This window comes from Limanda limanda, chromosome 21 (assembly GCF_963576545.1).
Source record: "Limanda limanda chromosome 21, fLimLim1.1, whole genome shotgun sequence".
Taxonomy (NCBI): Eukaryota; Metazoa; Chordata; class Actinopteri; order Pleuronectiformes; family Pleuronectidae; genus Limanda; species Limanda limanda.
Window position 1 is genome coordinate 20,560,896 of NC_083656.1, and position 288,358 is coordinate 20,849,253.

General features: G+C 41.0%; 10 protein-coding genes across 10 annotated transcripts in view; 7 read left to right on the plus strand and 3 right to left on the minus strand.

Annotated features, from left to right (window-relative positions):
• Positions 1 to 35,028: 35,028 nt before the first annotated feature.
• Positions 35,029 to 153,324, plus strand: ryr2a (ryanodine receptor 2a (cardiac)). Its single transcript, XM_061094463.1, has 116 exons — positions 35,029 to 35,091; positions 38,845 to 38,964; positions 39,993 to 40,097; positions 47,833 to 47,853; positions 52,962 to 53,036; positions 53,358 to 53,436; positions 55,345 to 55,457; positions 56,635 to 56,734; positions 57,521 to 57,617; positions 59,714 to 59,788; positions 61,238 to 61,394; positions 61,871 to 62,035; positions 62,410 to 62,531; positions 65,871 to 66,054; positions 66,855 to 66,990; positions 67,243 to 67,338; positions 68,124 to 68,242; positions 68,751 to 68,884; positions 69,208 to 69,449; positions 69,696 to 69,888; positions 70,852 to 71,056; positions 71,315 to 71,419; positions 72,669 to 72,772; positions 72,916 to 72,999; positions 73,192 to 73,351; positions 73,668 to 73,815; positions 73,953 to 74,053; positions 75,298 to 75,402; positions 76,209 to 76,383; positions 78,062 to 78,270; positions 83,530 to 83,706; positions 84,110 to 84,255; positions 84,342 to 84,456; positions 84,676 to 84,836; positions 85,242 to 85,401; positions 86,515 to 86,601; positions 87,209 to 87,340; positions 88,474 to 88,568; positions 89,418 to 89,593; positions 91,627 to 92,270; positions 94,218 to 94,418; positions 94,787 to 94,892; positions 95,003 to 95,146; positions 95,760 to 95,887; positions 96,265 to 96,410; positions 96,793 to 96,907; positions 97,191 to 97,323; positions 98,676 to 98,779; positions 99,028 to 99,163; positions 99,317 to 99,503; positions 100,389 to 100,500; positions 100,582 to 100,702; positions 100,820 to 100,989; positions 101,453 to 101,673; positions 102,509 to 102,599; positions 102,912 to 103,052; positions 103,887 to 104,050; positions 104,218 to 104,296; positions 104,401 to 104,490; positions 105,464 to 105,601; positions 105,743 to 105,820; positions 106,005 to 106,080; positions 106,378 to 106,501; positions 107,331 to 107,446; positions 107,972 to 108,036; positions 111,272 to 111,393; positions 111,662 to 111,711; positions 114,438 to 114,498; positions 115,323 to 115,561; positions 115,783 to 115,864; positions 116,488 to 116,618; positions 117,343 to 117,464; positions 117,896 to 118,088; positions 118,909 to 118,991; positions 119,453 to 119,610; positions 119,720 to 119,807; positions 121,253 to 121,345; positions 122,089 to 122,259; positions 122,781 to 122,840; positions 123,103 to 123,237; positions 123,403 to 123,515; positions 123,654 to 123,750; positions 123,855 to 123,961; positions 124,537 to 124,588; positions 124,722 to 124,766; positions 124,864 to 124,963; positions 126,023 to 126,102; positions 126,373 to 126,449; positions 127,175 to 127,248; positions 129,698 to 129,715; positions 134,296 to 134,376; positions 134,726 to 134,814; positions 135,232 to 135,360; positions 136,196 to 136,300; positions 137,259 to 137,340; positions 138,018 to 138,176; positions 138,640 to 138,794; positions 139,451 to 139,666; positions 139,779 to 140,051; positions 140,498 to 140,704; positions 140,782 to 141,084; positions 141,839 to 141,909; positions 142,118 to 142,268; positions 142,551 to 142,637; positions 143,135 to 143,404; positions 143,493 to 143,623; positions 143,874 to 143,916; positions 144,748 to 144,881; positions 145,372 to 145,432; positions 145,842 to 145,988; positions 147,468 to 147,602; positions 149,980 to 150,136; positions 150,290 to 150,354; positions 150,489 to 150,589; positions 151,165 to 151,216; positions 152,291 to 153,324. Exons 1-116 carry the CDS (start codon positions 35,029 to 35,031, stop codon positions 152,384 to 152,386), a joined length of 14,922 nt encoding a protein of 4,973 aa, XP_060950446.1. The 3' UTR covers positions 152,387 to 153,324.
• LOC133028111 (E3 ubiquitin-protein ligase TRIM39-like) lies at positions 80,467 to 81,858 on the plus strand. Its single transcript, XM_061095308.1, has one exon. It carries the CDS (start codon positions 80,467 to 80,469, stop codon positions 81,856 to 81,858), a length of 1,392 nt encoding a protein of 463 aa, XP_060951291.1.
• Positions 153,325 to 164,710: 11,386 nt separating the features above from the next.
• On the plus strand, positions 164,711 to 168,452 carry chrm3b (cholinergic receptor, muscarinic 3b). The gene is made up of 5 exons (XM_061095127.1): positions 164,711 to 164,816; positions 165,033 to 165,202; positions 166,001 to 166,296; positions 166,797 to 167,500; positions 167,932 to 168,452. Exons 1-5 carry the CDS (start codon positions 164,714 to 164,716, stop codon positions 168,450 to 168,452), a joined length of 1,794 nt encoding a protein of 597 aa, XP_060951110.1. The 5' UTR covers positions 164,711 to 164,713.
• A 7,940-nt stretch (positions 168,453 to 176,392) lies between these two features.
• Positions 176,393 to 198,103, plus strand: fmn2b (formin 2b). The gene is made up of 20 exons (XM_061095362.1): positions 176,393 to 178,011; positions 180,698 to 180,948; positions 181,310 to 181,488; positions 181,894 to 182,044; positions 182,311 to 182,331; positions 183,051 to 183,109; positions 184,266 to 185,203; positions 186,584 to 186,728; positions 187,601 to 187,688; positions 189,384 to 189,445; positions 191,483 to 191,574; positions 191,713 to 191,842; positions 192,033 to 192,179; positions 193,130 to 193,189; positions 193,500 to 193,620; positions 194,175 to 194,267; positions 195,186 to 195,237; positions 196,340 to 196,489; positions 196,561 to 196,642; positions 198,077 to 198,103. Exons 1-20 carry the CDS (start codon positions 176,393 to 176,395, stop codon positions 198,101 to 198,103), a joined length of 4,467 nt encoding a protein of 1,488 aa, XP_060951345.1.
• Positions 198,104 to 211,436: 13,333 nt separating this feature from the next.
• si:ch211-214e3.5 (zinc finger protein 518A) lies at positions 211,437 to 226,236 on the plus strand. The gene is made up of 3 exons (XM_061095507.1): positions 211,437 to 211,679; positions 216,543 to 216,614; positions 218,424 to 226,236. The coding sequence occupies exon 3, from the start codon at positions 218,444 to 218,446 to the stop codon at positions 222,530 to 222,532; it is 4,089 nt and encodes a 1,362-aa protein (XP_060951490.1). The 5' UTR covers positions 211,437 to 211,679; positions 216,543 to 216,614; positions 218,424 to 218,443; the 3' UTR covers positions 222,533 to 226,236.
• Positions 226,237 to 233,847: 7,611 nt separating this feature from the next.
• On the minus strand, positions 233,848 to 253,963 carry adgra1a (adhesion G protein-coupled receptor A1a). The gene is made up of 7 exons (XM_061094465.1): positions 253,763 to 253,963; positions 253,209 to 253,397; positions 246,054 to 246,196; positions 244,781 to 244,904; positions 236,548 to 236,699; positions 235,414 to 235,509; positions 233,848 to 235,333 (listed from the first exon to the last, which is right to left on the minus strand). The coding sequence occupies exons 1-7, from the start codon at positions 253,961 to 253,963 to the stop codon at positions 233,848 to 233,850; spliced, it is 2,391 nt and encodes a 796-aa protein (XP_060950448.1).
• A 1,468-nt stretch (positions 253,964 to 255,431) lies between these two features.
• Positions 255,432 to 262,965, minus strand: LOC133027457 (transmembrane protein 26-like). The gene is made up of 6 exons (XM_061094466.1): positions 262,778 to 262,965; positions 262,516 to 262,612; positions 262,357 to 262,428; positions 259,507 to 259,706; positions 256,973 to 257,052; positions 255,432 to 255,682 (listed from the first exon to the last, which is right to left on the minus strand). The coding sequence occupies exons 1-6, from the start codon at positions 262,963 to 262,965 to the stop codon at positions 255,432 to 255,434; spliced, it is 888 nt and encodes a 295-aa protein (XP_060950449.1).
• Positions 262,966 to 265,519: 2,554 nt separating this feature from the next.
• cabcoco1 (ciliary associated calcium binding coiled-coil 1) lies at positions 265,520 to 267,436 on the plus strand. Its single transcript, XM_061094467.1, has 6 exons — positions 265,520 to 265,582; positions 265,657 to 265,745; positions 266,317 to 266,486; positions 266,582 to 266,726; positions 267,193 to 267,265; positions 267,341 to 267,436. Exons 1-6 carry the CDS (start codon positions 265,520 to 265,522, stop codon positions 267,434 to 267,436), a joined length of 636 nt encoding a protein of 211 aa, XP_060950450.1.
• Positions 267,437 to 270,816: 3,380 nt separating this feature from the next.
• On the minus strand, positions 270,817 to 278,064 carry LOC133027880 (zinc finger protein ZFP2-like). The gene is made up of 3 exons (XM_061095028.1): positions 277,795 to 278,064; positions 275,376 to 275,730; positions 270,817 to 274,077 (listed from the first exon to the last, which is right to left on the minus strand). Exons 2-3 carry the CDS (start codon positions 275,560 to 275,562, stop codon positions 272,855 to 272,857), a joined length of 1,410 nt encoding a protein of 469 aa, XP_060951011.1. The 5' UTR covers positions 275,563 to 275,730; positions 277,795 to 278,064; the 3' UTR covers positions 270,817 to 272,854.
• Positions 278,065 to 284,022: 5,958 nt separating this feature from the next.
• Positions 284,023 to 288,358, plus strand: part of LOC133028338 (rho GTPase-activating protein 23-like) — a 62,567-nt gene continuing 58,231 nt past the window's right edge. Inside the window, exon 1 of the mRNA XM_061095533.1 lies at positions 284,023 to 284,185. Coding sequence (XP_060951516.1) covers positions 284,177 to 284,185 — 9 coding nt within the window. The 5' untranslated portion in view covers positions 284,023 to 284,176. The remainder of the gene's footprint in view (positions 284,186 to 288,358) is intronic.

A 288,358-nucleotide genomic window follows, 5' to 3' on the forward strand; every position in this document is an offset into this window, starting at 1 on the left:
ATATCGCATCCTTCCACCAGTTGGTTGTAATCTGACCAGTAGATTTTGTGTAATCCTGCTAATTGACAAACAAACAAACGGGACGGGGGTAGTAACTGATTTTTAACTCACAATTATGTGTTTTTGTACTGTAAAGCTCTGGGACTAGTAGTTTGAATCTTTTGCAATCAAAAGATTAAAGTTGCCAATATTTTAAACAGTTGTATGAAGTTTGGGCATCTCCGGGGAGGTGACAATCTTTTGACTGAAAAGAAATAAACAGACTGTGTTAGTTCACTGTTTTGTGTGTGTGTTAGTGTTTGTGTACATGCCTTTGAGCGTGCATGCTTGCATGCATGTGTGGACACTGGGGGCGAGGTGCTGTAAACGTGAAACATTCTTTGAAGTTGACCTTTAACAGGTTCAAAGGATGAACAGAGTGTGGACGAGGCATGAGTCAGAATTTCAGCATGGAATTAGGGTTTCTCATTTTATTTAGCAGCGCCCCGATCTGAACTTCTCACAATCCTCCTGATAAAAGGCAACAACAAAACAATTCCAGCAACTGAACGGTGTTCAATAAAAGATTAGCCAGCTCTCAGTTGGACTCGTTTCCAGGCTCACTCTGTCCCCCAAGAACAGGGTCCAATCAATGTTCCACACTCAGTTTTCTACAGATTACCTCCCCGGGGTCTCTCTGGACTGATGAACCACGAATATAAGTCTAAGTCAAAATGCAGCACACGTCAAATTTATCACTATTTGTCAGGTGTAGCCTGCAGTTATTGCCATCTTAAATGTCATTCTAAAGTATCTCAGCCCACATACACTATGGGATTACAAATGGGCTGGTTCAAAAAAGCAAAGAAAAAACCAGGTGAGTGACAAATTAAAGCCAAAATATGACCAGTCGCCTCAGCCTCTCTCACGGGGAAATATAACCAGTCCACTCAGTCTGCGTTCACACTGCCTGTCCTCTCACTGCTCATGATCAGACTCCTCAGCTGGCGAGACATTCATTGCTGAAGCAAAGTCGGAAGCCAGAATTTAGCGAGCAAGTTACGGAAAAGTCGCTTTCGTCCAGTTGTCTGGCAGTGCACGTCTTTTGGAAGCTTTGCTTTGATGAGAGGGCTGATGGGAGGTGGTGGGACGTATCGGCTGGATTTTTGAAGGATGAAGTGTAGCCTGCTCTTGCTAACTTTTCTAGGATCACCAACCCTAGCTTTAAGTGGAGAGGAGAGGAGTCTGGGCTAAGCCTCTGATTAACAGTCTAGCCAGCGCCCCTGTGGCTAACGTTTACCTGTGCTGTGGCAAATCTGGTTGCCTCCCGGTTGGCTAGTAGTCACCATGTAAATAAACACAAATAAAAAATCATGAGAGCATTAGGGATGTCACTTTTAATCAAATATGGAACTGTAATATACACGAGAAGATATTACATAATTGAATTGTATTATGGCTGAAAAATAATGTGTAAGTTTGATGGGTTTTAAACCCACTTGGCTTCTTGCTGGATGCTGCTTTGCAGAATGTTGTATCTTGCTTTTGTTTTTGCTCTGTCTTGCTGCCATGTTCATTTTACTACTTGGATTCCTCCCATGGGCTCTTCAGAAAACTGCTTATTAGAAATTGTCTTGAGAGCCATTAAATCTTCTCACAGTCTAAATATTTGGCTTCAAATAAAAAAAAGTCTTCCAGCACCAACTGAATTATCGTTTTTCTGTCTGCACTAGCATACCAGTGTGCCACACTTGTTCAGAAGGTCTACTTTGTAGTGCTATTAGTGCTTTGCATTAATGAGATGTTTCTCCTACAGTCCTGCTCAAAATTGTTGTCATGCCAGAAAGTACTGAACAAAATTCAGAATATCTACAGAAGTAAAGGAAAACTAATTATTTCTGTACATGCACTTCAAATATGAAATAGTGTGTAATAGTTTAATACAAGACAACATGGGCCCTTGACCCAATCATTCACATCCTGGCTCAGGAGGAAGAGCAGGTCGTCCAGTAACCAGGTGGTTCGAATCCATTCCCAGTTCTGTGTACGGAAGCGTCCTTCATGATATTGAACCCCAAGCCGCCCCTAGTTGTTGTTTCGGCAGAATGTGAGAGATGATAGAGTAAGTGCTGCACATAGGTGCACTGTATCAATGTGTTTGTGAATGTGTGAATGTGTGAATGTGAGAAGGTGAGAAGGTGAGAAATGAACTGTGAAGCTCTTTGAGGGGTCATGAAGACCAGAAAAGACCATTTACAATTTATCCTTTACTAATATTTGGTTTTAGAACATTTGATAGCATCAAAAGCTTGTAGATTTTTCTTGTTACCATCTAGAAGCTTCTTGCACAAGGCTGCTGGTATAGCTCCTCTTTCCCTTCGTTTGGATTAAAGCTCTTTGACGTTTGCAGGAACCTTTTTACAATGTTACATTAAATCTCTCTCCATAGGTTTTCAATTAGATTTATGTCAGAACTTACTGCTGACTAGTTTTATCTGGACAAAAGACAATTACCTTGGTCATCATCTGATTTCCTCATTCCTCTGATTCATTTAATGCCTCCAGTACCAGAAGCAGCAGAGCAGTCTCACAACATAATATAACCTTCACCTTGTTTTACTGCAGGGGGTTTGTTCTTTTCCTTATGGATTTAATTTCTTAATCTATAAATAGACTAATGCAGTGCATTACCAGAGAGCTCTACTTTAGGCTTACCTGTCTTTAGACCTATTTTCCAGAAAGACGTTTTTTTGACTAGTTTTGCAAGGATTAGACTTGGGCTCTACCTTTCTTTGAACAGTGGTGTCCTCCTTGGCGTTGGCCCACAGAGCCCAGCTTTATTCACTGTGTGTAGCGTATGGTGGTGACTGCACTAGGTCAGGCTGAAGATCTTCTTTGGTGTCTTTTTACAAACTATATCAATCTTCGCCGACTCATGTCTCTCAGTTTCTTCTTTATATATCACGTCCTGAAAGCGTCTTAACAGTTTTGCCTGTGAAGCTTTTTGAAAACATCTGTTGAAACAGGGATTTCAATGTCTTGAGATTGTGAAATCCTTTGGAATAGTTATTTTTTCTTTTAGAAACAATCAGACTATCGATGAAGATAATCCATCATTCTTCTGTTTATTCAGGACTTGTGAACACTGACACTGAATTAAGCACAGTGTTATATGTTTTTTTTGGTTGAGGACTAATTTAAATCAAAAGTTGGCTAATGGTTGTATATCGATGTGGTTTGTATAATCATGTTTAATTCTAATATAAAAGCTGTATATTAGCTAGAACATTCAATCTTTTTGCACTGGAAATCCAATTTAAAGATTATCTAAAGAAGTGACACCACAGAAAGCAACAAATACCAGTGTTGGCACTAGTGAAGCATTTCTATTGCAGGGTTCAAACACTCTAGTTACACAAATGTTGTTTTATGCCTTTATTTCAGAGTATATTCTGAATTATGTTCTTAAGATTCATGCGTACCATTAAGTGGTCTGTAAGGCAATCATTTTTTAAACTCATGTTCTAGATCATTTCAGATGATTATACATTTTTTCTTGCTTTTGTTTCTTATTTGTTCTTATTACTAGAAATCAAATTACAAACACAGCATTTCAAATTTCTAGCAAAAGACACTAAGTATAAAAAAAATGTAATTGCTCTCGTTATCCTGATATTAGCACATTGTGGGACGTGTGTTGAAATGTCTGTCTCAGCACCTCAGTAAGAAACTGGTCTACTCAGCTCCACCGACTCTACATATTTTATAGCGCTGCTCTGGAGCAGAACAAATCCTGCTCTTTTCTCCGTTCAACCTCCTCTCTCAGACCCTCACTGCAGTGAGGACATATACACCAAGCAACAGGTGTGTGCGTGCGCTTGTGTGTGTGCGAGCGTGTGTGTGCGCGTGTGGGAGAGGAAGAGAGAGTTATGAGTTGTTGTATAAAAGAGGAAAAGCAAGATAGCAGGGCACCCCTCACTTGGCTGTGTTTCTCCCTTCCTCGCTGCTTCTCACTGCAGTGCTCTTATGTAATCTGATTGATCGTAGCGGAATGTTCCAGTGGAGACTGGAAGGGAAGAAACGAGAGGAGAGGAGGAAAGGAATTGCGCTGAGGAGGGAGAAAAAATGAGATGAAAGCACAGGGGAGATGAGTTTTCACTATGTCAGAGGAACGATAGCGTCTGTAATTGTGATCACTGTTTTCGGCTCTAACACACATGTTATCTGATGATTTAAGGGGCAAATAGCGATGAAATTGCCTGCATTGATCTTAGGAGAGCTACACATTCATCTTCTGCCCTGTTACGTTCACCACTGTGGTCCAGATTGTAAAACAGGATACTGAAGAACTTCGTTATGATTCCAACAACAATGGTAGTATTAACACTATTTAAAATGGTTGTATATAGATTTTTTAATTTATAAAAGAAGGGTATTTGATTTTATGTGAATTAAAATAATTTAAAATAGGTCAGATAGACTACAAAGTACAACTAAGCAACACAAGTGACCACACTTGGGATTTCCAGTTTATATAAGATCCTGTTAACACCCGAGCTTCCTCAGTTCTGTCCTGGGTTGTGTCTGATGGAACTCGGTGAGGAGCTGTCTCAGTGAGAAACCAGACTGAGAGACTTTATAAAGATAGAGAGGATACTTGTCGATCAGTAGATTACTGAACATAGAGTTGAATTTCCCTGGTGAGTGTGTACATTTTTTATTCTATCTTAAGTGAAATACATCTGTAGCATGGTTACAAGGAAGACAGATCATACTATTATATTCAATAACTACCAATGACAGAAGGAGTAGTGAAGCCCTCAGTAAAAGACCCCACAGAAATTTCACTATACAGACAGTTTCTTACCACAAGGATTATCTGTGAACCTGGTGTCTAAGTTACGGATCAGACGGGGAGAAGAACACGGAGGGTGTCCAAAAAAACCCCACTACTCACTAGGGATGTCACGAGAACCGATACCTACGATACCTTTCGATACTAACATAACAAAACAATGCCGATGCCCAAGTTTTTGAAGTACCGTAGGCACCGTCAGCTTCGATGCCAGCAGCTGTTAGCAACTTAGCATTAGCATCGGGGCTGCGCCAGTCGACGTTTACATTCTGAAAACCAAGTCGGCAACTGCGGCTGCAGCGTTCGCCCCACCTCGACTTGTTTATTAAAAAGGCACAAAGAGTCGTGTATGGAAGTATTTTGCGTTTGACGCCGGGTTTACACCGTACACGGAAGCAACGCCGCCGCTCCGCGCTAATCCTTGGTGCCGGCACATGGTTGTTTACACCGGAAGCTGAAGCGGCGCATGGGAGTGGATGGGAGCCAGCTGTTATTTAAGGCTTGGTGCTGCGCTTACGAGTCGCTTTGGCGTCGCTTCAGCATCCGGTGTAAACCCGGCGTGAGGCAGATGTATCATTTAATGGTAAATGGATTTGGATTTGTATTTATATAGCGCTTTTCTAGTCTGATGAAGACCACTCAAAGCGCTTTACAGTACAGTTTCACATTCACCCATTCATACACACATTCATACAGTGCATCTATTTGCAGCACTTAGTTATTCTATGGGGGGCCATTCAGGGTTCAGCATCTTGCCCAAGGACACTTCGGCATGCAGATGGTTCAGACTGGGGATCGAACTGCCGACCTTCAGGTTGGAGGACGACCACTCTACCCCTCAGCCACAGCCGCCCTCAATGCATAACGTGTCTCACAACAAAGCGTCACTCACATGCGACCGCAACTACCGTATAACCCTCAGTATATGCACAGCGCAAGCACATTGAATTACCGTATATGACATTAACAACATCCAAATAATGCACTTTTTTTTTACCGTGGTATCGAAATTGGCATCGAGAATCGTGTTATTTTACTGGTATTGGCACCGACTACTGAATTTTTGGTATCGTAACACCCCTACTACTCACAAAATAATAGAAAATACACTATGAAAAGAAGCCTGGTGTAGGTTTGTAACTCATTCGTTGGTCTGATGAAACCAAAATAATTGAGTTTGGATCAGATGGAGTCTGGCATGTTTGACATGGACCTGGTCAGGACCACCAAAGTGACTGCTCCGTGCTGAATGTGACACACGGAGGTGGGAGTTTGCTGATGGGGGCTGCATGAGAGCAGAAGGTGTAGCACAGATGACATTTATCGATGGAGCTGTGAGGACAGGTTTGTATTCCACAAATGCTGCATGGAAGTATGACTCCTATATCAAGAGGATTGTGAAGAGTGGGATTTGATCCCAAACCCATTGAGAGAAAACTAAGAAAACCTCTGGAGTATTTTGCAGCAGAAGGCAGAGCAACAAATAAGCCTCCAGCTATAGAGCAGCTAAACACACTCATCGTCTGTTCACAGATTTGTGTCAGACTGGTAATCATCCATGCAGGACGAGCCAATATGTCATCAGAAATATAATCAGACACACTTAATATGAATTAAATATGAATATTCACAAAAACTTACTTTTGTGGTATACTGCACCTTGACCCTAAATGGATGGATTGCAATAAAATGGCATTCTTTTTTCATTCTAATATTGACACTGGATGGGCTGCCACAATTTCATGGAGATTTATTCATTTGACCCTCTGGATTAATGGATCTGCTTGATCAAAAATCGAATTTGTCTAATACTTTGCAGGTATTTTGCCATAAATCTGTGTTTTTCTGTAGTTTTTTGCTATTTGTGCTATAGCAAATGTTAACATGGTAAATACATGAGTGTATTTTGAAAACTGGATTCCAGAGACCTCCTGTGTTTTCGTCCACTTTCTGCGGTCCGCTGCACAAGTTCATATTATTAAAAATAGTAGTAAGAATAAGGATAAATACGGGATAAAATGTAATAAAAATAATATGTACAGTTAATAAGTTTAGCTATTTACAGTTAAAAAGTAAATCAATAAATAGATGTGTGGTTAAAAGGCCCTGTGATTGAGAAGTGAGAGACTTATTGATTTGAGTGGTTTTAATGTGAAATCTAACCTTTTCTCAGTTGTATGTCAATCATTCAGTTTCTGCATTTCTCATTGGGTAGTAGCAAAGTCACAGCCAATCCAAGTCATCTGTCTTGTATCGGGCGGGACTTGAAGTGCAGGTGGTGGTTTAGCATGCCTTGAGCAGGTGGGTCAGAGAGAGAGATAGAGTCCAGATGTCCTGAGGAAAAGTGTTGTGCTGTGGGAAACATTTAAGAAGTATCTTCCAGGTCGGCTACTCGTGGTCCTGATATTAACTCTTCTATGTAACCTGCCAAAGGTAAATATAATGTGGATGCCTTAAATTGTGAGCTGTAACTTAATGTTGTAGTGGAAAAGACCAGAGTGTGATGTAGTTAGCCACCCGCTAGCTTAGCATCACGTGTCATAGCTTTAGCACTGTTGTTGTTTTCAATGCTAAAACGGGCTAACATTAAGTCAGTACGATTTAGTGTGATGATATTATGGCTCAACAGAGTTCATGTAATTAAAGGAGACGGACGTCTGTGAAGAGAGAGAGAGAGAAACTGAGATTGCTGGTGGATGGACCCTGCTGTTTCTTCTTCCCTGTATTTTCATTGCTGTGTATGCTGCCTGTATTTGGATTGTGACTGCCATCATAACCCCTATCTGTGACATTACCCTATTGCTCCTCGTTTGGACCTGTGAGTATTGAACTGATATGACAATGCACGTGCTTTTATTTTCTGCTCTTGGCTGAGTGAAGTGGCCATAACAGTTTTCAGGCCTCACCGCACCCGAGCATCACTACAGGCCTGCAACTGAGTCTACAGTTTATCATTTCAGTTACCTTTCATATAACTGTTGTGCATTTATTTTGTTTTGTAAATATTTTACTTCCTGAGAGAGGAGCTCTCGGCAATTTCATTTGTTTCATATTGTAAATAAACACCTGTGAAGGTTTTGACGTTTAAAATACAGTTGTGGTGGTCTTCAATATTAATTAGAGGAATTTAAACAAAAGATAAGATTAGTTTCAAATATTCTTCTGAGATCTTATTCATTTTTTTGTGTTTACGAACTCAGGCCCAGGAGATCTGGGTTACATATATATTGCACTTTTCTAGTCCAGTTTGCCATTCTCCCATTCAGACACACATTCATGGCAGCACTTCTTTTCTTCCTATGCTATGAGGGGATGGAGTTTGCATGTTCTCCACACGTCTGAGTTTTCTGTCCACTTCCCATGCCGATTTGGGATTAAGTTTATAAGAGATTTTAAATTAACTGTAGGTGTGAATGTGAACAGCTTTTTCTCTCAGTATGATGGCCCTGCGATACGCTGGTGTGCTGTCCAGGGTGTACTCAGCGTTTTGCCAAATGTCAGCTGGAATTGGTTCCAGCCCCCCCTCAGTACCCTTTACAGGATAAGTGGTACAAATAATGGATTGATGGATATATTAAATATTTAAAAGATTCCACTATACTGTAGTAGGTGTTTGGAAATTAGGAGTGGTTAATCCAACTACACTGTATCAAACAACAATTCAATCGTGAAATTGAATTAGGTTTATAACAAATGTTTAACAGCTAACTTGATTTCATTTCCCTTTTTGAAAAATGATAATAGTAACAATGGTAAGATGTTGTTTGGAAAAGTAAGCCAGTGTTAACTGGAGCCTTTGGAAAGGAGCCTGGGTGTGCTCTTTAAAACACACCAAAGTAGGATAAAGTTGTCCTATTTTTCTCTGCGACCCTTAACAGACATCACAGCAACCTACATTCTGAAAGTTGAGCAGGTAAGGGTGTGTGTGTGTGTGTGTGTGTGTGTGTGTGTGTGTGTGTGTGTCAGAGTGGAGCAGAGTATGCAAAGAGTTTGAATAATGGGCTCTGTGCAGCGTCTCATACATCATGGCAGATGTGTGCTGTGGATGGATGGCTAGCTGCATGGGCTGCCTATTTCTAGACCTACCTGTGGCATAGAACCAACACACACTGACGAGTTGTTGCTGCAGTGCTGTTTTTTGCACTGGTCCCAGAGGCCGCCTGCGGCCTCTCAAAGACACCACAGAACTCTGCAAAGTCTTAACTTCATGCAAAGTGTCCCACATATGAAAGAACTCCATGAAACAACAGCACAGCCTCTGTACCGCTCACTGAGAATAGGATGAGCTTTCCAGTCTTAGTCTGACTTTTAAAGTTTTTTGGCATTGTTGGGATTTATTACAGACAGACTTGGAATTATAAAGAGACGCCTTCTATAGACATTTTGGTTCACAGTTGACATGCCCAGGGTTCCCGCGGGGTCTTAAAAAGTCTTAAAAGGTCTTAAATTTAACAATCGAAATTTTAGGCCTTAAAAAGTCTTAAAAAGGTCTTAAATTTGATTCGGCCAGGTCTTAAAAATGTTAGGATTCTCAAACTGTGTCGCACGCCCCAGGATCGCGCGATTGGGAGGTGGAAATGTGAGGCGGAACTAGTGTTGTCACGATACCAAAATTATGACTTCGATACTATACCTGCCAAAATATCACGATATTCGATACTTTCGATACGATACCACCAATACGATACAATACCACAAATACGGTACGATACCACAAATACGGTACGATACTGGTATATTTATTTATCATAGTAATAAATAAAACATCTGTAAGGTTCCCTTTTTTACCAGCTTGTTCCTGCCCAGCTTTTTGAACACTTAACAAATGGTATTCATATTAGTATTAGCCTACAGCAAGATATAAATGAAAACTACATGGTGACATCATAGCATTGATTATACACGGCGATGCAGGCCTATTGTCCGTATCTGACTATATGACTACATAGTTATTTCCACAAGAGTTACATAATTTTACAGATGTGTGTTTGAGGTGAAAAAAAAGTAAAAACATGCCACCTGAGCGAGTGAGTGGGGGCGGGGCCCCGGGGCCTGTGTGTGTGCGCACACAAACGCACACACACACACACACACTCCTGTTTTTTTCATGCTGGTCTGATACGATGCTGATTTGACAAATGAACGTGACGTTCCCGTTCAACATATGAACACTGCACAGGGAGGGGCCGAAGAGCCACGGGATGAGACCCCCCACCCCCCGGCTCCGGAGAAACAATGACTTGTTTTCGTGTTCCGCCGTGTAAGAGATGTGGACGTTACAGACCCGCGTCACATCCCCCCCCCTCTCCCGGTGGCGCGCTCCACCTGTTATGTCTCCGCCCGGCCGCGCCACAGTTTGAGAGAGAATCACTTCCGAAAAGCCGAGGACGGTCGGCTCGGCCATGTCTCCCCTCCTCGCTGTGAGTGACGACTGCCTGTTGCATGTGTGAGAGCTGGGTAGCCCCGCCCCTCGCAGTCAATGCATGCAGTCAGCGGGACAGGGAGCGAAGCAGAGAGTGCGCTCTCTTTGCCTGCTATTTTAATAAAGTACCGGTACTAAAAATATGCTAAACCGTATCGTTTTTAACGTAAGGGTACCGCAGTACCTTTCTAGTACCGGTACACCGTGCAACACTAGGCGGAACATATGTTTTGACGTCGGCATCTCCTTAACGGTGGAACTGTAAACACATCGTTCTTTCGCCGTAGCCAGGAGTCGCGCAATACAGTCTGTGGTCGCAACCCGCGGCTCTGCAGCGGCTCCCTGTACAGTGTTGTGCGGGCGAATGCGTGTGTGTGTGCGCCCCCAGACAGCACACACACACAGGCCACGGGGCTCCGCACCCACTCATTCGCTCAGAGAGACACACAGTGAGACTGTGTTTCTTGGGAAAAGGAGTTAAAATGTGTGAACAACATAAAGTGAATGACCACTGACAGCGTGATGGGAGTGATGCTGCTGCTGTACAGCGAGAAAATAAAGTGTCGCCGTTAAGAGGGAAAGAAACGTCTCCTCCTCCTTCTCCACGGAGTGGTCCGGAGCCGCGATACTGGCCTCGGGGGGGGTTAAGGTATCATCTGCAAAATGTCCCCCCACGCAACAATTCGTAACGAAATAGATCAGCACGAAACCAATAATCACTTACTTTGCAGCCCCCGGTGAGGACTTATCTGCGAACACCCAGTGCTTGGTGGGGCGCAGAAGCATTACAGGTGGGCGCCCGGCCGGGAGGGGAAATGTGAGGCGGAACTAATGTTTTGACGTCTGCATCTCTTTAACGGTGGAACAGTAAATAAAACGTTTTTTCGCCGTAGCCAGGGGTCGGCAAGCCGCGGCTCTGCAGCGGCTCCCTGTACAGTGTTGTGCGGGCGAATGTGTGTGTGTGCGCGTGTCCCCCCAGACAGCACACACAGGCCCCAAGGCTCCGCCCCCTCTCACTTGCTCAGAGAGACACACAGTGAGATCAGAGCTCGTTCCCGTGCAGCCGCCGGTCAGTGACAAACAAGAGACAGTGTTCAAACACCAAGTTGAAAAGAAAGTACGAAGCCTGTCTTGCTCTTGGGTTCACAGTGAATGAAGGAGGACATGAGGAGAGACCAGAGTGGATTTTAGGTCTGAAAACTGGAAGCTGACAGTATGACCCAATAAATTAAGAAGACACTTAGAAACATTACACCCCAGTCACATGCATGTGTTCTTTTTGGTTGAGCTTCATCATCGTTGTAACAAAGTGATAATAATTTTATACATTTTTTTTCTATTTTTGAAAAAGTACAGACTGATTGAGGAATGCAGTGATAAATGTCACCAAAAGTACTTCAATTAAGTTGAATTTAACCAAAGTTATTGCACTATTCTTTGAAAAAAGTGTCAAAAGTTTCATCAGAAATTACTTAAAGTAAGGTGAATTTAATGTTCATGTGTATTTTATGTAAATACACATGATGTTAAACTTGGCCCATTTTGTCATAATTTTGTTGGGGCAGGGGGGGCATAATTTTGTTGGGGCAGGGTAGCGGGTGGGGCATGAAAAATATTCTAGCTCCAAAGTGGGGCATGACAGAAAAAGTTTGAGAACCACTGGCATAGAGACTGAACAGGTGCGCAGCAATCAAGCGAAAAGAGGGAAATTTTACTTGTGTGTCGATGAATTTTGTAAATAATGGGGAAGTGTAAGTTTAACCCATCTTGTTTGCATAAAAGCACGTTTAGTGCGTGGGCTAAAACCAGTGGAAGGAAATGCTTTTGAAGCCCACTGTACTCTTTGCAAGAAAACAGTAAAACTTGGAACATTGGGTGTAAGGGCTTTAGAGTCACATGCCCAGTCAGATAAACACAAAACCCATGTGAAAAGCCAACTACAAACTCCTGCCATCTCGTCAGTGTTCCCCCTGCTTCGGGACCATCACCTGTGTCAAATGCTCCATTAGCGAGTGCGCCTGTCATACTGGGAAACTGTTTGAAAAAAAAGCATGTTTATTGATTACAAGGCTCAGTTATTTCTGATTCTATTTGTTACCATTTTGGACTTGTTTGACTTGTGTACTGTTATGTTCAGTCATTGTTCTTATGTTATATGGATATAAATTTACTTTGTAAGTAATTCTGTGACTTATTTCTTCTTTCATAGTAATTTTCCTTCATACTTTTTGCCAGTATGGTCGTGAAATAGGTCTTAAATTCTATTCAAAGTGGTCTTAAAAAGGTCTTAAAAAGTCTTAAATTTATCTTGTTAAAACCTGTAGGAACCCTGCATGCCTTTATATCTGCATTTTTTAAAAATTTAATTCCTAATTCTTTCCCTACGAAATCAACGAAAATGTTTAAAGACAACGTGAAAAAAATGCCTGCATCCACCCCCCTTATCCTGATCCCCTCCAACATGTAATGGGTTCCTCCCTGACCCATACTGCATCCTTTGAACAAGTGTCATATATGTCCATCCAATAGTATTTTTGTCATCCTGCCAACAGACAAACAAATGTAGATAAAAACTTACTCCTTATTGGCTGTATACTAAGGCCCAATCCCATTTCACTCATTAGCCCTCCCCCCTGTTTTGCGCGTTCACGTGTAGGGGTAGGCTGTCCCAATACCTGTTGGGACAGAGGGGTAGGGCCAAGGGGTAGGGCTTCATAGCCCTCAAAACAGATGATTTTTCTGACCCTCACTTCAAACCTAGGGGTACCCAGAATGCCTTACAAATCACGGGCAAGCAGGGAGAGAGACCAACAAATGTAGCAATTCCTCCATTTATAAGGATCTAAAATTTTTGATAATGATTATAATACCTTAGTTTAATATCATTTCAATGTATTTTGGAAAAAAAAAGTTCACAACAACCTTGAAAAAAAGATTGCGAGCCCGCTAGCGTAAGCGTGCTAGAGATCTTTTTTACGCAGGATAATCCCGTATTTTCACATAATTTCATATTGCGGGGTTCAGTATCTTGCCCTGGACACTTCGGAATGCAGACGGGAGAGGTTTCATCTCTATGAACGACGAAAGGATATTTGTGTGGACAATGTCTTTTGCTTGCAAAGGCAAACAAGGACGTCTTTAATCTAAAAATGAATATGGTTTTATATATATATATATATAGTACTTTTCTAGTCTTGATGTCCACTCAAAGCACTTTACAGTGCAGTGTATTAACACGCACCTATTCACACACACATTCATTCACATCAATTTGGGGTTCAGTATCTTGCCAGAGGACACTTCGGCATACAGATGGGGAAGACTGGGATCGAGCTGCCGACCTTCTGTTCAGAGGACGACCACTCCATCCCCTCAGCCACAGCCACCCCCCAAAAGTTGTCATTGGGGCTAAAAAAAAAACTCCTGCGGTGAAATGATGTTACGCACATCAATCGTCTTCTTTTATCTGGTTTATATATTCGCTAATTTTAGTGCCAAAGAGGTATTAGGAACAAACAGTGATGTGTGGTGGCCTGGCATCAGTCTAACCCCAACCTACAGTGGATTGAGTGAACTGATCCTCAGTTTGGACAATGACTAAGCATTACAGTGCTCCCTTCAACTACAAGAGACCACTTAACCCTGGTTCAGAACCCACATTAGAGAAGATCACCTGTCGTGTTGACTGAATTCCAGTTACTTTGAATCCCCCCACAGACTACCTGGTCACACTATTCAGTCACCCTTGCACCAATATTCTCAACTAAATTGCCACTTACAAAGTTAGAAGAGCTTAAAGCTCAGCTCCAATTTATTTTCGAAATTGGTTTTATAACACTGTCACAGCAGATAGAAACAAATGTATTCATGATATTTTCTCACATACCAAGTTGTATATAACAACTCAAACCCCAGTCACAAACTGTCAGGAAACAACACCTCTAAATATTTCCTGAGATTTTGAAAAAATTGACACTTTTCAATCGCAGGTCTCAGCTGGATTGTTGGAGGTTTACAGTTTTTCAGAGTTAAGCTCATGATCCACAGTTCTCATCAACTTTGAATCTATTTTTTCACTCCTTGACATAAAATCTCATATTTGTAACAGATATTATTCCCTCATGACTCACAGCTATTGTTCATCTTTTTCATTGTCCCCCTGTTAAAGGTTCCTATTTAGATCCATCTGTTCCTTAAAAAAACCCTCAAAATATATAGTTTACATCTAAATCCAACATTATACAAATTAGTATCCTGGATCAGATTTTAGGACAAAACCATAGAGTCCACTTTACTGACACTGCATGAAAACAAGCGTTTGTGTCAATCTGTGTCGCAGGAAAGTGTTGGCACATCCTTCGGTTAACGACTTTCACACGTATCTGCAGGCAGCAAAGGAAACTCTGCAGTTGTCAAGCCTGAGAGCTGTTGTGAGGTGACCCCCCTACTCCTACGCCTAGAGGACGCTTTCACATGCAAATGACAATGCTCTGAGCTTCACAAATGCAAATCAGGATAGTTCCCCTCAGAGCAGATAACACCTTTTTCTAAGAGTAAACTAAACTATCTGGCAGAGTGAACCAGGCTGAAAATATATATAAAACCATGAATTATAAATGCTACCTTTTCACCACTACTTTCAAAATTGCTATGAAACATTCATTGATTTAATGATTTATTTTTTCAGTGTAATATTTAATCCCCCATGGACTGCACAGTGACAAAACACAGCAGCCGGCTGTTTGGCTACAACATACATCTCCACTCAGTTTGATTATTATTTTAAATATAAAGAAGACACAATATAGAGCTGAAATTCCTTCATAATTTGAACTTCAATTGTCTTAATTGTTGTTATTAAACTTTCTCAGTATTCCATTAAAACAGTCAACACTTTTATCCAAAGCGACTTACAATAAGTGCATTAAACTATAAGGTTACGAACACAGAACAGCGTGAATCATGTGTGTAAATTTACTAAACAACAGAAAAAATAAACTGGGCCTCAGTCACATACTCATCCCATATGAAGTAACCGCTGCTTTAAGATATGGAAACTGTGAAAACCTCATGTCACCCGCTCGCGTCATCAGCTGATGGGCTCGTCCAATCGCAGCCTCGTAAACGCCGTGCAGCGTCGAGTGTCGCAGACATGTAACTCCGGCTTGTGTTAACTTTGTTCCGTACGAGTGACTCTGTTTTCGGGGTAAATAACTTGCTGAAGTCGACACGACGCTTTTCCCTGGAGGAGAAGATGAGTGCGTGGGAAGCAGAGCCGCGGGCCCGGTGTGGACGAGGCGAGGCGGAGAGAAGACGGACGCACAGTCCCTGAGTTAAGGTGAGAGCTAAGCTAGGAGACGCCATGCTAACTACTAAGCTAACTGGTACATCTGAAAAGCATGCCAGCAACTTTGGGATAGCGAGAAAGTTGCAAAAATACGAATACAGCATTGAGCAGATCTAGTGCATGTGTAAATATGTATGAATTACTTAGATGTAACAGTTTGTTCTCGTTAAGTTTTTTCATCAACGTGACTTTTTTCTGTATGTTTTCACAGCCTCAGCCCCCCCCCACACACACAAACACAACAAGGCGGTCACTGCGCGTGAGGCCGAGACACTGAAAGTCCGGATTTAAAGTGCAGAAAATTAAGCCATTGAATGTAAGTAACTGTTTATGAATTGTTTTGGTGTTTTTTTGCTGTGGATCTTCCAACGGTGATGCAGCGCGGCTATTTCCGTTTATTAATAATAAACTCATGTTACTCGTGTTGTTTTCCAGCTGCCTGTCCATGACGTAGTAAGTAACACTATGAGCCAGTATGATCCGACCAGACCTTACATCAGCATTGAGGAGTTGTCGGAGAAGAAAGAGGGTAAGGTTATATTCATTAAATAATTTTCCAGTTACATGTAAAGGTGTATGTTGTCATTGAACTGTGCTAATTTTACTGAATGTGTTTACAGCTGATTGAAGCTGGACAGATGACATGGATCCATCCTTCCACAGCCAGGAGTGCACCGACCTGTGTCCCACACTTCATATAAGACTGGAAGCTACACTGGATCTCACAGCTACACACGACAGACATCTACACACTGGAGAAGATTCAGACAGAGTCCCACAAAGAAGTCATGACCCAGAGGCTGCAGAGAAACATTTCAAGCCTCACCTGAGTTTTTGTACAATATTTTTGCTGTATGTAAATAAAGCTTTGACTCCACATATACCTTGTTCACAATTGTTCCCTGTACAATATGTTCACCTATAACATCAAGCATCACATGAATGTTTAGTTTTAATTAACTGCAGTGCTTTTGGTAAAGGCTTACTAATAAATAATAATAAATATTAATATATACATTTTTATTATTAATATTGTGTGGGAGGGGCTTACCCCACGTGCGGAATGCTGTGACCCCACGTGTGCACTGCAATGACCCATAAGGTGACCAATAGCTTCTACCAGCCAATCACGAGTGACATTTAGTTTCAAGGGTCTGTGGTTTCCTCCAATGGTGAGTAGAGAGAGGCTCTGGCCAGCGTCTTGACTCCGATTCATATGCTAATTAGATCACACGTCGCGATCGGTCCGCGAGGCTCAGGAGCCCCCCCGCGGCTCTCTCCTTTGTTCTCCAGATCCCCCATAAGGTTCGCAAACGCCGATTGACTCAGCTTATTGTCACTGGCGAACGCCGAGGTAACGTCATGGAAACAGTAGGTGTATGCGGGGGGATTAGGCCTGTCCGAAGAGGTTTCCTGTGACAATAATAGAACTTTTCGTCTAGTGTGAGGATGACACAAGATTTGTCCTCATATTTAGATTCTGGCGATAACACAATTTTGATATTCTGCTTCTAATACAGTTGATCACTTCATCCTCTTGGAACATCAGCATTCAGAAGACAGACTCCTGAGTGGTTTGCCTCCCACCACCAAGAAAGATCAGCCTCTATTAGAATTGATAATGCATCTTGAATAGTTGATATATTTCAGTTTGTACTGAATTGCTAGTTTGATTGATTGCGGTCCCGAGAACCACATTGCTGGGTTAGCAATAAAATAAATTAAATTATAAAAAAAACTTACTTAATTTGTCAGACTCAACACACTCAAGAGCCAGAGAAGATGTAATATCTGTGGTCCCAGGCTAGTTGTACTCTTTAAGACTAGTTTAATGATTTTATTTGTGAAATATTTTGAATCTTTTTATGATACCGGTACATTCAATCTAATGGAGCTGGTGAAAATGACTAAAGTATGGTATTTATACAGTATAGTGTCTGATCTTTTGTCCTGCTTCAGTTAGATGCAGCCGTTTACCTGCTCAAGACACCCTAAACTACAGGAAACACACTTGCTGTTGTCTAAGCTGTGCTTCATGCAAGTTCTTTGAGGGCTAAAATCAGGGATGTTCTAAAACAGAGCTCTGCAGATTTAGTATTACAACTGTAAAAAAGGGGAAGTTAAAAAAAGCAGCAAGATCAGAAATATTGTTTTCTTTTACCACATCTTCTCTTTCCTTGTCAAAACCTATAGCACCTACACTACACAAAATGAAACGTGATCACCTCGGTCGATAGTCTCAAGTTAAGATGAGTGGGCCAAAGAGGTCTGGTAAGTTCTCTTCTTTCCAATTCCACACCCTCAGATTTCTTCATTTTCCAGACTTGTAGTCTTCCAATTGATGCTGACAAGTGAGATAATGAAGACATATGAAGACATATATCAGACTTAATATCATTTAAACTCTATCAGGGGCTTGGAGGAGAGGCTCCATATTCAGACTGCACAGCTTTTTCTTGCTTCCTAAATGTTACTGAATTTACTACTGTGCCACTTTTTATGTGCAATGCCAGTTCAAGCCTATTTGGAATGGTGTGTTCTCTTGACCTGTATTAAAGCTCCTAAACTACTTCAGAAATATACCCTAAGATTAATGAGTCCTCCTCAAGCAGTTCTACAATATTGGCACTTTTTTTGTTTGTGTGCTGGACTTTATGTGCAGATATTTTTATATACAATCTATGATGCAGAATGAAGTTTGAGGATTTTATGTTCATCCTACCTGGTTTATCTGCAAAGAAAGATTTTATAGTCAAATGTTTTTCATGAAATGAAACTGAATTTGCAGCAATATTGTTCACGTGTGTGGCTTTTTTATGATTTACTTAAATAAGTCATTTGTTTTATACATTGCATGTCGATTATTTCAGAGGTCTGTGAAGCAAGTGACACAATCTTCAGACCCAAATTCACACATTTTCAAAATAGAAGGAGCAGACGACGGTGCATAGGAATGACATAATCAGTCGTGGCCTCGAGTTATGAATCTGTTCCTTGATAACCAGACCTGGTGAATCACATGATTTAGCCCTGACTGTGCGCAGGTGTATCTTGGTGACAGGATGTGCGTTGCGCATCTGAAAACAGGGAGATTGAGATGTAGCCTACTGGGTTTGTATGAATACATGAACATAAATCTTGGTTAAATCAACCACGTGTAAGAATGTAAGGAGGACTTGGGTGTGGTGGAGGGAGCTGCTGCAGTAAATTGGTCTGAGTGCAATTTTCAGTGTACAGTGAAGAAGTTTTGGGTTATGTAGAAGCAATGAGAAAGGTAATCTCCCCCAAAAAGTATTCTTTCCTACTTAAATAAAGAATGAGCAGGTTAGAAAATTCCAGATCAAAATTGTATTATGGAGAAACCCATTCCAGGAAGTCAGAAAGGCAGGTACATAAAACAGGTTCCTACACACAGATAGTCATTTCACAGGTAAACACACCGGGAAATAAGGAGTTGATCTGACATCATGCACTGCCTTGGATAATAAGAAACCTGGGAACAGGTTCACCTTTACACTCTGATTCAAAATATTAAGTGGACAGCCTTGTCTCTGATTTCTTGATTTAATGCCTTCTTAGCAAATTAAATGTTAATTACACTTACAATATGAGTTTAAGTTAAATGATTCATTTATTGAAATCCCTTCAAGCTAATCTCTCAATTAAATGACCAACATAGGCTGTCCTTCAATTAAAATAGGTAGGAAGTAATTGTTAATCATTTTTAAGTTGTTAACTTGCATTTGGACTCTTAATCTCCTGACACAAGGACAATGAATAATTTTGTGTGACTTGGAGATAAAAAAGTCAGGCTTTTGTTTCTCCTCTTTTCTGTCATGTTTTATAAGTATATTGTATGAGTTCTCAACAACTCAACACAACAACAGAACCAAATATGGGGGGCCGGGCAGAAAGAAGGAAGGGTTAGGGTTGGGAACAGATGGATTGAGTGTTTTTGTGAACTAATATAAATGACATGGAGAAATCATTACATGAAAGGATTTGGCCTTTACCAAGTAGCAAAGCATTTATTTGCAAGGCCATTTAACAAAAACTCGCCTTTGGAGAAAGGCTTGCTAGCCTTTGCTATATCGAATGCCACCAAAAAAGCGTAGTTAGAATGCTTCGTGGCAAAGTTACTGCTGATGTTGTACTCCATGAAAACTGCGACAGTTTCTCGGCCCATCAGGCATACAGCCTTCAATTGGACTTCAGCGAAAAAGTATTTTGTTGTCAACTCTGTGTTAAGCACTCGGCACTCATTGCCCACTCTTCGTTTCCTTGATCCTCTCATTTTACAGAAGAGCTCACAGGGCAAGCGAAAAAGTGAATGGAGAACATTTGCCCTTTCTAGCCCTATACACCACACTCCCGGTCAAATTTAATTAAGCTGATGCTCTATCCAAAGCGACTTACAATAAGTGCATTCAACCCCGAGGGTTCAAACCCAGAACAACAAGAATCAAGAAAGTACAATTTCTTCAAAAATAAAGCAAAACTACAAAGTGCTATAAGTACGTCCAATTTAAGTGCTACTAAACTGTTAGTTTAAAAAAATGTTAGTTTTTTTTTAAATCATTTTTTTTTAAATTTGGACAAGTTCGGCGGGCCGGATTAAAAGCCCAACGGGCCGTACTCTGCCCATGTCTGCTCTAGAAGCTGTTCCTTGTCCCATGGTAAAATAGTAAAGTAAACTTGGAGGGCATCTATATTTATATTGATGCCTTGCATCACAGAGTGGCTTTACCTCACTATTGGCGGTGGCCTCAGCTCCATGCAGAGCAGTGGTTCTGAAACCAAACTGCTGGAAAAGCATTGCACTTTCTTCTTTTCTGAAGTTGCCGCAGATGAGAGGTGTTGGACAAGTCTGGGAATAATCACAACAGGGAAGGAGGGTTTTAAGCCGACTCTTAAACGTACAGATGTCTGCCTCCCGAGCTGAAAGTAGGAGAGGATTCCACGGGAAAGGAGCTTCATAGCTGAAAGCTCTGGCTCCTACTCTACTTTTAGAGACTTTAGGGACGACAAGTAAGCCAGAATTCTGGGAGCGCAGTGCTCTAGTGGGGTGATATGGTACTATGAGCGATTTTTAAGGTTTTTTGGTGCCATATTATTAAGGGCCTTGTAGGTGAAGAGGAGTATTTTAAATCCTATCCTAAATTTAACAGGAAGCAAGTGTAGTGAAGCTTATGCAGGAGAAATGTGGTCTCTTTTCCTGGTTCTTGTCCACTAAGCGAGAAGACAGTATCTCAGAGATATTAAGGCAGGCTGCCTACATAGGTTCATGCTGTTACTGCCAAATTCTGAGCTCACCATCTGCAGTGTCAGCAGAAATCCAGATCCATCAGACCAGGCTACTGTCCAGAGTTACCGACCGTAGCTGATGTTCACTGAATGTTTTTTGTTTTGGGCTCGATTCCGAGGGCGTGAGGAAATCTCAGGAGAGATTTTCAGAAACAGCTTCAGAAAGACTCAATCCAGCTTGTCTGGTAGTTAGTGAGTGAACAGTACAGTCCAATGCAACAGCACTTTATAATTTTATAATTTTACCAGTTTAGTTCTTGTTGACCTGGTTCATTGAGCTTTTTGGTAAGATGGTGTTGTATTAGACTGTCCCATGTTGTAAGTGTTAAATGAGTGGAGACACACACACACACACACACACACACACACACACACACACACACACACAAATAAACACACACATACCAAACGACATTCAGTACACAGACCGTTTCCTTTATAAATAGGTAAAGTAGAAAAATGATAATACGTTTAACTACACTGGATGTTGGTGCTGTTAGTAGCAACACTATTGGTACAGTCCACTTCTAAGGCAGTTGTATATATTTTTCATTACGTTGGTTTTCCAGAATGGGTCTGGAGCTCTCACTGAGTAAATAAACACTGAGAGTAATCACTTTAGCATCCTGCTCATAGTGTAATTTCTAACACAGCAGTTAAAACTCGTTTGTAATATTTGCATCTGTGTAATTGTGTGATTAATCCGCCTGCAGTATTCAGACAAAAAATGTATCTAAAAACAGGACTCTACAAGCCTGGTTAATGTGGCCTGTGAGCGCAGCCTGACCTGATGACCAGTGGGAGAACACCATGGCATTTTCACATATGCTGAGGATAGTGCAGTCAGTGAACGTTTCAGTCAGGCTGATATGTGGTCGGCTGCTCTCTCCCACTCACAGAACACAGCTGAACCACAGCCACATTCAGTGGGAGGACTGCACATATACTGAGCAGGATTCATGTGTGCCCAGAAATCTGAGACTACGACTGTCACATTTTCAAATCCTCTCAAGTTTGAATAACACTTGACTTATCATAATGCATCTTTGAATTCCTGGTCTTTTACTCGAGAAGAATCAGCTACTGTGGGAAGTTAAACAGTCACCAGGCAGCAAAAAGGCTCCTCAGTGTTATTACCACATCATCCGACAACAATTTCTGGCCATCGGGAGAATCTGAACTTTTATCTGATGAGCTGTTAAAACAAATTGGACCATTGGCTCAATGTGAGAAATGCAAAACATCCGAGTGAGGCAGAGGGGGATGAATGTAGCTGTGCCCAACAAAGCAGGATATGCGGTCCACACTGGTTCTATGGCTGTCATCTCCCTCAGCTCTGTCCCCCTCTGCAGCCTTCTCCACAGTGTTGAGAACCTTTCCAGTATAATATTGAATTATAGAAAGATATAGTCCTGTAGAGATATTCTCCATAAAGTGGAAATGCTCAAGTAAGCGTCTCTTTAAACTCTACTGTACAGTGCGGAAGTTAGTGTGTGTAACAGCCATCACTAGTGAAGATAAGTGCAGTATCAAGTGGATAAAGTGGCTACAGTGATGGCTGCCTGACAACTAGTACTGTGACAGTGCATTTCCAATGCCACCATCCTTTGCTCACCGATTGATGATTTATTTTGCAGTGAAAAAGGTGGGATACGATCAAAGGTTATAGAAGCTATAGTCAGCAGCAACTTTTTCATGCTATGATTGATTTAGCTACAATTTCCATAGTATATGATTTTAATTATTGGTTGAGTTGAGTCCACTGCATATAATTTAGGAGGATGTGCAATTGACACAATGGATAAGCTGAAACTGGCAACATTTCATAAGAACAGTTGAGCATTTTTGTTAAAGAAACATACATGGTGTAGTTTTTTTGAATACAGTTTTTATTCAAAAATAGAATATACTATATTTGTACTATAGATAAAACATATAATAGTGAGTTTTTCCCCATGCAGTTTAACACAATGCCATTGTGTCTACTAATTCATGAGACTCAATAATTCCTTGTTTATTTGTATTTAGAATTATTATAGTTCTTGTCCTCATGTCAATAGAGACAAAACTAATACAGTTTATGTAGCAGGCAAAATATATCATATGCATCCTGATCCATTATGTGCACTGAAATGGGTGTTGGTTTATTAAAGCAAAAGACTGACTGTCTGTTGTTTGCAGGGCTGTGGTTGTCCCGTTGTATCAGGTTGAGAGTGCTTGCTGCTGAGTTGGTTTCAAACTTCAACTCAGCTGTATGTGTTTAACCTGTTGTGAACTCGGTGCTGAAAGATGCACAAAAAGTAGAGGAAAGTCATACAGTGCACAATAAGACAATGTGCGTGCATTTGATGAAAGGTGCTCATGCCCATGTTGATTTGCTTTAAATCCTGACAGGATTCAGAAAGATGAACAGCTGTTAAAACATCGGTTAGGATCTTTCTGAGAAATCTAGACTCCTCTCCTCAGTGTCAGGTCCAGGGTTCAGGTTTCCAGCAGTGGGAGTGTAGTGTAGGCTGTGTGTAATCACAGTCTATTGATCTTTCTACAGTATTTGCATAATGCAAAACAAAACAGAAAATACATACACACGTGCACGTGTTTATGTGATCTGCAGCTGATGATGTCTCCATCTCAACACGAAAACACACTAAGAGAATGCCGTTGATTGGTTTGTATTATATAACAGGTCTGAATGGGAAACTTATGACTTGGGGGAAATAACAATCTTGACATGACAAAATTTGTTATATATATATGTAATGCCTTATAATGTATAATAATATTTAAAATGATATGTGTTTCCTTTGTGCATGAACTCCTAATTTGGATTTCTCAGTTCCCTCTGTGGTGTCCTGGACTGCTTGCTTCTAATTGTGCAGTTGTTCTGGGGAGGGCTGCAGATTGACAGACAGATGTTTAAAAAAAATCCAGCTCAGCTGAAAATAGACATGGCTGAAGGGTAATCGTGTTTTACTATGTGAAAAGTGAGCAACTGACAACAATTTGTCCTCCAGATTTTGACATTTCTTGGGTTCAAATGTGGGCTTAACACTAACCTTGTAATGAAAAGCATCAATGGTAGTAACAGAATCTTCCTGAAGCCCTGTCTTTGTGAAATGCTACACTGACACAAGTCCCTCAAATTCCTCTTGAGGGGCTCAAGCTCTTCCGCCTTATTGTCCAGTGATGTCATGTTGTCCATGACGATAGAAGGGAGATACGCCCTGAATCTCCACTACTCCCTCCTCTGTGTCCTCCTCCTGATTTCTGAGATGTCAGCCGGTTTTCAGCACAATCCGCTGGTTCCTGGTGTAAGCAGCTTGACCTTGAAATAACCAGTTAACGCAGGCTGTTTTCAGGGTGATGACTCCCTATGTAAATTCTTAATCTCTGCCGTATGTCTTCACTCCTTCATGAAGTCATGGCTTACATAACAGCTGGATGCACCTCCCTGCTTTAACCCCTCCACAGTTCATTCTGCGCCGGTTATTCTGCTGCTCTCACGAATCTCTCTCTCTCCCTCCTGTCTTCAAAATCAACATTCTTCTTCTCGTCTGGTTAAAGGGAACCACATAATGCTGCTCTGTTATTGTACTTAGCGACATTTGTGATTATGGCAGGAATGTCACTGGCCAGCTCTGTGTGGGTTTGTCTGTGTATGTGTTTGCTAGATGTATTATTAGAGTCAGTGTAGTAGTGTGGTCGCCAGCTGGATGGGATAGTGTCAATAGTAGTGTTGATTCGAGGCAAATCAAACCTGTGGACAAAACTTTTAACACAATACTAATTGTATTTGGTTCAAAACACAGAATACACTTTTTTTTTTGTATTATTGAACATCGCATTGATCGTTCCCAGTAATGCTAAAGCAAAATAAGACACAACTTCTGATTGATAATTTAAATAAAAATCTTTAGTCCTTATTGCTAAAGGAAAACAACAAACCAACTGTAGCAGGATGATTTTCGCAAATGTGACAAAATTAAAGAAAATTCAAAGAAAGAGAGAAATTAGGCCGCATGAAGGACCGACATTTGTAACATTTAACCAACTTAATCCTCCTCACTCCTCTGCTGACATATTACACTTAAAAAAAAAAAACATCACTAATGAGTAGTTATTAGGACACGTACAGTACTTGAAATTTACTTTGTGTTCGTTTGATTCGCTCTAGACTTTGAGACGTATTTAAACACATTGAAAAGAAAGTCCAACATTGTGCACGCACGCAGTTCACCTGCCACACACAACACAAGATTTAAACGTGGCCAGGACATCAGGGTTAAACTGACCGGAACGATACGGATTCATGATCCGACACATTTCATTGTATTTCCTCAACATACTGGCTTCAATAGTTTTTTTTAAATATAATGTTTGGATTACATTCTTTGGTTTCTTTGTTGACATTGTTCCGTAAACTGATTCCTTTCAATGTAAGTTAACATTCAATCAATTCGGTTCTGAATCTTGTTTATTTAAAGACTTTGTCTTTTTCAAATATTTTCTGGATTTTGGTTGGTTGGTTGGAATTTCTTATGAACTTTATACATCATTTGTTGCATACTGTAATCTACTAGTTCCTGAAATGTCAAAAACTATAACTGAATGAATAATAGGTTTGATGGATCTCTTATCACCCAGCCTTAGCCACAAGTAGTAATGTGTGTTGAAGCCCTTGTGCGCTCGACAGGAGGAAGCAGTTTTATTGCCAACAAGAAATTGTGAGCAGTGGTGGGCGGTTATGAGCTGAGCCAAGTGACTGCAGCTAGTTTCATTCTGGTTGTTTCATCATCAGTAAGCCTGCTGCATTTCAATAATTGTGCCAAATATAGTTCCACCATGTGCCCACCCTTCATCAGATGTGAATTAAACTTGGTCTGTATGTTGAGTAGATGCAGGATGTCTTCAGTGAATCCAATCATCTTAGTATTTAGTATTTGTGGCGGCTGCTTTTCAATGGGTTCAGCATTACTTGGTAGAACTATACACAAACCCTGCCTCAACACATCTACCAAGATTTATGATAATTGGACAAATCGTTCATGAGTTCTACCCATCTTCCTACCAAACCCCACCATTGTAAAGGTCATCGGTTAATATCTTGAAAACTAAACAAGATATAGATAAACTTTACAGAACTTATAATAAGCTTTGGTCTATGGTGATCTAACAATTAGGATGCTCTCAGGCCTAGGATTTGTTTTAAGAACGTTTCAAGATGGAAGAAAATCCATCATGGTTGTCTTGAAGACACTCCAGTATTGCCCTCAGGTCAAGTGTTGGGCTGAAAGATGAACAATCTCAGGTCTTAAACTCTGGCGCAGGATTTCTTCAGGACCTCTCTGTATTTGGCTGCATTGATCCTTCCTTCAGTTCTGACCGGTCTGCCTGTCCCTGCTGCTTAGAAACAACCCCCACATTTCATGACTATTAAGGTCACTGAATGCCTTTGGGTCGGATCGATACCTCACTGCAATTTTGGGCACATGTGTTGGTTTTTGTCCTGACATGCAGTGTTGATTGTAAGAATTTGTAAACAACGCCAGCAAATTCTATGTGCAGAGATGAACTCAAATGCATGTCTTCTCAACGTCTCAAATGACTAACTGCTTTCTTCAGAGTGTGGTATATTTAGTTTTTGACCAAAACCCTGATTTGACATAGTGGATAACTGTATTCTCTTAAACTTTCTCAAAGTCCAGGTAGCAGTTCGGGTCACTGCCCCCCAGTGCTTTAGCAACTACCCAATACAAATTTCTCAGTTAAGATTGCAAGGTTCTTCTCCTTATCTGCCTCCATTACTTATGGAGTACCTCAAGGTCCTATGTTAGAAACCATTTTATTTGCTTTTGTAAATGCTCCCTATAGTTTCTCTCTTTCTTAAGCACGTCTCTCCTCAATGGAGATGACTCATTGACACATTCAATTTGACATAAGCTCTTTAGTGAAAGATTGCTTCTTGTAAAGGACAAAAATTGACATATTTAAGTCCTTCCTCTCTTTCAACGACCCGAAGATGGTTTTCACAGAGAGAGAGACACTATACTTGTACTAGCATAGTTGCACTTGGTAGGACTTTCAAGTTCTTTTATCTGTTTTTAAAACTGTACATGGATTGTCACCACATTTTATACAAGTATTATACAACTATAAAGAGAGATAACAAATATTTTGGTACAATCTTTTCAGTTTGTTCCAGACAAATCTGCTCTGGAATTAACTGTGGCTTAAACAGAGAGTAGGACAAAATAACACAACGCAACAGGAACAACTGATTGTCAAAACATGTGTTGAGATGCAGCAGCCCTAAACAAACATGGGACACATTACCCTCAAACAAACTAATTGATAAGAACAAAAACGAGTCACCAACAAACCAAATGAAATAAACAGTGCTCAGGAAGAAGCAGATTAGTTCCCTCTGCCTCTCCAAGTACTTCCTTTTATAGCCACATATCGCAGTGACAAATGGTGTATAATGAGAACATAATGAAACAGTATTCACATACAAATACATAGCTCAGCAACAACTTGCCCCTGCTGGTAATATGCATGACCCCAGGTTGAAACCACAAAATCTAGCACTTTAATGTCTGTTTAGAATTCTGCATTTAAAAAATACAAGGCTTTATGTATCCTCAGATCTCTGTAAACTGTTAATCATTCCTTAGGCAGACTCTGAAGGAAAGATCAGGTATTTTTTCACCTGTTGTCCAACCGTGTCTTGTATCTCAGAGGTTTTCTCATGATCTCACAAATGTCTACTGTCTGTCTGGAAAATAAAATATTCTAGGTTTAACATTGCATTTAAGAAGACCAGAACAAGGCGGTTTGTGATCATATTGAACATCCGGGATGCTTATACAGTCCTTCAGTAGAGTAGTCAAACCAAAGGAATTGATTTTGTTATTTCAGTTCTTTATAAATGTATCTTCATTCTGACTCTTTACATATTGACAAAACCTGTGCATGAAGTTATACATAAATACAGTTTGGCAACTGTCATCCTGCATCATCAGGACATCATCAAGACCTACATGGGGAATTTAAGTTAAATGCTTCCTATGTGTATGGTCTCTGGTGTAAGAAATTAACGATTGATTGTAAAAATGTAATAATGATAAAAATGTTGACACAAATTAGAAGGCATCTTGTACAGTAATATATTCATGAACTTTAGCATGTAACACTTTTGACTGCAGAAGATTGATCAGAGACCATCTCTGCTCATTGTTGATGCACAAACATATCACCCGGCCACCAAATAATTTCCATAAATATACAAACAACAGGTATATAACTTACAGAGAAAGCAGTAGATTTACATTCAACAACAAAAATATGTCAATGTCACAACAATGTGACCAAATTACAAATCCAATCAGTCAGACAGTGAATCCTACAGTCTTTTTTTGTCAATAAAATGTTATAAGTTTTTATATTTAATATGTATTTATATATGTCTGATTTCGTTTTTGACATTGGCTTGTCCTGTTCATGGATGATACCAGTCTGACACAAATCTGTGGACAGATGTTGTGTTTCTTCACAGATGATTGTGTTCAGCTGCTCTATTGCTGGAGGCTTTTTTGTTGCTCTGCCTTCTGCTTCAAAATACTCCAGAGTTTCTCTTTGTGTGTTTCAGTTTGTTTTGGGATCCTTGTCACTCTGTAAAATTCCTCTCTTGACAATCCTCTTGAAACTGGGAGTAATCTTTTCATTTAGTATGGGTTTATACAAATCTGCATTCATAGCTCGATCTATAAAAAACATCTTTGCTACACCTTCTGCTCTCATGCAGCCCCCATCAGCAAACTCCCACCTCCATGTTTCACAGTCAGCACTGAGCAATCACTTGCTGGACTCACATATTTTGGTTTCATCAGACCAAAGAACATTAGCCAGGCTTATTTCCAAGGTCTTTATTTTTCTGTGAAAATTTCTATTATTGTGTGAGCAGTGGCTTTCTCCTTGGACACCGTCCGTGTCCTCCTTGCTATCTGATCAGATAGTTCCCTTCTAATGAACCAAACTCATTCCTCCTGGGTTCACAGATTATCTGTGTGTGATGTCAGAAGCTATTAACTGTGTGTGTATCTGTGATGGACTCTTGTATCCTTCCAATCTGAAAGTCTCTCAGTCTATTTCAGACAGTCCCTGACTATGTAGAGGCTCGTCCAGGAGGCAGGTGACTTGCATTATGGTGTGTAGAGCGCACTGAAGACCAGCTATTCTCCCTGTGTGGAGTCACATTACTTTGACCAAAGATGCTTAGTGGAACTGGAACTAGCAAATGTTGACCCTGAGTTATTTTGTCTGTTCTATTACCACCAGAGTTATAGTCCAAGAACAGATGTTTGGGTTACAGAGTGGAGAGAGAAACCATACTTTATTTACTGTATCATCCTGATTTGAAGCTGCTATTTTAGGGTAAAATAGTTAATCACTAATTGAGGTATGGAAATTGCCCTTAATCTTTAAAAAGCAGTTCATCACATTTTCACATTTTACTATTCATTTGTGAATACATTTTAAAAATCAGAGTAAATGACAGTAAATAAGTTCAGTAGTACTCAGTATTTATTCTGTGTGCAGCAGTATTTGATCTGTTTCCCTCTTCTCTCTGCTTTTCTCAGATTACATCATCACTGACGCTTCCCCTCCTCCACACTCGCTCACTGTCTCTCTCTGTGCCAGGCTTTAAAACCCTCCTCCGTTGACCTGCCCACTGTCAGTGTGTGTGTGTGTGTGTGTGTGTGTGTGTGTGTGTGTGTGTGTGTGTGTGTGTGTGTGTGTGTCTTCAAAATCCCTGATGCTGTAGAACACTGGATACTTGGAATACTCTCTCACACACACACACACACACACACACACACACACACACACACACACACACACACACACACACACACACACACACACAGACACACACAGAGAGAGAGTGCTACAGCACAGACTGACACACATCGATCTGAGCAATCTGCCATATACAGCAACTGCTGAAATCACTTGGTAAGATAGTGACTGATTTAGTACCAACTGTTCCTCAACAACTAAATATATACACAAGCTGACGGAATATATTTAAATGAAGGTGAGGGGCTTCAGAGGGAGTGGTGCCATCTTTTGTGTCCCTCCATAGCTTTAATTTGAGATTTAGAAGACATATATATATATATATTAGAAGACACCAATACAGCTGACGGTGCTGGTCAAAATAGACATAATACGATCCATCACTTTTTTCAAAGGGATATAACGTTTAAAAATTCCTTGATCTCGACACAACACTAATGCTCATTTCTGACTATGATTAGGACACATAAAAATTAAATAAATTAGAGCAACTCTAATGAGTTATTATTTTTAAATAATGGATGATATAGTATATTATATATATATTATGCATGTTATATATATATATATAAAGTATCAAGTAGCATAATGACATCCTCACTCCATCTCCTTACTTGTCATATTCTTCATTTTATTTCTCGCGAACAAATCCAGTGTGCAAAGCCAAACCAACAATAAATGCAACCTCTGAGTCGTCTGATCCACAGAGCTCCTCTGTTTCCAGTGACTATTAAAACACATCAGCGAGTCACACTGTTGCACAGGGTGACATGTGCACTTTTTACATGTCTTAGTCAAACTTCCGTAACTCGTTTGCTTCTTGTTCAAAATGCTGCTGCTCTTCTCTTATCTAAAACAAACAGTAGGTCTCACATCACGTTGATTCTTGCATCCCTTTACTGGTTGCCAGAAAAACTCAGGATTCATTTTAAGATTTTTTTTAGAACTTTCAAATCTCAACATGGGCTGACCCCTACTTTGCAGCTCTTGACTCTTCAACACATATTGCACCCTGAGATCGCCCAGCCTGTCCTTGTTAGCTGTCCCTAGGTCAAGGCTGGCTTCTCCTGGTGACTAGGCTTTCTCTGTCAGGGTCTGAGGCTCTGGAACTCACTGTCTGATGTGATTAGACTCACTCACTCATTACAGATCTTTAAATCGCTGCTCGGGACATATTTTATAGGAAAGCATTTTTAACATGTGATTTGTAACTGTGGTGCTACTGTGTGGTTTGAACTCCTTTTATTACATCGTATCTTATCTATATTTTATGTATTTTTTTAAAATGGGACAGCTTTTACTGCCTATGACAGGAGGTCTTAGTTAAAAATAGGCATAGAGGTTATGACGTCTGATCTACTGAGCGGGCCACATGGCTTTCATAGCACTGCCATACAAGCCAGAAGCCAGTCAGATTTACCTATAGCCTCAGCGTAGCCTCAGGTTCAGCTTTTAATATTATTTGCGATATAAAGGCTGAAACACCTGACAACTTTATGGTACAGCTGAAGATTATTGTTTTCATTATAACATATCATAATCCCAACTGGTGGAGGCAGATGGCCGCCCACACTGAGTCTGGTTCTGCTGGAGGTTTCTTCCAGTTAATGAGGGAGTTTTCTCTCTCGCCAAAGAGCTGCTCATTGTGGGAACTGTTGGGGTTCACAATGATTTTTAAGGTCCCAACCTTAATATGTTCTGATCTGTTGCTTAAAATTTAATTGAATTAAATACTTTTTAGTTGTATTCATTTGTTTCTTGTCATATGTTTCGTGAAGCACTTTGTAAACTTGTTTAGATAAGTGCAATAAAACAAAGTTATCATTATTATGATTCATCACCATTAACTCACACGCAGTAGTTTATTTTGTTTCAGTCCCACACACACAGACAAACACACACACTCACGTCCACTAAAGCAGACCACCAAATGTGGGTTAATCCACCTCCAGCAAATGCACAATTTCCCCTCTATTTAAGATTAGATGAAAACTGCAGTGAGCAGCTGGTAAAGTAAATTCCTGAACTTTGACTTAATGAGACACTGTTTTATGCTTTGACATACTGACATACAGCAAACTTTAACTCATCTCACAGAAATAAAGAATCACGCTTTTATAATGCCTTGAACTATTCTTTTAAATATTTAGTTTTCTCGTTCTCTCTGTGTCAGAGTATGATTTATCATTGTTGTGCTGTTTTATCCTGATCCTACTTGTCTATCTTTGGCTTACAGACACGTCTCTCTCTCTCTCTGTCTGTCTATCTGTATTGGTCTGTTTCTTTGTCCGCCTGTTTTTTTGCCAGTCTGTCAATTTGCCTTTACCTGTCGTTCTCTTTTTTTGTCTCTGTATGTCTGTCTATCTGTCTGTCCATTTGTCTGTGTCTGTCTGTCCCTTTGTCTATCTCTGTATGTCTGTCTATCTGCCTGTCCCTTTGTTTTTTTCTGTTTGTCTGTTCATCTGACTGTCCATTAGTCTTTATCTGTCTTTCCATCTGTCCATTTCTCTTTGTCTGTCTGGCAGTTTGTCTCTGTCTGCCCCCCCCCCCCCATCCCACTGTGTTTCAGGTAGAACATATTTAATGTCTCCTCTGACTGCTACTGTTGAATAAGCTATTGTGCAAGATGGTGTGTATTCAGCTCTGTGCTGCTGTCGAGTGTCGTTCTGATGAGCACTGACCCTGCACTTTAATGTGGCTTTTGTGAGTGTGCGCACTTTCAGTTTTTTTCCCCCTGGTTGCTTTTATGCTTGTGGAAACACTTTTGTAGAACTGTGTGCACCTCCATGTTTGTAAGGACCTGGTTGAGTTATAGACCTTATGGAGGAAGGACATATTGGACGAGTGAGGACATTTTGTCATCACAACTTCAAAGAGTTTTGTTTAGGTTCAGGAATAGGGCTAAATATTTAGTTGTGATGGTTATGGGTAGGTTTGTTTTGAGATTTAGCTTTGAGGGGCACAGGGGGAGAGTGCTAGAGAGGCTATAGGATGCATTATGACAATAAGTGTTCTCACAAAAATATAAGTACCTGTGTGTGTGTGTTTGTGTGTTGTGTGTTTGTGTGTAGGTGTGTGTCTGTGTGTGCGGGCACCTGAAAAGAATTGCGTCCTCTTCCCACACACACTGAAATCGACATGTCTTTTATAGTATACAATATCACACACACACTGCATACTTACTGTATTTAGACATATATTTAAGCTCATACAGTTGTTGTAAATGGACACCACATCTTTTTTAAGTTTATTTTCTTACAGAAAAGCATGGGCTCTTTTCATCCACTGGTTGTGTGACTCTCTGTAATTCTAGTTCTCTTACCCTTTGATGTACAGCTATATTCCTTTCCTCCTTTGCAATGTCAGTCCGTTAATAAAAGCAACACATCGAACACAGCTGCTTCATGGTAGAAGCCTTTAGATAGCGATCTTTGCTTTGGTTACTTGGGAGGAGTGGAAACAATGTGTCAACTCATCTCATAAACTTTTCATTCAATATGGTTATTTGTTAGCAAACAGCTCTTTATTTCCACATCCATCATATGAGTGGTGTTTGTGTGCACTTCACGGTTCTCCCTCTCTTGTAGCTCTGTTTGGTCTCCCCCACCTACTGGGAAATATCTAAGTGGTCCACTATGTTCACCAGCTGCTGGTGGCTGTGTCTATGTGTTTGTTACTGAGCAGATATAGGACATTGTTTTTTTAACAGCTTTTTCTCTGATGTGACGCTGTGAGAGCAGCGACAGTGAAGCAGAACAGCAGAGGTGTGGTTCAGACAGATAAACAATGAGCTGAGACTCACTATAAAGCTGAGGGAAGCTACTGATTCAGCTGATAGCTCTTTGCAGTTTTATCACTTCCATCATCATATTGTAATATGGTATGTTGCTATAAAAATGTCCATTTTAGCCACACAGCAACTTTCTTAGAAGACCTATTGCGGTCATGTAAATTTTGACATTATTAAATACGAGGGAGCTGCACAAAGAAATTAACAGTCCAGAAATCTGCCATTGATTATTGTACAAACTTTATGTGCAAAGAATGATTGAGAGCAGACATTCTCAGCAGACGCACGCACACAAGGGGCCTTTCTTAAATCAGACCCACCCGACTCCCACTCTGCAGTCACACTCAGCTGAATACAGCTCCTTTTTTAAACTGTAAGGTATATATACAGGGCAGGGACAAGTTTCTGTCTGTATTTGAGGAACTGCTGGAACCTCTCCTAATAACGATTACTTACAACTAAAGCTTAGTTGTTGTAATTTTTTGTTGTAACTTACTTCAACACACTGAACCTGTAATGTTCCGTACCCTCCCTGCACACAGAATGGAGGGTGTTGGGAGTGATTTGAGAAAAGGACATGGTTAATAGCTGACCAGTGTAATGTGTAGTGACGGATAAAGTTGAATATTGTGTTGATCGTGTAACAGATTTTTTAGCTGCTTGAGACTTTAAGACCCCCACGTGTGTGTGTGTGTACTTTATATGTTGGCTAATCGATGTTACCATTAGAAGGGAGCATTGAATCTAGTGTGTGGGTCAAAACGCAATGAAATTACTTCAATTTATGGTAATTGAGATTTAACACCACAAAAAGTCAGACCATCGCACTAGCTATAAACAGGCCACAGGTCAAATATGTTTCCAGTCTGCACCAGCCACAGTGGAGCACATGTGTTCCCTGTGTATTGGATGATTATTAACATTTCAGGGACACTCAATAAAGTTTAACCTGCAATTAAATTGGTATGATTGCTGATCCAGTGTCATCTTATTCACAAGCTGTGAGTGTCAGACGGTGTGTGTTTGTTACACCATCCAATTTCACCATCTCAGCAATTTCCTGTACTGATAGAATATATGATCAGGGTTTCGATGATTTGGGGGAAAGGAAACCAAAGTTAAAAAAAACAAACAAACTGCATTTTCCCTTTAATCAAGTGGTTGTTTGTAATCTAAACCACAAACAACCAATTCGAGTTTGTAAATTAGTTTGCAGGATGTATTATTGAATGCAGTCTGGTCTGTCTCTGAGTCAGCCTCTAGTGGTCATTAGAAGACATGCAACTTCAACCCTCAACAATTATGGTTTCCACTTTAATGACTAGATGAAAGTTACACACTCGTACTACAAATCTACGCTTACTTCATGTGACTGACAACTGCTGCTGTGGTTTTGTCACTCCGTCTGCATCTATCTCTTTTCCATTGATTCTCTTTATTATTTTCTCTCTCTCTCTCCATAGAAGGCCGGAATGCACACCGCTGCTGACAGACACCAGACGTCTTCATGCAGGGAGCAGTTCTTTTCCATCTGTGTATGTGTGTGTGTGAGTGTGTGTGTGTGTGTGAGCCATAATAAATGTCACTGAGGCATGATTCTTGGTAACGATAGCCATAGTAGATAGATAGCACAGATAGCTGACTATTTGTTATGTGTGCATGTGTGTGGGCAGGAGAGGGTGAATGTGCCAGACATTAGAAGTGTCATTAAGTCATTACACTAGCTCACATGTCTGAATCAGAACCACAGTGACCATTGAATTCCTGATGCAGCTTCAAGTGTTCCCTACTTGGAACCATATAACACTGTATCATTTTCAGTTTTACCTAGGAAAACACTTTCTGCTTCAACAATCTCATCAGACTTCAGTAGACCGTTCACCTGAACTTTACCCTGGGAGAGACCACCTACTTTGTTGCCATTTTCTAACCACATTGGGTCTGTTCACAGTTCTTGGGGAGAGAGCTCTCAAGAATCCTCCTGCACAGGATCTCCCGCGGTGTTCTCACATCAGCTCCTCCAGATATTCTGTGGAATTTCTTCTAGCGGACTGGCCAGAGAAAACCCGGGGGAAAATTCCGAGGCTCTAACTTGGACCTTTGTGTTCACACATACAGCCCCTCCGGAGACTGTCCTGGGATTGCAGTTTCTTTCTTTATTTGACATGGTTCATGAAACTGATTATCCTGCAGAGTCTTGTATTGTGGGATTGTTAGCAATAGCATACATGCCATACCTTTTTGATCAATTCTTGGAATTTCTCAGGGCACTAGATACTGGGTAAATGTTCTGCTCAAAATGCTGACATGGCAGATGGTAAATATAGACTAGTGCATTATATATTAAATAGAGAGTTCATGAAATGCAGACTGTGGGTAGAAGTTTTATTTGGGTATCTCAACATAAGAGGCGTTGGTAGGATGGATAAGTGGTTGGAGTCTGATGGGAAAACACTACAGCTGAGTAGAGCTTCAAAAAGAGCTTTAATACAAAAAGTTAAAAGAAGGAGTTAAAAAGTGATTTTGCAAAACTACTGGTTCTAACAAGGCTGTACTAGCAAATAAAGTGATGCTGCAATGAAACATGGCTGAGAGGGCTAGCCTGAGTTTCTTTTTGGTCTTGACTGAATAATAAAACTTGTGTGGGGAAGTTGGCGGGAGGCGAGAGCCAGAAACCAAGCCCAGCTGTACATGAATACAGGAATAGGCAATGATTGGGTACAAAGGAACACTCCAGACGAACTCCAGAAGGTGAAAATCAAAAAAGTGTCCACAAACGTCCTTCTGCAAAGTCCTCTCTGTTCTGTCAGAGTGTGGCACTATCATGACAGCTTGTCATTTTTCACTGATGCTAATTTGTGCAAGACTGTGAACACACCATGCAATATGATTCTATCAGCGCAAGAAGATCTGATGACACTGATACCACCAAGAGGAACTGTGAACATGTGCTCTTACACTGTAGTTGCTGGCGTTACAATTGTGATCTGTCGTCATAAAGAGACGTTTTATTTTAATGTTTCTTACCATTTGTATCTGGTTGTATAACTTCCTGTCTTTGTCTTGTTGTTGTTTGACCTGCCCTCATGTGATTCACCTGTCATCAGTTATCCCTGCCTCTCTGTGTATCCAGTCTCTGTGCTCCCAGTCCTCTTTGTCAACTGTTCTGTCCATCTCCCCCTTCATGCTCCTGTTTTGTTCCTGTGGTTTTCCCTTTGTGTTCTTTGAGCATATGGACGTTGTTTGCATGACTACATGCCTACTGCTGACTGTGGGCCTGTCTATGAAATACTCTTCACTGCACCTACCACTGCCTTTGTCCGTCATCTGCACTACAGAAATTATGTACGGTATGCTACTCTGTTCAGCTTCAGCATTTGGTCAATTAACTGATTTATCATTTGACACAAATGTAATAACAAAAACTTTCCAATGTTTGTTGGCTTTAACAGTTATGAAATGTTTGTGTTGTAGACAGTTTGTCACATCCTTGTAGCCTTTAAGGAAGCAGACGTCTTGCACTATCAAGAAAATCATTTTAAATTGAAAATAATTGTTAGTTTCAACTCGAAATATGTCATGATGACGTCTTTCACCACTGGACTCGTGCTCTCAACAGGTTTTTATATGAGGGACATACCAACAGAGATTATTAGCTGACGATTGTTTGTGGTATGTGAGTGTTTTCAGTCCAGTCCAGCTACATGAGAGTTGTACTGGGATGGTTCTGGTGGTTGCTGTTTATGCACCAGGGTCCCTAATGGTCTTTGTATGGGGTATTCTTTGAATTCACTCCATGTAACTCTTGATCTCCTGGTGCCTCTGGACCAGAAGACATTTTAGAGATTGATTGTGAAGGCCACAGTTGTAAATATAGAGGCGTTGTCAGCAATGGTAGAATATTTGAGGGGGTTATATTGTGTATCAAAGCAATCTAGTTGTAATCGTAATCCACGATTACCATCCCCAATCACGATCTACGGTCCATCATCACAGTCACGATTGTTGATCAACCATCCCGATCATGATCCATCATGTATCACGATCTGTGATACATGATCAACCATCATGGTCACGATCGGCAATGACAATTCACCATCTCGACCCACGATGTGACTGCTGCAGCGATACAGCACAAGGGCTCCATGAGGAAGTCATGTTTGTAATAATACTATTGACGAGACAATAATCTGATGAAGAGGAGGAGGATTTTAGATATTACATCTGAGATGTGTAATTATAAATATAATATTATGGTTTCTCTGCACCCTTTATAAATGAGATCCTGTTCCAATTTAAGACTAGGGTTGTAAGGCAATTGTGGTGATGCATGGGAATACATAAGGTTTGTGACTTCACCTTTGGAAATCACTTTCTTCGTCCAGCTTACAGTTGTCCATTGCTTCAGATTGTGTCCTTTAGACAGTCACTTGGCATCGTAAAACACTCGCAGTGTTTATGGGCATACAAACAGATGTATGCTGATTAGATTAAGCTGCTGTGATATGTGAGCAGACATAGTTTTAATTGATTGTAACACTCTGATGTGGGACATGCTGTTATGCTGTTACTGTGACTGTCTGATAAGCAGCTTATCGTAGCCACATCATAGTACACACTATGAGTACACACTGTGAGTACACACCGTGCCACTGTGTGTGTGTGTGTGTGTGTGACAAAGCAAACATTGTTTGTCTGTTGTAATGCTACGCTCTGCAATGGATGTAAAGTGCAACTGGTTGATTGAGGCATCAAAGCAAAAGACATTAATCTAGCAGAGGTAGAAACAGGACAAAACTCAGTTTAAATCAAGAACTAGGTGGTCAGTGAACAAATATGTGGCAACAAAATTAACAAAGTGAACTGGTTTATTAATTTTCTCCATTCAAACGGCAAAACAACATGCAGATGTCAGATGCACACCTGCCTACAAACCAAGCAATGTATCAATGTAATCAAGTATGTAATGTAAACAAAGACAAGAGGCGAGGTTCAGACCATGGTTGCACATCCAGGTGTGAAATGCCAAACTGTTGATAGTGAAATAAAAAACAAATGTGGTTACGTTAATGAATTGATGAGCGAGAGATACTTGCAGTATTGCCTATTGGATTCAACTTCTTCCTTTGGAGTCAACACATGTTGATGAAGATGATGAGAACGCTCTGTTTTAATTAGTAGCTACAACAAGCAACGCAAAATGTCTCAGGGATTCAGGGTTAAAAAATGCATTGATGTCTAACTTCTATCCTCTTTGTCTGTCTGTGTGTGTGTGTGTGTGTATCTAGGATGATGAGGTGGTCCTACAGTGCTCAGCTACAATCCACAAGGAGCAACTAAAACTCTGTCTGGCTGCTGAAGGCTTCGGAAACAGACTCTGCTTTCTTGAATCCATCTCAAACTCCAAGGTACTGATACAAGCTTTTAATATCTCCTATATATTAGATGAATAATAGAATACCGCACATATGCCTTACACATAATGTGTGTAAGTCATACACTTTCCTCATTTGGGGGGGTTGTATAAAGAGTGACAAAGTGTACTGAACAGGAAATTATGTATGAATGGACACAGGACTTCCACCTGGGATACAAGGCTTAGGATTTCATTTCACTTAATGATTTAGTTTTAGTTTATTTTATTTTTTATTATTTCTCTCCTAATAAAGTACCCTCTGCTCTCCTTACTGCTCTCTAATGCTGCAACCACACCAAGGCAAAGCTAATTTTTCACGTGACATACAATACATTGACGATAATACAAGGGTGCGAGTAGATGTGACCGTGGTATTTGCATCACGATGATGACACATATGCGAATGCAGGCGAATAACAATCACCTGCCCAGTCATATCACATATCATCACTTGCTGAATGTGGGCAGTGCAGGATGTGGCACCAATGACAGCAAAGTGTGGTCAACCACACAAACTTCGTTGCAATTTGTTATGGCTGTGAAATCGCAAGTCACTGTTCTCAAAGGTTGAACTCTTCATGCTGTAGATGTACTTCAACACAAGACGTGATTGTTTTATTCACCCCTGCACCAGCACAGAATTGAAGTTAACTGGAGGCAAAGATTTTCCACTGATACATTTGCTTATGATTGACCGTGCCCTCACTCAATACAGTCAGGGTTACGTGAGTAACACAACGAAAAAATTTGCTTCATGTTTAGTTTGAATGCAGCATAACAACTGCACAGCAAAACCATGTTTATACAAGTATTTTTAAAATTAAAAAAAGACATCTAACCAAACACATTTAAGTATCCATGAAGTATTTCTACTCTGTCGACCCCACACCAATGTTGGTCACCTCACCAGATGAAGCAATTATGTAGAAGTTACTGTCCTGTGTAAAACGTGTGTCAAACATGTAAAGATTAATTCAACAATGAGTAATGAAACATGTGTGTTGTGTCCTGTTGTCTCAGAATGTGCCTCCAGATCTGTCCATCTGCACCTTTGTCCTGGAGCAGTCACTGTCAGTACGAGCCCTGCAGGAGATGCTGGCCAACACAGAGGAGAAGGCTGACGGGGTGAGCGTGAAGACACACTCATACGCACACACACGCAGACACTCACATGCACACGCACGCAGACACACACACACACACACACACACACACACACACACACACACACACACACACACACACACACACACACAGACTGGGAGATGACCAGTAGGTTGTGAGACACCAGCACAGAGGAGGTGGTGGTGACAGTGAGTCTGTCGCTCTCTGTTCATCCTGGACAGAATCATCCCCACTCTTCCTCATGTCACATGGTTCCTCGCTGGCACTGATCACTGTCCACCAGGCGGCTGTTGTCATTACACTGTATCAACACTGTGTTTCCAAACAGTTCCTCAACAGTTATATTAGAGAAGTGGTGTGATCCTGTTTGTGCAGCTGCTGTCCTTTACAAAACACTTGACTACCAGTGTTTGTTTGACTGTCATCAGTCATCATCCCGATCAAGAAGACCGGCATTATACTCTGTGCTTTCAGTTATTTAATTAGATTTAAGCATTTTTACTTTAGAATCACAGTTCTATTTGTTGATTGTTTCCAAGGGTCATGTGTTTCTTTTATTTCTGAATTAACTGTATTTTATCAATTAGAAATATATCTTATGTTACTTGCTACTACTAGTGCTGCTTTATGCTACTTGAACTAGCTACTGTGATGAAATGGTGGAATTACCAAACCTTCAAAACAACATGCTCAAACTTTATTTATCATTGTCAATTTCAGAAAAAAAAAATAGACAAACAAATTACAAAACAGATTGACTCCATAATGTTTACATCAAGATAAAAAGCTGTTTTGTGTAACTGAACCTCTCGCACTGCATTGATTGGAGTATTGATCACGGTAATTTTGGAGGCATTGAAAACCAACTTTCCCCTCAACTTTGCTGAAGTACAGAGAAGTCATCACTTGTTTCTAACCATGAGTATCCACATTGCAATGACAATCCTTTCACCCCAGTTTATTTTTTCTGTAAGATCCACATTTTCCAATTAAATAGCAGAGATTTAACTAGCATTACTAATGAAATGAATGACCAATTTTTTTTTAATCAAAATTGAGTTGTTTATGGGTGTTATTGCAGCAGCTTACTCTGTCAAACAGATAGCACTTCGGGGAGAACTGGTTTAGGGCCATATATGACTTGCAAGACAATTCATAAATGCAGAAAAAGCAACTCAGACTCAAAAAACATTCCCAACAATTCCTTTTTCTGTGCATACAGACAGTAAAACAGTGTGTCCGCTGTATGCCTGCCAGACCACAGTCAGGGTTAAGATGATACATACTTGTTATGTGTGATCACTACCAAGCATCATGGTGATTGTCAAGAAAAGTAGATGCAAAATATTGTGCTTTAAAATAAAAATTCAGAAATATAAGCAGCATAATATTCATGTCAGTGCCTAGTTTGTTCGGACGTGGTCCCAGTGATGAAAAAGACCAATCTCATCATCATTACAGTTGGAACATGCAGCTAAACTGAATGAGTTTATGGAGAAATTATCTAAGATTAAGCTAATGCTTTTCTGCATTAGTGTCCTTTCACAACACCACATTCTGAAAGAGAAAATGTTACACAGGCTTGTGGTGAGTGAGCTTATAGTTAAGAAGCTGAACCCTCATGAAATAGGATAATTAGTGAACCTTGTTGCTGCTGTAAAGCTGCTAGAACCAGACAAGGTCAAATTGTTCCAAAGTGTCAGTTTTTCTTGACAAACAGTCACAGATTAATGAGATGGAACAATGTTGAAAAAAACACTGAAGGTTAATGCAGGAACTGTCCGGTCTTTCTCTCTGGCATCAGGCTTCAAACACTTTGCCAAAGCCAACACTTCCAGCCATCTCATCAGAGCACTGTGATATGTGTTTAATAATGTAGTTTGGCCCTAGAATGATGCTTGAAGTGCTCCTAGGAACAAGGTTCCCCACCTGTGGTTTATAGCTTTGCCTTTTGTTTCCCATTGAGGGATACAAATAATTTTTAAGTAAAAATTTTAGCCACAGGGTTGTTAAATTTGAACACCTGAAAACTGGAACTCGAATGAGCAGCTTAAGAGAACGAGTAGGGAGCCGCAGTGCAGATGTAATGTTGTGGTGAAGGAGGATCTAATGATGAGATGAGAAATTTCTTCATGACTCATGTTTTTCTTTTTCTTAATGAAGTGGGGGGAGGGTAATTAATTTCTCCTTTCTCACTGTCAGCAGGCATCAAGACCACAGCGGAAGATAAATGGTTGTTGATGATTAATTGATGAGGGGCAAAACAAACACATTTGTCGCTGTTCTGTTCTCTCGTGCTGCTCCCTCACCCATGCACATCCGTGCTCTCTTACACACACTGCCTATTCAGTGAATGTATTAATCAGGGATCAGATAAGCACCATGAAAATACACTTTGTTACACCTTCTGTGTTACTGTTGTATTTTAAAAAACCTCGGAATTACCTCAACTGACATGGGGGGGGGGGGGGGGGGTGTCTTAGCAATTGCATCTCAATTCATCTTCTTGGTTTCATATTGGATCTATTCACATTTGACTCAGTTATATTAGAAATTCTCCATGGTTTCACTTTTTCACTGCTGTGAACAGACCTGACACTGATGGCATTATTTTACAGTGTATCATCAGAGGGTGCTGACCAATCTGTGTGTGATAGATGAAACATTTTATTGGTCAATGTAAAAGATTATAGTAGCAGCCACAATAGTTACCAGGCTAGAAGTCAGTATGTTCAAAACACATGTATCCCCTCTGTCAAGCTATTGGATGCTGTGAACACAATCAAAGGTCCAGATGGCAGCATCACTTATATTCTAATCTGACAGGTACCGTGGTCACCTTACTGTTGTCCCGGAGGAAAGATGACAAAATTTATACTGTTGTTTACATCAGACAGCTTGTTTGAGCACATATTCCCAAGTCCTGTATATAGGTTCAGTTGTGGTTTCGTTCAGATTTCCAGTTCAAACATGAAGACACCATCTTTTATTTAAGTTACCACAGCAAAGGTAATTTTAAATTTCATCAAAGTAAACAACACATTAGCTCAATAATATAGAAGAATCTCTTCCAGATATTCCACCTTGACTTTCATTTGCCACTGTACTGTTGGATTACTTTGTAATGTGTGTCACAAAAGAGAGATAAATACTATTTCCCAGACTAAAGCTGACAGGTTTTCGACAGACAGGGTCCTCTGTAGCTCCCAGCTGCTGGCTTTTTGCATCTCATGCAACTCTCCTGCATCAGTGATTCTGATTTAGCGGCATCAACTGGATCCTTCAGTGCTCCAGTACTGCAGTGGGTTATATAATGCTCATAGGTGACAATGCAGTGTGGTGCGTGATCATTCCCTGCCTCATACTATTTACTTTTAAATGTTAAGGCAAATTGACTTAGTATTATAAATATATACATAGCTAGTGTAGGTGAAACTGTATTTTCAGCTGTAAGAAACATATGTCTTAGGTAATGATAAAACATTAGTGAATATGTCATAACTGCGAGTGAAATCAAACACTGGTTCATCAGGGATTTTGAGCTGAGTGAAGGGAATATTTGGAGATTTGGAGAAGGTGGTAGTCAGACGAGACTCATTTCAGATTAATGTGTATTTATGCATGCAGGTCAATCATGGTTGAGTCTAGTTTAGCATCAGCACATGATGTTACAAGGCAAAAAGGATTTTTACTAGTTTTAGACCGATGCAGTTTTGTATTTTTTAGAAACCGCAACATTAAATTGACAAATTCTCTTAAGCTCATCTGAGCACACATGGTTGTGTTGGTCTTAAAATGAGGTGTGGTGGTCAGTTGTTCTGTCATTGTGCTGCAATCCTCAGGCAGAGGAAAAGGACAACAAAATCCTCCTCTGAAGTCAGTGCTTCAGTATTTCACTCTTATTTTAAGATACATTATCAAGTTATATATACTATAAACAACACCTGCAAACACAAATCTTGAATAAAGTTAAATACTTTCCTCTGCAGAAACGTTGTCACTTATTACAGTTGCAAGCTCACATGGCTTTTGAAGGGAATAGAAGATGGCACTGGTTTGTTGCATTAACAAAGAGACTAACTCTGGAAACCATGAACACGGTGCATTGACCATTTTTAATCACTTATAATAACCTGAGGTTGTTAATATAGATATTATGGTAAGAGGCTTTCACAACCCCAATGTGGTGTCATAATAGACTCCTGACAAAGGCAGGTCGGTGCAGTGAAGATATTATAATGTAAATAGACAGGCTTAAAGATGGCAGACAAATCCAAACTTAAACAACTGGTAAACAAGGGAACAGAGCAGAAGCCGGAGGAAACAGGGAAACAGAGCAGATAAACTGAAGCAGTGAAGGGAAACACGAGGACTAAATACACACCAGGGGAGCAGGTTAGGAGACACATGCAAGTAATTGGGGCAGGGTGATCATAAAAGGTGGGAAACGTACTGGGACGACGGGTAAAGTCAACCGCAGACACTGAAGGCCAACATTTCAAAAATAAAGAGCCCAGAAATAGTCACTGAAGCTGCTTTCACACATGCACATTAACCAAAGGGGCTGCATGTGAGAGACTACGGGTTTTCTCCGGAGTACCCTAGCTAAATTTCTGGATAATGTCAGAATGAACCAATGTAAGAACACAGCAAGAGATCTTCATGGGGATTAATTGTAAGTGAGTGGGTGTGTTGATGTTGTTTCTAAAACAGATGCAAAACTGAAAACCCCTGAAAAAGGATACAAATATTTCAGGACAAAAAGGCGGCGCCATACATGGAGAAGACACAAAGATGTAGAGAGAGCTTTGGGTGATGTTGGGCCATCCCGGTGTTGATGTGCTGTCAATAAAAACACATGATCTCCCAAGTAGAATTAATATCCTGCCTCTGGCTGCTGCACCAACCTTCACCTGCATACTTCAGAGATTTCTCTGCTGTTGTGAATATATCTGAGCGCAGAATCTCCTGCTGCATTGTTCATGCATAAAAGGCAAACTCCAATAGAGCCCATAATGTTTATGATTTTATGAGAGCGATTTAACTTTCTAATAAACAGTTCTGCTATCCACAAAACCCAGGAAGTCTCGATGTCTCAGAGCCTGCGAAAACAGGAGCTGTCATGTTTAGACTTAATGTGGACAGTAAGAACACAGAACAGGGATGTGATATTGGTTAGGAAGAGATTCACAATGTTCTGTGAGTCAAACCTAGAGGTTTTATGATTGCTGATTTCTTCTCAGACAATCACTAAACACATTGCTGTTGTGTTGCAGCTTTAAACAGCATCCTGCTTACACCTGACACCATTTACTGCACCCATGCATCATTCTGACTGTGTTCATTATTTCTTATTTCTGTTAAATTGACAATTAACACTTTGAACCTTGAACCCAATAATTATGTTTCGGTGATTGCAAGTTTTTCTGTAAGCACCTTTAGCATGTTGTCTTGAATCAAATGTTAACTGAACAACAGCCACCTACTGTACCTGTCCAGTTTAATAAAATTCAATAGCAGTTAAAAATATATTTGTTTTTTTTTATAGGGAAAATATTTCTATTTGCTTTCTTCCTGAGACTGACAAGAGATGTGACTTCAATCTCATGGTGTTTTCAAACCCAATTTATTTTGCTCTAGTCTGAAACTGTTTCCAGACGTGGTTTGCAGTCTTTTCGCAAAAGGAAAATCCTTGCAAACCTAAATGCATCACAACAAAATATCTGAACCCTGACTTCATTTATTATTCAGATGTGTCTGGAGCAAGAGCACAAACTAAATACAGGTAAAGAAGGCCCTGGAGCTACTGGTACCCTGACTGCTACACTGACTGTCCTCTGTGATATTCCATTATGCAAAGCACACCCACATGCTACAGGAGGCCTGTATTTGCACCATATAGACGTTTATATTTGCAAAAACCCTAAAGTATGTAAACAACAGCTACAACATACAAATCCACATTCAAATGATGTGTTAACAGCTGTACATCACTTGTAAATTATGTACATTAGGTTCACCAGTTTATAGAAACAATACTGATTTACATGCATCAGAAAGCTATCTAATGATTATTCAAATAGGAAACGTCATAATTACTTGTAGTACCAGGACAATTGCATTTAATCTTATTTCCCTTCAGTTCAACTTATTTCCGCTTATATGCTGCAAATGTTCTATTCTATTAAACATGACTGTCAATGTTCTATACAGTCATGTTTTCCCCCTGTTTATAGTTTGTTTTTTAGAAGGTTTTCCATACTCTTGTTGAGGGAGGACAGAGGGAGCCCTCTGAGACAAATTGTGATTTGAGATTATGGGCTAAACAAATATATTTGATTGATTGATTGACTGATAGTTCGATACTCTATAACATTTCAGTGATGGCATATACTGTATATAGATATATATATATATAAACAAAATATTTGAATGTACCTCAACAACTAACACTTGTGTGTTATCTTACTTCAATTTAAACTATACATTTACTTACAAAAGATTTCCTAGACACAAATGAAAGGTATGAATAATAAGGTAGCTGGAGCTGCACACTGACAATATGTAACTTGTTACCTACAGAATTTCCTGTTTGTAATCTCCGATATATGACCTGGCTGTGGCACATGACTAAATAGAACAAACAATTTAAAGAAAACAGGAACAGGAAAGTGCATTACTCACAATCAACCTCTAGGGGGAAAAATACAAAAACTAGATACAAAGTTATACAGTGAATGACATCACGGTTCATTTGGAACTGAACCGACTTCCTCTTGTCTACAGGGTCTTCCATGTGATTACTTTGTCTGTGCCCAAATTGGACCAATGTGGAAAGAATGCAGGACCCGTAGTGTAGTTATAATCACAAACCAGGATCATGAAGTGGTCAGCTTAGCTTGGCTACAAGAATCCAAGGAAATAATTGAAACTCTGTGACCAAAAAAAAAACAAAACACCTAGTAATGTAGTGTCCACCAAGAAAATAACTCCCCATTCAATCACAACCTCAACCCATAGTTTGCTTTTAACACATGAATGACATTTTTTTGCGAAGACGCATTCCTCCACATTATTCAGGCGAGAAGGCGGAGCAGCAGGTGCAGCAGGTAGATGCAGGAAGTAACAATATTAATTCGGCTTTGTGGATCACCTGGTTTTCTTTACAACACACAGACACAGGCGTCAGATCTTATCACCACAAACTCACTGGACATCTTCTATGGCTCCGCTTTTTTTTTACTGTTGAATGTTATAGGAGCCATCAACCCCCCCACTCTCTCCCGGTGAATCCAGCGGGGGATTTTATACCAGGGCTTTATTTCTGAAGATTTTATACTAAGGGGGCCAGGTAGAGAAAGTCTGCAGATAAACCGGAGGCTCTCACTCTGACTTTTGGAATCTCCGGAGTTCAGTGCATGTTTGAAAGCAGCTTTAGTGAGCCAGGCCAGCTGTTTCCAGTCTTAATGCTAAGCTTCACATCAGTTCCCAACAAAAAGACGTGAGAGTGGAATCTGTTGTCTCATCTCTGAGGAAAGCAAATAAGCACATTACCCAACCGAGCCAAATGTTATTTTGGCTCGGTAAAGGACAAAACCATGAGTTAATTCACTTATCTGTCATAACCTCCTCATCCAACAGTCTCATATGTTGGATAGCTGTGTGTTTTGATGTGTCATTTGTAAAAATGACTTTGACAACTTACTTTCTCCTCCTCTTTCTCATGTCCACACAGCATGTAGATGTGGAAATATGGGTAGGTGTGCCTCCACTTGCTGTCTGTGTTTGTCATCGTTGTGATCGTCCTTGTGTTGGCAAGTACAGTCACTGTCATGAGCATGAACAGTATGAGCCGATGCAGAGTTACCCCATATATATTATTGATATGACCGAATCAATGTCATATCCACACCTCTTAGCACCAAGCTGATACAGAGTCAGCCTCTCTCTCTCTCTCTCTCTCTCTTTCTCTCTCTCTCTCTCTCTCTCTCTCTCTCTCTCTCTCTCTCTCTCTCGCTTACTCTCTCTCTCTCTCTCTCTCTCTCTCTCTCTCTCTCTCTCTCTCTCTCTCTCTCTCTCTCTCACACACACACACACACATAGAGAGAGATCTGCTTTATAATGATCCATGGCCTCATCATTCTGCCGTGAGGTCAGAACCAATGAGATTATATCAACAGAAGATTCCTGTTGTCGATGGCCAAAAATGGAGCCGCTCTCCCAAGCAGGTTCTGTTTCAGAGAGAAACAGTGACAGAACTGGGAATAAGGCCATCAGACAAACAGATCAACTTCAACAAACTCCAGCTGCATGTTTCAGTCCAGGAGAGCAAACCGTACAGGAACCTTGAAACACATCAAAGCAGAGAGAACCCCCATTTCTTGGGGTGTGTTGAGGCTCCATTGTCTGCAGTTTAGAAGGCTGCACTGACATCAATTCCTCAACGTTTCACATCTTTAGTTGTCTCTTCAGGCCTTTTTAATGTGGAGCAGTGCCCGCTGAGCTACACTGAGTTGCTCACCAGGAAATAACAGAAAATATCAGAGTGCATACCTCCGCAAAGGCCCAACAATCCCCTTCAATTCAATCAAGCTGCACCAGATTCGACCTAAATATGGCCCTTTTTCTTTCATCAAGATCCATTAATTATTCCCTGGTAAATCTGCAAAATGTCACAAAACGTGTTAATTAGAAGGACTATGCACAAAACAAAACGCTGGACAGATTACCATGAAACTTGGGTCAGAGAAGAGCCCAACAAAATTTGGTGTGGGTCCAGATCATGCAGGGATAATTGTTGTTTTCTTCATTTAACATTGTGAGTGTTTTTCAACATTTTTTTTGAGACCCAGAGAATAATTCATGGATGTTGATGACAAAAATCTGGCCTGTTTAGGGGGCTGTTATTATACATATGTGTGCATGCAATGTGGTGCAGATTCAAATAAAACACCCAGATCAAGTAAGTCATGTAATGTCATAAGTGGACAGTTGAATATTGGAGGAGTTATGCACTCATCTGAGTGCTATTCTTATTGGCCCTTGTGTGTGGATTAGAATATGTATTTTTGAACACATAAACGATCAGTTATCAATAGCTGTTCGTAATGCTCACACTCAGAAGTGGGGCAGTGGCCTCAGTTATGAAACTATGTGTATCATCCCTATGGAAAGTTCATGTGCACACAAAAAGACTGATGAGTTGTATATTGTTTATCTTACTGTGGTGTGACTGACTGAATATTGGCTTTTTTCCATCTGTTTATCTGGTTGTTTTCCATTGGACTTCAAGTAGATCCCTTGGGTCCTCTGTTTATTATCATTAGCTGGTGACATGATGGCTGTGAAATACTCCATATACACATGACTCCAGCTTAGCTGACAAATTCCTGGTGTCACACCCCCTCCTCATAATTTAAACGAGACCTGCATCTATTCTCTCTGGAGTCTGAGGCACACGAAGGAAGCGCTTATACATCATCACAACAAACATCACGTGCCGTCTTGCTATCTGAACTCTGTCCTAACATCACTCACTTAATACCACTTCTATACATAATCAATTATTCTTGTTTGTAGCAACAAAATATTTTGTATAGCTCAACCAGGACACACACACACACACACGCACGCACGCACGCACGCACGCACACACACACACACACACACACACACACACACACACACACACACACACTCACACTCACACACTAAGCTAAGTTATCTCTTAAGACTTTAAATAGAAAACAACTGCATAGCACACCAGCATGAAGCATAGAGTGTGTGGGGATATATGCACTGATGGAAGTGCAGCATCACACACCATGCGTTGACACTGTTTAGCCTGCTTCTCACAGCAAATACAAATCAGCTGATCATCTTGCTATCTCCTCTCTGGTGATCCAGACCTCTGCTCTAAGTTCTCTTAATGTTCAGCCAAGACTGTTGCAGTCTATACGCACTCACAAGGGCTCTGCCCCCTCCTCACCTCCTTCACTGACAACTACATCTGCCTGTCAGACAGAGGGCTCCTTTTCCTTGCCCCAGTCGATGCGTCAGACACCATGGAGCTGGCCACACACGTTGACGCCTCCACTTGCTCTCTGTATCCAGGGCCCACAGCCTCTCTTGAGGCTTGTCTCAGTGTCCACTGATCTTCATTGTTGTAAGGACCTCTATCAGATCTGACACTGTTCCCTTCACTCTCAAGATGACTGTACCCTGATGATCTGAATCATTTGACTCATTTCTGTACTCTATAGAAAAATACTGGATGAAGTTGTTGTCCATTAATTCCAGCTTCAAACGTACAGTCAGTGCCATGCTGTCAGGACAACTCAGACGTTGCCTGACCTGCTTAAGATACAAACTTAATTTACAATAAACATGAACAGTGTTCTGTCCCATAAAGTACCTGATCTTGTAAGTTCACATTCACTGCCTTCTTGTACAAGCTGCAGGCTGCTTGACTACCATCCACTGAGGGACTGGGACTCGTCATGCTAAACAGCGGACGGGTTTATGACTTTTCCACACTGAGGATCAAACCTGGGATCTCTAACAGGCCACTTACTGTAGCTACATATGTTTGTGCTTGTCAAGCCGCCCCTCACTGTTCTGAGATCAGGAATCTTGTTAACATTATTTTACAGATACTTTTACAGAAAATTACCCTGACAGTCTTCTCTTGCCAAGCGTTAAGAGATGGCAGTAAAAGATAAACAAGCTAATTACACTGATTTAGCATTTCTCTGTGATCTGCAAGATCATGTAGGATGCAGATGATGCATAAGATGTGTGCAAAACAATCAGGAGAGAGAGATTGTGTAAGTGGGAGGTGGTGAGGCTGGCTACTGGAGCAGCTCTGCAAAAGTGAAGCCAAGGCATCTCGATGGTGACTGGCTGCAGTATAGGTCATAAACCCCACCTCCATCATGTTACTGAATGGAACATGAGCCAAACTAAAGTGTAAAAATACACTGTGGTAGTGGGGCGTGATCAGCGTCGGCTGCAGGAAAGAGATGAGTCCGACCTCACTCCCGTATATGACCATCTCTCCATGGCACGATCCCAGAACTCCTTCCCCACTCCCTCCCTCCTGCAGCCGACGCTGATCACGCCCCACTACCATATACACATTTATCATTGTAGCTAGTTCTCATCACACTATTATATGTACATTTTTCTGGCAAGCCTATTCATTCAAAAATGTTGAAATATCATGATTGAAAACTGAGACTGACTCGTGCTTGGTTAAGCCGGGCATGGGTTTCGGCGGGACCTAGATGCCACAGCCCCATCCCCCAATTGCTAGAGCAAAGATTTTGACCACAAATTTAGTGATCGATGGCGAGATGGCGGCATTCATATCTGGGATATTTCCTCTTAATTTCTAGAGGGTTGGAGCAATAAGAGATGTGTCTTTATATATGGAGCAGAGTATTACAAGTTAGCAGTGATCTGATACTGTGATCTGTGTGTAGTTTAGACTGTTTGTCAGTAAATGCTACACCCTAGGCCCTAGCCAGGTCCTTGTAGGCGCAAATGCCATGTCTAGCAGAATTTCTCTCAGATATTTTTGTCCACCATCAATAACTGCTGTCAAATATAGCAACAGGATGGTAGGTGACAGTGCAATTCACTCATTTATACTACTCCTACCTTTGAAATCGCAGGATGAACTTTGCACTACTGCATACAATAGTCTGCCGCACCCCTCTGAGTAACACTGCTCTCAGATGCACTGGGCTACCTCAGAATTATAAGATAATTTGGTGTATCTAAACCTAATTGCTCCCCCAACACTAAAGAAAGTGTCTTAAACAAAGTGACAAACAACTGTCTAAAGACCAACCTGCCTCTGTTACCCAAGGGTTTCCCCAAGGCTCAGTGCCCAGACCACTTTCTTTCATCGACAAAATATTTATTTTTGGTTCTCTAATCAGACATAATGAACTCTGCTACCATTGCTATGCTGATGATACACAACTGTACCTTCAGACAACATTTTTGTGAGTTGGATAACTCGTGATTGAAGAAGATTCAGGAGATCACTCTTTCATTCTTTCAATCACTCATTGGTACAAATTTTCTTGTAGCAGAAGTCTTATTGTAGTTATTCTGGTTTTTTTTTTATTCCTATCCCTCATCACTTACATTTCTATCAGGTCTCATGGTCCATGGTTTTATCTTGACTGTATGTTTGACTTCATCTTGTTCTGTGAAGCATTGTGTACCGCTGTGTTATACCTTCTTCTATAAAAAATAGATTTGTATTACAGTCTTTAACATTGAGATCAATAGTAATCAGAAAATGTACATTAAACAAAAACAGTGCTATTTGAACTATACAGTGAACTTAATAAACCTGACTAATGAATCAAACTCAGATCAGATGTACTGTATACAAACCTAGTTACCTGCAACGAATGTCAATTTAATCACATACCTAAACATAAAACATGGAACTAAATCAAAAGGATTTATTTTTTACATTACCTTGTTTGTAAATACTAGAAATTATAACAAAATTACACCAGCAACTCAGACAGTTAATCAATTAGAGTAATATATTGATGTGTCATCTTTTTCATAGAGCAGCTTTAAAAAACACTATGTGTTGTATGCATTGATTAGTTGACGATAATCGACAGCTCTGCATTTTAGTATACCTTTTTCAAATGATAGCATATTGAAATTATCAAATGTAATGTTCTTGTCTGTTGTTGCTGGTATTTCTCTCTCTGATGTTTATATCTGTTTTGCTGTTTCTCCCTGTCTCTTTGTCTCAGTGATTTTCTGTCTTCTGCATTTCTGCTCTGTTTTTCCCTTCATGTTGTCAGCGTCTCTTTGTGTGTCTTTCAGACGGCCCAGGGGGGCGGCCATCGCACCTTACTGTATGGACACGCTGTCCTGCTGCGACACTCCTACAGTGGAATGGTTTGTGAACACACACACCTATATACTGTATAATATATGTATATTACTACTACTACAATCAATCTGGCCTATGGTGATATAACTTATGATCTTCTGCATCTGAAACCGAATTGATAAAGATGAAGAAGCAAGAGTTATTGATGTCAGAATTCATTTGTGGTACTGCCCAAGTACACAATGATAAACACCTCTCAAACAACTAGAGAGCATGTTGTAACGAGTAGTAATACAAGTTTTCTTTGATGAATTGTAGTTAATAATAGACATTCTAGTTGAAGTGAGAGATTAACTGAGTCTGATTTATTGTGATTTTCTGTTTAGTACCTATGCTGTCTGTCAACCTCCCGCTCATCCACAGACAAACTGGCTTTTGATGTAGGACTGCAGGAAGATACCACAGGTAGGAGTCAAACAGATTTTCATACCTGTGTGGACTTCTTCAATCACAATGTTTGAATTATGTTGATATTAAGCACTTAAACCTTACTGACTGTTAATATACCCATTAACCCACAAAAGTATTCTAAAACCTCCAGATTGTTGTAAAACAACAAACCATTATTACTTTAAGTACTTTTCTTGCAAGCTGAGATCACCTCCTGTCACATGACGCCCCCTCCAGAAGAAAGAAAACAGCTTTACCTGCATTGACTGCCAGTGTAGAACTCAACCTGGATAATCAACTACACGCGTTGCTGACCCTGTTGTCTTCGGTAACAAGCTGTAATGCAGTTGTTGCATTTTACAATGTTACAACTGTTTAGATGCATAGGTGACAAGCTATTATTCAAGCAACCTGCGCAAATTATTTTATACAGTTCATGCTTTCCTGTTTACACTAGCACGCACATGTCCAGTGTACATGAGTGGTCACATTATATGCATTCTTCACAATACGTTGTTTTGGATTTCAACCCACAACTACTGATCTGCTTCAGTTTCACAGTTCATCAAAAGGAACAGCAGCAACAGCTGCAGCAGCTGTTTTCAGTGAAAAGTAAGCCACTATCCTGTATGTCTATCAGCAGCAGCAGACAGACAGAGTTAGAGATGAGCTGTTGAACATAGCGGAGAATTCCGCTGCTACAGAGCCGGATATTTCACTCAGGAGGTGGTGGAGACCAAACACGGAGCTACAACAGAGAGGAAATTCTCAGGAGCACAAAAACACTGCTCCAGGTGAATGATCATGGTGCTCTTTATCTACTGAATGTGAAACCATGTAGATCATTAACACTGTTACTTAGACCTGCACAGAAACAATTAAAATCTATGCACCATAAAAATACATCAGTAAAAACACAATCCTTGGTTTTTAAGCTGCTACATGTCTTAAAGAATGATGATCACTCTTAAGTTGCTAAATGAGACTACAGAGGTTGTGGTAAACAATATACTAACTAATCCATCTTTACAGCCTCACTGGTTTATACTGTCAAAGAGGAAAGGATTTACAAGAAGAGGCCAGCGACATTTCGCATTACAAGTTGGAAGATTAGTGTTGAAGTTGAAGTCATGTGACCTTGGCGTAGACTGTTGATAATAACACTACAATATAATTTTACACTGTGTGTCCTAAACTGGTTTTTCATGGTATCTATTTTCTGTAATAATCCAAAACACAGTGGATTTTGATGAATGAACCAGGGTGATGCTTACTTCAGGCTTGGCCAACAACAATACATCATACCTTTAGCACTGTATTGTAGTTTCACTGCAGCAGATCTAGGTAAACATGGAAACAGGACCAATTTGGCTTTTTATTCAAAACTCTTCTGGAATCTGGAATATGTCTTAAAGGGAAAATGTAACTGCACATTAAAATAACTAGTATGGGCACCAGTGAATAAATAATTCAAATTAAGCATCTGTGTCTTTAATATTCTGCAGATTCCCGATCATATCAGACCTTCATCAGCCAAATTAATCTGAATCAGAATAGGGTTCAGATTAGGGTTGGCCTGATCCATTAGCTCCAACTATGCTCCACACTGCTATTACTCTGTCAGGCTCTGAGTTAATGCCTGACTCCTGCTGCTTCTCCACAGTGGTTTTACCTTTGAACAAAGTCAAACCTGTACACTACTGCAAAGTGCACCTCTCCTCTCTTCTTGTTCTTGACCTGCTTGTCTAAAAATTATCCAAATTATAGTACAAGAGAACAACTGCAAAATCTAGGCAACTGAATAAGTACACACAAGCTGAGGTGACAGGAGTTACTGTTGCTTTGAGAGCCTGTGCGTCTTGTACAAGTTTTATGAGCTGTTGTGGTTGTGTCTGTATTTATTCTTTGTGTATGTGAGTGTAGGCGAGGCTTGCTGGTGGACCATCCATCCAGCATCAAAGCAGCGCTCAGAGGGAGAGAAGGTCAGAGTGGGAGATGATCTCATCCTCGTCAGCATCTCTTCTGAAAGATATCTGGTCAGTAGCAGCTGTGTGTGGGAGCACGTGTGAGGAGAGGGTGCATCAGATCCCCTGATCACTTTCACTCTGTGTCTTTTTTTATTCCTTTGTTTCCTAATTCCTTCCCTCTTACCAACTTAGTATTTATTTCACTCATTCTTCTCTCCTTCTTACTGTTTTGGTTTGCTGCTTGATATTCATTATTTGGTCAGACTGTCCATACACATATATATATATATATAAATACATTACAAACTGAAATCTTTAAGGAGACATTTTACTTTCACTGTATTTACAGTATGCACTAAAGTACTATCCATATGCCATATTAGAGCTTCTACTGTACTAGTACATTTCCATGTGCACAAAGTTGCTAAGAGGCTTTCACAATTAAGTCATAATTCAGATTTTACACTGAAGGAAAATGACAAAGGAACTTTGCAACTGTATTAATTTAATCTTTAACATTATCACCTCAACTACTCCAGGTCCTCTGTTCTTGTGTCCTCTCAGACTTATTGGTCAATTTCAATGTCATGATGAGATGTCAAAATGGAATTGGGGTTGATATAATAACATAATCAGGAGATGTAGTCATATTTTTAATGAGCTTACTACACAACTGTAGGACTGATTTCATAATCTGGAACCTTGGTCTCTATAACCTGGAAAAAACCCAGGTCGATTATCTACATACTGTATGTTTGCATATACCACTTGTTGCCTGTTTGCCTAATGTTGCTCTGTTGTTCATCTGCATCCATTTAAAACTTTGCAAAAATGTTGGTACCCCTGGGCAAAATGCATCCCTTGCAGCAACAACATAAGACATTCAATATGAGGATTTATTTAATTAACTTACAAAACAGAAGACACATTTCCTTGCATGAGCAAAAGTTTGGGCTGCCTTCTATGTCATTTTCATCCATTTAATTTTCCCTCTTTCTTTTGTTCATTTGCTGTACCATACAATACAGTTTGACACATCTGGAGCTCTGCACAGTGTCTGGTGCTCCCAGTGGTCACTGTAGTCCTGCCTCTTTTAAATGCTATGTACAGGGCTTAAACATCCTCAGTGTGTGTGTTTGTGTGTGTGTGTGTGTGTGTGTGTGTGTGTGTGTCGGTGTTGGTGTGCGTGCGTGAGTGTGTGTGTCAGGCGGGGTGTCAGTAAATTTTCCTGTGTCTCTTCCTGCAGCATCTGTCCTATGGTAATGGCAGTCTCCATGTAGACGCAGCCTTCCAGCAGACTCTGTGGAGCGTGGCTCCCATCTGTTCTGGCAGTGAAGTAGCACAAGGTACACCTGTCTTTTCCTTTGTGTCTCCATTTTCTATTTATTTTTTCCCATTTGCTTAGATTGTGATTTTTGTTATTTTACATTCTTGCTTTTATACAGTCTCTCATGTTTTGCCTCTGAAGTGTTTACAAATGTGAAAAGTTTAGTTGAAATGATCTGAACAGTGCACGTGTTATAATATTCAGACGGCAACAGTTGATCTACAGTAGTAGTGTTCAGTGTTAAGTAGCCTACAGTGAATTGCCCCAGATCTGATTTACATTACATCACATATACAGAGTATACTTCTAATATTCTGGAACTGTTTCACCAGCATTGATCATTTAAATGCTTTGCAGATGTGAGCAGCGTCTGAATTCCCTTTCTGTAATGCATTGTGGGACATTACATAACAGTATATCAACAGCACATGTAGATGCTGAGCTTTTCTTGCATCTGTTTGTTGACACTGGCTGCCGTAGTCTGTTGGGGACGTCAGGTCAGGTCTGCTGGTCTTTATATAAGTGCACATCGTCATGTTACCATAATTACCCAGCTGCCCTCCTCCTCCAACATCCAGTCAGGGTCATCAGAGTACTCAAGAGTTCCAAAATTAATAAAGTGCTAAGGTATCATGGGAACTAAGAAAACCTGACTGTTTCTCTGACGTATAATTCATGGGTCTTTCTCACATCCTCTCCTCTACCTCCAACCTCACTCTCTCCTTTCATTCATATCCCTCTTTCCTGCTTTTTCTTTTTTCCTCCGATGGCATTGTTCCCTTTCTTGTCTGTCCTCTGTCTACAGGTTTCCTTATAGGAGGGGACGTCCTACGCCTCCTTCACGGTCACATGGACGAATGTCTCACAGTTCCATCTGGGGAACATGGAGATGAGCAGAGGAGGTAATTTGCGCTGATAATTAAAACTGGGCTTATATATGAGATTGAGACTGTTATTTAATTAACAGTGTTGCTTTGGTTGTATATGTGGTTTGCCAGCACTGATTCTGTTTAAAGGGGAAAAGTGTTAGATATAAACCTAAACCAGGTAAATCACACAAATGTCAGGTTTAAAATTTGACAAAGCCGAACAGTGACTGCAGCTACTGTCTCTGTTTAAAGGATTGAGAGCTATCCTTCATTTGTTTCATCATCATATATGTGCAGAGAAAATATAAATAAACCAAAGTGTCCACATAGTAGATATCACCTTGTATACCAGGGTGAGCTCATTGATGAAAAACTTCTGTTTAAGTGCTGTTTATTAATATTTTCCTCCAAAAGAACTTTGACTGGAGTTAATGACAGGCTTATGAAAAGAGAAACAGTGTTTTTCAGTGGGGGGTCCAAGTCAGTTTTTGACTTGCTTCAGCCACAGTTGATCCAGGCTGTCTGGTACGTTTAGCTGAAGTTTTATACTCATGAAATCACACCAGTATTAAGTATATAAGGTTGGATAAGACTATTGTCAAGGGACAGGTAAAATGAATTGAAAGGAAACAAACTGTAGTCCTGCTTTATGTGCCTCGGTTGGTTGGTCATATTTTGAAAGACGTATAAATTGTGTGCAGGCCCTGGATTTAACTTCCAGTAATAACTTTCAGATCCAGACATATGTTGTCAGACCAGCTCAGCTTTTCACTATCATTATAAAACATATCTATCTGTATTACGGGTGAATGATCCAAAAGAGTTTGGCTTTAAAGACCATCCTCAATTAAACGTGAACTGTAATCATCCATATCAAAGAGTACTCATGTATGATTATTAATATTCAGGATCACTAGCGCACAGACTCTGGCTCTGAATTACATCAAAGCAGCAAGATGGCATCCAGGATATTTCAGTTCTGTTTTTGTACAACAGGAGGACGAGGAGATGAATCGTCCACCTTTATATCTATGAATAAGACACCTGTGTTGAGTAAATCTCTCCAACCAAGAGTCAGGTGTTAACGTCACTCTTAAGAGCAACTGTCACATGATTGATCACATGTGTGATCAGAGTGGAACATCTAATAAAAGGATATAAATTATAACTATTGAAACATGTAAAACATATGTAATGTATGGTTATAGACATTTACCTGTTGGTAGATGAGGTTTAAGAGAATTTAGTTCTGCACGGACTGTCATTCAAATCAGTGATTTAAAGTGTTATTATTGTTTGGAGCAGCCTGATAAATGCCGTACCAGAAAAAGTGATGTAACATCCTAGCAAATGTCAAATGCAAATATGATAACAAAACTAATATATTCCTAATTATACTGATTTAACTGTCATTGTTGATTTTTTTCATTATTATTAATATCACTGAAAACAGAGGACTGCTCAAATGTGTCTGTGCTGCAGTATTCAAGGAGCTATTAACTTAGAGGACCACTGCAACTTGCTGAGGGTTGAGAGACTTTTGAAATGAAATGTTTGATCAGTTGTTTTTATTATTTATTATTATTAAGTGTGAGAGTGAAGGATTTTTACTTTAATCTTGAAAACCTGACTTTAAGCAGCTTGATAAATACATTCTAACCGACAATATCTTCATGAAACCAGCCTAGTCACAAGTAGTGTCAGGACTAGACAGTGTATTCTCTGCTGGCTTTATACCATACAAATTAGACATGTCTGAATTAATGTTAATGTTACCATAATCTACAGAGATAGTATAACACCACCAATACAGACTCTGATGTGACAAAGAGGTCTCTTAATAAATAGAGCTTTAGATATACCCAAAAGGGACAGACATATTGTTAAGCAATACTGATCAGACGATTCATGTTCTCTGTCCTACTGTGTGGTTTTCTGGTTTTCTGGGTAGTAACATATCAATATACATTAAGTCTAAGGCAACAGGAATTGCTGTGCAGTGGGTGTCTTAGTCATACTTGTGAATTAAAATACATAATAATAATTTGTTGATTTAAAAAAAATCTGATTTTCAAAGTAGTTATTAAATTGTAAAATATATAATGTGACTGTTTCATTTTTACCCCCAGGACAGTACACTATGAGGGGGGGGCAGTGTCCAGTCATGCCAGGTCCCTATGGAGGCTGGAGACTCTGCGGGTTGTGTAAGTACAAGATACACACAATACACACATACAACAAATAAGGATATCCACCAATGAAACCTAGTTCCATTCAAAACCGTGCTGGGGGTTTAATCGGATTTACATGATTATACTATTTCAGGTGAATATAATTATGTATCGTTTTTTATTTTTACCATTCCACCTTTTTACCACCTGTCTTTTGTTAAAGCAATTTGTGACGTTGTCTACATTAAAATGTTATGCATATTGCATTATTACAAATCCCTATCCAGTAACACACACCCACACACACACACACACAGACACACACACAAACACACGCGCCTGTTTTTTGATTAGACATGTTACTGTGTTTTCTTGTCGTCTGTCGAGCTGTTTGCAGCCACTGCTGGGGATTCCTCACAGTGTACAGGGTCTAGCTTGGCTTGATAGCACTTGCTGTGCTGTGTATCACAACTTCTCCCCACAGTGTGCATTAACAGCCTTTAAATGATTCCAGTAGTTGCTAAGTAACAGCAGCATTGGGACCTGGCAGTAACTTTTAGAAAAGATTTCTCGGTTGATAACAAGGCCACAGCTCTTGGTTGTTTCCAGAGTGAATGGTTGCCATATTTTTGCAGATTTCAGAGTGAAAATGCTCTTTTGTAGCTTCATATTTTAGTGGTGGGGGTGATGTCCGAAATAGTAAAATGTACATTTTGTAACATATCTTAGTTTTATGTCACACACAGACATGTTGAAAACATGAAAATCAGTTAACAGGAAAGTCCAGCACGGTACAAACCAACCTTCTGATCATTGTGCAGCTGTGGACTGAAGAGGAAACTCTGCATTTTACTGTTTGTTTCCACTGTTCTTGAACAAAACCACTTCACATGAACACTCCTCTTATCACACTGTCTGTGCCGCTCTGTGTGAGTGAGTGGGGGCGGAGCACTGGGGCCTGTGTCTGTGTGTATGTGGATGACACACACACACACACACACACACACACATATTTTCTCCCGATCCTGGTATTTCACATAATGGCCTATACGATGATGACTAAAACAAACGTGAGCGGCATTCACTCTCAATGGAGTGGACGCTGTTCACGTTCAACATTTCTAAACTGATTAGCTCAGTTCAGCGTTCACATTAAAAGATGAACATGCACACCACTGGATGGGATTGTATCTACGCCCGATTGAAATTGAGTCACAGGAACGATGATTAGTCCGACTGATCTTATCACCTTCTGATCGTCAAATGGCATCATACATTGTTCTGTTTGAATATGGAAGGAATGACATGATATCGTTATTATTGAATTTTAGCTGTGTTGGTATTGTAAGTGTATTTTAAAACTTTGGACAGAACCACGCCAAGTTTTATAAGCTCCACAATGTTCCCCAGCTGGTCTCCAACTGTCTCTCTCAGCTTCTCGATGCCATAGGTATTCATGGATCTGACTGTGTTTGTTTCCAGGTGGAGTGGGAGTCACATCCGCTGGGGCCAGCCATTCAGACTGAGACATGTGACGACAGGAAAGTATCTGAGTCTGATAGAAGACAAGTCCCTGCTGCTGATGGACAAGGAGCAGGCTGATGTCAAGTCTACAGCCTTCTGCTTCAGAACCTCAAAGGTACAACGTTTTACGGCACTTTTATGTGAAAGCCAGAATATTACAGTGTAAAAATTAAATAACCGGTACTCAGGAAAGGTTGAACATTGATTACACATTTAAAGGACAACAGAAGAGAAGCAGCCTCCCCACCTTATTATTGGTTGGTTTGTATGTATGCTGGACATTGAACTACAACGTGACCTCTCTGTCCAAAATACATACATCTGTGCTCTCTGTCGCTGCATCTCCTCCTCAGAGAGTCCCAAGTCCAACTCAGGAGAATGGTTTGTCTGGCTCTGTGCTTCTCTGCTCCTCTCTCACTCAGTCAATTATCAATGTGCACAGTCTGAGCAACAACAGAGCCGAGATCTGAAGGAATCTCATGAGTTCATCAGACAGACCTTTATAGATATCGCGTCCAACAGAGAGGAGGTTTTCTATATAATTGACTATGAAAAGTTGTTTAGAAATTTCTCTCTTTCTTTTTAATTCAGGAAAAATTGGACCCCGGTGTGAGGAAGGAGCTGGATGGGATGGGTGTTCCTGACATCAAATATGGTGACTCTGTGTGTTACATCCAACATGTTGACACCTTCCTGTGGCTCACCTACCAGACTGTTGATTCCAAGTGTGCACGCATGGGTGGAGTTCAGAGAACGGTACCTTTCTGCACCATACTGAACATTTTATGAATTTTCATCACCTCTCTTTAACACCTGTGTCTTGTAAGTGTCCGTGTTGGGGTTTATGTTAACCAAAGTGGAAGATATGGGGAGCAGCAGCAGATTAAGATGTCAATACCAGAGCTTGTAACCTTCATGTACCATTAGAGAAAACAATAGGTGCACACATGCTTGCACGACATGTTTCTGCAAACAACTTATTTGTAAAGAAACAACAGTGACAGTAAAAACCTTCTTTACTGATGATATTTGTCCTCATGTCACAAAATTTGGTATATTTTTTATTTAAAATTTGGATTTGACACATGGTTACTTCTTCCAGGTTGACAAAACTTTATTTAAAATTCCAGGCCATCATGCACCATGAGGGTCACATGGACGACGGGCTGACGCTATCTCGGTCGCAACATGAGGAAAGTCGCACTGCCAGAGTCATCCGTAGTACTGTCTTTCTGTTCAATCTCTTCATCAGGTGCTTTATTACACACACACACACACACACACACACACACACACACACACACACACACACACACACAAACACACAAATGCACGCATCTTTAACCAAGAAGGCAAAGACAAAATAGTGTAATGTATAGTGATAAAGACACTAGCAGGGGAGGAGGCTGCAGTGCGTATTTGATGTACTTGGATAAAAATGTGACACCCTGTGACTGACAGACATTTCTTGCAACAAACTGTTATACAACTCCATATTCTGGAACAGGGTTTGATACAAATTGACTCTTGATTCTGGAATAAAAAGGGACACATATTGATGTTCAGGAATAGGTGGAGGCACATTACTGATAGTAATTTGATTAAAAAGCATTTAAAGTGTATGTGAAACACCAAGTATGCTGTATTCAGCTTTTATGTCCTTTGATTTGAGGAGAAAATCATAAGTTAACATGTGTCAGAAAAAGAAGCTTGGTACAAGGGAATCATTGTATGTGCCTAATTCATGTAAAGCAACAGGCAGCTGTAATTCAATTTTAATTATCTGCAGCCTCTCTCCGTTCAGAAGTGTGTGTGCAGCAGACATACTGCTGCCTTCAAGCATGTAGCAGTTACAACCCTTTAAGTCCACTCAGCGAGCAAAGCAATCCTCTGTAGAGATTCAGCACTCATACCAATGCAGTCAGCTGCAAATATGAGAGCTATCATCGTAATGGTCAAGTTATCAAATGTAAATACTGAGCAATGAGTAGCATCATTCATTATGACTTATGAATCATTTATAAGTAGAGGCCCTGTGGCATCTTGACCTAATCGTCAAGATGCTGATCAGTACAACTCAAGTCGTCCATCTTTTAATTCAGTAGTATGTTGCTGTTGCACATGCTGCACATTTATGGATACTAGGTCTATGTAGGCCACAGGCAACTGGGCAGTTGTGATCAGGCAGAGCGGGTTGTCCACTATTTATTTAAGGTCAGTGATTGTTCTTTAGCTCTTCCAGTCTTCATGCCAAGGTATCCTTGGGCAAGATGCAGGACTCATAAATTGCTTGGCAGTTTCTGATTGTGTGATAGAAAAAGTGCTGCGCACAGAAGCCCTGTGGAAATGAGTTTGTCAATTGGTAAATGTAACTTTGAGTGGCCGATAAGACAGGAAAAGTGCTGAATAAATTCAGTCCATCTACCATAGCGTGGACCAGCATGGGTGAACCAAAATGACACCATAGCGGGTCATTGTAGCATTGCCCTTACTGCAGCTCAACCGCCCGCATAACTATCATGCTAGCTTATTCACTGGCGCTAGCAATGTTGTGATTACTTGGTCCGAAAAGGATCCACGCATTGGATTGTCACCCTATCCGTGTTCAAATGCAATTTTTCCAAAGTCCTGCTTTTGAATCATCATATTGAAAGATGAAATGAAAATTGAAACGAAGCAAACGAAGACTTTCCTTATCAGGGAGACCATTAAAGTTCTCTTTGGTTATCTTATACTTTACAGACCGTTAGGGCCTAAATTTCAGTTTGGACCACTTAAGCACACAGGACAATTATATAGGTAATAGATATGTCTTTAGAGGGCGATAGACAGATCGACAGAGTGCAGACAGACACAAGACTCACAATGTGAAAAACTGTCTCCCATGTCTCATCCACAAAAACAGGTGGATCCATTGGAAACTCCCCCATGTTTAAAAGATCTTAGCGATGGAAATCAATAGTTGACCATTACCAAGGTTTCTGGTCTACACACGTTCTCTAATGGATTAATTGAATCATATAAGGAGAGGAGCTATCACTACGCTTGTTAGACCTGCACTTGGCTTTGGAGCAAACCTTATTAGCCGGGCTGCTTTGTTTTATGTAAAACCTACAGTCTGTGTCATTAGTTATGGTGTTATACTCCCTCCTTTTTGTCTTAGTATGGCAGGGATGCCCCTTAGCGCACTTTTGCTCTTGAGCTGTTCGCTATCTTAATACAATTTAATTTGAGTTAACTGAACTGGAATAATTTATCCCTGCCTAGGTCCATTGTATAAATGTATTGTCTCAGAGCTACGGCTAAAAGGTAAAGTGCAATAATCTGGGGTTCTCCCTCTTATTACATCTTTTCTCCAATCCTGACAGATGTCATGTCAAAAATAAACCATTCAATATGTAGCTGTTTTATTATCAACTCAACTATTTGTCTAGTCTTGGTGAAATTAGGACCAACCTTTAAAAATGCATATCAAACCCACCTCATGGTCTGGGTGCCCCGTCAATAGAATAGAACATTGGTATTTTGTGCTTGAGCATGTGACGTCACTGCAGAAAAGTTATGATATCTTAGCAACTAGCGAAAAACCAAATACCAAACTTTGTGGAGTTCTTAGTGACATTATAGGCTCAGTTTGGTGAAACTTTGACCTTTTTTTTTAAATACAGGTTTTTTTGCAATTAAACTTAAGCTGGTGTAATCATGGAGCTGGAAAAACTTGCTTATGTTTCTTGAAGATGTTTCAGCTGTCATCAAGGAGGCTTTTTCAGTTCAGGTATTTAACCTCTGCTGGTCCGTACCCGTGTTATGTCTTGAAGAAACAGAAGCTAGTCCAGTTGCCTGGATGATGGAAAATCTTCACAGACACATGTGCGTGAGAAGTGTGCAGTGTCTGAGGTACGGTCCAAGGACCATGACCATACATATTAGTGAGGATAGATGGAACCTTAGAGAGTGATGCATATCCAACACATTGGCTAGAACAAGATAACAAAGTATGCATAGATAATCATGGCAAAATAACTTTGGAGTATTCATTTTTTATTTTTTATTTTATGTAGTGATATTGTAGTATGAAATAAAAGAATGCTCAAAACCATTATTTAACAGCGCCGACCCTACATTTCTGTAAAATAAAATGTAGACTCTCGAGCCACCTCCCAGATGGATTTGTGTGTTTTGCTATAGGAGAAAGGAAAGAGGAGAGATTCTCCTCCTCGCTCACTGGAGGACTGGGCCTGTTGAGTTGAGACTGTACAGTAAACATTAGAGACTCACTGTGGCAGTTATTACTCACTGAATAATACACTATACAATGCACTGTAGATAATGTGAATCTGGATGGAGCTGGATCTTAAACATAAAGACCATCACATCTGTGCCATTCTATCAAACATCGGTCTGCACTGGGGAGTTGACTAATGTAAATCAGGTTGCAGCAAAAGAGCATATTTTAATGCACCTGCATGTTTATATCAGTCAACGCTTCTCATAACAAGAAGTCAAAACCAACATTACAGCAGCAGTGAGAATCTGTCATTGCACAGTACACACGGTGACTGATGTGTTCTCCTCTATACCCTCCATCCAGGGGTCTGGACACACTGAGGAGAAAGGGGAGGAGTTCTACTTTAGATTTACCAATAGATTCAGTCAGCCTGAGTCTGCAGGATCTGATTGGCTACTTCCAACCACCTGGAGATCACCTGGAACACGAAGACAAGCAGAACCGACTGAGAGCGCTGAAGAACCGACAGAACCTCTTTCAGGAAGAGGTGGGCAGTGGCTGTGTGTGTGTGCATGGGTGTGTGTGTGTGTGTGTGTGTGTGTACACGTGCATGTGTTAATGTGTGTGTGTGTTGTCCTGTTCAGAATTTGTTTTCTGATGTTAGGTTACAATAAAATTACCAAAGAATTAGTGGGTTTTTACATCTCTAATGATCCTGTTACAGTGTGTTTCTGTGTGACACCACTACTGTTCACACAAAGAACATCAGTGCATGAGAATTGATTAAGATAAGTGTTTTGTTTCTTTTTCACTTTACAGTAGATTAACACGTCAGAGAAGACTTTAGAGTCCAGGGTTTCAGCTTAAATAGGTGTTGTCTTTACTCACAGTGCCAAAGTTCTTACACAAAAAGTCAGTCCAAAAAACAGTCACGAGTCAGGTGGATATCTAAAGCCCAGTAACACAAGCAAAGGTCATAGAAAATACTTGAAAATAGAAATATATCCACCCCAAAAAATCCTCTCCTCTCCTCTCCTCTCCTCTCCTCTCCTCTCCTCTCCTCTCCTCTCCTCTCCTCTCCTATCCTCTCCTCTCCTCTCCTCTCCTCTCCTCTCCTCTCCTCCATACTGCAGCACTCTATAAACATTTGGGAGAAGTGTTGACAGGACTGCAACAATGTGACACTGGACTAGAGTCACACTGTCTTTGAGGTTTTCACTGCAGCTCTCTGCAGTGTCTTCACAGTGACCGTTTCTCTCTCCCGTCCACTTTATTTGATTATAATTAATAGTGTTTTGTGACTGCAGCTGAATGAACCAGTGAAACCACCAACCTCTGTGTCTCTAGGGGATGATCAGCCTGGTGCTGGAGTGTATTGATCGACTTCACGTCTACAGCAGTGCAGCTCATTTTGCTGAGGCCGTAGGAAGGGAGGCAGGAGAGGCCTGGAGCTCCATCCTCAACTCCCTCTACCAGCTCCTGGGTATACACAAGTTTGTTTTCCTCTGTCCTGGGCTTTACATTTTAATCTTTACAAAAAGAGATGATCATTCGTATACACAACAAAGATCAGGTTGAAATGAAAAACTAATCAAATGAGATTAACACTGATGTCACAATAGTAAGCAAGACTGTTTTTTCCTCTGTCCTCTTTCCTCTGTCCTCTGTCCTCTGCCCTCTGTCCTGCTTAATCTGCACTCTGTCCTACTTCCCCTGTCCCCCTTCTTCCTCCCAGCTGCACTGATCAGAGGAAACAGGAAGAACTGTGCCCAGTTTTCTGGTTCTCTGGACTGGCTGATTAGCAGACTGGAGCGACTGGAAGCCTCTTCTGGTAGGTCACCCGGACTCGGTGAGATACTCACACTAATCTGATCAATGACTCGTCCCCACTGGACCATCATAAAATGATGATGATGTTGAAATCACATGAGCCAGTGGCAGTTTTCTCAAAACACAGCAGCATATGTGAGCAGCCTGGTTCATTCAGGAAATTTTTTGGAACATTTGTAGTATAAGGATTTAGGTACACTCTTTGGAAGCACATACAGCAGATTCCGATTATATGTAGGACTTTTACAGCAGTTTGTGATGAACAGCCTGTTGCCTGTTTGTGCAGAGCTCAGTGCATTGTTCACAAATCTTGCATCCCGTGCCAGGCATTGCCTGAAGAAAAGAAAGACAAGTACACAAACACATACATTCAATCAAGACAACAGACTTGGATATCAACATATTTTCTTGCGTAGAGCAATCCATCATGACTTTATCACTTAATCAAAGTATGTACAGCTTCATGTATACAGGAATGTTAGTGTAGTGGAGTAATGATTAGTTACGTAAAAAGCTTAATAGGAATATTGTCCTATTCAGAATAAGGGCAAACGCCTCACCAATGTGTGCATACAGTAGTAGTGAGTGACTCAGCTCAGCTACCTGTGAATTCTTCTTTTCAAACCAGAAATGTAGGAGTAAGGACTGATACATATTTTCAGGTTTCTCCTCTAACTCAGCCTGGTATAGCCAGGAGCTACTTTTAGCCCAAGGATGGTGTAAAAGCTGACTCTACCTATTTATTCATTCTCACTGTATTGTATGAATGCTACTCTGTTTTTTTAGGTATACTTGAGGTTCTTCACTGTGTATTGGTGGAAAGTCCTGAGGCACTGAACATAATCAAAGAGGGACACATCAAATCTATTATATCTCTACTGGACAAGCATGGACGCAACCACAAGGTTTGGGCACTTAATTACAGTATGTCTCATAGAGAAAGGTGCAGGGATATAAATACAGATCATATGCAATTCAAATGTATAGGCAAATAACCTTCATGGTGTGAACAGGCTTGTATTCATTTGTGGGAAGAATCTGGATTGGGGGGGGGGGGGGGGGGGGGCGCAGAAGAGGCTTCAGTGCTGGTTGAAGTAAGGATTTACAGGTATAATGTGCTGGATGAAGACACATATGACCAACTTAAAGTGTGTGGTGGTGTATTTACCTGCAGTGACATTACTCACTGCCTCCGTTTTCTTTTATTCTGTATTATTTTGTTCAGGATCTTTCAATCAAGAAAGATTTCTCTAGAAAAAAAAACTGTGAGACAAATAGCTGCAGCCTGTCCAGAACCCGTCAGTCACTCTGTGAAGCTCAGGCCAGTCAGTGCCTGCAGACGTGTGTTTGCACTGGAGCAATGATACATTACAACAATGACATGTTCTCTGTGTGTCTGTGCGTGCTGGTTAGGTTCTGGATGTGTTGTGTTCGCTATGTGTGTGTCACGGTGTAGCAGTTCGCTCCAACCAGCACCTAATCTGTGACAACCTGCTGCCAGGAAGAGATCTACTACTGCAGACCCGCCTGATCAACCACGTGAGCAGGTACACACGCACACACACACACACACACACACACACACACATACAACATTAGACAATAAAATGAAAACAGAAGATAATTTCTTACATACAGTAGCCTACTTGTGGTTGTCATCATACACAGAAGTTAAGTGGTGTTCACTGTACTTCACTCTGACTTTTATTTTATTTGGTTTGAGCAAACCATTGACAAACAAAAGAAACGATACTTGCTGTAGATAGTTTGGTATTATACATTTCATAGTTTTACCTCAATTTTAAACTGGTATCTGCAGGTTGCCTTTGAGACGGTTAACATTTATATAATCTTTTCCTCCACCCTCCAGCATGCGTCCAAACATCTTCCTGGGGGTCAGTGATGGCTCCGCTCAGTACAGGAAGTGGTACTATGAGCTGATCGTGGATCAGGCGCTGCCATTTGTCACAGCAGAGGCCACTCACCTCAGGGTGGGCTGGGCCAGCACCAGTGGCTATGCACCCTACCCCAGTGGAGGGGAGGGATGGGGAGGCAACGGGGTGGGTGATGACCTCTACTCCTACGGCTTTGATGGACTTCACCTCTGGTCAGGTGAGCTGCGTGTATCGAGGGACAGATGATGGTGTAACTATGTACGGATGGTACTCAATAATACCAAGCAATAAGTTAAGTTAAGCCAGTCTCCATGTTTTCCAATAATCATAAAACATAATGCATGATGAACTCAGACAGATTATAAATACTGAGACATACTGTTCCAGTTGCTGATTGGAAATGCAGGCGTTAAACACAAACAAACCCTTCTTTCTTCACTGTTCCTCGATCAAACCTGTGCAGGCTGTATTGCGCGCACCGTCACCTCCCCCAACCAACATGTGCTGAGGTCAGAGGATGTGGTGAGCTGCTGCCTGGACCTCAGTGTGCCCAGCATCTCCTTCAGGATCAACGGTCAGCCGGTTCAGGGCATGTTTGAGAACTTCAACTCTGACGGCCTCTTCTTCCCTGTGGCCAGCTTCTCTGCTGGGGTCAAGTCAGTCCCTTACAGCAAACACTTAACACTAATGAAAGCTCACCTATTATCCACTGCAATCTTGTTAATGGGAATACAGTACCCTTCAGTATATTTAGTGTGACAACCAAACACATTGCTGCACAAAGATCTACATCTCCACAGACTACATATTTACACTGCCAGACAACCCTCCGTTTCGTTTTACTTATGTAATTCAAATAAGTAAATTAATAATAAATAATAATAATAATAATAATAATAATAGTAATCATTTTATTATAAAAACACATTTGATTATGCTGCACCAAAGGCCACTTACTTACTCAGTCCAGTTACTATCTATTCAACTAACTGGAAAGCTTTGGAATTATCCTTTGGTTTTCACAGTAGATTTCATATTCCCTTGCACTTTACTAGTGTGGGTTTACAATTCAGTGCTACTTTATAGCAGTTAGCACAAGTGCTAAGTATACAACTGACTAAAATAAAGACTTTAGAAATCAAAATGTGATGAAATTACACTTTTTCCCTTTTCTTTTTCCTCAATCAATTTATTAATTGTGTCTTTGAAATGATCAGAATATTTCAAAATGAATCTGTTAAATACATCACCACCGATCCATGTCATGTCAACAGATGTATTAGTGAGTGTGATAAGTTTGAAAAAGAACCCTATTAGCTAGATTTTGAGTTTGGGTGATAAAGTTTCAAAGTACATGACTACTAATCTAAACAGTTGAAGTGCAAGAATAATCCTGGAAAAATATACCACTGACAGAGAGCTATACAGAAACTCAATGTGATGTCTGGCTGCACACATTCAGTATATTTTATATCACTGGTAACTACTAGCTAACAAACCGGCAGAATATCTGTGTTTGGTGGTTGTGCTGAATGTTTCCTTTAACTTAAGAGAAATTCATTTTCTAAACTAATTCTTATATCTTCCATATTCCTCCTCTGTCATATGTCACACTGCAGGGTGCGTTTTCTCCTCGGGGGTCGTCATGGGGAGTTTAAGTTTCTCCCCCCTCCAGGCTATGCTCCTTGCTATGAGGCAGTGTTGCCCAGGGACAAACTGAAGCTGGAGGCCAGTCAGGACCAGACTGCAGCCAGAGACCTCCTGGGACCCACCGTCACATTGAGCCAGGCAGCATTCACCCCCACACCTGTGGACACCAGCCAGGTACAGAGCACAGTGAGGGTTGTTAAAGGGGAGGAGACCCAACATGTTCAAATCTGACAAAAAGACAATCATATGCATAATTACAAACTAAATATCTGGCATACCCTTCAGTTGTGAAATAATCCAATATGTTCCTAAAGCTCAGCTCATTATTATGATGCTCTTTCTATCTTCTCTTCTGTCTTTGTCACTGAGGACAAACAGGAAAGGCAACAGAAGCATGATGATCGAGATGTTTGTATTTGTGTGTGACTACAGATTGTGCTGCCTCCTCACCTGGACAGGATCAGAGAGAAGCTTGCAGAAAACATCCATGAACTGTGGGTGATGAACAAGATAGACCTGGGTTGGACCTATGGTGCTGTGAGTATCAGGCCAACCTCTCAGTGCTGTTCATGAAACACCGATTATGCAGAACCGGACAACCTGCACTTCTCAGCATACATGGTCATTAAACTAAATGAAAAATACAAAACTGGTGATAACAAAGACGGTTGATGCATGGTTAAATGTTACATTACCATAGTATCAGCAATGCAATAATCATTGGGCCAGTGATAAAACATGTATATAATCAATGTTAGTGACAAAAACTGACAGAGGAATGTGTGAATAATCATGATATATGGTGCCATGATAAAACATCTCGAGAATGCAGCGCTTACAGAGGAACACATTGGTGGACGTCTTATAATACTCCCTCACCTTAGATGATCAACTGTCAGGTTTCTTAGTTTTCTAGCTTCTTCTCCAGAGGAATCAAACGTGCCTTTGCCATGATTTACTATGGTCACTTACGATGATGAGCCCCAATGCTACAGAGCTGCTACAGAGCTTCTCCAAGTGCTCATCACTTGCTTTTTCCAACGTCATCGTTATTGACCTTGTTGTGGCTGAAGAGGTAGAACAGGTACTAACCTGATGGCTGTGGATCGATCCCCGGCACCTCCATTCAGCGTGCCAAAGTGTCCTTGGGCAAGCCCTGGACAAATTGTTCCTGACAGCTGTGCCCACGGCATATAAGTGATGTGTGATAGAGACAGGATTACACATAGATTCACTTTATAAATGTGTGTGTGTCAATTTGTAAAAGGCAAATCCATACCGTGAAGCACTTTGAGTGGCCATCATGAGAAGAAAAGTGCCGTATAAATACAGATCATTTACCATTTGCGTGTACAAATTGTACAAAATGTCTTCACCGCACATCCTTGGAGTTAATCAGTTGAATGGTTCTCAAGATAGATGAATTACATACAAATATACATGCATACACATAATAGTCACATTATGGTAAAAGCACTCTTTGGAGCTGCCACAGTTATCTCTGTGAGACCGTTTGGTTGTGTGACATCTTCAGCACATTCAGATGTTCAAGGGCACGTCTAAGTTCAGGCTGAATAAAACATAGCTCAGTCTTCCAACTCAAGGTCCTTACATCTTCCTTTAAATTCAGTTTACAAGCCCAGTCTGACTCGGGCTCCCGTGTGTTGTACTTTGACTTCAGCACAGCAATGGCCCGGAGAGGGAGCTTACTTTGAGGAGCTTTGCTTTGTAAACAATCCCAGGAGTTCAATTTAAAAAATCGTGGCTTTTTTTATGTGTGTTTCAGGTGCGAGATGATAACAAGCGGCAACACCCCTGTCTGGTGGAGTTCTCCAAGCTTCCCGAACAGGAACGAAGTTACAATCTACAGATGTCTCTGGAGACACTCAAGTAAAGCATCAATGCATAAGATAACACATTTAGATTTTTATCAGTTACACCATTAGGGCAGATGGAGTGTTCATACTGTAATAGTATAGACAATTATTTAATACAGTAACATGTTTGTGTGTGTGCGTGTGTGTGTGTCATAGAACCCTCCTGGCTTTGGGCTGCCATGTTGGCCTAGCAGATGAACATGCTGTAGAGAAAGTCAAGAGCATGAAACTGTCACCAACGTAAGTCAGCTCAACCACGTGTGGGATGCAGGATGATGATGACGATGTAATGATTTGATTTCATGAGATGATTAAAAGGACACAACAAAAATGGTTATTACTGTGACTCAAGCAACAGGGATGTAGACATCAGCTCTGTGAGTTTGTTGAGCAGCAGCTAACGATTCAGTGCCTCGACTCTTATCTGTGCAGCTATGAGTTGTCCGGTGGTTATAAACCTGCTCCTCTGGACCTGGGTCACATCAAACTGACCTCCACCCAGGAAGCCATGGTGGACAAACTGGCTGAGAATGCACACAACGTCTGGGCAAGAGACCGCATCCAGCAGGGCTGGACATATGGTATCCAACAGGTAGGAGACTACATAATGTGAAATATGTGCATTGAGTGTATATAAAGATGGATGACATGACAGCTCTCAAAAGGTAAGCCATAACATCTGGATCACCCCCTGGCGTCTGGTTGCAATATAGGTCATAAACCCCGCCCCCTCCATATTTTACAAATGGTACATGGACCAACTACTTACTCAACAAAATCACTACTACACAGACTGGCTCCAAATCACCAGCGCAAGATGGCAGCATCTTTATTCAGGAGGTTGGCTTCATTTTTGTAAAGCATAACTGATCGTTTCCTGTGTTCCTCTGTCCTCTGCTGCTTGTCAGGATGTGAAGAGTCGTAGAAATCCCCGTCTGGTCCCCTACATGCTGCTGGACGAGAGAACCAAGAAATCCAACAAGGACAGCCTGAGAGAGGCTGTCAGGACTCTGCTTGGATATGGATACAACCTGGAAGCTCCTGACCAGGACCATGGTACCGTGTCTGCTTTTCCTTGTATAATTGCATTTGCAGAAATGACCCCCTCATTTACACAAAAGTACAAAATATAAGATGTTTTTTCATAACTTGTCTTTTCTTTCTGTCCCTCCCTACCTCCCCCCATCTAGCAGCTCAGTCTGACATGAACAACATGTCTGCTGAGAGGTTCCGCATCTTCAGAGCAGAGAAAACCTACTGTGTCAATGCTGGGAAGTGGTACTTTGAGCTGGAGGTCAGAAGATATGTGTGAAATATATCTATATATATCTGAAACTGTTGATAGATGGAATTTTAAGACATACAGTCATGATTTTTTCTTATAGTAAAACATGAATTTACAATTTTAACCAGTGTTGAGGCTCATTCCCAAAAGATGTAAAGCTTAACACCCGTCACAATGGTCTAGTCCAGACATGGGCAAAGTACGGCCCGTTGGGCTTTTTAATCCGGCCCGCCGAACTTGTCCAAATAAAAAAAAAAAAAAAAAAAAAATTTAATTTAAAAGAATATATATATATTTTTTTTTTCTTGGAAACTAACAATTTTGTAGCACTTAAATGGCACGTACTTATAGAACTTTGTAGTTTTGCTTTACTTTTGAAGAAATCGTACTTTCTTGATTCTTGTTGTTCTGAGTTTGAACCCTCGGGGTTGAATGCACTTATTGTAAGTTGCTTTGGATAAAACCGTCAGCTAAATTAAATTTGCCAGGGAGTGTGGTGAATAGGGCTTGAAAAGGCACATGATCTCCCTTCACTTTTTCCCTTTGCCCTGTGAGCCCTTCTGTAAAATGAGAGGATCAAGGAAACAAAAAGTGGACAATGAGTGCCGAGTGTTTAACACGGAGTAGACAACAAAATACTTTTTCACTGAAGTCCAATCGAAGGCTGTATGCCTGATATGCAGAGAAACTGTCGCAGTTTTCAGGGAGTACAACATCAGCCGTCACTTTGCTACGAAGTCAGTCAACGCAAGAACGGGTTGCTGCAGCTCAGAGGTTGGCGACTTATTTACAGACTCATCAACATTTTTTTTCACAGACAAACTGCGATTAAAGAGTCATCTACCAAGGCATGTTTTTTGGGGGCATTCGAAATAGCAAAGGCTAGCAAGCCTTTTTCTTAACGCGGGTTTTTGTTAAATGGCTTGGCTACTTGGTAAAGGCCAAATCCTTTCATGTAATGATTTTTCCATGTCATTTATATTAGTTCACAAAAACACTCCATCCATCTGTTCCTGGCCCGGCCACTCTGTCAAATTTTGGAACCCATTGTGGCCCGCGAGTCAAAAAGTTTGCCCACCCCTGGTCTAGTCTGAGCTTTGGTGTGCTGGGGTGAAGAAAACATACTTGATGTTGTCACTTATTTACAAAGCATACTTACTGATACACCAAGAAGACAATGTTTGTTTACTGAAATAAAAAAATGACCAGACTCTAGTTTGCTGGATGTGAACCTGTCCCTACTTTTCCTCCAGGTACTGACAGCAGGAGAGATGAGGGTGGGCTGGGCCAGGCCAGGATGCCTCCCAGACCAGGAGCTGGGATCCGACGACCAGGCCTTTGTCTTTGACGGCTTCAAGGTGGCCGTTTTTTTCTGTGCTCATGCAGTCATACATCACATCCCATGGGTTCAGTGCTTGTCATTGAAAGACAGAATGTCTGCCGTTTGAGCTCATTATAAATTCACGTGTGAAATGTTTATCGGAGCAGCGGAACATAGTTACAGTTCGCTGTCTAGGCTCCGAATTCATCACTCCCCCCGATAAGATTACATTAGTATAATGGGGAGTGATGAGCAATAACTTTAACTCCCCCTCGGTGCTGAGGTGGTTGAGGGGCTTTGACAGGAGACAGACAGCAATATTGATGCAGGGCAGCAGAAGCATTGACAAGCAAAGAGAGTGATGGGGAATTGTGCAGCTTAAATAGACCACCAAATTGGGAGGGTGTGTATTATAGATGGTTGTGGAGAGTGAGGCATATCACATGATTAAATCAGTGCCGCTCAAGTTAATATTCAAAATCAGTGGTTATAGATGGGGAAGGATTTCTAAGCCTTGATGCTGGCAGCAGCCGTACCCACAGGTTATGTTCATGGTGTTTCCCACTCTCTGAACGTGATAACTCAAGATTTATCTCAGGGAATTTCCTCAAACTTGGCACAAACCTTCACTTACACTCAAAGATGAAGTGATTAGATCTTGCTCAAAGATCACTGTGGCCTCAAACACATTTGGGCTATAATTCAAGAATTAATCGCCTGCTATGACACAATACACTTAATACCTTTTCACAAATTCCAGTAAAGTCTTTACTACACATATTATATGTGTCTAGATAGATGTGAAACAAACAAGACAGTAAATCTTATTTAATATTTCCGCAGGTCCAGCGCTGGCACCAGGGCAACGAGCACTTTGGGCGTGCTTGGCAAACTGGGGACGTGGTTGGATGCATGGTTGATCTGAACGAACACACTATGATGTTCACACTCAATGGAGAAGTGCTGTTGGATGATTCCGGCTCTGAACTGGCATTCAAGGACTTTGAAGCTGTTGAAGGTCAGGGCAGTGTCCATTACATCATAGAAATGTTTGAATAAAGGACATTTTCCCATTGGGGAAGTGATTTGTGACATGTTATCGATCAAACCAGACATTTTACAAGGAAACACGTGTGTCTGCTCATTGTCTGTACAGCTTTTGCTGAGTGAGATCCGTAACGTTAGATGTCACTGCAGGCAGCATCACACTTCTGCTGCATTTGAAGTTGTGTGCTGTATTCAATTCCCTAGCCTGTGACGGTCCACTTCTAATAATAACATTAAAGATCTTTAAGAAGTTGTGTGGAGCACTATTCAGAGGTTTATCTCTCTATCTCTCTCTTTCAAACACTGATCTGTCTGTCGTTAAGACAGTACATGCTCAAAATATCTAATGTTTTGATTGTCTTTCAACATCAAATTCTCATCATTTTCACATTCGTTCATCTTCACAGTCAACTCCCCTCTCAACATGAGATACTCTGTGATGTGACTCTGCTGTAGAGTGTGCCCAGCCTTGAGACTGAGGGGACTCAGTCTCAAGGCTGGACGAATTACCCGTCGGGCCTGGTCACTACTCAGTCAGTGTATACAGGGTCGGTCATGTTTTAATCTGCTGCTCCACAGAGGTGAAACTTTGACTTTATAATTGCAGCATCAGAAGATTTATAAACAATTTTGATAATAGGTTTTGTGAGAGCTACCACTCTCAGCTTTTACAAAAAACTTTTATGTCTATTAGTTGGCAAGTTATATAATCAGTATGTGCCTGAACACCATGTAACACTGGCATCACTGATTACCATGGCAACCCGTCTGAATCCCTCTGGTTGACCACCTCCTTCTTACTGACAGGACAGGTTTTTGTCCCTGTCTTTGTCTCGTTTATATTGATCAGAAAATTATACCCCATCATACAATGTCATGTGATAAGTAATTTCATGAAGAAATAACATCATGCATAGTTCAAAAATCAATTTTTCCTATAGGCAAAACCTACAGTTTATTTACATCCAAAAATCATGTATGATGATATGGAAGGAACCATATAATCATAGAAAATGATTTCATAAAGTCCAGTAATACATTAACTCTTCCAACTAATAAAATTTACATTGACAAAACAGTTTATTTAGATTGATCAATCATTCATCATCATATAAGATGTCTTGTTGACGTCATTATGAAACAGCATCATTACAATCTAAAAAAGTTTGAATATTCTTAGTGGGATATACAGAGTACGTAGAGTATTCATCGCCTCTCTGATGCTTTTCATTAACACTGAAGCTCAGTTGGTTCACTGCGGCTCACAAACCCCTCAGCCTCATCTCTGTCCTTCTAATCCTTTGCTGTAAGACTTGAACACTCCTGAAGATGAAGGGTCTCAGCTCTGTCCGCATACCGCTGTGCAACATGTTAATCAGAGCTTCATAACACTTCAGAGAATCTCTGTTCAGTTTTATAATCAACAGTTCGCTGTTGTGAGTTAATCCATTTCGGGTTCAAATGGATTACTTGAGTTTATCTCTTACACAAATATGCATGAATTGACACGGTTCCGAATTGATGCACCGATTGAATATGCATTTCTCTTTTTCTGAACACAGTGGTTTATTAAATATATTGAGCAGATGGCCAGGTGCATTTTGACTTACACAAGTAATCCAGAATTTGATTTATTCTGTCTGTCGCAGGTTTTATCCCTGTGTGCAGTCTGGGTGTGTGTCAGGTGGGGATGATGAACTTCGGTAAAGACGTCAGCACTCTGAAGTACTTCACCATCTGCGGCCTGCAGGAAGGCTACGAGCCGTTTGCTGTCAACATGAATCGAGATGTGACAATGTGGCTCAGCAAGAGGCTTCCTCAGTTTGTACCTGTCCCTCCCAACCACCAGCACATAGAGGTAAGGACAGTTGTCTGTAATCTTAAAAGTAATTATGATAACTAGGGCTACCTTGTAGCACTAACGGGCCCGAGCACATGCATTTTGAAGCCGGTTGTGGTCGGTGAAGAGAGCGATCGATGACTAAGCACACGTCTCCGCGTTGCAAGCGCTTTGCGCACTGCGGCAAGGATAAACGATTCACTTTCTGCGTCCGTCAAGCAATGTCGATCCTTGCCTGCTAATTGCTCACTATGGGCAACCCAGTCAAATAGCACATCACACTGTGAAAATGTTATGTTAATTGAATGATATTTGTAAAACAAAGCCTACTTCCTGTTGCCAGTAGGTGGCGCCATCAGTATTATTACATACAGACTGAGAGATCCGTTCAAGTAGGGGCTCTGATGTAGCGAGATGACACTCATCTCAATCTGAAGTTGATCTGATGAAAGCCCTGGGACAAGTACCTCAAAGTATGGCCAAAATGGAACCTAAATGCCAAATGGCTGGCTTCCTGTTGCGTTTTTCATAATGCTCCTTAAGAATTTTTTGTATGACTGGTTACGATACACCTGGTCTACGATTTTTTTGAAGATCGGTCGAAGGGAATCCTAGGGGCTGTGTTCCAGGTGGCGCTGTTGAGCCATTTTGCCATAATCATTTTATTCTGGAGTAATATTAAATAGGCGTTGCATAATGACTGAAAACAGCGCCCCCTGGAACGCAGCCCCTGAGTTCACATTGACCGATCTTCACAAAGATCGATACACAGGTGTATCATGACCAGACAAGCAAAAAAGTCTCAAGTAACATTTGAAAAACGCAACATGAAGCCCGCCCAAGGCTTCATCAGATCATCTTCAAATTGAGATGAGTGTCATCACAACAAGTCTCAAAGATATATTTTTCGTCACGTGGCTTGGCGTCAAGTTCTGATTACCCGCCATCAAAACACGAGCTTCTGTATCTCGGACAGACATGGTCCATGAATCCTTTGATGCTTATAATGCTGGAGTTGAGTTGTTTGCTCAGCATCAAAGGCTACAACTAAAAACAAAGGAAGCTGGACATCAATGCTGTCTCAGAACTGTGGTAGCTGCTGAGAAGCCTGTGATATATGTTGTGATATATGATGATGATGGCTTTACTGGTGCCATATGCTTGGCCCTATTGTATTTCAGGGCCTAGACATGCTCAAATCGTTACCCCAAAAACGAATTGTATTCTGGAGTAATTTGAAATGGGCGTGGCAAAATGGCTCAACAGCGCCATCTAAGGAAAAGCCCATCAGTTAGCTTTCACCGATCTTCACAACAATCGTAGCCCAGGTGTATCAAGACCAGACAAACAAAAAGGTATACCGGTGCAATGAGAAAAAAGCAACAGGATGCCCGCCATTTGGACTTTAGTGGCCATTTTGGCCGTTTTCTACATTTTTACTTTGATGTACTTGTTCCAGGGCTTTCATATTAAATATGTTTCTGACAACCACATTTATTGAATGCCCAAGTCACACCATATAATGGTGTCACACTTAAGGTATAATAATCACAACAAAAAAACGATTTGATGATGTCATACTTTTGTACTGCACTCACACACAAATTAATGAGCAAACTTGAGCTGATTTGAATTTATAAAACCATCTTTTAATTTTCTGACATTGTGACCATTTGTTTGCACTTTGCTTCTTTCTCTTTAATCCGACTTCAGCTCTGCAGTTACATCACAGACTCCCCCCCTGCACTTCCTGTATTCAACTTTAACTTTCACTCTCTAGCAGAACGACCTCTGAACATTGAACACTCAGCAGATCACAAACATATTCAAGCAGCTATTTTACAACCAAGTCTCTTGTCTTTGTGAGCTTGTTGCTGCCAAATTACTTTTGACCAGATATCAAGTCCAAGGCTTGAATTACTTTTTACAATTGTGTCCGGACACACCTGAGAAACAAGGAAGCATCTGTTCCCTGAAGAGACGCAGGCTTAGAATCAGACGATAACATTCACCTTCCAAACCAAACCAAACTAGACCAAACGTCCTGAGTGAGTCCAGCTACAGGAGAGAAGAGTCAAACTACAACCTACCGACGCTCCACACGCTGACCGTGAGTTTAACAAACACCTCGACTCAGAGGGGAAGTAAACCTCAGTGATGTTCGTGGAGCTGTGACTGACTGACTGTCTGTTTTCAGCTTCACTTGGAGACTCAATGGCTTCCAAATTAGAAGAGGATCTCTGCTGTCCCGTCTGCCAAGATTTCTTCAGAGATCCTGTCATTCTGTCATGTAGCCACAGCTTCTGTAAAGACTGTTTGAAGAGCTGGTGGAAAGACAAAGTAATAAAAGATTGTCCAGTTTGTAAGAAAAAAAGATCAAAGTCAGAACCACCTGTTAACCTGGCGTTAAAGAACCTGTGTGAGACCTTCTTACAGGAGAGAGATCAGAGCTCTTCACATGCTCTCTGCAGTCTGCACTCAAAGAAACTCAGACTATTCTGTCTGGACCATCAGCAGCCAGTGTGTGTCATCTGCAGAGATTCAGAAAAACACACCGACCACAGATTCAGACCCATCGACGAAGCTGCACAACGACACAAGAAGCAGCTTCAGGAAACTCTGAAGCCCTTGAAGAAGAAGTTAAAGTGTTTTGCAAGTGTTAAAGTAGAGTTTGAACAAACAGCAGAACACATTAAGGTCCAGGCCGGACTCACAAAGAAGCAGATCAAGGATCAGTTTAAAAAGCTTCATCAGTTTCTTGAGGAGGAAGAGGAGGCCAGGATGGCTGCACTGAGGGATGAAGAGGAGCAGAAGTGTCAGATGATGAAGGAGAAGATTGAGTCTCTGAGCAAAGACATAACGGCTCTTTCAGACACAATCAGAATCACAGAGGACGAGCTGAGAGCTGAAGACGTCTTGTTCCTGCTCAACTACAAGGCTGCAGTGGAACGAGTCCAGCAGTGCCCCCTGCTGGATGATCCACAGCTGGCCTCAGGAGCTCTGATAGACAAGGCCAAACATCTGGGCAACCTGAGCTTCAACATCTGGAACAGGATGAAGGACGTGGTCTCCTACAATCCTGTGGTTCTGGACCCAAACTCTGCTTATCAAGGTCTTGTCCTATCCGAAGATCTGACCAGTTTGAGACAAGGAAAGAGACAGAAGCTCCCTGACAATCCAGAGAGGTTTGCTCATTATCCATCAGTCCTGGGATCTGAGGGATTTAACTCAGGGACTCACAGCTGGGACGTCCTGGTTGGAGACAGTACACACTGGTTACTGGGTGTGTCAGCAGAGTCTGTCCAGAGGAAGGGAGACAAACTATCTGGATCATGGAGAATAAGGTTCTATGAAGGAAAATACGTAGCAGGGTCACCATCAGCATCATCTGATCTATCTGTGCAGAAGATCCAGAGGATCAGAGTGAAACTGGACTGGAACAGAGGAAAACTGTCATTCTCTGATCCTGATACTAACACACACATTCACACCTTTACACACACTTTCACTCAGAAGATGTTTCCATACTTTAACACTATAGATCATCATCACCAAGTGAAGCTGTTACCTGTGAATATCTCTGGGACACGGGATCAGATCAGTTAGAGATAACGATTTTATTCATCATGTTTATTTCTTCAAGAGAAATCTGTTGCATTTAAATGTTGTTGAAAAATATTCCATTATTTTCTGATCTTTATATTTGGTTTGTTTTTTATTTTCAAGGAAAATGTTTTCCATCATTTAGATTTTGTGTGGATCCATGAAGTTGAGCAAACTGATGAAGATCCACATTAAAACACATTCATCAATAACAGCTGATCATTGTTCACATTCAACAAACTTTATTAAAACTCACACATGAGAAATGATTCATGTATAATCACATAAAGTCTGTTCACATATGAAATAATCCAACATATATGAGCATTTGTCTATTTGATGTGACAAGGCCAAAATGATTCTGTCTATAAAAGTGTTTATTCAACAGCAGCCTAGTGATGTGATTTTAACATTGTGCTAAAAATAATAAAAACTATGAAACAGAAACAGAGTTCTGACCTTTTTTAAGTTACAAAGTGAATATAACATTATCTGTCATTAAGTAGGATTTAACACTCAATAAATCCTTATTTTACATCAGGCCAGGATTCTTTTGTCACATGTCTAATTTGGAGTGGATTGCACCATGTATGTCCGAGATACAGAACCGTGTTTTGATGGCGTGTAATCAAACTTTGACGCCATGCCATGGTCACACCGTGTGACGATAATGCAAAATTCAAGGTATTTTATATCTCCATCTTGTTGTGATGACACGCATCTCCATATGAAGTTGATCTGATGAAAGCCCTGGGACAAGTACATCAAAGTAAAAATGTGGAAAATGGCCAATATGGCCACTTAAGTCAAAATGGCGGGCTTCCTGTTGCTTTTTTCTAATTGCACCTCGAACTTTTTTGTTTGTCTGGTCATGATACACCTGGTCTACGATTTTTGTGAAGATCGGTGAAAGCTAACTGAGGGGCTTTTTCTTAGATGGCGATATGAATTTTAGCATGTCGAGGCTCTGAAAAAAACCCAAAAGGGAAATGATAATCCCTCTATATAATAGGGCCTCCCACTGGAGGTGCTCGGGCACTAATAATAATAACTTTGTTTCTACAACACCTTTCAAAACAAAGTTACAAAATGCTTTACAACTAAACAGATGATGCAAGTAAAAAAAATGTAACAACATAAAATATTACAAACAGTTTCAACCAAACCAATAGAAAAGAATTCCATAGCAGGCACGGAGTTCCACAGCTGAAGGGCCTGAACAGCAAAAGCCGGTTCACTTCTAGTAACAAGTCACCCTTTTGGATCAGTTAGAGCCCTAATGGAGAATATCAGATAGTCTTAATGCTCACGGGGGGGGGGGGGGCAGATTGCAGATATAGGTAGAAGCCTCCCTGTTCAAAGGTTTGAAAACAAGCTGTAAAATCTTAAAATCAATTCTAAAACTCACAGGTAACCAGTGAAGGGCAGCAAGGATTGGTGTAATGTCATGCATACGTAGCAACAGCGCTTTGTATGAGTGGTTACTTTTATAAATAAGAGTGGAAGTCTGTAAAAGAAAGTAATTATCTGCTTTTTACTTCGCTGTCTCAGTTGGTCAAAGCAGGACTGACTACTTTAGTCTTTTAAGCATCGAAAGAATAAAAAAAACTCTTAGGTACGGAACAGAAGGAACTAATGGAAACACAACACATGAACTTTTCTTTTTCTCTCCAGGTGTCGAGGATTGATGGAACAGTGGAGATTTGTCCATGCCTAAAGGTCACCCAGAGGTCATTTGGCTCACAGAACAGTCACACTGACATCACCTTCTACAGACTGAGTATGCCGATAGAGTGTGCAGAGTCCTTCTCCAGATCCCGGAGTAATGGCAGCCTCTTCTCACCCAAGAGGGTAACAGATACTGTGTGTAACACACACACATGTACACACACATACACACTCAATTGTAGTCTATCTATCAGTGCTGCTACTGACGTGAATCAAATGATCCATTGTAATGTGTGACGCTGTGTCAAAACAGTTGTTATCAAGGTATTTGTAATCGCTGTCAGTTTGAGAGCAGGAGTTATTGGTTTCACATTCAGATTCTTAATGCTCTCACTCAAAACCCAGCACTCACACTAAGATAGCTCTTGCTTGTGTTTGGATTTGCTCTGTTTGTGCCCAAACTGTGCGCTTGAACTCCTGAATCTCCTGTGCTCCAGCTACAACCCCTTTGCTCACACTAATGCAAAGAGCAGGGTTGGTTATGTGCTGAAGAAGATGTGTGGTGTGTTCACTGTCTGTTCTGTAGGAGCTGGAGGACTTTGAAACCGTATCAGACTTTGAGGTTCTGATGAAGTCGTCTCATGGTCACAATGGTCCCAACGGACCCGAGAGAGACGAATTCAACAACCACAAGGACTTCAACCAGGAGAAACCATCCAAGCTCAAACAACGGTGAACTCTCTGGGATGTCTACTCGGCTGTCATTGTAGTTTGATCACTGTTTTTGAACTCAGACCAGATGATCTGCTCTTCATCAGGTTCATGTTGAAGAAGAACAAACCAGACAACAGCTGCCCGTCATCTGCTCGGCTGTCAGAGGAAGTGATGGCCGATGACCGAGATGACTACGAGTTCCTCATGCAAGCCTCCACTGTAGGTCCAGACAAAAATAAATTCATGGAACACACACATACAGTACATACTTACTGATACTAGATCCCTTCTCCAAGAGGTAGAATTAGAATGTTCACAGGTGTCCATAGGTTTATTTCCATTTTTTATGTTTAAAAACGTTTCTTAATATCATGTATTACTTCATGAAAGTAACTCAAGGGTGGTGCGATTAAATTTAATTCACTTCTCTCTGTGCAGTACTACTACTCAGTGCGGATCTTCCCTGGTCAAGAGCCCAGCAGTGTGTGGGTAGGCTGGGTCACCTCCGACTTCCATCAGTACGACCCAGGGTTCGAGCTGCACAAGGTCCGAACTGTCACTGTTACGCTGGGAGACGAGAAAGGCAAGGTTCACGAGAGGTGTGTCCAGTTCCAGTCAATCCACAGCTCAATGTCTTGTCGTGATCACTAGCTCTTCTTTAGACCATTACAATCTGTAGGATCCTCTGGTATTTATCTGCCAACATATAAAACATCATCATCATATCTCGTGTTTACTGGAATTGTCCTGCCAGACTGTGCGGAAATAGTTATTTGAGCCACAAGTCATTTTAATGTCTCTCCATTTTGCTGTTGATGCAGACGTTAAATTACTAGAGCTCATTAATCCTTTACATCCCCGCCCCCTTTCCCTTCCCAATTAAAAATAAGAAAGATCAGCACTTTGTGTTGCAGTCTTGAAATTCCTTATGAAGCAAATGCTGCTGTGTGAAATCCTGAGACCTAATGTTACAATGTTACATGGTGTGGTTATGTGTTGTCCAGTATAAAGCGCAGTAACTGTTACATGGTCTGGGCCGGAGAGAGCAGCAGTCCTGGTCAGGGGAGGAACAACAACGGTTTAGAGATTGGCTGTCTAGTCGACACAACAAATGGTCTCCTGACCTTCACTGCCAACGGCAAAGAACTCACCACTTATTATCAGGTAAAAAGGTTTTCCACTGTTGCTGTTTCATTGATTTATTTACCTTCTTCTTTCTTAGATTTTTTTCATCCAACCATCTGTATCTCCTTTAACCTCCTTCCTTCCTGCCTCCTCTTTCTCTTTGTTTTTATGTATTTTATTTGCTCCCAACCTCAGACTCTCGCACTATAACTATCTGATTCCAGCTATTTTAAAACCACTTTCTATTCTCCAGGAAATATTAAAGAAAGAATAACACATTGTACAGCTCCTCTCTTCAGCCTCTGCAGGGTTTTTTCTGTCAAATGTTGTGCCGTCTCCGCCTCTAATTCTAATTCTAGTACAGTGGAAGCAACTTCGCATTTGTCCCATAGCTTCTGTACGATAGTCCCAGAACTCAAGTCTCTCTCTCTCTCACAGACTTAGCTGACGGCTCTGACCCGCCACAGTTTAAAGTTGATATGTTTTAAATGACACCACAATATCAACACTGATCATCACATAATGATCAATACTTTTCTCAAACGAATCTAATCTTTTTTCATAGCTGAACGTTCAGTCATAACTCAGCTCGTCTCTCGCGCTGACACACACACACACACACACACACACACACACACACACACACACACACACACAAACACACACACACACACAAAACCCACACACACAGTGCCATGTGTAAACTCAGACTGGGTAAAAACAAAAGAGTTAAGAAACGTACACATGTATGGAGAACCCGAGTAGATGGCGGGCTGTGCTCAGTTTGACTCAATGCGGTTGGCAGTGCACAGCGTGAATGATAGAGACACAGAGAGAAGCAGAACATTACGGACAGAGCCGCTAAAAACTGTTGAAAATAACGTTTTTAGCATCCTTGAAAAGACCCAAATGAAAGCAGACTTAGTAGAGCTGTGCTTGGCTCCCTGGATGTCACATTACATCACAACACCCAACAGTAGTATTGACTGGACTAGTAATGAGGCTTTTCAGGAGCCTCAGGAGCATTGTTTTCTTTGGGGGAGAGTAACCCCCTTTACCACAGACTTTGCAGATCTTTTACATCCATAAAAAACATAGAGAGAAAAGAAAAACTGAAAAGGCATCAATCGCAACTAAGCACTGTCTCCGCAGGTGGAGCCCAGCACTAAGCTGTTCCCTGCAGTCTTTGCCAAGGCCACCAGCCCCAATGTCTTCCAGTTTGAACTTGGGCGAATAAAGGTAAGGAGGACACACACACACACACACACACACACACCCACCCATACTCTTGCATCACCAAAATAAACTGGTGTATTGTTGTAACTGTCCTCTAAAGCTGACAGAGGTTGAGGTGCACTCTCAGCAGAGGGTTGGAACTTTACAGTTCTGAGGGTTATTTTCAAATGTCTCACTTCTTTTCACACTGCGGTCCCGTTGATCTGCCAAAAACTCTCCGTGTCTTGCTGAGAAGGGAGTCTGCTGACCTCAGTGACAAAGGGACCCTGCCTGTACTGCTGCTTCTTCATAATAAAAGCCTGTCACATGAGTGGAGGACCAATTTTCCTCACTAGTCAGCAATCCAGCACTGAGCTTAGTTTTGATTCATTTAGGTCAACAAAGGGACACACACGGGACTCAAACCCAAATACATCAGGGATGAGAGTTATCAGACAAAAGGAGGACCATGACATCACAGGTCAGCACACTGCCTGGAAGAAGCAGTCCTCCTCTGGAATATGAATCTCAACCATAACAGAACTTTAAATGGGGTTTCACAAAGAAGATCCAGAATGGATTCCGAGCCTCATCCTCTGTGTTGCTGTAACGTGTCTGTGTGTCCTGTCAGAATGTGATGCCTCTGTCAGCGGGTCTGTTCAAGAGTGAGAAGAAGAACGCAGTTCCTCAGTGTCCTCCTCGGCTTCACGTCCAGTTTCTCACCCCTGTTTTATGGAGTCGTGTGCCCAACCACTTCCTCAAGGTAACAGCTGGCTTTTTACTGTTTTGAGTGTGATGATGCTTTTCATATGCTTTCTATCCTCACAGCAACACACCAAGTGTTGAAGCAAAAAAAGCTGAGACTTGTATAATAAGGAAGATTAAATTGCAAATGCCAGCACATGGTGAAACAGTGAAATGAAAATGTGTTTAGCATATTTACTCAAGCTCTCGAAGCTCAGGACAGAAAAATAAATGCCTCATCTCGCAACTAGTGCAGTGCCTTTAGTAAATGGGCTGTTTGCTTTGCCTGCAGTTATGCACGTTGCAGCTTTCTTTCTCAAAATTCACAAGTGACCGTCAGTTATTTAGCAGCAGCAAGTAAAGACCGGCTGCTGGAGTCAATGCACCAAACCCTGACACAACACAACACAGCTCCACAAACAACTGTTCACCTGTTTATCCAATGTTCAGGGAAGCTCAGGACGCACAAACTGGAGAATCAGTAGTCATTGCCCTTGTTGTGAAGGCGCTGTTTGGCAAGACTAGAACGGCCACAACGGTCATTTTTTAAAAGTTTTGTAATTTGTTTTTTATTTGTGTAACTTTGTTGAATAAAAAGTTGATCAAAACAGAATATATCCCATGTCCAAGTCACACTAAATTTTACACTGCACCTCCTTGGACCCTTAACAATGCACATGCCAATTGAGAAACCCCTAAGAAGAACAGTTCTTCAGATACAGTATGTTTTCCACAGACAGACAGACACTTCTGGAATTGTTAGATAGATCAATGTATCATAAGTCAATAAACTTAGTTTATGAGCTTAGTTTATATGTTCACAATAAGCTTTGTGAACTTAAATCAACAACAGAAATCCACCTTTATTATTACAACTTAGTCGCAACAGTGCAGAATGATGGGAGTAAAAGACACAAAAACACAACTAATAGTACCAGTACCAAGAAGGATGAAGTGAGGGACAAGAAAAGGGATGTGAAGGATTTGGGCATAATTAGAAAAACTAAAGAAATCTCTCGCCTGTCACATACGGTATGCATGGGGTCTCACATTGGGGTTATCCTGAGACAAATGGTGCTGGCCAGAATAACTTGTTATAAAATAAAATGTTACGTATGCTGCCTGTGAAGTGCTTACAGTTAATCTCTCCAGGTGTCAGCATCCAGAGTCAACGACAGACATGGCTGGTTGGTCCAGTGTAAAGAACCAATGCAGTTCATGTCACTGCACATACCCGAGGAGAACAGGTGGAGTACCCACAGTTCACACACACACACAAAACCTTGAACAGACATGACCTCCGGAGGATGTCCGGACATGAACAGCGCAACAGGAGATACTGGTTTAATTTAAAGCACATCAACACTGGTGTCAGCCCTTATCACCAATACGCCCCCTCGCTCAATAGCTCTCTTGACATCTTCATTGGTGTCCTCTATGTGTATGGTATCGATTTTCATCAGGAGATTTTTTTTCTTTTGCATCTATCACGTGTTAGAAATGTCATCAATACGCCCCTCGCTCGCAGTGAATCCAGAGGGGGATCGCCTGCTGTTTTCTCACATCGGAACCTTCTACTAGAGGACGAGCCAAAGAAACGCCGCTAAACGTCCAGAGGCTCTCACCCGGACATTTGTGTTCACACATACAGATCCTCAGAAGAATGTCCTGAGGATCTTAGGAGTTCAGTGCAAGTCTGAAAGCAGCTGTAGTGAGGCATAATGCATTTAGTCCCTTACCCTAACCCCAACCATCACAATTAACACAACAGCTGAAACAGTACTTTAAAAATAGGTCAAAAAGGGAGGACCAGCCAAAAACACCTCACTTTTCCCAAAATGTCCTCCCTCTGTCTAGGCTTAAAATGGTCCTCACAACGATATCTGTTCAAGTGCACACAGACACATACACACACACTTTCTTCCTCCTGCTATCTAATTTATCATGCCGTCTCTCTCTCTCTCTCTCTCTGTCTCTCTATCTCTCTCTCTGTCTCTCTCTCTCTCTCTCTCTCTCTCTCTCTCTCTCTCTCTCTCTCTCTCTCTCTCTCTCTCTCTCTCTCTCTCTCTGTCTCTCTCTCTCTCCCTGTTGTACAGATCGATGGATATCCTGGAGCTGTCCGAGCAGAGGGACTTATTAAAGTTTCACTACCATACCCTCAGACTGTACTCTGCAATCTGTGCTCTGGGAAACAACCGGGTGGCACATGCCCTCTGCTCTCATGTGGACGAAGCACAGCTCCTGCAGGCTATAGAGAATAAGTACATGCCAGGTAATACACCCAGCACAGAGGAATACTATCACTTATAGAGGCTGACCTAGGAAAATGCTAGAAGCCAGAAAATAGTCAGAGCTTGCCCTTGATCTCCTGATGCACTCAGACACATCATCAGTGATTTACCCCGAGGTCAAAGGATGGTTCGGGTCTTGCCAAGGTAAATGGTCTAAAGGTCAAAGAGCTTTGCAGTACAGTTTTGCCATTCACCAATTCACCTACACATATTTGTACAGTGCATCTATGTGCAGCACTTTCTCTATCGCACATTCATACGCTCTCAAATGAAACAGCCGTCCGGCCGCCAAGCACACTTCAACACGCAGGCTGGTGGAGACTGGGATTGAACCGCTTTACCTGCTTGAGGCCTTCTCCACAGAGATGACCTTCTTTCAATGAGCACCTGAGAGTCTTTATCTCACTTCTATGGTCTGGCATTGTGAATCCACCCTCAATTTAAGCAATCCTCCACCACGTCTTCAAATTTGGCTTGATTCCTCTCTGTGGCCTCGTCCATCTGTTCTTCCCACGGAGCTGTGAGCTGCAGCGTGGCCACCTGTCTCGATGGCTCTGACAGCATTTCTGGCCCAAGTGTGGTCAAGGTAATGGACTCCGGGAGCTGACGATAAATCCCCTCAGATCAACCTTCAGCTGCCAGTTCTTCAATGCAACACAGAGCTATTCATTCAAAAAACGGCTCAGTATTTTCCAAAGTGTTCAGTGGTGGATTAACCTTCATTTGATTCTCTGTGTGTGGGACAGAGTCTAAATATTCTACCGTGTGTGAATTCATGGTGATGAGGGAACATGTCACCCTGTGCAACAGTATGACTCACTGACGTGCTGGAGCTCTGAGGTTCAGAGGAATCAGATCTATCAGGCTTATTATACACACACTACACCTGATAGGAGGAGACACTCACTGTTTGTTTGGCTCTGCACATGGGACTTGTTGACGAGAAGAAAAATGTAGTGCTTCACCAGACCCATCCATACATATCCCTACATATGCAGAAGGCAAATAAAGTATAAAAGGAGCAGTACACTTTTGTTGTTGTTGTTGTTGTTGCTGTTGTTGTTGTACAGGAATAGTAGCAGTTTCTCTTTATTCAGTCATGAAAACATTATTCATATTATACACATCAACCGTCTATGTATAAGGTGACTGGAAAGCCACAGGCAGAAGCAAGATTATTATATATGCCCACCCTACACTGAATCACTTCCTGACACGATCTGGTCATTAATCCGTTCAGTTGAGCTTTCAGTCAGTCAATGAAGGTGGCATACTGGTAGTTTATAATGCCTGATGGAATCTGCCCGGCAATATGAAAGAATGCCTTGGATCTTTGCCTGTGAGTGACCCAGTCACGTACTCCACAGCTTTCAGTCGCTGAGTCACGCAAGCCTGCCTCTCTCTCGACCCTCATGTCTTGTTTTAAGTAGGAAGTAAAACCAAAAATAAACATGTTGTACACAATAGGGCAAGGTTTAAGATGGCAAATATTAATCAAAGTCTTCAGCTCAGAGCTCACTGGCATATCATCCATGAACAATCGTTCTCAGGTCACTAGTTGATCAGTGGGATTCTGCATTCACTCAGTGACTCAGTCAGTACAATCACTGACTGAGTCACTGAGTGAATGTGTCTCCTGAGTGATCGTGGAAGTAAATATTCCTCCACTCATGTCCTCTCTTCATCTATAATAATAATAGTACTAAAGTTAACTTGTATGGCACCTTCCATACAAAAAATGAAGCTCAAAGTGCAGCTTTTAATGCAGCTAGATAAAATAAAAAAGTGTCAAAATGTAATACAAATAAGAACAGGACAGATTTTAAGAAACATAAAACGTTTTAAAATGAACTTTAAAAGAAAAGGAAATAAAAAAGTAGATGAATAAAATAAAATTACATTTAAAAAATGGAATGAAGACTGAATATCTTAAGGTCAAAGCTGTTACATACAGTGAGTGGGACTCATGATGCCATAACTAGCATTGATCGTTCTTTCTGTCTCTCCCCCACAGGCTTGCTTCGTACCGGCTACTACGACATCCTCATTGACATCCACCTGTGCAGCTATGCCACAGCTCGCCTCATGATGAACAATGAGTACATTGTTCCTATGACGGACGAAACAAAGAGCATCACCCTGTTTCCTGATGAGGAGAAGAAACATGGCCTGCCGGGTATCGGCCTCAGCACCTCCTTGAGACCCAGAATGCACTTCTCATCGCCGAGTTTTGTCTGCGGGACCGGCTCATTGTATCGTAACAACGGCAGCAGTGGCTCAGGAGACTGTTTCCAGTACAGCCCTGAATTCCCCTTAGATATACTGAAAATTAAAACCATTGAGATGCTGACAGAAGCGGTGCGGGAGGGAAGCATGCACGTGCGGGATCCAATAGGGGGCAGCACTGAGTTCCTCTTTGTCCCTCTCATCAAGCTCTTCTACACCATGCTCATCATGGGAGTTTTCAAAAATGGCGATCTGAAGAACATCCTCCACCTGATTGAACCGTCTGTGTTCTCTGAAAGACGAGAGGGGCAGGAAGAGACTCGCAAGGACAAGATGAAGGAGGTGGAGAATGAAGGAGGGGAGGATGGAGGGAGGAACATGCCAAAAGAAGGACTGTTACAGATGAAGCTGCCAGAGCCTGTAAAACTCCAGGTAAAGTCTCTCAGGTCTTAAGTGATATATTTAGTTTATTGCAGATTAGTCAAGTAGCTCAACATATTTTTAGCATTTCAATAAGTAGAGTGCATACCTCCTCCGAGGCCCAACAGACCATTCAATAAATCTACAACATATTACATTCACTCATAGATAACATATCCCTAAATATGACAAATTTCATCAAGATCCATTAATTATTCCCTGTGTAATTGGTGAAAATGTCCACAAAAAAAAAGCCAGATCTCCCAGTTGTAATTTAAGTCAAACAAATAATCCTGGTCCACCCCTTTATCTGGATCTAATGAGTTCTCTCACGACCCACGTTCAATCCTTCCAGCATGGTTTGTGGAGATCCATCCAGCATTTTTCATGTAATCCTGCTGAAAAACCAACATTCAGAAAGAATTCCTGCCTCCTCATAACATCCCCTTGTCATGTTTCTCTGAGTAAAGTGTCACCAATCTACCTTCATGAAATGAATTTAAGTAAACAGAAGGATGGGTGGATGGATGGACGGATAAATAACATGACGCAACAGATGTTGCAACCTCTCACAAAATTTGAATGGACTATGTCATAAATTCAACGTTGTTTTCATTGATGAATTTACAGGTCTTCTGGGTAAATAAGATGATTACTTACCCAGCTGACTTCTGGCAAAATAAATAAAACACGAGCTTAGCCAGCAGCACTTTCTGCAGATTTATGGTCATAAATAAAATGTGCATTGGCTCAGTCAAATAGAGGCAGCAGGGGAGTACTGTGTCACATGGGTCCTCTGCAGTTAAATCTGTTCCCTCTAAGCCAGACACAGAATGTACTCATCAAGAACAAAGGTTGATAGAAGTCCATGTCTTTAAATCTACTGTTCCAACGGTACACATTCTCATATGCAGATTAACTAAGATCTGAGGAAGTAGTGGTTTGAATTTTGAATTATGTTGGGCAATTGTGTTAAAAAAGATCTAACATCACTGTAGCGCTTCTAATGTATAGATGGCTGGAGGTGCATGATGAAAATCTATTTATTTGATTGTATGTGGGCTGCCACTGTGGTAAGAGGGACAGGGATGTTAAAAAATGACATTTATTGTTTTTATAACAGGTTTCATAATGATCCCTTCTGTTTAAGTAATCTATTTTAGATTCTTGAATTAACACGAAGGACAAACTATTGCAAAACCAAAGAAATATTCCTGGTCAAATTACTATTTAACTATTCAAGTCCTAGAATTACCTGTGTGCCTCCGCCGACAAGTGCAGTTTCAGTTCCTCTTAGCATTCCTTACATATTGCATTGACAAGAACATGAGGCCACTGTGACCTTAACCTTTTCCCACTGAAATCTATTTTTTTGTCCAAGTGACAACTGGTCAGTATCTTCCTAAAGGGAGACTTGAGATTTCCTGTTCAAGATACCAAAAACATGACTAGTGAGGCCCCTGTGACTTTGACCTTTTGTCCTTTGACCTTCCAAATCTAATCAATTAATCTGTGGGTCTAAGTCAAAGTAAGTGCCAAATTTGAAATGTTTCTCTCGAGGCATTCTCAAAATAACTTGTTCATGAGGCAAATAATTGTTATGTGAGGTCTCAGTGACCTTTGAATATTTGTTCCAGATCCAGAGACCACAACTGATGTGGAGTGTGACTGTGTGTAATACAGACTGAAAAATAAACCAGACCAACAAAAAACAAACTGGCAGGGCTGAAAACATCACCATCTTGTTTGAGATTCAAAGTTTAGGTTTTCTTTACCTTGGCTCGTTTCAGCAATTAAAAACTTAAAAAGTTTAAAATGTTTTTCATTACTTTTCAATAACAGAGACACTAAACCTTAATGACATTTGATACCTTTTTCTTCTTTATTTGAGATTTTAAACTTAATGTGAATTTGACCTCACATCTTATGTGATTGAATGTATATATCATCTGTGTGCAGATGTGCCACGTGCTGCAGTACCTGTGTGACTGTCAGGTGCGTCACCGTATTGAGGCAGTGGTGGCCTTCTCTGATGACTTTGTGGCCTGTCTCCAAGACAACCAGCGGTTTCGCTACAACGAGGTGATGCTGGCGCTCAACATGTCTGCAGCTCTCACCGCAAAGAAGACCAAAGAATTCAGATCACCTCCACAGGAGCAGGTAAGAAGAGCGCAGAAGTAAAGTTAGACTGGGCAGGAGGACAGACGAACACCCGAGAAAGACACATGTGGAGACACATTGCATAAAGTAGCCAAGATCCAGAACACGTTCTACATATTCAACTTGAATACTTATATTAGTTTTCCAGTTTCTCCCATTTAATGTAACGTTTTTTGCTGCTTTGGCTCCTACTGCTCATGGAGACATTTGTAGCTTTAATGCTTGGAATCTTTAGCATCTTTGCAAATCAGCCAACACAGTGGTGGAAAAGATGCTCGTATCACCCCTCTGAAACCAAGTGAATGTTGGATTTCTATGATGAAGGAACAGTATGTAGTGAACAGTCACACCTGCATGTGCTCCTGCAGATCAACATGCTGCTGAACTTTAAGGACGAGAAGCAGGAGTGTCCCTGTCCTGAATACATCCGAGAGCAGCTGCTCGACTTCCATGAAGACCTGATGAGACACTGTGGTAAACGACCCTATGCCGAACCTCTAATCAAACACATCTGTATACTGCAGTCTATGATTATTCAAAAAAAACACAGTATGGACTGTGGCCTGATTTCTCCACACTGTCAGGTATAGAGTTGGATGAGGACAGAGACATTCAAAGTGACAGTGACTTCACCATTCGAGGTCGACTGCTGTCGCTGGTGGAGAAAGTGACCTACCTGAAGAAGAGGATGGGCAACCTGCCGAAGGAGAAACAGGACAGGAAGCCCAGTAAGTCCTGTGCCCCATCTCATCCATAAACAGACAACAGACAACATAGAAGGACATTTGATTCAGTAACCTAACTGTTGTGTCTAATAATGTAATCATGTAAAATGTGGTGAGTAAATCCAGACTCCTAAGGGACAATGACCTTTCCTTTAAGATTATCTTCTGGACAAAGGTTACATGTTCAACAATTGGATAATAATCCCAAAATAATCTATCAGACTGTGTGGGTGTATAATCCTAACAGTAGCTCCAGCTTTCATCACTTTACTTGGATTTGTTATTTAACAATGAACTTATGTTAACAAGCAAAGTCAACGACCTTCTATGAGAGTATTTACACACATCTTATGCTCTCCCGCTCTCTCTCTCTCTCTCTCTCTCTCTCTCTCTCTCTCTCTCTCTCTCTCTCTCTCTCTCTCTCTCTCTCTCTCTCTCTTCTCTCTCTCTCCCTCTGTGTCTTGTTGTTTGTTAGAATATATCATCATTGAGTTTACAACCAACTTGTTTCACTTGATTGTTTTTAACAGTTGTTTAAAAAGTAAATAGGAGGTGAATGTGGAGAAAACGTTAATTCCCCCTCTCGATTCCTCTCGGTCTCCCTCTGTCTCTGCAGGTACGCTGCAGCAGCTGATTTCCAATACGATGGTCCGCTGGGCCCAGGAGTCAGTTATTGAGGATCCAGAGCTGGTCAGAGCCATGTTTGTTCTGCTGCACCGTCAGTATGATGGCATCGGAGGACAGGTTGGTGTGTGTCTGTGTTTGTGTGTGTGTGTCTGTCTGTTTGTATGTACATTCAAATCGATGGTCATCATGTATTTAACAACTAGTTATGTACTATACCTATTCTTACAAAGCGTCATACAAACCAGATGTTTAGCTCTCTACCATTATACAACTGAGCTTGTTATTCAAAAGGAAAATAAGTAACTTTATTATGAATGAAATAATAAAAAAAAAAACGAAGAATGTTTAACTATTGTGTGCAATTTTACTGTGAGAATTTTATGAAATAGTGCAACCGATCTGGTGATCCCAAAATCATAACATGGAACGTTAGCGTAAGTGATGAGCAAGTGTCCTGTTCAGTCTGCAGTCAGTGTTTGTCTCTGTCTGTGAAGGTGCGGGCTCTTCCTAAGACCTACACTATAAATTCAGTGTCCATCGAGGACACCATCAACCTGTTGGCTGCCCTGGGTCAGATCCGATCTCTGCTGAGCGTCCGCATGGGAAGAGAGGAGGAGAAACTAATGATCCGAGGGCTGGGGTGAGGACATACACATGTCGGTCAGACTATATATTTCTCAGGGGACTTTGCTCCTCTCTCCTTGTTTCTTCTTAATCAATTAAACTGCCCATTTGACTGGTAATCTCATGACTATATACGATAATATGCTAAAACTGTATTCATCCATGTATACTTATTATTGTTTTTATTTAGTATTTGGCTGAGAGACAGTTGCATTTTTGCATGTATACAGTAAGCCTCAAGAATGAAGGTCATCAAATTACTTATTAGCTTTAATCTCACTTCAAAGAGGTTTTAAGCATAACTTGCTGTGGTTTTCTTTTTACTGTGTTATCAGTCAGTTGTTATAAACCTGATGAGAGTGTCAATGACTTTTCAACACGTTATTCTTTCTGTGTAGTGATATCATGAACAACAAGGTGTTTTACCAGCATCCTAACCTGATGAGAGCTCTGGGGATGCACGAGACGGTCATGGAGGTCATGGTCAACGTGCTCAGTGGAGGAGACTCAAAGGTATGAAGAATGTTTTTGTTGCAAAAAAAGACTAAAGCTGAATCATAGTTTCAATGAAACCAGGATGATTAACAGCTGTTATCTGTGCAGTGCAGTGCACCCGAGCAACAACAAAACTGTGGGAAGATTTGTCTTCTGTCACCGATCCGTCCCCACAGTGTGTTTAAAACAGCCCTTTTCAAACTTGTATCTCTTTTTTTAAACTAAAGCTTAGTACATATGGACAACTTGGGTGTGGGATTCTTGTGCAATAACTCTTTACATCTTGTTTGTGTTTTTGCAGGAAATAACTTTTCCTAAAATGGTGGCCAACTGTTGTCGGTTCCTCTGTTATTTCTGTCGAATCAGTCGTCAGAACCAGAAGGCCATGTTTGATCATCTCAGCTACCTGCTGGAGAACAGCAGCGTTGGACTCGGTAATTATGTGTGTGTGTGTGTGTGTGTGTGTGTGTGTGTGTGTGGGTGTGGGCTGTACCTTGTATGTGCTGCTTCTGTTTTTTCCCCCTCATTTCTTAGAATGTTAGTCACACAAACTGTATATGTTCCACAATGTATGTAACAGACACAATGTCTGAAGACCATGTGGGTAATTGTGTGCAAACATTCAGGGTTGGCAACTTTATTCTTTAATTTTTGTCGCCTTCCAAAGACAAGTGCTGCAGAGTAGAGCGGGTCGTCCACTAACCAGAAGGTCGGAGGTTTGATCTCTGTCCCCCATTCCATTTGTCCTTGAGGAAGACACTGAACCCCACATTTTGTGGAACCGTCTAGGTCCCTGGGTCTGTCCCCCGGGTCCTAGCCCTGGCTCTGTGCACTCTGCCTGGGGAAGTGGAGCTGTGAATTGCTTCCTGGGTCTCTAGCTTGTTCTTCAGTCCACTGCATCCTCTTTGCTTTTGAAAACTGAAAACTGAACAGTTTATTAGGTGCACATAGCTAAAAGTCATGCAGCCCTGGAATAAATCCTGATGATCAGTTTTTGAGTGATTATTTAATAGAATGTAGTATGAGGTCCTGTTGAAGTGTATACCTTTATACAGTGAGGTAATTCTGGTATTCAGCCTTCTCTCACTAATATAAATGGGGTATACAAAATAACAGAATAATTACATATTTTGGTACACAATAATATTTCAATTGGCTGTAGCCCATCCAAAGGACAAGCGGGTGATACTGGATGGAACAATGGATAGAGTCATAAATAAAGTCATGAAGCAACAACAGGTCCTGGATTCAAAAGTATCAATGGAAACAGAATGTGACAAACACAAATAATACTATGATCACCCCAGATTTGAAGATTAAGATCCTTTCTCACGTCCTGGCTGCTTTTAAAGGTTGTGAGTTGTAAGACACTATATTGATCTGATTTTAGGTTCTTTGTTTATAAATATATATATAATTGCTCACGTACAACATTTGCTGTTTGAACTGTCTCTGCTAGTGATACACCTGTGAGTGTAGCGGAGGAAATGATGTCATATAGTGATTTCATTAATTAAATTTTCCGACCAATAACATAATCTACAGATTAACCACTCGTACATCATGGTATAAATTACATCAGGATGAAGTTATAAGGAAATGGCATTTTTACAATAATGATTGTATATACAGGATGTGCAGGATATGCATCACCACTGCAATGCTTTCCATTTGTAAAAGACCCCCTCTACTCTTATTTATAATTATAGTCCCCTCCTTCTGTCCTCTCCTCTCTTCGTCCTGTCCTCTTCTCTCTTCCTCCTCTCCCGTCTTATCCTCTCCTCAGCTTCTCCATCCATGCGAGGCTCTACTCCTCTCGATGTGGCTGCAGCATCCGTCATGGATAATAATGAGTTGGCCCTGGCTTTGAGAGAACCAGACCTGGAGAAGGTGAGGTGACAAACATTTCCACAAACACTCAGACCAAAATTACCTCTGGCTGGTTGCGAGGACTTTATCAACCAGTGAATGTGAACTGAATATAATCAACTGTCCTAACTTCATGAGCTCATGAGAATTGCCCTTTTATTCAAGTTTCCTTTGCCACACCTCTCACACATTCAGCTGTGCAGAGATTTTATTTTTACTGTCCAGATGAAATTGACGATAAAGACCTTCTACTTGTCACTTGTCTGCAGGTGGTGCAGTACCTGGCCGGCTGTGGGCTGCAGAGCTGTGTGATGCTGGTGCGTAAAGGATACCCTGACATCGGCTGGAACCCTGTGGAGGGGGAGCGCTACCTCGACTTTCTGCGCTTTGCTGTCTTCTGCAACGGTGAAAACACGGAATCACTTTCAATTCACAATTCCATTTTTTCACAAGTGACACAATTGCTCAAATTGTTTCCTACTGATGACTGTTTGTGAGAGAAGCATGTGTCTGGAATCAGCATGGTGTCACAAACACTTCAACTGCTCTCCTTTCCAGGCGAGAGCGTGGAGGAGAATGCCAACGTAGTGGTGAGGCTTCTGATTCGCCGACCAGAATGCTTTGGCCCTGCTCTCCGGGGTGAGGGTGGTGATGGATTGTTGTCAGTGATGGAGGAAGCCATTAAGATCTCCCAGGATTCCTCCAGGGATGGTCCTTCTCCCACATCTGAGATCAGCAAATCGCTGTAAGACATCTCTTGCGTCTTTATTTGCTCTTACAGTGTTACAGTGATAATGAGACTGGAGGGAGGGAACACTGTATTCACAGTTATACTGTCTATCGTATTTATCGTTGTCTATGAGGACCTCATTGCGGCTTAGTAAATAAGTGCATGTCCATTCATGTTCATTAGAAAGGACAGAAACACTGTAAGTCATATGTTGCTTTGCTGAGGAATTGTGGGAGAGCAGCCTTCTCTCATAAACCAGGTTTTGCTGTATCGATAATACCAACTGTAGTGTGCTGAAGTCTTTCACTGCCTCCTTTCATCACCTTCACGAGCATGCTAGTGTGAATTTCATTAATAATGGTCTTGTGTCAGCCCAGGGAGAAAGAGTGAAGCTTCATGTGGAAGCATGTAGAGAGAAGCACTTACCACTGCCTTTATTTATTAGCACAATAAAAGAAAACATAAAAAATGCACAGATAATAAATAATGTATAGTGCACTGGGAGGCAGAGAGGCTTTCTTGAGGACTGTATATTGAAATGGATTTCCACAAAACTAGACAATATATTCAGTAAAGGATTTGAATACCAATGTCAACAGACTGATAATAACATAATATGAATAATCAGAAAAACAACAATAACTAGAATGGCATTCAGAAAAGTCCTTACTTCTGCCAAAGTCCAACATGCCCCTAAGTCCAATCAAGCTGCCTCAATTTAATGGAGTCCTCTCTGACCAATACTGCACTCTTCTAGTTGTAATCCCTCGTGTAGTTGTTGCATAACCCTGCTAACTACCAGACCAATAAACAACAAACTACACAGATAGTAAAATCAAGATTGAAGGGAAAAGATAATGTGTGAGTGACTTTATTGTTTATGTGTGTGTGTGTGTGTAGCAGTGACATGCTGGAGGAAGAGGAAGATGACACCATCCACATGGGGAATGCCATCATGACCTTCTATGCTGCTCTCATTGACCTACTAGGTCGCTGCGCTCCTGAGATGCATGTGAGTGACACCACACTCGTGCGCACACACACACACACACACACATAAAAGGTCACCCTAAAATACCTTCTTCTACATCAGTTGATCCATGCTGGTAAAGGGGAAGCGATCCGTATCAGGGCCATTCTGAGGTCTCTCATTCCCATCGAAGACCTGGTGGGAGTCATCAACATCCCATTCTCAATGCCCAACCTGGCTAAAGGTAAACAAACCCACCAACAACAACCGCAACCAATGTGCATAAAACATTTATAAAAGATAAAATCTTGACCTGTAACCTTGTGTGTGCACGTGTGTGTTCGTGCCTGTGCATTCACAGATGGGATGGTGGTGGAGCCAGACATGTCGGCTGGTTTTTGTCCGGACCATAAAGCAGCCATGGTGCTGTTCCTGGACCGGGTCTACGGTATAGAAGACCAGAATTTTCTACTCCACCTTCTGGAAGTCGGTTTCTTACCAGACCTGAGAGCTGCTGCCTCTTTGGACACTGTGAGCATCGTGTGTGTCTGTGCCCTTGCGTGCATGCGTTTTGGTGTGTGTGTAGCTGTGCCTTTTTTCAGCTAAATCAGCCGTTTGCCCTTTGACAGTTCCTTAAAAGTAAACCAGTAATTATTTTAACACATCAACAATGGTTCAATTGATTGATTGATGCGAGGCCACACTTTCAATCTACCTCATATTTACCAGGAATAGCTGATAATCTGAAAAGTAAAAAGACATGAAAAAACCCTGAGCATGTTCATGCACCACTGCAGATGATGACAAACTCAACATGTTTAGTCCAAGTCGTGTTTGTGTTGTCATGTTGTTCAATCTCATATTGTAGCAGCACTTTGAACTTGTAGACTCAACCACAAACACAACTTGCTCCTGCTTTAATCACAGTGTCCTGACCAGATTATTTTTTCCTGAAACGCCATCAACTCTTCCACTGTCTCTGTATTTGTGTCAGGTTGCTCTCAGTGCCACAGACATGGCACTGGCCCTCAACAGGTACCTGTGTACAGCTGTGTTGCCTCTCCTGACTAAATGCGCACCACTGTTTGCGGGGACAGAGCCGTTTGCCTCACTGATTGATTCCCTACTTCACACGGTTTACCGCCTGTCCAAAGGCTGCTGCCTCACCAAGGCCCAGAGGGACGCCATAGAGGAGTGTCTGCTGGCTGTTTGTGGGTAAGACTGGAATTTAAATGGGCTGTTCCTCAGACATTTGTATGTGAGCATTGCTAGAATCCCAGTGTGAACTAGACTGGCACTTAGAGAGCGCATTCCTCTGACAAGGTCCAACAGGCCCCTCATGAAACAACATTTAAATTTACAGCATGCAGATTTTTATTTGGATTTGCACCAAATTGCACACAGTCATACCAGTCCCCTTAACATGCAACATTTTTTTCTTTAAGGTCTATTTATTTTATTTCAGAAATCAACAAAAAATGTTGAAAAGGCCCAATCTCACAATGTTAAAGTTAAATCCTGGATCCGCTTCTTGATACAGATCCGCACCAAACTTGTGTGTGATTTTTAATGGCTGTTGAGAAAACAATGTAAGACTTTAACAAGTGGTGTCACATAAGGGAGAGAGCAGAATCAGATGGGAGCATGTATAACACACTCTTCCATTCTAGTTGAAATGCGGCCTCCACTATAGATATCAACTCCATTTATCACAGCTGCAGTTTGGATTCATTCAGAATCCATGGACATGAGGCACACTGCAGCATTTTGACTTTAGTCATTTTGAATATGTTTTGTGGGCATCACTATATAGCTTTGATACTCTGAACTAACTAACTTGACTATAAGCTGCTAATCAGTTATTCATTCATGATGCTTGTTCCCTTCATTGATGCATTTTAGTCCAGCAGTTTCTCTGTGTTATAATGTGACTGTTTTCAGGTTGAGCTCATTATTTTGTCAACTATGTTTTGACACTGCTCATGCCCCATTGCTTCTTCTATGCCAATTCAATTAGCCAACCAATGTGTGTCGTCTTAATAATGTGCAGTAAGCTGAGACCCTCCATGATGCAGCATCTGCTGAGGAGGCTGGTGTTTGACGTCCCCCTCCTTAATGAACACACCAAAATGCCTCTGAAGGTGAGAAACACATCAGTTATGTCTTGTACAAAGCACTTATATTGATGAATGATAATTTACGCTACCATTTGCAATCTACACGTTTTTAATGATGTGTTCCCTCAGCTTAGATCCAACATGATATTGTGATCATGTGTTACGGTGACAAGAGTTCAAAACAACACAAGTGCACTTCCTTTGCATCAGCACCTCATATTCACCAAAAAACATTTTGAGCTTAGTCAAAAGACCGTGCTGACCGTGCTTTGTGATTTTCTGGCTCTTGCTGTAGCTTAGTTAAAATGTTTTATGAACCCTTCTTCACTTCCCTAGCTGTTGACCAATCACTACGAGCGTTGTTGGAAGTATTACTGCCTGGTTGGAGGCTGGGGCAACTTTGGAGCTGCATCAGATGAGGAACTTCACCTCTCCAGGAAACTGTTCTGGGGAATATTTGACGCTCTGTCATACAAGGTGAGGCTTTTTGAAAATAAGTGAATGGGTGAGGGGTTTTGCGTTTCAAATTTACTGCAGCAGATCCCGATATATATATGTTGAGTCCCCAAGTATGACTCAAAACCCAAAATAAAACCAGAGTGCTTAATTTCCCACAAGGCACCTTCTTGTTTAGACATTCAGTGTCAGGTAACTTTTAAACGCCACACCCCTTATTTGTCACTCAGGGTTATTATAGTCAAGTTTTAGTCTCAGAATTGGAATTGGGTCTATTGCCAAGAAGGTTTGCACATACATGGAATTAGCTGTGGTACATTTGTGCAATAACAAATATAACAAATATAAAAACATTGGAAACATAAATAAAAGAGAAAATGCTATAGAGAACTAAATTGTGCAGCTGTACAGTTATTGTTATTTGTAAATTGTCGAGTGTCAAAGTCACAGGTAGGGACATCAGTGCAGTTCGGTTAAAGGCTTAAGCATTTTCAAGGTCATTCATAATGGCTGTAGTTGTTCATATGGGTATTATGATCTTTCACAATGCCCCATGCTGTCACTGCACATTCTGTGACATATAACACAAAGTGGCAAAGTTAACAGCCAGTCCTGTTGTGCCGCCTGTGGTTGTACAGGTGAGCCATATCTGAGATCGGGGCATAGTAATGCAACCTACTCTTCATCACTCTGACTGTTGTGGTTTCTGGGCAATGGAATTAATCATTCTATTCTGTGAACACATACATATTTCAAATTTCTGTGATTCAGACAGCACCAGAGATGAACCTACAGCGAAAGCAGTGCTATCTGATGTGTAAAACTGCACACTCTGTCTGTGTCTCTGTGATCCAGCGCTATGACCAGGAGCTGTTTAAGCTGGCACTGCCATGTCTCAGTGCTGTGGCGGGCGCCCTCCCTCCAGACTACATGGAGTCTAACTACATGGTCATGATGGAGAAACAGTCGTCCATGGACTCAGAGGGAAACTTCACTCCTCAGCCTGCAGACACGTCCAAGTAAACAAACAGACTTTTATGAATGATTCCTTAAAAAAATAGATAAAATCCAGTAACAGATTGAAATGTTTAAATATTCACTATTATTATTATAACATCAACATTTTATGAGACTTTGCAACGAGAGACACTTCATATGTGACTGTGATTTTTTCTGTTATCGTCAGTGTGACTGTCCCAGAGAAACTGGACTATTTCATCAGCAGATATGCAGAGCACAGCCATGAAAAGTGGTGTATAGAAAAGGTAAGGAGTGAGAAGTCAAACACTGGGCTCATCCTGTTACTGATTATTTTTAAACACGTCGCACGAGTTTGACTTTTGAAATATCTTTCCTGTATGTTGTACAGTTTCTCAACGGCTGGTCGTACGGGGATCAGCTATGTGATATCAGCAAGAGCCACACTTTACTGAAACCATACAAAGGCCTCTCTGAAAAGGTAGTGTGCATGAAACAGGCAAGAAGACTTAAAGATGTTAAAGTGTATCTGAGGTCAACACCGGACCCAAGCAGCAGGGCTCATGTTGTCACTCTTTTGCAAATATACAGATTTCATGTTCGAAACACATAATGAGACATAATGCATATGGTTGTCCGTCAGTCTCACTTCCATGGCACAAACATTAATTTGGATTCAAGGATTATCTGATTTAAATTTGGTGGTCAGAAGCTTAAGGTAAAGACTGCTCTGACCTCATAAATCACATTATTTGTCATAACTCAAGAGTTCATAGACTTTTTCTGACTAAATTTAGCACAAATGTCTGATTGGACACAATGAAAGTGAGGAGATGTTCTAAGGTCAGCTTCACTGTGACATCATAATGGGCGGCTGTGGCTGAGGTAAGGGCGGCTGTGGCTGAGGGGTAGAGTGGTCGTCCTCCAACCTGAAGGTCGGCGGTTCGATCCCCAGTCTGAACCATCTGCATGCCGAAGTGTCCTTGGGCAAGATGCTGAACCCTCAATAGCCCCCCATAGAATAACAAAGTGCTGCAAGTAGATGCACTGTATGAATGTGTGTGTGAATGGGTGAATGTGAAACTGTACTGTAAAGCGCTTTGAGTGGTCTTCATCAGACTAGAAAAGCGCTATATAAATACAAATCCATTTACCAAATCCATCATAATGTTCTGCAAACATACTTATCTGGCAGAAGGACAGATTGTGATGATTTTTCACGAATTGTGTGTAAAGCTGCAAGGTGGTGATTCTGTTTTCCTAAACAACTGTACAGGCATAGATTGGTAGAGGTATTTTATAAACTTACTTTGCAACGACTTTCAGGCTGTCATTATTCACTCTTAGCAGCCGTATGCCATGTCTTGCCACAAATATCCTGAAAAGTGATCTTTTGCAAAGTGAGCACTGGAGCCTTTGTAATGGATCAGTGAGGCTCGGTTGTGTTCTTGTAGGATAAAGAATCCTACTGCTGGTCAGTCAAAGAGTCTCTGATGACCATGCTTTCGTGGGGCTGGAGCATCGAGAGGATCAGGGAGGGAGACCCTGCCAGCCTCCACAACAAGTCCCGGAGGATATCACAAGCCAGCCAGGTACACACTGATACATACACACCAGCATACACACAATTACACTCAAATGCAAAGGAGTTAAACATTTGGCTGGAAATTATATTCATACAGAAAACCTCATGAGAAGGTGACAGTAGCATTCAGTGTGTTTCTCTTCCACAGCTGTCTTTTGAGGGAAATGCAGCTTTCAGCCCGAGACCCATTGATATGAGTAATGTGACACTGTCCAGAGACATGCAGGTAGGCCACTGTATACATCTGAAGAATAAAATGATAAACTGCATATGATCAAAATAATGGAAATTAACTGTATATGATCCCTGAGCTGTTGTAGCACTTAGAACATAAGCTATAGAGGATGAAGAGATGAATGAAGATGTGCAGTGCAACAGAGTCACATATGTTTTATACTGTGTTCGTCCAGTCTATGGCAGAGCTGCTGGCAGAGAATTATCATAATATCTGGGCCAGGGAAAAGAAGACGGAGCTGGAAGCCAAAGGTAAATCTAACAAAATACATCCTCACACAGAGTTTCCTAAATCTTTTTTTTTTTTTTCTTTTCTTCCATTGCCATCAGTTATTAGTGTTGATGTCATTAACTTGGAACAAAGGCAAGGGTCAGAATTCCAGCAGTTTGTCTGAATCAGGATATGAATATATGAGGTGAAATGGCCATTAATAGAGTTAACTAAAAAGTTGGGTTTAAGCTAGTTTTACACACTTAAATATAAGGGTTCTCTTTGCATTAGCAATTTTTCTTTTGTCTTTTATCCTCGTGGGATGTTGTTGTGTGCAGGTGGAGGAAACCATCCCCTTCTGGTTCCTTATGATACACTGACTGCCAAAGAGAAATCTAAAGACAGAGAAAGAGCCCAAGACATCCTCAAGTTCCTTCAGATCAACGGCTACACTGTGTCCAGGTGGGAAATAGGCAAACACTCTACACACAAAATGGAAATAGTGCAACGTCATTTTCATGATGCTGGTGTGCCGCTATGTGCATGGCAGTTGACCCAAAGTCACATAGTATAAACTTCATCAGTGCGTGTTTGTTCCAAAAGTCATGGGATGTGTTGAATCTAAACTACCAGGGAGAGGGTAAGAAGAGGGTGGCCTATGCATCATGTTATCATGACAGCAAGCAAGGCTTTTGAGATATAGGGATTGATGAAGACATATCATCAGCACAGATGTCTGAAAATGGCTGAATTTATATTTAACGTTCACAGTACTGAATAAAAGCATGAACTCGATGAGCCTCAGTTGTCCATACTTGGATATCTGGCTCAGAATGTCTCAGGAGCCTGTCATGGCTCAGGATCAGAGGGATGTGCCCTTCTGTGTACTCAGAAATACAGTTCAGACTGTGGCCAGCAGAAGGCTGAGGATACTGCCGAGCAGGAGGGGTTTGCAGGATCGGAAGTGACTAGAGATTAAGTGGGAATGATAAAGCCAAGCAGAGAATGACACCCGGTCTCTGTGCCACACCTAAACCCTCCAGACCTATCTTTGTAATGTACAAAGAGAAAATATACACTCTCATGTAAAGTGCTTGTTCATTGTAGGAACTGTTGGGTTTCTGTATAATTGTTAAGGTCTTGACCTTCTATTTAAAGTGCCTTCGGATAATGTATATCTTGTCGCTATACAAATTAAATTGAATTAAATTAACGTAGCAAAAATGAAAAATAAGTGTCTTTCCAAAACAATATCAGTCTATCATTTTGATGTAATGTGTCTTGTTCCCAGAGGTGTAAAGTCCCAGGAGCTGGACACTCCAGCTATAGAGAAACGATTTGCCTACACCTTCCTCCAGCAGCTCATCACATACGTGGACCAGGCCCACCAACACATGATGGAGTTTGGTGAGAATCATCTGCTGTCGAATGAAAGATAAACATATGACAGTTCATACATTAATATAATGGAATGTGCATGCAAAGTATTATTTATGTTAGTGAATATTAAAACTTGATATTATTTAAACTAGATTCACAATGGCTGGTACATAGTGGAATGTGTGGGTGGTTACCTGATCATTAGCACAATTTATGTTTGTGTGAAAATCGAATTGTTTCAATTGACCCGAGCTCAGAAGAATGACGGGTTTTCTATCTTAAGCTCTTGCACAGGAATAGTATTTAAGATCCCTCTATGATTTATAGTAGCCACAGATAATAGCTGTTTATCTGTTATAATCCATATTCATGGTAAATAGATTTATGCGATAAATTGCTCAAGCAAATACAATGTACCCAGGTGCATTAGAAAAGAAACAGTTTACTTTGAGTAGTAAGTGTGCTTCCCTTGGTGCTCTTGATGTGCATGTCACCAAGTAATACTATCCAGGTCTTATCATGCGATTCTGTTCTGCTCCTCTGTTCATTTAGATCTGGGAACAAGAGTGAAGGGAGAGACAATTCCCCATGAGCAGCAGATTAAGTTCTTTGGAAAGGTCAGAACTCATCATCTGTTTTTCATTCATGAGTGTCAGTTGGGAAACTGGGTATGTTCATGTCTTTTTATGCAAACTTATAGAAGAAAAACATTCAAGTGCATCTGGCTGTTTGGTGCTAGACAATTCTCCTTGTGTACAAAATGTTGTCAAATTAAAATGTAACACTGTCTTCAACATTCAAGTGGGGCTGCAGGGCCTGAGGCAACGACTGAAACTGACAGTGTGCTTTACAACATTGTTTTTGATCATTAAGTGTGTCAGGTGTATTTAGAATAATCTCAAAGTGGTATCTGAAGATTCAAGTAAATCAAATTTCTTCTTAAGAATGATCCTTAATATATCAGAAATATTGATCTAAAGTCAGGGGATCACATCATAGTTAATTAAACAGATTGTGGAGTGGTCCCACCAAGACACACACTCAACCAACCACGAGTCAGTCTCAGCTGTCAATCATGAAATCTCAAAACATTAAAACCAAACTTATCAGAAACTTGAACAGTTGCCTGTACGTCAGTGGGATAAGAAATACCTAAATGACAGAAACCATCTTTGGAAAAGTTTATTCAGCATGTACTTTGACTTTATAATTTGGTCCATGTCCCATCTGCTAACATGGAAGAGGCAGGGTTTATGTATGGGGTGCCGTTTGTCAAGCAGCTCACTCTGAAAATAACAGCAACATTTTGTCACATTTAGCTTCAAACCATGTTTAAAAAACTGGTGTGAATTTTTGAGAGTCACTTTTTTGCACATTTACAACAATATTTGTCAACTTAGAGATATTTTAAATATTTAAATCCAAATGTTAAATGTTACACTTAAATGTTAAATCTAAATGCTAAATCTAAATCTAAATCTAAATCTAAATGTTAAATTTAAATTTAAATCTAAATGTTAAATTTAAATCTAATTGTTAAATTTAAATCTAAATGTTAAATCTGAATCTAAATATAAATGTTAAATCTAAATGTTAAATCTAAATGTTAAATCTAAATCTAAATGTTAAATTTAAATCTAAATGTTTAATCTAAATGTTAAATTTAAATGTTAAATTTAAATCTAAATGTTAAATTTAAATCTAAACGTTAAATCTAAATCTAAATGTTAAATCTAAATGTTTCGGGTGAAACTAAATATTTAGCTAATATGCAAATTCAAATGCCGGTTACAGGAAGTAGTAACAAAATAAAAGCTCGAGGAAGTCAGAGTGTGTTTATTACGGAGCCCCCCAGGGGACACGGGGGAAAATGAGGACAGCAAAATGACTTTTGCGAGATCCCGAGAAAGTTTAGGACAATGTACATCCGGGTATCTCATAATAATGACATATTAAGTCATTATTATGAGATACGGGTTGTGGGCGGGGCGCCACAGAGCAGGGAAGCCGAGGCTGAGCGGCTGCGGGGACTGCCGCCCTACTCGCGGAAGTGGGTGACTGTGCATCGATACAGAGACATAACAGGATCAATCCATGTTTTCTGCTCCGTTCATTGTCTTAGCGAAGTCCTGTGTGTGTCTGTGTCTGCTTCCGCCTCACTTCCCTCTGTCCCGCGCTCACTTTACACTTTAACAATAAACACCAGCGCTGATCACAAGTTATTAGGACACCTACAGGACTGATGTTATGATCTCATACTATCTCATAATAATGAGATACTGACTACAAGGTCTGTCATGGAAGACTGTGTGTGTATGCTTGTCTCTGTTCCTCTTCACTAAAACTGATAATCACATGTATTTTTTAGTTATTATCCGATGATGACCGATCATGACTTTGGATCGCTCCGTCACTTTAACGCTGACAGTCCTGACTGTGCGCGTCACGTTCTGCTCGTGTTGTGTGGAGCGGGGGACTACGTGCACACGGTGTTTAAACATGTGTTTCATGAGCTCAAACAAACACAAAGTAAACATCAGTCCTGTACGTGTCCTAATAACTTGTGATCAGTGCTGGTGTTTATTGTTAAAGTGTAAAGCGAGCGCGGGACAGAGGGAAGTGAGGCGGAAGCAGGCTCCGACACACACAGGGCGACCGGACTTTTAATGAGCGTCTGTTCTGATGCTGGAGCAGCGCTGGTTATAATTATTCAGCGGCAGCACATCGCTAAGACAATGAACGGAGCAGAAAACATGGATCGATCCTGTTATGTCTCTGTATCGATGCACAGTCGCCCACTTCCGCGAGTAAGGCGACTGTCCCCGCAGCCGCTCAGCCTCGGCTTCCCTGCTCTGTGGCGCCCCGCCCACAACCCGTATCTCATAATAATGACTTAATATGTCATTATTATGAGATACCCGGATGTACATTGTCCTAAACTTTCTCGGGATCTCGCAAAAGTCATTTTGCTGTCCTCGTTTTCCCCCGTGTCCCCTGGGGGGCTCCGTAATAAACACACTCTGACTTCCTCGAGCTTTTATTTTGTTACTACTTCCTGTAACCGGCATTTGAATTTGCATATTAGCTAAATATTTAGTTTCACCCGAAACATTTAGATTTAGATTTAGATTTAGATTTAACATTTAGATTTCAATTTAACATTTAGATTTCAATTTAACATTTAGATTTCAATTTAACATTTAGATTAAACATTTAGATTTAAATTTAGATTTAACATTTATATTTAGATTTAACATTTAGATTTAACATTTAGATTTAGATTCAGATTTAACATTTAGATTTAAATTTAACAATTAGATTTAAATTTAACATTTAGATTTAACATTTAGATTTAAATTAAAATTTAACATTTAGATTTAACATTTAGATTTAAATTTAACATTTAGATTTCAAATTTAACATTTAGATTTAGATTTAGCATTTAGATTTAACATTTAACATTTAACATTTAAGTGTTACATTTAACATTTGGATTTAAATATTTAAAATATCTCCAAGTTGACAAATATTGTTGTAAATGTGCAAAAAAGTGACTCTCAAAAATTCACACCAGTTTTTTAAACATGGTTTGAAGCTAAATGTGACAAAATGTTGCTGTTATTTTCAGCGTGAGCTGCTTGACAAACGGCACCCCATATTTATGACCTGTACTGCATCAAGCCACCAGGGGGTGATTTAGATGTTTTGGTTTCACCTCTACACGCTGATTAACATTCTGTCCTTGAAGAGAAAAAAAAGATAATTTCTAAAGACATGGGTTGGAGTGTTTACTTTGTCTGTTTCAAAGGACAGTGGTAGTTACACTGTGTGTTTCTGCTATTAAACCCACAGGTTGTCTTGCCACTGGTGGATCAGTACTTTAAAAACCATAGGGTGTACTTCCTGTCCACAGCCATTCATCCAATCAGCAGTGGTGGCCATGCCTCCAACAAGGAGAAGGAGATGGTGACCAGGTGAGTGTGGCAAAGGAGCCAGTGATGGCAGTTTCGTTGGGTATAGCACTTTAACTTTTGTATTTTTGCTTAAAAATCTAATATTGTGAAATGACAAAACATGTATGACAGTCATCAAGCTGTTGGAAGTCTTAACACCAGGCTATGACACTCTATATACAATACCTCCTGCACTTTTCCCGTGGGTCTGTCTCATTTGATTATTTCTTATCTATTTCTCTGCTTTCTTCTCCACCTCCTCCTCTCTCCTTCCATTGAATCTTTTCAGTCTTTTCTGCAAACTGGGAGTTCTTGTCAGACATAGGATATCCTTGTTTGGTAAGGATGGTTTGTATGTCGTGCTTTTTGGTTGGTGAGACATTACACAAGTGCTGAGTGTTAGATATTGTGCAGTATGAGTGGACTCATGACTCATGGCATGCCAACAGAAGCAGGGGTTAAAAGCTGTCACCTTTCAGGGAAACTCACTGTTTTGAATCCAAAGTAAACTTTGAATTTGTGTGATCCTTGTATCCTTGTACCACTTAAATGAGTGAACACAGGCCATTACAAGTAAAATAAGGTTTTAATATAATATCCATGGAGGCTAACATTAACTAGCATACTTGTTATTTAAAATTCCACTTGTACAATATTACTGATTTTAAGGCTCTGGGACGACTCCTTTAACGTTACTTACATTATCGTGCTCGGATTGTGACATAAGTAGATATTATTAGTGAGGATAATTATGTCAGAATTATGGCATAATCAACAAATTTGCTTTTGGATTTGTTTTGGGACAAGTTAATGCTTTATAAGATAATATAATGCTTTATTTGTCCATTTGAAAAGAGACTAATAATAAGACATTATTTATGTTGAATGGAAGGCTTGTTACAGTCGGCTATTTATGTTGCTTTAGAGGGGAAAACATCAAACTCACTGAGAAAGACACAGACTGTGTTGTGGTTTTAGGCAGTTGTAATAGTTGTAAAGAGTACCAACCAAATTCATTCCCCCCATCATCCTCATAACGCCCCCACACCCACACCACCAAAGGGGCTTGCATCATTGTCACTTTTTTCACCTCTCATGAGTTTGCACCCCTGCAAAGGTTCCTCCCACACAATGTGGGATGAATTGGTCAGTGTGACAATTATTTTGCAATGGTTGGTGAAGTAAATGAAGCATGATTTCAAACTCTTCCTGGAAAATACACATTTCACAAAAGACAAAAGATAGGGATATGAGACAATTGTCGTGATGGCAGCTCTTCATGTAGATATTACAAGTCTTCATCTCAGAGTGACACTGTCACTGTGAGTTCACACAGCCTGTCTCATTTTAAAGCTTCCTGCATTGATACCTAATATTCTTAAAAAATGAAGAATTCAACCATTGTGCCCCTTCAGCACTCCGTATCCCATAATCCATTTGGATCAGACAATTTCTCTCTTTCAGGTGGTTCTTCTGAATGTGGTAAATATCACTTTTTATATCCAGTGACCATCTGTTAAATATATAATTTCTAATGAAAATCTAAATAAAGGCCAAGCATATAATTTAGTTGACATTTTTCAAATTTAAAGAAACATTGCAAACATGATGTCTGTGTCATCAACCTCTGCCTATTAATTGGGTATGGTGTCTCACTGCAGGATATGGGCACTCCCATTTTGCCAGACAAGCTTATCTTGACAACAACCAAACCCCTCTCACACTAATGTGTGTGAATGAGACATGTCCATTATTATCAGGAGCAAGGATTGAAGATCCACCTTTTAAAAGCCTACATGTGAGACAGACCATGTAGATGCTCTGATAGAGTAGATGTCACCTAAACAGAGGACAAGAGTCTGCCAAACCCATGGTATAAATCACTTGTAGTATTCTCTACATTCACATGCAAAGTGCAAACTGGGCACACCATATGCAACAGCTGCTTCTCCACAGAACACTGCAGGGTCCACTGGTGGGCATGGATTTATTCAATTTGGGAAAAAATCAGGATGGAGGCTCAAAGTCACCCTGAGGTTCCCAGGTTAATATGCAAACAGGCAAGATGCACAGGAAGTGCATGAATGTTACTTACGTGTTTGGTTTTTAGTCAAGAAGAGCAAAGCTGCCTCAAGAAATAACTTCTCCATGTTTATATGTTCAAGTAGGTCAAAGACAGGCCTTGTGAGGGTTTACACAACTTCAGCCACATATTTGAACAGGGACTATATGATTAATACCTTTACCATCCAACTGCACAGCCTGAGAAATGATCAGATAGTATGTGGTTCTAAATAGTCGTGTGTGCATGTGTGTGTGTGTGTGTGTGTGTGTGTGTGTGTGCATGCATGCATGATATTGTGGGTGTGTTCACACTATACTCTGCACAGCACCTGTGTGTTGTGTGGTCGGTGATGCAACTTGTTGTATAAAGTAAATTGTTGCACTTCCTCTATGTCATTTTATCCAAAGTTAAAAGGTGTTCTAATGCAGATTCAACCTTGATACAAGTAGAGACAAAGAGATACATTTGGACTATTAAAATATCTAACATTTCAATATTGATTATTGGTTTTATTAGGCTATTTAAATATGATCAATGGTGAAACTGTATATGTTAATTCCTCCACCTCATATGGCAGTGTACAAGTTCAGTACTTAATAGATAGATTGTATAGTTTGAACTAACGTATGCATCACATTGTAATTTAATGGAACATCCTTTTCTTCGACCATGATGCTCCTCTGTATTTATCATTAAAAAGACAATCATAATAAAGGGGTTCCTCAGAATTTTTTTTCAGGCAGTTCAAGTTGGTTTTTCAACAAGCAGCGTCAGTCTTGTTTGTGTGTGTGTGTGTCTGCGTGTGGCTGGTCCTCACCAATTCAACGGGCTGTTTGAGGGTTAACACTTGGTTTTGGGCTAGGGAATGCATTATGTCAATCAGTGTCTTCACAACTATAGAGAGACGTGCATGTGTGTGTCTGTGTCTCTTTTGGGCCTGAATGATAAGGACCGCAAATTCTGACCAGTTTGTGTATCATCAATCCTCTCTGGTCTTCAGGTAACAATGCCACATCCATCGTCAACTGTCTGCAGATACTGGGACAAAGCCTGGATGCCAGGTAATGAGTGAATAACTGTGACACGTGTTTTGTCATCACAGCAGAGATGGCGTTTAAAGGTGCAATATGTATGTTTAGCCCCTGAACATCTTATTTCGGAAGCAGGAGATGTTTATGGTCAATCACCAAGAGCTTCATCCAACGTTTACACGTAAAGAAAGAGATGTTGATGGTTGTTAAGCTCTACAAAACTAAACTCTTTGTATTGTTTGTAAGGTGGCTGATATACATGGCCTGATCCTTACACTCAACGTCTTTAAACACATCACAGTCTAAACATGATAACTAAATGTCAACTGTACAAAATGTCCAACCCATGTAGATGACATTAAGCCTATAACTGCTGCACATGGTCATCATAGAATTCATCTATACCAAATGTGGCTTTTGCCAAGATAGACGGAGTGAATGTTTCACCATTAGCATCACGGAATCTGCAGAAGTCTGTGCTCTTTCTCAAGTTTTCACTGAAACCACCTATATTAATCCACATTTCACATCAGCGATGGCATACAGCATGAGATGTGTAAAACAAAACATCATTGTCACTAGATCTTTCACATGACTAAGGAGTCATAAAGGACCAGGGTTACTCTCAGATTTCAGTGAGGAAATCTTACAAACTTACAGTTCCAGAAGCTGGATATAATGAGGCATATTTACCCTGCAGTCTTATTTTAGTTGGGAGTTTGGAGCTCTGGTAAACCACTGAACGATTCAGTGAATTGATTCTTTTCATGACTGATTCTACAGTCCTATCAGTTGGTGGAATAAACCATCTCTTGTGTAGATAATTGCTTAAAACGTAACTCTCCATACATCAGGACAGTGATGAAGACTGGTCTGGAGTCAGTGAAGGTGGCCCTGCGGTCGTACTTTGAAAGCGCTGCAGAGGATCTGGAGAAGACACAAGAGAACCTCAAGCTGGGCCAGTTCACCCACAGCAGAGAGCAGCCACGAGGTGTCACTCAGATCATCAACTACACCACCTTCGCCCTGCTGCCTGTCCTGTCCTCCCTGTTCGAGCACATCGGACAGAACATGTTCGGAGAGGACCTCATATGTGAGTACCCACTTACTTTCTTCAGGCATCAAGGGTGAAATCCTGCTTGTTAATATTTATTTCCTCGTGAAGAGTTGAAAAAATAAAGCATTTAATATCAACGCAAAATTGTGAGATTTCCAATGTAGAAGTTATTTAGTTTTATTCCAATACAGAGCAATTTCTATTTTATTTTAAAATGGAAACTGCAAAAGTGTTTTTGTTTGCCTCTCTTCCTCCAGTGGATGATGTCCAGGTCTCCTGCTACAGAATCCTCAACAGCCTTTACTTTCTGGGAACCAACAAAAGCATCTATGTAGAGAGGTGCAGTATGAGTATACCCTACAAATATCTTTCAGAAAAACTGAAAACCTCTTCAAGTATCATGTTTCTTCCACATCTGTGGATAGGTGTTCATGTTCATCGTTGCATAATACATTTATTTACAGCAAAGATGGACGACCACTGACACAACTATGTAGCATGTCAATGACAACTAACAAACATGAAATTCCATAAAGTTCACAAAGGCATTCCAAAGTCATGAACGTTTATTTGTGCTGAACACTGATAAGTTCAATTACAATTAAAGTACAATTTTAAACTTATTCACTAACTAGTAAATGTCTCAACTTCTTCGCCTTGCTTATAGATCATGAAAATAATGAAAATCTTTAACCCCCCCCATGCCCTTTTCTCTTTTTTCCTCTCTTCTTCTGTCCTATTCCTCTCGTGTCCTGACCTCTCCTCTTTTGTCCTCTCCTCTCCTGTCCTCTTCATTCCTTCCCTCTCCTGTCACCTCCTCTCCTCTCCTGTCACCTCCTCTCCTCTCCTGTTTTCTACTCTTCTGTCCTTTCCTCTGTCCTCTCCTCTCCTCTTATGTCCTTTCCTCTGCCCTCTCCTCTTTTGTCCTTTTCCTCTCCTGTCCTCTGTCCTCTCCTCTCCAGACAGCGTCCAGCTTTAGGAAAGTGTCTCGCTGCCTTCTCAGCAGCCTTCCCCGTTGCTTTTCTTGAGCCACACATCAACAAGTTCAACAGCTTTTCCATCTACAACAGCAAAGGAACTAAAGGCAGAGGCGGTACGGAAGATGTGGTTTTCATTTGAATGTTTAGCTGCACTGTGAGCTTGTCTTCTACATAGATTAGGGGAAGGATAATTGTAGTCGTACAAGACATGCGATTATTGATGTAATTCTATTGCCTGAGATTTACTCTCGTTCTATATACATCTCAGTCCTCCATACGGTACTGAGAGATTAAAATCAGAGTATGGTGCAGAGGATCTGAGCTCTTCCTGTTATTTGTAATCACTACAGCTGGGACGCTAAAAAAGACAGCTGTCAGTACAAGCAGTGTGCATGAGCTGCTGATGACACAACAGATATATAATATACAGTATATAACAAGTATCAGCTATCTAAGACCAACTTAGAAGCATTAATGTATCCAAGTAATTATGAAGCTTTGTATTCAGGTTCCATTTTCCAGAAATGTTCAGAAGATACTACCAAAGGCCAAAGACTAGTGAATAGTGATCATTAGGCCTCAGCATCACATCTGATGTTGGGTCAGGCCAGAGCACCTTCCCACAGCTAACAGGAGAAAAGTCTTGGATCTGTTGGATCCAGCCTTGCCACGACTCCACACCATTTCCCCACAGACCTTCCATCGCATGCAAAGAACAACTCTTCTATTGGGTTGAGCAAAGGGGATGATGGTGAAAAGACAACATGAATCACTGGTTGATATTACCAAAACATGGTGTAATTGTAGTGCATTTCTCTTTCTTCCTCCCTGCTCAAGGTCATGCAGGTCACGTTGGGGAGGTTTGTGCTGTGATCCCTAACTTAGACAAGTCCCTGGAAGAGATCATGGAGTTGGCAGAGTCTGGCATGAGATACACTCAGATGCCCCATGTCATGGAGGTAGGAAATAAAGAGAAATAAAAAGTGCATGCAAATACGAAAATGCATATAACAGAATTTCAGAACTGGGTTCGACCATAGACCTAACTTCCTCCGGGTGCTTATCCATGTGAGGTATTTGATGAGGGTGCTACATTGTAGGTGCTTGTTCATTGGGGGAACTGTTGTGTTTCTATATAATCTTTAATGTCTCGACCTTTTTATGTAAAGCGACTTGAGATAATGCATTTTATGAGTCGGTGAGACACAAATAACATTTTATTGAAATGAATTTAGTTGAATAGTTCACTGGACCCAAATAGCACTAATATAATGTTTGTATGTGTGTGGTTTGCTGTCAAACTGTTGACGGGACAATCCTCAAATCCCCATGTCAGGACGGGGAAGGGGCCTCAAACCTTTAACCCTATGTTTTCTTCCTTTTTCTGCAGGTGGTGTTGCCCATGTTGTGCAGCTACATGTCTCACTGGTGGGAACATGGACCGGAGAGCCACTCGGACAAAGCCAACAGCTGCTGCACCTCTGTGACCTCGGACCACATGAACACTCTGCTGGGAAACATTCTCAAGATCATCTACAATAACCTGGGAATAGATGAGGGGGCCTGGATGAAGAGACTGGCCGGTAAACATGACCAATAAGTGTGTGTGTAACAGACAAACAGACAGATGCTGTGTCCTTGTTCTTCTTTCCACACTTGACTCCACAAATGATGTTGAGTAGACTAAAATAATCAATGGGCCCTCTTAGTTAAATTACATTCCATGCAGTGTTGTTCACCTCATTGCATCTAGCCTGCACTGAAACGACAGCACACTCAGTTGGCGTTTTACTAGGAACATATTACTAAAACTGAAAGAGTCCTGCATTATATCCTCCCCAATGAATGTTATAAAGTTCAGATTTTATTCAAACTGTTTCAGAAGTGCTGATTCTGCGTGATAATTGTATATTAATGAGTGTAGGCGAACTTATATTTACAGTTTTACAGCAGCACAAGCTATATCCTTCAGATCAACACCTCTGAAATTGAAGACAAACTGTACAACAGGATTGTTGGATTAGATAACAAACTGCAAACTGTCTCCATGACTTCAGAGGCCATTACACTGACTTAAATTAATTTCCTGAAGGCTTACTCCAACCTTAACCACAATAACTACTTGCTGAATCCTAACTCTTACCCTAACCTTAACCTAAATTTAACTCAACTTAACTTTATTCTTAACCTAACCTTAAAACATGTCCTTACCTTAGAATTGAATGAATATCGTAATGGGGACATGTTTTTGTCCCCAAGTCCCCATAATGTGACTGTGTTACCAACTTTAGGTCTCAACAAAATCAGTAATCCCTGGACCACACACACACATAGAAAACACAAACACACGCCTATGTATGTATTTTTAACTCTCTTTCCTCATCTCTGTCCCTGCCCCCTAAGTTTTCTCTCAGCCGATCATCAGTAAAGCCAAAGCTCAGCTGCTCAAGACCCATTTCCTGCCTCTGATGGAGAAACTCAAAAAGGTGAGTCTTGTCATTTTATAATGAGTTGTACACTCCTATTTCAGTGTTACAACACAATAACATAAAATAGTGTCTGGTTACGAACTGCAGCAGGTTAAATGACTTGACAGCAAGAATGCAAATCTGACTCACTGTTCAGGTAATGGATCTAGACTGAAAACTGGACGAATCTAACACTTTGTACTAACAACTCAATTTTGAAATGTCTAATTTATATTCCTGCAGCTGCAGGCGTAATGATGTGATATTGAACTGCTGTTCAACATGAATGTTTATTCGCCTGCATGTAACACAAAGACCAGACCCTAAAAGAGTAACACGACACATCAAGAAATTCATTTAACACAGCATTTAGGAACAGCATTTACAGTCATTGAAAATGTGATTGTTATATCACTGCTAGGGTCCATCCATTCAGTGGATGCCCATTGACAGATGTCAATCCTGTCCTGTATCTGCAGAAAGCAGCAGTTGTGTTGATGGATGAGGAACACAGCAAAGCAGAGGGGAGGGGTGAGATGTCAGAGACGGAGCTCCTCATCATGGACCAGTTTACCATACTGGTCAGAGACCTGTATGCCTTCTACCCGCTCCTCATCCGATTTGTTGACTACAACAGGTATACTGCTCCGCATGACGACTTCATGTACTTTCCTGGTTTTTGTTTTAAACAACCTACTTTGCAGAAGTGCCATGATTCACTGACTCCCTTTATTCACCACTGACAGGGCCAGATGGCTGAAAGAGTCCAACCCAGAGGCAGAGGAGCTGTTCCGCATGGTGGCAGAGGTTTTCATCTTCTGGGCCAAGTCTCATGTAAGAATATCACTGAAAATCAATCATCAATCAAATTGTATTTGAATAGCCCATATTCACAAATCACAATTTACATCATAGGGCTTAACAAGATTTGACATTCTAGAGTTTAAAAAACTACACAACAAAAACAAGGGATAAAAAGTGTAGAAACCTCATTCGTGGGTGAGGACGGACAGAAGTGCAATGGATGTTGCATGAAACGGAGCACATCAACAAAATGAACAATATTTATACAAAAGACATGTAAAATTAGATGTAGGAACCAGTAATAATAATAATGGCATATGTGAGTAGGCATATTGTCTGTCAGAGCAATCTGCCATCCCAGTCACGATGTACAATCACAATCCACCATCAACATCACTGTTAAGACATAAGCTCTGATGGTGGGACTGACTGAGTCTATAAAGAGAACGCTGTTTACATTCATGTTCTTGGAACTCCACGGACTAATGATTTTGATTGTTTGTACCTGATTGAATTACTCCATCACACTGATCACACTTCATGGAACTTTCAGCAGCCTTGAGCCCTACATGTTTGTTAACTGGTCCCTAGAGTGTAGTCCTCTCAGTTTTTATAGTCTCTCTGAACCAGTTTGTAACCCAAACCCCGGGAGAAATCAAATGTGCTTCTACTTGATCTAAACGGCCTCATAGCTGGCCAACCACAGCATGAAGTGGGTGTGGATGTCTCATCACTGGTTTGAGAAAGTGACAGAGATGGTCGGACACTGATAGGCCTAATCTGATGGTAGTAGCACTTCACAAGCACTTTGGACAGAGTGTTAAGACGGTTTTCCCCCTCCCCCGTAACTCGTATGGTTGGAATATACCATACCAGAAATGGTAACATATTTGAATGAATTGGTCACTGTTATAGGTCTGCAGAATGTTTAGCATTTCCGTCCATACAGCAAGAAGGTTCCCAGTTTGAATCCCAGCTTGGCTAGGACCTGTAGAGTTTGCATGTTGGCCCCATGTCAGCGTGGGTTCTCAGCAGGTGCTCCGGGTTCCTCCCACAGTCCAAATACATGATTGGGGAGGTAGATTGGGCGAGCGTTAATTATCCATAGGCTGAATCCATTAATCTGAGTGTGAATGGTCGCTATGCCCTGTGGTAGACCATGGATTGCTGAAGGTCACTCTTATGGTGATGAGATGTCCATGTTACTCTGTGTCTCATGTTAGCCCCCAGAGTTAGAGTTGATATATCGAGTTCTTGTGTAGTGTGTGACAATGAGAGGCTGGGAAGGTAACACTAGAGACTGTTTGCTGTTTCCAGTCCATCACATGCCCGGTTCAACTTTACTTCATCAATACTAATCAAAGATTCACATTTTGACCATATCTGTGTGTGTGTTTATTACTGTTAATGTGTGATGAGTTGTACAGTATATTTACCTGAATGATGAATGGTGTCCTGCTGCCATTTTTCTGCAGAACTTCAAAAGAGAGGAACAGAACTTTGTTGTCCAGAATGAAATCAACAACATGTCCTTCCTGATCACTGACACCAAGTGTAAGATGTCAAAGGTAAGGGAACATGGAGGCTGGTGAATATGTGTGTGTTTGTGTCAACATAGGATTTATCAGAATCAGGTTTTATTGCCTAGCAGGTTTATACGTTCAAGGATTTGGCTGTGGTGTATTTGTGCAAGTATAAATATAGTAAATGTAAAGACATTTTAAATGGGACATAAAATTTAATATAACAAATACTATATGCACCTGGAGAGGTACGGTGCAATATGTTGTAAGTAAACACTAGTGACTGGATTGTGCAAAGTACAGTTAGTCTTTTAGTCAGTTAGTTAGTTGTTTGCCACGGGAAGTTAAAGTCCAGTGATAGCGACCCAGGCCTTGTTGGTGAGGCCAGCAGAAAAAATTATTTTTGTGGCCTGATGGCCTATAGCCTCCTGCCAGCGGGAAGTAGCTCTAAGAGTCCATGTCCAATGAGGGAGGGGTCAGCCACAATGTTACCTGCACGCATCAGAGTCCTGGAGAGAGAGCAGGTCCTTGCAGAGAGGGCAGGTTGCAGACCATCACCTTCTCGGTGGAGCGAATGACGTGCTGCAGTCTGGGCCGGTCCTTGGCAGTATTCATGTTTATTAATCTTGTAATGAAATGATGTCACCTGAGCAAACATCAAAATGATGCAGCAGGAACATTTATACACATTACAATCAATAACCAACAGTGACCTCACATTTTGTGTCATGTGAATGAAAAGCCTGGCTGTGATCATCTCTTGTCTTGTGATGGTGGATTCTCCACAGGGAATAGTTTCAGACCAGGAGAGGAAGAAGATGAAGAGGAAGGGAGATCGATACACGATGCAGACGAGTCTGATCGTTGCTACTCTGAAGCGTCTGCTGCCTGTTGGGCTCAACATCTGTGCCCCCGGAGAACAAGAGCTCATTACACTGGCTAAGAACCGCTTCACCCAGGTATCAAATATAATATATATATTTTAAGCTTTGATGTCGGCTTTAATATGTGGCAGATACATTCGTTCTGTATAACAAGACGCTAACACGTTCAAATTGAAGTTACAGGTCTGGGATTTGAATGATCTGTGTGAACAGGAACACCTTAGCTGACTGACTGAAGTTTTGTTGCTCATATAGCAAACAATTCATCACCACAAACATGTAGTTTGATAGTTAGATAATAGTTAGATAGTTAGATAATTTGTATTTCTAGTGAGACCTGTTTCTTCAGAAACAGGTCTCACTAGAAATACAAATTATCATTCATGACCTGCAATCTAAAGGGTTAACTTCTCAATACTACTTTCCCATTTTATGCCTTTATTAGATAGAGATAGTGGACAGCAATGATGAAAAGAGAGATGGAACACTGGCCAACAGAGAGACACTGTTGTTCTTAACCCCAGAGCCAAGTGGTTAGCCCCATCTGCAGGTTTATCTTGATCTCCTCATAAACTGTACGTTTGCTCTGTCAACAGAAAGATACAGAGGATGAAGTCAGAGAGATCATCAGGAACAATCTCCATCTACAAGGAAAGGTAAGAACACAGTCAAGTACCTTGTTTGGGAATATAACAAGATCAAGGTAAGGTAAGTATATGTGTTAAAAATGAAGACTTTATATTTACATTGTAGTGAAGATACATTTGAAAGCTGTTGTTCTGAATAATGATGAATTTAGTTTTGTGTTTTTGTAAAGGACAGTTTGAGTCTTTGTCTCACAACCCATAGAAAAACCACATATATATATTTAGATGTGTTTATTTTGTGATTGTGATTGCATATGTTTGTCTTGTACAGCTGGAGGACCCAGCGATCCGATGGCAGATGGCTCTGTACAGGGACCTCCCTAATCACTATGAGGACACGTCTGACCCAGAGAAGACCGTGGAGAGAGTCCTGGACATCGCTCATGTCCTCTTCCACCTAGATCAGGTGAGTGTCTCATATTTTTATTGATGTGATATGTATTTGTGATCCTCCCGGACAAAAACTGCTCCTCCAGGAAAAGCTGCCCTTCATATCGTTTGAAGCCAGTATAGTCGATACGGTCTTGAGACAGTGACCCCACTACCCACTGAGTTTCGTGTGTGTGTTTAGGTGGAGCACCCTCAGCGCAGTAAGAAGGCAGTGTGGCACAAACTACTGTCCAAACAGAGGAAGAGAGCAGTGGTCGCTTGCTTCAGGATGGCACCACTCTATAACCTGCCCAGGTAACTTATACAGGCACACACACATTACCACACTCATACCGTGCATTATTATTTAGATCTGCACATCTGTTACATCTTATAAAGCAGTGAATATATGATTATGAAGGGATTTCTTCTTGCTATATCTCCCCAACCTAGGCACCGGGCTGTGAACTTGTTCCTGCAGGGCTATGAGAAGTCCTGGATCGAGGCGGAGGAACACTACTTTGAAGATAAACTCATCGAGGACCTCGCTGTTAGTTCATTTCAATATGTTATTCTCCCCTGGCAGAATTTTGTTACTTTTTTACAGTGTGTACCGCTGAGTCTCCTCTGATTGTGAATGTGTACTCATGTCAGAAACCAGGTGAACAAGAGCTTTCTGAAGAGGAGGAAGGGGTGAAGCACATTGATCCTCTACATCAACTCATTCAGCTGTTCAGCAGAACAGCCCTCACAGAGAAGTGGTGGGTTCTCATAGATACAGTATGTAACCTACATGCTTCTACCACATGTTACACCAACACAAGTCTCAGTTATAGGATCAGTTTTGATAATATCATTGTAAGAAGATTGAAGACAGGCATCACCTAAAAGCAGAAAATACAAATAAAAAGATTATGAGCAATAAAACGTAAAAAGTTAAAAGCACAACATCATATGTTGGCAATTCTGTAGACTGGGTTTTAAGAAGTTATTTAAAAGAAGTCACAGCATGTCCGAGCCTTCTCTCCTCAGGCGGGTTGTTCTAAAGCGTATTGGCCCGATGGCAAAATATACGGTCACATGTAGGAAGAAGGGTAGTCATCTATCTGCTGTTTTATCTGCGCCTGGATCAGACTCACTATTCAGCTCCGTTCACCATTCATCAGCATGTTTGAATCCAAACAATGAGCTACCCTTGGCTAAAAGTTGGGTTCATTGTTATCAGCCGCACACAAGACAAAGCATAATAAGCTTTAAATTCAGAAATTAGTGGAGTTTGTCATATTCTGCTAATTGGTGTGTGGGTGTGTGTGTGTGTGTGTGTTTCCTGCTGCAGTAAACTGGATGAGGATATTCTTTACATGGCCTACGCTGACATCATGGCTAAGGTACCAGACTAACAAAGCTGTAACTCATTATGCCAGAAACTGTAACTTATTTTAATAACCAGATGCTAATGACTGTAATAATAGTGACAAAGCCATCGTTACCCATTTCTTTCCATCTCTCTTCTGCCCTCAGAGCTGCCACGATGAAGAGGATGAAGAGGAAGTGAAGAGTTTTGAGGTAGGTGTGTGTCTGTCAGTTTTCATGGTCATCTCCTGCTTCACCTTTTTTGCAACAGTTTGTCAGACCTGAAAAGTGATTTTATTTTTATGAATAGGAGAAGGAGATGGAGAAGCAGAAGCTGTTGTATCAGCAGGCTCGTCTACATGACCGAGGAGCTGCCGAGATGGTGCTGCAAACCATCAGTGCAAGCAAAGGTCCGTTCAACTCCTCAGTGATACTTCTCAGATAGTTTTGGCCACAGTGACAATTTTGACAAAACAACAAAAATCAGGTGCACCATTCAGAAAGTTTGAATATGTCTGTAGACAGCAGTGAATGGGAGCTCATAGGAATCTGACGGTACTACACCTGCAACAGGGACTCTGTTTACACGATCAGACTCAGAATAAGCAGTGCTCGAGTTAGAGTTGAGTATTCTGCCCATGTACACGTCTTAATCACATAATAATAAGCAACTCATGTAAATATCATAACCAAATTGCATGTCTGAGGTACTTTGGGTGAGAATGATGACACGAGAAGTGTTTGGATTGTTTACTTTTCCTGTGACCTGTGAAGGTGTTGGCGAGGAATACAGGGAAGAAACTGTCTCCAGATAATCATTCTCATCACTAAATCCCCCTTTCCACTGGTCAAAAACACCACTAACACCCACTTACATCTGGCTTTTGTCTGCAATAGGAATTAATGCATACAGAGTCAAATGACTCCTTGGTGAATGCGCTCATTTCTTCTTTTTATTTTGGCAGTCAAGATGGTGATGCTGCACTTTTTCTGCATTACGTTACGTTGCAGATGTTATGACGCATATTGATCTTTCAGGCATAAATAACTACGAACGTTTGTGTTCTGTTTTTTAACATCTTGGAAACAACTTGCCACAGCGATTTAGTTTTCTTCATGTTGTGAAAATTCAACACTGGGAAAACAGTGAAGCGAGGGGTCTTCTCAGTTTTCTTCACATTAGTAACTAACTTCGCACATTATTCACCGGGTGGAAGTTGACTCGTCTAATCGATGCTAATTTTGGTATAAAACTGGCAGAATCAAACCAATTTACCTGTAGATGGGGTGTATGGTAACTTGGTTTAAACACATCTAATTAGAATTAAAGATGAAAAACGTAATACTTTCCTCAAAACCCGACTCAACTACGTTTAGCTCTACAGATGATTGGAGACATTCAACAAGTCTTAGTAGGTTATACTGTACCTATTCACAGCTCTTTTCTCTCTCTTGTTCCTATACACCAGGTGAGATGGGTCTCATGGTGGCCTCTACTCTGAAGCTGGGCATAGCTATTCTCAACGGAGGAAACTCTACAGTGCAGCAGGTATTAGCGTGTTCACTCACTTCGGTTTCTGTTGCAAAACCTTTCATTGTTAAGTGTTTACTTTGTATATGGATGTAAATATTTCCCTGTGCATTTTGTCTGTATGAATCTAGATTCTGACAATGTCTTAACACATACAAGATACAAAACAAAAGGAACTTGCATGGATTATATTTAGTCCAATCTAGTATGTGAAATGTGCATGTTTGTTCATTGTGTCCATGTAAAAGTGTAAAATATAACTCAGCTCTCATTTTGTCTCTTGGACAGAAAATGTTGGATTACCTGAAAGATAAGAAGGACGTGGGCTTTTTTCAGGGTCTGGCTGGTCTCATGCAGTCGTGCAGGTAAATCCACACACTCCTAACAAATATATTTACCATGTATTCATACCACAGCTGGCTCAGTCATAGTCAAGCATTTAGAGCTGTTGAATAAAGAGCATATATGTAATAAATAGAGAAACAATACTGAAACTATGGTGATGCTAACTTCAGAGCATAGGTTTTCAATCTGTAAGAGAGTTGTAGTGGGGTTGTGGAGGCAGCAGCTCAGCAACACAGTCACCAGTTACAGCAGCAAGGGTGCAGGAGACTAAAAGACCTAGCACCCAGTTTCATCCAAACTCTGAAGAATGACTCCTCAAGAGTCTGGTTTCCCATTACCACTCTTTGAATCAGTGGTTTTTGCCTTTTCGTTATTTCTCTATCTTCTGTGGGTTAGCTGTTTTTCAGCACACACAGACAATATACAGCTCAAGGACCGTAAGGAGATATGAGCAGAATTTGACAAAAAGTCTACATTATCTGTTAGCTAGCTTCTACAGACACCAGCCTGCTGGCAGTAAATTGCTAAATGAACACAAACAGACAACATGATATCCTTAATATGACAGATACTGAGAACAGATAAAGGGAGAGATATTTCCAATTACGTGTTGTCTGATAGTTTTTTAGCCATAACAGGTCAAGCACTGATTGCCATATTTGCCCTGCCATAGATGAAGGTGCTCAGCTATTTTAAAGGAAGCAAAAAATATGTGATTTTCACTGTTCACTCATCTGTGTTTCAGTGTTCTTGATCTAAATGCTTTTGAGAGGCAGAACAAAGCAGAAGGACTGGGGATGGTGACAGAGGAGGGCTCAGGTAAGCTTCATTACTTTTACACTGTAGATTTGTTTCATACCAAAAGAAGGCATCTTTAAAACATTGTTTTTTTTGAGTTGGAGTGTTGTTGCTCTGAAACTTCACTAAACAAGAAGAAGGCCAGGCCAGCTTTTCTACAACAGATGCAGGTATATTTCTTAAATGTCTTTAATTGACCTCAGACCAAATCAAAAGGCCACTGGTGCTGGGACCATTGGTTTCACAGTGAAACACTGAGGGGTAGATTGTAAGGAATTCATGGTATCCCAAGAAAAGATCTGGAGTGTTCTTCAGGACGGACAATACTGTAGAAAGGGACCATTATAGTGGAAGATACATACTCTGTGGTTCTGAATACATAATTTCTCATCATTCTTTATTTTGCTTTGTCCCGTTTACCCTGTCATCCCTTTGGTTCAGCCTTTTATTCATTTGAATCAGGTGCCAATGGAGAACTACCTTTTGTTTATCAATATTATCAACTATGAATCCTGCTGTACGTGTTTGTGCTCATGATTTGCCTGTCACATCTTCTGTGTGTATGAATGTGTAACAAGTGTTTACAGTCATTATTTTAGATAGTTACCTGTATGAAGAAACCTACCACATTGAACTACATTAATTTAAAGTTATAAGTAGATTTTAAGATGCATCAATGAGATGACAGTTGGTGCCCCAGACTGATTTTAAAGATGGACGACATGTCTCCACTTCCTCTCATTGTGCAACACGGAAGCCAAAATATCTTAATGCTATTTATTATTTATTATAAAATATTCTTATGCAGGTGACCTCATATGGAGCCTCAAGGGGGCGATCCAGAGGTTTTGGCTTCACATTAAGAAGCTGTTGTATTGTCCTTCTTTATAAACAGCTTATTGTTGGTACTTGTTATCAAGTTATAATGGGTGCAGCAATTTGATTTCAGTAATTTCTGGTTTATAAAAAGTTATTCTGGCGCAGTATATTCTCTCATACTTCAATGTCATTTACACATTTATATAAACATATATGTAGCTGAGCAGAGGTGGGTGTGGAGTTAGGTCATCAGTTAAGCTCACAGTGAATCGTTGGGAGTAGAAAGTTATACCAGAAGACTGGTTCTCCTTCAAAGACTTACAGTTAGTTTCCTCTAACCATGAGGATGATCTTTTCAAAACCGTAGCCACAACAACTGTCTCTTCCTAACTTGAACCAACACGTTTGATTGCTGAGGTGAAACATCTCCAAACACTCATGGGATCATTCATGTTTCAGTCACATAAGCTGTTTTGGAAAGACTTTTTTCATTGTGTGGATATGAGGATTAAGTAGAACATTCAATTAATTATATCTTACCATAATCACATAAGATATGAACCTAGATACTTATTAAGAATCATAGATAACCATGTAAAAGTTAATTTCATGGAAAAATATACATGTGTTTAAACATATACTGGTTATGGAGACTTCACATCAGAAATGGCACTGCTTTCATGAATATTGTCAACAGTACTGACATTACTACTTATTTCTTGGTTTATAGACTATAGGTAACTGGTAATGTTTAAATGCATATGATTAGGGTTGAGTATTGTTTTGGTTTCTGCCAATACTAGTTTCAAATCTTTACTTTTTTAACCGTTGCATTAAGGGAGCCAGAAACAATAATTGTTTCTTTAAAAATGCACAAAACAACGGTCGACGATAACAGCAGCTTTTTTATTTCAAATTGGAAGCTGAATTTGAACATATTAACTGTTAACATGTTATAGTAAATTAACTTAAATATCCAAATATAAATCAGTGCAAAACTCATTTTAAATAAAACCTAACCAAACTATATAAATTTAACACAAATTAACTGTTTCAGTGCTTAATACAGCAAAAAATTCTCTCAGCTTCAAACATGGTGCATCCTCTGCTTTCAAATATATGTGTACGTCGCCAAGTTTTTTCATTCAGTTTGTCCTGTTCCTACTTTCACACTGATTAACTAACAATTCTTCATAAACCAGTAATTACTAAAGCTCACAGTGGGTTATTACTCATGGCTGTACCCATTATAGAGATAACTCAACCAGTCATCAACAGCTGTTCATTTTTATACCTTCCTCATTATAAATAACTTTTTGAAGCCCCATTAACAAAACAAGTTCCACGTTTGATGCATATCCACAATCAAAAGAAGAAATTTACCCAAAAAGTTTTCAGGCACTTCTTTACCCTTGACCTTAACCCAGCTCAACACGTTTTCTGTTATTTGGTCTTTTTTTTTCCATGTTGACCAAACAAATAAATTCGGAAGTCTCTTTTCCCTATATGTAATCGTTTTCTTTGTTTCTTACTTTCTTTCTTTCTCTCTTTCTTTCTTACTTTCTTCCTTCTTTTCTTTCTTTCTTTCTTCCTTTCCTCCCCCTGTTTTCCTTTCTCATTTTGGTTTACTGCACTTTCCTCCCTTCCTCAGTCATCACTCATGAGCGTGGTAATTATGCCTTCTGCCATCTTATTGTCCGTTGGTTGGTCTCTCTCTCTCTCTTGCTCTTACACTACTGCTGGTTAGTTGTTGTGTCAGTTCTGTCCAGGTCCTGAGTGTAGACCTTCAAGCCTCGTCTTACCACCACTGTGCTTGTAGCTTATTTTCTGCCCTCACCATTCTAATCCGTTTTTTCTTTCCTTCCTTAGTTGGTTTCTTTTTGAGTGGAGACCAATTACAAGTCACTCCCTGGTTGGATTTGTAGTTGGTCTTTTAACAATGTTTGAAGTCTTAGCCCATTTCTGAGTTTTGGTATAAAATGTCTCATGCCATTCTTTGTCACAGTAGTAAAGTGATGATGATATTATGATGACTTTTTCTGGAACACACCACAGACCAGACAAAAGTAAAAGTGTAGCTGTGAGCTGTTTACATATCTATGCCTCCCTCTCAGGATTTGCACAGTATCTGGCACATTCTAAATACTACTAATATGAGTATTTACATTCCCCCACCCTCATCCTCCATCCACACCCTCTCAGTCATGTGGTCCACCTGAATTCAGGTGGTTGTTTTGTCTCAGTAATGGAAATGGTTATTGTGTTGGTTGTTCTCTGTTGTGTAGTGTACAGTCTCATCTGTGTTCTCAGCCACTACCTCTGCCTTGTTTCTGACTCACCATCTCAGGGCTGGAATGAATACAAATCCTGTAACCCAAACAAAAAGTAGATCAAGCTGAAGACTGGCCTCCAGTAAGGCTGCATCGTCATTGTTTACAGAATAACAATGGGTCAAACGTCAAATGATCCCCACAGCAGTGTTTTAGCAGCGTCACTGCTTTGTTTCAGTCTCTTATCGACCTGGAGCAGCAGAGGCAGCAGCTGTTTTCAGAGAAACAGCTGTAAAAAGCCAATATCCTCAAACTGCTCAGCAGCAAGAAGCAGACAGACAACAACTAATTTAACTAAACTAATTTTGACAGTAAACCCTACATACTTGTGCAGGTTTGTTAATGCATGTAAGTAAGCTAATGAGGAATGTTAAAGACCATGCTTCTTTGTTAGGACCTAACACACTAAGATGACTCGCAGGAAGCAACAAGAAAACAGTTTTTGATGCTCAAAGGATTAGTTCACCAAAAATCTATTAAATTAAACTTCCATCAACACGGATTTAAGTTACTAATCACATCAATTAAACTTCAATAAATACTCATGTGTTACTAATCACAACAGTTAAAGGGATAGTTCACAGAATATGAAAATGCACTCATTATCTACTCACCACATTGCTGATGGAGGGGTGGGAGAAGTGTATGAGTCCACAAAACACTTCTTGAGTCTCAGGGGTAAACAGAGTTGAAGCCAAATCTAATACAATTGAAGAAACAGAAACAACAGAAACAAATAATATGTCTCCATATTGCTTGTGGTGTAATATAAATGTCTGAGCAAACTCTGGAGCCATGTTATGTTTTTTGTAATTATGTCTGATGAAGCGGCCACAATTGACTTGGATTTGGCTGTAACATGTTTTACACATGAGACTTCAAAAGTGTTTTCTGTACTCAAACACTTCACACTGTCCCTATAATTCAACTTATCTCACATTATAAACAAAAAGATAAAATAAAAGAGTCGGACATGCAGTATTTATAAATACATACTTTGAAGGATAATATAGTGTTAGTGGATATTTATTAGAAAAAAATCTCTTGGAAAGATATTCAAGCACTGCTTTTTTCATTTGTTCCTCTTTTCTCTCTCCCTCCTCCCTGAGCTGCGTACTGTACACAGTGTGCTTGTCCTTCATGAAAAAACCTTATTTGAAAAACCTGTCCTTGTCTATGAGTTTGTATTTTTGCTTCTTTTCCCACTAGCACAGCATTTAAATTCTTGATTTGGGTTTAGTGATATATTCTGTATATCTGTCCAGAAAAAGGTTTTTAGAGGGACTAGAGGGAGTTTTTTGTACTTTAATGCATCACATCCTACAGACCTTCAAGTTTTTAATAATTTAAGAAACCTGTAGAGACATAACACAGATTCCCTTCTTACTTATTAATAAAGAGATAAATCGTGTATCAATAGTGTATCATTCTGCTGATATCACGCCTGAAAGTGCCTTCACTTGAATCACTGAATTGTATTTTCAACTCAACTCAACTCATTGAAAAGCCACAAAATATACAAAATCACTCAACAAAACATAGAAATGCGCTGCTAATACACACTGTGCAAGCTACTTTATTTAGCCAGCTAAGATCACAGCCCAGTTTTACCAGGGCCCTGAGACGTTTGCAAAAAATAAATAATCATGAATTATTTTACTGCCAGAAATGGGACCAGGAAGTCCCGCACAGTCTTCATCTATTGGTGCTGAATGAAACTCTAAATTACTGCTGGAGGCCTTACCAGCTCTAACTGGGTGAGAGGCTCGGTGCTCCCTGCACAGCTTCTGGATTGAAACTCACGAGGTTTTGGCCTTAATGCAACAGTACTTAACACTGCACTGCTGGGTCACTGTTATCAATGCTTGTGTCATTTACTGTCTTTGTAGGAACTGATATATCACAATGATAATTTTCTAGTTGTTACTACAAAGTAATGTATATTGCTCCAAAAAATGAAGGGAACGCTTAGGAGCTCAATGAACAAAATATTAATTGAGAACCAAATATCGTAAGAATTTTCAATGGAAACCAAAATCATTAAACTCTTGAGGGTTGGATTCAAAATCATAACAGATGATTGTAATTTGAAATTACAGGCTTATCCAACTTTAATTTGTATCACGCCATGCAATCCCATCAATGTCTAGTCAAGGCAATCGTTGTCCTGCAACAGGAGGAACCCAGGGTCCACTGCACCAGTGTAAGGTCTGGCAATCACTCTGAGGATTTCATCCTGGCCCCGAACTGCAGTCAGGGTACTACTGGCTATGACATGGAGGTCTGTGCGACCCTACAAGGATATGCCTCCCCAGACCATCACTGATCCAATGCCAAAACTGGTCATGCTGGATGATGTTACAGGCAGCATAACGTTCACCCCCCTGCTCTCATCTCTGACAGAAAAGGGTGCCACTTGCAAACCTGCCAATTCTGGTGTTCTCTGGCGAATGCCAATCGAGCTGCACGGTGCTGGGCTGTGAGCACAGGTCCCACTAGAGGTTGTCGGGCCCTCATGGAGTCTGTTTCTGACAGTTTGGTGAGACACATGCACACCTGTAGCCTGCTGGAGGTAATTTTGTAGGGCTCTGGCAGGGCTTCCCATGTTCTTCCTCGCACGAAGGAGCAGATACCAGTCCTGCTGCTGGGTTGTTGCCCTTCTAAGGCTGTGTATAGCTCTCCTTATAAATGGCCAGTCTACTGGTATCTCCTCCATGCTCTTGAGACTACTGGGACACACAGTAAACCTTCTTGCGATGGCATGCATAGATGTGCCATCCTGCAGGAGCCGGACCTGAGTGGTCCTCAGGTCCGGCCTTATGCTACAAATTGTAAGTATGGCACTAACAAAATGCAAAATGAAAAAAAAATCAATGAGGAAGGATATAGAGAGAGAAATGATCTGTTGCAACCACTTGCAAAAACGTTCCCTTTTTGGAGTTTGCTTTGCTGTTACCGCTCCAGTCCAACTGATGTCCCTTGTGTTATACTGGGATGATTAACTGTTCCCTTCATTTTTTGAGCAGTGTATGACAACAATTAAATTCAGAAGTCTTTCAGCAGATGCAGTTAGATTAGTTTTTGGTTGATATCTGCAAAAGTGATCACACATTATGGGCCATGATGAGTGAATCTGAACATGGCACATTGTGGTGGGCTGAGCTGTAGATAAGAAAAGTTTGAAGATCAAAAAGTGCACTTTCTGTCTTGTTTCAGACCGACAGATTTTCCTCTTTTAGCCCTGTCCACGTTGTCATCATATTTTATGGATGTATTCTGTTATTGTTCATGTTGTTCTTGTACTGAGTTATTGTGTAGTGTCCCATCAGCCTTCCTCTGACCATATTTCTTTTTGCATGGTTCAAAGTAGCATTTTAACACAGTCAGAGCAGCTGCCCTCAACTTCCTCCAGGTATTTGTAATCTGTGCAGAATCAAAGCAGATCCACAAACCAATGCATCTTATTTCCAACCATGTATAAACAGCTTCTGAAAAGGAAAAAAAACATGAATGGAGCCCAAATCCAGTCCTGACTATAAAATGCTGCAGTTTAAAGACCAGTGCACTTCAGTCCACGACCAAGTGCCGTGGCTGCCCACTGCTCATCAAAGTGTGTGTATTTGTGTGAGATTGTGTAAAATAAAACTGGTTTCACTGACTGACAGAAAAATACTGGGGATTTGATCACATTAGCTCCATCTTTGAACAGTTCTTCACTCTCCATCTTCTTGTCTTTCTGCCTCTTTCCTGTTTGTTGTTTGCTTTTGTCTTCTCTGTTTCTGACTTGTTTTTTATGTGTATGTGTGTGTCTCCTCATATGAACACGTGTGTGCTTGTGCCTATGTGTGTCTGCATGTATGTCTTGCTGTGTGCACGTGTGTGTGTGTGTGTGCGTGTGTGTCTCTTCTTCTCTGGCCAGGTGAGAAGGTCATGCAGGATGATGAGTTCACCTGTGACCTTTTCCGCTTCCTGCAGCTGCTCTGTGAAGGACACAACTCAGGTGTGTGAGCTTGTGTGTTTGTTGTTGTTAGTGACGGTTCAATCAAGGAATATGGCGGAGAATCTAAAGTTCTAGGTATATTTACGAATGATAATGTGCTGATACAACTACAGAAAATTGGCATTGCAGGTTTATCTGAGGAGATTGTGAGAAAAGTGTAATTTATCATGTGTCAAAAAACACCAACTACTCAGAATATGACCCCTTCATATGGATAGAAGCTTTTCCTACGAGTTTCATTCATATGTCTGAGTCAGAGCCATGTTATCATTTACTACAACAGGGTTTATTCATTTAACACATTTTTACAATCAGAACATTGCCAGATGTTTGTGATATCCTGTTTCAGACTTCCAGAACTACTTAAGGACACAAACAGGGAACAACACGACTGTCAACATCATCATCTCTACTGTCGACTACCTCCTCAGAGTCCAGGTCAGTTCCTGTCGTTAACAGCTGCTGCTTCATGAAGGATGAATTGTACAAAACTGAACCTAAATAGATCAGAAATCATACATTCTGTTCTAAAAGCTATGAAATATATCATGTCTGCAGATTAAAAAAACATCACAAATAAAGTCCAGGGAATAAAAGTGTTTTAAGAGACATTTAGTGACATTTCTCTTTAGTTGTTATGCTTTTTTTTGTGTTACTCAGATGTTTCCTTTTTCTTGATTCTTTATTTGAATGGGGCTTTGTCTCCAAAGCCCCATTCTACTGCCTCTTGACTGTGTTTACTACTCCTGCTAATAATCTTCTTCAGTTTATTATCTCATGGTGAATCTGTCTCATTCTCTTCTTCTTTTCATTTCCTCCTCTGACCCCTTCTTTATCCCCTCTCCCCTCCTCCAGGAGTCTATCAGTGATTTCTACTGGTATTATTCCGGCAAAGATGTTATTGACGAGCAGGGCCAGAGGAATTTCTCAAAGGCAATTAATGTGGCCAAGCAGGTTTTCAATACCCTGACTGAATACATCCAGGTCAGTATTACTATTGTCATTTTATGTAGAACCTTGTAGCACCTTCTCTATATTACCTTTAAAATGGCTTAGAGGAGACAGTATATGCTTTTTCACTTTGTCTTTCCTGTAGGGCGATATATCGTTTTTTGTGTGTAAAATTCTGTCAAGTCAAAAATCCCAAAACCTTGAAAGACCTCGGCCGTTGTCTGGCCGATACTTTGTGATGTCACATGACATCAGGTGTGATGTCACAGGACATTCAGCTTATCTGTCACGCCCTCTAACAACACCAGGCACAGCTAGAGCAGAGGTGTCACTTTTGTCAAACGTTGGAGGAGGTTGACAGATCACAACAGAGTGGGCCAGCTGACCAATCATAGCATTCAGGGCTTCATCAGGAGGGAGGGCTTAAACAGACAGGGGCTACAACCAAGCATTTAAGACAGAGGCTTACAAAAGGAGCTTTAGCAATGGAGCAGGAATTGATGTGTTTTCAGAAACAGTAGAGCATACAACAAAATAAATACCAGATCACAAATTTCTAATTATGAATTAAATGGTTGAAAAGTGACAGCAGTGTTTACAATAGCCACATTTTGTCAGTAGATTATTGTTTCAATGAAACAGAGTGGAGATATTCCTTATTTCTGAAACAGTGGGGAAAATTAAAACTTAAAAAGCAACATTTCCCTGATGTTCTACTATATTCTGTGTACTATTCTAATATATATATATATATATATATATATATATATATATATATATATATATATATATATATATATATGAACTCCTGCTAAGTGGACATCAGTGTGTTTGCTGTGATTGTGACTCTTTACTTGTGACGTTTAAGGGGCCGTGCACTGGCAACCAGCAGAGTTTGGCCCATAGCCGATTGTGGGATGCTGTGGTTGGTTTTCTCCACGTCTTCGCTCATATGCAGATGAAACTGTCTCAGGTGAGCTAAGAATGAGTTTGGGGGGGGTATATGGACGGAAGTATATGGACAACGAAAGTTCTGTAATGGTCATGTCTGGTTTGCAGCTGACCAGGCATTTTTTGTTGCATGTTGTAATTTCCTGGCCTGTCTCCGATGTCAACTACCTGAAGACATCAAGTGCTTAAAAAACTTTCATAGAAAATTATGACTGAAATGCTTCTAGTGAACAGCAGCAGAGATACTGGCTCTTGTGAAGCAGCAATGTCAGGATCCTGAAGTTCTTTATCTTGCTGCCTATGCTCCTTCGTCTGATACTGTCCTTGTTCATATGAAGTGTATATAGACATGGTAGACCAAAAAGTCAAGCCAAACAATATGTACCTTCCCCTGCTGGATGATTACAGTATAGGTCATAAGCACTGCTTCATCCATGTCAGTGGACAGGATATGGTCCAAACTAAAAAGTACACTTCATATAGAACTTTCTGACGGATGAATGCTGTGGTTTCAGGTTGATCTTATCAGACTGATGTACATTCTCCAGTAAGTTTGGTTTTTATTTGTTATTTGATGCTATAAAAACATGGAGAAACATCATGATAGACAGCTGAAACTGACTTGTGGTAGGACAAGCATGTTTACGGACCTTGATACTGCAGACGTTGGCAGCACCCTTATCTAGGATAGCTTAGTTTCATTTTTGTACAACGGGAGAAAGTGGAGACACGTCTCACTCCACGGTCTAGATATGAAAAACATTCTCCTTGAATTTATGGTAACCCGATTTGATTGTGATCACTGTTCAAATAAAATCAAGCAATCAATCAAATTTATCTTCATAGAAAATATAAAACTACCACAAAAATCCATTTTAGCAGAGTAGAAAACTTCAGTGAGCCACTAGTGAGGGATCCCTCTGCCAATGACAAACTAGTTTTTGCTGTATGGTTAAAGTCTTGAGTATGATTTTCTTCAGGACTCCAGTCAGATTGAGTTACTTAAGGAACTGATGGACTTGCAGAAAGACATGGTGGTCATGCTGCTGTCTATGCTGGAGGGTAAGTTTATGTTCATGAGCATTAAATCATGTGTTAAACCTTATTCAGATACAAAAATGTTAAAGGACAATTTTACTGAAATGTGTTGATTTAATCGAAATAGTTAGCAGTGTTTGCTAAATGCGATCCAAATGTTTGAATCATCAGTGTAGCGCAGTTCTTTACATTGCTCAAGCCCAAAACTGGCTTTAGTTAAATTGCTTTAGCTTTATTTATGTGAGGATTTATGCAGCTGAAGATGTCAGTTGGTAGCTTACTACTCAAAATGTACAGTAGCAATGGAAGCGTTACCAAACATGTTAAACCAAAACTTTTGTCTAAAGCTGGCGATGAATGTGACAGCATACCACTCGCTGAGTCAGCTGTCAGTGACTAATACAAACTGAGCCATATCATAAGCAAACAGGCTGATATTTGACACAGAGATATAAATGTAGTAAAAATAAGTAAATATAGTTAATAATGATAAAAGAGAGTGAACTGTTCATGAAAAATTAATATAACCAAAATGGCTAAAAGACCATTCTTAGACAAAAGCAAGACTGAAGAGGTAGGTTTTAAGTTTATGTTTAAAAATGTCAACCATTTTGGCTGCTCTCATATCCTCTGGCGGAGAGTTCAAGTTGCTTGCAGCATGCAAACTAAAATCTGTTAAACATGTTTCTTTTTTTCGTCAGGTAATGTGGTGAATGGGACTATTGGGAAGCAGATGGTGGACATGTTGGTGGAGTCCTCCAACAATGTGGAGATGATCCTCAAGTTCTTTGACATGTTCCTCAAGCTGAAAGACCTGACCTCCTCGGATGCCTTCAAGGAGTATGACCCTGACGGAAAAGGCAAGGCTCTCCAACACATTTTCTTTCTTCACATTAATCTTTGAAGAACAATCACAGTGGATCATTGGACAGTAAAAAGAGCCAAACAAGAGGGAACAGAGCCCAAAGTGCAGAAAGTCATGAGAACAGCATAGGGACACGCAGCAAATGACTGGGAGCAGGTAGACACATGCTGCCCTTATATTGAACTTGTGAGCTCATGGTTATGACATGTGAAGTCATGTACACAGGAGGTTTGGCGCACAAGTGGTTAAATCATAAGAGCAGCGGCAACATGGAGGCGGTTTAGACTATACCATAGCAAGCTTGCAGGCGGGTAATCTAACGTAGGAAATAAAAGGTAAAATGACTTGTAGGCAATAACAGGTCAGATGACGTAGGAGGTATCGGCATGTCTGGAGGACACAACAAGAGAGCCCACAGACAAATTGTGACAAGAGCTGACGTACAAATTATTTTCCAGGTGTCATCTCCAAGAGGGACTTCCATAAGGCCATGGAGAGCCACAAACACTACACCCAGTCTGAGACAGAGTTCCTGCTCTCATGCGCTGAGACTGATGAGAACGAACTCTTGGACTATGAAGAATTTGTGGAGCGCTTTCATGAGCCAGCCAAGGTGAATGGCTAAATGTTTTCAGATGTTTAATAAGTCTAAAAAGGGTCTTAAGTTAAGTCCCAATGTAAGCCCATCAGAATGATTAGATTCTGTTATTAAAGTCTATTTTTAGAGAATTGTTTTACAATCTCATAAGGGGTTTAATAGGAAATCCCTCTTGTTGTTATTGTGTCTTCTTTTTTGTTTCTTCTGCCTTTCCATTTGTCGGGCTTGATAAAGGAGTAATAAATAAAGTAGAACAGCTCATTTGTTGGAATTCTGACTGATCTGTGTGGCTCATCCAGATCAGTCAAGACATACATTCATAAATTTGTATTATTGCTTTGGAGGAGCTTCAAAGTGACCCTGCTTTGTTGAGTTAAGTTAAGTTGAGATTAGTCTAACCAAAAGAAAAAGCTAAAACCACACGCAACATTTTCTGCATTTGATTTCATGCTTTTTAAACTTTAAACTCATTTGAATCACATCTCAATGCTTGGAAACTGTTTTGCATTGTGTCTGAAGGTAATTTAAAGTGCTAAAGCCTTATGATTGATCCAGACTCCCTAACTAATCCGTCCTGTGATAAACACAGTGTCTTCCCGTTTCATCACAGGATGGAGGTTGCCTGGTCTCAAATTTATGTAGTGACTGTGAGTGTAACTGTGATTCAATAGGACATTGGCTTCAATGTGGCGGTTTTGCTGACCAACCTGTCGGAGCACATGCCTCATGACACCCGGCTGCAGACTTTCTTGGAGCTGGCAGAGAGCGTCCTCAACTACTTCCAGCCCTACCTGGGCCGAATCGAGATCATGGGCAGCGCCAAGCGCATCGAGCGGGTCTACTTTGAGATCAGCGAGTCCAGTCGAACACAGTGGGAGAAACCTCAGGTAAAGATTTAGACGTTTAAGTCACTTCAAATAGACAACATTCGATTTGTTAGGAATTGGTGAAAACAGATTTCCTCGCAGCTCCAATTTCACTTACTTACCCTGTGCCCAGGTCAAAGAATCTAAGCGTCAGTTCATCTTTGATGTGGTGAACGAAGGAGGGGAGAAGGAGAAGATGGAGCTGTTTGTGAATTTCTGCGAAGACACCATCTTTGAGATGCAGCTGGCTGCTCAGATGTCTGACGCTGGTGAGCGCTCAGCGGTGAAGGAGGAGAGTGAGCGGGAGAAACCGGATGAGGAGAATCCTGAGATGGGCTTCTTCTCTGTAACCACAGTGTACATGGCTCTGTTGGCTCTGCGATACAACGTCATGCTGCTGTTAAAGGTGAGAGTCTGCGCTTTGTGTGTTTGTATGTGTTCATTATCTGGTCAGAGACACAACAATAAGTGCTCGGTGGATGGCTTGGGCATCCCCATGTGGACATTTCTTAGGGCACTGTCCAGCCTGCAGTTTCACATGAAATAAAATAAAATCTCTTACACATTGGCCTATAATACTTCCAGACACATGCCACAGTTCACATCTACACATACACATCTGCTGACAGTGACGACATATTGCACAACCTTTTTATATTAAATATTGTCAAAGAGGTGACATATTACACATCCCTTATGGCCGGCAACATATTGTTGTTGAGGAAGATTCTCTGTGGTGGGTTCAGTGCACATAGAGGTGTACCAAGGATCCACCGTGTTGTTAGTTGATTTCTGCCTGTTGGAGGAAACTTGGTTGTTGATGTTCCATTCAAACCTTTTCCCTGTTTTCAGGTGCTTTCCATGAAGAGTGTGAAGAAGCAGATGAAGAGGATAAAGAACATGACTGTGAAGGACATGGTGACCACCCTGGTCTCCTTGTATTGGTCAGTTTTGCTGGGCCTTCTCCATGTGGCGTTCAGCGTGGCCCGAGGATTTTTCAGAATCTTCTATAACACCTTCATGGGCGGCAATCTGGTAGAAGGGGCCAAGACCATAAAGGTGTGTGATCCTATGAGGACAGTCATTAAACATACTGCATACTAAAAGAGCTGTTCCTAAACTGCCTTCATCCACAGGTGTCAGAGCTGCTGGCCAACATGCCTGACCCCACCCAGGACGAAGTGCGGGGTGAAGGGGAGGACCGAGAGAAGAGACCCTCCCCGATAGAGGACCTGGCTGATCTGGCAGTCAACACCAGTGAGACCGAGCTGCTGTCAGACATTTTTGGTCTGGACTTAAGAAGGGAAGGTGGCCAATACAAGATCACCCCCCATAACCCCAACGCCAGTCTGACTGATCTGCTCAACTCCCCGGTTCCCTCTCCAAACCCACCTGCCCCACCCACACCACCTCCACCTGAGCTCAGACAGAGGCATCCGGTAAGAAGAAAAAACTTAAATATGAAAACATCACATTTTTCTTTCTTTTACCTTTTTGCCCCCTCTCTTGCCAGGCTTTTTACCCACTCTGTTTCAAAAATTGACAAATCTCAAAATTCAGGATCCCAAATATTTTGCTTCAAGTCATCGAGGACAAAAAAATGAACACGGCTAATAGTCTACAGTTTGTGCTCTAAGAATGCTGTTAATGTCATAAGAAAAGTTAGGAAGTCATATCACAGTTCAGGATCAAGCACAGAAATTGTATATAAAGATGGACGACACATCTCTACTTCCTCCTACTGTACACAAATAAAGCCAGACAGAGTCTCTGTGGAGTGATGATCAGGGAGTGGAGCTGCGGTACGTGGTTGTAGCTCAGGAAGTAGAGAGGGTCGTTCATTTTGAAGTTCGATCCCCACTCCATGTCCCACCTGCTTACGGTGGAAGAGGCAATATTTATGAGCTATACTGCATCCAGCCACTAGAGGATGATTCAGGTGTTCTAGCTTCATGTTTGGGAGCTGACATGTCATCCACCCACTATACAGTCCAGGACAAGCCTCAAAGTGACACTGACGCACAGTCACAGTGACTAAATCCTCAACAATCAAATTCAAAGTCCTCAGACATTTTTATAAATACTTTCACTTATCAAAGACGATTTCACCTAATAGGATCTGCCTCTCTGTGTGAGAGTGGCTTGATCAGATTGCATCCCCCACCATTTGTCTCATGGTGTTTTCTGTTTCAGTCGCAGGGCTCTTCCTCAGACGAGAAGGAGGCAACACCAGACACTGAATGTGAACCTGATAAAACAGCAGAGTATGTAAATGTTATGGAATCTGATAGTTAGGAGCCAGTGTGTAGACCTTAAAGTACAGATTGATGAAGTTTATCAATTATTGTTACATTTGTTGTATTTATATACATTTTTATATGTAAAAAAAGGGTTCATGTGAATATGTGTGGGAATACATGAGTAAAGGTGCAGTGTAGCAGAACTGTTAGCTGTGTGGTGTTGTGACTTCAGGGCTGCACACGTAGAGGAGCAGGAGAAGCCACAGAAGAATGAGAAGATGAAGCCAAAAGTAAGAAGACATCATACGTCAAGGTCTGATGAGCCAGATCTGCAGGAGTCTGCGTTCTTGAAGAAGATCATAGCCTACCAGAGGAAACTGCTGGTAAACCATACTCTTCTTCTTCCTCTGTCCTTTTTTCCACTGCAGTGCACCCTCTGTCTACTCAGTATTTCCCAGTCTTTGGCTTGAAGCATTTAATCAAACACTGGTTACCCATGGCATGGGCAGTGAAAGAGAAAAGGAGAGCTATGATGTTGATGCATTTGATGTGAACAGCACATTTTTGAACCAAAGTATTATATAAGGAGCTGGAAGTGTAACAGTAAATTCCTCTGTCTTTAACTGAGACCCACATTAGTAGCTTTTCTTTCTGTCTCCCTGCAGAACTACTTTGCCCGGAACTTCTACAACATGAGGATGTTGGCTCTGTTTGTTGCCTTTGCAATCAACTTTATCCTCTTATTCTATAAGGTAATGGTATACAGCCCCCCCGACTACACCTTGAATATATATATATATATATATATTAAGTAGCACTTATATGGCACCTACCTACCTACTTGATTCTTGTTGTTCTGGGTTTGTACCCTCATGGTTGAATGAATGCACTTATTATTGTAAGTCGCTTTGGATAAAAGCGTCAGTTAAATGAAATGTAATGTAATAATAATAAATAACATGCAGCTACTCTTTGTTGCCCTTCAAAAAATGGGTGTGCAGAACAATGCATTGTGATACACAAAACTTACAAAATAAAACAACAAAATATGCACAAAAATATGGAGAAGGGGCTTCTTAAAATTAATGTTTTAAGCTTGGGACACAATATTCAAGGTTTTTACAGGGGTTGCATAACAACAGTATTGCACATGTGTTACTTGTATCATATCCTGCCAACATGCTGACAGTCCGGTTGTTTCTTCTTTCAAACTTAACTTTATTACTAATGCTTTTTTCCTTGCTACCAGGTGTCCACATCCTCATCTGTGGTTGAGGAAAGAGAGGTAACATACACCAACAGCCAACCAGACAGTAGCGTTCAGTGGAATCAACAGGGCGGAGAAGCAGTGGAGGTGAAGGAGGAGGTGGTGGATGCGACTGGGGAGCCCCGAAAGCCAGTCGCAGTCCACTTTGTCCTGGAGGAGAGCACCGGGTACATGGAGCCCATGTTGCGGATCCTGGCCATCATGCACACCGTCATCTCTTTCTTCTGTATTATTGGATACTACTGTCTGAAGGCAGGATATTTATTATTTCTACATAGCAGGGACAATGTAAAAAATATTGCAGTCTGTTTCCAGTATTCATCATGTGTGTGTGATGTAGGTGCCACTGGTGATCTTTAAGCGAGAGAAGGAGGTGGCCAGGAAGCTGGAATTTGATGGCCTTTATATCACCGAACAACCATCTGAAGACGACATCAAGGGGCAGTGGGACAGACTGGTTATCAACACACAGTGAGTGCAGCCTCTGTGTCTCTGTGAGAGTGTGTGTGCATGAGTTAATACTTGTGCCACTGACTCAGAGATGTGTGGAGAGCCAGAGGTGCTCGGGTGGTTGCAATCTGAAGTTCAACTCCTGGTGGAGGCTCCTCTCTCATTCCAGTGAACCAAGCTGTCCCTCTCTGTTGGTGCTGATGGTGTTCTGTGTTGTAATACACCTTTAGAGAGGATGTAACTCATGAAGCTTTTGTCCTGTGATTTTCAGATCTTTCCCAAATAACTACTGGGATAAGTTTGTGAAGAGGAAGGTAAGTGCCACTGTTTTTGTTTCTCGAGATTCATCTTATATTTGTTCATGATAATATACAAAATGAATGTATCCTAGACTGACTAAGACGTCATTAGGTTATTAATGTTCTGTAATGGTCTCTAATCAGTAACATTCAACTTCATTATAACTGTCCCGTCACACACTGCAGTACAGTTTCCTGTTGTGCTGTGTGTGGTGTTCAGACTCCAGACAGAGGGCGCTGTCCACTACATAAATATCATCTCTCAGAATTTACTGAATTTTCTCTCTCTCTCTCTCTCTCTCTCTCTCTCTCTCTCTCTCTCTCTCTCTCTCTCTCTCTCACTTTCCAGCTTGTGTCTCTGTCTTGTCCCTGAAGACATGCTATATTTTATGTGGCCATTTGTGTCACATTTGAAAGCGCCATTCTTCCTCCTGATCAGCTGTGCAGTGAACTTATATACATTATCTTTCCTGCTATATGGAGATGTGACTCTCAGTAGCTGTTAGAATATCATGTTAGACAACAACCATCCAGGTTCAAATTTCGATGTGATCTGTGAATCTATTAAACCTTTCGATGTTGTAGTGAACCAAGCTACACTTCCCCAGTTATAGGAGGATTTAGATGAATATAAATCAGCCAAAGGCTCCTGTTAATTCAGGATGGTTTTGATGAGAAAGAAAGAGAGAGAGAGTGAGACAGTAGATGTGCTGGTGAGCGTCTTGTATCAAAGTATGTCAGTGGGATTGCAAAACATCGTCACCTATTCCTTGTTGGCTTGAAAATCTGTTTGAAATGTTTCTCCACTTGAAAGTGTTTCATTGAAATAATGCTTCTTTTCCTCAGGTGATGGATAAATATGGGGAGTTTTACGGCCACGACCGCATCAGTGAGCTGCTGGGAATGGACAAGGCTGCGCTCGACTTCAGTGACGCTCACAAAAAAAGGAAACCAAGGAGAGACAGCTCCCTGGCTGCTGTGTGAGTCAATGTGTTTGTGTGTGTGTGTGTGCACATGTCACATTTCCTGTCATTAATATACCTAATTTGTATTGTGTCAATGTATCAAATGTTTAACTGTTTGTATAATTTATGTTATGGTCAGTTTTAGGTCAGAGTACATCCACATCTGTTTTTTGAAATGTACTTGATTCAGTTAAAAATGCAGACATGTTTAATGCTGTTCTGACTAGTACCCGTACATATCAGCAGATAGAGGCCAGTCACTGGTTGTCATCCAGACACATGGAAATGTTACATTAACTATTGTACATAAGCAGGAAGTCCAAATCTGTCATATAACTATTTAAGAGTCGATTAAATAGTACAAGTAGGATTTTTGTTCATCCTCAGAGTAAGCTCTGCCTTGGAGGATAAACTCAGAGGACAGAAATCCTGCTCACACGTGATTATCCTCTGTTTACCTCCCGCTCCCTCTCCCTCTCCCTCTATTTCTCTCCCCTTATAACAGGCTGAACTCTATTGATGTCAAGTACCAGATCTGGAAGCTGGGGGTTGTGTTCACAGACAATGTAAGCCTTCAGTAACACAACTCATGTCTGACTCCCGTTTGTGGATTCACTGCAGAACGCTGACTGATATATTTTAATTTAAATACTATCATGGATGGATTTTTGTCACACTCTGAACGTCCAATTCCACCATTAGTTTTCCATGTAGCAGATTTACAATTGCTAAATCGTATCATCTTTTTCTACCTCTTCATTAAAAACTGTGATGTTTAAACCAACTGAAAGACTGAAATTTCTGTCACAGTGTATCTTTTGTTTCTGTACATTGAACTGGTCTGTCATAATCACCTCAGGGATCACATGAGGACACAGATAACTGAGAAAGTTGATGATATATTATTTTATTTTCATTGTTTTATTTTTTAAATAAGTTGCATAATAAGATATGCAATTTCCAACTTCCCTGCAGTCCTTCCTGTACTTGGCCTGGTATATGACCATGTCCATCCTGGGTCACTATAACAACTTCTTCTTCGCTGCCCATCTGCTCGACATCGCCATGGGATTTAAGACACTGCGCACCATCCTGTCCTCAGTCACACATAATGGCAAACAGGTAAACAACTACACAGTATTCTGACTCTGTCACTTTATTGTGCTCTAGCTTTTTAATTAAATTCATTTTGAAATTATATATATATTTTTTTAAAGTACTCCGGCCCTTTTCTTTGATCATGTGCATCCTGCTTTAAATATCCTTCAGATGAGTCTAGAACTTCACCTGTAGCAAACTGAATGTTTTGTTAATAGAAAAAGTCAAAATCAACATTATTGTCAATTCTGCCATATGTACAGGACATTTCCGAATTGAAATGCTGTTTCTCTCTGATCCCCGGTGAAAGCATATGAGTAGATAGAACATATTAGAATGCAAAACCAAGCATATAAGTACGCAACATAATAAGTACTTAAATCATACATTATGAGGTCAGAAGGCACACAGTGGATAGGATGAGAGTAGTGCAAACCGGAATTGCGCAAAAATACTTATTGGGAAGTAATGTAATGTACGTCCACAGCAGTGTTAATTTTGGCAGCTATTTTTGATTTAGTCTTAGTCTTAGTCTTTTGACGAAAATGCATATTAGGTTTAGTCACATTTAGTAAACTGTTGACATTTTATTTATCTTTACCTGTTACAACAAAGGGAAACACCAAATGCTTATGAAGAGGAGAAGAAAATACACAGGCAAGTGTAGGCCTACTTTGAAATAAATTAAACGCAGAACTATGTAGGGTTATTTGAGTCATCCCCATATTTGTGGGAAATGTATGAAATAAGAAGTACCCTATTTTGAAATAAATAAAAACATATAGCTGCAGCCTATATATTTTAGTTGGCGAAATGTGAAAACAAAAAGTGAAAGCAGATCAGACCGGAGGAGGAAACTGAAGCTCGGTAGAAACCAGCTGCAGCTTCTGCTCTGATCGAGAGGCTGTGGCGCTGATCTCAGAGCAGCTGAGACCAGAGAAACTCTGTGTTTTCACTGTTTCCATAGTTAAGAAGCAGCCGGTGAGTCAGTGACCGGCTGCTTCACCTGAACGAGCTCTGATCTCACTGTGTCTCTCTGAGCGAGTGCGCTGCGGCAGGGGGCGGAGCCTCGGGACCGGTGCGCTGTCTGGGAGCACACACACACACACACACGCACACACACACAGACACACACACTCGCCGCTCCGGGTACTTCATGACGGCCTGATACGATTATGTTTTTAAAAATTGTTGTGACTTAGTCAACCGCCAACATTTTCGTCTCGTCTCGTTAACGAAAATTAAAATACATTTCGTCATAGTTTTTATTTTCAAAGATCCGTTTTCGTTACGTCTTCGTCTCGTCTTAGTCATGGGAAAAGGGGCGTTAACGAATATTTTTCGTTATCGTTATCGTCAACGAAATTAACACTGGTCCACAGGATATGGTAAATAGCAGTTAAAGATAGCTGCAGTAGAAGAATGATAGAACATTTAAGATCATTATTATAATTTGACCCGGCTGTGTATCACGGCCACATTGCCTCTGCTCCTGTCTTCCAGCTGGTGTTAACAGTTGGCCTGTTAGCAGTGGTCGTGTACCTTTACACAGTAGTGGCCTTCAACTTCTTCAGGAAGTTCTACAACAAGAGCGAAGACGGAGAACTGCCAGACATGAAGTGTGACGACATGCTGACAGTGAGTATGACAAGTGTGTTGGGTCTGCACTGTGCATGTAAACACTCTTGGTGTACGTGGGGCATAGTGTTATGGTAAAGGCAGGAGGAGCACCAGGGTGGTGGATGTTTCTGCAGTGAGACGTATGGAGCTCGATCAGCAGTCCTGTGGACGTGGCACAGGTGTGATGAGGACCATGTCCGATGAACTCTTTAAGAAACTGATTTGAATATTAAATGATTACCTCATTTTTTTTGAATACATATATTTTTGTCTTTAGCATCTTTGACCATTGGACATTAAGGTCATGAGCAGAACTTTTCAGCGAATCAGTCTCATTGCTCTATTCGGGCTGATAATGTCAGTAAACCCTGCCTCAGTCAAAGTAGGAAGTATCCTGTGGAGCCTGTCAGGAAACAGGGTCCAGCTCCATTTATGGACCGAAAGTCGTGGGTCAGAGCTTTGAGTCTGACAGTGTTCACCCTCAGGCTTTGTCTACGGTCCAGCTGAGCTGCTCTAAGATTACTTGGTCATTTTTTTTGTCCGTGTCTTTTTCAGGCATTTGTTATCTTTGCAGGAATATCAACAGTCCACATGACAGCAAAGATGATTTTTATGCTTTTAAACCTTTTGTAGTGATATGGCTCTCTTTGAGGTAAAGTATCTGGCCTCATGAGGGGATAATGGGAGGTCAACAGGTTAACTATAGAATGAGATACTGTTGGGATTCATGCTGGTTTAAAGTGCAGCTTTTTTAATTTGGTGCTATATCCCTTTACAATTGCACAGGGGTTGTGATGCATCAACAGGTATAACCAGGTAGGCAGTGTAACCATGTGTCATATAAGTGGACATGTTGTCAGTGATGGAGTGAGGACTCAGGTAAAGACAGAATGAATTGCAGCTGTGATGATTCTGTTCTCTGCTGCCAAGCCATCTGAAACAAATACTATATAAGGGCTCCATGTTGTGTTTTCTGGGGCTGGGAGGAGGGGGGGGGTGGGGGGGGGCTTCTGTCACCCGGAAATTTCAGGACACACACACTCTAATCCTCTATAGTCAGCCACCCATAGCATTCCGTAGAGTTCTTCTGTTTCCTATTAAGGGGCCAGAGGTGGCAGCTCTGCCTGGTCCGCAGCAGCGGTGGGGAACCTTGTTCCTTTCAAGGGCCATTACATTTTTTATTACATCCTTCACACACCATGCCATCAATTATTCAACAAATCCATCACACTTCTGATTAGATGGCTGGACCTGCTTCTCTTTGATGAGGTGCCTGATGTCGGACGTTAAAGATGATCATGATGATGATGATTACTCGGCCCTGCTTCAGTTCTTTGAGACAATCTGACACTTTGGAACAGTTTGACCTTATCTGGCTTTAAAAGCTTGGCTGCAGCAACAGGGTTTCCGAGTTAATATAGTCCAAGGTTGTAATTGTGAATGATCAACTCATTACAAAACCTTTATCTGTATTATTGATGGGAATGTGGTCTTGTGAAAGTTGATTGCTGGACACAAATTCAATTCGGTTCAATGTTATTAGTCTAGCACTAAATCATAACATACATTTTGTCAAGGTACTTTACATAGTAAGGCAGAGAAACCCAATAGGTACAGCAATTAAAACGCCATTTGGCGACTGTGGAGAGAAAACAACTACCTCATTAACTAGAAGAAAACCTCTGCCAGAACCAGAAGTTAGTGCGGGGGCCATCAGCCTCGACCATTTGGGGTGAGCGAAGAAAAATGGGGAAAAGAGGAAAGGTGGGTGTTAAAGAGGGGAGAGAAGAGAGGGAGAGGGAGGTGGAGGGGGAAGAGAAATGGAAAGAGAGACCAGAAACAGTTGCGTATCTATCATATTTAAGCTCTATCAGACTGGTTGTTAAAATCAAAATAACAAAACTGAGATTTATATGTTATAGAGATAAGCTTTATCAAAAAGGAAAGTTTAAGCCTGGTGGCTGAAGGTTCTACATCCTGTTCTACCCATGTAGTCTCTAGGAAACACAAGAGAACCTGTATTTTGGGATCTTTTGGGACAATACGGTGTTATGAGCTCTTTGAAATACGATGATGTATGAATATATCACCAGTTAATTTACTGACTAGTATTCCTGACTTCTATAGAGGAAGATGTACTCTTTCCTCCTCTCTCTTATTCTAACATTGAAAACAGGATGAGAGGATCTGAGCTGATCTCGCATGTTCCTCTCTTAGCATTTCTCTCTTCTGGGGGTTTTCCTCCCAGCCCCCCACACATTTCAGTGTCTTACTCGGCTCCTCTCTGCTCACGCTGCAGCATATACCTTTCTTAAAATAGTTGCATTAATGTTTCCTGCATTTTTTAATTTTTCGGAAAATATCATTGTAATATCTGTGTGTGTATCCTCCCCAGTGCTACATGTTTCACATGTACGTTGGTGTCAGAGCAGGCGGCGGGATCGGTGACCAGATTGAAGACCCCGCAGGTGATGAGTACGAGATCTATCGCATCATCTTTGACATCACCTTCTTCTTCTTTGTCATTGTAATCCTGTTGGCCATCATCCAGGGTGAGAGCTCCCACACACACTCACACTCAAGCACACACACACTCACCTGTAACAACAGACCGAATGATCGTCTTTTTTTCCTAATGCTTCTCCAGTTGTTTCATAGTTGATGAATGTTGAATCGAACAACGTTTGTGCTCTGTGAAATTCTAGGGTTGATCATTGATGCATTTGGAGAGCTGAGGGACCAGCAGGAACAAGTGAAAGAAGACATGGAGGTGAACACACACACACACACACTATTATTACTCAGCAGGGAAATGGGGATCACCGATTCTAAAAAAACATAAATTTAACCCATTTAATGTTTTGTTTGATGACGCAACTCAACATTTCCATGTTTCTCTTCCAGACCAAATGTTTTATCTGTGGAATAGGTAACGACTACTTTGACACAGTGCCGCACGGCTTTGAAACGCACACGCTACAGGAGCACAACTTAGCCAACTACTTGTAAGTACATGTGTACATGTGTTTTTGTGCACACACCAAGTACTTTATGCTGTACATTCATAGTTCTGTTTACTAATATATAAAACCTGCGAGATAAGGTCAGGAGCTGCCGTCACATCAAACATCAGAATGATGGAGATCTATCATCTCAGTCACATGATTGTTGGTGCTTCTTTCTATGGCCATGGTTTAACATCTTCCAGTGTATGAAACTGCTGCACTTGAGTCAACTTATATTGGTTCATGAACATTAGAGTGAGTTGAGTTAACTTCAGTGACCTTCAGTGACCTCCCAAGATGTGACAACTTCTCTTAGCACGAAATATTTGCCACATATTCACCTGATGTCTCTATTTTAGAAGAAGAAAGTGAGTAATTATTTTGAAGTGCCTTTTAGAATTACAGTCAGGTTTCAGGTGGTAGTTTGTATAATTCTTGCTGAGATCTTTGAGGTGCTGTGTCAATATATAGCATTGAAGGGCTCATTTTAACACCAGATGCTGTTTGTGCATGTTGCTGTTTGTGTGTTCATTTGGGATATGTTATTCTGATGCGTGTGTGTGTGTGTATTTCAGATTCTTTGTGATGTATCTCATCAACAAAGATGAAACAGAGCACACAGGCCAGGTAAAGCAGCTCATTTCCCTTCAGCCTCAGCAGATAAACAGTGAACACTGTGATTTTGTCATGTGTTAAGTACATCTCCACTTTAAACCTCTTTCTTTTTCTGACCTTTGCTGTCAGTGGTTGGCGTTGTTAAAGCCTCAGTATGCTTCAGAAAGTGTCAGATATTGACCTGTAAAAACTGAAATGTACAGTTTATAGTTGTTATTCTTCCAGCTACAGGAGGATGAGATGAGAACTGATGCTGATTTACTCGTAGCTGAGAAAAATAAAGACAGATTGTAATCAGATCAGACAAATGACTGTTCTCTATATAAAGATGGACGATATGCAAGAAGCCAAAACATCTTCATCGCCCCCTGGTGACTGGCTGCAGTATATGTCTTAAATTTATTTTTAATTAGTTACTTGATGCTACAATAACAGGCTGAGACGTTTTGATTCACAACCTCAATGAAGGCCGACTCACAATTGATCTAGCGGGTATATCGGCGTGACTATGATCACTACTGCACAGACCTCGGCTCTAAATGATGTCACCAGTACAAGATGGCAACATTCCTATCAGAGATGTTTGGGCTTCATTTTTGTGCAGTGAGAGGAAGTGGACACAAGTCATCCATTTTCATTTACAGTCATTGGATCCGATCAGTTGATCAACTGGATCTCATACCTGTTGTATCATCGCTTTAAAAGATGTATGAAATTATGATCTTCAAGGGTAGACAGTTCCAAGAGTCTAAGCTCTAATCCCCATTTGATTCCCTGCCTTGCGCTCTCTTCATGACAGCAGACGTTTAGCCCTGCCTTCAGGTTCAGTACCAACATGTGGTGAAATGTCATTGTTTGAAGCATACTGAAGCCATTTGTGGGTCAGCCCTTTGAAGAGAAATTCCGATATTTTTAAATGTGAGTGTCTTAACGAATGTCACTTCCAATGACATTTGGAATCACACCTGTAGATCGTGAAAGAAGTTTACTTTTCGTTTACATTTCATTAATTATCCCTGTTGCCCCATAAGATTACATTCTAGCCACTGCCACATGTGAACCCTTCCTCCTCTGTCTGTCTTCAAGGAGTCTTACGTATGGAAGATGTACCAGGAGCGCTGCTGGGAGTTTTTCCCTGCTGGGGACTGCTTCCGGAAACAGTATGAGGATCAGCTCAACTGATCTGTTCCTGGAGCAACAGACTCTTCCCTTTCACACTGTCACCTGTTGGAGGTTCTCTATCCTCCCTCTAATTACCCTCAAACCTTTCACACTGCTCTCTGAGGAGTCAACGTTCTACCAGAGGACAGGTTCTGCGCTCTGCTCCATTTCCCAGTACAGGAGGGACTCCACTGCAGGCCCCGCCCTAAGCCTTCCTCCCAGCTCTTTCTCATCCAGACAGTCAACTCTGCCAGCTCTGCCACCACTTTGTTTGGAATGCTTCGAGGACTTTGTACAGAGAAAATATCAGAGTGTATGCTGTACAATAGTTTTTGACATTGTTGCTTTATCCTGTTCTTATTTCATGGTAACAAGCAAAAAAATACAGAGGAATAATGGAGCAAGGGAAAAAGGAGGGACCCGTAAATGGACAGAGGAGAGTGAAATAAGGATAAAGAGAGCGTGCTTCCTGAAAGACTTTCAGGACAGTGATGGATACACAAAGAGCAGACATAAGATGTTTTGGAATTTTCATGTGTACAATGCACATTGCATGTAGGCTCAGGCGATGGACACATGTCTCTACATCCTGCTGTAATCCAACACAACAGTTCTCCAACAAACAGGACCTTTTAGAAGCTGGCCAGAGATTACGACCACAAAATGTTGGTTTGATCCAACTCTATGGAAAGTGTTTAGGTTGTGGTACATGTGAGAGTTCCTTCTCATAGGACTCGAATTCACAGGTACCACAGAGTTTGATCAACACTCTCATCTTCACAAATTGGGCTGTTGTACTGGACTGAGTTGAGGTATTGATTACAGATGTTAATACTGTGCTCGCGACATGATCAGCAAGTCCATTTTGTTCCAGCTGAGACCTGGGACCTCGGCATCACTGTTCTCCATCTGCTCGATAGTTACCTCCCCCTTCTGTTTCACAGGTCAGAGAAATTAATAAAGGTCCCCCAAACTCTGCTCGTAAATTGGTTGAATCCATTATTAACATCATTGGGAACCGCAGTCCATCCCAGTCCAACGCACTAATACCACCGTCCAGACAAACTTGGCTTTGTTCTGTCCAACGCTTCAGTGCTAGAGTTGTGGTGTGTAAAAGACACCACGGTTTCCTGGTGCCACTGGTGGAAGACTGTCTCTTTTTTAATGAATGCTACTTAACTAGGGCTAGCTCAGTATATTTGTTAATCAAATGATGTAGTTTTATGAAAAGCAATACCAAAGCTGCAAAAAAGGGATTTATCTGTTAAGAGCTGAATTGTGAAGTTTGCACCTGCTTGTTAGTAGAGCGACTCTCACTCCTGCACAGCAAAGGCAGGCCGAAGATGGATGATAGGTGAACAGGGGGAAGAAGAGGGAAGGTTGAGACAGGAGGATACAGTGCCTTACTAAGCCAGGAATGAGCTATGCACGCTGGAGGAGGAGAGAGTAATGCTGGCTAGCTTCACAGAAATACAGAATAAAACCGGGAAGCTGGGCGATGCCGTGTGGGAGCCCCAGAGATGGAGGGAGGCTGGAGAGAGAAAGGTCCTCATGACTCTCTTATAGAAGACTTAAGGGAAATGGCTGGCATGTGCAAACCCGAGTAGAAATATCCACAATTGAAGAGATTTCATATTTCAGTTGTGTGTGCTTTAGAGCTTTATGAATTGCAAATGGAGTGTTACAATCTTGTACAACTCCATATAACTCAATTCATCAGTTTAATTATACTGTACTGTACTGAAGTCCCATGTCAGCAGCACATGGGGACATTGATCAGCAGGCGAGTGGCGTGTGTCACTAGTTTATAATCCGTTACAACTTCAGTATTGGCTTTGGCTACTGGTATTTCTAACGTTTGGTCTGCCTTCAGTGATATGACTGTGGTGGACCAATATTAGAAATAATAATAAATAAATAAATAGGCCATAAACAACCAAAGGGGATATATATATATTACAGAGCTGTAGGATCAGACTAAGAACAGGCTACGTGTATGTGACGTGACTGTTCCAACAGCGTAACTGGTTTTCATGACTCCAGTATTCATCGTTCATGATGCTGCCATGCCTCCATTTTCAAGACGAATCCTTCTTGTTAGCTTTGTTGAAGGACACCCATACATTCTGTCTCATGCAGTGCAGGAGAGACAACATCGAGGTACAAAAATCCCATCATCCATTTCAGTATGTGGGATGGCACGATCACTTATTTCTATTTTGTACTGTAACTGTCAGACCCTCACTGTAAAGCAGCAAAACGACGGGCACTGATCAAAGAGAAGGGAAGGCACGAATCTTTCAGAAGACATTTCACAACTTACAAAGTTTGGACCTTCTACGATTTGGGTCAGAATGCACAAATAAAGAACAAATGGAGGATCATATCAGAAAATGATTTATTTAAAGCCGAATCATTATTGGAATGATAGTTTATTTCCTTTCTTCTTGGTTTATCTGATTCAGTTACAGGAAGTGTGTGGATTGAATGTACGTGCAGAGCTGGCAAATGATGTGCAAGAAACTTTTTATAATGACCATTCTGTTCTTTTCCTTTTTTTTCCCTTCCTGTTCTGTTCTTTTTAATGATCGTATGCAATACAGCAAACAGAGTTACTCTTTTTGTATGAACATTCTCAAAAAACTATCTCAGAAAAAAAAATGCCATTGCATGTTTATTATGCGGGTTTAATGAACAAGTATAACAATGACACTAAATCTATGTCACCCATAAATTGTTTAATAGGATTATTTAAGATGAATTAAGATTTCTGTGATGTTGTATTTAAGTGTTGTGGGCTTAACTGTAACTCTTCAACCCATTTGCTGCATCCCTCTGACAAAAAAAAGAGAGTGGCTCTTGCTTTTCTCTCAGTTAACATCTCTGGTTAAATATACTATATTTGGTTTGAAGCTGTTCATGGAGCGTACGGGACAAGACTGCAAACAAAGGCAAACAAGCTTGAAATAAAAAGAGGTATTTATTCTTTTATTAGCAATTATTTTTTATTTTATTAACATATGTAATGGTAAGGAAATAAAACTGAGGTCGTCCTGTTAAGTTAGTCCACCACTTAATCTTAAAGGTGCAGTATTTAGTTCATGTTTTCCTGGCTCTTTGCACAGAACCGACCCGACCGAGATGCAGCTTTGCCTGAACGTTGTACGTCACGTTTCTGTCAGCGTTTAAACAGGCAGAGCGGGTTGCACTTCTCGGCCACAACATACACTCTCACTCTCTAAAGTGATCGTCAGTGAAGAGTGTACGAGGGGAATTGAGCTTCAGAATCTGAGAAAAATCAAAAATACAGTAAGGTCCTTTTTCTTTAACCAGTTACCCAAAGTGTTGAACGTTAAAGTCAGAAACACATTGTGAATTAAGTATTTAAATGAATAAATGCAGACAAAATGTATCATATGTAGTAATAAATACATTTGAAAAACTCAGCTTATTATTTCTGAAATGTTTTTCAGCCAGGGGCAAAGCCACTGCTCTGATTGGCTGTCCACTTGTTCAGGCTGTAGTTACAGCCAATCGCAAAAGTGGCTCTGCTCTTTGACATTGTGGCTTCGTGAAATAAAATAGATTGAAGTACAAACTGCTGGGACACAATAAATGATTGTCATTGTAATGAGCTGATTTTTTTTAATTATTATTATTTAACAATTTCCTGTTTATATATTAAGTCTGTATCTTTGTCTAACCTGTATTTCATAATGTCTGTATTAAACACTGGACATTTGGGCTCATAATAATAACTTAACAAGGATCAGCTCTGACATTTGTGAGGCGTTGTGAAGTAAAATCTCACCTTACTCGGTTCGTTCATGACATCATGTCCGTATTGTAAATTAAATCCTGTTATACAGTCGAATGAACTCAAAGAGACAGGGGGTCGAGCTGATAGCACCTTTATCATTAGGTGAGGATGCACGTGTGTTTTACATGTTGCACCGATGACTGTATACGTATAATAACAAAGTGGATGTTCGTCATATTCAACTATGGGTGTTATGTATATAGCATTGCGCTCGTTATACAATGCCAATGTCATACCTATGCTTTTTTAACTGCTGGCCATCGACAGACTGAATAATACCATCACTAAGTGGTATTTTCATGTAAAAACAAATAAATATTTTCCATATTTACCACAGAGGGGGCATGTTTAGTTTGCCACACAGTTGGCCGTCATGTTGACCTTTTGAGACTTAATGTGTAAAGAGGGACAGAGTCTATGAGAAGTGAATGGATTTGCATGATTTTGAAATAAAACTTTATTAACTTGTGAAGAGGAGAATATTGTTACTTCAAAATGTCTGTACTGTGGTCACTTTTCATTGAGAACAGACAACATGCTGTCTATACTGTGGACAGTAACATATACCAATATACCTATAACTCACCTATGACACAGTCTGAACACAAATTAAAAGCTTTGTAATGCAAATATTTAGGTCTCATCATTATAACCTTTATTGAAAGATGTGAGAAATTATCTGTTTATTTGAATTAGAATTTGGGTGAAAAATCAAACATTTGTTACAAACGCACAACATTTTAGCCAATGGTTGTTTTCTTTGTTACTAAATTGCATGATTTAAAAATTATCAAATCCCCTATTCACTTTTTATCAGTGGAAACATTGGAAACTGTTAGTTGCTAAATTGACTTATTTAGGCTATACAGTGGGCCGGTAAATTCTATAAAAATAAATTACATATTTCCTGAAACTCCGTAAAGTTATTTTTTTATATATCACAATATCTGGATAATCACACTTTACAATGGAAGTGCAACGTCCGAAACTTTCTCAGTATTATATTCTTTAATTGTATTAGTGATTAATAATGAGCAAGTTCAATATGTCAAATATTTAATCATGAGCAGTTTAAAAAGATCAAATCAAAAATCAAAGAAATAGATAAAAACAATATAAATGCTTCTAATATATATCAAAGGCTTTGTTTCAAATTTCAATATTGAATCAGTTAGTGTCAGTACGAGGTCAAAAACGTGAGATCTGCTGGTCGAGGTGGTGTTCATGGCATGGTGAGTTCAGAGCAGCCGATTAAATTGAAGCCTGTCTATAATATCTGGGATTTAAAAGATGACAATTCATTATGAACATGGTCCCTGACATGAACATACTATTTCCTGCAAAGTGTTCAAAGAAGCACTGGGTTTCAAATTTAGAAAATGTGGTAAAAAAAGTATGAAACATCCTGCACAACAAATTCTGTTGAAATTTGATAATGTTATTAATCAGTATTAATGATGCAAAATAATGATTGTACAAATTCGATAACATTGACAGCCATTTTTAGTCTAATCTCCTTTTTTTCAAGGAAGTGGCCCCTGAACTGGGACGCAGCTTTAGGACAGGCAGGAATTCTAGGAAGTAACCAAAAAATAGATAAAGCATCCTTATTTCTAACAGTGTAACTGACACACAATGGACACAGCTGGTATGAGCATGGCAAACAGCCACACAGGAGCTGGATCCCATTTGAACATATGACACCAACATTTTACGTGTTCATTTGCTCTTGTGTTTATTAGAACTCGGTACAGTGCAGTATGATATCAAATCACATGAAGTATGTATTATGACAGAAAAGGTCAAATGGCAGCGCTGACTATTTTATAATTCTTTGTTGTGCACACTAGAGTGACGTTCCAATAAACAGTTAAGATGATTAATGGAAAATGTAGTGGGGGTATTATAAAAACACACAATGAGCCAAAATACACAGTCCTGGCAATGTGGGTTTCACCAATCATGGTCATTAGTGCAGGACTGTGAAATGACTTGACTGTACAGTTGAAAGGTGAAAAATGGGACAGAAGTCGATTGGTCCACAGCGAAACTGCAGCTGATAAATGAATTTAAACATTTTATTACTTTTTAACTACAAAGTGATCTACATGAAGAAATGAAAAGAAAGTCAATAATATCTCAAATACAAAATACGAATTTACTATCAGAATGATTGCAACAAATGACCATTAGTTAGGTAAAAGTTCTATAGCTGAGAAGTCAGACACAATAGGTCACTGACGAGGGGAGATCTTAGGATCCACATCTCAAAGAGCAAACAGGCTTGTGGGTAAGGAGAATATTCCCCATTGATCACATTTCCAAAAGGAATATTTCAAATCACTGAATTAATGATATTTGAGAAGTTAACCTTCAACTAAAAACATATATTGGAGCATCGTTATATTTGAATATTCTAATAAGACTGTTTTACACCTGTTGATTTTGTTTTATCATTCAAATCTAATTGTTCGCTATATTTGGACACTATCAACTCTCTAACACTCTAAATATTTTATGCAGAGTGTTGACTGCACAGCAGGAGTTTAAAAAGACGTCAAAGAAGTGAGGTAGCTGCCCCTTCGTCTATTATACTGTATGTATCTGGACCCTCAGATTAACAGTGTTATGATGCGCTGGCTGAACCACTCAGCTCCTGAAAGTCAAAGGTAGTTGTGTTTTTTGTTCGAAGACAGCATCTGTACAGGGCATTTTAACAAAACTTCAGGTTCTGAACACATGAAACACAAAGCAGTGTGTCACAAATAGGACTTACTGTGTAAAAAACAGTCACCATCAGCAGTCCACAAGTGAGAGCAGCTAGGTTCAGTCTTTTGTATAATCCATGTGGCAAACCTGGTCCTGTGTTTTCAAAGTGCACTGTATTCACAATAATATACTGCACATGTGAGGAGGCCATGTTCAGGACGTTACCTTCACTATGTAGTTCCATAAGAATCCTTCCCACATTCACAAGTAGGAAGTTGACCAAATATTTAATAGAGTCCCACATTGTTGTCTCACAGTAGCTGATACATGTGTGGCTGCTCAACAATGAGCATGCAGTTAACCTTCCCCGAAACCTCAAGGGACAATTAGATTAACGATTTCCACCCATAAAAAGATGAAATAGTTTTAATTACATTTTATATTTTTATTTTATTTTATATTTACTCAATATTTCAAGTATATACATTAAATGTAATGACAAAATAGCAGTCTATTAGACAGGCACTGGCCCACCTCTTCTCTCTCCCCCATTTTTCTCTGCTCACCCCAACCGGTCGAGGCAGGCCACATTGAGTCTGGTTCAATAGGTTTCAATAATAATGTATAATAATGCATGTTGTGATTCGGCAGTACAAATTAAATTGAATTCATCTTGAACTCAACCAAATAGAGACATTGACAAACATAAATTCATTGAGTTTGTTCCTGGCATTTGTACCCTAATGCCCCCCCCCCCCCCCCCCCCTGCCAAATATCAACTCGTACAGTCACCTCTGTCATAGATATATCAGAGAGCTTCACTGCAGACTCCAGCAAATCAGTGCTCAAAGGCGGAGCTGGAGGTTCCAGTCACACACCAGCTGAGCAGTGTGAGCCACAGCAGAGAGAAGCATGCTGCCTGAGCAGAGCTGAGCCTCCTATTCGGATATCATACTCAACACTGGGAACCAGGGTGGACCTGTAAGTATATTTCATTATTCAAAAAATATATTCACGTTTTTACCATCCATGACCAATTAGGAAAACACTTTATATTCATTAACCTCCTGCACATGCATAAATTGTTGATGCATCTCAAAAGTAACACAATTACAAGCTATTTGACAGCAATAAAGTGATATTTCCTTATTTGGATAGGTCTAGATTTTCTTAAAATAATACTTGCTTGCCCAGATGGACACAAATATCTTATTGCTGGCTGTATTATCCTGCCTTTCCATTCCACACTGGCTCTTAGATCATTCCTTTCCCCCCCAGAGGGAATATCCTTCAGTTGAACAGATTACTGTGAACTTCTCCTAGATTTTCTCTTTCAGTGCACTGTTATCTTGCTCACCTGCAAACATAGATTGTTAAAGCCTCATATTAACTTTGGCTGAAGTTTACAAGGCAATTTTACTCTGAAGGATTGCTGTTTTGTCCCCAGTTACTTACAGAGAAATAGCTTCACAGGCTGTTTGGACAGCTACTAAAACTAAAATATGTGACCCTAAATAATAGACCAGTTGTTTCTTGTCAGTTTTATTAGTTTGTGTGAAGACTAATGACTTCTTCCCACTTGTTGTGATTGGTTATTCCACCTTTCGGTTCTTTCACTCCTTCACCCATTGATTTCAAATGTTTTTTTACGTTTCCCAATATGTGGATTTGTAAAACAAATATGTAACCTGCTAGCATAGCTGGAATATTCATGAGATTGTCTGAATTTTTTGAACGTGTATTTTAATGTGTGTTGCTGATATGTGTAGGAGTGCAGCCCTTCAGATAACAGACTAACCTATCAAACCCTTTTGTTCCCAAACATCTTGCCTCAGAGAGAAGACATTTTCTGAGAAGATATGATGGTTCTGGCTTTAATTAGTACAGCCTGTATTAGTAATGTCATCTATTCTTTACAGGCTATGCTAATCTATGCCAGAATCAGCAATGCAGTGGGAGCTGAAGGATTGAGTTCTACAATCTAGACATGATGTCTTGGTTGTACTGCGTATGAAACCATCGACAGCCTAGATAGTCTGGAGTCAGTGATGATTTTCGGGGGTCAATGTTGTTTGGTTCATTACCATTATGAAAGAAAACACAATAATGGTTGTTCTGCTGTAGCAGGGATATCTAAAAAACCCTGGTGCTTGGTGTTCAAGCAAAAGAGTGACATACTAATACTTTGAATGATCATGAGGTCTCAGCTTTTTGTGTTTAGTTGCCTTTAGTTGTTCATAAGCACAGGCGATGCACAAGGCGGTTGTCTTTAGTGGACAACAGAATCAATCCTGAGATGCTACTTTTATGCTGCGTTCTTTTGCGGATATTTTCTATCTCTTTAAAAAAATATGACATTCATAATTTGCATGTTATATTGTGCAATTTCACAGTAAGCAGCCAAGTTACAGGATGACAGTATTTCTCATTTTCCACAAGAATATTGTATTAATGACAGTGCTGCTGTTGGGACAGAAAATGTGTGCTTTTCAATACAGGAGCAGGTCGTCCACTAATTAGATTGTTGGTGGTTTGGTCCCAAGCTCCTCCAGTCTGTCCAAATGTCCTGAATGTTACTGTAGTAAAGTGCTGGTCAAAAAGGACTATATAAATAGTATAATATACAAAAGTGCAATATAAATGGAGTCCATTTATCAATGAAAGGCGGAAAACATGCACTGTTTGTTCTTGTAGGTTTAGCTTGTTGGATAGATTCGTACCTGTTGGTCATACTGAAAGGGTGATGATTCTTAGAACAGAAAAAGTTCCTATGAAGATCTGTCAAGTTTGTGGAAAGTTTATATTGACAGAAATGATTTGTACATTAAGTGATTCTAAGAGAACTTAAGTTTATTAAGTTATGCTGTTTCCAATAACATCAACGTACATTACCAATCTCTACTGAACTACACAAACTAACTAAGATTAAGATTAAGATTAAGATACATTTATTTGTCCCAAACACATGCACAGACATGCACAAGCACACTCATGCAAGGAGGGAAATTTAACCTCTGCTTTTAACCTATCTGGTGCAGGACACACAGAGCAGTGGGCAGCCATGTAAGGCGCCCGGGGAGCAGATGTTGGGGGAGTAAGGTGCCTTGCTCAGGGGCACTAGACAGGGTAGGGAGAATCCTCTTGGATTTTTGGACAGATCAATCCAGGTTCGTCTTTTTGTTGTTTCTCTGTGGAGTCACACCAGAGACGAACCAGAGACCTTTTCTGCCTATAGTCCAAGTTTCTGCCACATGTACAATCCTGTGTTATGTAATTTCAGTCAACCAGAACCTGTTTCGCTAGATAATTTATCGAAAATGTTATTTGGCTACAGTATACACAACTTCAAACTCTAAACCATGGAACATGACCGCAGACCGGGGGGTAGACGGATGGGCAGTACCAAACTACCATTCCCCTGAAGTATGAGTTGTCTTTTGATGGTGATGAGTTTAACCATTTTCAATGTCACCCAGTTTATGTGTAATGTGGCAGAAGAGGAAAGTGAGGAAGATCATTGTGTCTTATTAATTAACTTTTAGGAAAAATGTTGTTGATGGAAAGTGTTCTGAGCACTGAGCCTTGGGGTACCCCTTGGTTTACAGGGGCTTATTCTGATTAAGATTTCCCAGTATTAATAAACTGCTTACTCTCAGCAAGGTAAGCCTGGAACTGGGAAATGTACCAGTGAGGCCAAGGTAGCCAGTCACATGGGTGGAGAGGAGGCTGTGGCAGACAGTATCAAGGGCAGTCCAGACATCAAGTAAAATGAAAGTTCGCAAAACATGAATTATTGACCCATATAGTCCATATTATACACATTTTACTGTGTTAACCTCTTAAATCAGATTGTGGGAATTCACAAAGTTCACAGCTGTACACAGGGGCGTTTCTAGAATTCAAAGAAGGGGGGGGCTTAGCCCCTGAGGATGCTGAATGTCTGCGCGCACAGCGCGCGCCAATTTTTTGGGGCTCATTTGGGGCTGCGGATATCCATTGTTTCAGACAGTTCATAGATTGGTTCAATCAGAAAGAGTGTGATTTTTCTCTGTATCTTTGCTTGCATTCATTCAGTATAAGATAACAGAAGTTATTTGTCACCTCTGCTAAAGAATCTTCTTATATCCATCTGGTCAATGAATTGGATGATATACCGGTACAATAGCGTTATGAGGGACACTATGACATTTAGTTTTCACTAGCATTAACTGATTATAAACAACAACATTCTATAGGTACTGATATTATAATTTTAAAATACTAGAGATAGATATTAATGCAAAAATAGAGAGCTGTCGAAAGTTATTTCTTACATTTCAAATTTGCTCGTTCACACTCCTGCTCACTGGAGACATTTTCTAACGAAATAGCTAGCTTAGTGTTAACATAGCTCGTTACAATATTCGCTTTCATTTGCCTCAAGTAAACCTAAATTTAAGCAGGTAACAATTGTTAACAACTACAGATAGCCACATTCTGTAACTACCTGTACTTACAATTTCACTCCGTGCATCATTTACTATGAGCTAAACTCCTTGGCTGTAATCCTGCTGTCTTGATGAGAGACGTTACCTGGCAGAGTGAGAAAGCCAGCGCAGCAGCGATGCAGACTCCCCAAGGTCCTAGTGCCCGGTCTTTTATAGTTAAGTATGATGAGAGGCTGTTGGATTGTAATTTGAAGGTGGAGAAAACATACAAACCAGAAATGCACTCACTTATGTAGCATGTTAGAGTTATAAATAACTTGTCCATGTGTAAAACAATAGTTTAATTTAAAAAAATTTTTTTAAAAAAATCCCCAAAATTATTTGGGGGGGCTGAAGAACATTTTAGGCCTAACGACGCCCCTGGCTGTACATGTGTTGTTGAAGTTGATGGGCAACAATGATTTGGATAACACAATCACACAACGTCTGGGTCCCAAGTCATCTATGGGACAGCCCACAGAACACTGAAAACTTGAAACATGCCAAGCGTGTGTTTTGTATATCTTAGTAAAGGTCTGCAAAGTGTTCGGTCATCACATCATCACCCTTAATATTTACTCAGAATCTGTGTCCTCTCTATTTAAATAATTAATTTTTTTATTTTTCTATACTTTATTTTTGTAATTCCTGAGTCCGTCTTTGTCTAGCCTCAGGTTTTCTCCATCTCATAAGTTCTGAAATATGTTTTCTCTGGCCCTATGGTTGCAGATGTGTGAGGTTATAACAAGGAGACATCTGTGGTGTAGAAAGGGCCTCTGTGAGATTTATTTGGCAGAGATTGGCAGAAGGTTACGCTTGAAGTAACATTTTAAGTGTGTGTGCGTGTGTTAGTGTTTTTAGTTGATTTTTAATTTCCTAGTTCTAAATCTTTGGTGGACCCACATTTCTTGTGAGGATGCAATAGGGTGGCATGGGACTGCCCTCTGGTTAAATGCATTTTAAAAACATCACAGGACAACTTAATAGTGTTTCATATTTTGTAATGAAATTTGTTGCACTGACCATTTTAATTTGGTGCTAATAAGAAATCAGGTATCAATTTATCAAACCTTATGCTGCTGGTGGTTAGTAATTCAACTTGTGCGGTGCATGTGTATGTGGGAACAACACTGCTCTAATTTAACACAATTTGCAAGAAATGGTAACATGTTCAGCAAGCTCTCTTCTTCGTTTCCTCTGTTGAAAATAGTTTTAAACTCTGATTGACTCTTCTGTTTTTGGTACAAATGTTTTGTGAAAATGCCAAATGATACAACACCTTAATAAGTCGCTGTTTGTTTTTATATTTGATAATCAGTTTTTCCCCTTTCTTCCAGTTGTCTATTGGTCGTAATGAACCTGATCTCTAGCTCTACTCCTGCCCAGTTCCTTACCAACAGTTCCCCTGGTATGAGAGACCAGTCTGTTACCAACATATTCGAGCCTGGCATCCTGGGTATGGTCTTCATCCCTTAGCACCTCTATGACAACTGAGTAATTCAGATATCATACAGATGTGTGCATATCTCTTAAATATCTCATCCAGTTTTAGAACCAGTCAATACAGATCTAAAATGATGTTTCAGGGCAAAAGGGAGCCAAAATAACTTATACAAGGTATTTCTGAGTATTAAATAACGTGTATTTAATGTATGTTTCTCCTCTTCTGCAGGTGGCTCTTACCAGGAGTTGACCATGTTATCTGACAGTGTTGGTGAGTGGCAGCATAATGTCAGTCATGGTGCAATACAAGGAGGAAACTTCACAGATGTGTCACTTAACATGACATTAATACCGCCAGCAGAGAGATTTGACCCTTTGGGAGGACATACGATCTTGCAGGTAACAATCAGCTACAGTTATTGGTAAAAAATTTCTTATTGCATCAATTTAAATCAATAATTAGCCAATAGTGTTTTACTGACTAAGACATCAACAGGCCATTATTAGCATTAGACATTGACAATGTCTAAATGATTCCTCAGATTGTTCACTTTCACATTTCTTCACGAAAAAAACGTGCACAGGGTAGTTTTGTGGCTCTTGTGTGAAGATCTGGCTTTAGTTTCAGGGAATTCCAGCTACCACACAAACATTCATCTGTGCTCCTCACATGGCTGCTCTAAACTGCAGGGAATGTATGGCTCATTTGAAACAGTTGTTTATCGTTGGCTCTCTAGGATAAACTTCTCATTCATCAAAATCTTTTCCCATAATACTTTTTTTGCTATCAATTAGAATTAAACACAAAATATGTTTAGCAATAGAAAGCTATTTAGGATATCTAATAGCCAGTTCAAGAGATTAGTCAATGGCATTAAAACAAAGTATCATCTGCATAAAATTGTGAAGAAATGCCCAGCTTTATATGATTCATATGAACAGTGAACAGAAGAGGACCCACAACTGACCCTTGTGGGACTTAACCAGCTTTTTAAAATGACTTCTTGCTCCTCCTGAAAGGTCTAATAAAGTCTGTGAATTCGTCATAAACTAAAAATTATGGAAACTATTAAGGAAACCACCATAATCCCCCATTGTTGTTCAGATCAGTCTTATCAACATTAACAGTTTAACACATTACAATGTACTAAACTACTACCTTCTTTGTTCTCTTTCCTCTCACCTCTTCTTCTGCAGGTCATCATAATTGTCTTCCTCACTGGATCACTTTCTCTTATGACTGTGGTTGGCAACATCCTAGTAATGGTGTCATTCAAGATCAATAAGGCACTGAAGACAGTGAACAACTACTACCTCCTGAGCTTGGCTTTTGCTGACCTGACCATTGGCACACTATCAATGAACCTGTATACCACCTACATCATTATGGATCAGTGGGCTCTGGGGCCAGTGGTTTGTGACTTGTGGCTCGCAATTGACTACGTGGCCAGTAACGCCTCAGTCATGAACCTGCTCGTCATCAGCTTTGACAGGTAGCAGAATGTGATGTTTTAGAATTTTTAGATTTTTTATACATAAACTTATTTCTGGAAAGCTTCTTGTATTGTTGGTACTAACTTTGTGAAAAAGTGATATAATTATACAAAAAAACAGGACCAGTGGACACTGGTATCTATTCGAGTATGAGTTACTCACAAGGAGTTATTGGTTATTGAATAGATCAGAGTACACAAATCTTCCTCAAAGAAGCTTTTTCATGTGGTCTCACACAGTAAATGTGGTTAGAGCATAAATGAAGTAAGAGTATGTTTATTCCAAAAAGTATCTACACACATAAAAACTTTGTTTCAGTAATCAATCAATCAGATATAATTTGAATAGCCCATATTTACAAATCACAATTGCAGTAATGTGAGTACATGTAACACATCTCCACTCCTTTAGACAGTGGACAGTAGTAGAAAGTAATCCACACTACTGTGACAGTTACTGTATAAGTATTCAGTTGCATGCTTCATTTCTGTCTTCTCAGGTATTTCTCTGTGACCAGACCTTTGACCTACCGGGCCAAGCGTACAACTAAGCGGGCAATGACCATGATTTCATTTGCCTGGTCCGTCTCTTTTATTCTGTGGGCCCCAGCCATCCTGTTCTGGCAGTACATTGTGGGTGAACGGACAGTCCAGCCTAACGAGTGTTACATCCAGTTCTTGTCTGAGCCGATCATTACGTTCTGCACTGCTATTGCTGCATTCTACTTGCCGGTGACTATTATGGCATTCCTGTTTTGGAAGATCTATCAGACGACAGAAAAGCGACATAAAGATATGCAAGGTCTCAAGGCGTCTGAGCCAGGCAACAAACCAGTCCAGGCTCAGAATCAGGGGAGCGGCAGTGGAAGTGAAAGTGCAACTAACAGCCAGAAGAAGAACTCCTCAGCCATGCTGCGCCAGATGAGCTCCCAAAGCTCTAGCAGCTATGAGTTAAATCAGCTGGCTTCAGAGAAGAACAACAAGGACAATGCCAGCGTAACCGGACACAGAGGGAGATGTGGCGCGCTTTGCTTTCAGTTAATATCACTGTTGCCAGGTCGCCATGCATCCAAGAGGTCCATCATCACCAAGGCAACTACAGAGGGTGGGGCAGAGCAGAGCAGCTGTGATAGTATCAACAACAACGAAGTTGCAGGTGACCAGTCAGGTTCAGAGGAGGAGGCTGATGGTGCACATCAATCAGGTTTGACATATTCCTTTTAAGACATTATTTGCATGATACGTAAATACCGCAAGTATATATATGTACGGCTGTGGTTGAGGTGTAGAATGGTCGTCCTCCAACCAGAAAGTCGCGATTCAATCCTCAGTCTTCCTCATCTGCATGCCGAAGTGTCCTTGGGCAAGATACTGAACCCCTAAATGGCCCCTCATAGATGTTTAATGCACTAATTGTCCCTTTGGATAAAAGCGACATGTAATATAATGATCTATCTATCTATCTATCTATCTATCTATCTATCTATCTATCTATCTATCTATCTATCTATCTATCTATCTATCTATCTATCTATCTATCTATCTATCTATCTATCTATCTATCTATCTATCTATCTATCTATCTATCTATCTATCTATCTATCTATCTATCTATCTATCTATCTATCTATCTAGATGGCAAGAAATCTGGGAAGGTGAAGATGAACAAGGATAAACAGTCATCGTCATCCAACAAAAGTCAAAATAAGTCCCAATCAGACTCTGTCACCTCGTCGCCTTCCGACCAGTCACCTGCAGCCATCACCATGAAAGATGCAGCCATGGCCAAACGCTTTGCCTCTAAGGCCAAGACAGAGATCAATAAGCGCAAGAATGAAAAAAAGGCTAACGAGAGAAAAGCAGCACGGACACTCAGTGCTATTCTGTTTGTCTTCATTACAACATGGCTACCATATAACATCATGGTGTTGGTCAACACTTTTTGTCAGGACTGCATCCCTGGGACTCTTTGGGCATTGGGCTACTGGTTGTGTTATGTGAACAGCACCATCAACCCCATGTGTTATGCCCTCTGTAACAAGACTTTCCGTACAACATTTAGGGATATTTTGATGTGCAAATGGGATCAAAGGAAAAACAAGTCTCATTTTCAACAAAAGAAGGCTGTTGCTTTCCGGAAGAAAGACCCAATGTAAAGTACATTGCCACAGTATTAGTTGGATCTGTATTTGAATCATTTCCAGAGCTGCAAAGCAGCATACAGCCTCGTCTTTCAGGGAAAAGATGCTGAATTGAATTTTGCTCAATGAACCTTGTACTGGCCTTACAGAAAGTTTTGTCAAGTTAGCAGAGGGGTCTAGGGCTGGTTTAGGGTTCGGTCTGTCCATGATACTGTAACTTGACAGCTGCTGGTCAAATTTGAAACGGATATTAATGATCCTCAGAGGATCACTGCTAAAATATTGGTGACCACCTGATCTTTTATTTAGTACAGCATCACTTCAAAAATATTATACTGACCACAAACAATTTCACAACTCAAAAACAAATCAATAGATTTCAAAGTTGTGAATATTCATGGTCCTCAGAGTATGAACCAGATGGCTTATGGTGGCCCCCACCTTATTTTTGGTAGGGCAGTAAGACCAAAAGTATCATTGGGTATACATCAAATCTGACGATGTGTAGCAGCTATCGAATCTATCAAAATATGATTGACAGGTTCAAAAATTTTCTGAGAATTTTCATCATCCCAGAGGATAACACATTTCCATTTTAGGGCACTTGGATAAGCTCAATGCAATTGTCAGTATCAGGCTCATGATTTCACCACATTTAATCTTAAAATTCAGCTTGAAATGTGGAGGATAAAAATGTCAAGACTTGAGCCTTCCACAGGATGGACTTGTAACCTTGGGCCTGTGCTGTTTATTTTAACAGGGTTTTCAGCTTTGCGACAATGTTGTATTTAATTCTTTCCCTGCTCTGCTGTGAACAATGGAATGATAGTTTGGTGTGTTTTAGGAAGTGGATTTCTTCTTCTTCCTCTTTTTGATTAAGAGCTTTGTGGAATTATTTGTCAAAATAAAAGCAGCCAACATAATACTGATGTTACCAGGGTAATTTAGAGCTCAGCTTACATGTTTGGTTTTCATTGTGGATTTTAAATAGTTTTAAATTTCTATAAAACTACATGAAAGAGCATAGCTCATTATCTCAAATGTTTTTCAAGATTACTTATAAAACATGGACAGAAAATACACAGAATCAATCATTTGTGGTTTATTGCATATCAAAATATAGCCCTGAAAAAACAATAACCAGGATGTTAGCTATAGCATTGACTCAGTTGCCAGTTTATTAGGTACACCTAACTAATTAGTGGAAACTATTTTAAAGATGCATCTTTATAGTTGTGTTGCAGGCGGTAGTTTATGCTTCTGTGAACTGCAATGTGTTATTCAAACAACCAGTACTGATGTTAATGGAGCTGAATAGGTTGTAGTTAGTCTTACCAAATAAACTGACTACTACTGTAAGAGTCAACATGTCTAAATACACTCTTATTTACTCATCAGTATCATTTAGTGAAGAGAGACACTGAAGAGCTGTGACCTCCAGTGTTTTGTTACTTGATTAAAATTCAGTCTTTTAAGTGAGATTTTAAAAAGGATAAGGTGTTGGCCATATAACTGAAGTAATTTATAGCATATCATTTATAGAAGACACCAGTATAGCAAATTATTGTTGATACCTTGGATGAGTGATTATGAATTATTCATATTTATGATTTACTGTAGTGGTGTTTGTGTGAAGCTGTCCAGATGCTGATGAATGTATTGTCAACTGACAAACACAAGTAAATATAGATTACAGTGTGGCAATGAGCCTCATAGCATTCAATTGAAATTGTTTATTTGTGAAAATACCATAGAATAGTGTGTCCAGTTTACATTTGGAAAACAAGCAAAGTGGATGTCCTAGTGAACATTACACTGTTCACTAGGAGTGTTCACCTCACTTCAACTTCCAGTGTGGGAAATCAAAAATGAACATTGTGAGTTGCCAGTAGGAGGACAGAAATTAATTTATAGTTCTAAACTTGACTAGTTTTTATATTTCACTGTAGGTTTGTATCACAGGTAGAAGTGACACTAAGTGAAGAGTGAAGATGCATCACAGACACAGTATCATCACATTTTTAAACTGCAGAAAAAGCAAGTCAGGTTGCTCGTGTAGGAATGAAAAGGTTTTGCAACACTGTCTAACTCTAAATCACTTTTTCATTTTCATTCTGGATTGCACTGTGGGAATTGTAAACAGTACATTCAGGAATTCATACAAGCAAGATTTATTCTGGGCTAGTTGTGTTCTCTGTCTACCAATCACAGTTTTCCCTGAATGTTTGGTGTGTCTCCATCCATCCTAAATGTTTTACTGAAGTTGTTTTTTAAGTCACAGATCAATACAGTTTTCAGTCTTCTCTTGCAATACAAACCACAGATGAAATGAAGTCAGCTCTTTTTAAGTGTCTACTTGGATGATAAACAAATGAAAACACAGCACTCACCAACAGGACCCATGTGCCACATGACACAATACAGAGGCTGTAGTTATCTCTCATCCTCCACAGCTGTTTTCACAAATGACTATATCACCAGAGAGTTTCTGTGTGTTACACAGTGAATACTTTGCACTTAAGTGTTCATGTGTGCAGCTCAATTCTGTCCCCAAAAACCCATACATTTTTGCATTGTTGTTCACGTTAATAAAAGCTGTGGAGCAATGAATTGAAATGAATAACCTTTACCCATGATTGCTGGAAGTATAAATGACATTTACATAGATGTGTTAAAATTCATACATACAATATTCTGATATGTTAGGTTTCACTACTGCCGCTCTGCTTCCTGGTCACAGTGCAATAGCGCCATCCTGTGGCTTCCAGAAAAACTTGAATTGTTAGTTTATAGACTAAAGTGAATACTTTTGTACACATGACAGGCATAAAATACAGAATGGTTTATTCAATGACAAACACATGATATTTGCTTACTCTAAACACGAGTATGATCTATGCTGAGGTGATTTCTTTAAATTTCAAGTTTGTAGATGGAACAATTTCACCATAAGTCTCTTCAATAGATGGATCAGTACACTGCACTTGAGTCCACAACAGTGGGTCACATTAGTCCAGTTCTCAGATCTTGGCTCCCTGGCCGTCATAGAATCAATTTCAAAAGTGCTGCTGTTAAGCTAAATGATGAAATACCAAACAATCAGGCATCACTTTACAATATTAAAATGCATGTAAGATTTTCATTCATTTTAAATAGTAAATATTGGTCTTTATACCATAAATTGGTCGTTATAATATAATAAATTCTTAAATAATATACTTGCAGAGTAGGGAAATGAGATCTGGCCACATCGTGTCACTAGACATGTGGAGGAACACTCAGGTGAGAACTGGTGGAGTTATATGAACAGGCCCTTTTTATGATTTATTTCCCAATCTTCATTCAAGACTGTGCATAGTCTTTCAGATTGAGAGCAGGACTTCCTGATGTCACATTCAGATTATTATGTTGGAGAACATCATCAAGATAAAGGTTTTAGCAGCATTGATGAGGGTAAACATTTTGAAGCATAACTGAAGGTCATTTTATTGATGGATTATTGTCAGTAATGGTCAAGTATATGAGGAGAAATATTATATATCAAGCAGTCCTGCTCCAATCATAGTCTATGGTCAGCAGCCAGCATGATCCACCATAAAGATCGGATGCCACCATAGTCCAGTCCATTCCAGGATCCATCATTAGCTGCCACCTCGGTCGTGGTTCACCACCATTATCAGATGCCAGCCCAATAAAGGATCCGCCATACTGGATCCACCATTATGATTTCTGGTACTTGATCCACATATCGTAATCCACGATGTGGCTACAGCTGCGGCTCTGGATCTGCGGACAATAAGGCAAAGGGACGACGGGAAAGAAGTCAAGTCAGTAATGTATTGAGATATTAATTTCTTTGATGTGACAACTATTGAGATGAGGAAGGAGAAGCTCCATGTGTCATGTGTCCCCCGACCTTCTAGACCTATAACAGTATAACTAAGAGCAGGTCTAAGACAAGCCTGTACCAGCTCTAACTATAAGCTTTATCAAAAAGGAAGGTTTTAAGCCTACTCTTAAAAACGTACAGATGGTGCACTGGAAGTATGCAATCGTAAGAAACTACACGCATTAAACCATTTTCCCGCCCCAACAGAAAACACACCAAAACTACTACCAGTGCCACAGCAAACCACAAATCAACATGTGAACTTCCACTGCACTAGCCACACAGCAGCTATAGAGACAAAAAGGCAGAATAACACTATGCTTAAAATACAGGAAATATAAAATAAACGGCAACCAGCGCTTTGCCTGTTAAGTAAACAGCACATTATTTTTAGTTTAATCGCCTAACACAGTTTAAAAGTGAAAATGACCCCCACCCCGCCGCCAGCACCCCGGCCCTCAACTATACCAGCATAGATAGATAGATAGATAGATAGATAGACAGACAGACAGACAGACAGACAGACAGACAGATAGATAGATAGATAGATAGATAGATAGATAGATAGATAGATAGATAGATAGATAGATAGATAGATAGATAGATAGATAGATAGATAGATAGATAGATAGATAGATAGATAGATAGATAGATAGATATATAGATAGATAGATAGATAGATAGATAGATAGATAGATAGATAGATAGATAGATAGATAGATAGATAGATAGATAGATAGATAGATAGATAGATAGATAGATAGATAGATAGATAGATAGATAGATAGATAGATAGATAGATAGATAGATAGATAGATAGATAGATAGATAGATAGATTGATAAATAGATAGATAGATAGATAGATAGACAGATAGATAGATAGATAGATAGATAGATAGATAGATAGATAGATAGATAGATAGATAGATAGATAGATAGATAGATAGATAGATAGATAGATAGATAGATAGATAGATAGATAGATAGATAGATAGATAGATAGATAGATAGATAGATAGATAGATAGATAGATAGATAGATAGATAGATAGATAGATAGATAGACAGACAGACAGACAGACAGAAAGACAGACAGACAGACAGACAGACAGACAGACAGACAGACAGACAGACAGACAGACAGACAGACAGACAGACAGACAGACAGACAGACAGACAGACAGACAGACAGACAGACAGACAGACAGACAGACAGACAGACAGACAGACAGACAGACAGACAGATAGATAGATAGATAGATAGATAGATAGATAGATAGATAGATAGATAGATAGATAGATAGATAGATAGATAGATAGATAGATAGATAGATAGATAGATAGATAGATAGATAGATAGATAGATAGATAGATGGCATATTGTTATTGATAGGCCTGACATGTCAAGGTTAGGCTATTGTTATTGTTAGGCCCATACAGACAATTATTATTACTATTTTACTAGTTATTATTATTATTGTTAGCAGCCTCGTCGTGGTCTTTTGAGCGTGTTATGTGTGGCTGTGAGCGACTTGCACATGAATAATGAATCAGGCTGTGCTAGGCAATGGTTCCTAACAAAACGAACAGTACACAATGTAGACAGGGACAGCACAGAATAGTATTCAAGTGCTGGTGTTTTATTTGTTGCAACACGGTGGATGATTGAAGATGTAAAGGTAGGTGTTAAGGAGAAAAGGGCTAGCTGCAGTTGAAAGACGTTAGCTAGCTAGAAGGCTAGCTCTTGGGGCTACGAGCTTTCTAAAAAGTCTGTGGAGCAAATTACTCCTTAGATTAGGCTACGAATAGGCCTACTGCACGTGCAGGAAGGTATTACTAAGGAAGGAGTGAGTCTTTAAAAAGACTGTTTATAAAGAAATGAATATCTGAATGATAGAGGAAACAAGAGCAATGGCACAAACTCAAACTCGTGTTCAAATGATAACAGTCCTCTTTTGATTGGTGGATCAGGATCGAAACAGTATTTGATTTGCTTGTGTCAGTCCAGCCCCTTGCATTTCGCCACTGAGGGAGCTTTCACTAACCAGTGACAGGTCGGCGGTCTTTGTTTTTCTTTAATTTAAAAAAAAAAAAAAAATTCTCTGTCTGTGACATCGTGCCCCCCCGGAGAGTGTTCTCGCCCCCCCTGCTCTATGAAGCAAATTATATAACATGAGGGAACATCTTAATCATAATCAAGCTGAAAATCTATTCAAAACTAAACTATCATAACATTATAATTAGGGTTGCAAAATTCCGGGAATATTCAAAGGTGGAAACTTTCCATGGGAATTAACGGGAATTAACGGGAATAAACGGGAATATACGGGAATTAACGGGAATTAACGGGAATAAACGGGAATTAACTGGAAATGTTGTGGGTAATTTATACTCACTATATTTACCTTGTCATATACAGACATAAAAATAAACATTTTGTTTTGTCATAGGCTGATTTGAGCCCTGAGGAAACTTTGGGCACTTGACCATTGATCGTTGTCATTCTTAACATAGGTCTTTGCACAGTATTTTCAAATGTACACAGCCTTTCCTTCTACATTGGATGGGGTGAAATGTCTCCACACATGAGATAGTGCATGTGGCATTGTTCTGTAGAATAAGAAGAGAAAAAAGTTTGTAAAAAAACACTAATGCAATGCCAGAGATATAAATAGTAAGCCAATCAATTGGAATCGTCTGTAAACATATTTTACAATTGATGGATAAATGAATGGAAATACCTGCCTCAATAGCCCTGCTGTAGAGTGAAGGATGCTGGGAGTTATCTGTGCATGTGATGGAAGAATGCACAGTGGAGGGTTGAAATTCAACGTGCAGCGTGTGCTGCATTCCATACATCTTTAGAATAGAGTTTTGAATGATGTTTTTATTGCTCAGCGTTTAATTTGCTTATTTTTTTTTTTTTCAAAATTCCCCAAATTCCCGAGCTAAACTTCCCATGGAAAGTTTCCGGAAAGTTTCCGGAAATTTACCGGAAACTTTCCGCCCCTTTGCAACCCTAATTATAATAGATATGAAATCCATCCATCTACATTTCTATTTACAACTGGACAAACCTTTCTAGTCTTAAACTCTCACAGTGCTTTATTCTACATTCACCCCATTTTAAGATTCAAGATTCAAGATTTTTTATTGTCAAATGAACAGAGATAACATGAAGTAGTCACTGTCAATGAAATGCTTGGGTCACACACTCTCTTTAAGCAATGCTCAGTCATTTCAACCCAAAAAAAATTAAATAAAAATAGAAATAGTATAAAATAGAATGAAAAATAATAAAATAGAATAACAATGAAATAGAATATCAAAAATTTAAAATAGAAAATAAAATATATACATATAAATTTATTAAAACAGCGATTCACGACTTTTGAAATGCTCTTGGAATTCGAAAAAAAAACATAACCTCTTTATTGGAGTGCAGCCCACACTTAGCACTATGGGTAATACAGCCAGCAGTCTAGGGATCATGGGAAACGTAGTGAAGAATGGTGCACTTAGCTACACTGGCAGACTGCATGAGAGGCTAAGAGGAGGGGGTGCATTTCCAAAGCCCGCCTCCAGTCCACTCAACCGCCAGCACAGTCGCAGTATCTGGCAGCATCTTTATTCCTCTCAGCAAACCTGGCTTTGTGTCCCCATTCCAGTGGCTCTCCATCTCTCCCAGATTCCTCCCCATCAGACCTCCACTGAGCATGCAGCCCCTACGTCAGAGCAGATGGAGAGGAGGAAGAGGGGGAGGGTAAGAAACAGAGAGAGAGGGGGGAGGAGGAAGAGGGAGCTGCATGTGTCTCCTGTATCCACGCCAGCATCACTGCCACGCCAGCTTTCGTCACCGGAAAACAACGACGAAGAGCTTCACACAACAGAGGGAGGAAAAGAAAACACCAGCAGCAGCTCCTCCTTCACCACCAGATGTGAATCCACAGCTTAGGCCAAGACGCCTCTACCTTCCTCGGGCATCTAAAAGCTCCCCGGACACAGAAAAAGCTCTCCCAGGCATGACCTGACTGAGGCAGACAGCCATCAGTCGCTCTCCATCGACATGGGCAACCAGGAGGCTAAGCAAAGGAAAGCTGCGGCAGCATCGGGAAATGGAAGCTACCCATCACTGGATGAAGGATGGAGAGAGGGAGGAGGGGATGTGACAAAAAAGGGAGGAAAGAGGCTGCACGGTAAGCATGGAGGTAAAGGAGCAGGCAGCAGTGGAGGAGGGGGGATGCATGGCACAGGACCAGGCAGGAAAAAAAACAAATCCGAGTCCAAGCCCTCTGTTTTCTCCATCCGCAAGAGAAAGGGCAACCTGAAAGGGAAAGGAGACCCATGCTCCTCTGTGACAGGCTCAAAGGAGGACGTGTTAGCATCACAACAAGATGAACTGGACAGGACCAAAACACCTGATCTGTCAGCAGATGAGCTCGGACAGTCGGACACTGAGGCTGCTTTCCCCGAGAAGAGGAAGAAAGTGGCGCCGGAAAACAAGGATGGAGATGGAGGAGGAAGAGAGCCGAGTCAGGAGGTGCAGCGGAAAACCTCGACAGCAGCGACCTCTCCCGCAGAGAATGGAGGGCAGAAGGGAGGGAGCTCGGGGTCAGACACTGATATTTACAGCTTCCACTCTGCAGCAGACCACGAGGATCTGCTAGCGGACATCCAGCTCGCTATAAGGCTGCAGCACCAACAGCAGCAGGGGGTGGTTAACTCGACTGGGGAAGTACAGGGAGGGGGGCAGGAGAAAAGGAAAAGGAGTAATGGAGTAATTAAATTAACTCCTCCTGAGGAACTTGACCTGACCCCAGAATTAGAAGTGGCGTCTGATGCGCTGTCATTCTTAGAGACAGGGACTCTGTCTGGCTCAGTTCAGGACATGGACCAGCCTCCAACAATCAACCCCACCTTCCCCACAGAGGTGCAGGAGAGCAAGGAGGAGAAGGTGCAGAAGGAGGAGGTGGAGTGGCTGGAGTTAAACGAGAAGGGACAGAGGGAGAGAGAGAGAGAAGCCCCTCTTTGTTTTGCCACAGGCACAAAAGAGCAGCATGGTTTGGTACAGCAGCCCGCTTGCACGGCAGTCACCATGGCTACTGTAGGGGGGGTAGCAGTCAAGCCAGTCACCATGACAACCAGTGGCAACAGCTTCCCGGATCACATACCCCCAAGGGAGGAGGAGGAAGCTGGAGGCGAAACCCCTCAGGAGGAGAGGGAGCCTGGGGGGGATATGGATCTCAGTCCTCCTCCCGCAGACAGCCACAACACAAGCACCGAAGCCACCGATGGGCTGAGGCCAGGCATCCTGTTCGAGGAAGGTGAGGGTCCGTTGGGCTCGGGTACTAGTGCAGAGTCCCTCGAGGACTGCCTAAGTGCCGGCTCTGAGCACCACTCTGCTTCGGCCAGCACCGGTGCCTCCCCCTCCACCCAGCGGTGCAGGAGGAGCAGCATCTGCTTCACCCCACTGCCTCCCCAGGAGAGCCCCACATTGGCCAAACGACTCCTCAGGTCCACCCACTCCTCCGCCTCCTCTAGCCCTGTGGTGAAACCCTACCCTCCTATCTTCCCCTCCTACATAAAGACCACCACCAGACAGCTGAGCTCCCCAGGACACTCCCCAGCCCTGTCCCCATCCCACAGCCCTCTGTCTCCACGTAGAGTCCACCATCACCTCCACAGGTACCTGTGGTGCTGCTGCATGATTCTTTCAAACTCTTTCATTGTGATTGACACCACTTCATTTAAGTTTTTTAAGGAACCTTGGATTTGATTTAAACTTTCCATCAGCCGAGTAAAATTGCAGATTGTGGGTTCACTTAGATTATCATTAAGAGATTATAATTCCAGTTTATTACAACTTGTCCAATGTAGTTTTGGACGTTGTTTCAGTAACAGTGGCATCACCATGTTAACAAAGCAGTGTTGGTGTCTTCTATGTGTATAGCACCACATTTGATCCTGAGATATTTTTTATTCTTTGTTTTTTTTTATTTTGCATCTGTGGTGTGTTTGATACATCATCAACACATCCACTCGCTTGGGGAGAAGCCTGTGCAGGATCTCCTGCTGTTTTCACACATGAGCTCATTTCCGACAAAGTGCGAAAGCTCTAACTCGTACATTTGCATTCTCACATACAGACCCTCCGAATATTGTCAGGAGATTATCAGGAGTGCAGTGCATCTGAAAGCAGCATTTCAGTTTGATCTCTAAATACAGTGGTTTAAATCATCTGACTAAACAATTTGCTTATGTATAGCTATGGGGTTTTGGGGTGGAATTGGGGCACTGTGGCCTTTATTGATAGTTCTAGGTGTGACAGTTTCGAAGAGTAGGGAAACTGACAGTTTCTTCCCCTGCCACACTTTGTTGTGCTGATGTCTCCCAGCTCTAGAGCAATTAGAATCAGGCCAGAGTTGTTATAAACTGGAACTGACCTCTCACTTAAACCTTCAACCTCCCCTTAGTTACTGTTTCACCCCCTGTCAAGCTTTTCCAATGGGCTCTGAGGGTCTGCAGGACAGGCTCCAATAGGGTTAGGGTTAACCCCGCTGATTATCTGTGAGTTGGTCAAAGTCACTTGTTAATGCCTCCTTCTGAATCTCGCAAATAACTATTAAAAACATGTTTGACGAATACATTCACTAACATGTTAACTTAAGTGTGGTTCAGTTAAAAAATACACTGCAGATGCAGCTTTCAAAGGACAGTTGACTGAGTGAAACTTCATGCAATCATCCTCCAACATGTCACACTGACAAATATCTCACACCTCATGTGTTCATCAACAAAAGCAGAAACACACCGGTTTATATTTATCATGGGTGTCCGTCATTAAACTGCATAGTGCTACATTTAGAGATGTCAGTGATCATTTTTGGCGTAGATGAGAGACGTGTCTGTGTTCATGGTGCAAGAAGCAGTTTGGTGAGCCAACACATTCACTTTATCATCGCTGAATATTGAGAGGAATAATTTGCTTTTGTTCAGCTTTAGAATCCGTCTGATGATGCTATCACCTCAGTGCAGGATGAGATACTTGACAGGCCTGCAGTGCCTGTTTACTGTTGCTTATATATAACTGGACAATCACAGATTATTAGACCCATCAAGAGCCCATTTAATGGAGCTATGTTGTTAAAAGTTTCTATGTTTGAGGTACCTATACTACAATTTACATCAAAGTTCAAGTGTGTAGTTCCAGTGTTTGATAATTGTATTCTTTTTATTTCACAATATCAGACTGAGACAGCAACAACAATCACAGAATCACTTCCTCTTTAGAAATTTGTCTACAAAGTAAAAGCACACAATTTGATTTGTTGCTACAATTATTTATATAAAGAGCTTTTATTTTGAAACGTTAAACCTGGTTCTAAAGATCCCGATAGGCGGATAAACCAGTTAGGATCTACACAAAGTTTTTTGAACTTCACTCTGCACCATAGAGTGTTCATAAAAGGCTCTGCACACAACATCCAGTGACAAACAATAAAAAGGGACAGTACATTGTAGAACTGTTTGAGGAGGACTCACTAATGCAAGAACTAATTCGGAAGTAACATCAACCAACACAGGACAAGCAAACAGACCATTACAAACATGCAAGTTTACAACTGACACTGCACGAGGAACGACACTGACTGAACCAATACTATGCATGTTTGATCCTTTTGACTTTTGACTAAAAAGTTATAATTAGCTGCATTGCATTCAGTAGGGTTTTAATCTTTACCTCCCTCTTATTTCTACAATACCTCTGAGTGCTCCCATGATGGCTTCCATTAACCTCCATGACGATAGAAGTCAAAGCAAAAAAGAATCCTTATATCCAGTCCTTCACACTGATACCTTGTTATGTGGTGAAGCAGCGCTACACTGACTCAGTCAGCAGATGTCGACTGTAGTTATGAACCTGCCATCGGTTCCTCTTTCAGGCAGTTTTCTCTCCTCCCCCTCTGCCGCTGCATCCTGAGCTCAGCACCACCTCAGACGACTGTGATTGGTTTAAAAAAAATACAAACATTGCCACTCCTTTATCCCTATAGCAGAATGGTAATTTGAGCAGACAGGGTCTCGATATGAGGCTAACGCAATGCAGTCCCCAACTCCCTGCATTAAGAAGCAGTAATGACACCGACAGCTTGAATGATGTTCTTGAGGTTTCTGACTGAAAACTGACTCAAATTTGAGGTCTGTTATTCATCTTCATTTTTTTCATACCATTTCATAAATGGAAGCAACTGTCTCAAAACATTCAGCTCACTTATTCCAATACATGATCCAGCCTACAATTTGACAAGATAAGAAGTTTAATTGTAACATCCACTTCCACTGTGAAAGCTAGAAATTTTTATGTTGACAGGATGATGGCTGAGGGTCAACGGGTCCGTAGGCAGCGCTCCCGCAGCCTGGCCGGGTCTCTGAGTCGCTCAGCTGACTGGACAGAGGAGCTCGAGAGGAGGCTGAGGAGCAGAGAGGAGGATGGAGGAGGCTCTGGTGGTTCAAGAGAATATCTGGATGGCTACAGAGGAGGAGGCAGCCAGCCCCTATGTGCGACCAGAAGATCTTCATGTGGACAGGTTTCCACCTGCGGCTTTCAGGACGTCTTTACCGGTGAGTACAGGGCCGTCTCAGCTCTCAATTATGTCCATGATTACCACTTCCTGTGGGTGAGAGAGTCTGAAACTAAATGTAACAGAAGGGTCTTAATGGCGCTGAGGATAAAATAACTGATTAAACCTGAGAAAGATTTCTGCATCTTGAGGAGAGCAGCGAGAGGTCAGCTTACAGCGGAGGTCAGTGGTCATCCAAAACACTCATAGCCTCTGATAGGAAGTAATCTGTAATTAAACCTTGTGCTGACAGAAACATTTAGGTTGTGTGCAAGTCAATGGTCAAAAACCTTGAGCTGCCACATCCACCCTGTCCATGGTAAAGTTAACCTTGTTTCTCTCTGTCATTCCGGCATGTCCAGGTCGCACCTTGCTGGAGAAGCTGTTCTTGCAGCAGCAGCAGGAGGAGCCCGAGGAGGCAGAGAGGCTGTGCTCCAGGATCCTGGCCATGGGTCTCCTGCTGCCGTTCACCGAGTGCTTCAGAGAGAAGCTATGTGACAGCCCTGCACACATCACCTCCACGTCACCAGCCAGGTTCGACGTAAGTAGCCGCAAGTCATACACATTATATTTCCAGCATTAGACATGTTTGTCCTGAGTTGTTTCTATATATATTCTTGACATAGACCTATTTGCAAATGAGGCGTGTGCATATTGTGAGTTTACTGTCTATGAGTCAATGCATATCCATAAATGCATTAGCAAGACATTGTGGGGTCACAAAAGCAACTCGGTGACTCTGATTACATGCTGATTTGAGTGAAACATCAGTGACTTACTACACTTATGGAAAAGCAGACACACAATCACAGAACTGCGTGCACATCTAAAATGATCACTTGCAGTCTACTCTGTAAACTCCCAAATACCTCATATTTTATTATTTTGAACCAGTATCATTTCCCATGTTATTCATGAATGGTCCTCTTTCAAACTGTCTCCACAGCATGACCAGTTGTATACATGGGCAGCAGTCAACCAGCCGTCACACTCCCTGGATCTGCTTGATGGGAGGCCTCTTGGGCAGATCAAGGGTTCCTTGCCCCCAACCAGGCCTGGCTCAGACAATAGGAACGTATTCAAATCCACAGAGGCTGGTAATAATAACACATGTCTTGTTCACAATGTTCATACAGATTGTCATCAAACCTGTCATTTGTAGCGATATGAATTCAAATTCAGAAGAACACAGCAGATTTTTTTTTGGCAAGTGAATGCAATATGCTTCTGTAGATTTGTCTGTGAAAGACCAAATTTCTTCACTGATCTCAATCAAGCTTTGTGCATCGACTCTGACCTTTGCATTTGTTTCTTCTCCCCTTGTTTTGCATTTTTCTGTCTTCTGAATGGGATCATTCTTCAGTATTTTTTGAGGACAATCAAGGTCAGTGGTAACATCTTAACTTGATAAACCACCCTGAACCATGTTGGGTTGAGGGTTGGCTCCCTGGTATTAAGATGGTTGTGGTTTTGCCAAATTATTAGGGAAACCAAAACAGCAGGAACAGTCATTCACAGTTATTAAACTAAATCTTTGCACACAGGAATACACAATAAATGGTAAATGTTCCGTTTTTATTTAGTAATTTTCTAATCTTGATGACCACTAAAAGTGCTTTAAAGTACAGTTTTGCCATTCATCGATTTACACACACATTCATACAGTGCATCTATGGGAAGCACTTGTTTCTATCAGGGGCCATTCGGGGTTCAGTATCTTTCCCAAGGCAACTTCAGCACATTTTCACACTGGTGAATGCTGATTTTACTAAAGTCAGTGTATCACGACAAAAATGTAAATGTCAGTAAAGCAAAGATAGTAACAGATTTAATAATCTTTGCATTTCATTAATTTTGCATTTCATCATCTTGTTTAAAGCACTACAAGTTATCTACATCATTATTTGTTGAGACAAGCAGCTCATTGGCAGCTACTTCCTTTTATTTGACAACAAAATATAAAAATGTAACAATCTAAATCACAGCAGGTTGATAGATATGTATTATGTACAGTCACATCATGCTTTCATGTGTTCATAATCACCCATAGGAGTGTGGTTGTGTTCTACTAACCTGCTGATGTGTGTGTGTGTGTCTCTGCAGAGCAACCTGCAGCCAGGTTGGGTTTAAATCAACCACAGGAGGAGAGTCAAGGTTGTCTGGTCAGTCACTTTCATTTGAGGCTGTTGTGTTTTCTTTAACAAACTCTTTGTAGACTGTTATACAGAGTGCAATGAAGGTTTTTTTTTTGCAAAATCTACATAAGGTGGATAGGTTTACCTTTTATTTATCCATTTCAATTTTATAGGATCCTTCAACGGCCAAATTAAATTATGAACAGATACATGACTCTATAACCTTTGATTCTGATGTGATGGCTGAAACTTTAGGAGATAGTCTGATGTCAGAAGATGATGATGATGATGATGATGATGATGATGATGATGATGATGATGATGATGATGATGATGATGATGATGATGATGATGATGATGATGATGATGATGATGACGATGACGATGATGATAAAGCATGTACGTACACAGTTTAGAGAACTCAGACGGAGGGATTGTTGTAACTTTAAGGTCATTGTTGCTTTGCAGCTCAGTGATGTTGTGTGGTGGTGGGTTCTCAGGCACACAGAGGCCGGTTCCACATTAAACAGCTTAACTAATATACACATGGGCAGGTAAGGTCTGAGCTCACCTGGCTTTTAAAGGATATAGCAAATGGCCCTCTGATTGGTATATAGTATGTTACACCCAAACCACATCAATGATTAACTGAGAGATTTGGATGTGGATGCAAACTAAATGCACTTAATCATTTGACCTGTCAAAGCACTTTACCTCATCCAGCAATATGAGGATTCTGTATCCTAGGAGGCTTCTGCTTGCAGACTGGAAGAGTCAAGTATCCTTCTGATTAGTCTACAACCTGCTCTATCTCCTGGCACTTATATCAACCCTTAGTTTTTGAATTGGATTTTCTTAGATCTTGCAAAGTCTTCTTAATGGAAACAGAAATTACGAGAGACAAGGAAGCTGATGCAGTCAACTCCAATCAGACGCAACAGTCCTATGACGCACTAGCTTGTCTCTATGTTGAACCAGTTGAGCTACAGGGTCAGAGCATCGGCACCAAATGTTGATGCTGTACATATTCCTCACTGGTATAGCAATTTATTTTGGCATGTTGTTATGAGAGTTTATATTTCCCAGGGGACCCACAGAGTCACATATCTCAGTCAGAGTAGTTTTTCTGAGCAGTGAGTGATTCTTATTTTTTCTGAAGAATTGTTATTATTGTTATTTGCAGGAAGAGCGAGTCCTACCTTCAACCAAACTGAAGGAGAAGCACATTAACGTCATCCTGCAGCTGGAACAAACCATAGAGGACCTCAGGACTAAGATCGCTGAGCTGGAGCGACAGCCCCCTCTGCTGGACAGCGACAGTATGAAACCCACCGCCTCCACCACGGATAAGGAGTGTGGGGGGGAGGAGGGCTTGCTGAGGGATGTGTGTGACGCCCACCTGCAGACAGAGGCCCCTCCCTCTCCGGGCTGCCTGGAGGCCAAGTCGGTTCAGACCTCGCCCATGGACGACAGCTTTAAGTTCACAGTGCCTTGCAGTGAGTCGGGTGGAGAGCCCCCCCCCCAGTGTTCATGTCAGCAGCAGCCTCCTCCTCTGCCCCTTCCAGCAGGAGCAGAGGCCTCTCATCCAGCACAGACTGGGGCACCTCCTCCTCCACCTCCACCACCTCCTCCCCCACCCTTCCCAGTGGGCTCAGTGCCTCCTCCACCACCACCACCTCCACTACCACCTGGTTCAGCATTTCCTCCTCTTCCTCCTCCTCCTCCTCCTCCTCCTCTTCCTGGTGGTCTCATGCCACCCCCACCTCCTCCCCCTCCTCTGCCTGGTGGCAGTGCTCCACCTCCGCCGCCACCCCCTCCCCTCCCTGGTGGCACTGCCCCTCCCCCTCCTCCCCCATTACCAGGATTCGGAGGCCCGCCCCCTCCTCCTCCACCACCACCACCTCCAGGCTGTGGGCCTCCTCCTCCTCCCCCTGCTCCACCAGGAGCCATCTTCGGTGCCCCGGCTCTCCCAGGCGGTTTGGGCTCGCTGCCTCCTCCTCTGCCGTTTGGGCTGTTTGCTCTGGGCCTGACTCAGGAGAAACCCCCCCGGAAGGCTTTGGTGGAGCCACCCAGACCCATGAAGCCACTTTACTGGACCAGGATCCAGCTGAACACCAAAAAGTAAAGACATAAAGTAGCGACTGTTGTCATGACCCCACGGCAATTCTTATACATTTGACATTTTAGTATAAAGCAGGAAAGGTTCAGAAATAGGAAGACATCAGACATTATAACCTATAACCTAGATTTTGTTTGCTGTTTTTCTTTTCTATTGAACCTCATGAAAAGCTGCAAACCAACACTGTCCAAGTTTTTCTCTCAAACACTTGACCACCCTCCTCTCTCTGTGGCTCTCAGCTCTGAGCTTATTGAATCCTGCAGAAAACGTCATCCTTTAAAAACTCCTCACACACATATATAGTTTCATTTTTAAAAAGGCTCAGCCATTTCCTGAAACAGCTGCTCACATTGGTTTTTATCACACATACATGAGGAAATTGTGAATTTATTATGGAATATGTCCAGCAGCGGATTAATTCACATGAGGTGATCTGTGGCAGCAGGATTCTGTGTTTCAAGCTAAACTTCAGTATGTGTGTCATTTTAAAGTGAAGACAGAACGTGTGTGTGGGGCTTTATGTGATTAGATATCATCACAGGAGCTGCTGGTTGGAGACAGTCACTGTCGGTCTGATTCCGCTCATGTGGCTTGTGGACAAGAAGAAAAATATAAAAAAGTCAAACATTTTCTGAAAGTGATGGTCATAGGTTAGTTCAGTTTTCTTGCTGTAGGAAAGTGAATGCAGATCAAATGTCTCTTCTTACATCAGTTTCAGCTTTAACACAGAAAACAGATTAACATCTGTTTGGGCATTGACCTTGAGATTTGCTGGTTTCGACCACATCCATGTTCACATGTTGTGTGCTGACTGAATCTGTTTTTGTTCAAACATCCACGACTGGTTTTAAATTGCACAGCCGCTTGCCTGCACATGAACGCAACCCCTATATGACATCAACAGCATGTTCAGTGGTAGACTTTTTAAACAAGTCTGCAACCTCAACTGCATTTAAACTCCCCAACCATTATGATACAATAACTTTGGTAAATTAAAGGCAAATATATCACCAGACTGCTTGGAAACCCAGGGCTGTTTGGAAACTTCTGCCGAAAATGTTGGACAATGATGTGTGATTTGAGGCAGTAAAACATGACAAGCTTTAGAGAACTTTAGAGACTTTAGAGAACAGAGGAAATGTGATTTATCAACATTATCTGACATTAATAATACTGAACAAATTCAGAGAGAACTAATGTTATTAACATATAAACCTATTATATAAAAAATCCAGTATTTGGAAGCTTCTACAGTAGAATAATGCACGACTGTGTGATGGAAGCTGTCATGGAACAGTGCGTCAAAGCCCTGTGGTTTTTACACACTGGTTATCTTTACCGTTGACCTTCACATGAAGTAAGTGCTGTTTTGTGTTTCTTAGAGAGGTTTCTTCTTCATTGGTGTGGGACACAATTGAGGAGCCTGACATGGACTTTGAAGAGTTTGTGGAGTTGTTCTCGAAAACAGCTGTGAAGGTTAAGAAGCAGCCGCTCTCCGACACCATCACCAAGTCCAAGGCCAAACAGGTCAGTGTGTTTTACATGCTAATCGCAGAATTCTGACCTATTGATTATTGCTTCTTAAAACTAACAGGTTTTACATGGCTTTGAAATTCTTTGCTTGAATGATTAATGGATCATCTCTAAGGCTGACCAGTCTCAGTGTGTTTGTCAGGACACATATGACAAAGCCTAGATTGCAGTCACGTCTGTTTTTTCAATTCACGGCAGCAATTGTATCCAAGTTATACAATTACAGGCCGGCTGATGCTCAAGGAAGTGGTTCTACAAATAGGTCGATACATATGGGATTTTAAACAATAAGAAATGTTGAAGTTGGTTACTTGAATCTGCATATTTAAATACTGACCTGGAATCCAAGTTGGTGGCAACTTTGTTGTGTCTTAGCCAATCAGATATCAGACAATTAATAAGAGGTTATTTACCAGGGACTTTGTAATTTTGTTATTTGGTCAATGACATGTCATATAGGAAACATGCAGGAAAAGAAATGACAATGTGTTAGAAGTATAAATATATATTACTTATGATATAACATTTATCATATGTATTAAAATAGTATGAAAATTTGCCAATTGACAAAATATACAAATGCTTATGAAGCTACTGCCCCGAGAACCATTTCATTTACCGTTAATATTCATGGTCATCAAAGGCAGATTTCGAACCATAATGGTGGCCAGGCACTTCAGTATGTTAGTTCATTCCCAGACAGAAGCTTCTAAAGTATTCCCCTGATAACTCATCATCCAGTGCCAACGTTTATCCAATTGTCCGTCATGCAAAATCAACACAAACCGGTTTAGCATTTCTCACACAGTGGGTGCTGGATGACAAAACTACATATACTATAAGCGTCTGAATCTGCTCCTTTGCAGGTTGTGAAGCTTCTAAACAACAAGCGATCTCAGGCAGTAGGAATCCTCATGTCCTCCCTGCACCTGGATATGAAAGATATCCAGCATGGTGAGTTACTCGTTATGTCGGCTGCTCCTTTCTGCCGGATTACTGTGATGGTTTTGTTTCTCTAGCGATGAGTTTCAAGTTTCAAGTTTCAAGAGTTTATTGTCAAATGCACAATTACATTAAGCTGTCGCTGGCAATGAAATGCTTGGGTGACCGGCTCTCTTATAGCAATGCTCAGAATATTACAAGCCTTCTTCCTACACTGCTGGGTGTAGAGGTCCTCCATGGATGGTAGCTCCGTCTTGCTGATGTGCTGGGCAGACTTCACCACCCTCTGTAGAGCCTTACGGTTCAGGGCGGTGCAGCCAGTCAGGATGCTCTCTATGGTGCACCTGTAGAAATAGCAGAGAATCCTGGCATCCATGTTGAGCCTCCGCAGCCTGCGGAGGAAGAAGAGCCGCTGCCTGGCCGTCTTCCTGATGGAGTCTGTGTGGTGGGTCCAGGTCAGGTCATCACTGATGTGGACCCCGAGGAACCTGAAGCTGCTGACCCATTGATGGGGAGGGGGGGGGGTGTTCTACTCCACGTCTCTTCCTGTAGTCCACGATCAGCTCCTTCTTTTTGCCGACGTTGAGATGGAGGTTGTTGTCCTGGCACCAAGATGTCAGGGCTCTGATCTCCTCTCTGTAGGCCTTCTCATCGTCGCAGGTGGTCCACACCACCTGTTGTCTGCCTGTCAGGAAGTTCAGAATCCAATCACTGAGGGCGATGTTGAGCCCAAGGTCTCTGAGCTTGGTGACGAGCTTCAGGGGCACAATGGTGTTGAATTCTGAACTGTAGTCAATGAACAGAATTCTCCCATATGTGTCCCTCTGGTCCAGGTGGGAGAGGGCAGTGGGAAGGGTGAGGGAGATGGTATCTCCAGTCGACCTATTTAGCTTGTAGGCAAACTGAAGAGGATCCAGAGAGTCAGGGAGGGAGGAGGTAATGAAGGATTTGACTAGCCGCTCAAAACACTTCATGATGGTGGAAGTGAGTGCTATTGGGCAGTAGTCGTTCAGGCAGAGGATTTTTGTTTTTTTGGGAACAGGGACAATAGAGTTGAGGCCCCATGAAAGACTGAATAACAATGGATGCAGAGACGTCTCATGGAGAACTTACAGTATCTGGGGTTATTTCCTGACTTCAAAGCAGCCTGGGGTTCTTTATATAAACCTCCTCTGGCAAAAAAACATGCTGATCTACTGCAGAAGATCCTTAACAGCATCATAGCCTCTGTACACATTCAGTCTACAGAGTTGCCTTCTGATCACACCTCTTCTCTGTGTGGATTGTGACTATGTGGACTCACTGACTCCACTCATGTTATTTTTGCAGCTCCCACTTGGGCAAGATGACTTCTTATTTTGCTTATAGTTTTGTGACATCATAATGTGTCACCATATTCACCCATTTTCCACCTGAGCAGGTCTGAGCAGCCAGACTGGTTTAACTTGCCTCTGTGGTTGAGCAGAGGCTGTAAAGCCACTGTGAAGAACAAACGTGCTTTAAGCCTCTGGACACAGACACACCTCCTGGAGAATGTCCGTGCATGTCTAAAAGCAGCTTTAGAATAAATCTGACAGCCTTATGGTTGTGTCGGAGAGGACAAACTTATAACAGACTTTAAAGAAATAAATATTGAGAACAAATAATGTTATTTTGTGAAATCACCTTCCAACCTTCTCTCTCTCTCTCTCTCTCTCTCTATTTCAGCAATCCTGAACTTGGACAACACGGTAGTGGACCTGGAGACCCTGCAGGCCCTGTATGAAAATGTGAGCATCACAGTCTTTGTCAGTTTATGTTGTCTGTCTGGCAATACTGTATGTGGTCATATGTTTGTGTTACTTTCATGTATGCTGAGAATAGTGATTCGCTTGTTTATTTGAATTGTTACCCAGTGCATGACAGTTGAATCTATAAGCTGTTTACATCAGTATAAGAAGCACTCACCACACTGCAGACAAAATATTACCAGCCAAAATTTCAAGCGTGGATCAATATTAAGCGGAGAGTAAGAGAATAGTGCTCAGGGAATCTCAAAGAAAGGATAAAGCATCACATCCCATCTTCCAGTGGAAACGATGTCCCTGAATATCTATTGTAGAAATAATTCATGAAGTCAATAAAATATGAAGGGACCTCACAGTCTCGACATGTATCTCTGCTGGTGTCTCGGACATATCCACACGGATGAAGGAACACCACCTTCAAGTCCATTTCTGAAATCTAAAGGCCAATTGCTTCTGTGTTGATGCTGTGCCGCAGAAATGGAACCTACACTTGGGGCAGAGCATTCATAGTTGTGTAAGGGTGTGTGTGTGTGTCGCTCAGCAATTACACTGCTGAAACGCTACCGGGCGTGGAGCCGAAATACCAGAAGCCGTTTAGTTTCTATGCTACTGTGTTGATTTTAATTATGATTTAAAAATTTAAATGATGTTAAAGGGCAATTACTTTTGTTAAAGGACTGCAACGAAGAAAAGAAAGATGTTGGCCGTGTTCTTTCCCTCAACTCAAACTCAAAAGTGGAAGCAGGAGAATCAGGAAATGCTGTCTGTCTGCCGGTCCACTGGATCTAGATTTTTTTATCTGGATCTACAAAAACTAGCACACACTCATCAGTACCAATCCCATAAATGAAAACATAACCTCATGTGGGAAGTAATATGAAAGCCAGGGTTATCTCATGCCTGGACTACTCCATCTCGTTATGGAGGGCCTCCCTTCATTCAGGGGGGGAAACTAACAGAGTTCTGAATGCAGTAGTGTGTCTCGCCTTCAATCAGCCTAAAAGGACACATGTCACTCGGCTGCTCATCAACGTCTACCTGCTGCTATGGCTGCCAATTCAAATTCAAGTCATAAACACAGAGCGACGCCTTGGTCTGCCCCATCTACTTAAACACAATCACCTCTCCATTCCTCTGTTGAACGTCTTCTGGTGTTGCATCCCTGCACACAAGTCAGTCACTGTCCATACTGTCCATAAGGGCTGCTGTGGCTGAGGGGTAGAGTGGTCGTCCTCCTACCTGAAGGTCGGCGGTTCGATCCCCAGTCTGAACCATCTGCATGCCGAAGTGTCCTTGGGCAAGATGCTGAACACTGAATGGCCCCCCCATAGAATAACAAAGTGCTGCAAGTAGATGCACTGTATGAATGTGTGTGTGAATGGGTAAATGTGAAACTGTACTGTAAAGCGCTTTGAGTGGTCATCAAGACTAGAAAAGCGTTATATAAATACAAATCCATTTACCATTTACTGTTCTTGTCAGTGGTTCCCTGATGGCGGCATCCCTCTCTTTCTTTAGGAACCTCTTACAAACGTATCTCTCCCGAGAGCACCTCCTTTAACCCACTGATTATATCTAGTGCTTGTTTCAAGGTCTCTTAAGATGCTTTCAGACATGCACTGAACCCCAGATAATCCTATTCTCCGGAGGGGCTGTATGTGAGAACGCAAATGTCCAAGTGAGAAGCTGTGGACATTGCTCGGAGTTTCTCCTGCCAGCGCCCTCGTGAGAACTCTGATAAGTGTCTGCGCCAATTTTGATTTGCTTTAAACAAAAACATGGAATCTCCATAGCAGGATTATTAATTTGCATCCCACCTATTGCTGCGTGGTTCACGTGTGAAAGTCCTGACCCAACTCCTCATACATCCTTCGGAGTTCATGTCTGAAAACGGTTCTACACCCCAAAGCTAGTGTTGTTCCATAGTCGTAAGTCACTTTAGGAAAAAGTTCATGGCTGGTTTCACCTCTTGTTAGTATACCCAACAGTAATTTTGTTATTCACTTGCATCTCTTTCAGAGGGCACAGCAGGAGGAGCTGGACAAGATTGAAAAGCACATCAAGTCCTCTAAAGACAAAGAGAATGCTAAACCTCTGGACAAACCTGAGCAGTGAGTTATTCCTCAACACTTCAACATCCAATGAACAGACATAGTTGGAAACAAAGGGTGCAAATCTCACAGGACCTGTGAGAGAGTCCGTGCAGAGGTGATAGAGCCACAGCAGCCTGTGTTTGTGCTTTGTTGCAGGTTTCTCTACCAGCTTTCCGTGATCCCAAACTTCTCTGGCAGAGTTTTCTGCATCCTTTTCCAGTCCAGCTTCTCCGAGTGCATATCGTCGTTAACGAGGAAACTGGACACGCTGCAGAGAGTCTGTGAGGTGAGTGAGTGGTTTGTCTTCGGCATGAACTCAACACAGCAAATGATGACTCTGTGTACATGATGGAAAGATGTTTTGGGGTTTTATCACTTTCATCTCCCACTGTGTGTTCCCTTTATTTACCTCGCCCCTCCTCGCCCTCTCTATAGTTAGATTTGTTTAAGGACACAGACTTTGGTTTCCTCTGCAGGCCTTACAGGACGATGAGAGAGTGAAGCAGGTTCTGGGTCTGGTCCTGGCCTTTGGTAACTTCATGAATGGTGGTAATCGAACCAGGGGCCAAGCTGATGGCTTCAGCCTGGACATTCTGCCCAAACTGAAAGATGTCAAGAGCAGCGTGAGTAAAGAGGGAGAGATCCTGAAACAAAATGCAATGGAACTTGTCGAAATGTAGATTTTCAATCTTGGACAAACCGTGCTCCTTACTGCCTTGTGCCGAATATATAGACTGTGTACTATTTAAATAGTATGTGTAAACATGACAATATAGTTACATTTGTATCTATGTAACATTTAACTTATTGGTCGTTTGAAATGTCGCTGGTCCCTTTCATGGATGTACCCAGGACAAAACCAAATCAACTCAGAGTTAGGAGCTAATCCTCAATAATCTGTTCTCTCTTTGTGCTTGTTGTGGCATGAAGTCTTCCTTCATCAGTTCACCTTGTTAAGGCAGCACAGTAAAGTAAAACATTACTGTCAGATTTAGAGATTGTTCATCCTCGCACACATCTTAAGAAAGGAGTAATAACTGCTGTGATGTGGAGAAAGTAATTCATGCATTTCTGTCACTACTTTAAATGTATAACTGTGTTATTGATTTAAATCTATAACTTGAATAACCCTATGGTAGAAATGAGCTGTAACACCATGTCAGCTGTAAATAAGTCGACTGCTGTGTTTGAATAACGTTGTAGATCATATTTTTTGAGTTACCCCACAACAGACAGAAATCCTGTACCTGAACATCATATAGCACATTAGTCATGTTGAATCATGTTAGTGTGGGTTGGGTCTGACGAGTGTAAGTCAGGAAAGAAAGAAAATATGGGGGTGTGGAGGTAGAAAAGAAGTGAGCTTTCGACAAGGAAGAAGATTGTGTGGAATGAAGATGACGATATCTCTAATTCTGCTGCACTGATTATACTGTCCTGATTCTGTCCCATCCTGACTGTGATGATGTATTTGTGGTGGACATTTTCTCTTTGTTAGCTGTGCTAAAGCACGTCACAGAGAAGCATTGGAAAATCTCCACTCTTACACATTTTGTCTTCTCTACACATGCAGGACAGCACGAGAAGTCTTCTGTCTTATATTGTTGCTTACTACCTCAGACACTTTGATGAGGTGAGCTGCTTTGCTTTCATAATTCCTCTCATACTGTGACTGTACTGTATCTCATTTCCCATCATGCCTTCCTTTCACATGTGGCTCATAATAAGACCATATCTCCGACATCTGAAAACTGTATTCTTCATATATATTAAACTGGCAGCCATCAAACTGTAAAAACGTGTGTGTGTGTGTGTGTGTGTGTGTGTGTGTGTGTGTGTGTGTGTGTGTGTGTGTGTGTGTGTGTGTGTGTGTGTGTGTGTGTGTGTGTGTGTGTGTGTGTGTGTGTGTGTGTGTGTGTGTGTGTGTGTGTGTGTGTGTGTAGGACGCTGGCAGGGAGACATGTGTGTATCCCCTCCCGGAGCCTCAAGATTTGTTCCAGGGTTCACAGATGAAATTTGAAGACTTTCAGAAAGACCTGACTCGACTCAGGAAGGACCTCAGAGGTGACACACATGCAAGCACACACACACACACACACAAACAAAGTCTACATTGTTATGGCCTGTGTGTGTCTTTCACAAAATGGCCTCTGAATGAAAATTATGTTTTTGAAGGCCTAAATGATGATCTACAATAGTCCTTCTTGAAAGGGCAGGACAGTTTTACTTATGTCAGTGCCACTCACCACTTTTCCTCTGTAAAAACACCAATGCTGGCCAAAGCCAAAGTCGAAAATGTCTTCCTCCTGAATTATTGAAAAACTCATGATCTTCTCTGTGCAGGAAAAAAATCACCCAACACAATAATATGCCTCCTTAACATTAAACATGAATGACAAAAATGCAAAGCTGGTCATCAGAAGGACAGTTTAGCTCAGCATCAGATATGATAATTATATATATTTATAAATGTAACAACACATTTTGCATACATGTTTAGTTTTTGTTTTCACTCAAAACATACAGCATAAGAGTATCTATGCACAAACCTTACTGTACTTTACATGCTGCTTACGTTTAGATCCTAAATGTATTGTTTTGTGCTTTATTTTTGTCAGCATGTACATCGGAAGTTGAAAAGGTGTGCAAAGTTTCGGATGAGGATAACTTGCAGCCTTTCAAGGATAATATGGAGGAATTCCTGAAACACGGTAACAGACTAAACCCATATATGTATGTATGTATGTATGTATGTATGTATGTATGTATGTATGTATGTATGTATGTATGTATGTATGTATGTATGTATGTATGTATGTATGTATGTATGTATGTATGTATGTATGTATGTATGTATGCATGCATGCATGCATGCATGCATGCTTGCATGCATGCATGCATGCATGCATGCATGCATGTATGTATGTATGTATGTATGTATGTATGTATGTATGTATGTATGTATGTATGTATGTATGTATGTATGTATGTATGTATGTATGTATGTATGTATGTATGTATGTATGTATGTATGTATGTATGTATGTATGTATGTATGTATGTATGTATGTATGTATGTATGTATGTATGTATGTATGTATGTATGTATGTATGTATGTATGTATGTATGTATGTATGTATGTATGTATGTATGTATGTATGTATGTATGTATGTATGTATGTATGTATGTATGAAAGGAGTAATAACTGCTGTGATGTATATGTATGTATGTATGAAGAGAAACATTGTGAATTGGTCTTTCGGTTTATTTCTCAATGTGTTGTTCTCAGATTTACTCTCACAAACTCCATTTTAATAGAGTAACCTTTTTAGTTCTGGCCGGTCACCTGGACCAACTGTTACTCTCTGTAATATGACTCTCTAAATGGGAGATTTAATACATTTTAAAGGTCTATTACACTGTGCCTTCATATCTGTATCTATGGCATGAGGGGGCAGGCTCAGGCAGAGGCGGTCTTCATTTGCATGGCCAGTGGACCACGCATCACAGAAGTAAACAAGGAAGGGAGACGTTTATCTTTTCACCTGAATAAATGGACGACAGCTGCTGAAAATAAACCCAGGGACCTGTTTGTTTTGACCTTTTCCATTTTTTTTGCTCTCTCAGCGAAAAGTGAAATGGAGACGCATGAAGGTCAACTCAGCAGCACTCACAAACTGTAAGAACAACCTCCTTTAGTTGTCATATTTCACCTGTCTACATCCCTCTAAGAGAGGTGTGTGTTTACATGATGGTGCTGATTCACACAATCTTGATGTAGCACTTGAATGTTTCAGAGAAAGTAATATAAATATATCAGATAATAAGGAAATCTTATTATTTTCCAATACCTAACCAGTGCTCCTGTTGTAAGAGGTCTTACAGCATGGCCACAGATGTAAATGGGGCAAGAGTTACTTCCTGTTAATAGCACAGCTCTAGCATGGTTATATCATCATGCTAAATTAATCTTAACTATAATGTCTGACTTTTTCAGTGAAGTAGCACATATTCCAAAATTGTAAATGTAATTTGCTAAGACTGCACTGCCCCAAAATATGAATTCAAGACTAACTGTATGGCTGCATGTTAATAATTTTGCTGGCAAGTATTCACAGAATGAGACTGTTTTCAATAAATGCTGTTATTAAGAATAGTAAAGAAAGTTTGTTACATATCATTCAGATCAGTCAGAGAATTTTCCTGAAAATACTTGAGGACAAACAGAGACATGTCCTGAAGACACAGAATGACTCGTGCTGAAGACACTCTGGGACAGACAAAGACTTGTCCTGAAGACACTCAAAGACTTGTCCTAAAGACAGACAAAGACATGTCCTGAAGACACTCACAGACTTGTCCTTAAGACAGACAGAGACTTGTCCTGAAGACACTCACAGACTTGTCATAAAGACAGACAGAGACTTGTGCTGAAGACAGCTAGGGACAGACAGATACTTGTCCTAAAGAAAGACAAAGAATTGTCCTGAAGACACTTACAGACTTGTGTTGAAGACACACAGGGACTTATTTTTGACTCTATTGCCAGCTGTACTGGCTGCCAGCACACTCAAGCTTTTTAACTTTTTAGTTTAAAAAAGTACCCTCAGGTATCACTGGGACATCATGGACATTACACCCATGTGTTTCCACACAGCCATTGACAGTCATGGCTGTAGGTCTTCGGGTCCTTACATCATAGTCTGCAGACTGTGGCTCATTTCTGGGATCATATAGGGAAAAGGGTCAAGGTGTGTCAACTTGACTTTGTGTCTCGTCAGGTTCATGGAGCTCTCAGTGTTCTTCTCAGTGAAGGCCAAAGGAGGAGAGAAGGAGGTCTCACCCAACACGTTCTTCTGCATCTGGCATGAGTTCTCCTCTGACTTCAAAGACCAGTGGAAGAAGGAGAACAAAACCATTCTCAAGGAGAGGTACGTTATCTCAAGCTGCTCTACAATCTGAGACCTGGCTGTGTGTATGTGTAACATTGTGTGTTGTGCAGGTTAAAAGCAGCAGAGGAGAGCTTCCGTCAGGCCAAGGAGAAGGCTTCCTACAGCGTCAAACCTAAACACGCCTCTGGCATCGTAAGTTCACCTTTGTTCCCTGTTTTTTGGGGCCTCCTATTAAAAAGTTCCATAAGATCCATGAAGAGGATGCTTTATGAAATGTACTTTCTAGGCACCTTATAAGACCTGTACACTGGCTATTCATGTAGTTATCAAATCAAAATATTAGACTGGTTGGAGTCGACCGAAAGACATTATATCAGATTAACAACTCTCAACAGTGGTGAGACACTTCTCAGAATGACTGGAAGAAATCTCTGGCTGAACCAGACTTAATGTTGGCCGCCATCTGTCTCGACCGGTTGGGGTGAGCAGAGAAAAATAGCGGAGAGAGGAGAGGTGGGTGTAAAGAGGGGAGAGAAGAGAGACCGAGAAAGAGAGGACAGAGAGACTAGGAACAGTTGTGTAACCGTCATATTTAAGCTCTGTATGACTAGTTGTTATAATGAAAAAAAAAAAAGGCATATTAATTGATGTAATGATGCTTTTAATGATAGCTGCACCAGTTAGACCATGCCAGGTTCAACTCCTCTCAGCCAAGAATAGAAATGTGAAGCTGCAGTGACACAGACTCACCAACACTGGAGTCAACAGCATGAACCTCCCTGATGCTGGTGGTGTGATGGTGTGAGGAATGTTTTCTTTTCACTCTTTGGGTTGAGTCTATTAGAGTAGAGTATATCACCATGTCCATCAACATTCACAGTTTACTATCTTCTAATCATTACTCCCAGCATCATAATGCTCCATGTCCCAAATGTAAACAATGTGAGTTCACTGAACTTCATTGACCTCCACACTCACCATAAGTAAATCCAGTAGAATCTTTGGGACGTGGAAGAACAGGAGACTGGCAGCATGAGTGTGCAGCTGAAATGATGTCGTGCAGTTGAGAAAATAACCAACATCTGGTGGAGTCAATGACACCAACAATGGAGACTAAGAAATATTGTGGAATTCTACCGGGCTAGCTACATTTAACAATCATAGTATAGTTACAGATATTGCGTTCAAAATACATTCTTAAAAACAGATTCTTATCCCTTTCCACTATCCAGTAACGTATGAAGATAAAGCATCAATACTTTTACTTTTTATACTTGCTGACTATAAATCCATTACTGTAACATTTTGTACAGCAGTATATTTATTCCTTGATTAAAGGACCTGAACTCAGATCTGTGGTGTACGCCAGAAATACAGGTCCACTATAATGTTATTCATGGTGAAGCAATGCTGAGGGCTAGCGCCAGTGCTAACCACTATAAGACAGAATGAAACTGTGATGCCAGCAGTGAACCATTGGTGCAATCTCTCTGCCATGAGGCACACATCTATTTGTTAACACTCCAAAAAAAAACAGTATTAAATATATCAAAATATGTACTTGCCGTTGTTCTGTTTCAGATGTTGGACACGTTTAGTGACGTTTTTATGATGTGTTTTTCACAGAAAGCCAAGCTGGGCATGAAGATCTGACTCCTGGCACGTTTGTTTTCCCAACTGTGGGCCCCAGCAGTGAGTCAAAGACAAACAGTATGAAGAGGACGGAAAAGAAAACGGAAGGGACAGCACTAATGTGAACGACATGTACTGTATGTGCAGCTGTGCCCACTCTGGACATCTTGTTTGATCACTGGTTCATTTGCAGAGGATCAGTTTTTTCTGCTCTGTCATCCTGTTGCCTTATGTTGCTTAGTACAACACAGTCATGGGAGGATGCTGCTGCTGCAGGGGCCAGTGGGCACAAGGAATCGTGGACTGCTGGGATCAGTGCAGCTCACACACACGACATACATTATACATCAGCTGGAAGAACTCACTGTCTGTGCAGCCTATAAGCCCACATCATAATTTTGCCGCAGAATGGCGAAGTAAGACCACAATGTTTCAGGAGCAATGAATATGTTGAGCACTTATTCCCCCGACTGTAACCTCAACAAATCACCACAAGCTCAGCGAGGAAGACAGCTGGTTTAAAATGTGACATGCCTCAGTATTACGTTATAAATATGTTAACTGCCACTGTCTGCCAGGGCACATAGTGTTATTTCAGTTTAATTCCCTAACTCTCACTGTCAGTATTGCTCAGTTTGCCTTGGCTATGCAATAAGAGAAAAAAACATACATCCAGAACTGAGCCTGTGCCGGATTCACAGCAGTATTGTCCCAAACAGTGACGGAGACTTCAGTTCATGTTTTCTCATAATGTGAAAATCCTCAGGATTATAAACAGTTTATAGAACTTGAGCAAAGGGACCTTCTATCTTTCCAGCCCAATGATTCCATGCTGTAGGTTTTCAGGAACATCAGCTTGATCCACATTAGAATTGCATTCATTTGCTTTTGTTTTTCAAACTCAGATGTCAGAGCAGGCTTTTATTTGGAAATGCACAGAGTTATCCCTTCAATAAATTAAATTTAGCTTGATGAGCTACTTGGTGATGTCCAGCATGAACGCCAGGTTTTTCCTTTATCTCAATGAGTTGTTGAACTCCGTAAATGACCCAACCATTTCACCTCACTGTGGTTAATCAAATCTTTATCTTCCACCTCAAGCTCACTCATCCTTGAAGTGTTTTTTGTTCAGCCCTCTGCTTCTGACCTGGCTTGTAAAGACTTATATCCTCCCCTCTCCAGATCCAACAGTGGCAGTGATCCCACAAGCAAAAACCGTCTTGTTATTCTGAATCGGTTATGTCAGTAGTTTCCTCACAGGTCAGGGAGCTCCATATAATTAATCCACTCTGTGATGGTTCCTCAAGAAAAACTGACACTTTGGAACAATTTGACTTTGTCCCCAGCAGCAACAAGACTAAACAAATCAGCAGCCATTGATGAAAAAGACAGCTGGTTTGACTGGCATAGAAAATAAGCACTTGTAGGGACAGTCAGTGATATACAGACTTATTCTGGCTTTACTGTACAAGTATTAAAATGGGGTTATAGACAACAGCCCAGAACACACTTGGACTCACACATTACCACAATGCTGCTGTGAATCTCCAGCCTGACCTTCCAATCAGACTGCACCTCTCAGTAGAAAGTCACACACAGTATACACCATTTACAGCACTGTTGATGGGCAGGACAAGTCAGCTTACATGTGTATTTAAAATATGTTACAATGATATGCCATATCATATCAGATACAAGTGTGTGAGTTTGCGTGTGTGTGTGGGGGGGGGGGGGGTAGCTGTGAGATGAAGGATGTGTATCACACTATGAATCACAGCTCTTAAGTTTTCTTGTAGAGTTAATGACTCTATTAATGTAAAATAAATGACAATGAGACACATTTTGCGTTTCTGTCAATGATGTCCTCCTCTGTTGGCTCGCATGCTATTCACAACAGGAACTTAATAACTGTTTTCTGCAATAAATGTTTCTGTATACATCTATGTGCGCAGGATGCATGGGGTACGGTTGCAGTGTAAATTCTGTAAAATAAAGAAACTTGAATTCTGCATTCTTTTGATTGATATATCATCTGTAAGATAAGGTCAGGGACGTGACTGAAAACTAACCGTCAAGGCCCTGAAGTCAACCCAGAAGTGAATGACTTACCCATAGCCAACAACTGAAACACTGAAATGGTTCTCCAGAATTTAGGGAGCTGAAGTCGTGGAGTCACGTCAAGGCTGCACAGTGTTACACTAGCTTCTGATAGATAGATAGATAGATAGATAGATAGATAGATAGATAGATAGATAGATAGATAGATAGATAGATAGATAGATAGATAGATAGATAGATAGATAGATAGATAGATAGATAGATAGATAGATAGATAGATAGATAGATAGATAGATAGATAGATAGATAGATAGATAGATAGAGTACTTTATTCATCCCCGAAGGGAAATTAAGTTGTCATAGCAGCCGGTATATTTGAATACAATAAAATACAATACAATACAATAAAATTAAAAATATTGAGGTAGAAAGAATAAAAAACAGAAGCACAAGATAAAATACAATAAAATAGGTAGATAAGGTGCAGTGTCAAGATGATGGTAATACTGATGATATGATGGTAATGGTATTGTTAGAATACAATAAAATAGATAGATAAGGTGCATTGGCAAGATGATGGTAAAAGTACTGATGATATGATGGTAATGGTATTGTTAGAATACAATAAAATAGATAGATAAGGTGCATTGGCAAGATGATGGTAAAAGTACTGATGATATGATGGTAATGGTATTGTTAGACAGTATATAAGAATAGTACAGTATATATAGTATATAATATAACATAATATATATTTATATATGATAGTAATTATACCAATATAAAAGCAGTATATGGTAATAATGGCAGCAACAGTATATATAATAGTAATGGCGGTATAATAATAGTAATTATAACATGTACACATGTATAAATATGTGTATATAGACTTACGTAAACAAGAATATACAGAGAGTATGATATGATATATAGTAGAAGTATGAATATAAGTATTTGACTGTACAATAGGTAATATAATATACTAAGAGTATGTAGACAGAGTGTGCAAAAGACAATATTATTGTATAAAATGATATATAATATCAATATGGTATATATGAACACATATCACATATGATGTGAAGTAAGTGTATATGGAGCGGAGTGTTGTACAGGTACACAGTGCAAGGAGACAGGTTTAGTGCAGTTCTGTGATGGTGGCTCTGACAGAGGTAGAGGAGTTGAACAGTCTTATTGCGGTTGGGAGGAACGATTTCCTGTATCGTTCCTTAGAGCAGCGGGGTTGAATGAGTCTGTGGCTGAAGCTGCTCCTTAGCTTGTCCAGGGCTTTGTAGAGGGGGTGAGAGGGATGGTCCATGATTGCCAGCAGTTTTGCCAGCATCCTGTCCTCCACCACCTCCTCCAGGGTGACAAGCTTAGAGCCAACCACAGACTCTGCTTTCCTGATGAGTTTTCTCAGTCTGTTGGCGTCCTTTGCCTTGATGCCCGCACCCCAGGACACCACAGCAAAGAAGATGGTGCTCGCCACAACAGACTGATAGAACATCTGCAGCATCTTGTTGCAGACGTGGAAGGACCTGAGCCTCCTCAGGAAGTAAAGCCGGCTCAGGCCCTTCTTGTAGACGGCCTGTGTGTTGGTGGACCAGTCCAGTTTATTGTCCAGAGTGACACCCAGGTCCTTGTATGCAGACACCACCTCCACATCCGTCCCACCGATGCAGACAGGAGAGGGCAGGGGCTTGTTCCTCCTGAAGTCCACCACCATCTCCCTCGTCTTCGCCACGTTGAGCTGCATGCAGTTCTCCCCACACCACTTCACAAAGCGGTCAACCAGGTCCCTGTACTCAGCCTCCCCCCCGCCCTCAACACACCCCACAATGGCCGTGTCATCAGAGAACTTCTGTAGATGACACGACTCAGTGCAGTGCTGAAAGTCAGCAGTGTATGTGGTGAAGAGGAAGGGGGACAGTACAGTTCCCTGGGGGGCCCCGATGTTACTGATCAGACGACCAGACACACAGTTCTGTAATCTAACAAACTGCGGTCTGCCCGTCAGATAGTCATCGACCCAAGTGATGAGGGGAGCACTCACCTGCGTGCCCTCCAGTTTGGCCTTCAGCAGTCTGGGCTGGATGGTGTTGAAGGCGCTGGAGAAGTCGAAGAACATGATCCGGACTGAGGTGTTGGGTCTGTCCAGGGAGGAATAAGCCTTCTGCAGCAGGTAGATGATTGCATCATCAACCCCAACATGGGGCTGATATGCAAACTGCAGGGGGTTATGTACTCAAACATAACTTAAACACAAGCAACTGTGCATATTGGACATAATGCAGACAAAAAAGAAAGTCAGGGGAATACTCTATCTCTCCATCTATCATCTATATTGCTTATCATTGTTTATGATGCACAAGACCCAGTATAAACTAAAACCATAGATTGCTATACCAAAATTTACAGATTTTATTTACAATCCATGAAATAAAAGACTTGTCTCCAACTAGATAGCAGCAATGAGATGCCTTAATGCTGGCCACTATAAAGGATGGATCGGGGACAAAATGTACAAATAACAAGAATCTAATTATATATAAAACATACACTCCCTCAAAAATAAACCACACTAAACCATCAGGAGGGCTGGGTTAGTGATGCGAAAAAGGTAAAATGGTCACCAAATGTACAAATTATGTATGAACCACCACTACACACACAAAACAATTTAAAACAATTCAAAACTGCTCTGCAACACTGATATATGTGACTGTGTGAGGAAGCTGCAGTTACCAGAGAAGACCGATGCAACATTCACACAAAAATTCATACAGTGCATCTATTCGCGGCACTTTGTTATTCTATGGGGGGCAATTCAGGGTTCAGCATCTTGCCCAAGGACACTTCGGCATGCAGATGGGTCAGACTGGGGATCGAACTGCCGACCTTCAGGTTGGAGGACGACCACTCTACCCCTCAGCCACAGCCGCCATTAGTCAGTATTGTTAAATTTTAATATGATTATCTAAAATGACTTTGGTTACGTTACCATGTGAATTACTTGGCAATATGCTGTGCACTAAAAATACCTGGATGGTGAACAGGGTCAAAAAGTTGCATGTGATATGAGGGACACCTCAGCCTCAATGGTTACCATCATCTTGGCTACAAAGTGGAAGGGGTGGGGCCTTATTGTTTTTTCAAACTTGTGAAAATGCCAACTGACAAAGGATGACACTTAGTCACTGATGAGGACACACATAACCACGTCCAACATTAATTTTTAAATCAAATGAGTAAACAACAATTGAAGTAACGATCATTGCTCTGATGCGCGTCTGCTTTATATTTCTCAAGACAAACACCCTGTTGAAATCCTCGCACTACAGAAATAGTAGATTATATAGTTTATAGGACAAAGAGCACACAGGGGAAACCACTAGGAATTTACAAGAAACGGATATGATGCAGAGGACAACAAGCACAGGAGACGAGGCATTAACGGCAACGAACCACCAAGGGGAAGCACAGAGATTATATACACAGGGAAGGCAATCGAACACAGGTGGAACACATGAGCACTGGTGCAGACAATCACAAAGACAGGAAGTGAAGAAAGAAAACACACTAGGAGCAGAAACTACAAAATAAAACAGGAAACAGAAGACAGGGAGTAGGAAAACATGAGACACCGGAACAAGTCATAGACAAACATAAACACAGGGATATACATGAAACACAAGGAAACAATAATCAAACTGAAAAGACTCTTCATTAAGAGGCGAAAATAAACAGTCCGAAGACAAAACCATGACAGGACCCAAGTCCAGGTGGTGGAGATCAGCTGGGCGATGGACCTGAGGCACAGGCAGACAAACATTAGGTGAAGCAGGACATGTTTGTACCACTGAGGTGACTGAACGGCTATAGGACGGCATACTGAAGCTAATGAGTGGTTGATTATAGATTAGTCCCAACTATCACCAACAGAAGAAATGCTGGCGGCGGATTCCAGGAAGCAACACACAAAAAGACAGACACAAACACACAGAATAGACATAGAGGTGACACACAACACAAAAAAGGAAAAGAGAAGGAGCACATGAGTAAAAAAAGGAAATAAATCTGGATTTGTGAAGTGAAAAAATTTAATTTGAAACATTCACTGTGAAAAAATGAATGAATGAAAAAAAGTGTAACTACTTCTTTGGTAAAGATGGAGCCATTCAGACACTGTATTTGCAACGTTAGCCAAAGTCACTATGCTAAAATGGTGATGCTGATGCCAAAATTAGCTTCATTTGTTCTTCAGTCGGACTATATGCTTTTCCTATATCTTAAATGTATGTGAAAGTATTCCTACCAGACTTTAACTTGTGAAGTGGGTAAACAAAACACTACTAGTACTACTGCTAATAATAATCATCCTCATCATCATAATAATCATAACAATCATAACTAATAATAGTAGTAGTATTCTATTATTTGTTATCTGAATTATAATTATCATTTCTACTACTGTTAAATGGCGCTGCTGTCATTACTAACACCATTACATCTGAGTGTCACTCTTCTTAATTATTACTTTCATATTACTGTCAGACAATGCTTAGATATGACGGTTACACAACTGTTGCTGGTCTCTCTCTCTTCTCTCACCCCCCCCCCCCTCTCTCTCTCTCCTCTCCTCTCTTTTCGACCCATTTTTCTCAGCTCACCCAGATCAGTCAGGGCAGATGGCAGATCTGCTTTTGTTCAAGGTTTCTGCCCATTAAAAGGGAATTTCTTACTCTCCACAGTTGTAAGTGCTTGGTCATTGTAGGAACTGTTGCGTTAGGACTCGATCTTAAAGTGCCTTGAGATAACGTGTGATGTGATTGCTGCAATACAAATAGAAGAAAGAAAGAAGAAAGTAAGCATACAGGGAATCACTCAAACATTATTGTATACTTGCTTTCCTCTGACATTTATGTCTTAATACATATCCAATATATAAAGAGAATACTAAATTCCACATGAAGAGAATGCAGCTCTGTAGAAAAAATGGTGTTCAATACTAAACTCTATGGTTCAATAGCTTTGGTTTCAGTTGCCAGTCTGTAATTACATTGCATTTTCTTTCAATGTGCTGTTTGGCAAAAGTTACAGTTTATAGTAAAGGTTCAGCAACAAAGAAAGGGTCGTCTTTATTTCATCTACATCACAGACAAATGTTTTGGCAAAGCCGCCCCTCTCTCAAGCCTCTTCCTTGGTATCAGTGAGCATTGTCTTATGACAGGATTGTCTACTTTGTAGACTTCATCCAGTACATCTGTCCGATTTAAGAACTGTGATTATAGTGCTATGCACTCAGCAAGAAAACAAGAGTTTAAAAATGATCAGATGCCTTTTATGCACCTACCTAGATGTATTGTAGATGTAGTGGTGCATCAGGGAAATGTTAAGACCACAACAGGCTGTGGTTCTTACATTCCTGTAAAGGCCATTAAAATAAACCGGTAACAAACAAAACTCCTCTCCTTCCCTATGGTATTGCAGCAGTGGTATTCATGGAATCAGTTAATGACTGTACCTGTGGGTATGAACACTTAAACCTTTTGTCAGTTGATAATTTAGAATCGGTTGTTTCCTAATAGAGAGAGAGCAATATATATATATGTATATATAAAACAACAATATCCACTACTATAATCAGCCGTGGCCAAAAGTTTTGAGAATGACACAAATATACATTTTCACAAAGTCTGCTGCCTCAGTTTTTATAATGGCAATTTGCATATACCCAAGAATGTTATGAAGAGTGATCAGATGAATTGCAATTAATTGCAAAGTCCCTCTTTGCCACGAAAAGGAACTTAATCCCCAAAAAAACCATTTCCACTGCATTTCAGCCCTGCCACAAAAGGACCAGCTGACATCATGTCAGTGATTCTCTTGTTAACACAGGGGATAGTGTTGATGGGGACAAGTCTGGAGATCACTCTGTAATGCTGATTTAGACAGAACAGCAGACTGGAAGCTTTAAAAGGAGGGTGGTGCTTGAAATCATTGTTCTTCCTCTGTTAACATGGTTACCTGCAAGGAAACACATGCAGTCATCATTGTTTTGCCCAAAAAGGGCGTCAGTGGCCAGGATATTGCTGCCAGGTAGATTGCACCTGAATTTACCATTTATCGGATCATCAAGAACTTCAAGGAGAGAGGTTCAATTATTGTTAAAAAGGCTTCAGGGCGCCCAAGGAAGTCCAGCAAGCACCAGGACCGTCTCCTAAAGTTGATTCAGCTGCAAGATCGGAGCACCACTAATGCAGAGGTTGGTCAGGAATGGCAGCAGGCAGGTGTGAGTGCATCTGCACGCACAGTGAGGCGAAGACTTTTGGATGATGGCCTGGTGTCAAGAAGGGCAGCAAAGAATCAATTTATCTCCAGGAAAAACATCAGGGACAGACTGATATTCTGTCAAAGGTATAGGGATTGGACTGCTGAGGACTAGGGAAAAGTACATTTTTCTGATGAATCCCCTTACCGATTGTTTAGGGCATCTGGAAAAAAGCTTGTCTGGAGAAGAAAAGGTGAGCGCTACCATCAGTCCTGTGTCGTGCCAACAGTAAAGCATCCTGAGAACATTAATGTGTGGGGTTGCTTCTCAGTCAAGGGAGTGGGCTCACTAACAATTTTGCCAAAGAACACAGCCATGAATAAAGAATGGTACCAAAACATCCTCCGAGAGCCACTTCTCCCAACAATCCAAGAACAGTTTGGTGTGGAACAATGCCTTTTCCAGCATGAAGGAGCACCTTGCCATCAAGCGAAAGTGATAACTAAGTGGCTCGGGGAACAAAACATAAAAATTTTGGGTCCATGGCTAGGAAACTCCCCAGACCTTAATCCAATTGAGAATTTGTGGTCAATCTTCAAGAGGCGGGTGGACAAACAAAAACCCACAAATTCACACAAACTCCAAGCATTGATTATGCAAGAATGAGCTGCCATCAGTCAGGATGTGGCCCAGAAGTTAATTGACAGCATACCAGGGGGACTTGCAGAGGTCTTGAAAAGGAAGGATCAACACTGCAAATATTGACTCTTTGCATAAACTTAATGTAATTGTCAATAAAATCCTTTGACACTTATGAAATGCTTGTTATTATACTTCAGTATACCATAGTTACATCTGATAAAAAGATCTGAAAACACTGAAGCAACACACTTTGTGAAAACCAATACTTATGTCTATGTTCTCAAAACTTTTGGCCACGGCTGTACAGTATTTATATGAAATATGGTAATATGGGAAGCACAGTCCCCTCCGCTAGAGGTTTTGCAGGTTTGAAACTGATCCTGATGGCTGGCCAGGGTCTATCTGTGTGTTCTCCCTGTGCCTGTGGGTTTTCAGCAGGTACTCCAACTTCCTTCCACAGTCCAAAGACCCATTGGAGACTATAAGATGCCCCTAAGTATCTGTATGTTGGCCCTGTGAAGGACCAGTGACCTCTCCATGATTTAACTAACTCTTGCCCAATGTCACCTGGGATTGGCTGCAGCTTTCCCACATCCTTGTGATAATTGGTATAGATATTGGATGGATGAATGAGTATGAATAATATTATGTTCACTGAGAGGATTCTTAGCTGAAAAGTCCCTGTCATAGAGATATATACTGTTTCAACAAAACGTCCTCCTTAATTTGTAATACAAAATAAAGAACATTAAACCATGATAATCTCTATTTTTAAGATTCTGCATATGAATGTGAAGAATGTGTAGGCGGGGTACAAGATTTTGGTGCCAGACGCCCTCTGGTTTCCGTTTACTTTGACCAATCACGTATGAGCAGGCTTTGGTGAACAGTCCAGGTTAGATGGCTGTTAAAAACAAACAAAATGCCGTCTGGACTTAAAAGTCCTGCTAAAAGTATTAATGCTTGTGTTTTGTGTGAAGACACATTTGACTCACATAAACGTCATAGCTCACGTTGAAAAAAAAACTGTAAACAGAGGAAAGAGTATCTACTGTCTACACTGGAAGCCCCGTAATATTGTCTATCGAAACCAGAGACTAGTTTATTGCCTGACGATAGCCGAGGGGCTCCGGAACTGTTACCATCAAAACTTGAAGTATTGCAAAATGTAAAAAAATCACCTCTCGGGCTTGTGTGTTTGTAACTTTACAAACTCTGCTTTTGTCAATCTGCTAACAAAATAAAGACAAACTACAGATTTTTCTAACGGCTGATTTCTGCAGGGACATACAGAGCTATAGATGGGCGACTGGTAAAACCTGGATAAGAGTATATGAGGATATGAGTGGAGATGCACAATAAATGGAGAGGGTTCCACACCGTTCCACTGCATGGAACAATTTAACAAGTAACATCCCATAATGCTCCGTAGCATATGAAAAATCCTGAACAAGCCCAGTTTAATGTCAAGATGTCAAGTAGCAAGTTTGAAAGAGTGGGAATGGCTGGAGCTTCATTCACAGAGATGTTCACCTGGCTGCAGTGACTCAAAGGGTTGTACACATTGAGAAAGTCAATACAGGATGTGATCACACTGTCAGTAAGAACAGTCCGTCCACACTAACAGAGAGAGGGATGTTATAACAATCTGCAGTGAATAAAACCCCTCATTACGAATATGAATACGAGTAGAGTGAAAACCCCAGACACTTCATGATCTACAGAGATGTAGAACACAGTGATGTGGCAAACATCGAGAGAATAATACAGGCCTGAAACCTTGACCCCACAGTGAGCAGATCCACTGGCTCTGATTATACTGCAGGGGGGATATTTTACTCCCGTTGTTTGGGTCTACTTGTCTGCTTAGTGGGAGGCGTCACTGGAATGAAATACAAAGTTGCTGTTTTTATAATTTTTTATCCGATGATGAAACATTTCTATCCTGATGGGAGTGGTCTCTCTGAGGAAAACGTTGCACCTCATCCACAGGGTGCCTGAGCTCACTGACGGTTCGATGAGTATGAAAATACAGTCACCTCATCTCAACCAAGTTGATACCTATGGGAGATTTTTAACTGATGTTATTAGACAATGCTCTCCTGCACCATCATCACACTAATATGTTATATATAGTATTGGATGTGGTATGTTGAGTGGTATGCTGCTGTAATATGTATATTGTGATAGCATTTTTAGATTGTTTATCTTATAAAAGACACTCTCTTCTTGCTCATTTGATATTGTTAGTAGGCCTATTGCTTAAGATATTGTGTGTATGTGATTGTGTGTGCATGTATGGTGTGGGTTTTCACTGAATTACCTGGTATTTCATTTAATTTGTCCACAAACTATACTTTTTGGACATTGTTAGACACGACTACACTGCTGAGCTGTCTGCAGTAAAATGCATCCTTACGCATCACATCCTTTGTGCAAAAACAAACTCAAAACGCATGGACCTGTAAACACCTACAGTGTGACGGCTGATCCAGCTGTGAGCTGACTGTGCCATTGTCATCAGAGGCTGACATGAGTGCAGATTGCACTTAAGTGGGTGGAAAGATGACATGCTGTCTTAGTTCCTCTCTCCTCACATGAGCCTGTACTCAAAGTCACAAGAGGGTAGCACCATTAATAAGCAGGACCATGTAAGGCATGATATTTTAGCAACAACAGTCGACTTCTTTCACATTCAGGAGGTGGAGTGGTGTGCACCGACCTATTGAGTCCAACATTCACTCTCTTCTAGCTCTGATCTGGTTCTCTGTCTGTTTTTATATAGTGCTTCTCTAATTTTGATGACCAGTCAGAAAACTGAACCCTTGACAGTACAATTTTTTGCCATTCACACACACATTTATACAGTGCATCTATGAGCAGCACTTTCTCACACAGCACTCACACAATGCCGTCAGGGGTAATTTGCGGGGTTCGGTATCTTGCCCAAGGACATTTCAGCACACAGAGCAGGGGAGACTGGGTTCAACCCCCAACATTCTGGGTAGTGGGTAACCCGCTCTACCTCCTGTGTTCAGACATTTAACTTTTATAGAAATCAATTCAATTACTGGGTGAGATCAAATAGAAAAGTAATCAAATATAATATTTAATAAATGTAAATATGTATTATAAACAATTCAATGTTGACTTATGGCCTCAGTATTTCTAAAACTATGCCTCCAGCTGCCCTCAATACTGAGCAACATCTCTCATCACGTGAATATGTCTCTGTCCCTCTGAACAATCCACTTAACACTGTGTCAATAGCACTTTTACTGAACCATTTCTAATATATAAAGTCTATAAATGGTGACAATAAGGTCACCGCTTAGTCAAAACAGAAAGCCTCTGTCTAATCCTGGACTGTGGCTCTGTTAAAGCACAAAACAGAATTGCATTTTAATCCCCAGCGTTGTGCGGAAGCTGCTTCACATGTTCCACACCTTTAAACGTAGCTGCTGACTGGATAATCACAGACTCTGAGTTCTTTTATCAGGTTCATTTATTAGATGTTCTAGAGTATTGTGTCACATCAAATCTTCAGCAGCAAATGAAATTTCATTGAATCGAAGCTAATGTTTGTTATTAAGCTAGTAATTCAATGGTAGGAGGTTTTGAGAGTTCTCAACTGGACAACATGTACCTGCTAATGAAGACCATGCGACCAGATAAGCTACAAAAATGATTTTGTGGTTTCAATTAGCTAGAATCGAGAATTTTAATAATCAGTATGTTGTTATTCTTATAAATGATAAGCATATAAACAGTCTGTTATGCAAACTGATATCATGGCAAATATGTATATACAAGTCTGACACATTTAACTGACTCCTCTATACACTGAGGGCTAATATTTATTACTTATTAATTATTATGGCTACTGTGAAGTGCTGTCAGTGCACAATGCTGCAATGTGAGTGTTGGGTGACGAGTTAACAGTGTATGAGCCTGTCGTCCTCCATTACTGTTTGTCTGTCTCTTTGTGTGTGTGTGTGTGTGTGTGTGTGTGTCTCTGTGTGTGTGTCCAGCAGACAGACAGGGTGGTGATAGATTGTGTGTGAAGAGTGTTTAGAGTTATAAACACATGGATCAGCATTTCAGATCAGCAAAAGGAAACCAACACATGGCAATGTGTTAACACAGTCAAAAGGAAATGGCGTACATCCGCCATTGCTCCTATTGCTTCTTCTTCCACCGAGCACCGTCGCACACACACACTCGCATATACACACAGGCACACACACACACATGGACACAAGCAACTAATGACGTCGGACTCATGCTGCGTAAACACCGGTAGCTTCTCGTGGACGTGTCGTGAAGCAGCACACGGTCCACCGCAGTGAAAGTTGTGTTCATTGGGTTTTCTGCGGGAAATGCGCGCCAACGCACTAGTTTGGGATTTGACAAGCAACACATATTCATCCGCTTTCTACATGAGTGTCAAGAGCACGGCAGTACCCGGATGGAGTGTCATGGCCGCCGTCGCTGTGGTTCCACAGAGAGGAGAGAAGGAAGGCAAATGTTTCTGATGTGTGTGTGGTTTTTTTTTTTCAAGCTCAGCCTTGTTTCCGTGATGTCGGATGTTGACGGGACGGCGCCTCAACTTGCACCGAGTTCATAGTAAGGAACAAGAGAATTTCCGTAACTTTGAATATCTTGGCGTGGGTGGGGGCTTGATTTGTTGTGTAAAATAACTGCTTATTCAACTCCTCGGACCGTGACACTGTGCCGGAGTGGCGGACACGTCCCCGCGCACCGGGCTCGAACTCTGCCACAGTGCCGCGGGTCCGCACCGGGCTCCGGGCGGCTGCTTTGTGGCGGAGAGTCCACAGCCTGTGTGTCTCCCCACTGATGCAGCCTCCCCTTCCCTCGCCTTCACCAAACTTCACTGTGGAGCGAGGCACTCTCAAAAGTGGAGCTTGGTGAAATGCAGATGGTGAATTGTTTACAGGTAGAGGTCCACGTTGCTGCTGCTGCTGCCTGTGCTGCAGCGCTGTGCCCGGCTCCGGGTCACAGGCTGAGTGCTGAGTGGCTGCAGTTTGGAGACCATGCAACTTTTCCTCTCTCTCTCTCTCTCTCTCTCTCTCCCCCCCCCCCCCCCCCCCCCCCTTCCCGAGCCTCGTTCCTACGCGCCCCGTGTAGATGTAGTGGGCCTGGAGCGAGCTACCTGTTTACATCCCAGGTGATCACTGAGTCCCGCTCACTTTTATCACACCCCCCAGTTTGGCTGTGTCCACTTTCAGCAGAAGCAATGGAAGCTCGGCAGGCTCATCTTCTGTGTTGTTGAGTTTGATCTGTGAACCATCACTCACCCGGCCTGTCTTCAGGTATGCTATGGACACAGGTTATGTAAGTGAACAGCGTGTGAGCGGCAGTGCAATGTTTTTGGACTAAAGTAGTTGATGCAGACAAGTCATAAGAGGACGGCAGCCATTTTTTCCCCTCTAACATGGCTTCCTTCAGCTCCACAGGCCTGACAGCTGACTGAGACCTATGGAGTTGTAGGATGATGCAGGTCTGCTGACCTCACATTAATATTTAAAATGTGTGAAGTTGAATGGAGGCGGTGACTGCAGCAGTCAACCTTCAGCCTGTTCAAGGAGTGGGACCCTGTTGCATGTCACTTATGTAATGAGGCCTGCTTGCTTAAAAATGTGGCTCACAGGAAATACCATCCTTCACTCGCAAGCGCTTCCCCATGTGATCGTCAGATATGGCAATGCCCCCCCCCTCCATCACTCTCACAGCTAAATGTAATTTATGCTAACTCATCGATGAAGGTGTAAACTTTTGGTTCTGGGTTATACAACAACACAACTGCACCACAGATAGTGTTTTTATTGGCCAGTTAACCAGTCTGCTGCCCAAATGTTTGTTTGTGCTTAAAATGTTGGACAGTTTTGAAAAACTAAAGCTCCAGAGGGAGCAGTGTGATAAAGTGTTAAAATAAATTAGGGAAAAAAATAGGCAGTGTGTAGGAAGTGCTCCTGTGAAGAACTGTGTACAGATTCAAAGTAAAAACTGTAAGATTCAATGCTGACAAGTTCTAAAAGTCTGAATTTTGAACATGTCTTTACACCAGAATTTGTTTGGACAATGAAAATCCAATCACAGAGCAGAGGACAGGTCATGTGTAGAATAATATGAGACGTAGGAATAGATTGGCTGTGGAGATCAACAAAGGGAAATAAATTGAAAATGGCGCATATCCTTCATTGCTCCCATTGCTGCTTCCTCACCCGAGGGCGCACACGCACCCCAACTTTATTTGGTCTTGATGAACAGAGATCTATGTGTATGTTTGCATATAGAGCTGATAAGTGAAGTGGTGTGAATAGACGAAACTAGAGCTGTCCACTTGAAATCAGATCTTTCAGGATGGACGTTAATACCAAGTCTGAACAGGGCCATACAGAATCTTAAGGAGTTAACATTTCGATGGTCACATATTCTCTGCTGCTGAAGGCTGAAAACACTACTTAGATGACTGTACCATATAAAAGGTGGAACATTTGCTCGTAAAACCTATAGTATTTGAAACCAGCTAGTGTGTTGAGGAGCAGCAGTAGGAAATGTTGGGGTTGTATTGGCTTTGTTCGGGACTGTCTCATCCACTGCATGGGAGCCAGTCCTGTGTTGTCCCCGTAGAAAAGCTCAGGGAAGTGGTTGCACTGCTCTTTAACAGAGATAAGGAAGTTAATCAAATGTGCATTCAACAAAGAACCAGTTAGCCGGGTCCACCCATACAAAACTAACCAAGCTTGACCGGAACCCGACAGGCATTCAGGTTCATCTGTACAAACCAAACTTGAACCTGATGCAGTTTGTAGCTGTGCTAAGTGTGTTACTCCGTCCCTCACATGCATGGTTATTGTTTGATTTACCCTATGACAGACATGTGGAGTGTTAAAATTAAGGGGTTGAAGTCTATTTGGGCGGCAATCCTCTTAAATTGCATCTTTGAAGTGTTCACATGCTGATTAGGGGCTTTTGTTTGCAACTTCCAAAATTTGTCTGCGATTGGCAAATTGTGCTGAAAGTCATGTACTCTTCATCCCTGAAGTTGACAAAATGCAAAAAAAAACACAAAGCATACATTTAATCTTTGTGCCTAAGTTTGTTTTCCATTGTGGAATGGTCTGATGAGTTCTCCTTATGGCCATAGACTGGTTTCTGAGTGATGCAGTCAGTCATAAGCATACACTGAGGGGTAGACATCATCTCAAAACTAATTAATGACTAATGATTAATGACTCACTAATGAAATCTACAGGAAAAGTTGTATTAGTGACTAAAACTTGAGCTGAAGTCTGTTGAAGGTTTCACGCTGAAACCTCAGGAGCAAATAGTAGGTCAGACTGCCTCACTGTTACTGTGCCTTTGAGGCTGATTAATGAATATTCTATGTTTCACATGTGTTAGAGTCTCAGGTTATGAGTGCTCATACAAACATGCTAATGTTAAGACTGATGGTCCTCATTCACCAACCGTTCTTCAGAAGACATTTTGTCTTAAAACCACTAATGCAGTTTTTATGAAGAGTAACATTTATCAATGTTTTCTTTTTGTTCAATGTTTAGGATTTGTTCTTATGTAAGAACAGAATCTACACACCCAGAAAAGCACACTTACAACTGACAACTGAAATGCTGTAAAATAATCATATAGTTATTTTGTTTTTTTACTTTTAATTCAGTTCTATAATAAGATTTGAATTTATCTGAAAGACCATTTCCAGTGCACATTATAATTTTCTTAAATGCATTGAAATATTGAAGAGATCACATACACAGAATATTTGGTCTATACTCCAGAAGATAACCCTTTTTAAACACATGAACATGTTGAAGAGGTTATTATTCACAAAAATAGTCACCAATCTTAAGTTTTTACACACTAGTGTTAATCAATCAATCAAATTGTATTTGTATAGCCCATATTCACAAATCACAATTTGTCTCATATAGGCATAACATATTAAATGTGTCACATGTTCAATAGTTTTGCTGCTACATCCTTAAGTACAAAATTTTCGTCCAAGTGCAGCCTGTTAATACTGAAAACTGAGTTTCTTCTGTTCTCACACGAGAGATGGATCAGGAGATTCAACCGCACCACACCCGGATTTGAGGGCGCAGTGCACCCTGTGTGCGCACTGCGCACCAAGCGGGACCGTATACCCGAATATGATTCAAAACATTTTGTCTGAACCTGGCCCGCCATGTCTGTTCCTGATGGGTCCCGTCAGGCTCAGCTGAGAGTTCACCTGCAGTGCTGTGTTTCCACCTCATAACTCTGTGCACCTTCCTTTTATTTTCCCCTCATTCCCTTGATTCTGTGCTTGACCATATTAAGTTAGACTTCAAATCTGCAAATTAAACAATTGTTTTTACATCTTTTATGTGACTTTCTTCAGCTTTCACTGAATGTATATCTGCATTCCATGTATTTTAATTTGTTGTATAGTATGTGTACTGCTGACTATACAAATTATAACAACCTTTTATTTACGGGTTCAGTCTGGTACTGCCCTTTCTTTAGATCTTTGCTCAATCTTTCCTGGCTTCTTAAATGGTCTTTTCAGTTTCTGAGATTTCTCTGTGTGTACTCTGCATTGCAGTCTCATGCCCTTTTATGGGCCTTAGCAGGGCGTTTACCTATGATAATTGGAAAAAACTGGAACGTACTCTTAACTTACGCAGACATTGCATTCATCCATATAAAAAGACAGATGCAAACAATTCCGCAGTTTCAGAATGTGTCATGAATATGACGTAGAGTTTTCTTAGAAAATTCCTAAGAAGATATTGGTGAATGAGGCCATATAACCACAGTCACCAAGCAGTTCTCTTAGCAGGCAAACTACATGACAATGTTAATTCGTCCATGCTAACTGCTTTAAGTTGAAACTGTGATGTCGGTTTATATTGTTGAACACACCCAGGTCATGTCTTTCTGTCTGTGGAGCTGACTTTGTGAATGAAGCCTTATCGAGTCTCCAAGCTGCTGTCTCTCACTGGAAAATATATCATGCTAGTTGCCACAGTCGTCTATTAAATAGTTGCGTTCGGTTTGAAAAATGTTATACAATGGCAGAATAGGTCACATACAACTTAACTTCCAAACAGTAACTTCATAGGTTTCCAACAGGGTCTGCTTTGTTTCTAAGTGGTGAAAACGATGTGGCATTCTGCCCAGCAGAGTTCTCTGTATTCTGTTGAAGGGTTCTCATGTTCGTAGCATTGAACAATAACATTACATTTTAAGAGAATAATCATTTGTCAGAGTTGATCACTTGAGGTTTAATCACCAAAAAAACTGTGACAAATTGTGTTTTTTTTCTAACACTTTTTCTTCAACAAGATGTTCTCCACACATTTGTATTTCCATGCTTGAATCATTAGCAGTCAGTAATAAATGAACGGAAAGTTTAATTGTATGGCTTCATAACTGAGAGTTGAAATTTCTGTCCCTGTTTTACAGGCACAGTGGCCACACTACAAGCTCCTGCTCTTCAAAGAGGACATGTATTGATGTTTTCCTGAAGGATTACAGGTAACAATATCTTCTTCTTCAATGTATTTTTACTGTTTATTCTTACCTCAGCAATGAAGCTATAACTACTGATAGGAATGGTAGATCATGTGTTGTAACTTAAGTGTTTGGGTTGTGTTTTGGGATTTGTTTTACTGGCTTAGAGGGTAGTTTGCTTTTCTACCCTCTCAATCTTTACTGTAGTTATTATTAAATTAAAGTAATTATCAAATAAATACTGTGATTGTTGCATCTCGTTTTATTTTACTCTTTCTCCTATTCAGAATGTAGTTTCTCCTTTTAACTGAAAAAATATATTTGTGTGATACCAAGGTGAACGTTTTGTTGCTTTCAGTCTTGGGCTTCTTCCACCACCATGAACGAACTGGAAGTGATTGACATTTTATTTGTGGTTCTCGCATCATTGCAAAATAACAATGCATTTTGTAGAGATTTTTTTTTAAGTGATGATGGTGTGTTCTGTTAACTATTCAGATGAACAGGGGCAGTATTCCTGAAAATACTTGTTGATTTTAAATGATGTTACTGGAGCAGTTCTGATTAGCATGTCTTGTATTGAGCTTATTAGCTGAGATGATTTAATTAAAATTCAAGTCCTCAAATAGTTACGTGCCTTATAAAGTGGCCTGTTTGTACATGTTGATCACATAGTCGTGAGCAGGGGTCTAATCAAAGAGCACAGAGCAGCAGCTAAGCTACTGGCTCAATCAGGTCAGAGGTGAAGGTGACCGACACCAATAATCTCGTATGTAACGTCATGGGAAGCTTCACAGCCTCTCTTTCAGTATGAGACAGAAAATGCTCAAACAAGGTAAATGCAGAAGTTTTCTGACTTTTTCTTTCCATTTATATCTGAACACAGTGAATGTACAGTATTCTGTGTATTCCGACTGGGGGAATTTGATTCTTCCCACCATTCTAATGGAGCATGGGAGGAAACACGCTGAGCAAAATGTGTCATTGAAGACACTTGTAAGCAGAGTGATTCTGTTTTGACTACATGTTCCGCAGCCAGCCCGTATCTTTATTTAGACTTTCTTTGAGTAGCAAATCTAACATAATTTCCTCTACGTGTGAGGGTCATTAGGGGGAGTTGAGTGGGATTATCTGACCTTTTTCATGATACATTTGTTTCTGATGACATTAACAGCACCTGAATAATGAGAACAACACAATAAGGAAATCTGAATTTGGTTTCACGTTGAATGTGACTTCAGCTCTGACTGGTGCACTCATGTAGTGACCATTCTCCTGTATTAATATAGTTACTTATTTGTTTAGGCCACACATAATTATTACTGTCCTTTGCTTTCTCTTGTCTTGTCCTAATAATAATAATGCAATAATAATAATAATAATTTAGAAACAATTTTGAGCATGACAGCATAGATACAGTACTACAGTACTGAGTCATTACAAGGATTTATATATGTAGTTGTTGGTATAATTAATTGAAAACAAAGTAAAACTGTTGTGAACCTGCTGAAAAGAGACACTTTAAATGGAATGTAACTTCATCTTTCTCAAAAACTTGTTAAATGATGTATATACACTAATTATCATATTGATGATGCTGTCATATTTGGAATATGCCAAGTGTTAGCTGGATTCACTTTTATCTGTTTGTTCTTTACTAATTTGGATCACCTTTGGCTGCATACTTCTCAACCAAAGGTTGTCATGCATAGTTATAATTAAGTGGATATATAATACATTGTGTTATTTTTTTTCTTCTACAGCCCTTTTAAATAGATAACAAATGAAGTGTTCTGTGTTTCTTAAAAACTTATTTGATTTCTTCTCTTACAGATATCTGCAAATTTACAACTATGGAAGAAGACTTCATAATACCTCATGATTCTGCCAAAAACTGCAGCATATCAGTAATAGTGGAAGAAAAAGACAAGGTAAAAGACTTGTATAAGCCCTTCAGAGAAGTGACAGATGGGACACAATTAAATAATGCACAAGAATCTTCCATCAAGGAGCATGGAAGTTCCAGCAAGAAAGATAAACAAGCACTCAATAAAGGCCATTGTAAAATTCAGCAAGGGGCTGTTTTCTCTGGAAAGATTCTGAGTTTTGGATGCTCTGTGTGCAAAGACGATTTCACATACAGCCCCAATGATCTCCTCAAACATTTTCGAGCGGTTCATGAAGGAACCCTTCCAACATACCCTTGTGATCTGTGTGGCTTTGTCACAAACGAGTTCCCTGCTCTCCAACGCCATCGGATTGGGCACAAAAATACCCTTGTTACATGCGAGCTCTGCAACAATGATGTTCAATACTCTCTGCTTTTGCTCACCAGACACTACATCTTGTGTCACAGTCTAAATGGACAGTTTACCTGCGACTGGTGTGAGTTTACTACTGTGGATGCAGGCACATTCGTGCAACACATCCATCATCATAATGAGAGTCATTGGAAGTGTTTAAAATGCAGACACATCAGCTTGAACGAAGAAGGTCACCAGAGGCACATGAAAGCTCACTCGGATACATTTCCCTTCACTTGTCAGATCTGTGGATATGGTGCAACACGAAGCGAATACCTGAAAAAACACACTTCAGCTGTTCACAAACAGGAGGCTTGGCAGTCCATAGAAGACGGCAGCAATCCAGCAAATGCAACTGCAACCTTGAAACTGTTGCTGAAAAAGAGTTCTGAAGCTAAGGACACTCAGAGGATATCAAAAATAAACAGTTTTTCTGGAAGTATAACCTACCAAAATGGCATTTCATTTGAGGATGCCCACCACGTTTCGGATGGCACTATTGCAAAAAAGGACACTAAAAACGGGAGCAAAGGTTCTCATAACACAGAACAGTCAACACCAGTGATGTTACCAGAATGTGACAGCTCTGCCTGCTCTGATGCAATTCACACAAGTCCTAATGCGCTGAGTGCTCTGATGGTTAAGAACAACATTTCTCTTCCTCCCAATTGTACAACCAAAGTGATGGGATTCAAAATGGTTGATGGCAAAAAACATTTGGTCCTTAAAGTGATCCCAACAGCGAAACAAGACTCAACCGTTCAGAACAATTCCTCAATTGTAGATGTGGGATTCTTGGAACAAAATTCTGTGTTGGATGAAAGTAAAGACTCTGTTGAGAATGGGGAAAATTATTTTACAGCTTCACCAAGAATGGAATCTTGCAAACAGATGGATCAAGATGATATTATGGCAGTAAAAGTAAAGATTGAGGAGGAAGAAACCTCTGTTTGCCACCTTGATTCCACCCCACACAGAGATTATGTTGAGAGAGAAGCTATTCCTTTACAAAAAATGTCTTCGGCTTGTGCTGATATCTTCCATTCCATAACAAATGATGATGTGGACGACCAAAATCACCCAAGTCAAACATGCTCAGACAGAAATATATTTGGTAGCAACTCAATCTCTGTAACAGTTAATGCTGATGCAACTGGCCATAGCAGTTCTAAAATAAGTAAAACTTTAACAGCATGTGCTAGTAACATCACAGTTGTATCTTCACCTTCAAAAGTTGCTCAGGAAAAACTGCTTTCCAAAAAAACTACTAGAAACCTTGGTGCTGCAAATGAGTTATCATTGACTGACAGAGTGGCAGATAAACCTATTAAGGAACACAAAGTAAACTCTTCTTTTCATACTATAGAAAATGATGAACAAACTTGTCTAAGTACTTCAGACAAGACTAATAGTGCTGGACCTGAAAGTAAACATAAAAATGGACAGCAAAATTTAAAGCTTTCATCAAATCCAGTACTTGCATCAGAGTCATCCCCACACACTCCAGGTAGCAGAGAAAGTGCTGTGGGCACTGAAAACTGCACTCAAAATTCACCGAACCAGGAAGTGTTTACCTTTCATAATTATTCCAAGGAAACATTCTGTACTTCACCTAACACTTCCCAAAGCTTTGACAATATGTCTGAATACCCAATTGACAATCAAATTTTTTGTGAATCATCACAGTTCAGCCTAACATTGGCAGAGTCTCCAGAACCATTCACGGAAAAGGGCAAAAGGGTTAGAAATCGGGAGAGAATGAAAGATGTTGAGGTTGATGAGTGCACAACTAGTTTTGATGATCCTACCACTGAAGATGAAAATCCAGAGTCCGTGTTCCAAGACTTTAATATCATCAAAATTGAAGAGGACAGCATTCCAATATCAAAAACACAATCCGAGTCAAAGAGTAATTCAACTTCCTTTGCCAGTTTTGTAGAAGAACATTCAGATGAAATCATTACCCAACAGCTTCACAAGGAAAGAGTAAAATGTTCAAATGCCAGCAATGATTCTTTGAAACAATCAAAAAAAACTCTGCGAATTCTTCAATTTCCAGAGGGCAAGAAGCCAGTACTCCTGAGGACTACCGAGAATCCATTTGCCATGCCAGTACAAGTTACGGGAAGTCCAGGATTCAAACTGATATCCAATTCTTCAAATCCTCAGATTAATGTCTCTTACTTGAAGCAAGGGGCAGAAAGATCAAGTAACCCAAATGGTGTAACTTCTAACCCAACCGGTGTAACTTCAACCCCAAACAGCTTGACAGTAGGTGTATCAACGCCAAAGGTAGGGGTGACTGAAAAAGGGACGGCTCTTCTCTCTGCTGTTCAACCAGGTGTTGGTACCACCTCAAGTCACTACTTTATCAACAGCCCAGGTTTAAAAGGTCCTGTACTCCTTTCAAGCTCACCACAGAATACACCCATGGACAAATCGGCAAAGACACAGTCTACCTGTTACTTGGTACAAAGGTCTCTTCCATTCCTCCATACCCCTGTTAGTCCCGGCCTCAGACTGGCAAGTTCACAAGACCCACTGAACTCGCGGCCAGTTCTGGCCATGCCCATGAGCTCTTCAGACAAACCCAGCAGTCTGCAGCCTGGTCGACAAGCATTCTTTCTCCGGTACATTTCTCCTTCCAAATCAGGCCTACTTCTGAACAACCAAGACACAAAGACTGGGAGTCAGTGCAGCCAAACCAGTGAGAGCCCAGGAAACAAACTCGTATTCAAAATTGTCGCCCCTACTGGCCTTACAAGTGGTGCTCCCACCTCAAGCAGTCAACCTTTGTTTTTGGCCACTAGACCTCAGACCCAGTGCTTTCTGCTGTCATCAAACAAAACCAAGGCAAATGCCTCCAATGGAGTCAAGAAATTGAGGACAATCCAAAATACTGCACAGAAAGAAGTCAGGGAATCTTGTATTTCACCCACTGAACTGAATGTAAAAGTGCAACCGTGTGAAGCAGAGAAGCCTATTCTAGCCCAAAGGCCAATTCGTCCTCCAAGCCAAAGGAAAAGGCGCATAAAACCATTGTTTGATGAACTTCAAGCAAGTGGGAATAAAGCAAGACGACTCTCAAATAGAGTACTGACTGAGAAAGAGACTGCTGTCTTATGGAAGCCCGTAGCCAAAGAAGTTGAAAGGACACTGAGACTTTCCCCATTCAGTTCTCTACAGCAGATCAAATGTCCTCGTCGGTACCAACCTGTTGTGGTGCTCAATCACCCTGATGCTGACATTCCCGAAGTGGTGAATATCATGAAGGTAGTTAACAGGAACAAAGGTGCTGTTACTAAGGTCTCTCTGTGTCAGAAAACAAGCCAAGCACTCTCTGAGCTTGGTGCTCAAGGGAAGAACTACTCAACCAAAGGTGTGTCATCTCATGGCGATGATCCCAGACCTCGGCCAGTTCATAGTTCTGTCCGAGAACGATTCCTTTTGAAACTTAAGCTAAGGAAAAAAAGCAAAAAAAAGTATGAGGTAGTGGAACATTTATCAGGTTGTAGACCAGAGTCCATGGTGTTTGACTGCTGGTTTTGTGGTCGACTCTTCAACAGCCAAGAAGAGTGGATTGGCCATGGCCAGCGGCACCTCATGGAGGCAACTAGAGACTGGAATAAACTGTTCTAAACTTTTCCATTTCCTTCAAATGGCTACATATTCTGTCCGTATGAGGTGGAACAAATTATATATGTTGTATATTTTTATTGACCTTCCATTATATGTTTGTTCTGAACATGTCAAAACATTCTTAGGTGAATTATAGTTTATCTTTTCATGTGTGCATATTCTGGTAATTTATGTACTGGTAGCATAATTGATATCATAAATGCACAGATCACATTGAACTGTGAAAATGGTACACTGTAATCAGGAGTTGTAGGAGCACTGGCTTAAAAAAGGGGATAATATCAGTAAAGGTTATATTAGTTGGATAAATGACTCAGGTGATTTCATATTGATTTGATTTGCCATTTTTGTGCATAAATATCAAATACGCATAGGCCTAGTTCAAGGGACTTTTGTATATGTTATTGTCCTGCACATGAAGACAGGAAACTTTATTGTTCAGCTTAATTGATGGCAAGTTCAATTGTTTTCCGCTTTTGTTGTTTAAAAAATGTTCTGTCCAAATAATTCCTTTTATGTACATTTTAATTAAGAGGATACCATTTTACACTACAATCAGGTGTAGTCTAGTTTTCTAATGAGGATTTTGTCAACTTGTAGCATGCGTTTGTCAATGGCAGAGCTGAGATTTTTCAAAGTAATGTTTTTAGTCTGCCAAATGTGGAAAGCAGCAAAATATTGAATCTTTGACACAGGGATACTTTATTAATCACTGCAAGTACTTGACAAATGAAGATCGGCCCATAATACACCCTATGCAATTTCATAAAACTTAAGTTTTGTTGTGAGCAGCTCAGGCTTTTAGCTTGTGTTCATGTTGCAAGACACGCAATCACATTTAAATCTCAATTTAATGATAAAATCTCAATAGTCCCATAAATTAGCTTTAAGATGGAAAAAAACATTTTGTGGGTAGTAATGTTCCTTCACAGTGATTTCAGATACAGGATGTAAAAATCTAGAGAGACATGATGTGAAAATCTGTATCGTAAAATACAAAAATGTCAAAGTGAAGTGTTTGCATGGGACCTGAAAGTAAGATTTGGCATTGTTAAAACTTTGGATACCACAGTTGACAATATAGTTGCATTATTGAAATCATTGCTTATTGGAGAGGTCAAAATTCTCCTTAAGTACCCCAAACACTAAGTGATCAGTGGTAACTAATTACTGTACATCCTTAGATTAAAAAAGTTATTAAAGGCCAAATGATTATTCCTTAAGGACAAACGGTAAGTCTTCTTAATAAAAATAATGAAAGGTAATATGCTAAAATGGGGAGCATAGAATCTTGGTCAACATTCAGAAAATGCAGTATATGTACACACACGTTTTTTTTTCTTCTGTAAATTTGTGTTATAAACTGTCGGTCACACTAATATTGTTACCTGGTTTGGTTGCCAACAGGGAGAATCAAACCAAAAGAAATGATTGACCGGTTCAAATCTGCTCAGCTAAGAATGTCAAGTCCTGTGTAACTCTGCCACCCGCTACAAATTAACGCTGTATGAGCCACTTGGACCACTACAAAAGCTATAAATAAAAATATATGTTTGACCCTTTAACGTGCGTTACTGGAGCTAGGGCTGATCAGAGAAAGGATAGACGTCACTTTTATGATGAGAGGGGCTGGCTGGATCACCCCAACATCTCATACCATTTTAATGTAAAGTAAGCACATAATGTGACAGCAGAAAACATGTATCCCTGTACAGGAATAGGTAGATGTGTGAAATGGACCCAAGATAAAAATGCAGTAAAAGGTGTTTTTACTGTTTTTAGTTCGATAAAGTTTCTTGGTAATGTTTAACATTGGGAGAGGTGATTTATATTGACCGATCCTTGGTTTTCATGCTCTAAAGAAGTAATAGGAGTAGTAGGATCCTTGAAGGTGATCCACATATTTCACTTACCCCTTTTATTGCATTAATGTTACTGTAAATCTGCTCACTGTCTTCAAGCTCAGTATGCTGTACATACATTTATTTAAATTTTACACCTCATACTTATACAGCAAGAGGACATGGACTTAGTTTTTTCTTCCTGGGTATTAATGATGTTTTTCATGATTATCCAACTGTTGATGAATGTTTTATTCTGTTCAATATGCAAAGTCGACTGAATAATGCAAGCCATGCAAATATTTTAAATGTCTTTTTTTAAAACAATCAGCCTCCACTTGCTGATGTTCTGACCTCAGCAGGACATTTCAAAGTTCAAACAACGCATTAAATAAATTACTAATATCCATAGATTAAGCATCGATATTGGAGCCCCTTCATTTGTGAGACACTAGATAAACTTTTACTCAGTCCACAGCTGTTTTCACAAGCTCTCCTTAAAGAGATTGTGCTATATTTTACTGAATACACTTGGTTTAAATAATTTGGTTTATTCCTCTGCACAGGCTCAAGTCGATGTTAGCCAAACTTGATGGGGCTCAGTCACTGCATCTGGCTGGTGTGTGTCAAGAAATGGTTCCAGTAGATAACTCCCCCAAAACCGCAAATTGCCATCCCTAAATTCTTCATGACAAATAAATCACGTGGAATATGGAGGGCTGTAAGCTTGAAGTGTCTTCAAGTGTATTTCTGGACATTGAAAGGCCAGCGGTTTCCCCTGCTAACCTCTGTACTGTATTGAAATCAATACCCAGCCTATATTTTTATATGTTGCTCTAATAGAGAAACCAGTACTTGTATTTGTCAGAACATTGACTGTTCTTAAATACACCAGGGTAGCTACCTCCTAAAAAAACCACCTCTCCTATGTTCTTAATGAAGCCCCATTTCAAAACCCAGCATTCTGTTTATCCCTTTAGAAGACAGCCCAGCTCAGTCAGAACCTTTGTAAAATCTACCCTTTACAATTGAAGTTAAATAGGCCAGCTTGTAAAATATCTGAAATCCAAAATGTTATAGCTTTGGTTTAAGGACTTGCGTTATCTCATATCCCCAAATGGTCAATTGGTGAATTTTTTTCTTCAACAAATTGTGCTGTTTGGAATCATACTCTCAAGGGCTACATCTAAAAATACTGGTCAAATATACTTGACATGAAAAGATAACTCCTTTGTTTTGTGATGAATGTGATTTGCATTTTCTAAAATGCAAGTGATTTCAACATGTTAATGCCAATACAGTGTCAAGATTGTGTATTGATCTATAGAGCAGTTCACAAGGCTGACAAAAATGAGCCTCACATCCATACTCAGTGCAGTCATTTGACATGTGCACTGTTACCAGGCCTGCACAGCTTTTGATTAAGTAACTAACCTCCGCCAGACTGCCTGATTTGACCACAGCCAAATGGATGCAAAGAGTTTTGTTTCTGATGGGTTGTTTGTTTTAGACGGATCCACATGGCTTCACTACTTTGTTACAACCACCTTCATCTGTTTTGCTATTTCTGCACTTCTCTCAGAAGTATCGTGATATCTTGACACCGCTCATTGTATGGGGATATGCTGCTAGATCATGTTATTTGGTCAGCTACATACAATATTATAGGTTTCTCTCCTCAAATGCTGAGCCCACGATGTACAGTAAACTGTTCCTGTCCAGCTGCCTGTTAAATCTTTTTAGAATCTTTCCTCATGCTATAAGTGCCTCAAATGTCTTTTTGCAGGTTGACAATGTGTACTGTGTTGTTTTGTTTATCTTAGTGGTTCACTCTCCTCAAATAAATGTACATACCTTACGGAAGGAATGTGGTGTTTATTTTTATTTATACATTTTAGTAATAAATATTTATAAATAATCACAATTAGTAATATTCTAAGCTCAGTGGTGTTGAGAGAGAATGAGAGAAATGCTTAGTGGATCATGAGTTCCCCCAGCAGTCGTGGTCTGTAGCAGCATTGACCACATCTGACCTACCTGATTCAGTTCTTGTTATAAGCACTACGGAAGAGGAAAGTTGTAATTCCAACCTTACATGTCTGCCTCCTGAACCTAAGAGAATCTAGGAGTTGTGATAATATAGCCTGAGAACATCCATTTGTGATAGTATAGTTTGTTAATAATTCTGAGGACAGAGGTGATATTATAAAATTATTTCACTATGCTGACGGTGGTGCTGAAAAGATCCACATGAGGGCAGCACAATACTAAATGGCAAGTCTTGGCTCTTGCATTTGACTGAACAGAATATCTTTTATTACAATCTAATCAAGTTAAAAAAAGTTTGACTGAAATTACTGTCATTTCAGTGAAAGCAAAAACATTTAAAGTCATCTTCAGATTTCTGATCATGTCTGAGATTTTCTTTCCATTTTATGTTATAACTTAGAAGCAAATTCTTGTACATAAATACTTATGCATAACTATCATAGTATGCTGCTTTAACTGTTTTTCCCCTTAAAAGGGTTCAGTGCAGATGTCACATTCATTGATTGATTGATTGATTGATTAATCAATCAACAACGGTCAGAATTCATATTGCTTATCAGTCCACAGGCACTATCCCCAACCTTCATGCATCATTGAAGAGGTTTGTTGAGGACTAACCATTTTCAGGGCCTCCAGCAGCTCAGGACACCGTGCCACTGAGACTATATATGCAACCTCCTGACCACAACATTGAACAATTGACTCTAGACTAGAGTCTTTCAACATGGCCTAATCACATGTCTCCAAACTATCTTGGGAGGCATGAGAAGATCTTGTAGGGTTCTGGAGATCTAAGCCAGGCATTCCCACTTCACCTTCCCACAACTATAACTACTGCCTCCCCCTCCATCTGATCAAACTCAGCACAAATTGATGATCGGTACACAGACATGCGGCCACAAATCTGATGATATGACCAACAGTTAAGCATAAATCAGCGGATGTTCTGGTAGCTTGTGCACTTATAAACCCACTAATGCTCAAATATAGCGTCAATTTTTTTAATTCACGCTAAGATTTCACAATGCTTTGCTTCAAACCCTTTCCACCCTGGAAAATAGCTCCTGCACAGATTTGATCTGTGCCTGTTCAAAACTACTCATATTTACTGTTTACTGAAATTGTAGTACCAGTCTATTTTACTTTTTATTCAAAATTTAGCAAAATTTGCATCCCTGTCAGTATGAATATTTTGATGTGAAATACATGTAGGTGAGTCACATTTTTGTGTCATGCATTCTTCAAGCAAAGGCCTATAGCCTCCCCCCTTTCCAGGAGAGCTGTGAGTATTATAACTAAATATTTAAATATGTAGGAGTCCATCTAAATTTATATCAGTGACCATTAAGGAGACGGGTTCAAGTGTCTAATACTGAAAAATATAAAAATGCTTTTCTTTGTGGGGAAATTGCAGGAACATTTCCAGAGCAGAGGCAGTGCAGGAGACCGACCGGCCATTTGTGAAGCAATTCTGCAGTAATTGTACGGAAATATACAATAACATACTAAAAGCAGTGATCTATAACTATGTGTACAGCATGTCATGTCATGTAGGCAGGTGCGTGCAATAGGCCAGCGCAGCAGGAAGAATGCCAGGTCTGCAGGCCTCTGTAGGGCTTCAAAATAGGTCATGTTCACATCAGGGACATCTGCATAATTTTTTTGACTTCTCTGCTGCTGAAGTGGTTCAGGCCTGTGGCCTGTGGCTGTGGAGGAGAGCACTGTGTGGGGGATGGGATGGATGGATGGAGAAGATCTCTTCTTGAAGCGTTATCATTAGCGATGCTCAGACACAAATGCAGGAGATGACGGATGACTTTTCATAACATATTTATAGACATAGCCCTTTAAGCTCTGGTTGTGTTGGCTTTGGAATGTAAAGATGAAGTGGTTATTCTACTCTGTCAAACGATAAGTCACGAACTGTTGTGTCACTTGGGTGAAAATAACAAAAAAGCTTTTGTGTAAAACATGTATTCACAACCCTGTAGACTGAACATAGTTGTGGGTAGTTGTGGGTTTCAGCTATTGCAGCGAGAAAGGAATGTCGCTGCCTATCCACAAATTCATGTCAATGCAAGTCATTTGTTTAAGGCAAAAGAGAGCCTGAGATTACTCTCATAGCACAGTGTTAAATATACTGACAATATCATAAGCACTCCAACCTGGTGTTGGGGTTTCAATTTAACCAAGACCACCCCTTCCACATGACTCCAGTAAATCTCCTTAACAAAGCCATAATATTTTTATTACACTTTAGTTTCTATGAGTGGATATTGTGAGAAAAACAACAAAATATGTTTTTTTTAAACATTATTTACAGGTATGTTAATAACCGGCAGTTTCTTAGATTTATACATATGATGGAGTTGACAGCCAGGCTTCATGTTTTTGAGGCTGTATGGGGGGGGCTTCAGGCTAAATGTTAACACATCTTAGTTTAGCAGGTAACATATTGACTGTGCTCAGTCATCCCGTTCATAGTATCTCCACTGTTGTACCTAATTGTACATTTGCATTTGGACTTGCTTGAGTGTCTTAAAAATCTGCTTCTAAAAATATAACAAATGTGCACAGATTAAATCTACAAATTTTTCGTTTGTCATTTTGTTAATCATTTAAATGTTAATCATGTTATATACGCTGTTTAATTAAGTATTAATAATTATGACAAGAAACAAGGTTTTAGGTCCAATAAACTGGAAATAATACTATACAATATTCACGATGAATCGTTTCAACGTCAGTGGTACGGTCCTTTGAACAATGACTCATGCTGTGTTTCACAGTAAATCTTTATTTCGAGTGCAGACAACACACAGTGCTCATATTGGCACTCCCTTTGTCTCACAAGGTGTCCCCTTGTTTCTTTACATTGTTGAAATTCCACAATAGACGTGAGAAATAAAAAAAATGCCACATTAAAATGGTTTCATGCTTGGGCAGTATCCTTCAGTATCAGTTGAACGCTGACAGGTGATCTCTGTCCCTGGGTTGAAAGCTGTCGCAACACTGGGACACAACAACACATCACATGTACACAGTCATCAACGTCAGGCTGAAGGTTAGTGTCGTTTGATGATCACGCCTGTGATACATCAAACTGGGATATGTTGACATAAAAGTGAACACCTGTGTTTAATCTACAATATATGACAGGGTTGACATCCCTCTTTGAATTGAATAGTGTCCCTTTGAAGGCCTAATTATGGCCTAAATTTAGAATGAAATGTAAGGATGAGTGAAATTTAAAATATGTAGCTAAATACCATGAACCAGAGAGGTGTTTGTTTAGAAGAGCATCTTTTAATGTGGCGAGTCTGAATTACGTTAGCCGTAAAACCCAGAATCTCAAAATCTCAAGGATCAAAGCTTGAAATAAACAAACCAAAAGTATTTTCTCAAGCTTGTTGCAGAACTGCATCTATATGATACCGATGTACTGTGTCTTACACCTGTGCCTGCAAGGGGATGTTTTTAGTTTTTTGCAAATAAAAAGTATATCTTAGAGAAATTATCATTTTTTTTGAAATCGAGAAAAAAAGCGCATACACTTAAATCCTCAATTAGCCGTAATATATATATATATATAAATATTTCTATTATATTAATATGATTATGATATAATTTATTATCTCTATATGCTCAAAAGTCTCATTATTTGCTCGGATATGAAACAAATATGATACCATACATATCAGGGATTTGATGAAGTTAGCTCCATAGTCATCACCTGAGGTAAACCCATGACAGCCGAAGCAACCTAAAGTCACTGATGACATGCCAATGACAGCCTTATGAAAAAGTAATTCATGCTTCATGCAAATACATGTAACTAGAGCAGGGGTTGGCACTGGGGTGGAGGGTGTGAGAGGTAATTTTTTATATAAGGGCTGGCAGGAAACACGTATTCCCAATTGGAGACTATCACGATACTTTTGTAATTATTCAATGTGTCTTATTAGTTTAACTTATTATAATTCTTCAAGTATTGGGATTCAATAATATGATTTACTGCAATTTTGTTCAACTGCACTGGCGAGATCTTGATAGTAAATACTTGTTCATATAAATATCCAGACAGAAATGTTATGATTATCTCCATTTACAAAATTGCTATGATAAACGCAGAGTAAACCACCCAGCTGCATGAACAAGCAGGCAGCTTTTGTTAATATATAAGTGACATCCTCTTCCTGTTTTGGTTAGGCAATGGGAGACATACTTCCTTTTTGTACGTGTGCATCAAGCATCCATTTTTGCCATGAAATTTCAGCCAGAATTGCATAGTGAAAGTGAGGTTTATGGGGAACCTATCTAAATGCTAATGGTGTTATTGTTCTAAAGCCATTACATTGTGCTATCAACATTTACTGCATGATGATAATTCGAAGCAAATCACTCTTCTATCGCCACTTTAAACTATTTAATGAAAAATTAAAATGATCGAGTGATCTAGGCTCAACATCTCTCAAACACCTCTCTGAAGAAAATGTAGTCAAGTTTGTGGAACAACTTGAGGGGGTTGCTGATGATCTTCTGAAACCTGAGTTCAAGTTCATATGATGCTACAATGTTAAGAGTGGGCTGTGTGGAGCTTTTCATCACAGTGAAAACTGGCACATAATTTGGCACTGTACAAAGTTTCTGCTTTGTAGCACATTGCACTTTTCTTTTGACTTGTTATCTCACCAGGTGAAGGTGACTATATTACATACTAGTGCAATATTTGTCAGACCAGAGTCTATTTGGCAGCATACACAAAGTGTCTCCATAGAAAATGTACATACACTTCATAAATTAATCTTTATCAATATATTTGTCAATGTAAAATTCAGCAAGGTGGATCAATAATAACAAATATATACAGCACAAACACACCACATCTGTATTTACCTACTCATGCACTGCACACATAAAAACACACATGCTCACACGGATTCAAAATCTGTTTTCGCATGTGTCAATCATATTCAGAATTATATTGTGTCTGTTGGCATCAGAAACATAACATTAACAAATATAGATATTTTTAAAGGGGCAATGTATGCAAGATGGCAAATTCATACTCCATACCAGTGATGGGCAGCATGTTCCCAGAAGGTTGGAGTGTCCACTCTTGCTGTTAGAAGGAGGACAATGCAATCTCTGATCTCTACTCCCTACCCCCCTTCTGCTGTGCCATTATCAGACTGACCATAGGACACAGCCTACCGGGACAAATCCCAGTGGTCCAATGTATCAGTTGGCTGATGAAAAAAATGAACATGGTACTCTCTGAACCATGTTCCAGGACTGGGACAGTCAAATCACACCCAAGTTTCAACTCTCTTACAGTGCAGATGTTAACATGAATACATTTAATACACCACTACACATCTACACAATTCATAGACGTCTTTGACAAAACATCAAAACTGTTTATAACTGTTATAATCTTAGTCAATTTTTCACTGTTTAGAATGTGACCTATTATGCTTGTTTTCTAGTATGACATTGTCAGGTCAATTTGCTTTTGCAAATGGTTCTGGAACCTCAGTTCATTTTCGATTTTCGACCTTGGTGGTTCTGACTTTGGCAGCCCTCATAATTAATCTATTATCCTACAAAAATTGTTAACACTTACTATAATGACGAAAAAATATTTCTTCATTGTAGAGCTGTGTGCAGTGCTCTTTGCCCAACTCTCTCTTTCTCTCACCTTGCTGGTGGCCTGTCAATAATCCATATAGTTTTTACTAGCCTCTGCAGGCAGGCAGAATTTGGCATAACACTAGAACATACTGCTTTTACTGTGCATTTACTTCTCAACAGGCAGGCTGACCTGCCCTCCTGATGCATCAGGTGCATATGATAGCATACTGCACAATCATCAATCTACATATTATCTAAAAGATCTCATGGAAATGTTGATTCAGGGAAACATTTGTTCATGATTTGGGAAAAACCTGATTTGGGAAATTAACCTGATGCAATGAAACATGCATGCTGGCCTTCAATGCTCTCCAGATGATTTGTTTTTTACTATTCCTGATGACAGAGGCTAACAGACTGTTCAATTTCTTTAATCTGCTATTGACTGTTTGGGCTGCTGGAAATGATCAGATTTGATTTAATCCTCCACATAAATACAATAAGTTTGCTGAGGTCTAGAAGTTGAAGTGAGATTGGGTCCACTGGGGTTGCTTCACCAATCCATTTATCTGACACGCAGCTTATTCCAGCTCAGTGACTGACATCCACGTTACTATAGCAGTGACACCGGATGACAAAAACACTTTGACAAGATAGTGGCAATGCCATGCATCCAGAGGAGCTGCAGATGACTCCCTCACGTACTCACAGATGAAAACACACCTTGCTAATGTCTTTTACATGTTGCATCTCAGTGAAATACTTCCACTGCCTCAAAGTACAGCATCCACCTTTTCCAATTCAATTTGGACGTCCATCTGGTCTCTCTGATATTCCACACATTTTATGGGGTAACATAGGCAGAATGAGCTGTGGTTAGTGCAGATGATGTGACTGACAGATGTCTGCTCTTCACAAAAAAGGTCAGATTTTGTCTCACAGGGATTACCCTCACATACCTCACTGATACATTGGCCACATTTATATGGACTTCCAACACTGTTACACTAAATATACGACAATAAGGAGGCGCATTATAGATTGTTTTTAAACAAAAATAATTTGATATTACCCCTTTAAAACAGATCTATCCAAGTATTTAAAGGTGAAATCAGTGATACTTCCTCTTTGCATAATACTGACCATTTTCTAAATCAGGTCTAATTATCTCATGGTCCATTTGGATCAGCTCTCACTGTCCTTGGGTCACTCTTGGGTGGGATCCCTTTTTTCTTTGGATGGGTCGAAACACGTGAAGACCTCTTCCTCTTAAACCCATGTGTATACAAGTATATGTGCAGCATTTGAAAGATGATGGAAGCTTCATATTTTCCCACTTGCTTGCAAAGGGGTGCATGAATCGTTGAAGACTTTAGAGAATATTTATTTAAAGTCAACAAGGGCAGTGAAAGAAGTAAAGATCTTCACAGGTCCAAAGCATTCCCTAGCAACTGAGATGAACTGATTCCATTAACAGACACTGCTAACTAAGCGTTTCCCCTTAAACAAGCTGTAAAATAGTGACTGCAACTTTAAACTGCATGGAGCATAAAATATATTCATTGTTAATTATTTTTGTTTCTCATGTTTGAATAGTCTTTATAAAACTGACTTATAACAAACAAAGTTTGTCATAAAGGGTTCTGAAATATCATCAGGATATGAGGCCTCGCTGAAAATTCAACCTGTAGTTTAAGGGCAAAGCTGAAGGCAGTGACACTCACGTAACACTGAGGGAGTAGTTTGACTCGAGGGCTACTGAGGGGTCTGACATGCACAAGTGTAAGAAAACTATACGGTGGTTTCATTCTTCCAAGGGCCAGTCCGTATGTTTCTCGTGACATCTGAACCAAACAGGCTATCTTCCTGCAGGCTCCTGTTACGGGCAATGGTGCCTCGTAGGCTGATGGTGGCATGCTTCCGAGGCAGTGTATTCCTTGGGAAACCTTTCTGCTCCTCCTCTACACAGAGTTTATCCTTTTCTTTGTCTGCTGTCTTTGGCATACAGCTGTAAGCTTCGGGGTCTTGCTGATACTGCAAGGTGAAAGGATCAGGCTTTTCACAGCAGCTTGTGGTGGAAGAATGATCAGCTGAGCTGTACATGCGCCACTGGCAGGCGTGGACCCCATGAGAAGGCAGGAGGAGGCTGTGACAGGAACTCATGCTGTCATGCATGTTGTGTGGGTGGCTGTGGCAGGAAGTCATTGAGTCTTGTACACTATGGCAGGAGGTCTGGCGTTGCAAGCTGTGGCAGGAAAGCAGCTGTTTATCCAAGTGAGGGCTGGGGCAGGGAAGCTGGATATCTGGATGTGGGGTGTTGGAAACCAGTGGCGAGCCTTCAAGGTGATGTGCAGGGCTCTCTAGGTGGGAGCTTTGGACACTCTCATCCATACTGACGGAAGTCATGTGAGAACGGTAGTCCTGGAGGCATGGGCGTGGGCGGTTGAATGAGCATGACTTTGTTCTATCGATAAGGCAGCTCTGAAGGGGCAGAACAGGACGAGGCAGTTCATCAAGGAGAGACTGGGGACGTGGTGAAGGCATTGGCTCAGGTAGAGGTGAGAGTGAGGCTGTGATAACAGGACTCATCACAGCCACGCAGCATGGACCTGTGTGGTTGGGTGAGGGGATCTGGGGAAGTTGTGGCATTGTGTGGTAAGAACTTTGCATAAAGTGAGGGGAGAGCTGCTTGCCCGAGCAGGGGGAGTTTAGCTGGCAGTGGGGCTGATGGAGCCCCTGCCTCTGGCTCTGTCCTCCCCCATTCCTATCCTCTGTCTTGGACTTGGATGGGCAACAAGCCCACCAGCGGTGCCACACGTCATCACGTTTGGCACAGTGCTGTATGAGAAGAAAGAGTCCAAGGGTGACACAAAAAGCACCATACAGGCAGCTGAATATCATATCCAGGAAATGTCCCATTGATACAGCCAATCCCCCTAAAGCCCAGGTAGCCAGGAACAGAAAGAGGGTGAATGCTGTGGCTCGGAGTTGAGATTTAAATGAGTGCTCATTGGCCAGCACTGAAACACCTGTAGCAAACGGTGGACAGTCCACAGCAGGGCCGGAAGCTCCACCAGTATCTATGTGGCAGTGATGATTTGACTCAGTGGACGATAACTGCTGCTGCTCCTCCCTCAGAACTCGCAGCTCGTACCTCCTTTCCGGATGGCGTTTGAGTTGGATGTAGGTGCACAAGAAGTACACAGACATGACCAAGACCAGAAGAGACATGGGGGCATAGAAACTTCCCAGGCTTGGTTCCCATGCCATCCAACAACTGAAAAATACACACAGAGGCATTAATCATTGATTTCATTCAACCATACATGTGATTGCTCAGAAATAATGAGAACTTACTACAAAGCACCATCCCTGCTGCCGTAGTTATCCATACTGAATGCTGCTGTAACTCCAACAATTATGAGAGGGATTCCATCACTGACAAGATAAAATCTGCAAAAAAAAGTGAAAGTGCAAATGCTGATTAGAGGATTTTGTTAGTAAAATCCAACTGACTCGAAGGACAGTATCTCACCAACTAAAATGACAACTCTAAACATTATACCGATGATTAATCTGTCCCACCTCGGAAAATGTTAACTCATTGATATCACCATAGACCTTGATTACTTCAACTACATCATAATATTACATATGTGGTAATTTTCATACATTTACCAGACAAAAATCTCAGCACTGGATAAAACCATCTCCATCCCTGCAGAGGACTGAAGCTCTGCAACGTTTGGGTTATTGACAACCACACTGACCCTACTTGTCCAGTTACCCCGTTTGTCTGGACAGTTAACTCTAGGATGAGTCCTGCTGACTCTAAACCTCTTCTATTTCAGAGTTATTGGGTCCATTGTCTGGAAACACTCAGAGCTTTGAAAAATGGTTTTGTAGCTTTGTCCTGATCTAAACCTGGCCGCAGCTTCATCACAGAGTTCATTGGACTCATGGTTTGGTTTTTACCCTGACATACAGCATGTGGAACCTTGTATACACAGGTGTGTGTATTTCAAAACTATGTCAGTTCACCACAGTCACGTCAGGCATCTGACATTGATCGATTGCCCTCACAGACCTTCACACTCACATAGTGCACTGAGAACAGTCGACTGGTGCTTACAGGGTAAGCAGGTAGGAGAATCATGTGGCTGAGTATTGTCAACGGTTTTTGCAAGTCAGCAATTCTGCAGAGGTACTGAAGGAAGAGATGAATAAGAACCACTTGGCTTGAAGCTCCACATTTTTCATTCCGAGAAACAGACGAGAATATTGCAAAAGATACAAATACATCCAAGGGCAAAAGCATCACTGCTCTAATCCTCTCCCCCCGCAACACAGTTTAATAACAATTTTGTTACTTCAAGCTCTCAAAAACAATGATGTTTGACAATAGAACCCAGAGAAGAAATTACAATTAATTTACACACGTATTAGTCATTTAATCAATTAGCATATAAGCTTTACTATCTTAAGACTTACCTGAAGACGGTTGGTTTGTTACGAGTCTTGGCCGGCCCGTTCCTGTCCTGAGCCCGAAGTGGGTCCTTGCACACATCTTTACAGATGTTCCTAGCTGTAAATGTCAGCCACAGCATGGTAGACAAAGAAGCATAGTGGAGCACAATGCCAACCTAACACAGATAAAGAGCAACATGAATTGAATGTAGCGTATAAATAAATTAGTGTTTTGTACATACAACTGAGATAGCCCACAAATTGTGATCTATCCTACTATTTTGTCCCAGTTGGGGTTCTGAAGGCAGACGTTTCTCTTTGATAAAGCTTATAATATAAAGTATATTTGAGCCATCCCTTGGTTATGCTGCTATAGACCTAGACTGCTGGGGCAAATCCCATGGTGCACTGAGCACTTTATATTACTTGGCATAGACAACATTTGAATTTGCAGTCTATTTAAATATACTAAACCACAGTAAATGTCAATCTAAGGATTACTTCACTTCGGTCCAGGGTGAAATATCTCAACTAAATTGGATTAATCAAAAAAATGTGGTCAAGCCATGCATGTTCCTCACAGGATGACCAAATACATGCAATACTAATATTCCCATCTACCCTGCTGCTATTTGTGTTGAGTGAAAATGTTCAAATTGACTAATCTGACCTTTCTGCTTCCCATGCTGGTAAGACATTGTATCTTTTTATAGACGGAAAAGGCAGAAGCTCTACTCATAACATTAACAATACTCAGGTTTGTTAATTTGAACCTCAGTTGTGAGGATCATCCTGAGATAAAGCCTTCAAATGCCTCCATAATCACATTGCTGTCTGGATTCTGCCCTGAGACATTTACAGTATGTCAATGCAAGTGACCTAGTAACCTTTGTCATTTTACCAGTCAAACTAACTATAATCTCCTTCTGCTGTGCCGTGGCCCCGGCATTACGGAGAGACCCCTCATCTGCAGAACAGAATAACAAAGTGCGTACTTTCTTACATTAACACTGTTACTGGTTTCATCGTAAAATAGCCTAGTCTTGTTTATATGATGATTTGTTGTTGTAACCAGTTATTTATTCCTCTTCATGTCATCAACTGGAATCCCTTCATTATTTACTAAATGTTGGGCCTGGCAAGAGAGACGGGACCCAACCTAGCTGACGGGCCGGGAAGAAACAAACAGACACATCTGGACGCTTGCAAGTGTGATCGCTAAGTGACGCTGACAACAAAGGTAGTCAGATGCTTGTAGATGCTGCTGATAGTTGATGCTAAGTGGTACTTTATTGTTAATTCACTGGTCTCTGAATGATTACACTGTCTCCTCATTGTAAAGTGATATTTCAAAGCAGACATGCTGTCACAGTCTGCTCATCTCCTGTCTGCTGGTATTTTTCCACTCCTCTGTCTCTGCTCCACTCTACCTGTTAGCCACGCCCCCTCATCAGGCCAACTCTCCACACCTGTGACAGCCCTGGCTGCATATAAGCCTGCTCCTGTCTCTGCTTCAGTGCCAGATTGTCTTGCGTAAATGCCTGACCTCCAGCATTTCTCTCTCCGGCCTGCTACCTGTTATCTGCCTGCTACCTGCCTGCTACCTGCTCCGGCCTGCTACCTGTTATCTGCCTGCTACCTGCCTGCTACCTGCTCCGGCCTGCTACCTGCTATCTGCCTGCTATCTGCCTGCTACCTGCTTGCTACCTGCTTGCTACCTGCTCCGGCCTGCTACACAGCTCACCACTGATCCTGTCTGCATCTAGGTAATCCTCCTGCTGTGGACCTTGCCTCCACTCAGCAACACCAGACTCACTCCTTGCCAGATCTCGCTGAAGATCACTGGGAACAAAGACTTTTCACCCTGCCACTGTTAAGAACTGTTTAAGACTGCAGTGACAAATAAAGTTCATTACCAATTAAGATCTCGTCTGCCTGTGCTGCATTTGGGTCCTCACCATACCCGTGACAGTACAATCTGGCCAGACATGGACCCAGCGCACACGCCGATGGATCGCCTGGAGAAGGTAGAGGCGATGCTCCAGCACCACGAGGCGCTGCTGCTTTCGAACTCAGCAGATGTTCAACTGGCGGTGACTAAGCAGGAGCAGGCGGTTACCTTGCTAGCCTCGCAGGTCCAACAACTCGCCGCAGCTTTTGCTCAAGCTGTCCCTCTGCCTCCAGAACCAGTCCAGCCTCTACCAGTCCCGGCTGCCTCTGCTTCCGCCTCGGAGCCTCGTGTGGGGGTTCCTGAACGCTACGCCGGGGACGCGGAGGGCTGCCGCCCGTTCCTCACAAACTGTTCCATCCTGTTTGCCCTCCAGCCCCACACCTTCGCTTCGGAAGACGCCAGGGTGGCGTTCACCGTGAATCATCTGACGGGGCGCGCTCGGCTGTGGGGAACAGCCGAGTGGGAGCGTCGCACTCCAGCGTGCTCCACTTTCCAAGCCTTCGCCGCTGAGCTCCGCAAAGTGTTCGGAGAAGCTTCCCGAGGTCCGGACGCTTCTGGAGGGCTTCTAGGTCTGAAGCAAGGGTCTCGTTCAGTGGCCGATTACTCCATCCACTTCCGCACCCAGGCTAGCTCCAGTGAGTGGAACCAGGCTGCCCAGTGCGACGCATTCCTGATGGGGCTCGCTGACTACATTAAAGACGAACTGATTTCGTACGACCTTCCCACCACTGTCGACGGCATCATCGAGCTGGCGTCCCGCATTGACCGTCGCATTCAAGCGAGACAGCGGGAGAAACATCAGGGGCTCGCAGGACGACGCCAGCCCGCCCCTTCACCAGCGGCTTCCGACGTATCGATGCTTTCTGGCTGCCGGTATTCAGGGGAGCCTGAACCCATGCAGGTGGGTGGGGCCAGTCTAACGCCAGAAGAGAGGAGGAGACGCCGCGAGGGGAGCCTCTGCCTGTATTGTGGCCAAGCGGGACACTTTATTTCCAGGTGCCCGCTAAAAGGTCGGGCTCATCAGGAAGGAAGGAGTTCCTGGTGAGTCATACATCTAGCTCCTCCTCCAGCCCACGATCCCTGTGCCAGGTCCGCCTGCTACTGCCTGAGGGATCCCAGACCCTCGCCACCCTCATTGACTCTGGCTCTGATGCCAACATTATGGACTCTAACCTAGCTCTGCAGCTGGGTGTCGGTCAGATTCCCCTGCCAGCTCCAGTTTCCACCAACGCTCTGGATGGCCGACTTCTGGGAACTGTGACCCACCTGACAGTGCCTATACAGATGTTAATTTCCGGGAACCACCATGAAACACTCCAGTTTCACATCCTGCACTCTCCTCGTCATCCTCTCCTTCTGGGGTTCCCATGGCTCCGACGTCACAATCCACACCTTGATTGGACCACAGGGGCGATCCTGGGGTGGAGTTCATCGTGTCACCAGGTCTGCCTCAAGCAAGCCGCCACACCACGACCTTCTGCCACGACCAGTTCTTCTACCGATGTGCTGGGGGTCCCGGCTGAGTATCTGGACTTCAGGGAGGTCTTCAGTAAGGCCAAGGCAACCTCCCTGCCCCCACATCGGCCCTATGACTGCGCCATCAACCTCCAGCCCGGTGCCACGCCCCCCAGAGGACGCCTGTATTCCCTGTCCGTTCCTGAGAGGGGGGCGATGGAGACATATATCAATGACGGTCTAGCGGCAGGCATCATCCGCCCTTCCTCGTCTCCGGCTGGAGCAGGTTTCTTCTTCGTGGAGAAGAAAGACAAGACACTCCGCCCCTGCATTGATTATCGTGGATTGAATGACATTACCCTCAAGAACCGGTACCCCCTGCCTCTCATCTCCTCAGCTTTCGAGCTCCTAGAGGGGGCCACCATATTTACCAAGCTTGACCTGCGCAACGCCTACCACCTGGTCCGGATCCGCGAGGGGGACGAGTGGAAGACGGCGTTCAATACCCCCACTGGTCACTACGAGTACCTGGTGATGCCCTTCGGCCTCACCAACGCTCCTGCTGTCTTCCAGGCTCTGGTCAACGACGTGCTCAGAGACATGCTCAACAGGGTCGTCTTCGTGTACCTTGATGACATTCTGATCTTCTCCCGCTCCAGAGAGGAACATGTACATCACGTCCAGAAGGTCCTCCAACGTCTGCTGGAAAACTCACTGTTCATCAAGGCCGAGAAGTGTGAGTTTCACGTCTCTTCTGTCTCCTTCCTGGGGTACGTCGTAGGGAGAGGGACCGTGGAGATGGACTCAGCCAAGGTTTCTGCCGTCACCACTTGGCCCGCCCCTGATTCCCGCAAGCAGCTGCAACGTTTCCTGGGCTTCGCCAACTTCTACCGGAAGTTCATCAGGGGCTACAGTTCGGTGGCGGCCCCCCTCACAGCTCTTACCACCTCCAAGGTTCCGTTTCTCTGGTCCACGGCCGCCAATGACTCTTTTCTGGCCCTGAAGACACGATTCACCTCGGCCCCCATCCTCCAAATACCGGACCCTGAACGGCAGTTCGTGGTCGAGGTGGACGCTTCCGACTCGGGAGTGGGGGCTGTCTTGTCCCAGAGAGCAGCCTCCGACCAGAGGTTGCACCCCTGCGCATTCTATTCCCGACGTTTGACCCCGGCAGAGAGGAATTATGACATTGGAAACCGAGAGCTCCTCGCCGTCAAGTTGGCTTTAGAAGAGTGGCGACACTGGCTCGAGGGGACTAAACTGCCGTTTCTGGTATGGACTGACCATAAAAACCTTGAGTACCTCCAGTCCGCCAAAAGACTGAACTCCCGCCAGGCTCGATGGGCACTCTTCCTGACCCGCTTCAACTTTTCCCTCTCCTATCGACCGGGGTCCCGCAACGTCAAGCCCGATGCCCTGTCCCGTCAGTTCTCGGAAAAGGAGGGGGACAGGACCGACCCAGACACTATCCTGCCTTCTTCCCGTCTGGTGGCCACACTCACCTGGGAGATAGAGGAGAAGGTCAGGGTCGCCGCCCAAGACCAGCCCGGACCTAGTGCTTGCCCTCCCAACTGTCTGTTCGTCCCGCCTGACCTCCGGTCTGAGGTTCTACAATGGGCCCACAGCACTCAACTTACCTGTCATCCAGGGATCCAACGGACCAAGGACGTGGTGCGGCGCCGGTTCTGGTGGACGTCACTGGATGAGGACATTCGGGGGTTCGTCAATGCCTGTCCCACCTGCAACCAGCACAAGCCGGCTCATCATGCCCCTGCCGGTCTTCTACATCCTCTGCCTGTGCCTCATCGTCCCTGGTCGCACATTTCTTTGGACTTTGTCACCGGTCTACCACCATCCAGCGGCAACACTACTATCCTGACGGTGGTAGATAGGTTCAGCAAGATGGCACATTTCGTGCCCCTGCCCAAACTCCCATCTGCCAAAGAGACGGCTAAACTACTCCTCCTCCACGTCGTCCGTCTCCATGGCATCCCAGTGGACGTGGTCTCTGATCGGGGTCCCCAGTTCGCCTCAGTATTCTGGAGGGAGTTCTGCTCGCTCCTGGGAGCCACCGTCAGCCTGTCCTCGGGGTACCACCCCCAGTCCAACGGCCAGACCGAACGCAAGAATCAGGAGATGGAAACGGCACTACGTTGCATGACGTCTCAAGACCCTACTTCTTGGTCCGAACAGCTCCTATGGGTAGAATACGCCCACAACACCTTGACCAGCTCCGCCACCGGTCTCTCCCCCTTTGAGTGCACCTATGGGTTCCAACCACCACTTTTTCCGGCACTTGAGAAAGAAACATCCTGCCCCTCTGTCCAGGACTTCATCCGCCGTTGTCGCAGGACTTGGACCCGAGCCAGGGCGGCTCTACTCCGGGCCGCTGACCGCTACACCGCGGCCGCCAATCGCCACCGCTCCAAGGCCCCAGACTACCAGCCGGGTCAGAAAGTTTGGCTTTCCACCCGTGATCTTCCCCTCCGGGTGGAATCCAAGAAACTGGCTCCTCGCTTCATCGGCCCATTCGAGATCCAGGAGATCGTCAACCCAGTGGCAGTGAGGCTCAAACTCCCTAGATCCATGCGGGTTCATCCCACGTTTCATGTCTCCAAGGTTAAACCGGTCCAAGAGAGCGCCCTGGTTCCTGCCACACCACCTCCACCGCCTCCTCGCCTCATCGATGGAGGTCCCGCCTACACTGTCCGTCGTATCCTGCAGTCTCGCCGGCGTGGGAGGGGATTCCAGTACTTGGTGGACTGGGAGGGTTACGGCCCTGAAGAAAGGTTCTGGGTTCCTGGGAGGAACATCTTGGACCGCACCATCATCAGGGATTTCCATCGACGCAACCCCACCCAGACGTCCAGAACCAGGCCACCTCCCAGACCACATCCTCCGTCGGAGTCCCCAAACGACAGCGACGACAGTCTCCCCGGGACCAGGGTCTTGGAGATGGACGCTGGGCTCTCGGACGAGTATTAGCCCTCCTCCAGGCCCCCGCCTCCCACCCGGTTTGGTCCATTCGTCTTGGGACGTCGAGAGCCGTCCCTTGAGGGGGGGGTTCTGTCACAGTCTGCTCATCTCCTGTCTGCTGGTATTTTTCCACTCCTCTGTCTCTGCTCCACTCTACCTGTTAGCCACGCCCCCTCATCAGGCCAACTCTCCACACCTGTGACAGCCCTGGCTGCATATAAGCCTGCTCCTGTCTCTGCTTCAGTGCCAGATTGTCTTGCGTAAATGCCTGACCTCCAGCATTTCTCTCTCCGGCCTGCTACCTGTTATCTGCCTGCTACCTGCCTGCTACCTGCTCCGGCCTGCTACCTGCTATCTGCCTGCTACCTGCCTGCTACCTGCTCCGGCCTGCTACCTGCTATCTGCCTGCTATCTGCCTGCTACCTGCTTGCTACCTGCTTGCTACCTGCTCCGGCCTGCTACACAGCTCACCACTGATCCTGTCTGCATCTAGGTAATCCTCCTGCTGTGGACCTTGCCTCCACTCAGCAACACCAGACTCACTCCTTGCCAGATCTCGCTGAAGATCACTGGGAACAAAGACTTTTCACCCTGCCACTGTTAAGAACTGTTTAAGACTGCAGTGACAAATAAAGTTCATTACCAATTAAGATCTCGTCTGCCTGTGCTGCATTTGGGTCCTCACCATACCCGTGACACATGCGGCACACCCGCATTTCAACATCAGGGTCTTGTGTGTGAGAGTTATACTAAGCCACTCCTATAACAGTGTATAAATCCCTCTTATTTTGGCCAACAGTTGTGATCGATGTTCTTGTTGCAATCTATTTTTTTTACAAGAACAACACGGAAATTATGTTTCCCAAGCCATCCTCTGCCAATATAGTACTCTAATAAAGTTGCCTTCATGACATTATTATTTAATTGTTGTAATAAATCTTGTTTTAAAATAATTACACTTGAAATTGAAACACCATCAATTTCATTAGATTTTCAACTTCCTCTGTTTATTTTCAAAATCAATTCAAATCCAAAGATTTATGGTCAATATTTGCTATGAGACTAAATTGAATGTCCTGGTCACAACTAAAGTGTTTTCCCACAACTTCCAGTTTCTATGCAAAGCTAAGCTACTTGTGTCTGCTGGCTCCAGCTTCATACTTGATTTCTTATCTCACTCTCAGCATATTTAACATTTGAAAATATTTCCCCGAAATATCAAATCATTCCTTAATTTGATAATTTATCTAATAGCATATACTTTGAACTTAATTTCCAAATGAAAAAATAACTTCAAAATTAGAGAGAAACCCTGCAGTTCCCATAATGAGCAAGCTCTTTGGCCAACTTGGAGAGAAGAAACTCCCTCTTTAAGTGAAAGAAACCTCTAGCAGAACCAGACTCAATCTGCAAATGTATCCAGTTAAAGGGTACATTTTATAACAATTACATCTCCCAAACATCAATTTTAGCATTAACAAAGTGTGCATGTCAGTCTGCTGCTGTTATCATTCAGCTGAAACCACTTTGCACTATTACAGCCTCACAGAGCTGCAGCATGGCACAGCAAGAACACATTGACAGTGTTATGTGGGTTAAAAACTTTTATAAATAGTGCCATGTGTATTTGAACCAGAAGAAATGTAACATCCAAACAGCCCCACAATAGTGTAAAGCAAGCCTCAAACTCAACCACATTTAACTTGCTGAACAGTGAACACGTCACTTGTCAAACCAGGCGGCACCTTGTGTGAAGCCCATTGGACTCAGAAGTGACTGGAAGTGCTTGATCAACAGCTGTCTAAGAACCATCACATCGTACAGAAATATCAAAATATCACCACACTAATGTAGTCGAGAAGACACAATACTTACAATCTGACACACAAAAGGCAGGTTGACCTGATTGATGCCGCCGGCAAAAACTCCAAACGTAAGTCCCGTGTGAAAGAGGAAGTTGAGGAGTATGTGCCAGCCATTTCTGCTGATGCGGATGACACTGCGAACGGTGAACAGAGTTACAAGTTACAAAGGTGTTGGGTGCATGAAGTGAGAGAATAAGAATAAAGTAGTGCTGAAATGTAACATTGTGTCATATTTCACACTGAGAAGTACTTCAGAGCAAAACTGTGCAGCTGCATTTGGAAAGAATTCAGAAACATTTAATAATGTAAATATTTTCTGAAATATATTTCTGAAATTCTGAATTACAACTGCATTGATAAGATGGCATGATAATGTTATTAAAGTCCATGTTAGGTACACTTTTAGCTACAACTGTGGCACAATTTTCAATAATTTGTAGCATTTGGATCAAAATCATTCACCAGTTCAGTCAAACGTTTGGAAAATAATTCAAGGGTAAATGGACTTAATTTATTTAGTAATTTTACAGTTTCAGTGACCACTTAAAATTCAGCCAATCACACACACAAACACACATTCATACAGTGCACTTCTCTATCAATCATCCAGTCACACACTGTTGGCACGGCCATCAGGAGCAATTCAGGAATCATTGTCTTGTCTTTATTTGACATGTGGACAGGAAGATCGAACCCCTGACCTTCTGATAAATGAACAACCTGCTCTACATGGTGAGATCAATACAAATGGGTACACAAACACACCTCCTTCTTTCCTTAACATGTTGGACTTGTTTGTTTATGCACAAAAGTAATTGTTTATTGACTGAAAAAAGAGAGAAATTAGAATCCTGCCTATTTCTAAGTCAAAGTAGATAAATCTGTCTATCCACCAATAACCCCATCAACATACATATTGGCACGTGACTACTGTATTAAGACAGTTTTAAGAATGTTCCTTCTTTCTTTCTTTTTCAGCTAGTCTCAAATACTTTTTTGGTACAAATTGTTCATTCCAGTAAGCTCTTATCTGGTGTTCCTCCCCTCCCTATGACATGTAAGAAAACTACCTGCTTCATCCAAGGTCATTTCTCTCACTATAAGTGGGTAATACTGACTTTGTTTCTTATCGTCTCTCGACTCTCTGACAGTGAGCTGCGCATAGCTCTGGGCCGATCCTTTGGCAAAAGCGTCTTCTTAATAAATATACAAAGACAATTTTGTTGTTTGCTTATTTTCAGATTATCCCCACGTAACAATTGTTCTATAAATGTTCTTCTTACCTATGGTGGACGATATAGGTCATAATGGAGACAAGCAGACAGAGCAGCATGACTGCAGTGCAGGCATACACCACTGGATGTAGGAAATCCCCAGGGTATGGTGGGAAGGACAACACTCTCTTCAAATCCTGCAGGTTGACACAAGTTTAAAAAAAGAACAATGAAGAATAGTACATATAATTATTGCTTACAATGATTGATTAGAGCCACACAAATTGATGATAATAAAGTAAAACACATAATGCCCTTGTTCAGTTACAAAACATTAGAGGATGATCTGAACGATAAGTGCAAAGATCTGTCTCATGGTGCTGAGGTGGTCTTGACCAATAAACCAGTGGAAAAGCCTGTAAGACGTCATGGGACGTATACAAAGGTTAAACTGGCACTGTCCATAGTGCAAAAATATACCACGTCAGAAGTTTGCTGATTGACATGTTGTATTTTATTTGTTCATTTTCCTTTTAGTCTTAAAATGAAAAGAGTAAAGTAAAGCGGATTGTTTCTCAGAACTAATCACCAGCATCACTATAATTAGATTCCTTTTTGAAAAACCATTAATAGACTCATAAACCCTGCTCCTTCTGCCCAGCTAGCCATTTTTAATACTGACTGTGAAAAGTTTTTTAAGCATAAAATATTTGTCATCAGAATAATATTATACCTACTACCACTGTTCTTCCAAATATTGCAGATCGTCCTGCCTGTCCCATTCTCCAGTAAGTTTATCTTTCTGAATCATCGATACTGTGTCTCACATGCATTCTTCTCCCAGCCCTCTTGACATCCTTCCCACCTCACTCCTAAAAGCAATCGGTGCTATTCGCCCTAGCCTTCTCATCATTATTAATTGCTCTCTTTCTTCTGGCTGTGTCCCTGATCGTTTTAAGAAACCAGGCATTCTGCTTTTAAACAACCTCTTAACAGTTGGGTGAAATTTGCCTAAAGCGCCTGTCTGAGGCATACCCAAAGTAAATTGAAAGCTGTTCTTGAACCATTTGGAGTATATGCAATTTTTGTCTCTTTTGAAAGATAACATTCTTAACTCAAATCCAAGTGCATTATATGTAACTTAGATGTTTTAAAAAACAAAGATGAGTGTCTCACACGTTACATTACATTCCTTGTCACTTAGCTGACACTTTTATCCAAAGCGACTATGAGGGGCCATTCAGGGTTCAGCATCTTGCCCAAGTACACTTCGGCAGGGGGTTGGGATTAAAGCCACCGACCCTCTGGTTGGAGGAAGACTGCTCTGTCACTCAAACAAATAAAAAGCACTGGAGGGACGATGCATCTCCTGCATGAGCTGCACAATGTGATCTTTAACAAACAACAATAGGGAAACTCATTTCATTTGCCACAAAAAATTCACTGCAATTCAAGAACTGATCAGAATTTGGGTGGCTAAAGGTCAAAAACACTTATTGCTTTGTGTACACTTTCTTATAACGCTCTGAGAGACTTATTTTAAATTTGGAACAAATGTTGACTTAGACTCACAGATTAGATTCACACATTTTGGTGGTCAACGGTCAAGGTCACGGTGGCCTCAAAAAACATGTTTTGGTGTTTTTTTGACCAGTTGTCACTTGGACTCAAAGACGACCTGATTCCAGTGGTCAAAGGTCACATTGACCTCATATAATTCTGAAAAATAAATGTATATAGTCTTAAACTGGTGACAGAGGCCTCTGACTGATCAGCTCCAAAAGTTGATCAACTGGAGATACCGTCCCAAGTAATATACAACATTTCATTAGGAAAAAATCAGCCAATGCCTTTTAATTCTGTAGACACACACACACACACACTCTCTCTCACACACACACATACACACACACACACTCTCTCACACACACACACACACACAAAGCCAAATTATCTACACAAAGAGGATTTCAGCCATGTTTTTCAGTCATTTGATGGAAGAGATTCAGTCCTATTTTCATTAGTCAAGCCGTCCACACTGCATACAGTAACAGCCCAAAAAAACAATGGACCCACACAGTATTTTTCGACTTTGAGTCTCCATCCTTGTATTTTACTTCTACTGACTATGCATCCAAAATGCTGCTGACCTATGCTGTGTGTGAATGCATCCTGTGTAACAGTGATGTAGCACGCTTGCTGGTGCTCTGCTAACATGCAGCTCACGCTATGCATACCCCTGTGTATGTCACAGGTCACATTCTGCAAGAAAATACAATTGCCCAGAGTTATCTGATGATGCGAATGCATGCAAATTGTAAACACCAGAGTCTCTCTCTCTCTCCACAAGTAAAGGAAACAAATTGTATGTATCTGAAGTCAGGCTCACTATCTTTACGCTATCTTAAGTACTTAATACATTTACATGGGACTAATATTTATCTTCACATTCGCGTTCAGCAGCAAAGTGCATTTCCAGAAATATTATATAATCTTATTCACTGAATCTATAGCTTCTGATACTAACACCAACATGCTGCACTAAGCAAAGAGTTAGAAGAGTGCATATAACAGAAAAGAGTAATGTTTCCTCTGTGCATACAGGCAGCATTGCTGCAACAATGCTGCCATGCACCATTGAGATTTGAGCATCCAGCCTCAATCATGCTCGTCAGAATGACTTCATGAAGCCTGGAGACTTGCCGCTGGAGGCTGGAATGTGCTGCATGTTTCCAAAAGCCTGCACAATTACTCAAGCCTCTTTCAGTGCGAGAGCATTAATGAAATCTCTTGACATGACACCAGGGTTTAGAAACCTAAACTGACTCACTAGGAAAATGTAGCCCCTGTGCGTGTATTATTTTTGCTCAACTAGAAATATTACCAGCAATACACACTATTGTTATATTGTTATTATTATGATATAATAATAATTATCATAATATTCTGCGATTTTAACGATATTTTAAGATACTTCCCATAGGTTTAGGAATAGAGAAAGCAAATAAAAACAAATGAATAGAGATATAAAATGATCTAATCCTATTATCAGTTTAAAGAGGTGGGCTGTGAGCATGGTTGTGAGTCATGTTTTGATGGTGGGCAGGTCAGTCCAGTCTCGATTTTGACAGAGGAAGCAGCTTCTAATACTTAAAAATGAAGAAGTGGCAGTTGCAGAAATTATCTGCATATCTGCCTTCAAAAATATCCAGGGGTGAACAAACACACTGCTTTAACTAATAACACAAAATCTGTGAGCCCCTCGGTTGACAGAAGCCCATGGAGTCAGATGTGTGTGGGTGTGTGTGTGTGTCCAAGAAGGAGCTCAGAGAAACAGCTAAAGGCCCAAAGGAATCACTTGAGCTGTTTTACATCTATATATGTTCATGAGCCAATAGACTCTATATAGACGACATGGCAGCGCTGCAAAAGTGAAGCAAATGTGTTTTGATTGTGTTTTGATTCAAATGTGTTTGGCTGAGTAGAAAATCACGACCCCAACCACCCTTATACCGTAGAAGACATTACTACTGCGGTTCCCTGGTTACTTCTCTGCAGGTAGCGTTTGTATCGAGAATATTTTTCACTTTCACTTCTGGATAGAAAGAGGACAGGGAGACAAAAACCCTGGATAATCCATAACAACAGGGAAAATGTTTGTAGGATCATCAAACTAAGGTTGAATTGTTTGACAATGCAGCAGAATATGTGGTGTAAAAGCAAAACTGTGCACCAACATGAAAACATCATACCATGGTTCGACTTAGAGCTTTCCTATTAATATCAACACACAAACTTTCTTCTATTTGGTTTCAAATTAAGACTTTATTTGTTGTTACCTTTTTAATTTGTGTCTCGTGACATCATAAAAAGATCCCAGCGCTTGAATGGCACTGCACTTTTCTCCCTTCATTTTGAGACTATAGTTCATCAATAGTGTGTAGACATCTGTGGCTGTCAGGAGGTAAAGCGGGTCATCCAAAAACCAGGTTCAATCCCAGTCTCCTCCATGCTCCGCATGCCAGAGTGTCCTTGAGAAAGATACCGGACCCCAAAACGTCCCTGACGGCTGTGTTGGCAGTGTGTGAGTGATATAGTATGAAAGTGCTGATCATAGATGCACTGTATGAATGTGTGTGTGTGTGTGTGTGTGTGTGTGTGTGTGTGTGTGTGTGTGTGTGTGTGTGTGTGTGTGTGTGTGTGTGTGTGTGTGTGTGTGTGTGAATGGGTGTATGGCAAGTACAGTACATGCATTTCACTATGAGGAATTACATGTGTCATGTAATCAGGCCTAATACTGTCAAGAGTGAGAGTCACAAGACAACTACTGATCCAAAGAACACGCATGTATTTTATGTTTTGTGTGCAGAGGCAGCGTCTCACAGTCTTAGGAGGGAGTCGTGATGTTTGGATAAGTCGACAAAACACAAGAGACTGCTGTTCATCTCTGAGTGAAACAGACATTCATCATTGTTTCTTTTATACATGACCGCTCCACAACCTTTACCGCAAATGTATTATTGTCGTCGTGGCGATGAAGGCCCCATATGCCTGCTGCCAGAGGGGGCGCTTTTTGAAGAGATGCTCCCATGAGTCGTATCCGGGGGAAGGAACAAACAACTTAACGGCTGTTTGAACAAAAATATTACCAGTGAGACTTTGACTTCTCTTCCAAATAATTTGGCTAATCTTTGTTTACAATGGGTCGTGTTAGACCTTCTTATTGCAAAGCCATATCGAAGAGTTATCTCCCAAATTGCTAAAACATTCATTTTAATCTACACTTTTTAATCTACACATTTTAAAAATAAAAACTAAGCTATGTGTAATCCAAGAGGTCACTAACTATTACAAGTTTTTGAAATGTGTAATAGTGTATCAGTGAATATGTGTTATTATTATGTCACTTCATTCATTAACTGATGCACCAACACATGAGCTGGGATCAAGTTCAGAGTCACACGTGGGATCAGCCTCTCTGAAAGCAGAACATGATCTTTTTTATTTTTTCCAATTATCTGACTGGATCATTTCACTTCCTTATATTAGGACAACCATGCACGGCCGAGTGGTTTTCATCTGACAAGGACAAGTCCGGTTTGAAGTAATGACAGTAATGAATAAAGAAGATGCGTTCATGTGTCTAACAGTGTATTTCTTCAAAAGAGGAGGGTTCGAGAATTCAAGAAGCTGCCAACAAATACACTATTATCTATGTATGTTATATATAAATGCACTTATATTCTTGCACCAAGCTCTGATGACCGAGCTGTGGAGGCAGGGATGTGGAGGAAGCTTAGAGAAAGTGACTCATACAGTATAAGTGACGTGCATCTCCAAGGCAGGTCGAGCATTCCCTCTGTGTTAAGAGGCAAAATGTGCCTTCAAACAACAGTTCAGCCTCTCTTTCCTTTCACTGGGGCTCACTCTTGCATGTGCATAATTCAAGCTGAAGATTCCTTTGGAGGCAGGAATCAAGAGCTAACTTGGCTCAGTCTTTACGACAGTGTCAACTCGCTTTTCCTTTGTGTTCCAAGGCCTTGTATTTTAGAGACACTGTCATGTCTTCCTCCTCTCATCTCTCTCTCTCTCTCTCTCTCCGGGACAGCATGCTCTCTCATCACGTTCCACTGAACAACCCATCTATTGGACACAGCATGACTGATTAAATCCAATGCAGATCACATGAAATCAAATAAAAAAAACAGGCGTGCACACGCAGCAGCCGAGATCTGTGCTCACCACGCTCACTTGTCCCAGCTGACCAACCATGCGCTGTCACACGACGTAAGATTTTCTAATTAGGTTTCTTTGTTCTGAATTTGATGCACGGGCTGGCGTATAAACAAGACATTTCCATGGCATCGGAGCTTTTCATTAGCTCACATGTGTCACGGGGACTCCAGATAAAGTTTATTTTGAAAGATTATCACACTTTCTTCTCTACATTTGATGTGTGAAAGGTGGAAACATCCATCGCTTGTCTAATCCGAGGTGGATGAATAATGTCTTTCTGTCCTGCTGTTTATATTTCTGTTACACTGAACTGAGCACTCATGAGGACACATGATCATGAGTGTTTAAACACAGGGATGTGCTGAGGATGTATTGGCACTAGTCAGGACATTCTTTCATTGACTGGCATAATTTACTACAATGCCTAATTGACTTGAATTACGCCTCCTGTCAAAAACACTGATACACTCATTTTTGACTCAGGCTTACTAGAGCTCTTAATGGTCCAGACCTGTGGAACAACATACACTGACAGAACTCACAGAAATACTGATACCGATACATGATGAAAAAGATAATTACACTGACTGCAAACTCAATCCTGCAAACAAATCCGCCAATATTAACATTGCAGATACTGCATATCACAAAATAAAGACACGACATTAGTGAGTGTGTCGCACTCATTTTATACAAATCACCCAAACAGCAGCAGCAGTGGTGCTACCAGCTAAGTGCACCAAGGAAAACAAGACAAGACAGCGGGCAACTGCCCCAGACCCTTCAGGGGACAGGATGCTCTACCACAGCTGATTGCTGGATGGTCCAGGGGCCTCAGACCACCCCTCCTGACAAGTATACCCACATACTGCAAACCCCAAACCTCCAGTTTGTAATGCAGGTTTTCTGTTAAAAAATTCCCAAGCCTCAGGATTCAAGGTGATGTTACTAGTTATTTTCACAGACTTAACAAGACCCAGTTAACTCTGTACAGCTGTTGTCACATCTTTATAGAACTGAATTGAATTGATCCAGACATTGAGCCAAACCTGTATTTTGACCTAATCTTGTGTTACAACAGATAGAATCCAACATGGGTGTTAAACCTCATATAACCAGTTGCTAATGCAGAGCCAGAGAAGTGTCTGGTGCTGTGGACAGAGCAAACGTGTGATTGTGACTTTCAGTTTAAGACTTCACTTCATGATGCAGTCTCTTAATGATGATGTCTGCACCAATCAGCTGAGACAACCTGCTGTTATGTTGCTCAAATTGTTTTTCTATATTTTCTTGGTCTAATTAGTAAGTGGGTATGTCACCATGCAGCCGCACACGGACATGCAGCCATTGAGACAGTGATGCTCACCTAAGTAAAATGCGTGATGGAATATGAATGAATATTATAATAACTTACCATGAGCCTTAGTGGAGTTACACTTGAGTTGCGAAGCCCTGGTCTCTCCCGGAGGCCCCTGCTGCCCCCCCTACCCTGCGCCCTGCGGGTCCATGTACAGGTGCTCGGTCAGCGTGGTGCTCCGGGCTCCGGGTCTCCAGGGGTCCCGGTGCAGCCGAGGAGGATGTGATCACAGGAGGCCGGCGCTCTTCCTGCAGCTCGGCGGCGGCAGGAGCAGCAGTGTCGGGCAGCCACGGCCTCCCGGTCCCGACTCCATCTCCACCCTGAGCTGGCGATAAGAAATCACAGGTGGAGATCCATCTTCCTCCGCGGCGCCCTGACCCAGACTTCACATCTGTCTTCCAGCTGTGGAGGACACACGCGTGTGGGCGGTGGACACGATCACTGACAATAATGTGTATTTTTGCAGAGGAGGGAGCGAACTGTCAGAGCTCCCGGCTCTCACCCGGTGTTTCTATCCAGCGGCGACGCACGCGTATCATCTCTCTCTCAGCGAGAGTGACTGTGCGTGTGCGCCCTGGCTGTGATTTTAACCAGGGGATGAGCAATAACTGCTGTGTGTGTGTGTGTGTGTGTGTGTGTGTGTGTGTGCGTGTGCGTGTGCGTGTGTGTGTGTGCACTCAGTTACCTGCTTCCTCTCCACAGCTGAGCGCGATCCAGAGCCTGCTCCGCTCCGCTCGATCCAGGTCAGTGGACACACAGCGGCTGCGCTCCGGCTTCCACTACCGATGAGCCGCATGTTACGTAGGGAGCCGGGGCGGGGAGAGGCGGCTCGGCGGAGGCGGTGCGTGGGGCGGATCGTGCGGGAGCTGCGGGTTGTGGCAGCCATGGCAACGGTTCTTGTTATGAGCATGTGGAGAAAAGGCAAATTGGCCAACTGTGCATTCGGAGGCCTGGTTAATACGCGATCAAGTCCCCGAGACTGCGTGTCTCACTTCAACACTGAGCAGAGCATCAGTGAGAGAGCGTCGCTTCATGGGATCCTGCTCAGAGCCACGTGTGTGATCAGCCTCTCTGAGAGCAGAACTCTTTCTACCGAGCTGACTGGACCATTTCATTCAATTCATTTTATTCAATTATCAGAGAGACACATGACCCAGTGTTTTTTTGTGACATGGACAATGGCACATCACGTTATCAGCTCAACCCTCCTACTATGACGACTACTACCACAAACTAGGGCTGGATCACATGACCAAAAGTATATCAAATTAAACATTTATATATCAGGCAACATCGATAATTATCATGATAAAGGTCACATTATAATAACGTTTTAAACACGTCTATACTCAGAACTGTCCCTAAAGATCAATAAAGTATCCATCCATCCATCTATCTATCTATCTATCTATCTATCTATCTATCTATCTATCTATCTATCTATCTATCTATCTATCTATCTATCTATCTATCTATCTATCTATCTATCTATCTATCTATCTATCTATCTATCTATCTATCTATCTATCTATCTATCTATCTATCTATCTATCTATCTATCTATCTATCTATCTATCTATCTATCTATCTATCCGTCCGTCCGTCCGTCCGTCCGTCCGTCCGTCCGTCCGTCCGTCTGCTTGTCTGTCTGTCTATTCATCTATCTATTTATCTATCTATCTATCTGTCTATCTATCTATCTATCTATCTATCTATCTATCTATCTATCTATCTATCTATCTATCTATCTATCTATCTATCTATCTATCTATCTATCTATCTATCTATCTATCTATCTATCTATCTATCTATCTATCTATCTATCTATCTATCTATCTATCTATCTATCTATCTATCTATCTATCTATCTATCTATCTATCTATCTATCTATCTATCTATCTGCACAGCTTGGGAATCTATCTATTTATCTATCTTTCTGTATCTCTCTATCTATCTAGCTCACTTTGGTTTGAAATGGATGAGAGTAGCAATGACAGAGAAAAAGACTCTGCAATATCATGAACTCTCTGAAGCCTCCCTAAGTTGCAGGTTGATCTGAATGACGATGCAGTCTGAGTTAAACCATGCTGGGGATTCATGTTGTAATACTTACACAGGTTACTGCTTGGTTGGCTTTGGAACGGGTCAATAAATTTAAAACCTGAGTAAACCTGTGGAGTTATCGACCACAAGTAGTGCTATGGAGTCCTGTTTTCAATGAGTTTCACCATATTCGACTAATCAACAGCTGGCAGCGTTAACACAATGAGAAACACAATGTACCATCAAGGACGAGGAAGAAGACAAGTGTTTAAGGAGCAATTGTGAATGTTTAATGAGAAAGACGAGACACTCAGGGGCTCTTGACACAGAAAAGGACAGAAAGCCGATAGATGTTCAGAATGACAACCAGGAAGTTTTTAATGGCGAAGAAGATCAGCATCTGGTGGATCACATGGAAGTGGATCATGGCAATGAGGCGGACCACCAGGAAAGGCCCGTCCTGGATAAACAAAGCTTCCGCCATGCTCCAGACCTCAGTCCTCATTTGGGAGAACCGAGAGGACGCAGGTTCTGAGAGGTCTTCTGAGGAGGCAGGCGTGACTGTTGAACAGAAGAGAAACTATCTTGACACCAACTCCTGTAGCTGAGATGTATTCTGCAATATTTCATTTGAGAAATACCAATAAACATACTAAAAGTTGCTTTAGGTTAGGAATCCTCCTTCTTGGAAGTATTTGCAAATCTACACAAAGCAGGGTCTCTGAAGTAAAAGTTTTTTCTGGGGGGGCAAGCTCAGCTTTTGACCTAAAACCGTACCATGGACCAATGACAAGATTTTCAAAACAAGGGTATATATAGTTAAGTTAAGTTGAGTTAGACTCTGGTCTGAATGTCAGATTCACCACCTCAAACATATCACTCCCAAGACTTACTGAACATTATAATGATGTTGATTATTATTATTATTATTATTAGTAGTAGTAGTAGTAGTAGTAGTAGTAGTAGTAGTAGTAGTAGTAGTAGTAGTAGTAGTAGTAGTAGTAGTAGTATTAGTAGTAGTAGTAGTAGTAGTAGTAGTATTAGTAATAACATCCTGCACTGCATTGGTTAAATATAAACATAACCTTAAAGATACAGGGTTGTTAAATGTATTGGTTTTTTGGAAATGGTTCAGCTCTCAGTGTGCAGAGTGAAGATGTAGTTGTGCAAAACAAACAGCACTTTACAACACTACAGCTAGTCTGAAAAACACATTTATGTAATAATAATAATAATAATAATAATGATAGTAAAATAATTATAATAGCTTGAATTTATACAGCGCCTTTCAAGAGACCCAAGGACATTTTACATATGTCCATGGGAACAAATGAGAAAAGAAAGTAATTTGCACTAAACAGGATAGAAATAAACCGACTAATGGAAGGAGGGAGCATTAGCAGAGGCCAAAGGCCTGGGTGAACAGGTGGAGTTTGAGGGTGGAGGCTGCGACACAGAAGGCTCTGTATCCAAAGGTTCTAAGTTTGGTGTTGGGGATGGAGATAAAACTTGTTAGAGGACTGCAGCCTTCTGAGCGGAGTGTAGGGGGGGAGGAGGTCAGTAACATATGGTGGGGCTCGGGCATGGAGAGGATTTATAGGTGAGAAGGAGGAGGTTGTAGATGATGCAGGCCTTGATGAGGAGTCAGTGGAGGTGAATGAGGGTCGTGGTGATGGGCTGTCAGGGCTTAGTGTGGGTGAGAACCCTGGAGGCAGAGTTCAGCACATACTGAAGTCTGTTCAGGACATTGTCTGGTACACGGGACAGGACAAGGAGTCGTTACACATACCTATCGACCTGCAGAATATCTAATTCGGTTTCAGAACATGCTTATGCAGTTACTCATGGTACCAGAGAGATGCAGGGGAAACTGCAGCATGCTCCACGTCCACACAGCTAGAATGATGTAGACCATGACTGGACGGCTGTCCCTGTGTCACACACAAACACACTCTTTCATGAGATAACAAATTAAACACAACATCCTTCTTTCCTTTGCAATCAGATCTTTAACTTTACTAAAAATACCAATACTCCAGTGTAGAAATAAACTAATATTTCTCTCTAAATATTAGTGGGGTGAAAGCATCTGAAAATGAAAATACTCAAGTAAAGTACCTTTAAATTGTATTTAAGTATTTGAGTTACAGTTTTTCTCAATTGGTTTGGCTCATTTCACGAAACAGAAATGACATTCTCAAAACTACACGTGCAAACCTCCAAACCACTGGGCACTTGTTCACAACAGATTGGAAGATCTCATTCCTTTAATCAAATTGCAATTGTATTAGCACCGCCTTGCACATGACAAGCACAATTTTCATATGATTTAGGACACCTTGCAAACGGTTAGGTACAATTGCCTTCAGTTAGCCCAATTACCAACTGAACATATCTTGCTGGTCTAAACTGAATGTTGCTTCTCAGTCAAGTGGTTGTTCTCTGCAGAACACGTTGGCATAATTTCATTGTTTACATCATCACCTGCACAATAGTTCACTCCACTGTCAAAATCTTTCAGGCACATAATACCATGAAAAACATCATGGTATATACTGTAATATGGATCTCTTGGATCATCGGCTTAATTTTCAGGTGCAACTAGAACTTTACTAATCAAGGGGGAGTTTCACACATCCGATCACCAATCACACAGTAAGTTTAGTTAGCTGACAGGTGCTATCTAGGAGCATAAATGCTTCCATCAATTATCTAGAGCTTGACCAAGTTCAGTACAATTTATGAACATGGAAGCACCTGGCCAGGGAAACAACCAAGGGCAACTGCCTGCTTGAGAAAGAGGAGGAAGAAGAAGAGGAAGAGGAGCAAGGGTGCGTGGTGGTGGAGAAGGGGGAAGAGGCCGAGGAGGACGAAGACAACAATTTGTGCCAGATGAAATTCGGGCTACACTTGTGAACCATGTGGTCAACCATTCAACCATGGCCTCACAATGGCAGAGGCAGGTCGTCGAGTTCAGCCTAATGTGCCACGCTCTACAGTGTCCTCTATCATCCAAACATTCCGCAGGGAAAACAGGTATGTGGTCAGTCAACTATGGAATTATTGATGGTAGAGTTAACTGTAGTATTCAAATTTATTGAACTAAAGTCAAAGTAAACAACTAAATACAAATGGTAATAGTGTCTATTCCCACACATTTTTCATTGTGTGGGACAATGTAAGCTTCCACCGTGTCCCGCTCATCAGGCGTGGTTCACTGTCCATCCAAGAATGCTGATGGTGCTCTTATCACCTTACTCCCCATTCCTCAATCCTATCGAGGAGTTTTTATCTGCATGGAGGTGGAGGGTCTATGAGCATCGGGCTCAAAACCAGAGGTCCCTTCTCCAGGCAATGGATGCTGCTTGTGGTGATGTCACAGCAGAGCAGTGTCAGGGATGGTTGCAGCATGCACGCAGATTCCTCACCCGTTGCATAGCAAGGGAGAACATCAGATGTGATGTTGATGAAAGTCTGTGGCCAGACAGACATGAGCGCGAGGAAGAGCAGGAGAGTGAGGATGAAAACTAGTGAAACTCCAGCTTTACTTTAGTTTCTTACTGTATGTGTTGTTAGTGTAGGCTATACCTAATTTTAGTTTTGATGTGCTTATTGTTTGACAGTATATTGTACTGTACACATTTTCTGTTACTGTAACCACGATGTATGGCAATTACTGTAACAATTTCCATGGCTGTATGACTGCAATAAAGTATTTTATGTGAAACCTTGAATTAATCTTTTTTCTGTTTACACATAGTATTCTGGAAAGAAAACATCTACTGTAACCATTCAGTGTCAAAAGACTGAGCCAAGATTGAAATGTGCACATGAGGGATATTTCTATGGTCCACTGCCACACTGACAAAACATCTAAACATTTTGACCTGTAGTGTTTAAACAATGCCAAAGGGACTTTTCATTTTGGGGGCACTGACTATTTGTATGAGAAAAGGATTTAGTTTTGACTGATGAGTTGTCTGTTTTGAGAGAGATATGACCTTTGACCTTTTGCAGGTGTGCCATGGAGTTTTGCTGAACCATCTAGGTTATTTTGGCAAATGTATTTAAACCTTGGAGAATGTCCTTTTTCCCCCAAGAGATGAGCCACAGCAATCGAGAATGAACTTTTCATTTTGGGGGCACTGACTTTTTATATGAGAAAAGGATTTGGTTGGAAGCTTGAGTTAACTGTTTTGGGTGAGATATGCCCTTTTGAAGGTGATCCATGTAGTTGTGCTGAACCATATAGGCTGTTTTGCCAATTGCACTTAGTGCTCTGAGAATGTCATTTCTGTTTCGTGAAATGAGCCAAACCAATTGAGAAAAACTGTAATGTACTCAGCTACTTTCCATCCCTCCCCATCCGGCACCCTGTGACTCACTTGATGTCAGACAGTGATTCAGAGGTGAACTCCAGTATGTCAGCCGCCGTGCCCACAAAGACGAGCAGTAACTGGGAGAGCTGGTCTCTGGTCACTTCTTCAGACGCTGGCAGCAGCCATTTCCCCACGATCAGTAAGATGAGCAGGGCCTGGTGTAAGAACAGGATCCACTCGTTGGCACACAGTGAGGGCAGAGGGAGCTGTGTGTGTAAAAATGACAGAAGTCATAAAACAAGATGAACGGTTTCCCCTCCCTTTCCTTCTAAATGGAAACTTGTGAGCTCATGTTTACACTGTGGGAACTCATGCATATGCTTGGTGTTCAAGGATGTATCTGCTGGTGTCGTAGCCTGTTAAGCAGCGGGTGAGATTCACCTAAAAGGCCTGTCTGAGGAGTACCGAAAGTAAATTGAAAGCTGTTCTTGAACCATTTGGAGTACATGCATGATCTTGGTCTCTTTGAAAGGTAACATTATGAACTCCCCCCCCCCCCAACAGTCAGAATCAGTCTAAGTGCTACTGACATTGAGTAATAGCAGTTGGAACACAGTGAAGTAGAAGGTTTTTATTTCCGCCTGAATATTTTTTGTTAAACAGATGCCTGCAGATGACTCTAGCTGGGACTTATGAGCTGGAAAACACACTGGGACCCTAGCATGAAGCCTTGACTAGCCCAGGTTCAAATTTAATAACAATACCACAGAAAATGAATATTTCACAGATTTTTTCCTAAGGGCATGTCTAGGCGTTTTCCACAAAGGCCATTTGGAACTATGGTAACCAACTAGACTAAAAAGGCTACTTTTACACTCAAAATCATACTTTTATATAAAGGAGGCAAAACCGGTCATATGGTTTAAAATGTATACAAATAAACATCTTTCATGTTGTTAACATCTCGATGCTGGCTGCGCTGAGATTACGCAACAGCTGACTGTGGCTATTCTTTGATGTAATAGTGGGTTTTGGACTGATTATGATGTTACTGGATTGGAACGTCTAGAATTGGGGCAATGTACCTGTACATGTATCTGTGGATTAATATGATGCTTCTTAGGTGAGTGACGTCGACTTTGTGATTGTTTTTTTTGTGTTAGTGTCTTGACTGAGACGTTAATTGTACCGGCTGTGGTGATCGGATCTTGAAATAGTTTACATCAGTCGAATCGGGAGAATCTTAGCTTTCTAATGATATGTTGCATCAGTATCTAGCGGTACGAGGCAGTTCTGAAAATAACAATGTTTGAGGCTTATCGGCAGCACCGGCCCGCCCGTGAGCCGGTGTGTCCAAGTTAGCAGGCTCAAGGCTAGCAAGCTGGGAAAAGGCATAATATTGACGTAAAAAAAAGAGAAAAATGCTGAAATATTAACATTTTCCCCTCTCATATAATAAAGTTCTAAAGAAAAACTCAATTTTACTAAATATACAATATATTTACTTTCCATCCAAGAGAAGTTAAGTTATAAGGCCTCCACTTTATCTGAAAATGTGAGGAAACACTTCACTACTCATTAGCTCTTTCATAAAGTTCAGACGAACCAAGTCCTAAACACTACATCACATTACATTAAACAACACAAGAGAGGGGGTCAAGTAGACTCTACTCATGAACACAGGAAACATGACCCCATTTGAAGGCAGCATTAGGCCAAGCCACCTCTCCAGTCTTCCCTCAGCACAGAACTATGGTCTCTAATATTGTTTACTGAAGTTTTCTCTGCGTTCAGTGGAACTCTATGAATCACAGTGGTACCTGAATCACAGTGGTCCCACCCGTCTAGCTCTGTGCCTGCTTGTTTGAATCTCTGTTTGTCTGCCCCACCCAGCCGTCTCCAGTGGGCCTCGCCTGTCCCTCACTGCAGTTCTGATTATCCAGGCCTTCAACTCAAGTTGAAATAACACAACTTAAAATGCTATTTGTCAATGGGTTATGCTCTCTGGTTCCTAAAGTGACTGACCTGAACACAGTCTGGGTCAACATGGCCCTACTACATGTAGTACAGAGTACATCTTCTCATGCTCATCAATCAGACAATGCCTTTAAAATATCATCAGTAAAAGTTGTTAAAAGACCAATTCTTCTCTCCTTCTTTTGGTGGAACAGAGAGCCAGTGGTGTCACTACACAGGTCTCCTCATCTGATTGCTTCAATTAATCAATACGCTACTTATTCTATTCAGAACAGATACAGCTCATGTACAAAATACTAACACTGTATCTTTACATGTGATAATCTGAAGCGTTGATATGTTTTCTGATCTGTCATCAGCAAGACAACACAGTTTGACACCATCTTCCTCAACTGAGCTGAATGTTAAAACCTGTTTATAACAGAATTTACTGGAACAATGATTTTGCAATATTTTTTCTTGGAAAGACACATATATATGTGTGTTTGTAATCAAAGATTGTACATTTCAGTTAAAGGAGTACTGTTGGTATATCGTCTGAAAAACATGGTTAAAACAAAGAACATATTTCCCAGTGCCCCAGCCTTGTTGTTTTCAGCTTGTAGTTGTTTATGTTGAGGGCGGACCGTTCCATTAAAAGTAGAAGTCTCTATGAATGTGCTCAGGTTATAAGGGTGGAAAACACCCACAGCCTTAAAACAGCCTCCTTGACTGAACTAACTGTTGGCAGTATAGAAGTCCCACTGTCTACATGTGTGAGAACATGGAAAAGCAAATGTGCAGCAAAAACAAAGACATGTATCACTCAGTTACTGACTAAAAATGTTTATATTTGAAAAGATTATCAGGCAAACTTAAAAAGACAAGTTAAAAAGATTAGGTTTGCATATTTTACTGTCAATGAGCATCAATACGTATTTGTATAATCTTGTTACCTACCTTGAATTCCTCACTGCCATTGCTCCAGATTCTGAAAAGACTCTCGAACGCAGATGAGTTCAGTTTGTCACACTAGAACAAGAAATTGATATTTTCAGTGGACACAGTCACATGGCATCAAGCAGAAAAGAAGATGATCATACAGAACAAGGACGATACCCTTGAGTCAGTGGCTTTGTTCTCCTGATGGTGAAGCTCTAAAATCCATAATGATGGTACAATGCTGATGAGGAAGAGGAAGATAGCTGGAGAAAACCTGGAGAGAAATAAGACATCACTAGACACTTATTGTTACAACTTCCCTTCCCTTTACAACAAGCCAATCTCTTTCCAGAAAACTATTATTAACATGGACTACATGTATAATAATGAATTATATAACAATAGCCTTTAGTAATAATGAACTGGACTACATTTATACCATTTGTAATCAATTCCACTCCTTCTCCTCAGGGTCAGGATCATCTCTGCCACCAGAGGCAGGTAGAGGATGGTAAGGAACCAGTAGAGTCCATTGTCCTTCACCCACACCACCCTTACCACCCCAATGAGAGAGATGAGGATAAAAAGAGACCTGGTCACCACAGCACAGATCCAGTTGAAGAACATGATGCTAAGCTCGGAGTTTGGGAAGCACAAGCAGCTGCACACAGGAGTTACTGTATATGTGAGAGGTCTGAGCGGGTTCAGTGCTACAGAGGGGGAGGTAGAGCAGGCGCACGCCTCCAGCAACCTGCTGCACTTCTGTTTTTTCTGCTTGCTGTAGTGTTCGGCACGTCTTGATAATATGAATAAGTTGCCTACAGATGTGCAGTTGTGTATTTTGAATCACTGTGTTCTGTACAATAAAAAAGTCTTAGGGTCCTGCTGCTTTTAAATTATATTCCTAAAGAAAAAACGATGAATAGATCCATTCTCATGGGACTTGATTTCGGTACATCTGTGCCTGGAGCAGTGGCGGCTTCAGATATGGGTGACAGGGGCAGCCCCCCATGGTGCCAACTTATCAGGAACAGCACGGGGAGCATGCACCAAAAGTAAAAAGTTGCATTCACACCATCAGCTTTCTAACACTCTTTGCCACGTCATGTCAATGATACATTGTCACTGTGTGGTTAACCATGTTGCACTGCTCCTTCGTTCTAGTTTGTGAGTTAGGCAAGTCAACCTCAGGTCTCACCCCTGAAAGCTTGAGGTGGGGGGAGGAGGGGAGCGGAGGATCTAGTGGCGCTTAGGCACTACTGCACATGGCGCCATAATCATTGCCACACAGGCGATTTCTTAATAAAGAAATTGTTCACATGCTCACATCTGACATGTTCCAGCCACAAGAACATGTCAGATGTGTTGCATCATTGCCTGAAGTGGCCCATCATCTATTAGTACGCTATCTGGGAAGGAGGACAACGCTAAAAATGGTCAGTGTCGTTTGCAGAATGTGTCCTGTAGTTAATAAAACACAAGTGCAGGTACAAGTGTAAAAACAAAAGGGTAGTCTCACCACCTTTATTCAAAACTGCAGGCTGGAAGCAGCTGAACTACAGGAGACAGTGTTCACAGCAGGTGAGATGGCCAGGGACACTAATTAAATTCAATTTTAATTGTATAGCGCCAAATCATAATACACATTATCTCAAGGCATCCTCAGAGAGAGGGAAATAAGACCAAGAACAGTTTTGCTTCATCAGGTTTCAGCTCTGACTAGTTATAATGAAAAAAATAAGAGTATAAAGATGTAATTACCCCTTTGATTCACAAGCAATGCAAACCCCTTATAATGAACAGTATGGGTAAAAAAAATCCCCATATTCATATCCTGTGTTATTTCATGCATGGATGGGTGTTTCCTTGCAACATTATTTTATAGCTCATTCTTCCTTCTTCATTTAGGAGAAGGCTCCTTTGATGTTATCAAAGGTGAGTCTTCTATGTCACCAAAGGAGCCTTCTGTATCAAGGAGAGCTGGATTCGAAGACACTCCCACAACTCCGGCTTGATCCTGTGGAACAAAGTCTAGGTCCTCAGCATCAGAGATTTCAGACTCAGAACCTGTTCCTCATAAAGCATCACTATGAAAAAAAACACAACCGTAAGTCTGAAATGATTGCAACCAGCCATTCTAACTCTCTGGATAAAAAAATCAAAAGCATATTTTCAAATGCATATCAATCTGTCTATTTAGTATATACTGTAATATTTTGAATTTTATTTAGTTGATCTAACTATGGTTAGCTTGCCAGAAAATAAGCTAGCTAGCTGATAGCCAGTTAGTATTATTCATATTTATCTTCTCTGTGGTAATGAATTGAAAAATAAAACTTACATGCATCAGATGTGCAAATGCAGCTGTGTAAAATGAACGGTGGGTGTTCAGCAGTGAACACATACTGTAATTTGTCTATAAAGTAAGAAAGGAAAACTTAAAATAATGATTTGTGGTAATCAAAAACAAGATATTTAATGAATACTTACAATATTGAATGAAAATACATTTATTTAAAAAATATAGTAAAGAAACACTCAGCCATGTATAAAATAACACAGGAAATTCATACAGATCATTTTTTGACCCATGTTGTGTGATAGCAACAACAATGCATATAATAGTAATACTGCATTAATGTTTACCAAGTTCCATTAATATAATTTAAGTAGGAAAAATAAACGTCACAAAATGATGATGACAGGTCATGTTGACCTTTACATACAACTCAGTTTGGATCCTTTTTTAGTAATTGCATTCTCTTTATTTGTTAATGATTAATACAAAATAAATAGGGGTCAAGGGTTGTTCTTCAGCTTCTGAAAACAACTAAATTGTTTAAAGCACAGTTGCTGTACTGGGACAGTAAAGAAAAACACAGAGACATAATTTAAAGGAAAGTAATAATAAAATATTAAAAAGATAGATAGATGTGTATGAAAATTTTATATTTTTCATTTATAATACAAATACAAATGCAAAACAGCTTAGTTAGTGGCACTTGTGAAAAATAAGTTTTCAACGTGGTTTTTAAAATAAAGTTTGAGTATCACTGAGGACAGATTAGAAATAGCACACCGGAAACAAAATGATTACACCTTCAAAATAAAAGCACGGGTAGTCGCGAGTAGAATTCAGTTTTGATTGGGGCGTTGCTACGGCAACCACAAGAGCCTCAACATGTCGGGAGCGCGACGTCGTGAAAAGAAAGAGCCGGTGAAGGTGGAGGAGAGTGAGCCGCAGGTAATCAGAGGAAGTGTTTGTTGTGTTTGTGTCGTGTTTATCCGACATTAACACTCTGTGTTGTGTGTTGGAAGAGAGCGACCCCAGCGTACCTCATGTGGGACGAGCCGCCTCATCTCAGAACTGCGGAGCTGCAGCGGAAGACGCCGGAAGAGCTGGAGTTGTGAGTATCCCCGAGTATCCCGAGTATCTAAATATCCCTGAGTATCCCTGAGTATATGAGTGTGCCCGAGTATCCCCGAAAATCTGCACCCCCCAGTGCTAACCCCCAAGTTTGTATAGGTCATGTTTAAGTAAAATTGTCAAACTTTAATATCGTTCCACTAATATATAATATACAATACATAATATCTAATTCTCGATATATAATATATTAGTCACATTGTTGTAAACTCTTGTATCTATATGGGGATTCTGTAAGATCCAGTCATCAATACATTGACTATGTGGACATTAAGACCACTACCACACCGTCCATCTGTCTAACACTGACTCTGTGGACATCACTGTCACATTGTCAGTCTTTTCCCTGCAAGGACCAAATATTAACCACAGTAAACCCAGCAAATCTGTGTGAAGACATTTTATTTTCCAACATGAAAGTGTTTCAAGTCCTTCTTCATACAGCCGGGAAAAACAATCCTAAGTGAGAAATGCTGGCCTCGTTCATTATTTATCATTTTGACCCAGTGAGTTCATTAGCATTAAAGTGGTTCACTGTGTAAATACTCCAGGGAACTGAAGGAGATCCTGGGCTTGAGGAACTATAAGAGATGTATGAGGGATGGTGGCCTGCTGGATTTTTACGTCTTAGGTTTCTGGTGGACTAACGAGCAGAAGTTCAGCCCCGCACAGACCTCCTTCACTATGGCTGTGTTACAAATGCTGATTGACAACATAAAAGGTGAGACATCTACTTACCTACCTATCCCTCCCTCCATCCATCCATCTATCCATCAATCAGAATGATAATCTGTGTGTTCTCTCATCATACCCTAGAGAAACAGATGACTATGGTGCAGAACATGTTGGCGTTTGCTCAGGCCTTGATTCCTGCAACCCAGCGTGTGATTTCAGGTGGAGAAACCACTTCCCTCCTGTCCATAGAAGAAGGCAAAGAGTTAATAGGTTACGTCGTAGACAGGTATGGGAAGATCCTAACACAATAGTGTATCCGGAAGAAATATCTATATACTGTTTGTTCCAAGCTTGTCTATGCACGACAGCGATAGATACATTAAGAATAAATAAAGACATGAATTATGAATCAATAATATTAAAACATAAAATGATATATGATATGCTGGATCTCAGGTCAACCACTCTATACGGTATTAGGTTGATGCAATCTGTGACAAAACATCATGTTTGCAATCATCTTATCATTTTATATTATAAAAGATAACTCATTAATTATCATTACTCGTGTAAACAAACTTATCAATCCTATATACTGCTTATCCGTCAAGGGTCTTGGGGGTGGGGCTGGAGCCAATCCCGGCTGACATTAGGCAGACAATGTATCGTGGTTTCATTGTATAACTGATCCCTTAGGCAGTATTGTTTTAATAATGATAAAAGTGCTTGAACTTGAGTTCTCTTGGCTGCAGTTTGTTTCAGAACCACCGACTCTACAAGGTCGTGCTGACCACACCCAGAGAGGAGATAGTGGTGAGCCTGGAGGTAAGACAGCTTTGACCCTGTGTGATTCTGTCTCTGTGTGCCTTCAAGTAACATTTGAAAGATGCTGTGTTCCAGAGGACCATCGAGGTGTTCGAGGGTCTTTTCGAACCATTGTCGGAAGGCGTCTCCTCTGTTCTACCTGAAGTGACAACCCATGTGTCTCTCCCATAAAAATGAACGGGTGTCTTCAGTTTGACTTCACAGACACTGGGTAAGACAAGATAAACATAGTGAGGTGGACCCAGTTAATGGGATGCCCGACAAAAAATGGTAATAAAGTAATTTTCCATAATTATGCTCTCCTTGGCTTGTCCACCCAGGAAATGTCAAATCCACCCAGGAAGATTCAGACCCAGCAATGTTGGACTTCATTGTTTGAATGAAGCAATTTCAAGTCTGTAAATTAAGTATGAGCTTATTTCAAACTTATAATTTCTTTAATAGTTTGGTATTTTTGGTTTAGCCAACTATAGGTATTTCAGTATGTTGCCGATGTAGCTTTGCAATGACGTAACTTTTAACTGCAACTAAAACTCATTTATAAAATAAATCCTTAAATGCAAAAACATACCGTATGTCTCAGTCAATGTAAATCTGGCGTAATTTCTGTCGCTAAGCACAAATTTTAAATCAGATATTGAGTCAATGGGAAAAACTGTACTTCCTGACTTATTGCCCTGGAGTTTTTATTGTGAACTATACGGTGGGTGAAGAGCTGCACTCCAGGTCCTGAGTGCTTTCAGCTTTCCACTCTGCAGGATTTGTGAGTAAAACGTCTGTTTTTAGCCTTGCCACAGATTGCCCATGTGTATCCACTCCAGCCGTTCTCCCTTCTTCTGTGGTGATAATAATCACTACATGTTTTATTTAAAATGCTTTTATCAGGGCAGAATCTCTACATGGAATAAAAGCTCTAACATGAAAATCGGGGGGTTCCTGTGAGAATAGCAATAGAGTGGCGATGGACATTTTGAACTTTTATTCTCAGCAATACCCAATGCTCGTTGACCAACCATTAGCCAACAAGAATCAAATGTTTTATTTAGAACTGAGGAGTGTCTGTGACACATAAAGAGACAAAACAACATTTTTATGGTAAATGTGCTGTATTTTATAAAGGGCTTTTCTAGTGTTGACCACTCTAAGCACTTTCCAGGTTTTTGCCATTCACACACATTCATCTATGGGCGGAACTTTTTTTCTATGAGAACGGCGCAGCCAATTTGGGGTTCATTAGCTTTCAATAGTTTCCCATTATAATGTCAATACTGTGTGCTGGACCTTCCGTACAGAGCTTTTTATTAACAGTCTCTTCATCAAAGTGGAGTTAGAACACTTAACGTTTATTCTAAACGTTTTATAAACAATGTTTTTCATTGACTGACATTTTTGTTAATGCACACACACCAAAAAGCACCAAATTTGACATTGCACTACCCACTAAGAATACACATAAATACAATGACTTGCGAGATATGTGTTCCATATACAGATAGATTGTGGAATAAGTAGGTAGATAACCATTTAATGCCTCTTCAGATCATATCCAATTTGTAAGCAGTTGGAGCAAATGACACGAAACACTGAACCTTGTTATTTTTTTAATAATGCAGCCCTAATGTCTTCCTCAGGGTGAACATACAGACTGTCATGTTTTCATTCTTAATCTGGTGGTGGTGGTGGTGGTGGTGCATGCCTGCCTCCTCTGTCTCTTACCTGACCAGGTATTCTAAAGCCCTGTTTTCAATGCAAAATTACCACCACAGGCCACAACCCCCACCCGTCTCAAAGGATTATGCTGTCAAAGACACTTAGCAGCCATTATTTCAAGGCTCAAAGCGTTTTGTAATTATTTTATCATATCAACTTGAGTTTTTTTTTTCATTGTTTCAACCAATTCATTAACTCCCCTCCCCTTAACTTCGTGACCCTCTGTCTTAATTTAGATTTACTCCTCATCCTCTCAGCCATTATTAATGTTGTCAGGCTCTCTGTATTAATCATTCATCCTCTTTCTATAATACCACCTTGCAGTAATTGCAGTAAATTAGTTCAGTGCACCTCTACCTCGCTTTGCCTTTTAAATTACTCCAATGCTCATCTGATCTAAATATATATATATATATATATATATATATATATATATATATATATATATATGTGTGTGTGTATAACAAGGTTATAAATCGATGGAGATGGAGATACTGTAATTAGAAGAATCCCTGCTTCACTGGCTTTGCTAACCATGTTATGTGCTGCATGGACAGAAAAAACTTAATAACTTACTCATCTTCATGATAAATATTGAGATGTTAATTTTATATAAATTAGTGATAAGACTGCTTCCACTGAAAATGTCTTTTAACTATTTTAATTTTTAGTTTTTGCTTGTATTTCCTGTTCTGTCAGTGGAGCTGACTCGAAGTGACCCCACAGTGGAGACCTGCAGGCAGACTTCTGGTCGCTGCAGCATTCCCTTGTACACCGCACACACACAAACATGTCAAACTATTCATATTGATATCAATAACCATTTCCATCTGGAAAGATAGAACCAAGGTGTCTGTTATTCACCTATTAAACAACCATCCAAATTTAAAACATTTCTTAAAAAAAATAAAATCCTTTGGAGAAATTTGATCACCCTTTCTATAATATCTGACCCCTCCCCGCTGGTACTATGTAATATCATAAGTCTTACTCTTGTTTTCCTGTTTCTTTTATGCCCAACAATTTATTACCAAGTAAATTCCCCCCTCGCCCTATTTTTGACAAACATCACCTTTATTGTTGTCTTTATATAACATAACATACAATTTGCGTGTTTGTCTAACCTTGTGTGTGTCTGTTTATGTGTATGTTTGTGTGTGTACATCTGGGTCAAGTGAATGTGAATGTAAGCAGAGAGGAGATGAGGGGGATGGGAAGCCTAACGTCCAACAACTGTTTATTTAATCATTTATTTGCCTTTTCTTCTGTCTTTTCTTCTCTCTTCATCTTCTCCCTATTAATATAGAAATATAGATATAGATACAAATCTAGAACTACAACATGAAAGACATGATTGTTTTGTGCAATGATAGCATTGTATCTTTATATGTATGTGTGCTGTCTTTTTACTACCTAAGTTATTTTAAATCACTTAACACTAATAAAAATTATTAAAATATTATCTTCTACCGTTTTAAGATTTTTCCTTCTACAAAAATCGGAAACTAAACCTGATGTGTGTGCAGTCCACCTTTGGGGACAAAACATTCAGTAGTAACTGTGGTAACCTTTTAGTTTTCTGAATTTCATGCATTTCTGTTCATTATGACGTTATCCACAGGCCTCAGGAGGCTGAAAGATTCCTGGGGTTGGAATGATTCTCAGCTGTGATGAGAAGATAATCTCTTCTCTTCCTCTAATATGATATGAAACCACACAAACCAGGAATTAAAGCATCATTTAATAATGTTTTTGAGAATTTAGAAATTAATTTGAGCAACAAGAGCCAGAATATCAAATACTTCTGTCTACGTGATTGTTCAAACAAAAACTTTCTTGACAATAAACTGAACAGATGTAAATTTTAATAGTTGATGTAGAAACACATATCGCACAATAAAATTATAAAAACAAACGAATAACCATTCAATTAAAAAACCTAAATATTAAATAAACATTTTCAATTACAATAAAAACTGAATACATCCGTCCTCTACCACTTTGCAACACATCATGTTTTTGATGTTGACACACTGGAGCAGTTTGTTTTGTTTTGGCAAACAGATTCTCCCCCTCAACATGTAGAGATCTCAGAGAGATCCCTTCTAGTCGAACCTGGACTCCACTGTCAGTGATCACACTGCGGTTACCTGTCCATGGTGACTCATGGTGAAACATAGGGACTCATGGTGACTCATGGTGGCTGATTGCACAGGATGTGTCACAGTGTTGAGGGACTGTAGAAACCAGATAAAGATACTTTTTGTCACTTAAGTAACCGCAGTTTGTTGCTTAATACTATCTGAGCATGAGAAGTTTTTCAAGGACATAAATAAAGTACAGCCTAAAGCTGTAAACAACCGGTGACGTAACAGTCGCGCCATAACGCAGCCAAACAAGGCACAACACATCCTGCAGAGGACCTGGTCTACTCTACCTATTGTGTCACCAGTGTGTCCCACCATTACAGCCGTCGCTTAGCAACATAGCAACATTTCCCACAATGAATCATGGGAAAGGTTGGGCTGTACTTACAACTTACAATAACATTGATCTTGTCAAAATGTTATGTTGGAGCTGGAGATCAAACCAGCTACGGTCTGGTTAGTGGACAAACAGCTCTCCTTCTGAGCCACAGGCACAACCTCTGATTGGTCAACATTTTCTCTTAACACTGTAGCTATCGGTGAGAGCAACACTAGACCAATGTGGATCACTAAACAAATCTGATATGTGGCTGGAGATTAAGACTGGATCCTTCACAGCAGCTAACTATGGAATGGAAGATGCTGTAATTTCCACTATTTTTAAGCACTTACAAACCGAACTGCAGAACAGAACTACAATGGCACTATAACTCCTCCAAGGCCCAATAATCCTACTTATATTCAATCAAGCTGCACCAAATTTCATAACATGCTATATTTTGGAATGGAAACAAAAAACATCTGCCACTGCATACAATCAGTCAGACAAATATGAACTCTGTTTTTATTAAGAAAATACTTTAAAAAGTATTACAGACTGCAATTACAATTGTATTGTAATTTACAAAGTAAGGTTTTCAATTAAATAAATTTGATCATGGCTCTGGATCGTTCGGCTCACTTTAACCCTGATGTCCTGTTTAAACATGCTTCTCATAAACTCTAGAGAATCAAACAATCTCAAGTGTAACCGTCAGTCGTGTACGTTACCTAATAACTTGTGATCAGTGATGGTCTTTATGTTAAAGTGTAAAGTGAGCGCAGGTCAGAGGAGGAGTGATGAGGAAGCAGGACAACCGGACCTGTGTGTCTGCCCTGATCATGAAGCAGCGCTGTTATAATTATGCAGCGGTGGAAAACAACTAAAACAATGACTGAGCAGAAAACATGAATGGATTATGTTCTGTCTCTGCATTGTTGCAGTTGTCTTCACGTCCGCATCCCGATGCATCTAAAATCGAAAAATGTCCACACCTCTAACACCCACTCTGTCGTGGTGTTACATCATCAGCTCCTCTGTACTTTCTGCAGACTTTATACTTGGGGGCTGGCCGGAGAACGTCCAGAGACTTTCACTAGGACATTAGCCTTCTCACATACAGCCCCTCCAGAGAATGTCCGGAGGATCTCCAGAGTTCAGTGCACGTCTAAAAGCAGCTTAGGAAACAGTGCACTGTATTGTCTGGGGACAACAACACACCCAAGCCAAACCCCCACAACGTCATTTAATACAAATGCCTCTTAAATCCCAGATTAACCCTCATTGTTTTTGGGTGGTTCCACAAAAATATTGAGGTTTATACCCAGCCACATTCTGCAAAGATGTTGTTGAAAAAAACTTTTCAACTCTCCGGCTACATCCATACTTCTCTGCGGTTACCTCTGACTAAAGTTACAGCTGGACTTTTGGCACTGTCACTGTATGTTTTCTCATGTGGACCACCAGGTTGCCTTTCTGAGCAAAGGATTTGTTACATTCATGGCACCGATAGGGTCGCTCCCCTGTGTGTATCCTTGTGTGGTTGACAAGATCGGACTTCTGACAGAAGTTTCGCCCACAAAATTGGCACTGATAAGGTTTTTCCTCTGTGTGGATCCTTACGTGTCTTATTAAAGTCTTTGTCAAGGAGAAACACTTGGTGCAACAAGGACACTTGTAGGGTTTCTGTGCTGTTCCTGCTTCAAACTGCATCATGAGCTCTGTAGATTTTCCTGTAAGTCTCCTGGGCGGGGAATGCTTTATCCTGAGATGGTTGGGCTCTGTCCCAACATCCCTGTGCTCACCGGGGTTCACCGAAAGGAGCGGCTGATTATCAGTGTTGGTGCCTGATAGTCCATCATGAGCTCCAGTTGGCTCGGTTTTAATGTGATCCAATGGGAGTGCAGCTGAGATTTCTTTATCTATGTCAGCAACAGTCTGGATTTGATACAGACACAGCGGCTGCAGAGATTCCTGCTCAAACTCACTTTTGTCATAGGGAGTGATAGTTAGTGGGAATGTCTTCATGTTTGATTCACCACGTCTCAGCTCTGGCTTTTCCTCCATCTTACTCAAAGCTGTCCTGGAGTTGAGCTGAGTTTCTGCTTCCACCTTTACATTCAAACATTGGCATGGTTTATCTTCACTGTGTTTCTGTCTGTGAATCAACAGACCGTCCCTGTGCTCAAAACTTTTGTCACAGTACTGGCACTTGTAAGGTTTGGAGCCTTCATGTATCATGGTGTGAATGATGAATTCAGACTTGTGGCAGAAGTAGCGGTCACAGAACTGGCACTGGTAAGACGAGGATTTGTCCTCTGGATGCTTCTTGACGTGTCGTACCATCGTCTTTTTGGAAGAAAAACAACTGAAGCAAATGGGACATTTAAAAAGTTTCTTCAAATGCATGTCCGGGTCACACTCCTGCTTTATATCTTCATCTTCATCAATATCGATCAGAATCTCCGGATCACATTGATCTTTTTCATCATCAGGAGAAGTGTGTGGATGTGTGTAGTTCTCTGTTGGCTCTGACCAGGTGTCTACTGGTTCCTCCCACCTCACAGTGATACTGGCAGGAGGCTGCTCCGGGGCACACTGCAGCTTCACATCAGTGGCAGACATCTGGAGGTAGTCTGAAGAAAAAAAGAGATTCATTTTAAAGATGTTAATGTGAGTTACAGTAGGAGCTGGACATTTTCAAAATATTATTAAAGTCAACCAGCTGTTTTGCTCACTGCTAGTTTTCCTGCATAGCTCATGAACTGTAAAGGGCTATGATTGGTCATCAGTCATTACCATACAAGTTTATAGCGGGAAAATGGTATAACAAAGAGCCCCATGCCAGAAAATCCTTGTTTTCTTATCCTAAAAAAACACTATATTTACTTGTATGAATGTTCAAAGTTGGATTCACTAAACTGCAAACTGCACAAACTTGTCCTAAATGTCTCTTTTCAGCTTAAAATGTCTGCTGTTTATAAGGGGGGGGGGATTATTCATGATAAATGATCATGTGCATAACTGACACACCTAAAATCTCCATGCCAGGCTGAATGAGGGACTCTAATACAAACTGAAAACTGTACATAATCATACATTTTCTTCAACATTTAGTTATGAATCAGTTTATACTAGTGTCAACTATTATTATATTTACATTATTCACGGGGACTCCATTAATTACTCCAATAAATGCAATTCATATTCAATGTTCCCTTGTCAATTACCTATTAGCATAGGCCACTTTAATACATTTGCCAAAATCCACAGACATTTTTTGTGTTCATTATATCCTTATATAGTCCGTAATGGAATGCAGCCGGGATGTGAGGATATGTAAATCTTACCTGTCTAAATATCTCATCTAAAAATGAAGCTTTGTGTTAGTTGATGCAGGACACGGCTGTAATCATCTGACAGTCAGCTGATTGTAGTCCAAAGCGGTCCGTTTAAATATGATCCTCACTGACCCTTACTACACTATTGCTACCTCACACTGCTGCTGCTGCTGCTGGGGCGTTTAGCCTCCACCACTCCAGCCTCAAACTGACTCAAATTTTAAAATGTTACTCAATCTCTCGCTTTGGGCTCACTCTTGTATGGGGTGGGGGCTCCATTGCGTTGCCTGTTTAGCTTGGTAAGCTGCTTGACCAGAGAGCATCTTAACAAGTGGAACCATCAGTGCCAAGCCCAACTGTAATTACATTTGTTGCAATAAATGGCTTAATCATGACGTGAGTTTTCCTGACTGAATTATATTTATTCGTGTTACATACTGTGTCCCTGAAAGATTAAAAGACTGATGAAGGAAGACTGGCTTCCCTATTCAAATGTTAGCTCATGAATTTAATGCAGTTAAGCAGAAATAATTGTGTGTTTTTTTTATTTGTAATAAGTCGTGATTTCCTAAAGAAACATCTGACAAACTGACCTTTGCTATGTGACTTGGCAACATCCAGCAGTCTGCAGTGGTCGCCCACCACCCACTTTGAACAGGACATTTCCTCTTCATACGTTACGATGGTTCTTTCTGCGATCTTGAAGATCTCCTCTGCAGCTGCTGACAAACACTCAGTGATGAGCGCTCTCAGCAGCTCCATCTTTGCTGTCTTCACCATGCTGAAGTGTGAGAGTTCGTAGGTGCCGGCGTGTCTGAGGCAGAAATGAGCCCTGAAACTCACGTGTTAATCCTGATTTAATTAACTTTAATGCCTGTGTCCTGAGATGCTCCTTCACTCTGTCCACATACAGAGACGACACGTGACTCGGGACAATGAACTGGAGATCTGAAAGACATTTAAAGGAAATACCATGAAGAGGTGAAGCTCATTCAAAACTGAGGGCGGGAATTCAATGTCAATAAATGAATAAAGCAGTCACACCTGCAAGAGTTTTAAATTCAATATACAAAAAAGCTTGTCTTTCTTGATCATCTGAATATATTTGTTGACTTTTAAGTAACAAAATTAAGATGGAACTCATTGTTTACTTAATAACAAACTTGTGTTATGAAGCTACAAAAGTATGTCCACCTCACAGTAGATTTATTTTGTTTGTTGCTAAAAAGTAAACATCCTGCACATAATCATGTGACTGGTCACATGACAGCTGGAGCCTGACTTAAATTGTTTTTTTGTGGGCTGATTCCGACATTAAGGGGTAAAATATATTACACTTTTCTTTAAAAGTTTTCATGCCGGCAAATATAAATGCTGATACTTTGAAAGGCTCAACGATTATCTGCAGACAGATAAATCAGTCAGGCTCTAGTGATAGCATCACTAACCCATAGCAACAGGCTGGAGCGTCATGTGGCATTACTGCATGTAAAATAACTGAAGGTACTTTTAGATCAACATTGCTGGATTTGTTAAGCTTCCCTCCTTCTTTTTCAAGTTTCCAGATGTGATATTAGGAAGAAGTGTTGGATGAGCAGGGGGTCATTCGTCTGATGATGCAGGGGCTTTTTGTATCAGGAAATATAATGTGATGTACAGGTGACTTGTCTGAACTGTGGCGGGGAGTTTGGGGAACTTGCAGTAGATCAATGTTAGAATTATTCCAAGGCTGGCCATGACTTCTTGAGTTTATTTAGGCTAATTTGAGCTTACTTCATGTTATATTTTGAATGCTGACATATTTTATAGCTTTTGCTGTTCTTAAAATACAATTGTGGTGTCTATCACATCTCTTTTACCTTTGTATAGCCTGGGGTGATCTGTGATATGACATGCTCTTTATCCACTTTGGTAACGTTGTTACCTTGGCAACAGGATCAATCCAGTGTCCAGAGATGTTTGTGGCCAAAACAACCACTTAAAAACTGAGGATTACAAAGTGACCAGAGGGCACAAATCCTGTGTAATTACTTTCACTTATTCAAATCTTAATAAACGTTTATAGTATATAGTATATAGTCTCACGGAACAGTTTATAAGCTGAGAGAGCTAAACGTGTGTGAATTTGGCGTTTGACATTGTTACGTCACTTATTAGTGACAACAATTATTTTTAAGGTTTTGACAAACCTGTGATAGTGGACACACAGTGGAGCCCTTTCTCCAATGGACTGGTTCAGGTCAGATACAGGAAATCTGTCCTGCCCACAGCCTTAACACTGTGCATCTTCTTACCTCGGGTCGAAAGGTGAACTCTCAAAACACTGAGCAATACAGTTTGTGTCCACAACAAACCTCTCTGCCCACCCCTGCCGTAACTGTGAATTTGCTCATCTTATATTCATATTATATTTTAGTGTGTTGTTTTCTTACATTACCTTTACATTGTCTTTAAATGCAAACAACTACTGCAGCTGTGCACACTTGTCTATTGTACATAGTTTGTCATCTCTTGTATCTAGTCTCTTGTTTATAGGATTAGTCGTTATTATTATATTTAGTACCTCACTGTGTATTCTAATACTTTATTGTTTATCATCTACCAAGGGAGTTTGTACAGTTTTTAGTATATTTGATTTCTTTATTTACTTATTTTGAGCTATTTTAATTCTTCGTATCTGTTTTATTAAAACTTTGCTCTATGTGCAATGCCCTTGACATGCTGGCCTAACAAAATAATTTCCCAATTTGGGATCAATAAAGTACATTTATCTATCCATCTATCTATCTATCTATCTATCTATCTATCTATCTATCTATCTATCTATCTATCTATCTATCTATCTATCTATCTATCTATCTATCTATCTATCTATCTATCTAAACATCTGGAGATTGGCTTAAACACAAAGATCACCAGTGACATTACAACAGCGTCACAACAATTATGTCAAAAACCGAAGTGTCTCCAACCTCTGTTGACAAATCTAACGGGAACAATTACAGCGCTTACCCTGCGGATACGGTTTGTCCTTCCTGTCTCCTCCTGTCAGTCAATGCTCAATTAGCATGGTTAGCTTAGCTTCCACTTCCTACAGTCCCCAGGAGCTGTGCTACCTGCAGCTGCCGCTCACAGGTCAGTGACTTCCACTGGTTTGTCAGGAGTGAGACGCTTCAGTCAAGTGACCAGTGTTACGAGGCACTGACACAGGTTCATGGGTCTTCATTTTAAAAACAGTCTATGATCCTCATGCTAAAAACAGACAGAGGAGCCAGCTCCTTCTTCTTCTGTTGGCATTTATCAGCAGCATTATTTCCGCCACCTACTGTTCAACCTCAGTACTCTTCTGTGAACTTACTCCTCAGCAACACAACACATCCCAATATTTGAACACCAGATTAAACATTTACAATTTTAAACAGAGTTTTAAAGGTACAGTGGCAGCAACATTGTTTCAATCCATGTATGTGTGTATACAATCACCCTCTTCATTTACCAACCTCTGATGTGACAGTGACATTGAAAACTTTACAAAATACAAAAATCACTTATATTTGCCTGTAGATTTACACATTTAAAAAATACCATTATGAATTCACAATGGGATCCTGAATATAGTGTCTAACTTGTGATCCGAGTCGGCTCTGTACAGCAGGTTCATGAGATCTCTGCACACCAGATGGCACCATTCACCTTCCACAGTTCATGTCCTCTGTCACAATTTCACACTTTATCTCAACTGAGTTCCAGGGAAGCTCAGAGCTGATTTTTTTACATATTAACATATATTTATTGGTTTTATACAGTTTTATACATTTACATCAATTTACATACATACAAGAACCTTCCCCAACCTGAACATATGGCAGCATAAAATGACAATAAATAATACAAATATCACGCAAATTGCTAAGATATGATTACAACATAAATTCAAGGACAAAAAATTACAATGAAAATACAAATTTAGTTTAACTAAATTAAAACAAAAAATTAAATATATATATATATATATATATATAAGTAAAATAAAATACAGTCACAAACATGGAACAGAGCACAGCACACATTCCTCACAACAGATTAGTCACTTCACATTTCCAATGCCTCTTCAATGTCACCATTCTTAACAAAGTCCAAAAACATCTCCCAGATACTGTAAAATTGAGAAGCTTTCTTCCTAACTACATGTGGTAACTTCTCAAGAGCCAAACTCGAAGTTACGTTTTTTAAACAGTGGCCTAGAGAGGGGCAACGAACATTCTTCCACATCAGAGCAATTGAGTGCCTGGCCTGTAGAAGACACAGGTCAACCATTTTTCTTTCTCTATTAGACAGAGAACAATTGTCCGGATAGATGCTTAATATACATAGCTTAGGATTTAGAGGTACTGGACAAGAGGTAATTTGAGAGATATATTCTAACACCGAACTCCAAAATTTTTGAATCTCCTCACATTCCCACAAACAGTGGTATAAAGTACCTTGATGAATATTGCACTTATAGAATCGATCAGGCATATTAGGATCAAACTTGTTTAACTTCACAGGGGTGATGTACGTTCTCATTATCCAATTATATTGTATTAATCTCAGTTGTGTCTTAATGGTTTGTGTATGTACCTTTGAACATATTATACCCAAATCTTCCACTGAAATGTCCTCTTGTAAGTCCCCTATCCACTGCTGTCTCTTACTTTCAGAGTTGTCTATATGGTTTTCCACCATTATGTTATATAATTGAGTAACCAGCCCTTTGCTGGAACAAGTTTTTGTAGAAAAAACTTGTGGACATTGGAGTTGTTGCACTGAATCCTTTAAACATGTAAGAATAAAACCTCTAAGTTGTAGATACTTAAAGAAGTGTTTCTGTGGTACATCGTATTTTGCTTTCAGCTCTTCAAACGACATTATTGTGTTGTCCTTATAGAGATCTAGTAGTTTAATTAATTTAGAAAACCAAAACATTGAGGCCCTCAATTGTGCCGACCAGTAGTACCACTGTAAATTTGCTCAGAGCTGATTTAAACAGACCCCAGACAAACAGTAATCGAGTGTTCCGTGTCAAAAGGTGAGAAGTTATTCAAAGTCCGGTAGCAATAATTTAGTGGGGAAAATAACCATTTTAAATGTCATTAATGTTTGCAGTATGTGGTGGATGTCATATTTCCAGGACATGTACCTGTGAGCACGATAATCACCAGTAGTCAGGCTGACTGCTGAAGTGGAGAGCAGTGGGCCGAGGTGGTCGCCCAGCCTGCCCGTTCCTGTTGTTGTGGGCTGGGAGTTTCCAGCTATACAGCTCGGGGGAAGCACCACAGGATGTCCTTTTCCTCATTCCTCATTCCTCAAGGATAGAATGACTTTGTGTATGTGTGTGTGTTGCTGTGTTTCTTGTGTGTGTTTCTATGAAATGTGTTGCAGTGATGCATTCAATCCAATATGACCTCCAGAACATGGAATTGTGCCCTAATCTTCACACGTAAAATAAAACACTTAATTGTTAAAACTCAGTTCCAGTCCAGTCAGTATTAGATATCAATTTTTAACTTCTATAGTAGTCTATATATATACTGGTTACCAGAGGTGGGACCAAGTCATTTTTTTGCAAGTCCCAAGTAAGTCCCAAGTAAGTCTCAAGTCCCGAGTCAAGTCCCAAGTCAAGACAGGCAAGTCCCGAGTCAAGTCCAAAGTCAAGACTGACAAGTCTCAAGTCAAGTCCAAGTCCTGCAGTTTGAGTTTCGAGTCCTTTCAAGTCCTTTTGATCACAGAGTAATAATATATTTACACAGATCATGTATGCTTTTAAAATCTTTATTTATTTATTTATTAAAACTTGCGGGAGCCGCTCCTATGCAGTGCAAAAAAGGACAACGGCTCATAAATCCAATCCAAAAACAGTTATTTTTAATTAAAGGAGATCTTTACAAATTTAAGTGCAATGACATCAAACATGTCAAACATTTAACATGTCAACACAACATTTAAGAACTTTTGGGAGGACATGTCAAGACATGAACCACATGACAGCTAAAATAAAAAGTTAAAATGCCGCTGTCCCACTGTATATTTAAACTTTTGGTTAAACTTTGGTCCATCTTTCGAGCACTAGTCTACAAACATCTTGTTGAGTTTGAGCAGCAGCTGATTTGCAAGGCGAGTAGAGCTCATCCGGGTTCACTTTGCAGTGAACAGCAATCCAGCACAGCTGAAGAGTCACCCACAGGCGGCTGAGGCAGGTAGGCCAGTAGGCTACTGAGTTTCAGGCAGTGTTGTCCATGAACGCGTTAATTTTTATGAGAACGTTGAACTAAACGCAACTTAATGACAAATAATGAATTTGAACGGTAAACACGTTCATATTATCTGAGGTCAAGCTGAAACGTTACGTAATGTTTTCCTTCTCCTGAGGAGAGACGCTGTCTAAAACGAATGCCTGCACCATGTCGTTGTGATCGTTGTTGTGTTTATTTGAAATGAAATGCAGTCTTACAGGGCAAAATACCGTCTGAAAGTTGCAATCCCGTTTTTCAACTTTTTTTTGTTGAGGGGGGGGGGCTCTTGCATAGAGCCCCAAATGTGCTAGGGCCGCCCCTGTGTAGCGCAGTGATTCTCTGTATTGTGCGCCCCACCGGTGCGGCGCGGAGGCATAACAGGCGTGCGACCGGGAGGAGAGAATGCGAGGCGGAACTAATATTATAGCCGAACGAATGTTTTGACGTCCGCATCTCTTTAGCGGCGGAGCAGTAAACAAATCGCTCTTTCGCCGTAGCCAGGGGTCTGCAGCCCGCGGCTCTGCATCCCTCCGCAGTGGATCCCTGTGCAGTGTTGTGCCTGTTGCGCATATTTTTCGCAAACAGTGAACTTTACGATCAGTTTTCATATTTTGAATGTGCACGTTAGGGAACGTCATCCACTCCATGCAGCATCTACCACTGCAGTGAGAATTGCCTTGCCTTTCGTTACTTTACACCCCTGACGGACACATACACAATGAAAGATACAGAGCGTTCCTTAATAACATACTTTTTAATCTTTGGGTTTTGGGGAAAGGAGCAAGTCTTATCAAGTCAAAAGGCTCAAGTCCAAGTGAAGTCACGAGTCATTGATGTCCAAGTCCAAGTCGAGTTGCAAGTCTCTTTACATTTTGTCAAGTCGAGTCTAAAGTCATCAAATTCATGACTCGAGTCTGACTCGAGTCCAAGTCATGTGACTCGAGTCCACACCCCTGCTGGTTACATATGTTCGAGTGTTCTATCAGGACAAAAAAGGCAAGTTTGAATTGTATTGAAGTAGACGTGTGTACCCCTAGATGTTGCCAAGGTGGGGCTTTGACCACAACTCTTTTATTTCCACACAAAGAATACAGCATTACAAAATTGCCCTTGCTTCTCATCTCCTCTCTGCCACTTTTCAACCAGGGAGAGTTATTAGCCAACATTTTGAACTTTACTGCCCTCTTGTGGCTTGACTTGACCCCTTTTCAAGATTGTGACTGTCTCATCGACAAAGACCAGTATACAGAGACTACAATAGAAGATAGATAAACGTGCAACGGCGTAGAAACTGTACTTGCATTTTAAAAAATCGCTTTTACAGTCTTTTCTTCATAGGTGATAATAGGTAGCATTAACAGTGTGTGATTTATTATATCTGTTACACAAGTGTGTTGTTACACTAGGGACTGTTGAGTGTGTAGGTGTTGTATGCAGTGAATGGGAGAGAGAGGGAGGAGGAAGCTGGCACCGGCAAATTAGAACTTAAAAGTATGGTTGAGCAATTATGTTCACTTATGGCTGTCTGCTGTATACAACTCCCAAACACGAAAGACCAAACCAAGTTCCAACCAACCTCGGCCCTGGGCTTTTCTCTGGTCCAGACAATGAGCCAGGAAGGGTTAACAACCTAGGCGGGATAATTCAGAATGCTGCATTTTCACTGGAGTGTTCCATTCACCATAGAAATACTATAGAATCAATTATTTCAGGTTTTATTCCTTCATGCTGCATTTTTGATATTTTTTACGTCAGTTCAAAGGAACAACTGTCATATTCCCTTACTTGGGAATGGGGGCAGGAAGGTGAAGATGTCCAGGCAGAGAGCAGCAATATTCAAAGACCTTCAGCCCAGGCTTAGCATTATTAGGTCTTTCAGCCCTGCTTGCCTGCTAGTAACACAACTCTTCCGAAGGTTGCAGCAATACCAATATTTAGAGCAGAAACCTTGGTGTTCAATGGTCTAAATGTGTTCATGCTTTTGAATTCCTGACTCTGACAAGGTAATTCATATGAGGGAACAAATCCCTGGGAATTTTCAGTAGTGGAACCAAACCAATGAACTGAACGGTGCTAAAATGTTCTGAACAGCTGAGATGATGATAATTCTCTATCGGTTTGTAAGTACAATTGACCCTATTCACACAATTATCACGACTTGTTAAATATATGTTAAAATATTGATTATTGCAGTAGTAAATATTTTTTCACAGGTTTTACCATGTCAGGGTGTGTAAATATCTGACCACATCGAGATAATAGATGTATATAATTATTAAACCTACACTAATTGACCATAAATCCCTCTCTGTGTTTCTGTTTGAGCAGCAGATCCATGCTCCATTGACAGTTTAACAACACTGGTCCTCAATGGAAGTTCATGAACCTAATATACTGGAGCTCTATGAAGGAATGAATGTGACAGCTGCTGGGGGAATCCTACTACACCATCAGGTCACATGGTACACACACACACATGCTCTATCCCGCTGATCCCTCCACCCCTCCTCTTCACTGTCTCTCACTAATGCTGTGTACAGTTACAGAGGGGAAAAAGCAGGAGGGTTTTAGTGGTGGGGAGGAAGAGGGGGGGTGGCAGCTGAGAGAGAGAGAGAGAGCTGCGAGCAGAGGAGAGGAAGCGAGGAGGGGAGGAAAAGGAGAGGCAAGAGCAGTGTGAGCCCAGATTATAGCCAAACACACACTGAAACAGGGCAGAAAGGAGCGTGCAGGGCAGGAAGAAAGGGATACAAGCTGTGACACACTCTCTCTCCCCCTGTGTCAATTGACAAGACAGAAAGAGGATTACTCAGGTTGTGGTGAGAGAGAGAAGAAAGAGACTGTGTTCCAAGGAGCAAGCGTTTCAGAGGACGGTGCTGTCACACAGGAGCAGGACAAGGAGGAGGAGGAGGAGGAGGAGGAGGAGGAGAAGGAGGAGGAGATGTAAGTGAGCGTGTGGGTTCAAAACACACAAGCAAAGCCAGACGTGTGTGTGTGTGTCTGTTTGTGTGTTTGAGGGAACTATCAGAATCAAAAGCCCAACATCATCTACAAAGAAACCAGTCTGACGTTTGCCAAGCCATGCTGAGAACCAGGAGCCAGCCGAAGTCCTGCTGAACACCATGGCCCAGGTGAGAGGAGGCTCACACACACCAACACTCACACTGTGTAGACATGAAGTGCAGGAAGGGACACACACTCTGCTGAAGTTTTCTTCCGCTGTGGAGTTTCTGTCGTCGGTCTCTCACAGTACCTAAATGCATGTACAGTATTTTAGCACAGGCCTTATCCTGTGAGCACAGATCCTCTGAGAACACAACACCTCATAGTGTCAGGACAACTGTTATAGAGAGGATTTCTTTCACCATGGTCCTGGAAAAATAGCTTTGCTTGAAAATACAATTGCAACTTTTCACTCTGGCGATCCAGAGTGGACGAGACTTTGAGTTTGGGAGAGTTGACGTACAAATATACAAGAAGAAATAATGAAATATTACTTGCACGGACCCAAAGTTAGACTTGGTGGTATTTTTTAATGTTTTCTAATTTGTCTTGTTATATTCAACACTAACAACAAAAACGGAAGTCAAACTTTTTCTGTGTCAAAATATAGTTACAGCAACCGTGCATTTTTTAATTTGAGTTAAAACAGGAAACAGTTTATTTTTGCTCATTTGTGGAAACAGTGTCTCAGCTTTGAGTCTCTGGAGTGCAGCAGATGATTGACATGAGGGCCACAGTCAGACGGAACTGGCCATCACATATTAACACGCGTCTTTCTCTTTACACCATTTAAGAGGTTCAATTTGTATTCACTCAAACTGCGGTAGCTTGTTAGCTAAGAGATAGCACACAAATTCACTACTGCTATGTTACTGTTATGACAACATGTGCAGAGTCAGCACTTGTACATCCAGTGCTGGGTGTGTGTGTGTATTGACTTTGTCTTTTAGAACCGCAGGAACACAGAGGAACTGCAGTGAACCGAGTTCAACAACAGAGAGTAACAACTTTTTGTGCTTGTCTCTGTGCAAGAGAGAGCGAGAGAGAGAGAGAGAGAGAGAGAGAGAGAGAGAGAGAGAGAGAGAGAGAGAGAGAGAGAGAGAGAGAGAGAGAGCATCTCTCTGAGACTGAAGCAGTGTTGTGTATTATTAGCCAGTTGGCTGAAGTGATATGTTTTTTTTGTCTGTGATCTGCATGTGTGTATGTGAGGACTGTGATATTGAGTGTGTGGTCTTTTCATAGTGTGTGACAGTAGTAAGAAGAGAGCATGGGAGGTCTGTGGACTCTTTATGGTATGTGGACATAGAGGACAGTGTATCCTCTAAGATACAAGGCTCTATTTTAACAGACTCAGCTCACGGTCTAAAGTTTTAGCAAGTCATTCCATTCATGTCCAAATCTACTTTTGTTAGTTTTATGGCAGAAAAAGAGTTTGCCGTGCCAGGCACATGGTTCATTTGGGTTGAGTCTGAATTGGGAGAAATTAAAACAGAGTGGCATCTTCTATTCTGTCTTAAAGTGGGCTGGCACTTCTGTGGTGAGTCTCATGCAAAGAAATGATGGTTGGAAGATGGTATCTGATGTTTGCTCACAACCCTATACATTCTATTTTTACTATACATTTTTTCTATACATCCCCAGCCATTCTATACAAGAAAACACGTAGGATGGATAACTTGACACACGCAGTGGCACTTTGAACCAGTGACTGGATCTTACATCATACCCAATAGTCACATTATAAGTGAACTCTACTTTAAACTATCCTGAAGATATTAACATAAAAACCGCATGAACCAGGTTGGAACATTAATTTGACTAAAATAAGGATCAAAACAAGTACATTTAATGAGGACACTTAACAGTCCCATGAGCCTTTGCTCTCTTACTGTGCAAGAGGAAACCAAGTGAGAACATGTTACTATCTTGATGATGAGCCTTAAAATAATAGCAGAATACTGAGCCACTGACTTCAGAGGAGGATTTTGTTAGTCAATGACTTTCCACTGCCTGAAGATATCAGTGCACCAACAATGCACCTGACCTCACCTCATTTTAGGTCCAACACGCACATGGACGCTCACTGAATTTTCTGTTTAAAAAAATGCGCTGGATGGGAAAATGACAACTGCAATTATATGAAGCTAGCAAAGAAACTTACATAATACTCAACGTGACTTTACAAGAGCCAAGAGTGTATGAGGGTGGGACAATTCCTTCTGCCTGGTAGCATAACGGAGAAAATCATTAGTCTGAGTGTGCATTGTGTTTTTGGCGCTTGTGTATAAGTGTGTGTGTGTGTGTGTGTGTGTGTGTGTGTGTGTGTGTGTGTGTGTGTGTGTGTGTGTGTGTGTGTGTGTGTGTGTGTGTGTGTTTGTGTGTGTGTGTGTGTGTGTGTGTGTGGAAACGTCAGGATATCCTGCTCCTGCTCCTGTGAGCACACAAACACATTTACTGGAACCAAAAGGCGAAGGAGGAGAGCTGATCAACTTTCCAGCAATTACATAAACACTTCTGAACCACTTTTTAATATGTTGTACTTTTTATGATACTTTAGCTCTATACTTAACACACAGGCATCCGATTGGTTGTAGCTCATAAACAGATACGGAGCTGACAGCAGAAAAGCAACAGATACATTTAAAGACCATTTTGAAATCTGAATTTGAAGATTCAGGCCTATACTCACTAAATGCATTGCTTTGTGACTCACAGCCCTTTTACAACTCTGCTCTCTCTCTCTCTCTCTCTCTCTCTCTCGCTCTTATACATAGATAGATGGATGGATGTGTCTGATCATTATTACGTTATAACACTCAAATGTTTGATCCAAATTAAATCCTGCCCCAAAACATGTAATGAATTATGCTAATGGAAATCCCATTCACTCTTTCATTTTACTCTGAATCAGGTTAACAGTGCAACACTTTGAGTCTTCTACATGTAGGATGATTAAGTACGGTCTGAGTGGAACAGTGAACTAAGGCACTACTGAAAAAGAGCATGCATGCTTAAAAACCCTCCTTAGATAAACATTTAAAAATACATATCCTGTGAAACAGCGGAAAGGGCTTTGTGTGCTGTGGTCAACATACATGAGTTTTTACTGTGTGACCCACTGAAGTGACATGTCCTCTGCAGCGAGTCCAGTTCAGCAGCCCCCTGTCTGAAGCCTCCCAGCCTTATAGCCAGTTATAGTGCACTGTCTGCTTGTACTCTAATGGGCTGTTGTGTGTGTGTGTGTGTGTGTGTGTGTGTGTGTGTGTGTGTGTGTGTGTGTGTGTGTGTGTGTGTGTATGTGTGTGTGTGTGTGTGTGTGTGTGTGTGTGTGTGTATGTGTGTGTGTGTGTGTGTGTGTGTGTATGTGTGTGTGTGTGTGTGTGTGTGTGTGTGTGTGTGTGTGTGTATGTATGTGTGTGTGTGCTCTTACATGTAGATTTCATTCAGTACACTGCCCTTACAGAGGCTGAGAGATGGGCAGAACGACAAAGGAAACAAAGACAGGAAAATGGCCAGAGGGGCAGGCTTGTGTTTGAATGGATACTTTTAATAGGTTACAACCAGTAACAATTCATTATTAATATGGACCGAGCTATGAGACATAGATATGTTAAGATTCCACTTGTGTAAAGATTCTTTGAGAGCCAGAAAAGAAGTGACACCATTGTATAGCTCAATATCACTACTAATACTTTTGCTCCTATCACTGTCAAACACACAGTTGTGCTTGGCAGGTAGTTAGACAAACCCATCTTCTGTGCTCACATCGATGTGGGGATTGTTACTTGAAAACATCCAATACATTACTTTTCGAATAACTCAGCAACAAAACATGTCACAGAAGACTTTGTTACTCAAGAGCGCTGTCTAGGGTGGCTTTAAACAACCCCACAGCTTCCACACGTCACGGCAAAAGGAAGGTAGCAATTGTATTTCAACATTACGCAGTGTTTGCTGCCCCTCCAGCTGCTAACATCTGCTTTGCCGCAGTGGATGCACACAGCTCTCCTGCAGTCGCATCCTCAGGGACTCCCCTTCGACCTTGGAACTAAACTAGGTGGATCCTGAAATAACAGCCTGACTGGGATCAGTAACTGCAGCCGCTGAATCTCAAACTGTACTAGCTCACACTACTTTTTACTGAAAATCACATTACATCTAAGTAATGCATAACGGCCCACTGGCTGAACACTTGGCTTCAGGGGGCACAATGAAAGCTGCAGCAGGTTCAGTGTCTCCTCAGGATGTACCGTTGCATGGTCACCTGTGATGATAAAAGGCTTGAATCCTAAACAGGGGAG

Coding starts and splice junctions, on each gene's coding strand:
- ryr2a (XM_061094463.1), top strand. CDS start 35,029: ATGCACACCGCTGCTGACAGACACCAGACGTCTTCATGCAGGGAGCAG. Junction 47,854..52,961: donor ATGTAGATGTGGAAATATGG/GTAGGTGTGCCT, acceptor TGTGTCTTTCAG/ACGGCCCAGGGGGGCGGCCA. Junction 144,882..145,371: donor GACAGCTCCCTGGCTGCTGT/GTGAGTCAATGT, acceptor CCCTTATAACAG/GCTGAACTCTATTGATGTCA.
- LOC133028111 (XM_061095308.1), top strand. CDS start 80,467: ATGGCTTCCAAATTAGAAGAGGATCTCTGCTGTCCCGTCTGCCAAGAT.
- chrm3b (XM_061095127.1), top strand. CDS start 164,714: ATGAACCTGATCTCTAGCTCTACTCCTGCCCAGTTCCTTACCAACAGT. Junction 166,297..166,796: donor CTCGTCATCAGCTTTGACAG/GTAGCAGAATGT, acceptor CTGTCTTCTCAG/GTATTTCTCTGTGACCAGAC. Junction 167,501..167,931: donor TGATGGTGCACATCAATCAG/GTTTGACATATT, acceptor CTATCTATCTAG/ATGGCAAGAAATCTGGGAAG.
- fmn2b (XM_061095362.1), top strand. CDS start 176,393: ATGGGCAACCAGGAGGCTAAGCAAAGGAAAGCTGCGGCAGCATCGGGA. Junction 196,490..196,560: donor AAAACCATTCTCAAGGAGAG/GTACGTTATCTC, acceptor TGTGTTGTGCAG/GTTAAAAGCAGCAGAGGAGA. Junction 196,643..198,076: donor CTAAACACGCCTCTGGCATC/GTAAGTTCACCT, acceptor TGTTTTTCACAG/AAAGCCAAGCTGGGCATGAA.
- si:ch211-214e3.5 (XM_061095507.1), top strand. CDS start 218,444: ATGGAAGAAGACTTCATAATACCTCATGATTCTGCCAAAAACTGCAGC.
- adgra1a (XM_061094465.1), bottom strand. CDS start 253,963: ATGGCTGCCACAACCCGCAGCTCCCGCACGATCCGCCCCACGCACCGC. Junction 246,197..253,208: donor ATGGACCCGCAGGGCGCAGG/GTAGGGGGGGCA, acceptor TTTTTTTAAACT/TGTGTCAACCTGCAGGATTT. Junction 236,700..244,780: donor TGCCTTTTGTGTGTCAGATT/GTAAGTATTGTG, acceptor TATCTGTGTTAG/GTTGGCATTGTGCTCCACTA.
- LOC133027457 (XM_061094466.1), bottom strand. CDS start 262,965: ATGTTCTTCAACTGGATCTGTGCTGTGGTGACCAGGTCTCTTTTTATC. Junction 262,613..262,777: donor AGTGGAATTGATTACAAATG/GTATAAATGTAG, acceptor ATTTCTCTCCAG/GTTTTCTCCAGCTATCTTCC. Junction 255,683..256,972: donor GTTTCCCCTGCATCTCTCTG/GTACCATGAGTA, acceptor TCTGTTCAACAG/TCACGCCTGCCTCCTCAGAA.
- cabcoco1 (XM_061094467.1), top strand. CDS start 265,520: ATGTCGGGAGCGCGACGTCGTGAAAAGAAAGAGCCGGTGAAGGTGGAG. Junction 266,727..267,192: donor ATAGGTTACGTCGTAGACAG/GTATGGGAAGAT, acceptor TCTTGGCTGCAG/TTTGTTTCAGAACCACCGAC. Junction 267,266..267,340: donor AGATAGTGGTGAGCCTGGAG/GTAAGACAGCTT, acceptor GCTGTGTTCCAG/AGGACCATCGAGGTGTTCGA.
- LOC133027880 (XM_061095028.1), bottom strand. CDS start 275,562: ATGGTGAAGACAGCAAAGATGGAGCTGCTGAGAGCGCTCATCACTGAG. Junction 274,078..275,375: donor TGCCAAGTCACATAGCAAAG/GTCAGTTTGTCA, acceptor TTTTTTCTTCAG/ACTACCTCCAGATGTCTGCC.